A 288358-nucleotide genomic window follows, 5' to 3' on the forward strand; every position below is an offset into this window, starting at 1 on the left:
AATATACGCCTGTAGTCAGTCCAGCATTCTTCACTTCTCATGGTCTTTGTCACTTGGACATCCTCTTTTCTTGATGATGATGTAGCCAGTGAGATACCAGTGCTTGGAGCATGGATGCATTTAAGACGTCTTGTTGCGGTTTAAGGGGGTGTGATCAAGACTGTTGGTGATTCGAAGGTCGTGTTTATGGCATATCCTCAGCAAGAAGAGTCCAGTGCTGGTGCGTTTGCCAGAGACATTTGTTCCAATGACACCTGACCATGTCTGGTGATCTGTGCCAACTCTAGCAATGAAGTCACTAAGGATGGTGAGCTTTTCTTCCTTCGGTACCTTTACTATAAGAGAATTAAGGTCGTTTTAAAATGTGTCCTTTATCTCATCTGTATGGTCATGGTGGTGCATACGCACCGGCGATATTCACACGTCTTTTATTAGTCAGTGGCAGACTCGCTTGCATCAGTCTGTCAATTCGCGCTCTTTTGGATATTTGTGAACTTATTGACTAGTTGTGAAATGATCGCAACCCCACCACGAGAGTCACGTCGTTCTTTTACGTCGGCCACTAAAAAAGAAGGCATAGCTGGTGTTTACTCTGGTCAATTATATTTCCATGGCTACGTGAGTTTTACTCTTGGTTGAGATGTGGACGTTGATTCTGGCCGGTTCTCTACAAAGTAGAGCTGTTCTTCTTTCTGATCTATCTGCTGTTGTTTTGTCCATTAGTGTGTGCACATTCCTGGTATCTGATAGTGAGTTGTGTCACCTTTCTATTCTTGTTAGATCTACGACCGCGAAGGTATTATCCCCGTCACACGCTTAATTCTGACCAGGCTTAAGTGAAGCAGGCAATGTTTGGGGACTTCTAGTCCCTTCCTCGTGCTTTGGGGGTGAGCAGTGTGATCATAATAGGAGCTGCTCAATCACCCAGTGGACTGCTGCTTCTGTCAAGTGAAAAATGACCGAATGTCATGAACAGTCTGTGTGCATGTCTGCAGCTACAGCTCTATCTCGACCATGCTTGTCTCAATTCGGCTATAAAGGGTGGAGACAATTGACTTCAAAATGATACTTTCTAAGTTTAACATCGAACTTACTATAGAGAATCCTTTACATGCATATCTGAGTGAAATGTATTTGTAAAAATATGGACCGGTAGTGGAAAATTGCTTATTTATGAGTCAATTCAAGTTATATAATATCCTTGTCTCGACCATGAAGAAACAGTGTTCAAATTTGAACAACTTAATTTGAATGCTTGCAGTCGCTTGCCACAGAATCCTTGGTGTAACGTCGCCCTCTTAGTAAGATTGGTGGTTAATTGGATTTGACTGGCGTTATCGCGAGGATAACTTCCCTCGATTTTATAGCCCGGTGTGGGTGGATAGATAGAACATCAACAGAGAACTGAGCAAGACAATTGGGAAAAAAATAATGCAATACGACCCCCTTAGGCATAAAAAATAACAAAATTTAATCAAAAACAATTAAAAGCGGCAACTCCAATTCAACCTGAGTTATGTCAATAGAATTTAATAGCAGCGTCTAATTTGGATTTATTTCATCAAATAACGAGTGGTAAAAAGAGCGCAATGTCCACGATTGATTGCCTCACCTTCTTCCTTTGACCCGTGCATCACGTTTTCCTATTCTCTCTAGTCTTCATCTTCTGAACGCTTCATCTCTTTCTTTACATCCTAATCTTTTATTCTAAAAACGTCATCTCGTCCAGGACTTCCGTCTTCGGACTGTCCCATCTCTCTCAGAAAGCTGTTTCCTTAAAGGACAAAATTACCCCATAATCTTTATACGTATCACTTTCTATACGTATATAAAGTTACCTCACTTACGTTACTTAGAAGCATAACTGGCTACCAAACACTGCATAAATTCTGCCCTAATTCGATAGATCATCACTCTCGCTTCACAGCGACCAATCATAATTAACACGTGAGCGGTGTATCTAATATCACCGTATCTCTTTACCTACGCTACCCCATGCTCTATTACTATTGCATAAAATTCACAAAATTCTAGCTCACAGCAATCCCTAATTTTCAAGAGTATTTAAACATTACAAAATCGTATATAAATATGCAATTATCGTTATCTCACGATAGTCAGTATCGTCCTAACAGACACAGAAAATTAATTCATATAACCCTATGAAATCCTACACATATGAAAATTTGGATCGCATGCAATCCTCAGTTTTATCAATGAAGTAACAACTGTAAAACTAAAGAGATAAATTGCATAACAACCCTAGCATAACAATTTTTCCATGAAATTGAATAAACAATACATAATATGAATCAAAGTCATATCAAACACATTTGCATAAAACAAACAATCAAAAATAGAAAAATACGTGAAAAATTAAAATTGCGTTCCTAAATGCTGTTCTCTTCAGAAATTGTGCGTCCTAGCACTAAAATCTGTCTTTTCTTACAGGACAGCCATCTGGTCCCCTTTTCTTGTTTAACGAGGAAGCACTATTCTTTTTAGGCTTCCTCGGAGCTAAACGTTTCCTTTCTCATAAATTTTCGGACTAAAGAATTTCGACCAAGGTTGTCTTCTTAAATTCACATTACTTCCAAAGTGTACGCCTTGATTTACTCTGACCGATCGTATGCAGCATTTCCTACATTTTCCCAAGATAATCATTTCTTTTGTTCGATTTTGGATAGCCAAGAATCTCTGAGCTACGTTGCAATCAACTTCCCCATGAAAATGACTATTTGATATGGGTTCCTATCAAGCGGTTATGGTTGGTAACTCAACTGTTTACTTTCTCAAGACAGTGTTGCGATGCCCCGGTCAAATCTCAATGAGTAGTACATGCTAGCACTTCAAGTTTAACACTGACACGGAGTGAAGGGGAAGAAAGGTCGAAAAGACCCTTCACAAAGACTTTCCTGGCTTAAATGTGATAAAATTTTAATCCTCAATGCCTTCAACTCTAAGTTTCGATAATTATTTAAAATTCGACACTTTACACACACACACACACACACACACGCACACACACACACACACTATGTATATTTTTAAAAAATGCAAGGTGCGCCAAATCCAACATTTTTTAAATGATCCATATTCTCTCATCCCTGTTCGCATACTTTAACATAAATTATAATTCATGCACAATAGATATAAACCAAAATTTGCTCTAACAGCTACATTAAGCGACAATTCCAAAATGTATGTATGTATGTATGTATGTATGTATGTATGTATGTATGTATGTATGTATGTGTATGTATGAATGTATGTATAATCGGAAGACTCGGGTTCGTACCCCGTCCGTGTTGTACCAAAGACTTATAAAAATCTTACTAGCAGCTACCTGACTTGGTGTTCAGCATTACGAGGTTACGTTTGGGACTGGTAGCTACATTTCCGGACAAGTTCTAAGTGTATGTATGTATGTATGTATGTATGTATGTATGTATGCCGGTGGCGTAAGTGTTAGAGCGTCCGCTACGGTATCGAAACATCTCGGGTTCGAACGCAGTCCGAGTCATACCAAAGCCTTATAAAATGTTACTATCAGCTGCCTGACTTGGCGTTCAGCATTAAGCGGTTACTTTTAAGACTGGTTTCAGGTGGTACATGATGATACATGTCTGCGGCATGATGTCCCAGTGCTGGACATTAGTATGAACTGCCACAATTCAGACATCCTGGAGATATGAGTGAAAAATTGTTAAAGCTACATTACAAATCTAAGTCACACACACACACACACACACACACACACACACACACACAGACACACATTCTTGTATCTGGTGGATATCAAGGACTGGCATATGGAATCGCGTACCACGTACCGAGTACATTTGTTCTGGCGATGTTAGAGCGAAAAAAAATATAGTTTGAGGCAGTAAATTAATAGCAAATTGTGATGTATCAAGGGGGGATCTGTATTATCAATATTAAGGAATTTGAAAATTAGCAATGCAAGCGAGGACGTAAACGTTTACGCAAATATTTTGTATAATCTTTGAAAACTAAGGACGCACACTATCTGACAAAATCACGGAGACCATCGACATTGTTACATTATGACCAACGAGGACATGTTTGCATATCTAGTCCAGCCTTAACAATCAATACGACCACTCAGGTGGCCTAGTGGTAAGAGCGTCCGCCTCTGATGCGGGAGGTTGCGGGTTGGAACAAAGGCAGAGTCATAACAAAGACATAAAAATGGTACCAACAGCTGCCTCGCTATGCGCTCAGCATTAAGAGGTTAGTGTTAGGACTAGTCGGCCTGGTGTCAGAATAATGTGACTGCGTGGGACATGATGCTACATATCTACGGCGTGATACCCCAGTGCACCACATCACTATAGACTGCCATACTGCAGACATCGTAGCGACATGACTGAAACGTTGTTAAAGCTACGTTAAAATCAAATCCAAATCATAAATTAGTATGAAGTAACTGTAACCTCCAAAAGGGTTTCGTCTACAACTGTTCTTTAGGGCAATTACATTATTATTTGAATATATGTTTTGTTGGTTGTCACGTTATAAGTAAGGAACAATAGCCAGATTGCAGCATGTATATCCTGGACCCTGATGCTAATTATTCGCTTCATAAATGTTGCGAGTGTCAGCCTTGCGAACAAAGAGTGTCAAAGCGATGTGTACATAACTGGCCGGCCGGCTTATGTTACGATAGTGTAAGCCGACATCAAAAGGACGGGTGGGAAGCCAGTTGTATATACATGGCCATAAGAACTTTGCACTGGCGCCTTATTTGGCTGCCTGCAATTCACAAGTAAGTGGCATGAATTGCCGGTGTTGGGCTCAAAGGAACATCAAGTGGGGGTAGTAAATCCACCCTTGACAGACTGCCGGGGAGGGGGTAATGTCTGTCAATTATGTAGACCATGTGTGAATCGACATCCACGGAATTGAGCAAGGCGTGGACACCCTTGGAATCGCAAGTTTAAATCAAGTGTCTTGAAACTAAACGTCAGTAGTCGCTAAACCATCTTGTGGAAGTTATAATCTACTCCGACGTCATTCGAAATTGGCGGGAAACATTGCTATTCTGGGAATTACAAAGGAGCTTCGGACATGAAACTATTAAGGACCGGAGGAGCTGTAGGAGACAGAGAAGGGAAATACCCTGGTAAGTTGGTCCCGAGTCTCTGGGAGACAAGAAAAGGACAGAACGGAAGTGGAAAGGTGAAGGACGTGGTTGTTGGACTGAAGTGGTACTGGGTACCAGTCAAGAAATACTACAGATGATTAGAAACACAGGACAGAAGGAAAATCTATCACACTAAGTCAGATGATGAAATAGGCCGTCACTTGGTCGAGTGAAAGACGAGTGATAGGGTTTTGAATATTGAATTTCATTTGAGGAAGGATTATCTGTTATTGAATGACATTATATTTGTTGTTTATTTGAATTCCACCTTTTGTGTATTCAATAATTTAACTGTCGGCATCGCCGACTGGGGGCTCGGAGCTTTGCATCTCTATCACTACTTCAATTTCTAACAAAAACGAGCCATTGTGTGTCTTCTGTAATAATTAAAGATAATACTGGTAGCATCCCACCCCAACCTAATGTAGTCTACGAGACCTTTACATTGTTATTGACTGACTGGTCAATTTATTGACGGACCGATCGTCCAGCAATTAGACTTTAGTACGACATAACACGCTTCGGACTAATCCACCGCCTTGGAGATCATACTGTACTAAATTTGGAGTTTGTGCATGTGGTTAAAGCGCCCCGTTTTAAGGAATTCTTAGATTTGTGTGATTACTTGTTTGATTACTGGAACTCCGTGCAATGGAAATATTCCAAAGCCCTAAATAATTAGCCAATTAGTAGGAATAAACGTCACGGAGTGAAGTGTTAGTGAGTTTCCATGATGCCATGCTTGACTTTTAGTGAATTTAGGTCAAAACCTCATGGGTGTCCCTGTTAGAGTAGTCTTGGCATCCGTCCGTCTACGGGAGACGATGGTGTAGCTCCAAAGTCAACTTTTGTTTATCTCTTTCTAGCTCTCTTTTCAGCTTGTTTTATTTTTCTCTCTTCCTCTGCGTTTTGAACTCCCTGCCTGACAGCAAGGGCAGCTGGAACGGTTGTTTGCACAGCTCTCCCAGTCGTTGACATTGATGTTTGCCGTCTTCATATCCTTCTTACAAACATCTTTGTAGCGCAGATGTGGTCGTCCAGTTGGTCGTGTACCTTCTGCTAACTCCCCATATAACAGGTCCTTGGGAATGCGACCTGGGTCCATTCTCTTGACATGGCCAAGCCAGCGAAGCCGCCTCTCGCTGAGAATGGAGAACATGCTGTTCATGTTGGCGCTTTCTAGAACCTCTGTGTTGGGTACTTTGTCCTGCCACTGGATGTGCAGAATGCGCCGTAGACATCTCACGTGGAAGCTGTTGAGTTTCCTCTCATGTCTTGCATAGGTGGTCCATGTTTCGCTGCTGTAGAGAAGTGAGCTGAGCACGCAGGCTTGGTAGACACACAGTTTGGTCTTCTCGGTGAGGCTGGGGTTGTTCCAGACTCTCTGGTTAAGTCTGGCCATCACTGCTGCTGCCTTGGAAATCCTGCCGTTCACCTCAGAATCAATGGAGAGTGAGCTGGAGATGTTAGACCCGAGGTATGTGAAGTTCTCGATAACTTCCAAGTTGTACCCATCGATGGTGACAGAGGGAGGGGAGTCTGCGTCCTGCGCCATGACGTTAGTTTTCTTCAAACTGATGGTCAGTCCAAATTCCTTACAAGCATGGGAGAGGCGGCACACCAGCTGCTGAAGTCCATCTTCCGTGTGTGATGTCAAGGCTACATCGTCGGCGAAGAGCAATTCACGGATGAGTACCTCTGTGACTTTAGTCCTAGCACGGAGACGGACGATGTTGAACATCTTGTCGTCAGCGCTGATATGGATGTACACTCCCTCGCTGCAGTCCTTGAATGCGTACTGGAGAAGCATGGAGAAGAAGATGGCAAACAGCGTCGGTGCAAGGACACAGCCTTGTTTGACTCGTTGATGACTGGGAATGCTTCAGATGTTGCGCCATTGAAGCACACTGTGCTGTGCATGTTCTCGTGGAACGACATGATGACAGCAAGCAGACGTGAGGGGCAGCCAATCTTCTGCAGGAGTCTGAAGAGTCCACTCCGACTAACCAGGTCAAACGCCTTCTTCAGGTCTATGAAGGCAATGTAGAGGGGCATCTGCTGCTCGCGACACTTTTCTTGCAGCTGACGTAGTGAGAAGATCATGTCTACAGTTGACCTGCCGGCTCGATATCCACACTGGGACTCTGGGTAGACACGGAAGGCTAAGATCTGCAAGCGCGCCAAGGTGACACGGGCGAAAGCCTTTCCTACGATGCTGAGGAGGGAGATGCTCCGGTAGTTGTTGCAGTCGCTACGGTCTCCTTTGTTTTTGTACAAAGTGACGATGTTGGCGTCACGCATGTCCTGTGGGATGTATCCCTGTTCCCAGCAAAGGCAGAGGAGTATGTGTAGGGGCTTGAGCAGTGCTGGTTTTCCGCTCTTGAGGACTTCAGGCGGAATGCCGTCGCTTCCAGGAGCCTTACCACAGGCACGGCAATCGATGGCTTTTCCGAGCTCTTCCAAGGTGGGCTGTATGTCTAGCTCCTCCATGACAGGCAGGTCTGGAATGGCGTCCAAGGCAGTTCCAGTGACATTGTTTTGGGTTGCATATAGCTCGAGATAGTGCTCAACCCATCGCTGCAGCTGTTTCCCCTGGTCTGTGATGACTTCGCCCGTCTTGGACTTGAGGGGGGCGGTCTTGTAGCTGGGGGGGGGGGGGACATGTCGCCTTTTTGATACCCTCGTACATTCCTCTTGCATCCCCGGTGTCGGCAGCTGTCTGTATTCTGTTGCAAAGGTTCAGTCAGTAGGTGTTGGCACAGCGGCGGGCGGTCTTCTGGGCGTTGTTCCTTGCAATCCTGAGGGCTTGTAGTGTTCTGGGGCTAGGTGCAGCCTTGTATGCCAGGAGGGCTTTCCTCTTTGCCTCAGTCACGGGCTCCATCTCCTTCCAGTTTGCCTCATACCAGTTGACATTCTTTCGCTCCCTCTTCCCGTAAGCCGTGATGGCTGAATTGTACACAGAGTCACGGATATGGAACCACTTGGAGTCAATGGTGTCATCACGTGTCACTTTGGTGAGGGCTTCCTTCAGTTTGCTGATGAACTGCTGTATTTTCTCTGGGTCGCTTGCACAGCAGGTGTTGATGCGTGGGTGACCCTTCTTCTTGGCGTGGTTCAGCTTCTTGGGTAATATTCGCACCTTGCTGGCCACGAGGGAATGGTCCGTGTTGCAATCGGTACTGTGGTAGCTCCGGGTGAGGAGTACACTGGCCAGTTCTGCACGCCTGGTGATGACGAGGTCTAGCTGGTGCCAGTGGCGTGAACGTGGGTGTCTCCACGATACCTGGTGGATCTCCTTGCATTTGAAGAAAGTGTTGGTCACACATAGGCTGTGGAAGCAGCACATCTCCAGCAGTCGCTGACCATTCTCAATTTTGGAAAATAATTTACAGAAATACATTGAAATGTTAACAGTAGGCATGAATTCAGTTCATCTTCAGTAGATTCCAAACATCTGTGAAAAAGTCAGTTTAATGAGGTTACAGTAGCATCGCAGAAGTGAACCTGCTAAAGGGAGATAGGGTTCATGAATGCAGGTTAATACTGGAATAGTAGTCCACGAACAACCCAACAAATTGTTTGTTAAAATGTGTTGGAGTATTGGTAAGCGATTTGTCTCAATAAAATAAAAAGTGCTTTATTCCATTTCCCACCACAATTCCTTGGTTTGAATACTATACATGTATGTGGAGTAAGGAGAAGGAAAATTCCGATTCCAAACCTCTGCTGCCTTGTGACTATACCCACTCATGGGAAAGGCTAAGGGAGTAAACCCAGACAGAAAATCCGGAGACGGAGTCCCTAAGGCGGTCTGACATTGACTTCAACGTCATTCCGGCAACTCATGCGACGCCGTTGGTGCCAAGCTGTATCGGCATTCGTTGTTCCCTTAGGCCCACCAGCTGCGTGGTTTAGAGTAGTATAGTCCCTATTAAAAGTGAATGGTGTACATTGGTTGTTTGACTGCAGTGGCAGTATTTATGGTAGGAGACCGGTAAATTACACAAAGGAATAAACACGAAGGGACTCGGCAGATACCGTTTATGTTGCCATGGTGGCAAATGTGATGCAGTTGTACTGGCGAAATATGCCTTGAAACCATGAATTGACTGGCCTAAGGTGGCGCAGTAAAAAATAGTTCCCTGTGTTAAGGGATAGGTTCTACGGCGTGAACTGCTGGCGGTACGGAAAGTTGATGAAGAGAAATCATGCAGACAGATGTGCGGCTGATAGATATTTTGCAAGTTTTGAGATCTGTGGTCTTGCATTGATTAGCGAAATATTTATGTATAGAATGAACACGTACGTCTTTCTAATTTACAACTGAAGTTGTTTGGAAGTCTTTGGAAATTTTGGGTAAACTTTTGACTTCTAGAGGAATCGAGCCAGAGTTTGACACCGTTCGGTCAAGCAAATGCCCCTGGCGTGTAACGATACTATTTGGCTGGATTTAAGCAATTATGGCAGGAAACTCGTCTTATCAATAAAATAGAGTAATATCTTTGTTGCATGATACGCGTATGAATCTTCCTTCCTCTCTCTCTCTCTCTCTCTCTCTCTCTCTCTCTCTCTCTCTCTCTGGCATGTGCAGATGTAATGTTGGAAATAAGAACGAATGTTTGTGTTACCCATATTGTGTATTTCATGGAGACTTTTTGGCTGAATAAATCTATGATGCATACAACATTATTTCTGTTGTAATCTGTATAGTGTTTTATCTCAACCTCAACACAAATAATAATGATAGACTAAAAACAAGGACAACAGCTTATATATGTTAACTGAATTGAAACCTCCTAAATAGCTATAAACTTCAGTAATTGCAGAAGCGAAGAACAGAGTTCTATGAGAGTAGATGTATGTATAGAGTTAATGGACGGGGATAGTTTTCTAATACCTTTTTACAACCAGTTTATCCCGTTTTATTGTTTTGGGGCCATGAATGAACAAGAATATAATTTAATGGTACAACACTCTCTTGGTTCACGTTCCAAATCACTTAGTTTATACATTTGCTAATTCAAGGTACCTCGTAAAGGTGTTTTGTATCGCTGATTGGAAGTTTTAAACAATTTTTTTTTTCTGCGTCGCCTTCTGTATAAAACATGCTAAAAAAAAGACTAAATGAGTAAGAATATTACAGTCTAATGCAGCTCTAAATAAATGTTCGTTTAAGTTATAAATACAAGTTGGTCCAGTAGAACATCCTGAGCGTTTTTGGCTATTGTTAAAAACCTCTTTAAATTTGGGAAAATAATATAGATTACCGCCTTGTTTTTACATTTTGTGTGCTGTTTAATAAGACTTCGTCTACAACAGAATATCGATACAACTAATAATTCATGATATGTTAAGCAAAGTCATCAAATCACCAAATGAAGCAAGTATATGCATTTAAAAGAACATTGAATGCATTCAACAGTTTATGATTGCTTGCACATGTAGTCGCAGGTCTTAAGAGCGCGATAACGAAAAACATATTGCTGTGATTAACTGTTGCATTTTGGGACTGATCATCATGATGATAAATGCTTGACTTCTGTATAATATATTTATCTTTCTATATATTTACTGAAGTTCTGTGCATGTAACTTCCAAATTCGGTTAGTGATAATTTGATCTCACCTTAACGGAATGTTTCACTTGATTCACATCTGTTCTCTCCTGTTTGAATATTAAGTAGGCAAATGATGAAATAGGGGCGGATATAGCTCATTTAATAATCATAAAATAAATTTTGCATATTAAGGATGTCTGTTCAATATCTTTATGTGTGTAAAATCTCGCCGCAAACAGTGCGTTTTAACTTTACAGATGGGTCTGATAATTCTGCATTTTCGGAACAAATCTACACCGAAGTCATGCGTATTTTCAATAGCATTTTGATCGAGGACGCCGGGGGGGGGGGGGGGGGGGGAGCGGGACAGTGGGGATGAGCCCCTAACTCGCATTTGCGTGTGCCGTAAAGTTGATGTAGCTTAATACGAAAATTAACAAGCCCGTCAAGTCCCCCCCCCCGAAAAAATTTAAAATACGTCTTTGCTATTACTGTCGCTCTAATCTGTTGTTCAGCCTGAGCCAGCGCGTTTGATATTTGCATGAATCATGTTTTGCCTCCCCCCCCCCCACCTCAAGTTTTGCATCACAACCCCGAAAAAAGTCGAAATGACGTCCCTGGTTTTAATGTAGCTCTTTCGTACATGTCGTAGATTTATTTGCCTGTATTGGACGCGTATAGTATGAATGTATCGCGAGTTTCCCAACGCTATTGTCGCACATGCATTAAATATTAATAAAACTTACCAGGAACCGTTATATGCACCACCTTATCTTCTTATAGTTTAGTAAAGTAGTTTTTTTTTTAGCGGAGATCTCTCTACAAGTTTTCCACCTGGCAATCGAGGACATGGTTTCGGGCGTGTGTATCGCCAGCTTTGGAAGAAAGATACACTCCAAAATCGCTAACAAGTACCAAGCCTATAAACGGAGACCTTCCTTATTCTATGCAAAAATAGTTGGGAGAAGCAAGATTTTACCCATTTTCCAAGCGAGTACGTCCTCGCTTGGAGGCGTGTCCTCGTTACGTTGGTGTGTAATCTCACGAATGTCCTCGGTTTACAACAAATAAACATTTATAACAAAAGGTATAAAGCAAAATATTTATTTCAATTCACCTACAAGAAATGTATTTTTTAAATTTTATTTTTTCGCTTACGTTCTAGTTTTGCGCTAAAAAAAAAAGTTTCAACATCACGGGTACTGGCTAGAAGTATCACTTACCGTGGCTCTCCATCTTTATAGATTAAAAATCCACGAATGTATGTTCTCTTAGGTAGAGGAGGTCTGTATGATGACAGAAACCTCTAGTACAGCAAGATTAGCCGAATAATCTTGTCACAAAACATAACATAAATATATTTTGCCTTAAGGCTTGTTCATTTTAGAGCATTTAGATACTTTTTGTATAGTGTCCCGGGATTTTCAAAACAATAAAAACACACCAATTATATATTCTGTAACTTAATTAATATCATCCATACATATACATAATGTTAAGATTAATCAAACAAAATTGATATTCATATTTTGGATAGCGTAATCTTGAATTGTGAACATTCCACACTTATGCCCAAAGTCAATATGGCGGGAGGTTCGCTGCAGAAGACTCTTGTATTATGAGCCTAATTTTACAAACTCATTTGAATCACGTTAAACAGAAGTATATTTGTGAGACAGGGCACTGTATATCTCCTCAAGAAAAATTAAAGAAGACACCGTTCTTGGTAAAATTACAGGTAGATAAATATGGGTGGCTCCAGGAATATTGATAGGGGTGCGTAAACAAGCCGGCTGCGGCCACCATCCCGATTGAGTATGTATATACTGGCACACGGTGATGCTGGCAGCATTGGTTTTAATGTATATACGGACTTACCGTAATATCATCAGAACCTTACAGCACACATGTCCTACAAGATAACAAACTTTAACCACACCACACTTGTCCATAAACTTATATTGTTTTCGTAATGAACCCTCACTTAGAAATTTTTAAAACAAAATCTCCAGCAAATACCATGCATTATTTCTGATAAACTGGAAGTCTTGCTTAAGCAGTCCTAAAAGCCAGTTTTAACACATACGGGCTTAAAGAGAAATTGCCAGAACCTTAAACTACAACTTACATATAGAGGAATGTTACATCTGAAATAGTTATTTTCAAACTTGATAAACATATGCTTGTATTTATCTTTATTCTTCAGTAAAATGGGGACAAAGCAATGTCACCTCTTTTGACTAATCTTTTATCTGTACAGTATATCAAGTGATCCCACTGGGGGCATTTATCACACCTAACCAATTGGTAAAAATTAATGAAATTGTATACTTCAGCAGGTGTAAATTGGCTGATGTAATATTTCTCACTGTCTTCTATTATCCAAGTTTTGTCTGATCCTAGCCATCCCATTTTTGATATTTATGTTGGGGTTTAGGATTATTAGTACTCATGGGATGTAAAAATGTCCATTGCCTATCAAAAAGTTGGAGTTCTCTGACACCATGCAGTGGTGGCATAGGATAGCTGGCCTAGAAAACTTGAACAACCTTTCATTGAGATATACCTGCATGAAATCGATAGGAATATGATTTATTTTCTCAGAGATTTTGAATACTAAGCGAGTTCCAGGTCAAATTTGATCAGTGCGGTAGTTTTGTCTTGCAATAGCTCTGACCAGAGACTAAAGATAGCAAAAATGTAGAAAACGTCATCTGGGTACACATAGATCCTAATGATCGGTTACCCGGGTACCCAGTCAAAGGGAAATTACATTAAATGTGAATCTGAACTGGTTTGTTGTAAGTTCATACATATCCCCCCCCAGGTATACTCATAATTATTACAAATACGAGATGCAAAAAAGTGAAATCGGAACATAAAAAGAGTAATCTATATATTACATAATTACAGATCTGCAGTTAAAATTATTGGCACAAATTGGCTAAATCCATGTGGATTAGTATGAGAATACAGATACAAAACAAAATGATAAATTATTTATACACAACATTCACTTTAACTCATTCGGCCCCAGAGGTTTTTGTCGTTTTTGCCTGAAATGTGCGTAGGAACGAGATTTGGGGTGCTATTTCTGAATACATCGTAATACAGCGGTTTTCAACGGATTATCCATGAGAATAATGCCTAGTTGTATTAGAAACATCAATTTCCATTGGCTATTTTGCTTGCGCATGAGCAGAAGGGTAAAAGTTGGAGTTCTTTTTTTTTTTTTTTTTTTTTTTGCTTAATAGACCCATCATTTTCGTATGGAGACCGCAATTTATTCCAAATGCCCACCTTATCCTAGTTTTTGCAAAGGTTCACCTGTCTGTGTGCAGTTAAGACCGGTATGCCTTAGATCTGAGGCCAAAAGGTCTAAAATCTGGACACAAATCGCATTCCGATCTCGAGCGAATTTTGGGTGGAAAAAAAACGGGTCCAAAAAATGAGCTTTTTCTAACTGTATTTTGTAGTGCAACTAGAACTTCCAGATTATTTGATATCATTTTAGAGCTATATCTGTCTGCTATTTTTTAATACCATCCACGTTGGTCTATCTTAAATGGCCTTGATGCTGCAGGGCTTTGAAGTAGGGTACAGCCTCATCACGCCTACAGACGGGATCGGGGCCGAATCGGTTAAGTCCACAAATTCTGAATTCTGTATTACATCGCTGTATAATAGCTCTTTCAAAATTTTCAAAGTGCTGTTGATTTGTCCTTTTTCTGATGCAACATGTTCTTCAGTTTAAAAAATCTCTCTCTTCTAACATTTTGTAGTCATATCCAGGAGTCACAGTTTTAGTTAATATTTGGTGCCATGTTTTTTCAATGCAGACCTAAGTATAATTCATACTACTTAGAAACATGTCATGTTCAGTAACTATAAATAGAAAACAAGGAAACTGTTCGATGTACATAGCCAAATGGTTGCAAACATAGAAAATGTAAGATCAGTAGACAGAGTTCTACAGTGGATCAGTGTCACATGTCAGGAGCCTCGAATATTACATGTTATTCTGTGTCTTCCTTGCTCCTGATGTTGCCAGATATAATCTTTGATCTGAACTTGGAAACACGTTTTTTTGTTTGTTTTGTTTTTTACATGAATTAAACGTGTATCCTACAGCTAATTATAAATGGGTGGGTACCCGAGTACCTGGGTATCCATTGACACAGGGACAAAAAAGGGGTAAGCAGACCTGCTAACCCTTATGATTTAGCCACAAGTCTTATGAAAATGACCCTTTAAATACAGACTTATGGAACAAAAGCAAAAACTACAAAATATTGACTGTTGCCTAAAATCCAGATAATTGGGTCATCCGTATTTGATTTGGAACAGGGTTTCATATTAGAATTAGCAGAATTAGTCAGGGAGCCAGACTACTTTACAGCAGTACCTCAAACACTTTAAACTGCACATATTTTTCATGTAAAGCAGCTGGATGATCAAACTCTTGATTATAGAATTTTTAAAAAGGCATCCAGCAAGCGACGCATGTTGAAGACGAAAAGGAAATTAAGCCTCTTAAAAAGTGTTAATATTTCTGTGCAGAAGAATAAAAAGGATATTCAGATTCTTCTGAATAAAACAGGAAGGGACAGAATTATGTTTATTGGACATCATATGTCAGTTTTAGTAAGTCTCGTGGCAGGAGATATGATTGCCGTCATCATGTGTATTGGAAAATAATTCCCAAAATTACATCAGGTTGAGAGATAGCAACAGCCCATTGAGCTGCATAGGATTAGGAACTGAAGTTTGTACAACTGTACTAGTGGTAAAAAAGATCTCTGTGTACTTTAAACAATTTTCAGTTGGACATAATGTTTACCATCGCTGAATGTTTCAAATACTGAACTTTTTTAAAGTACATTTTCCAGCATTACAATAGCAGTTTATGATATTTTGTTACACCTTACTGAAAACTGATCAAACTTAAGGAAAAAAATCAACTGCCTTTCTGAGACAGTCTTGTCAGGGTTGGCAGGTCTGGGAAGAGAGGACCTTTTCCTAACTCCCAAAGGCTCTACTGATATTTGAAAATTAAGGACCATTGATGTTCAAGTTATTGCTTCTTCATGTGCCTACCTAGCTTACCGGTATCCGTCACTGGAGGTTATTATGAGACACATTTTACTACTTTCTCTGTTTTCTAATATTGGTCTTTGGCAAACCAGAGCGAAAGCATATTTTGTTTGGGGCCAATATTTGTGCCACAAAAAGTGGCCCAAGCTGATGCAATTTTGCTGTTATGTAAGAATGAGAAACATTTTTACTAGGTCTTGAGGTCATCAGCCTCCCATTGCACTGGCAAATTATTCAACACAATAGCTGCAGGTGTTGTATTAGTGATATTAAAATGTAGTCGTTGATGGTTGGGGAGTAAACTAATTTTAATAGTGTAACAGACCTGCCAGATCTTACAATTTTGCCATATGTCTTACAAAAATTACTCTTAAAATACGGACTTACGGCATGCTAGCAAAAGCTACGGAAAAATTATCAGGGAACCAGACTGACAGCAACATCCCAGATGCTTAAAACTTCACCTATTTGTTCATGTGAAGCATCTGCATGATCAAGCTGTTGATTATAAAAAAATTAAAAATGGTGTCCAAAAAGCAGTGCATGTTTAGGACACATGGTATTAATGATATTGAAAAATGGGAACCAGCCTAGAAATGGGTGAACATAAAAGAGAGAGTATATATGGGTTTGGCTGACATGGATTGGTTAATAATGTAAGTTATGTTTTAGGAAAAAGAGTCTTTCGAGAGCTTATCCTAGTTGTAAGTGAAAAAAAATAGAGACATTGTTTTATTGATGGAATTTCAGTCCTTTAACATTACTAAAATTAACACCTGACTCTTTGGTGCGGAATTGAAGGTACATGTTTCAAACACATGCAGGTCCAGAAAATGCCGTGGCTCATGTCCCTACCTCAACACAGAAGCTGACATCCAGGTTTCATCTATACTGATCAATATAGGTTTGACCCAAATTGGTGATCATCTACTTCAATTTCAGGTCGGTCATTAAAATCCAATGAATCTGAACTAAAAAGATTGTGGAATTTAATGACTGACCTGAGACTGAAATAGTTGTTTACTTGCTCAACAGTTCTGTCAGACAGATCTTGATTAAACTTTACAACTTAAAAGAACCTTGTGCTTCTTTTATAATTCTTTTTTTTCCTTCTCTTTGTTATCTTGTAATATTAATTCCTAGTGTAGTTGATTTCTGCTGTCAGTGTTTAAGGTGATTAAAGTATTAGGATATCACATCATAAATTTATAATGGCCGCTAAAATTGAATTGCTACTAGGTTACCTTATGGTAGGTAAAGTTTGTAAGTGCTGACAATAGATAGTTGTTATTGTTGTTTTTATAGGGTTTAATGCCATTTTTCAGCACAAGATAGGCTATGCATGGTGGCAGTATAAATGGTCGAGAAAGAACCTGGGAAAAGCCTGGAAAGAACCACCGACCCACGGGAAGCTGCTGGCAGGCTTTTTCACATACCCACATTGGCTGAGCACAAGATTTGAACCCACGCAGACAGAGGTGAGATGGCAGTGATCCATATTTTATGGTGTGAGCTGTAGACCACTCGGCCACTTAGGGCCCCAACAATAGATAGCATGATGCACACTTGTCATTGTTTACTTATAGGAGCTGTTGAAGATTGATTCTCCTTCTATCAAAAAGTTTTTTGCTGTGTTTGGAGAACTTCAAGGCCTTTGTAAATTTAGATCATGATAACATAAAATATCTGCAGATGAGGGTCGATGATTAAAATTTGGTTCACCATTTTTGACTTGGCAAACCAATATAATATTGGAAGTTACTATGTTATGTATGAATTTATAATGAAATTCAGATTTAATGAATTATTGAAAATGCTCAAAATGTGTTTTATTTTATTGTTTTACACATCTGTATCCATCCAAAATTATTCAAATTTTTGTCATGGGTACTAACAGAATAAATTTTTTTCTGTGGGGATGGAACCAGCCTAATAAAAAAGTGTTTAGCATACAGGCATATGGGATAAATGGAAAGTTTAGAATCCTGATGATACTTCTTGTAAGTAAGGTACAAAGCAATTAGTTTTTTTTCTTTCTCTTTTTATTCTAGTCTATCACAATTCATTTTAAAGTATATGAATATTCCAGCAGTAGTATGGCAGTTGATGCATTATCATATCAAAGCTAGGTAAGGTATCACCAGCCATGCTGTATCACAAGACCAATCAAGATAATTATCTTTTTTATGATATTTGTCATGATAGTATCACCTACACTAATAAAATGAAAAATATACCATTGAGTCAATGTTTGCAAATAAACATTAATTGTTTCATTGGATTAATTCATTGTAGGATATGCTAAATTCCCAAAACAAAATAGAAAATAAAGTGTTTTCCTTTTCATTCTTTCTTTTTATGTTGATTAGACATTGATCAGATACATTTAAAGCACATTTATTATCCTATTCTGCTATAAATAGACACACCTACCTTTTGACAATAAATGAAGACCATGTCTAGGTTTAATGATCTTGTTCTGAGTGTTCTCAGTTGTTAATGTAAACCGCTCAAGACAAAAATAGAAACATCACTTATGGTCTGGGAACTAAACACTGCAATGTGCTAAGGGATCATCCATAAAGAATGTCCACAAAGATGGGGGGTTGGTGGGTTGTTCAAATGTGGACAAGGTTTAGAGGGTGTAAAGGACCTTGTGGAGGTCAGCAAGCTAGTATTTTTTGTTATGATATTCTGCATTGAAGAGCTGCTTTAGGCCTACTACGTGTATTCCAGTATGTTTTGCGGACATCCTTTATGGGTGATCCCTAATTATAAATTATTTGTTAATTTCAATTTGTACAATTTGTGCCACAGAACAAATATGAATGGGTTGGTCTTGAAGCAGGCGACTCAGCTGCAGTAGCCACAACTACATTGCTCCTACACACAGTACATCTGAAAGAATCAACTGCAGCTGCCTTCCACACATGTGTTATTCAGTGACATAGGCAGTGTACTGTTTGCTAGAGTTTTTAATATCGATATTTTTCCAGCTAATATTACATATTTTTTAAGAATATTCTGTATACTAACGATGCTAAAAATGGATATGCGTTATAAACTATATAGCAACTTTAAGGATGCTTTCATTGCTGAACACCCTGATCTGAAGGCAGATCTGGCACATAAACGTGCACAGGAGCAGTGGAACAATTGTAAACAAAATGAAGAAGTCAAAAACTTGATTTGAGTTTGGTATGCGAGAGCAGCAGAAAGAAAAAGTTGTCTGATGAGCATGTGGTCCCACACTGCCACACCTAGTCTAAGCCAAGCATCAGATTCAACTATTTTGACGCTAACCACGTCATCTCAGGAACTTCCATCAACCGTGATGATAATAAATAGTGATGTTCAGTCAGAGGTGGAAGATGCATCTTCTGCTGATGTAACAGCATGAGAGATGGATGCCGAGACACTTGACAGCAGTAGCATGTCTAGTGAAGAAAAAACCCAAACACTCTACACCAGCACAAGACGCAGCAAGCAATGAGTTAGAATCTGTCAGTGCTCAAATGGCTAGTCTTCAACAGGTAAAAATCATTGGACTGTGGACTGCTGATATGAAAACAAAGTCTGATGAATTCAGCGGCATAAATGTGCAGCTGGAGAAAGAGTTAAAATGTCTGGCAGCTGAATGAGCACGCAAACAGAACTCTAGGCTTGACTTCAAGAGAAATCTGACTGAAGTTACGGAAGAACATCCAGTCATTGGCCAGCAACTCAGAAAGTTCTGTCGGCAGAAAGTAGGAAGGCCTCGCTTAGAAGATGACTAACCACAGTTGCTAAAGACAATCATAGACATTGTAAATGGTGGATCATCTGCTGATCCGCAGTGATGATCTGAGAAACTTAGTACATGTATCTGCATAATGTTGGATTACTTGCATGAAGCCCTCATCCAAGATGGCTTCTGCATCAGTCGAGCAGGAACATATCTATGTCTACTTCCCCATAATTTGGCAACAACTTTAGGTAAGCATCACGTGGCGCCTGTCAAGCTGCATAAATCAGCAAAGAGTGAAAGGCGCATTCACGTGGATGCTTATTTTGCAGCAGCTACAATCAGCTACTTGAAAGATCTGGCTGTCGCTTTGGGAGAACACTGTGTTTTCTTTCTTGAGCCAAGACAACAAGGCACTTGTCCCACTAGGTTTACTGGCAGCAAATAAGCCAGCGCCCATTCTGATGCACATGAAGTATTGTGTGCAGCTGCCAGATCACGACTGGGTTATAGCTGAATGCCACGGACTGATCCCATCAGTCTCTGCTGCATGTGTTATAAAACCAGGGACTGTATCATATTCAGGGCAGACTGCCATCTTCATTCGCACGAGGAAGCATGACAGTAACACAGCAATGACACACGCTGCTGATTTTGAAGAACTCAATCAATTTCCTGCTTTTCAGCCTGTTATGTGTATTAATGGATCAGAGAAGCCGATTGTAGTCATAACAGCAGATGATGGTCCGGATGATAGCCCTCGATTTCTGAAAATACTAGCGTTCCATTACAACAACCTGAATGCAATTTTCATTGCGTGCCATGCGCCAGGGCACTGCCTACAACACCACTGAATAATGCATGGCTCATCTGTTATGTGACCTATCAGGATTGATCCTGCCTCACAATCATTATGGATCTCATTTGGGCAGCAATAGCAAGACATGGAAAGGGCCAATTTCCAGAAGGCTGGTGAAGTGCTGGCAGGAATTTGGAGCTCAACAGTTATTAATGGATTTGATGTGGTAGAATCTTTTATATAAAGTAATGCAAGAAAACTGGACATCAGTCCACCATCAGATGAGTGGTCATATCGCCACTTCCAACAGTCACAGTATTGCTTGCAGATTGTGAAGTGCAACAGTGAATCATGCTGTGGTCAGCATTGCCCTAACTATAATGATATATTTCCTGGATGATTTTTACCTCCTCCAGTTCCACACTACAGCATAGATAAAGGGATTACATGTGCACAGTTGGTGGAGCGTTTGGATCGCTTATCAACGACTGGCTCTTTTATATCCACAGCCTTCATATGACTTTCTGAGGATGCCATTTGATTTCTACTGTCTGTTGGTGACTGCTGATTTTGAGAAGCATGTTTGTAATCAGTGTGGCCTGTTCTTTTCATCTCAGGCCACAAAGTGCAATCATGCCTATTCACAGGCATGCAGCAGTGAGCACACAAGCTGAAGTGGCAGATGTCAGCACTATGGAGCCTGTATCCGTTATCGCTATTCTGTCAACTGATTCGTCAACTTGACCCGCAACTGAAAGCAGTGATGATGGTCTGCCATTTGTTCACATCTTATTTGATGCTATGGTCTGCGTTTGTTGAAGTGGAGTAAGACATTGACAGTCTATTGAATTTAGCTTTCTGTGAGATGACAACTTTAGTTCTATATCCTGAATAAAGACTTTTTTTTAAAGAAACATGATACACAAAGGCAATAGTAAGTATTTTCATTCATTGATGCATTAATGACATTGAACCACCTCTAAATGTAGCAGAAAATATTGTGATGTTGATACATATTGATAAATTGTTATACCTCCATTGCGTATCATTGTTGAAACCCATAGTCTAGCTTGAACAGCATTTCTCTGATAACAATGATGTTTGTTAAACGTCCAGATTGGTTTGATTTTTTCAGTATTTTCCCCAGGCAATGGTCTTGCACCTCTTTTCACAGTAATTGGTACATATAAACATCTGCAGAGTATGTAAAAGGTATATGAAAACAGTGGCCTATATTGTTTGCTTGCTTGATTTTTGAACAGTGTTCCATCTACAGGTATGTCATTTGCTTGCTTGATGCTTTAACAGTGTTTTGTCAGATGCAAGTATCTCCCTGATTAATATTAATGCTTTGATAGAGCTCTAAGCAGAGAAATCGTCAAGAATCAAAGATTTCTCAGTTTTTCATGCTGGCTACTTATGTTGATGACAGTGATAAGGTCTGATGGTACTATTCGTATTGGTAGGAACCTAATGACAACAGCAGTGGCTACTTTCCCTCAGCAACTGATACCAGTACCATGCACATGAATATGAAATAATCATACCACTTATCTCCAGAATCAGAAGGTTGGCTTAAACGACCAAATGAACAATAAGATTCATTTTGTTTAACAACTTTTTCAGTTTAAAAAAAATAAATAAACAATACTTGATAGAGCTACTACAATGTGTAAGCATAGTTATTTCAGTTCTAACATTTGTCTACTTAAGACATTAATATATTAACAAAGAAAACTTAATAATAAATAAATAACAATTTGGTATAAAGGAGAGCTACTTATATGAATTTATTATAGTAATATTTAAAGGAAATTGTAATTTTGATGGTCATAATTGCAGTGATATAATAAGCAAGAAAAAAATAAACATTAAAGTGAAAGACAGGGCTTCTTGAAAGTGTAAAAGCCCCCATTATAGATATTATATTTATAAACATCTTTTCTTGTTTCTGCAGATCGAAAAGGAAACTTGATGATGGCAGCACAGAACAAGCAACCCAAGTACAGTATGTAGAGTGGAACCCTATTAATTTGCATCTTTTTCATTTATATTTGGTTATTTGGATGAAGCAGGGTAGAAAAATTGAATATGAGGATTGAAAAAGTCTTTTGATTGCAAGATTCTGGCTGCATGATGTTTGTATAATTCATTTTTTATTACAAGGCTTGTAAAGAATGAAGTAAGGGCAACAATTATAGCTCTTTTGCCATTTGGGGCAGATCGATCGAGTCCTTATTTGCAATATACTAACTTCACTAACGTATGAATACTTGACTGTTCAGAATTCAGATAATCTTAGAAAACATTTTCCAGACAGACCACAAAACCTTGGAAGGCCAATGTAAGTTATGTAAGACAAAAATTAAACCTAGGTAAGTTTGTGTCTAAGAAGTTTAAACTCAGAACTTATTACTGGAACATCATTTTATTGTATGAAGAAAGGATTGAAAACATTGATCTGAGTTGTTTGGTATTTATAGTAATGTAAGATACTGACCATGTTTTTCACTGGACTACAAAGCAGTTCCAGCTTCTGGATTGATGATTTCTGTTTGTTCGTTGATCTGTCAGGCTGGCCGGCATCAACACTGAGGCATGGCTTTGTGTTTAGGCCATTTTCTCAGATACTGTTTCTCATAGAGTGATTTAAGTTGGTGCTTAGATGTGTCTTATGGAATATTACACCTTTCAGTGAAACGTTAGACATTTTAACAATTTCACAGTTCAGTGATTTTGGTTAATATATACATTAAGCTATCTCTATTGTTTATGAAGTCACATAACTTGCAATTGTATCAGCAGGGGTACTTCAGCTTTCAGTGAAAACTATGTATTGTGACTTATATTTAATGGTTCAGTGATTTGTGCTTACCTTTAGGTTGAGTACAGTTTCTCTGTATTATGGTTTGTACTGTTTGTGGATTTCACCTAAGTTACCATTTAGATATATCATGTAGAGGACTATACCTTCAATTTCATGATTTGTATTTCATGGACCAGTGATTTTGATTACTGCATATACTTGCATATAAGCCCATTCACATATAAGCCGACCCCTAAACTGAACAAGTAGCAGCAGAGAGGGTGAATCCCACAAGCTATTTCGCTTAACAGAACCTTCTATTGAGGACATTTTAGATAGAGATATTATTTTTCACAAAATAAACACTTCAAGTCAGAAAAACATGACAAAATAGGCTTTCTCCGCTGACTTGAAGGGTTATCTCATGAAAATATCTACCTATACAACTATTTCTTGATACAAGGGTCTATCTTGCGAAAACGCTCGGGGATGTTTACCCTCTCTGCTGCTGTGTGAAAGTCCCTGGCAGAGTTTGCTTGTCGTAGCCATTTCTGCTGCTCTCTAGTTAAAAATTGTATCTAACCCAACTCGATATCGTGTTCGAGGATCATGTAAATTTATTGCTACAAATCCGTGTGGTTTTGCCTGAGCACGACTAAAGAAATTTCTGAATTTATTTATGTCCATGTTGCCGCTGCACCAAGTCTGATGTATATTTCGTAACGTATGTGTGTCAACGCCGTTGAACAGCGCAAGAATGTTACAGTTATCTCTGATCACTTTCGGAATTTGTGTATATCGTTGAGTTACATAAATCACATCCACATTTTTATGTCTGCCGCGTGAAAATATCCTGGCAAGGTTAGGTTGTTTGTCCAACATCACATCGTCATACACGACTAAATTATTGATGCTCCCGTCAATATCATCGATACCCGGCGACTCATCGATGTCAGTAATAAATTCAATAACATCATCACCGTCATTTATTGATTTTGCATTCTCATTAAAATCTTTTAACACGTTGTAGCATCGCTGATCGTCCACAGATGGAGCTACCAAATACAACTTATCCCACTTCATCCACTTCATTATTAAATTAAGTAACAACTGCGTCTTACCCGACCCAGATGGACCTATAATAATCATTCGGACAGAATTTGGTAGCACTGAGTTAAGTTTGATTGGCTCTCGTCGTTTTGTAGCAGAAAAGTCAGTGATCTCCATTAGATATATTATAAAATAATATGGATTTATATTGTGTGAAATGTAGAACACGTACCCCAACTGCAGATATAACAACCACTACAACAAAAAATAATCGATCTGCGCTTACAGGCAAGTGTGAATGTTGCAGTACAAAAAAGTTTAAATTTATTCTGTCAAGTAAAAAAAAAAGCGAGGCGGTGATATCGCAGCCAAGTTAACAGCGCTGCCAGGAGCTCAGTGGGCTAAATACCCAGGAGAAAAACATCTTCCAGGATATAATTACTGTGGTCCTGGAACCTGACTTGATATAAGACTTAATGACCAGAATCAGCCCAATCCAGGTGAGTATCCGATAAATGCTATTGATAAGGCGTGTCATGCGCATGATGTAGCTTACCGAAGTAAGGATTTGCAACAGCGCCATCTCGCGGATGTGAAATTAATTCATGCGTTAAATGCCATCATTGATAAATCTTTCAAAGAAAAGTTAGCATCCTGGTTAATAAAATCTGCAATGAAAGGTAAATTAGCGCTAGGTGCTGGTATATAATGGAGTCGATTTATTATTCCCCAAAAGGATATTGGAGAGATAGCACAGCAATTAGTAAACTCGCTGAAGCAGCAAAAGTTACGAGAGTTACTGCTAAAAATTGGTTATGCCGACAGGCAACATGGCAAATTTATCTACTGCATCCTAAACAAATTCACTTTGCGCATTTCAATGTTAGTGTGCCAAATGAAGTTCATCAGGCTGATATATTATTTCTGCCACACGATACTATTAAAATCCGAAGACGTCAAAACACATACAAGTACGCGTTAACTGTAGTTGATGTTGCAAGTAGATACAAAGATGCTGAGCCTTTAACAACTAAAACAGCATCCGAGGTTGCTTCTGCGTTTGAACAAATTTATCAACGAGGTGGTCTGCGATGGCCACAGCTGCTACAAGTTGATCCTGGCAAAGAATTTCAAGGTGCAGTATCATCGTTGATGAAGCAACATAACGTTACCATTAGACGAGGGCATACTGATATTCACCGTGATCAGGCAATTGTTGAGTGATTCAATCGAACACTTGCTGAGCGGTTATTTGGATATCAGTACGCAAAGGAATTCATTCAGGATACGAGATCGCGCGAATGGGTTGCAAGATTACCAAGCGTGATAGCTGCGCTAAATAATGAAATTACTCGAACAACCAACATGAAACCTGCCATCGCAATCACAAAAAAACATATACCACAACGACGTGATTCTTCAGTACAACCAATACTTGGTAATGTCACTGTAAGATATTTATATGAACCAGGTGAACTTGAAGGCGGTAAAAAAAGAGCTACTGATCCCATTTGGAGTGTTACCACACACAAGATATCTAACATAACAAGATCGTCAGGCAGACCAGCAATCTACAGGTTGGATTCAACTGCTTCTCAATGTGGATTCACACATGAGCAATTACAAGTAATTCCTGAGGACACACAATTACCACCCCGATCACTTAACTAGCACCAAGGGTGCCAGCACCCCGACGTCGATTACACTCAAGACAGTTCAACATGATATTATCGCGTGTATGACCGCGACTGTTATCTTTTCTATCTACAGTGAATTGTCTTGGATTATTACTCGAATACTGCCATAGCATTATACAATTACAGCTCGCACAGTGATTATTCTGCTGTTGTTTCAGCGCAACAACGAAGTCATCGTCGAGGTCAAAATCGCGATTATTTTTTTTGTCACTCTGTTTGTAACCGGCAAGTTTTTTTCTTATTATGTCGCTGTTGTTTTCATTATTAATTTTACCAGCTATTGAATCTTCCAAGACAGTACTTCGCAGTTGAGATATTCTTCTGACTCTGGACACAGCCAAGTAGACCAAGTTTGACCATTCGATTCGATCATCAATAATCCAGACAGTTGTATCACTGATAGTTAGTCCTTGAGATGAATGTATCGTCATTGCGTATCCCAACGTCCACAGGGATTTATTCATTTTTAGTGCATCTTTGACAGCATTAATATCAACTAACACAATATCATTCAATACTAAATTCTGTTTCCCTGTCAAGTTCCCAAGAATATCAACATCTATATTCTGTAACCGCGTATCAGCTGGTCTATAACATAACGGCACTGGCAGTATTGGAAACTTTTCTTGTTGTAACTAAAATAGCTGTTGTTGAAGTGTGTCTCTGACTATCTTTCTACTTGCCACTATCAAATCGTTTGGTTTCCACGCTCTTCAAAAGTCGCTCATTGAAGTTTCAGGAATCATCTCGCGCATAATTTCACATTGAATTTTATTCGGTTGTAATCTGATTAATGTTTTAAATTCCTTCAACGTTGCATCAAGTGCTCTATGATCATCAGACACTTCTTCATAATAATCAACAAAATCTTTTAACCACGAATGTGGAGATACGCCGACAAACGGAGGTGGCTGACCGTGATCGCCGCACATTATCACTGCAGTATTCGCTGTTAGCAGCCAATCAAGAAATGTTTTTAACGTTTCCAATGGCACCGTACATATCTCATCCCAAATTATTTTCTCGGGAATATATTTTGTTCCCATTTGATCTGACGTCCACACACCGCCGCTGTATTTGAAAAAGCTGTGATTAAGTACAAGAATTGACTCCTTGTTGTTTCATCTCCTTGGCAAGCCTGTGTGTAGGTGTTCGCACAATCATATCTGAATTTCGAAATAATTCAATCGCTCGAGTTGTCTTACCAGACCCACCCGGCCCGTTCAAATAAACAGTTTTGTGTCTAGTGATTGGATCATACACAGATGGTGCGTTTGACATTTCTGATAATTCTGATTTCCAATAATTATCCTTAATTGTAACATCAGCGGATTCACAATATTCATGTAACATCTCCGCTTTTATTCTCCACGAACTCCATGATTCATCGTTGCTTGTAAAACGAGCCAGTGATTCTAAATATCTTTTATTGATATAAAATGAATCCGTTGCAACTCTAACTGCGGTGTCGGGAAATCGATTTATCATTGATAGTAAATTTATAGAAACATAAGCTAGCATCGAAGATCTTAAATGTGTGTATTGAGGCGATTCTCCATTGATATAACTTACAATTGTGCCCAACTTTTCCCCGTTGGACAAGTAAGCATCCTCCCGATTACAAAATATATTTCTCACAACGGCGTCAGCAATTATAAAATCCAATTCAGCATCATCGATAATCAGTCGCAAGTGATGTAGTTTATGATCATATGCACCACCTTGAGTAAATTTACCGATTATTCTTCGTCCGAGATCTTTGCTATTTTTTCACTATTGCTAAGTTTGATCTTGAGAACTTTAGGAGCTTCACCGATAATGACGTCCATGGGAGTATTTGGACTCTCTCGTGCATACTCGCTAATAATTTCATCGAGACTGATACACTCCGGTGTTGGTAACCAAACTGAAGTCTGTGGTCGATATGATATGATTGCTTCACTGACAGTCAACGATACCAGTATTCGGCTGTCAAGCATATATCGCAATAACACTATTGGTACCCAGCACTTTTCACTGAAGTGTCTGCCAAACCAAACATAACAGCACGGATGAAGTCCTGCGGCAAATTCAAACGAAGTTACACAAGCAAATGCTGTCAAATCAAAGTCGGGTAAAGGACCGTTTATAGCAACTCGTGTCATCGAGTTCGTGGGATGTCCAAATTGCTTAAAATATTCGTGGCACTCGCCCATCCCGAGAAAGCTTCCCGGATAACACACGATCATATCCACGGAAATCATATCCCGGTAGTCATACCGGGTATTCCACAGCCCGCCATGTCCATACTTGACACAACTTAATTGTATATCCGAGAGAAACTGACTTCAGGTTGGTCTCCATGAATTTCTTTCTCTGGCAGCGTGGGCGACAACACTCGGAATTGTAAAAGAATTAGTTAATAACTGCTTGGTGTTTTCTTCGATTTTCGCATATTTCTCTGCGAATTTTTTCATTTGTTGTTGCAACGACTCCGTCCAGTATAATTCACCATTGGGTTTTACAAATTGATCATACTCGGAATCTTCAGAACTTTTAAACAACCTAATCGACACAGGGTCGGTTTTGCTTATCTGCTTGATAGCATTGAATATATTTCCCTGATAATATTTCACAACACGATCCCGCGGAAATATCGTAACTGCGTTAGTCCAAGCATGAGCGTTATGATCAATGATATTTATTGGAGCTCCGTATCGATTATATTTCGATTTCTATAATACTTCCTTTGTTATCGTTGTTACAGTTATGGGAAATCTTAATGCGCTTTCTAGCTTGGCAACATCGTTTATTGACGCTCCTGTGTGTTTGACCCGCTCAGCCCACGCTGTTATTTTGGACTGTCTTAACGCAGTCAAACTGTTTCCCCGCATCGCATTTTTAAAATGTTCCATTACTCGCTCAGCTACACAATTCATCGTTAATGACTTAGTCGTTCTCATCGGGGTGAGTTTATCAATTTTGGTTTTTTTTATCGGATAGATTCCATAAATGACTGCGGTCACAGGATACGCTTGAGCGTAATATGGTTTATCAATCCCGGTCAGCATTCCTGGTTTACAACCACTACTTAACAGAATGGTCTTTCCGCTAGCAAGGATAGGGTCGAGTTTGTCAAGGATAATCCATGTATCAGAATCTGCTTGCACAATAAATTTTATTCTGAAAAAATATTTCCGACCACCTTAATCAAGGGCAAGATAATCAATAATTGTTTTTGCTCGTGCATCATTCATTGTAGCATCGATGACTTTGTCAACGACAGAATCGTCGCGGATAATTTTAAATGACGACCACACGTGAGATGCGCCATCGTTGCGGAATTCTTTTTTGGCATTCCTGATAATATTAAATAGATCAGTCAGGGATTGTCGTCGTAAGTCCCGGGTTAGTCTGTCAAGATCGAATCTCCCGGCGCCAACTGCAGATAACCTCGAAAACTCCTCCATATTATATTTAAGACAAATATTTAAATAAGAAATATTATATATAGCATGAACCGGTGCAAGTGGCTTGGTACAAAATCATCAAACTCTTGTAATAAATCCTGCAGAGGTGAATTCTGCGGACAATATTCCCAAAGCTTTCGAAGGGGGAGTTTAGGACCAATACTATGCCTTCAATGTGGTATTGGGGTCAGAGGTAAAACACAGTTATGTGCAAAATGCGGAGGAAAACGATACCGTGAACTCAAACGATATTACAATAAAAAAAATAACAACATATCCGAAAGCGATTATTTAAATAAGTTTTCAGACAAATTATGATTTAGACAAATATATTATTATATAAATGAGCCAAGAATTTGTTCCACATCCAACCATTACAAATTATGAAGCATCTCGCGAAGGAATAGTCAGAAATAGCAGGTTGAAAAAACCAGTTGGTGTTGTTAATAATTCTGGTTATCTTAGATTTACTGTTGGAAAGAAACATTATCTTAATCATAGGTTCGTGTTCGAGTGTTTCCATGGAGAGATCAAGGACGGTCTTGTGATCGATCACATCAATGGTGTCAAAACCGACAACAGTTTATCCAATCTGAGGGTTGTGACGCAAAGCCAAACTTGCAGGGCTGGTAATACTGGCTGTAACAATAAAAGAGCCAAAGCAATTTTATCCATAAATTTAGATACAAATGAAGAAATAATATTCCCATCTATGAACTCAGCTGGCAAGTATTTTGATATTCACAGATTCTCAATACAGTCCATGGCGAAAAATATAGCCAAATCTGCTCTGTCAAAAAATAAGCAAAAGATTGTTTTTCATTATCACTAAAATCCGAGGATTTTCCAAACGGAGATAACTCCGTTAGGCATATCTCATGCAATTAGTTCCCTCCCTTTGTGCAGCGTCATTACAGGTAAATTTATTCAGCGCGACTTAGCAGTATATTATTTACATGTAACACAACGAGCAGATGGTTTTCTATGTACAAGGAAGTAAATGACTTCCCTTTATTCCTTAACAAAGTCAAGAATGATTTTATCCTTGATAAAGGCGTAATTGTCTATTTATCTTTTATTTCATAGATGAAATCTTTATTTTATTACACTTGTTCGGGGTTATGGTTCATCTGTATTTTCCACATGATCATATTTAAGAAAAAACATTTTAAACAAGTCATGCTGAGCTATTTTTGAACTTCCAAGTATTAGTCGGTTTATATACTATAGCGTTCGAATTATGTACGGGGTTTTCGAAACCCAACAAAGTTGCACAACTTTCCCTGTTATCGCCCCTGACGGGGTGGTCTTCTACCACTCCGCAGGATTGATTTTGGGGAGGGAGTGCAACTTTGTTGGGCGTAGAATATAACCCCGTATCTGTCTGTGCTGTCCTTAGTTACTACTATATGTTGTACCATCCTAGGATAAGTTATATAGTGTAAATACAATACTACTGTAAGCTTGCTAAAATGCAGTGGCAATTTAGGAGCTTTACATGTAAATACTATATGTTGTACTGTCCTACTGTAAGCTTGCTAAAATGCGGTGGCAATTTAGGAGCTTTACATGTAAATACTATATGTTGTGTTGTCCCTATATGAACCTTGCTAGCATATCATTCAGGTAAGCTAGGGGTTCACATGGGGAATGTCTCGTCGCTCGCAAACACACCCTCTAGGCTCTCTAGACTGTCATTTGACAGGTTAGGGGCTCACATGGGGGGTCATGTTTCCGCTCCTGAGTTTGGTACGATGTCATATGACACCCTAGAGACTCAAGGAGATGTGATGTTTTTTTCTTTTAAATATATAAAAATATATATAAATATGAATTACGAAAATATCAATAATGTGATTGCTGCTATTAAAAAATTAGAAGAACAAGGATTTAATATATCACTAAATTCTGAAACAATTCTGTCCGATTTTGAATCATTACATGAAGCTAAATGCGTTGGGCATTTTATTCTTCCTGCTCAATATCGATTCATAAAAAAAATTCAAAATAATTTGTATAAATCGCTGGCCACAGTAGAAGAAGCACAAATAAATGAATTTGTTTCACTGTCTTGTGCAGTTGAAAAGATTAGGTTGGCACTGGCGGGCGAGTATGAAATGAAAAAGATAATAAATACTCTCGTTAGAAAATTAAAAAATTGTATGTCCGCAGAAGTAGTAAACGATTTCCACGATGAAATCAAGGGCAAAGTCAACGACGAAATCCTTGACGCTGTCAAGGGGAAGTAAATACTTCACCTTGATGAAATCACCTTGATTTTACTTCCTTGATGAAATCAAGGAAATGAAATCGAAAGTAAAAAAAAATATATCACTTTATTATTACTCCTTGATTTTATCAAGATGACAACAAAGTCACAGCGACAGCGTCAAGGTGATAGTAGTTTCCTTAGTTGGTCGGGTTCAATGCAGGAGTGTGCATAATTGAGAATTTGATCTCTGTCACATACTGTTGCGGTAATATGCTCGCGTCTGAGATTATCTAACTGTTGCTGTGTTAGTAAGAAATCTTCGTCTCCATCAATAAGCAATTTAACGTCTTCTTGGGCAAAAACACCCAATAAATTTCAGTGTTGCAGAAAATACTTTTACTGCAATATCTTATCAAGATGATCTCGTGAAATGCACGAGTGAGCATAATTTATGATTTGGTCTGGAAGACACATGATTATCGTGATATGATTCTCTCGTAGTTGTTCCAACTGCGATTCTGTCAGTAAAAAATTATCGTTGCCGTATTTATCAATAACTATTTTAACACCGCCTATCAACGATTCGCTGAATACTTTTTTGATATATTCTTCAAGTACTTGTTTGTCGTGTATAAAACATTTCACGTGCGTGTACATGCTATATTTTTTTATTGTTTAAAATAATTTATTGAAATATTTTTTATGTTGACGGTGACATCAGTGCTATCATTATCACTGTCATCAGTGACATCAGTGCTATCATCATCGTTGTCGTCATCAGTGACATCAATGAAATCATCATTGTTGTCGTCGTCAGTGACATCATCAATGAAATCATCATCACATTTTTTCTTCAAGGACATTATTATAATATAATATTATTAATTGAAAAATCATGGAAGTCTTCGACTTGAAAATCGAAGTTTTTAGGATTGAAAGTCCTTAGGACTGAAAATCGTTTACGATGAAAGTCCTTAGGACTTTACCAGGAGACTAATATGTAGTGTTTCATTTCGCAAATCAAGAGGATTCCCAGACTGGTCTGTCAGTGTGAAATTTATTCTGGTCAGCAATGGATTATGACATCGTAGATAGACCAGATTGATCGGCTCTTGCACGATTAGAAATCCAGGTGGTTCTTTCGGAGTAAATGAATAAAGAATAAATCCTTGCTGGGCATGATTTGATATTGTCATGTCTGTGCTGTAACTGCCATCAATGACATTACACACAAGATTGACCGCGACCACTGAAGTTATATTTACGATGCCCGGGAATACATGTCGGCCTTGCCCTTCAGCGTTACTGTTATGTCTGAGGACAGTTGGCTCCGGTAGCATTTTTCTGTGTTGTGCGAGTATGTCATCAAAGGGCTCATTGATGAGGTCAGTGACGGATTTTCTTAACTCGGGAACATTATACCCAGGAAATTTAAAATTTGGCAACGTGGCTTCCGTCAGCGAGTGGTCGGTTAGAAATTGTTGTTTAGAACGACTTCTGTCATCAGTGTGATCAATTATTGTCTGAATTACTCGCTGGTTAATATATTCCATGTCTGCGGCAAGCTGATTTAATATTTCAATCCGCGTAATAATTTCGCTGCGTGAACTTGTTATATAAAAAAGATGTTCTTGGAAGAGCCACCGTAGCTGCATTAGTTGTGTTTTATGTTCTTGATTAATTTCTCTAAAATATTCAATAATATTTCTTAGGTAAAGAGCAAAAGCACTAGTTCCTCCTCGGATAAAAGCCCAACTGTCCATGTCGGGGAAGCCAAAAAACCTACTACCCGTTGCACTTTTTATATTATCCAGATGTTGTTTGTATGTCGGGGTAATTTCATGATATGACTGCGTGTCAGTGATATAATCAGACTTTTTAGGTGTCGGTGGTATTGGTTGTGCCAGTAGAGCGACTTCAGGCCATCCTAACACTGTTCTGATTGAACTATTATAGATATCCACGGCGTAGTCTGGAGTGTTTATTTCGATCGCGGACGACAGCGTTGGCTCATGAACAGTTATTGCTATTTTGGATTCCTTCCCGGTGATGTTTTTTATTTGACGTTGTAATTCCTCATTGATTTCTTCGATTTGATAAGACCCGGTTGGTAACACAATGACGTTCCAGTCTGGTGTGCCATTGGGTTTATTTTATATGCAAACACAAACGAATGATTTGCTGGCAATCCACCAAACGATGCTGATCTGATATTGGGCCAACTGTGATATACTCGTAATTGTGCTAACGGGATTTCGCTTACTGGAATCACAGTTGGAAAATTAATACTGAATTCTGGCTTAGTTGAAGTTACTGTTAACAAAGATGTTTGCGCCGGGCTTGTATTTGCGACTGTCTGCTGAAGTAATTCTGTCATTATTTATCTGCCGTCGTTTCAAAGTTCTTTGTGTAATCGTTGTACACCCCTGCCATTTGCACAAATTCAAAATCTGATATTGTTGTATCGTCAATGACGACAATTTCGAGTAGGTGCTTGTGGCCGCGCTGTTTAACTTTTCATATTCGTGCAGTTTTGTTAGCGCACATGAGGATATTTTTTTCGCAATTAGCAACTCCTGCAATTGTCGTTGATATTGAAATTGTGATTGTAATCGTGATTGCAGTTGTCACTGGTGTCAGCACTGATAATAATACCCCAGTAGATGCAACTACCGTGGATACCGAATACACTATTGTGGATAACATAGTTACACGCCGTTTGTATTTTTTTATCTTTGTTGTGCACTTGTCAATAGTATCTTTTAACTCTGAATGCCATTTGCTTACTTGATCATATCTGTATTGTTGCGCTATTGACTTCATTGTTGACTTTGTCAATGAGGCCATTTTATTATTTTACGCAGTAACCAATTTAGGGGTTTCAGCTATAAATTCCAAACACCACCAGTAAGATGTTGCGGTTAATTTCTTGTCAGCGGCTTCCAGTATAAATGTTTCTTCGGTTTCCTTGTTTAATATGATAGTCACAACCCCGGAATACTTATCAGTGGAATGTCTCCAGGGATATGTTGTGAAGATTTCAAATTTAGCAGCACTGAACACAGACAGTCTATACACTCCAGTGGCTGTTGCTGTATATTTGATAGTATTGTTTTGTTTGGACCATGTTGCGAATCCTGATGATACCGTGTATACTATGTTGGTGATATGCCCAGAAGTAACTCCAGTGGGGACTTTAATCAAACTGGTTTTGTTAATGATCTCGGGAATCCCCGTTACGATATCCTGCTGTGTTTGTTTGATCGTGTCAGTGTTCGTCTTGATATCAGAAAGTTTCATGTCGATGACGGGAGGAGTTCCAAAGAACTTATCCGTGGCATCATCGGTTTTTTGAAAGTTTCTTCGAAGTCTTGTGAACGCGTTTATATGAACATCATACTCGGCCCGCAATGTGGTTAGTTTACCGCCAATGGTGTCAACATATTGTTTGTTAGTGGCGTCGGTTGGCAAGGTTGGATCTGCCAGCGTTGTTATTTTGAACCCACCAAGATCGAGATGACCAGTCATTGTATCACCGGATTTTATTAATCGCTGTCCGATTAACAACGCAGCGATGCTATGTTGCGCATCCACGTATTGTTTGTTAGTGGTGTCGGTTGGCAAGGTTGGATCTGCCAGCGTTGTTATTTTGAACCCACCGAGATTAAGTTCACCTGTCATTGTATCGCCGGATTTACTTACACGGGTTAGTACAGCTTTTTGCGTATCATCTTGAAGCGCTGCGATTGATATGAGGGAATCTCTGATTTTTCCGCTGTCGGTGAAAACAGGAAGGTTACCCGGGACAGCTCCAAGAACCCTACGAATTATTTCATGCCATTTGATATCGCTGGTTTTTAGTTTTCCGTGCCAGTCCTGAAAAGTAACAACCTCATCTGAGTCTATTCCGGTTAACGTTAAAAGATTATCAATTTCATCTTTGGTCACATATTTTGATAAATCCACATTGGCGTGTTTTTTTTCTTCTTTGTTTCGAGAAGAGATCTTCTGTAAATATCAACCATTATTTGATAGGAAACTGTTTAAATCGACCCATGGTATACTCGTGCACGATTTTGTGAGGTGAACTCACTGATTTCGAGATCGCATCAAGAACATTTAATACTTCACGGCCACATATCGGAGGATCGGTCAGTGTTTGTGTTGGTAACGTTGAATACCAAACCTTTGTCGTTGACTTTGTCCCTGACTTTGTCCCTGACTTTGTCAGGGGGATGTTTTTTGTATATCGGAGAAATTCAACTAATGGTGCTAACCCATACGAATCAAAATAGATAATTCCACCTGGATCGATCGCGTAAGCAACCCAGTGAGTTCCTGGACCATTGCTGTTATCAAGATTAATAATTCCGGTTTCTGGATTATTTGGTTGTTGTGGTAATTGATCTCGCATAAAGATGCCTCTGAAATTTTTTATATTTAATTGTTTAACAGCATCAAGCAAATCAAAATTTGACATCGGTGTAAAAATGCTAGCATTGAAAACACTTTGTGTTTTTAAAACCTTTTTGGGTACCATGATGGTGGAGTTCCTGGAAGTCTTAGCCCTGATCCGCGAGTGGATCTCTCTTTTTTTTGGTATCCTTTTCCTGTGGATTTCTTTAGTGCCTTTCCAGCAGCGGTTCCAACTGCTCCTAACACAGTGGCTTTAGCAACAGCTGGGGCAGCAGCAGCTATCAATGCTGGTATTGCTGTGAGAAGAGGAAATATACCACCGGTTTTAACCATGTCCTTGACCGCGGCTGGAGAGAAATCAAGTCGAACTCCAGTTGCTGATTGGTTTGCTTTATTAAAATGTTTTAGTCAGCGATAACTTATTTGGACCGCCAGTAATGTGATCATTTTTTAGCGTTATCGTTGTCCCACATGTGCTTGCGTTTTTCGATTGTAATTTCTTGGCCTGACCAGGAGTCAGAGTGACATTAACATGACTGTATGACATTTCTTATAACTTTGCGATTGATCTAATTGTCTACATGTTTTCGGAAAATATTACATGTTTTCCACTGGTGCATCAACAAATATCATTCGGCCGCCAGCACCTTCAAGCAGCATTGCTTCATCGGAAAGTATGACCGCGATTGCTCTGTAATTAGCTATAGCTCCTACATCTCTATTCACGGTAGCCTGAAAGTGTATATCAACGACAGACTGTCTGGTTAAATCAAGATGCTCTAACGAGAAGTAATAGATTGGATAATGAGATATAAAATCCAATTGTGATATTTGCAAACCAGTATCAATATTTAGATCACGCGCTAGATATTTCGTCAAGCGTTGATATGCACGTGCAACATGATTATTACCAAAATCCAACAGTATGTTCTCAGATGGTTCTTGATGTCCGTTTATTCTCAGAGAAACGTCAGTGATACCAAGTTGATCAAATATCATATGCGAACGTGTTTCATTACCCACCCGTGCAACATCCTGAAGAGCAATGAAAATATGTCGCGGCGCGGAAACTCCCTGCTGTGATGCTATATGCCATGTGAATAAACCGTTATTGGCATTTTTAATACTATCTGTGGTTGTTGTAAGCCACGATAACAACACTTTTGAAAAAAGAAAGCAGTCACTGTTCTTCAGTAATTGCAGGAGTCATTACCGGCATCCACAGTGATAGTTTTGTTATGTTTACCTTACCAGCGTCACCTAGAGGTCGCCATAGCGCATCATTGTCGTTGGCTTTTCTAACAAGCACGACCGAATGTTTTGCTCCAAAAATTACCTTTCTGACTTCTCTGCAAAATCCAAAGATGTGCGACAGCGGAATGGCACATGAAAAATTTCTACAATTACCTTTCAACATTTGTCTACGTGTAGCGAAACCTAAATTAAATTCTTCATTAGCACCATGAACCTCCAGTGCCACATAGCGTCAGCGTTATTGGCATTGTTTCTTGGTCGTCTAATATTGTACTGATCACTGTTAGGAAAATTAGAAATATCCTTGGCAAACATCATTGATGGACCAGATGATCTTGTATAATCATCAGAATATCTTGCTAGACCAATTATTGTTGTAGCAACATCGACATCCTTCTGAATCGATTCAATATTTTTTCCATCAATCATGTAGATAGCACTATCAAACAAAGCCATAATTCCGTTATTGACAAAACCGATTTTAACATCATTCCCGTATACTGTATCATCAGTTTTTATAATTTCACCTTCTACTTCAATAAATGCTTCAGCGGGCAGGAAATATCTACTTGTATCCTGAACCTGAAGTTCAATTCATCCTCGTTTATTTGGCTCTCGTGCGTCATAAGAATAATACTGATAATCATGCACTGATTCATTTTTAGGAACCGGTTCGTCTATGTCGAATGCTGGGTCGGATTCCCGTTTGATCATTTTATTATAGAGGTTATCGTCTAAAACGAAGACCACTTCCCGCCATCAAACTTGTGTTTATTTGTTCAGGATTTATCCGCGCTGCTAGTTTTTGATTCGCAGCTTCATTTATTACTTTACTAACATTTGCAGGCATGTCTGCGGTGGCTGGTAATTTTACCGGTGGTGAACCCCTTTGGGGTCTGCGTATCAGTCGCGCTAGTCTATCTTTGATTGCCAAGAATGCTTTACTGGCAGCACTACCATCAGCGGCAGTAACTTTATATTTGATAACATCAATAGCTTTCATTGATAATTGTTTTGTGATCGGTATTGCTTTAGGTGCCATCCTCGCGAATAAACCCCTGACAACATCGCCTAATCCGTTTCCATAAGTCATCCTATATACGGGTACTCGTGAATTTACCACCCTGACCATGACTGGTCTACGATGAAAATTGTGCACGATCATTTTTATTTAATCAGTTGTTTCTCTAATCGCGGCGACTTTCAGTCGCTGTCCACGAGTTCATCAATAAGTTCTCGGTAGATGTGAGCATCCATGATGCCGCCGCGAAATAATCGCTGACAGATATCAGCCGCTTCATTAATTATTTCTGGTGAGTTATTTCCGGCACGTCTTCCTCCAATGACAACTTCTAACTGTGATACATCATTGATGATATTATCAGGACAGGGAATAAAATCACCCCCCAAACCTTTGCCGGATGTTTTTTTTATGCTAGTTGGTTGTGTTGCTATTGGAGATGTTTTTAATGGCGTTAGACTTTTAGGAGGATCAATAAGCCCAAGTTCTACGAGAACATCTTTCTCTTGTTGTTGTTGTTGTTGAGTAGACCCAGTAAGATACTTGTTAATACCGTCAATAAAATTAGACCATCTAAGATCTCCTTGTCTAACCTGATTAGTATTATAATACCCACGAAATATACCCTTATACCAATCATCACAACCCATTTCCTTCACATACTCGGATTTTAAAAATTTATCTCGCTTATCAAAAAGTACATAAGCCAATGGACCTAACTGATCTTCTGGCATTTTTCTTAAACCTTTAATGGCACCCGTTATAAATTTATCAACCAAATCAACCTTAACCTTAGCTGGTTTTATTTCTTGTATTACTTCTGGAGCTGTTTCTGGTATTGTTTCTGGAGCATCTTCAAAAACTTCATCTTTGGGTGGTATTGCCGCAGCTATATTAGTTGGAAGTTGGAAGACTTCGTAGAATCTTTTTTGTTTGTTTGGCTCGCTTAGCAGTTTTTTGTAACACTGGAAGAATACCCTTTCTTCGTTCCTCTTCCTCCTTGATATCATCCTTAGGTTCTCCAAGTAAAGCTCTTTTGGTGACCATCGCAGCTTTTTCAGTAGCTGTTGTGACGGGTTTAAATAATTCTTCTGCACCTGTCGCAAATTCAACTTGTGCTTGCTGCCGTTCTTGAAGTCTTTGTCTTACACTATCTCGTACAGGAAGAAATTTTTTTATTGCTTCTAGCCACTCTCGAGCTAGTCTGGCGGAATGTGCTTCTCCAATGTTGGCCATTATTGTTAACTTGAATTTTTAATTCACAGCAGCAGAGAAACGGCGACTAGAGGCAAACTCTGCCAGGGACTTTCACAGAGTAGCAGAGAGGGTAAACATCCCCGAGCATTTTCGCAAGATAGACCCTTGTATCAAGAAATAGTTGTATAGGTAGATATTTTCATGAGATAACCGTTCAAGTCAGCGGAGAAAGCCTATTTTGTCATGTTTTTCTGACTTGAAGTGTTTATTTTGTGAAAAATAATATCTCTATCTAAAATGTCCTCGATAGAAGGTTCTGTTAAGCGAAATAGCTTGTGGGATTCACCCTCTCTGCTGCTCAAGTCTAAACACTAAAAAGTGCATTACCCACATATAAGCTGACTTACAACTCCGATGGATCTCAAGATGCATAATGTAAGTTCTAAATGCATTTATTTAGGCAAACATGTATTTTAAAAAAATTACATGTATACTTATCTCGAGGTTGGCGTGAATGATTATTAAAAGAAATGGTATAAACTTGTTTGAAAAGTAATTTATTTAATTTTCTGTTTTCTTATTGTATCTACCTAATTTTGATTTGTATATAATTTGATCGAACAATGACAAGAATTTATCAATCATGCATTCCTGTAACACTACCTCTCCTTTTTGACTCGATTATTGCTTGTTTATGCATTATTGCATTGGACATTTTATATCAGTGCACCGGTAATTACATTTTTACTTTGCTTTGAAATTGTAAATATCTAAACTCATTAAAATGTAATCCCAGTAAGTCAATACAACAAACAAACAATACGGTTTGATTCAACGCTCGCAATTAGGCTACTGAATGTATTTACATAATGGTGCCACTACATGTACATTGAAGGTTTGATTAGGCGCTGAATTTAGTACATCTCTTGGAGTCGAACCATGGGCTCAACTTTTATAATAGCTTCATAAGACAATAATAAAGTTTCGGAAATAATAATTCGAAAATTATGCTAATACCGTAAAAGCTGAGTTGTAGTTTGCTTTGATGTAAGCAACTTTACACCATACCTGTCAACTTTCACGTGGGGAGGGGAAAAAACCTACTGATTTTGGGGTTGCTCCATGCCTACATCCCGATTTCATATTATCTTCCGATTCTTGCAGAGAACTCCTGATTATTACATTATGTCTTTGATTTTCATTTTTACTAAATATAAAACATTCACTTCTTCACTAAAGAGAATGTTAAGTTTAAACATTATTCACGTAAATTAATGATTTTTTTACCTCTACAATAATAACAAAATAAAAAATAAACCACAACAAGAAAATAAACCACAGGAATAAAATCGTCCACAATTAATTTCAATCCCAAGAATGCTGCAACTCCATATACTATAGCTCCATTCCCACGAAAGAAACTTCCACCGGTGAACACCTGGCATTTTTATACCGTATATACCAAGGTTAAACTGGTATAGTTACCAGTCAAAATTCCTGCTTATCACAAGCCAGTTTCAGGGTTTTAATGATTAACTGGCTTGTACTGCTGTCACAAAACGAAGACAAATTTGCTGACTATCAACATAGGAAAAACCAAAACATCAAGCTTTCCATTGTGTGGAAAGTTGTTTGTTCAGCTAAAACACAAAACTAGAATTGATTGATGTTGATCTTACTTGATCTCTATGAGAATTTTAGCCTTTATTATTACCTCTCTTCATGAACTTGTAAATTATGATGGTTTTGTGCCTTGTACAAATAAATGTGCCTACCTTTTTTAAAATATTACTTCAATCTGTAGGATCTGATATATCATTGAAAATGAGTAAATTGTGATTCAGCGTAAATGAAACAGCTATTAGGGACTAGCTGAAATGTCATCTGGAAGAATGCAATTTGGTCGAAACAATAAAGCAAAATCTGCATCTATGTTTGGGAATAAATAAGGATTTGAGTGATGCTATGCATGCTTTGCACTGTGTAAGTACTATACATTATAGTTCAGCATGGTCTCCCTGGTAAACTCAACTGGCCTGCGAATTATGAAGCCTGTATTTACCTTTATTTAACTTTGTGTTGGAGAAATCAGAAAATATGCACATGCAAAATAATAACAAAATTGATCATAGTACTTTATAACAGTTTAATAATTGTTATGTCACATTTTTTACACGCCTATATATTAGGACATATAACAAATTATTGTTTCATGTCCCAAGATTTATAGCCATTACGGTAGTCAATTAAAAGATCTAAAAACTGTCAAGTTTAGACATTGGCCAGCAGATAAGCCAACTCCCTCCTTCTTCCATGCCTTTATTTTTTCCTAAATTATTTGGCTTATACGCAAGTATATAAGGCAACTTTTACTTAACACTGTGGTCTGTGAAGTCACATAACTTGTTTTGTAATTGTGTCAGGTAGAATACTTTGCAACAGCCATTAGTATTGGTCATTCTGACCCATATTTCAAGGTTCAGTGATTTGTGCTGCCCTATGGGTTGAGCCCAGTTCCCTAGGTTACAGTTTGGCACTTTATTCAGATACTGTTACTTGTCAAGTCATATAAGTTGGTTATTTAGATGAGTCAGTCTGTGTTTCTGAGAGAACAAAAAAATTATACAAAATTATTTACGTACCTCATGAATAAAAGAAATTTAAGAGTATTCATCATTTGCAATCTGACCATATAGCCATAGGAAGCTTTCTTGGTATTAATGGTATACAGAATAAAGGGGTTAAGTTACATTTATGAATGATAATATTATACTAAATATTTAATGTTATTTTCAGTGATTTAGAAGTATAACATGCTGATCCTTGTGAATGTTGTTGTTTTGGATTGTTGTGGGAGTTTAACAGTGAAAATGTTCTGTTCCAGAGATAAATAATTCTAGTAGTTTTTGTTTACGGTTAACTAGAAATGAAGTGAGATACTTTTGATTGTCTTACAAACATATATACTGGCTGAGGACGAGTTCTGGTTTTGAACCATTTGTCTCCAAAGTGCTGATATATTGTGCATGGCTGCAAGTACTTACTGGTATTATGCAAATTACATTTTGAAGAGGGGGCCGTGAGTGGCCGAGTGGTCTAAAGCGCTCACTGTTACGGATCACTGCCATTTCACCTCTGTCAGTGTGGGTTCGAGTCCAAGGCTTGGTTAGCGTGGGTACGTGGGAAAGCCTGCCAGTAGCTTCTCGTGGGTCAATGTTCTTCCCTGGGTTTTCCAGGGTTCTTCCTCCACCAGTTATACTGGCCATCATGTATAGCCTATCTTGTGTTGAAAAATGGTGTTAAACCCTAGGACAACAACAACAACAACAACAACAACATTTTGAAGATCATTTTAATAGGTTAAATTGAGTAAAAGTATATGTTATTGAACTGGTCCTCTGCCTGTATAAGCTGTCAGAGTACTGTGTTTTTCAGAAATATGGTAACAACGGTTAATGTAGACAAGTTGTTTCATATTACAAGTTTTCAAAATATTTTGGTCTCAGATACATAAATCTAGTGGATCACTGGCACTTGATTCCTCAGCTGAAGGGAAATTTGAGCAGGTTTTGTATTTTTTTCTTGTCTTCATTAGATCTTTCCACACCGTATGAAGAAAAGGTGGGGATTATGTTATCCTGTGAGAGCATGTGTTTATAATGTCGCGCAACTTATCATTCACTTTTTGAGATAGAGACTTCATAGTTTGGGATATAATCCTTGATGGTCTCCAGATAAGCATAAGAACTTTGGAATTTAGATCCATATCCATGTTGCATTTTCACTTGCTTCTGGTGAAAATAGATATCCCTATACAGGCAATAAGTCATTTTCCTAATAGCAGCCAAAAAATATAATACCCATCAAAATGAAATTCCCTAGAGAGTCAGTGTTTGGTGGAACCCATGAATTACTGATTTACCTTTGTTTCCAACAGATTTTGGTCTTCTTGAAACTCCCAGTACTTGCACTAGACTTGAAGATACTTCGAGCTCAAGTAACAATCAAGCTACAAGACCAAGACACAGAAGCAACTTGACTATACAGAGAGAGACACCCCATTTCACCAAGTCCTCAAAGTATGTAAAAAGTCATTCAGGTTGTAAATTTAGGTTTTTAAGTCTGAATAAGTGATCAGTCATTTTCAGGGATGGTCCTGGCTTTTAAAAAGCTGTCGCAAAAAAAATCGCCAACCTCAATATTTTGTCGCCAATTTTCAAAAAGTGTCGCCAGAACAAGTAGTGTACATTTTTCCAAGTGTTAATTTAGTCTATTAATGTAACAGGCAATGAAAATTACAAAAGATGGGTTAGTTAATACTTTAATTACAACAAGCATTAACAAAGTGTTACAAAGTGTTACATGAAGATCCATCACGATTTTAGGGCTGCCCACTTGTTGAATGCAGTTTCAAAGTTTCACCGTTTGTGCACATGTATGACTGTTGTTACCTGAAAAAAAATGCATTATCAACTTTAGTTGACATTTTAATAATAATAAAACCCTATGATCGTACATTGCAATGTAAGATAAGTGATGTATAATGCGACCGTTGATTGCATGCATTCCGTAATTAAATGACCCCCCCCCTTATGGCTAGCTTCACAAAGCTTGTAGTGAATTGCTTCCTAAATCCCAAGAATGATCACTGAATGCTGTATAAATTTTCTCGACAAGCAAAATAGGATCTCCATTCCCACGAATGAAACTTACACGAGTCAACACCTGGCAATATTGGACCATATATATAAGCATAAATTCACACCCAATTTAGGGATGCTTTCACTCCTGTATTTTGAGAAATAAATAATTATTTTTAATTATGCAAAACTTGTTTTATTTGCTATTTCTTTTTGCAGAGTTTAAGTCTCTGCAGCCGTAACACGGGATTGATGGCAAAAGGAAAAGATCAATGAGTAAAATGCACAAATGTTACTTACCCCGCTTGGATTCATGTTTGGTGACACACTCCTTATTCAAAATATCACAGCCAGTTGTAAATGAATTGACGAACTTTGCCTTGATACATACATCACAGAATATCTGTTTTAACTTTTATCATATCTCAGTCACGGACGCCCAAGTTTCCAACTGTCTAGAAATTTTCGGGAATTTTTGCCCTGTTCATCATAATGTGGTGTTGCACTTGAAGCACTACATGTAGATGATGTTGGACTGCAAGGTTTATCATTGGGTTCAGTGACTGTATTGTCTGATGAATTTGCACGAAATCCAAACGCTGTTAATTTTTTTAACTTAGGATGAGATGATGAACATGTAATGTCTAACTTCTGTTTGCTCATGATAATGTTGCACTGGCGACAGATATAATTGTGATTGAGATTTTTTTCCATTTGCTTTGTATTTATACACAGTAGCCAGTACTTCAAAGGTTATTAGTTTTCTGTGAAGGTTCTGCAAAACTATTGCAGTGGTATATGTAAAAAAAAAACAACAGAAGGATTAGCCATTCAATTAATTGTATCTGTTCTATTCGCGTCTTCTGAAGTCGGTCAGTTGTAGGTATAGTTCGGTAGCATGATTGACAATATCACAGCATACAGTACTCAGCCCAGATGTCAGCATAAGCAAATTATGATGTAACAATGCACTGTAAAGATGGGGTTGTCAATACGAACAAAGGATCATTTGTGTAACAGCTTAGTCAAGTTTGTGGCTTCCTTTCGTTCTCCCTTTTAATTTATCCAGTCCAAATCCATGATTGTATGTACAAATTAAATAACCAAAACGTCTGTCGCCAAAAAAATTGCCAGATGGGATATTTTTGTCGCCAATAAGGAAAAAAAATCGCAATTTGCGACATTGGCGAAGCCCAGGGCGCAGTGTTTCCCTTTACGCACATTTGTGCGTCAGGGACGCACGCTGGAGAAAATTGATGCACACATTTTGTTACCATGCGTTTTTTTGACGCAAAGGATTTTCATAATATGATCATGATTTATTTAATACCCAATGCACTGGACGATGGATGGCATCGTATATACTTCGCGTATAGGCATTGACTGTTCCTCGCTTTGTTTGCTTCCTGCCTTGCACTCCTCTATTCGTATAGCAAAGTGCAACGCAGGGAACATATAAAACAATGAACCAGACTAGCATAGGCAATGTTATGACAGAGTAGCTTCCCCTAATCTCGCGAGCTTCTCGCGATTTCCATCAAGCTCAGCAAGCTGTTCTAGATATTTAACATCAAGGCTCGTTGCAGTAGAAAGTGATCTCCAGATTAAAACATCATGCACTAATAAGCATTAGTGAAGAAAGTGAAAGAAGCAGAACACAAAAGAGTAACTGTGGATCTAACTTTAATGAAAAATGGAGAAAATTATTCCCTTGACTGGAATATTCATTATGATTATCGGTGTGACTTCTGATCGTGTGATTGCAAAGACTGCAAACGTGAATAATCCATTCGTGACAGGATTTTAAAAATAGGCCCTCGTTCGCCTTAAGATATCTGGAGAACACATTTTAACCTAAGACATTATTTCACAACAAAGAAATCAGTAAACTTGCAGAGACAAATGCGTTATTTGGATTACATAGTCAGCGGGTCATTGCAGATTTTGTTGGTTTTTAACTTTTACTGCAATAAAAGAAAGATCTTAAAGTTCAAATGTAACTTATTAGAAAGAAGATGAATCAGTATCCTCCTTGGTATTTGGATAAATGTGTTCTAGGACGAAGTACAATGAAACCTATGATAGTACACATTTGATCAAAGGCAGTAAATTAACTCCCATTTGGTTAAAAAGATTTATTTGGCTTTTTGTATTGGCTTATATGTAATGTGTTGTGCTATAATATTGTTGAGGAGACTGTTAAAAGTACGACTTTAAAAGAAAAATGAACTAATAAAATTATTCTTTGAATGGACAATGCATTTGTTTGTTAACTGTGCATGTTGGTGTATTTGTATGTTTAGAGAAAGAGAGAGAGAGTATGTTGTGCAAGTTGCAATATCCTATTTCAAGCTGAAAAAGTCATATGAAAATTTGTTAGTACATTTTTGACCCCCACATTTTTTATTTGACCCACAGTTTTGACACCTAGGGGTTTTTTGTACCCTCAATTTTACACCCCTGGGGGATACACTGCCAGGACGATCCCTGCATTTTATAAGTTCTCTCTTGAAATTTTTGAAAGTCTATTGGAAACAAAGTGGAGTCTTAGTGAAACCTATTTTAAGAGACAACCCCTTCTTCCAACATAACTGGTCTCAAGCAATGGCAGCCAGTAGCCAGCAATTTTTCTCTGTTTATTTGTACAAGAATTGATGCGTTCAGTTTTCAGGATTTTGAACACATTAATTGTATTAGTTTAATAATGTACCACCATATTCCATCAGAGGGCATATATCCAGTAATAATAATAATAATAATAATAATAGTAATAGTAATAATAATGGCTTTATTTAAAGAGGGTGACACAATTAGTTGAATTGCCATGTATTATATACACATTTATATACAGAGTACATAGTTACACAAGTTTTAAAAAACAAACAATTACATTGATAATAAGCTACATTTGTATAAGGACATAAAAAACAAACTTTTGTAAGAATATGCTCCATCTAATTACATTGTATGTATACAGTTCAATAAGTTTGGAACAAAAAAGTGGAAGCTTTAAGAATTTGTACTTTTAAGATGATACCATATATCTAAGTCAAAATTCTTTTCTGAAAATTTGATTCATGTTGAGTAGGGGTTGTCATGTAAGTGCGACATAAAAAAATGTCATAAATCTTGGAGCAGTGTACTGTCAATTCATATAGTTTCCTTTAAAAAATGCTCATATAGAATGCACTATATTCGTCCCATTCATAACGTTATTCACTACTCAATACTTGTAATAATTTGAAAATATTACAAGTAAATTAAATACTACCCACTGCAAAGTGAAGTGTGTTTACTTGCAAGCATATGCCATCCATTTACATGCCAGTCCTAACAACTTTTATTTGTTTTCATATCTGTGTTTTTGCTGTATAAATACTGTGTTTGTTGCAATGAAAGATTTGATTTAATTTGTTGTTTCCTTTTACTTAAGTTAGATTTGAATCCCACATGATATTTCCCAAGTTTTTTGCTGGTGCACATGGCATGATAAGCCCCTTGGGTTGTAAAGTCAGCACTTACTTTCTTTTCTAGTTGACAATCCTTTTGATCAAGCCATGACTTTAATGTATTTTTTCAGTGCCAAGCAGAGTTCTACAACTTCTTGTGCATGTTTGACCTTAATCCCTTAGCATGTATAAACAGCCCCTATTTTTTCCCCAAATAACAACCCTTTGTTCAAGCCACAAGTTTGATACTTGTTCATTGCCAAGTTGCAGAGGGTGGTTATTTGAACTCTCCGTGATGTTGCTGCACTGTTGACATGTTTTCAGTGGCATCCTTTAATAGATTTCATAGATTTTATGATCAAAGTGTTACTTACAGAGCCAGGCTTTAGTCACTACTTAAGCACCTGCAGTTGACGGTAAAGCTGAGGAAACAGAGGGGGATGATAGTTATGACTAGATGACAACAATTTACAATGACTGGATGACAGTGGAGGATTTCAGAACTTTATCAGAAAATGAGGATGAATTTTTAGACTTTGTACTAGATGACATTAGATAGTAACATTTATAAGATACTATGAATCTCAGTGGATTCCTATAAATGTGGACAATTTTTATTGATTACTTGTAAGATGTGTGGAATTACCATATTTCAGGATATTGTGAATCAGATTATTCTGAACTAATATTTTCTTACTGCTATATATGACCTATAACTGATTTCATGGATTTATTATATAAATGGATTTGAAAAGTCAAACATTATGTAGTTCATTGAATGGCTAGGGTGAAACAGTTCATTGTTTTGCCTTGTGTCCATGTTCCAAACAGACAGCATTGAATTTTTGCAGTATGTCTGCATGAATCTTAAGCCATACCCAGGTTCAAAACTATTATAGCACCTCCTTATCTCAGGTTTGCTGCATGTGCTATCTTGGTTCCTGTCATATCTTTGATTAATGTATTTGCCTTTGAGTTTTGGGAAATGTTCATTTATTGCATGCAAAAAATATAAAAGTCACTTTTTGTTCAAAGGGGTTCTCTCATTAGCTGTGAGGTACACCAGCACAAAGTTGGACTTTGTAACAATGTCAGTTATTATGTGGTTCCATTCATCGTATAGTTGGACCACTCCGGTGGCCTAAGTGGTTAGAGTGTCCGCCTTGGATATGGGAGGTTGTGGGTATAACCCCAGACGAGTCATATCAAAGACTTAATCAGACTTATAAAAATGGTACTAGCAGCTGCCTCACTTGGCTGCTACAGCATGAAGAAGTTAGTGTTAGGACTGGTTGGCTTGATGTAAGGATAATATCACTGAGTTGGACATTATGCTACATGTCTTTGGCATGATCCCCAGTGCTAAATATCACTTTAAACTGCCATACTGCAAACATCGTAGTGATATGGCTGAAAAATAATGAAATCTATGTTTTAAAAAAAATATATACAAAAGTCCAAATCATTGTATAATTGTTTTATTAAGTCATTCAAGTTTCAAATAACAGTGTCAATTTTTGGAGAAACTGTGCATTATGAGTACCTTACAAGCTAGGTTTTTCAAGTAGGTGATATTTCCAGTGTGGTAAAAAATTGCCTTAAATTTATTCAGTATAAATGTTTTTGTTTACATCATTTGTTCCAACACTGATGACAGTGATGTCAGATTGAGAAAGGTCTGTTTTTTTCTACCATATCAACCATATATTCAGTTACCATCTCAGGTAATGACTTGAATTTGACCCATTTGTTTAAAACCTCTTTTAATGAGTCATCAATCAGCAGTGTCTATTTTATGAAAATTTCCTGATGTGTTTTGGTGGCTAGATTTTCTTTAATGGAAGGAATCCCAGGTATAGTGAAGAGCCAGGAGTTTTTGCTGCTTATATTAGAATTATGGTGATGCAACACTTCGTGAGTCAGGTTATCTTGGTAGAATAAGTTAATCTCTTTTGACAGAGAATTTTAGGATTGTCCATATTACTGCTGATCTTTCAAATCTCTGCTGTGATTGAGATAAGTATGTCATCAATAGCTATGAATTTTTAATTGATTTTTATTACCTAGATGATATGATTTCTACACTTTTCAGATCTTTTACCACAGTTACAATTTCAGTGTTCAGGTTTCTAATATCTTCCATTATTGACAAGTGAATTTCATGATCTATGGCAGGAGAACCATATATTATTTCAGTTACTTCCAACAGCAGATGATCTTTGTCTTTATTTATAGTAAAAGTCACACAGGTCATGTAGGCATTCAACACCGACTATTTCAGTAATGGGTGTCATTTTTTAGAATTTGATTGAACATGCCTTTAAGTGGCAAGTATTCACTTCATTTGGATTTTTATTCATCCACATTCTTGTGGAAGGTCAATATGTAGATGCCCAAGAAGTGCATATGGCACAATTAGAACTAAAGTACATATACATTTTTGATTAAAATGAACCTTTCGGTGTGATCCAGCACAATCCAGATTGAACATCGTGTACTGTGATATCATAATGAAAGCTACGCATATTGGTAAACAAATTTGTACTACCCTACTTATGTGGCAAGCATAAGATCCCCAAAGTAGTCATAAGAAGGGCAGACTATTTTCTGTTCTCGAGATTTCCATCTACTCTGTCGTCTACACTCTTTCCCTTTTCATACTTCTCTTTTGCATATTGGTGCAGGTCATGGATCTCCATAAGTTGTTTAGCTGCTTAGACTAGGTCTGTGATGGGGTGTTGAGTATGCGTCCAACAGTAGGTTTGCATTATGCGTACACCAAATTGCCACTGTGGTGGTTTTGGTTGTTGTATTCTCAGTAAACACCAGGCAATGTATTTTCCCAGCTGTTCATAACCTGGGAATCCTCGGACAAATGCTCCTAGGAAAAACCTCTGAGTATTGGTTGCTGACTTTCCGAGGTAATAGTTCAAGGATAACATTTTTTAAAACGAATGTCCAAGGTTTTTATTGTCAAATATCTGAGGTTGACCTTGGACTTCTAAGGTTTTTTCTAACGAATACTCTGAGGTTTCCTAGGAATCCTTGGATATGTCCATGTTTTTCAAACATTCTTAGAATTCCTTGGACACCTCTCCGGCATAAAATATCAGACCAATAATAATGAAGCAAATATTACAGAATATAAGAATACCTTGTATTTTTAATTTGTTCAGTGCATACAAATAAAATTTTTAAAAGGTTTAAATACCAAGAATGCCCATAAGATTCCTTTAGTGCCAAATTGTTCATTTAATTTTGAAAATCCATCCATCTATATAGTGGTTTCATGATGGTTTTAGCACTTCAATGATTTCTTGTTTTATCATTGCCTCTTTGATATTCTGCCATTTCTTTTGGATCAGTTCTGTAAAAAAAAATTTGGTTGAAAATATAAAATGTGATGAATTAATAAAACAAGCAGTATGCATATAACATAACTGTTATTGGTAGCCTTAAATTTACAATCATGTTTGGAATCCTTAAGTTATGAAAACAAGGTATTAAACGTGAAAATGCTATATTTCTATAACTAACCATTCTTTGAATTTGGGACCATCATTCTACAAAATTTCTAACAAATACAGTCAAGATTAAATTCTGTTCCTGGCTCAATGCCTAACAAGTTCAAACTAATGTATCATTATTTCACTGTCCATTCCAATGCTGTATGAGCATTTTAATATGCACCGATAACAACATTAAGAACTGCAATAATACAGTATTCCAGGCTACTGTAATCAACCCTTAAAGATAGCACACAACGCTTGTTAATTATAAAGTTTTTAGAAAGTTTGAAATTGCTGCATCTTTATCTTACCTTGGACTTTTTCGGCGTTACTGTCTTAGTCTGTTTTGGTGTTGCCATCTTGGTGTTCTATTTTGTTGCTATTGTCTTAGCTGTTTTTGGTGGTTTTGGTGATTGTAGATTCACATCTTTACTTGTTTCAACCTTATATTTAAAAAAAGTGCAAACTTTTCTAATGCATTCCATACTATTCACTAGTGATGGGGATTGATTACGTGAGGAAGAAAAAAACATATATCCATGTTAATTGCTGAAAATAAATGTGGTTTGGCATGTTGGTCTTTAAAAATAAACATAATAATCATTTTAATTATGTAACCTGACATCCTTTATAAAGTTAAGGGATCAGTGATGCTTGCATTTTTGCAAATTTGTATGCAACAGGTAAAATTGAGCATGAGATTGGTATCATGGATGCCATAATTCCTTTTCAGTTAGACAAACAAAAGAAATCCAATTTAGTACTATTTAATATCATCAACATATGACATGCATGAGCATTAATCATTTTAATAAGGTGCACAAATTTACACCCAAAATGAAGGGCATATACTATCTAGATTTGCAAGGTCTATAAAGTTGTTAAAGTGGCCATCATGTGATGTCATGAATCACTTAACCTCTTATCTTAAAGTAGAATGCACCAGCAATTTTGGAAACACATAATAATATAGCAGGCCAGTACAGTTATTTAAATTATAAAATACTGTACTTAAAGAAAATGGATAAAGTGATATAGCTTTTCTTCACTATCCTGAAGTAATGAATCTGATTGATTGCTTTATAGATTTTCTTGCTGCCTAACAACCTATACGCATTGATGTTCTGTTCTATTCTTACATGCCTTTAACATTATTCATAAACCTATTCTTCTGATTGAATGCACTATAATAATTGTGCACACAGTTATTCTAAGATCCATTTTTGAGTCATTAAATATTTTTCAGATTTTTTTCTTTCAATGATTTTAAACATGATTTCATTTTTATGTTCAATAAGAATAATTCAAACCATTGATTCTTTTCTTCTAAATTCAACTAATGTTAATGGGTTAGTTTGCTCTGCTCTATTCAAAATGGACATAGTTAAATAATTTTTATCATTAAAATGTACTATAGTCTTTTAATTCAGTTCCAAAGAATTACAGCTGAATTGTACAAAGATAAAATTAGAAAAACAACAACAATAATAAGAGATTATTATTATTATCATGACTATTATTATGATTATTATTATTATCATAAATCTGTAAGGATTAAACAGTGCAAAGAAGCAGAAACACTCAGTCCAATTTCCATACCATTGATTCGCGACAATTATTTTTTTATAAATCCCTCTTCTACACACACACAAGCTATCAAATGAGATAAAGATGAAAACAACAATAAGATTTACTGAATGCTGTAGGCCTACATGTTTGTCTGAAAACAATATGGCTGCTGGCGCAATACCTAGTGGGTAAATGACATCATACAGTATTTATAGTTTGCCAGACAACCCCATTCCCACCGAAAACAGACACAATCGACTGAAAACTGATGCAGTGTACAGCTGGCCTATGAAACAAGAGCCAATAAATGTTCTTATTTTTTTCAAATTTAATATAATTTTTTTTATACCTCCAATCCTTCCAGTAACTCCTTCTGTAATCCCAAAACTCAGCAACCTTGTAGTCCTACAGTGTAAGACATAGCACATGTTTTTGTTTTAGTCACCCCCCAGACAAATATATCGGGTGATGTGTCTTACATTGTAGGACTAGGCAAATTTGCAGACACCAAATTTCAGACTTTGTAATCTTTGAGTGCCTTTCTCAGCTGAAGAGTATTTAGGAGGTTACGAACATTCCGGTAATAGGATTATCATACACATAATGCAAACAAGTTATGGCGACTGATGAATCCACTTCTTTATAATGCAGGTTTTCACAGACCTGAGTTTGTTTTCAACGGACAACTTTCAAATTTATTATTATGATGCGTACAAGAGTGATTGATGAATCTGCTGCTGTGATTGGATAATTATATGCTCTGCAACCAATGGAAGAATGCGAAAGAAATATTTCCTAGAACTTCCACAACTTAAGTATTTTTTTAATTTAAAAGCAGTAAAAGATAAGCACCTATGAGCATTATGTAGGGTCCTTCAGTTATCTAAATGTTATTCTATAAGATAAAATTATCTCCCAGATTCCGATTGTCTGTAGACCGGAAGTGCCATTTCAGGCAAAACAAATAAAATATCCCAGTCAGCCAACCATTGCTGTTTAAGCTGCCGATCCTAGCACTTTTTCCTCAGGTTAAAAATAAAAGAATAAAAATATTAATAATAATAAAAATTCTCGACAAAACTTTAAGTGCTTAGTACCATTGCAATAGGAAATACGCATGGGGTGGTGGTGGTGGTCTCATAAACATATACACAAAAGAGCCTTCAACAAAGCACTGACATTATGAGTGTTTTTAAGACATGCAATGTCAAGAAGAAGATTTCATTTACAAATGCATTTGAAGAAAACAAATAAGTTTGAGAAGAATTAGCTATTGAAGTTCAGAGAATTACCTCTTCCACAGATAAACTTGCCACGTATTTTCAGTTGGGAAACTATTTGTGTCCAAAGGAAATATAGAGGGAAGAGTTCGTCTCCAGGTGTTAGAATTTGGGTGTTTAAATTAAAATCTTTATCAACTATAAGACTAACACAAGCTTGTGGATTTTACTTGATCATTTACCACTCACAGTTTAGCTACAATTTAACTACTGACATACGTTTTTACTAATTGATCACTGAAAGGATAGATGTGGCTTTGCAAAGCTTAAATGAGGACTACAAATGTTGCCTGTTTACTTGGAAAATATATTTTACAGTACCTTTGTCCACATTTCATGAATACTTGAATGGTATATGAACTACTGTATTTCATGTTATTTTTCATACATGAAAAAATATATATTAATTTCATGTATGAAAAATTTATGTAAAATAAATAATTACGGTATCATTTGGTGGTACTGGCCATTTACAAAAAATAAAGGGATTGTACCTGAATAAGTTCTACGGAACATACCCTACTCGACAACCTAACAGTACAAACATACAAAGTAAACATATATTTTCTGTCTCATTCTGCTTTCAACTCAAGAATCTAATTACAATAAAAATAAAAGTACTCAAAGATTTTTGTTCTGATTAGTGAATGAGAGAGAGAGAGAAGATTATGTCTCAATGTGCAAGCTTGTCTGCATTTAGAGCATATAAGATAAGAGATAAGAATTCTTTATTTCAGGCTACAAAGTCCATACCTCTAAATTAAAATATTGATATAAAGTAAAAACATTGTAAACATAAAAGAACATGTATACTATACGTACAAGTATACATATACATCTACACAATTAACTGTGCCCTGTATTGTTAAGAATGAAATTAAGTGGCACATTTAAAAAGTAATTTGTTCCATCTGCTAATAATATGAGAATTTAAATGAATGTCATAGTTCCAAAGAGGTTTCAATATACAGTTCTTACTATTAGATATTCTTGTCATCATTGAGAATACATACTTTCTCATTACTTCATCAAAACTGAAGCTGTTATGTTGTGTAATGTTGGCAAAATGATTAAGATGGTTTGAACATGTATTAGTTATGGGTATTATTTATTGGTAAATTGTACACAATGATACAAGACCACACTGTCAAGAAATTAAGTGCCACTTGTATTTTTACAATAACAGTAATCTCATCAAATTGCAATAAAAAAATAAACAACTTGAAATCACGTTTTAGTTAATGCGTGTATGTGTGTGTGTGAGAGGGTGAGATGAAACAAAATTTTGTCAGTGTACAGTACCATACATCACTCCCTCGATAACTCGCGCACATCAGGGTCCAGAAACATCGACCGTACTATAAGTGAGGCGTGAGTTATCGAGGGACCTATAAAATAAGCCCAAAACCAATAAAGTCATTGACGACATAAAGGAAAAATAAGCGGAGGGGTAGGCAGATTATACTGTTGAATGCTCACTTTATAATCATGCTGAAATTAACTGTGAATAAATATCTCTTCATAACGGTGTACTTTATTATTTCTTCATAGGGCAACATTAATTTCAGGATAAATTATAGTATATTGAGGCGATCATCGAAAACATTATTCCACGTGGTTTCCGTTCGCTTAACATGGGTACCAATTCACACATTGTGTACTACATCACTAATTTTTATGTTGAATTGGATACATTCTAGTTTTATTGTTTGATACAAATTTGACATTTTTTATATATACAAAAGATCGACTATTTTCGAGAAACAGTGTCGTTCGAACGATAGATAGATATATTGGAATGCGATAGAAGTAAAATGGAAAACAAAAAAACAAGGGTTAATCAGTACTAACATATTTAATTGGTCTACAGATTTAAAACAAAGTAAATTAGAAGAAGTTAATACTTGCCGTTTGTGCCACGCTTGACAAATATCAATTCACTTTTTGAAAAAATCAGTTAATTTTTTTTTGTGTGTTACTCCTTGGTTTCTCTGCCGCCGAGCAAAATCCCTCAGATTTCTCAACTGCATGAGCTTTATGTAGTCAACATTTTGGGTCTCCAGTCACCTTATGGCAATATCAAAATATTTGATTGCTTCCTGTGCAGGGGAGAGGGGGGTGCAACATCTGAGTCTGCATCACTTTCAACACTTGTGTTATTCCAGTTAGAATCGTCTTCTGCTGCAAATTTGTTCGTTATAGAATTAATTATTGTTTCATCTGACATGTATTCGGCTGTGGGGCAGTCATTGTCAGCACAAATCCATTCCTCCATATCATCAATTTATCAATTCTTATCGTAATTTTTTCATGTTCAGCATATTTTAAAGATATTTTAAATATATTTTCTCTGGAAAAAATCGGGAGCCAAGATGGACACCGCGTTATAAGCGGGATCGCAAGTTATCCGGGCGCAAGTTATCGAGGGAGAGGTGTATTTATTCAGGGTGGTTCTTATTTGTAGTATTTGCAATGAGAAAAAAAGACTGTTACCTGATGATTGTGATAATCCTCATGTATTACGACCCTACTATATTCCATTATCAATAAACACTGCTAAATCAACAATTCATTCTTGTTTTAATTATGATGTACATTATCACAACAACACATGACTATGCAGTGTTATTTACACGGTAATTAAACATGCTTAGCGTTTTGGGTTATGCCAGTTGAAACCAGATTGAGTGCAAGAATCAACAGAAGAGGTCAAATCAGCGTGGCTGCCAGTAGGGAAATCAAGCTGTCTTTAGGGAAATGAAATACTATCAATGAGCTATTGAAGCCATTGTCCATACATTATTAATAATAATAATAATAATAATAATAATAATGCTTTATTTATAGAGGGTGACTCATTAGTTAAGGACTATTCTCACTTGAGGCCCTTGTCATAGCCTCAGCAAAGTAGGTGTACTAATATTGGTACTAGTGATATATAGATTATACTTTTTATGCTCAGATTACTCTTTTTGCCACTTATGTATGCAAATATTATGCATATACCTCTCCTAGGTTTGGCATGTATGCCTTGGTTGTCTTCCTCTCATTTCTTCAATATATTTTAAATAAGGAAGTAGATAAAGTCGCATTTCATGTATTAGTGTTTTTCCAATCCCCTCAGAATTTCAAAATTTCAATCTTAAATGATGAATGAAATGTATACACATATTTACACCCACAGGATACATTTATTTTATTAGTGTCATCTTTTCTTTCATCGTTAGTACAGTGAAGAAATGCAAGACTTGTATTGTATGCTGTTTTAAATATTTTGTCATGCAGTGTTTCAAGCTCATTGACCACAAGTCATAGTGGAAAGCAGGGAAGAGATAGTTCTTTCGAGACCCCTTCTGTGAGTAAGAATTATCAGCTGTCTAGGACTCCAGGTTCAAAACACACTCCATATGCAACCTCCAGCACGACACCAGGAGATTACAGTGCCTCAGTAATAGTTGGTATGTAAACGAGAATTTACAGTGAACATCCTTAAACTACATACTGCTTAGACCAATTTCTTTGTACAGTAATACATAATCTGCCACTACTGCATAGTTTACACTAAAATGTCATGAAAAACTTCATAGATTTGATGTAAATAAATCCTTCCATTGCATGGTGAATTGTCAGTAGGATAGTCCATTCAGGCACCATGCATAGAACAGTCACCTTTTTTATGATACCATGTTAATGTGTGCCAAAGTTATGACTAGAGAAAAATTACTTGTTGTTATTTTTTTTACTATGTTAAGGTCTTTCCTTCAACAAATGTTTAAATCTCAGTGTCACTTTATTCTTGTCTGTTTTTAATTTGACATGGCAGTAACCGACCTTCAAACCCTCCCTCCCTTTTAGAATATTGTTCTTTAAGGGACCACTTAGATGACTACACTGTATTCCACCCCAAATGGGTTAGGGTACACTCATACCAATATGAAGTTTACAACTACGGTGTACCCCGCTATAACGCGAATTCGGATATAACGCGGTTGTGGCGTGGCTCCCAAAATTTGATACACATGTATTTTTCTTGTGCACAAAAAAATCTTTAAAAGTACCAAAAAAACGTAAAATGTTTATCATTTTGGGGAAGAGATCGCATATGAATAATACAAGACGATCGTTTCCTGGCTCCAGAAAATTTATATGTATATATTTTTCTCATACACAAAAAAGTATTTTTCTCATACACGAAAAAGTATTTTTTTTTTTCTTTCTTCTTAAAAGTAAGAAGAAGAAAAAAGCATTAAAAGTTTATTTTGGGATCGCATAGGTCTACAACAATGTCGCAAACTTGGATTGTTTTTCCTTATTGACTGCAAAACATACAATGTGGCTTTTTTTATTTGTTGGCAACATTGTTGGCTGTTTAAACTTTTATATACAACCATTGGTTTGGAGTGCAGAAATTTAGAGGCCCCATGAAAGGAAGCCGCAAACTGGATATAAAATGCACTGAAATTTATCAATTGTTACATAAACAAATTCTTTGTCCATACTTACAAACCATCTAAACAGTGCATTGTTATATCATAATCCGCTTATCCTGACATCTAGCATGAGTTCTGTATGTTGTGAAATATCCGCTTTTTTGTTGTTGACATTTCTGGTAATGGAGATCAACCGGACGAGGCATTGTCTTGTAATCTATCTTTCATCGGATTTTCGGCTGCTTGCTAGTAATTAATATATTTACAAAGACTGACATTTGTATGTGGATGGTGAGTAAAATGCCTCTTCGTTTCACTCAGAATTAAGTCTTTCAGAAAGTTCATGTTTTCTGCAATAATCCCTGTCATCAGAACACCTGGGTCTCTATCGTCCGTTGACCCTTTGTTAATTTTCAGACGCATGTGTGTAAGGCACCATCATGCTACTACAGTGCCACAAATGTAAAAAAAAAAAAAAAAAAAAAATACATCTTACTTATTCATTTATTCAGTAGGCATGGAGGGACTTTAACTAGAATAGTCTAAACGATGGCCAATTCCTTTTTATAAATGTACCCAAATAAAATAGTTTGTCTGAAATTTCAAAGGAAACAGATTACCTTTGAAGCACCGACTGTTATGAAAACGTAATCAGCAAATGGAAAAAATACCAGTCTCAATCATGCAATACAGTTATTTGATATTGCCGCCACAAAAAAAAAAGGGCATTCGTTTGGTTCTCCAAAGCTGTCCTTTAGCGTTGACTTAAATAGCGCATGCACCCTTCATCAAAGAAAGCCGACTACAATCTTTCAATAACAGCAAATAACTTTTCTTCAAAGGAAGTCAGTACCAACCTTAAATAGAAGTGATGGAATCTGATGGATTTTTGCATTTTCCAATGTGACTGGAACACATTATCTGTGCTGTGAAAGTTTCCTTTTTGTAGGGAATAAGTTTATGGCTTAAAATGCAAACTAACTTTTACCGACTTGGAACGTACTTTAAAGTAAATGTGCTTCGTCATCCGTTACATGATTGTGGTATGTTTTTCCACTGAATTCAGACCAACATGACCTGTTACAAAATTAATGAATATTTTAAAGCTGCGTGTACATATTTTCGATGGAATCACTTGTATTGTGGATTCAGTGTATATCATGATGAGGTTCACAGGTGAGTACACAGTGTTGATACTCTATTCATGCTATACATTAGACATTTATATATAAACAGGATTAATGTATATGTACCAAATCGTGGTCCTCTAAATAAAGTAAACTATTATATTATGTCTTCCTTGTTTTCACTACAGGTGTATTTCACATCAATTCAAGATGGTAACTGTGCCGACGAAGCATGTATTTTACCGCCCGTATTTATTACCCACCCACCCCACCAGGGAGGGGGGGGCATTTTCTTCAGCTAACTGACTTGGTTGCATATAACGCGGTCGGGTTTTATGGCTCCCAACTACCGTGTTATAGTGGGGTCACACTCTAGTTATGGGTAAGTATTTTGTGCTAAGCAGAGCGGAGACCCCACCCTAACATACTTGGAGTTACGTATTTCTTCCCTTAAACACTAAATTCACTTTTTTATTATTGTATACAGCAATAATGGTAAGTCTTAGGACAGGAAAAACAATTATTTTCTGTGACCCAAGACTTATATGCATGTAAGAATATAACATTTTTAGTTTCATATGCTTATAGACATTTATGTAAAGACAAAATTGGCAAGATCGCCATATGTCACACTGCAGTGACCAGCTCTTTTCAGTTACTATGTCAATAAATAACAAATTGCTATTAGAGGGTACACTCAAGTGTAACCTTTATTAGCTTTGGTATTTGGCAGATGCACATATATGGGCTGTTTATGTATTCTATGTAGAAGAGTCTACTTCCTTTTTTAAACTGTCTGCCTCATACTTGGACAAAAAGATACAATACATTAAATGAATACTGTACCTGTCACACACCCCGTAAATTGAACAGAAAGTGTGACACAACTGGATTTCCTTCAGCTTTCTTCACTGAATAATATTTGCTTATCATGTGCCGCACTGCATATTGAAAGTTGAGGTGTTGTATAGTGAAGGTAAAACTATATCTGCCAATGGATGCGGTGAATGTATATAACAGGTTGTTCTTATTTATTGCTGGAACATATATAAAGAAATAAACAGTTTTATTTCTCTTTAAATATGACTTTTGATTAAATATGAGTTTATCAATCAAGGTTATAAATAATCTCTAATTAGAACTTTTGAAATATGTCATCAGAGAGTATCCAAATGCTGAATCTGTAGATATTCCATTTCAGAATTATATTTTCTCTTTAGATACTTTCCCTAATCACATTACATTAGGAATATTAGCAGCTTGACTTCACAACTCCAGCCCTACTAAAAGATGTACATCATTTGTTTCTAGCTCATATAGACAGAGGGCAATAACTCTTGCCCATTACTCCCCCTTGTCACATACATGTGTTGCCAGTTTTTTAGCTTTGCTGCTGTACTGATAACATCATACAGTGTACCTCCGACAATCCAAGTCATCTTAGTTTTCAAATTGGACCATCCAACCTTAATTTTGTATTTATTTTGTTGGACAATCATTCTTCTACAGGTTGTATCCATTAGTTTTACAGTTTCTGCCAAATTTGATTGACTTCGTCAGCTTTATGGACTTCATCTTTTTAAAACCACGTTAAACCATGCTTTCACTGACCTCATGTTGTCATTTACAAATTGGCATGACACTGGCCATTTTTCCATTCACCATTAGTAACGAAGATGGGTTAGCGAGTTGATAACATGCTGATTTGTTAATTTATGCTTTTTTTTCTTGTGTCATTTCAGTAGAAATGTCAAAAAATTGCATCCAATGCATAAGTTCAAAGCAGTCTAGAAGGCATCAAAATTGCTAATTTATGTTTTGTTTTCTAAATGCATGATATGCAAAAGTTCAGAACAAAGAAGTCAACTTTTGTTTATATATGCAAATTGTGTATCAACTTTGATACACAACATGTGCAATACATGGATGGAGGAAGTCTGGGCTACAGTTTTAGCCTTAATATGATGGAGATTTCAATGAGAAATCCGTACATCCTGCCAGGTCCTTGGATTGGCCAGTACTATTGATAGCCATCTAACCATCCCAGCGTGGGGACCTTTTTTATCAAATTGCCCAGGCCAACTAGGATTTATGGTGATCTTAATGATAGATCTGTCCATTTAGCTGTACCGTCAGTGACATACCCTTACTATGACAGAGATTTCAGAAAGAAATCTGTCCATCCAACTAGGCCTAAAGCGGCCAGTACCAGTGATAGCAGGACCATCTTCTATGCTACCAGGATCCTGGTCGACCATACACCAGGCAAACCAGCCAGCTGTTCCAGCAGCGGTGTACTTCATATGTTCACTTTGTAACTTATCCAAATGGGAGAGTTAGTGAAGTTTTCAAAAGGATGAGATTGATTTGATCAATGCCACCTACAATGGCTTATCCAGAGCTGCAAGCAGAACCAGGTCAGGACTCAACACAAAGTGAGTGATCTAGCTTTTTCCCCAATTGGCTAAAATTAAAGAGATCAATAACTGCCTTTAAGGTATATTGGATGACCCAGGGAATTCTAAGGTCTTCTTTTCATCAAGCCAAGTACCAGTGATATTCTCAGCTCAATTATATAACACTCATATACCTTCAGTACTACTCTCCTGGACTTGATTTTTAAAAACAATTGTGCAGCAGGTCACATGCCTGCTCAAAGCTAGACTAAAGTTCAGAACTTAGTCACTATGTCTTCAGTGTTACGTTTAAAGACTGTGTTGACTGCTTTGGCCAACTTTAACCTGATATGACATGACACATGTCTGCAGCCCACCTCACTCAAGTCAAATCCTATCCTGGTTTTATGAATGATCCCATTTGGGTCACTGTTATTCTTTTGAGGAAAATCAAAGAAATTTGGAAGCTCAGCATGTAAGGAACTTTTCCTTCAACTCGTCGCTCAACCCACACAGACATTTTAAAACAATCAGCCTCCCTCCCCCAACTGCCTAGAGGCAATAAGCAGACTTGGGACAAGGTATCTTTTCAGTCAGATGTGCAATATAGATTGTGGCCCATTGCTAGGAGACAAGAGTCTAACATAGCTAGAAGGCAATCATACAGAGGCAAAAAGAAACCAAGTTTCTTCACCTTCTAGCCACCTAGCTCTAGACATTGACCTACTGTACCCACTGCTTACCGGTTGATAGCTGCCTCCTGCAGTTTCAGACTCACTGGACCTCTCTATTCCCTGAGACCAGTTGGTTGATCCAGTTTATTTCAGAGAGGCTTTGGATTTCATTTATCCACCACATCCCCTTTCCTCCTCTCTCATATTCACAAACTTACCTTTAAATCGTGAGAAGGATGCCTTTCTACAACAGGAGATACGTTCACTCATTGAAAAACAGGTGAAGATTGTGGTCATATAGTAGAAGCTGTTGGTTGGCATGCAGAATCAACCTTCTGGAGTTTTTATCCCAGAGATTTAGTTTTGCAGAGGCAAACCTTGAATTTGGTAGGTCCATTGGCAGCAGCCCAGATGATCACCATACAAATTTAAAACAATCAACACAGAATACCACTTCGCTGGGCTTGGTAATGAAATTTTATAGGTAAGAAGATTTCAACAATTATCTTAACCATATGTAGGGGTCATGGATCAAATGACACTTGGCTGTGTTGCTTATATAATTTGGAGAACAAGTTATCATTAGAATGGGTAATCAGCCATCATTCCCTAGAACGATACCCACGGTAGAGGTCAGATACTCAGCATTTTGTCCTCCTGTCACCTATTCTCTTAACATAGTATAATTGGGGAATGTGTTTGAAGGAGGAAGCAACTTTCTGAGTAAATTAAGTTTCTCAAAGATTACTTATACAATCACATTTATTAAAAACCCTCCCAACCACTCCACCTTGTGAGTATCCTTGTCAGTATATCACTCAGCTAATACACTAGCAATACCTGGCAATGGCAAGGGATTCTTAGGTAATGGGCAGGAGTTATTGCCGTTTGTCTGTATGAAATATACAGAAAGGGACAATTTTCGTCATTTAGTAGGGCTGGATTCGCATGGTAGCAGGCTAATATTTCTAATGTAATGTGATTGGGTAACTGTTCTCGGGGAAACATAATATACATAAGATATTAAAAAAGTGAACAAAACTTATTCATCTCATTTGTTGATATATAATTGCTAACTTGATTGTCACTGAGCAGTCCTTTACATTGTTATCTTTTTTGCATTTCAAACCAGATGGGAGATTTCATTTTAGACAAGGAGCCTGCTTAGTGTCATTTTCATTTGCAGTGAAACTTTGGATGTATGGCCTACACGTTAAGGTCAAGCGTGTCATCTGCATCTAAAGTATGCAGTGCCTTAATTCTGATATTTTAAACACATTGAAAAAAATGGGGAACAATATCTCCTTACATCTCAACATTACGGAAATTAGAGCTTATGGAACACTATAAACTACATTACTGACCATACCTGTTGTCTGGAAAAACACAAACTTGCCCACAGAAATATGGATACTGTATTAGTGTTAAAGTTTCATTTGGTTTGAAGTGTGAAGATGACTGTGTTAGGGACCACTTGGTCTTTGAGTTAGAAATTATAAATCAGTGAATGAAATGAGTATATTTTGTGCATTGTTTTGATATCCATGGTGCATTTTGCTTTTAAAATATATAGTGTGGTACAAACTTGTGGAGGGTTAGGCAGAAACTTTAAAATTGAAATATGTACCTTTTGATAATTATTGTACAAAGTTTTAAGATAGTGAAATTGAAACTATTTTGATAAATAGTATAAGAAACACCACAGATTGATGGTACATTTTTAAATTGCACAATATTTTTATAATTTGTTTTCTTATTTTTCTTACATTTCTACAAGTAATAAATACAGTTATAAAATTTCAGATCGATTGTTACTTATCAGGCAATTTTCTATACAGCAGTAGGAGAAAAGAAAGGACCAGGCTGCTGTATATATAATGAAAGTTGCTGCCAAGCAGGCTGAGTACAGCTAAACCAGATTTTGAGCATGTGTTTTTCACATATAAAAAAAGGTAGTTTTGTTTCTTCTTTGAATACTACTACCTCGCAAATTCAGCCCTCCCAGATACTACTTTTATTTAAAGGGAGCTAATATTCGTCTGTCAACCTATGTGACAGTCAGGCAGAGTTATCTCCCCTTAAACTATAAGACTTGTTGAGAGTCTAAGCACCCATCAGATACTACTTCCACTCATGCCAAGAAGCACACTCTTGTCATGAGAGACCTTGCAAAAACCTTGAGCTTTTAACTTCTAAGAAAAGTATATTCCATCTATATTTCCAATTTTTTCTCCTTCTATCCTGACAAAGTTCTGCCTTTACAATTTGCTATCATCATCACACATTTAGGTACTTACATGGGGAGCCTAAGCAACTTCACATTCAGTTCGGGTTATAATTATTTTGTACATGCAAGTCTCTTGTGCTAATAAAAGCTCGTATTACATTTGTAATTCTATTATGAAAGGATACATATATGGTGAATTTCTATTCCAAGGAATTAATAGCGTCCAGGCACCAACTTCATTGTTGTTTGCTGTGGGCCTTTTTCCCACAGGTAATTGCCTCATAATGCACATTGTTGCACCTACTTTGTATGTATCTTTAACAGTGCTTCAATTAACAGGAGTTGAGATAAGTGGGGAAAAATTTGCTTAGCAAAGAAGGATTTTTAGGGACTGGACTAAAATGCTCAACATACATCAGTTTTCGAGATAACCGAGGTTGAGATAAGCGGGTTTGACTGTATGTATAATTCCGCTATTTATGGTACATACAGGTGATTTTGCTTGACTGTGGCATCCTTAGCCTTGGCATTCCATGCTTAATGATTCTACCTGTGCATGCTATCCTTGACCTTCCCTACAGGTAACATTGTAATTGAGATCATCTGCAATCAGGTTTTTTCACGTAACCATCATTTGGTATAGCTCTGCTTCCATGCTGTATTCACACATCACATATGCAGACCCACAAGTTTATACTTTTCCTTCAATGTGGTATTGTGATTATATTGTACCTGTACTCTGACATTGCCTTATTAGACTGCCTGTTATCAATTTCTGGGTCAACCTTTTAAGATTTAGCTCTGCACTGACATACATTCTTAAAAGACAGGTGCAGGGCAACCGTTTTATATATTTTTATACATTTTGCTCTATTTGTCTTACAGATTTGTACTATGGCAAAGTGCAGAAACACAGCTTAGGACGAAGACCTCACCAGTCTGCATGCTAACCTTTCCTCATTGTGAGAATTTTTGGTGGACAAAGGAGATATATCAACCTGCCCTTAAGCCACATAATAGAGGACATTGAAATGCTCTCAGCATTTCTGGCAACTTCCTCTACCTTGCCCCCTATTGTGGAACAGTAAGGGACTGAGATAACACTCAGCCATGTTCCCTTTCACTCAACAGACAGGTTACATGGATCAGACATCTCATAACCAGAGCCGGCTGATGATCCTAACAATATCCTCCCCACCTGGATGGCCTATTTCCATTACATTAGGCCTAGGCCATATACTAGGGATGATGAAAGGCCAAAACATCAATATTACTGGCTCAATCACTAACAGCCTGGCAAACCCAACTTTTTCAGACATGCAGGGACAGTCTAACCCTCATATCACCTTGAGACACTCATTCACCATGATGCCATGAATAGTTCCTCATGCCTCAACAGATGCCACTTTGCAATTTCTGTACACTCTGCCACAAGAAGATGCTCTTTACTCTTTGCTGTCTCAAAATCAAAGTTTCTAATTCAGGGCATTCTGTGAGGTTTAGTGAGTGACAGACTTCATCAGCTGAGTCTCAAGCACTACAGGGGACCTTAACTTCACCTCATGCAACCAAGATGATGTTACTTGCTATCCAGTGCTGTCATTTATTCTGCACTATCCTATGGCATGGGAAGATTCAGCCTTCTGAGCCTCCATTGAGGACGTTTTTCAAATATGACCCTCAGAGTTATGCTCTCCTCCTATCCCATCAACAACAAGGACCAAAGCTCCAGCATTTGTTGATCTTATGATGGAACAGTAGAGTCCTATTTCAATTGCTTCCAAAGTCTGGGAGTGTTACAGACATTCTGACCCATCTTTATCTCAGTTCATCAGTGGTTCTTCCTTTGCCACACACCAGTCTTTCATTTGGAAACTCCAGCAGTCAGATCGCAGCATTGGTGATGACAAAGCTACACTCCATATGTATGGACTGGATGGTCACAGATGACACTCGGCATTTGCTGCGCAATATTGTTGTTGGACTTTTATCTCCATGGCTATCTACCAACTTAGCTTATCTTCTCCCACTCTGAATACCTCAGAGCTTGAATGGGATTTGGTCTCGAGAATCGTCCGAGTACTGAATAGAGCCGCTCAACACTCATTGTGGACTTAAACAGTGCATACCTTCATGTCCCTATTCACAAGGCTTCCAGGATGTTCCTGTGATTTGCCTACAACATTAAGTACCAATTCAGGGAAATCCCATTGGGGCTCAGCATGGGCCCCGGGTCTTCACTCGTCTGTTGAATCAAGTAATGGTGCATATCTAGACCATTTCTGTGGTGGCAACATCAAGTTACCTGGACAACATACTGCAGAAACATCATTCAGTTAGATCTAACAAGACATGGTAACCCTTGTTACCAATCTGGACTTCTCATCTACAAGGAAAAATCCTTCCTAGTACCATCTCAGCAATTTGTTCACCTAGGTATGGAGTTCAATACACAGGCAACATGTTATCTCCCGCAGGATTGGGAATTGAAATCCAAACCATGGTAGCACCTTTACTTTCAAGGCATTCTATCTGCATGGGAATTTCTTTGCCTACTTGGCAGCAGACCTCAATTTCCTAGGTCGCTTTCCTATGCACCCATTGCAGATGATTCTTCTGCCTGATTGGAGGACTAAAGTTTGCCCACTGGAGCATCCTCTCACCATCTGAACACAATTGAGGCACCATCTGCAGAATTGTGTCAACATAACTTGGTTCACAGTGGGTATACATCTACAAGTACAATAGCCTAAGATTACAGTCTGTACCAATGCAAGTATGGAAGGCTGGGGAAACCACTCACTACCATCTTGAATGTACTAATGAACACACAAGTGTTTTAGTGCCATCAACTGAAAGATATTTGCAAATTGAGTTGATGCGTCTCAGCTCAACATATGCAGCCTTGCATATGTTCATGACATGTTGGTGCAATGTGAGAGTACTGTCCAGAGTAACACCTAGGTTTCATACTGACTGCATGAATTTAATGTTGGTGTTGCTGATATTTTTTGTTTGAGGTAAAGGATGAGAAAGTCTTTGTGTTGTGATCAGAATGGCCTCAGTTTTATCATCATTCATCTGCAGCTTGTTACATGTCATCCATGATTTCACATCAGAAATGCACCTCTCTACACCTTGGATGGTAGCATTAACTTCAGTTGGGTGGCTAGATTTGTATATTTGGGTGTCGTCTGCATACAATTGGTGAGACACTGGATGATGATCTATGACACTTGAGAGCGGCTGAGTGTATAGAATAAAGAGAACAGGTCCAAGAACAGACCCCTACCATAAGATATCTGGAGAACGTATTATCACCCAAGGAATTCTTTCACAACAAAGAAATTAGTTAGCTTGCAGAGACAAATGCATTATTTTTGGCTTACAAAGTCAGGTTGCTATTGCAGATTTTGTTGGTGTGTAACTTTGCTGCACTAAGAGAAAGATTTAATAAAAGAGAAGCATAACTCACTAAACAGAAGATGAATCATTAGTCTCTTTGATTTTTGGATAAATATTTCCTTGGATGAAGTACAATAAAACCAATAATAGTACACATTTTATGACAGGCAGTAAATTAACTGCCATTTGTTTAAAAAGATTTTTTAGGGTTTTTGTATTGGCTTATGTATGTTGTATGTGATGTTTTGTTGTATAATATTCCTACAAAAAGATTTATAAGGAGACTGTTGAAAGTACACCTTTAAAGTAAAAGAAAAATGAACTAATAAACTTATTCTGTGAATGGACAATGCATTTATTTATTAGTTTTACATGTTGGTTTTTTATTTTCTAATGAGAGATCGAATGAAAGAGAGAGAGAATGTTGTGCAAGTTGCAATCCCCTATTTCAAGCAGAAAAAGTACGAGTCAGATGAAAATTTGTCAGGACATTTTTAACTCCCACATTTTTCATTTGACCCCTGGTTCTGACACAAAGTTTTTATTTTGACACTCCATATTACACCCCTGGGGGAAAAACTGTCATTTATTCCCCAGGAACAACTTCATGATAGTAAATTCTGATGATGATGGCCATTATGAAAGCCTTTCACTGGGTGGCAGTAATATTTGCATGGCAAGAGGGATTTCTCATTCTGTCCCACAACTCTACAGTGGTCACTTATCTCAAACAACAAGGAGGAACCAAGTCCCAAGACCTTTGAGTCCTGGTGTGGGACTTTCTAAAGTGATGTCATCAGCAAATCCACGTACAAGTTCGCTGTATCCCAGAACTCGTAACATAGTAGCCAAGTCTTTGACCCAGAATAATCAACTAATACAGGCAATACGTTCTCTTCATTCCTTGATTTTCATTCATATGTACCAGATGGGACCAACCTTTGGTGTAACTGTTTGCAACAGAGTGGAATACCAAATTCCACACCTGTGTATCTCCAGTCTCGGACTCAAAGTCAGGGCAGTCGGCGCTCGATTGATAGATTGGAAATGGCCTGGATGCATATGCCTGCCCTCCATCACCTCTGATGTCGAAAGTGATACAGAAAACAAGAGAATCAGAGTCTCACCTATCATCATTGAACCATCTGGATGGGAGACTCATCGTTGACAAAGGGAGTCTCCTCCAGTCAGGTTACCTAGAAGCAGTCTCACATACCTTAAGGGATTGGAGATGGTATCTGCGGGGTAAGGGGAATCACCTCCCTTCACCTTTTACCTATTCACCTAAGCTTTTATGATTAGGTATTGTATTTAAAGAAAAACAAATTTTACCTAGTAAAACATGTTTCTTAGAGAATACATACCAAAGCAAAATACACATAACCCTCGTGGCCTCCCTGCAGTTTATTCCAGAGAGCCTGCCTTCCGCTCCAATAGTAACTGAAGGGATGGTGAACTTCTTAGTCTTTGCTGTCAATTCTTATACCTAAGGGATGATCACTATGCCCACCTGACACCTAAGTTGGAAGACAACTTTTAGCTCCCTTGAGCTAAAGGTAGTATCTGAAAGGGCTGGATTTGCAAGGTAGTAGAAGTTCTCCTAAGGTATTATGAGTAGGTAATTATTCTTGAAGAAACATTTTTACTAGGCAAAATTGGTTTTCATTGCAAAACATATTGATGCATAGGACTAAAAGGTGATAATTAAGCATGTAAGTTAAACAAAGATTCAATCTCTTTCTAACATTTGGACTACATATTTAAGAATCATTTGGATATATTTTGAAAAGAAAATTCTAAACAATGTTGTTGTTTTCTTCTCTTTATTTGCAACTTTAATGTTAGCAAGAATTTAAAATGTAAACAAACCTATAATTCCCAGCATGTGTCTCATAATGAAAAAGTCTCAACAACAATATTTTAACTAAATGTAATTCTTCTGCCTTTGTGTCATATTTAAAACAGCTGATTAACTCTCTGTGATATGTCAACCTTTATGTTGCAATTGTTTGTCAGTTTTATCTTATAATTTACTAAACAAATTTGGACCTCTCTGGTGGCCTAGGGGTTAGAGCATCTGCCTCGGATACAGGAGGTTGTGGGTGTAAACCCCGGCTGAGTCATACCAAAGATTTATAAAAAATCATTCTAACAGCTGCCTTGCTAGGTGCTCAGCATTAAGAGGTTAGTGTTAGGACTGGTCAGCCTGCTGTCAGGATAATGTGACTGGGTGGGACATCTTGCTCATGTCTGTGGCATGATGCCCCAGTGCTAGACATCACTAGTAAAACTGCCACACTGCAGACATCATAACGATATGACTGAAAAATTGTTAAAGATTCCACAGTAATATTAATAGACAAATTGAATGTTCCTACACTTAAACTTGCTCCTTTATATATATATATATATATATATATATATATATATATATATATATATATATAGAGAGAGAGAGAGAGAGAGAGAGAGAGAGAGAGATACACATACATGTATACATGGAAAAAGTACCATGGTATACACCACTGGCAAAAAAATATCACATTACATTGGTATAATGGTAATACTGTGCACCAGTGTACTCAACATTATACTGCTTTTGAAATCCTGACAAATTCTACATGAAGTTATATATGTGCAGGTTTTCCGACACACCTCAGTCAAAGATTACATAGGTTAGACTGAAGTTCTGAAGATATTGACAACCAACAATCATATCCCAAAGATTGAAACTGTCGTAAACATTGTAGGGGCAATGTCTAGCATTACACAAACATGCACTCATGGGAATATCACACAATCCCAATCTTTTCTTCAGAAAGCAAGATAATAATTATATTAAATAGACTCAATTTTGATGTTTTAATTATTTTCTATTTATTAGCAGATATATTACGGCTCTTGTTTCTCACTGCAGCTGTTGTCGAAGGAAGAGGGCTAGCAAGAGGAGAGATTGGAATGGCCAGCATCGACCTGAAGAGCCCTGTCCTCATCTTGTCTCAATTTGCAGATACATCCACATACGTTAAGACTGTCACCAAGATACAGATATTACATCCTCTTGAGGTGTGAATGCATGTGACCTCGAGTCAGTCTACAGCTTCTATTTCAAATACATTTTTTTTACCTAATGATGATACATTTGGAAAACATTCATAACTTTATAAATCCTGCTCTCCCAGGTTAGAAAAGATGTAAACCATGTCTTTTGACTTGTGTTAGCAATAGAAGAGCTAAAACATCATCTGCTTACTGTGATGAAGTTAGACAAAAGTGGTCTTCTCTCCAGTAAATGGATTTAGCACAATATTCCATCAATTGTCTCTTTCACTACACTGTATAGTCTGACTGCCATACTGTCAATATCTTATTGCCATTTCCTCTGTCATCTCCATCAGATTTGCCATTGCAGGTTTCTCGAGCTACAAGGAAATCAGGAGAAAGAAAAGCTGGCCATGAAAAGACTATAATAAAATGTTGATCCAAATCAGGGAAGAACCAAGAATTTTGAGCTGCCACTTGGTCACAGAAAAATTATGTAATTGAGTAATAATTGAACTGATCACAAGTTCATTACTGTTTTGAGTTTTTATTTTGAACTTAAGAGATTGTGGAACTCTTTAGTCAGTTGAGGTATAGTTGCTCTATAGATCAACTGGATGCTTGCCCTTGATTTGAGTTGAAGGCAAAAGTTCAGCGGAACATATAGCACTGTCATCAGAAATGTTCACAATGTTCACATATTGAGTCCACTCACACTCTGATACATAATACATAAACTGGTATTGCCTCTTTTCCCCTTTATTGGCATGCTGAGACCAGTACTGCAGATCTAGACTGGTGTGTTTCCAGGTTTCTCACCACTCATTCATCATTGTAACATAACCCTTCATAATACTTGGGTTCAGTACTGTAATTCGGTGTGGTTGAAGGTCTCACACAACTCTTTTATCACTTTTCTACAGAGTCAGGAAAAATATTGTCATCAGTACATTGCTTGACCTTAGATTAAAGTACTCATTGCTTTCATATTCTTTATATTGATTGTTATTGTTTTCAGATACCCACACCTCCTACCTTTTTTGTACACATTGCAGACAGATGAGTGTCCTGGCTCTGCTGTCTCCGGTTTGACAAGGTATGAGATCTCAGTGTCCTTGGTTGCCTGTTCAGCAGACCATTATAGAAATGAAACTCATTCCATTGGTGACCAGAACTTCGTCTATTGACACAAACAGTCCTAGTACCATTGCAGGTTCAGCCTTGTGTAATAATGATTCATATGGATGAAAGCACAGCCTGCTGATGTAACTACATCCTGCCATCGTTCAGGAGGCTGAGGGTTTGTGGCCCACTCAGGATCAGCTATTACACATCATTATCATTAGTGGCAGAGGACACTTGATGGAAAGGGCATATTCATTCTGTCTGGTAAATCCACTCTGATGAATTATTTCAGAAGTAAAGGTGGTACAAAATCTCCATATTTCTGCTACCTGGACTAGGATTTTCTAGGTGGTGTTATCAACAACAAATCCACGTTCAAGTTTGTCATATTCCAATCAGACTATTACTAGACTCATTTCCCAAAGGAATCTACTGATACAAATCAAATGGCCTCTTGATTCATTAGTATACTGTTGAATCTGTACCTGATGGGATAGACCACTCGTGGATCCATTTGCAACAAGGTGGAATGCAAACATCCCAACCTAAATTTCTAGATCTGAATGTTTGGGTGACTACAATCTATCTCTTCAACACATCTGATCTCAAAGATCTTGCAAAATCCTCAGGATTGCTCCCCTCAAGTGTAAAAAATCATGGGTAAATGACTTCAGTGGAAATTCCAGGAAAAATCATGACCTTTCTCACCTGCTCAACAAACCTTAATGGCAGGAGTTTCATCCAAACCCATATCTGTTGAACTGACATGCCCCAGGATCATATCAAACAAGCCATCAAGGGGCAAACAGTTGTCAGAACAAGTAGAGAGAATCACTTGAGCAAAGTCAGCCACTGAAAGTGTATAAGAGGAAGTAGTTTGCTGACAGCATTATGAGCAAGGACACATTCCTCTGCTTAAAATGTCATCAACCCAAGTAGCAAGTTTTTTCCATCGGCTTTTCAAAGAGAAGAATTTAGCATCATGATAAAAGGGTATTGTTCCACAGTCTCAAACATGTTGTGTCATCACAGAAGGGATTTGGAGGATACATTTTTTGTCACAGGATGGGGTATGTGAAAGTCCCAGCAGCGATGAAACAAGTGCTGTTTATATATAAAAAAAATCGACCCTGATTTGTGATTTCAGCCCTTTTTGACATTTGTATGCCATTTTTATACCTAACGTTGCTTGGCACTATGTAGCCAAAATTGCACAGATGTGCGGTTAAACCTCATGCATGCATACATCTATACATCCATCCACCCATCCAACCATCCATCCATCCACATCCACATCCACATCCATCCATCCATCCATCATACACCTTGTTTCTGCATTAAAGGGACCATCTTTATTAGAGATGAGTTACACTTATGTTTTACAGCATAAGAAGAATAAAAATTGTAGTTCTTGATATGTACAAGATCACTAACCAGTCTTAAAATGATGATTGCACTTATAATCCCCACTGATGGCATTGATCTAGAAAAATGCAGACATAGATACAAAATATGGATATAAAACAGTTGGCTGTAAAATTAGTATCAGTTAGAATTATAGGTTACTGCATTTGTATGGGAAAATATGGCATTTTTGTCTACTTAAAATTTTGGAGTCAAATTGTGTTTGAATGCGCATTGCAGCAAGTTTTCCGTTTGATCTGGAATGAATACGTTTTGGTATTTTTGTCGATTCTACGAAATTTTGTGATTATGGACTGGATTCATCTGTGCCAATTGTACATGAAATAAATCAGATTGAAGCAGCACGGGAGAAGCATGTTTATGTTGCAAGTGTGTTTGTTGTGTCATTGACTATTTGAAATCATAATATGGGAAAGATATGAAGTGTTTCAATTGCAATTATCAAAATTCCGCTATTGAATTTAATGTTTATTTCATTTTGAGTGCAGTAAGGAGGATGTAATTGCACTTGCAATATAGTCGAAATTAAAGTACAATTTCGAAAGGTGTAATCAAGCATTGAGGGAGGTATCTATCATTGGGTGCTTCATCATTAGGCAATGCCCACAGATTTACTTGGTAACAAAAGCCTTAACTATAGGATAAAGTTAAGGTAAATGACGGGTATCGGGGATTAGTTGTTTAATTAACTTAAATCATTTTTCCACATATACATTGATATAACGTTGTACATAACTGAAATTTCAGTGGATGAAGTTTCAGAAACTAAGTTTATCTGGATGGAATAAAATCATTTTCATTATAATTAATTGCTTGGAATGCTGATTTTGAAGAAAATAAAAGTAACTGTGCTCAAGATTAAATGTAAGGTGATATCAGAGACAAACTAGAGGTTTTTTTAGTCTGACAAAATGATTTTGATGGGGATGCCTTGGAAATTTTTAATAATTCTTTTCATATTTCAGATCCTGTTCCCAAACACAGCATGTGAGGCAGGAAGCACATCAAAACTATTTAAAGTAATAAGTGATGATTTCCAGAATGTTAGCATTTCCACTGTTCAGAGAAAATACTTCAATGAAACAAGAGGTAGGGAATAAAAAATATGCTTGGGGTACAAAAAACGCTTTTTCCTGATGCCTTTGGTAGCGGGGAAAAAAACACGTACATAATCTATGTTGGTGTTACAATTTTCCCACATAGTTGCCAAATGTCCCATGAATGGTACTGATATGTTCCATTTTCTATCTACCCAAGAAGGACTGCATTTTGGACATTTCCAATCAGGATCGGGCTTCTATGCAACTTTAATCTTAATGGTACCCATATTTAACTGTTCACTTTCATAATGCCCCACTCTGAAATATATTTAGCAAACTAATTATTATTTTGTTGGAGTCCATGTGAATGTCTGCACAGTCATCTCTATGCCTGTAAAAACGCTAGATTGACTTCATCATTAAAGTTTTTATATTTTTCTTGCGTGCATTCGACTGCTAGCTAAATACAGGTGTGCTTAAGAAAGGGAGTCTCTTGTTTTTATTGAATAGATTGCTATTGGAAGTTTGGGTTTCCAGTGTCAATTTTTGAGATTGCTAGCACATACTTGGAGAATGGTGTTAGAAGTTTTAGAATTTTAATGAAACATTTTACTTTTGTTTGTTCTAATCTGGGTTGTTGCGAAAGTAGAATAGATAACAAGCAGTTAGCATAATACATCATATGCAATTAAACACCTGAAAGTGTTTTTCAAAAGTGTAGCTTGGTGCAAATTTTAAAATACAGTGTTGCCATAATTAAATTGATGTTTCATATGATAAGATTCAGGTTTTCTAACTATACAATTTGTCATGTAATGTTCACATGGCAGCATTTAAAGTGTCAGGTAATAACAGTTATATCTGACTTTTTGTGTAATATCTCATGACACCATTCACATATCTAACTTTATTGTAATGCTGAGTTTTTAAAGTTTTGTGATTAATAGAATAAAAAATGGAAATGCATACTTGTAAATGTGTGAAAATTGTTGCTTTAGACACTATTAGAGTTTGATGAAGGCGCCTTGTGTGGATAGTGCAGAATAATGGATGCTGATATGCACAATTCACCCTAATTTTTATCTGTGTACCAAAATAATAAAAAGTTGGTCAGTGGTGCATACTGATTAGTGGTTGTGTAGCCAGAGTTTAGGAAGCAGGTACAAATGTGGACTTGTGCAAAAGAATTTTTTTTTAAAAATCATTTAATATTGAAATATGTAATGCCATAAAAGTCAAGAAAAAACAATGAAAACAAAATAGATTTTATAATTTGTTACATGTACAAAATAAAAGATGCAGACAAAAGATATTTATTTTTATTTTATTTGAAAACAAAATCAAAGTATAGTTTTTCAGATTTGTAATTAATGTTATGCACACCATGGAAATAATCTTGTAACTGGTACCTCGAAAAACCTATAAAATCTTCAAATTTTAAAATTTCACTTCTAACCCTGTATACTGTAAATAATGCCGACTTGCCAACTCTTAAAATTTTGCTGTAAGTCTTACGAAAATTACACTTAAAATAACGACTTATGGCATACTAGCTAAAACTATGGAAAAATGATAGTTGCCAAAAAATCCAGATAACTGGTTCATCAGTGTTTTATTTGGATCCGGGTTTCATCTTAGAATTAGTGAAATTAGTCACAGAACCAGACTAACTTTACATCAGCACCCCAGACGCTTTAACTCTTTACCTTCTGCTAACGCATATATGCGACCATAAAAATAGCGTTGTAACCCCAGAGACGCATATAGAAGCTGCTAATAATAACCTCTCTGTCCCAGCTGGCTCATACATGCGTTTCCGGCCAAGGGTTGGGAAACCCCAGATACGCATATACACGTTTCATATTAAAGCTTTGTATTGGATGAAATTACAAACATCCGTTCTCTTTTATAATATTTAGCCAATGAAAATAGTCCTTACATAAAATGTTGAACGTATTCTATTAATAGTTTTACAGCGTATAAGCGGGAAATTCTATTGAAAACGAGGTCAATGGTGACAGTAAAACAAAATGTCAACATTCATGTATTCCGACGCTGATTCTGATGGAAGTTTTGAAGGATTTGAAAGTGATGATATTGATTTTAACCAGATTCAAGATGAAGGATTGGACATTAGTATAAGTCCTGTTTCGACACCTAACATTTCAGATTTATCTGAAACGCGAGACAATCAAATCTGGTCGGAACACGTGAGACCGGTAAATGTGGATGACTGTACAACAGTTTCAGGGCCAGCATCTATTTTAGAAGAAAATGCAAGGGAAATATATTTCTTTTTACGTGCTTCAGACAGCATCATAATAAATTACCAAATCTGCAATAAAATAGTGGACACATTGGTGTGCAAAATAGTGGTGAGAAAAGTAATCTGATATACATTTTAAACACATAACATTGAGATATATTTTTTTTGTTATAAATATGTGAATATAAACATTGATTCATGTGGATTATATGTACTTGTTTGTGGAAATGAGTGGCACAAAACATTGGTAAGTGTTTAAAATTTTATTTTACATTAAATTACATAGTTTGCATGGGACAAAATTGATACAGAAAATGTAGACAGCATGTAAATAACTCAAGAAGTTCTCACTCAGGCAGCTATTATGATGCTCTGGGGTTCAGCCTACAAACTGCTGCTAGAAGGCAGGCTGCTAATCAGGCTTAGTAGCCAGGGCAGCAAGTACTTGCAGAAGGTAAAGATTTAAACTGCACCTATTTGTTCATGCGATGCGTCTGCATGATCAAACTGTTGATTATAGAATTTTTTAAAATGGCATCCAGAAAGTATTGCATTTTGAAGACGAAAGGGAAAATAAGCTTCTAGAAAAGTGTTAATAATCAACATTGAAGAATAAAAAGGAGCATTCAGATACTTGTGAATAAAAGCTGGAAAGGACACAATTACATTTATTGGAAAGGACACAATTATGTTTATATAGCAACAAGCCATTGAGCTGCATAGGGCTTGGAACTAGAGTTTGTGCAGCTGTTCTAGTGGTAAATAAAATCTACACGTACTTTACAAACTTTTCAGTTGAACATAATGTTTATCGTCGATGCTTCGATCTTTTAATTATGTTTTCCAGCTTTACAATAGCAGTTATTGATATTTTGTTACACCTTACTGAAAACTGGTCAATCGTACAGAACAAATCAACTGCCTTACTGAGATGGACTCATCAGGGTTGACAGGTCTGATAATGGCACAGAATGTAATGCAGTGTTGGCATCATTAGTGTGATTCATGTTGTAAAAAGTGCAGAATTGTTATGAGGCATCTTTTTGAGTTTTTTAACATGTTGGATGAGAAAGGGCAGATAGAGATTGCTTCTTAAATTTAAAAGAACTATTATAAAAGTTATGTAATTCAATGCACAAATTTATGACTTCCCATGCTTGTTGCAAGGTATTTCGAGTAGACTTTGCAAATCGTTTACAATGGAATGTAAGACATAGAGACTAGATAAAGTTTGTGTTGTATATAATGAGTATCTCTAATGGGTAACAATTTAATTTTAAATTTATTAGTTGAATAATGTCTAGCTTTTGCGAGCCTGGACATTATTTAACGAGTTTCATAAATTTAATATTAAATCATTACCCATTTGAGATTCTTTTTATCACATAGTTTTATTTCAGTCGAAATTTAGATAGAAGAATTAATAATTTCATTCATTCTGACAGACGCTATACCTTTTATTTGCTGTGCTTAAAAAATAGTCCAAATCAGATTGAAATAGTAAAAGTATATTATACAATTTTGCTAACTATAAATCAAAGAATAAGCATCCTTCCAAATGAACAGAACATTTTAGAAAATACAAAACATCTCTCAACACAAAATGTCCAGTGCGTGTGATGCCACATTGTTTGATACGGTGCACAGTACCAGTTTGAGTTGGCCTACACAACACAGTGCCAGTGTTTATGTTGAAATTCGACATCACAACTAAACATTACATTTTTGCAATATTTTTGTGAAAATAAGATAGATGCAGAAATAAACATATTTACTGTAATATTTGCAGTATTTGATTTGGAACATTAGTTTGTACAGAAGACATAAACAAATTTTTGAGTCAGACTTGCATCACATATTTACCACGTAAATATGCTGTGGTTAGATAAAGTTCTGTCAGTTTTGGAGACTGTTTTTTTTCTACATTTTTCAGTGAACAAAGGTAAATTTATTTACTTCAGTAAGTTCACATTTAAACCAAGCTTGTATATAAGGTGGATTCCATGCTACAGATATACAGCCCCTCCATCCCCAACCCCACCCTTGCTATCATCTGAGAAATACCTGTAGTTTTACTTGTTATTGTTCTTGTCTCAGGGGTTTTGCCATTTTTCATGTTATGATATGTTATACATGACATAACAAACCCCTGTGGGGGTAAATTGGCAATATTGAAACAGGTGAGACCATTTTCCCCCAGTTTCCTTTTGCTAGTCGAATAAAAAAAATGTCAGCCAAAAATATTCAGCGAAAACAAAAAATATCCAGAAGGTGGGATTAAAAAGATTTTCCCATTATTGCAGCCAATCAGTAGAGAGAATACTACACAATAATTTCATGGGCTTATTTAGACCAGTCAGAATCACATAAAGTGATAAGCTAACATGTTATAGTATCACAAGTATTTAACTGCACACAGTATAGGCAAAGTGTACTGACTATGTGATAAATAGCACTTATCAGTATGTTCTCTGTGTGAGTTCTGGTACTAATCCACTTCACATTTAGATATTTTTTTATTTCTTGCTCTATCTTCACCATAGACATATTTTGCACTTTGTTTTTGTTTAACTTTGTTGTATGATAAACCTGTTGATGCCATCTTATTTGTCTGCCGTATGGTCAGTTGTATTTTCAGTTCAACTAAGTACTCAACTTTGTTTATGAATTATGTCAATATGATATTTGATATTACATGTTGTAATATACACATTACTTCCCTGGGTATGATGAGTTTTTATTTTTAGCATCCCCACCATAGTGACTAAGTTCACATGATACTTGACAGATTTTACTTGCATGTGTCATTGTTCTGCTTCTCTATTTAAAGATGTCAACACAGTGGGCATATATTTAGGTGTATGGGTTGCAAATTGGCTCATGGCTCTATCCGAATCTGGTACTGATTGTAGCAACACCCCATTCATGGGCACTTTGATGCAAGACCTAGACTATTGAAGATAGTAAACACCTGGAGATAACTCTGTCCCAACATGTCATTGTAGTCATTGTATATCCACATCCTTGATTGTCTGTCACACACAAACTGCTCTGCCAGTTCATTTGTTACATGCATCACAGGAGGCTTTGTAATTACCTCACCATCTCTTATGAATCCAGTGAAGTCCAGAGAAGACTTAGACTTCTGCACATTAATTGTAAAAGCTTTCTGGCATCTGGCATCTGCCATCTCAGTTTTATCCACTTCCACCTATTCTGTCAATAGCTACTTTTATTTCCCGCATCCATTGATCTATCAGTCAATAACAACTAGCCACAATTCAAAAACTACCTCACTCAGTCTGGTCAAGTTGCTAATATGCTACATAGCTTTGATAGGCAGCTTCAGGACCTAAGCATCAACAGGCAATTCTGCACCAATGACACATTAAATTTTGACCTAGCTTTCTACAAGACAAAAGACTCCAGTAATAATTGGCAAATGACAGAATTTGGTACATGTCCTTCTCTCATATAGGAGACAGCTATCCTCCGACTTTCAGCTTTGCAAATAGGCTTGTGAAGCCAATTTCTTGCATACATTTGGAACATTAGCTTTTATAGTGTCCACCAAAAATAATTAAAATTTGTATATATTACTGTTATGCAGTTTTCGTTCATGTCAGGAACACACTAAAACATGCAGAGGTGAACTCGGGTATGCTCATCATCACTAGATTTTAATGTGACTATATGAACAGTTCAGTGCCTCTTTATTGCTATTAAATGGCAAGTTTTTCTTGAAGATAACTTTGTGGTTTTAAAAAAAAAATCTTGTCAAAAATTAATTCAAGTCCTTTGTTTTGCTCTTACTTAATCTATTGCTCATTTGAGCAAACTCTTGCTCATGTGAGAAAACACTTGCTCATTTATGAAAATCTTGCTTATGTTAACAATTTTTGCTCATGTGATTTGAATAGAAGCTGATGTTCATATGATTTCTAATTAATTTACATGTTAAAATGCAAATGAGACTTGCATGAGTTAGATCTCATGCGAGAATCTTGTGTGCCAAAGAGTACTATGCAATTTGGAGTGTGAAGCCAAAAGATGTGGCAAACATATTGTTTTAGCTTGTGTGATAATGTATGTGCTCCTAATGTATTATGATTAGGTAAGCATCATCAGAAAAACATAATTTACTCTATAAACTATTTTTCAGTACCTAAATTTCTATCGCTATTAGTAAAGGCCTCAGCTCTGAAACAGTGGCAGTCTCATTGATAAAGTCTGGAGAACAGTTAAGTTGGAAACATCTGGAAGATTCTGTGGGGAATTAAGCAAAGAGGTTTTTACCATCCTTAAAATATGGATGGTTGATAAGAAACATCCTTTAAAAAAATGGAGACTTGTCATATATTTTCATGCCAGTAATAATGTTGATAACTTTGTTTATCAACATCATGAATGAAAATTCTTCAAGCTCTGAATCAAATAAATAAGAATAATTTTAAGTGAGTTATAATTTTAAGTGCGTTATATCTCATTACATACATTCACATATTTTGTTTGACTTTAAAATATTTACCAATGAAAAATATTAATGAAAAACAATGGAGACAAACTAAACAAATAATAGGTAGCCTTTTTGAAACCAGTGCAGAAGGAATTGAGCATTTGCTGGATTGTGAACTGGGTAAGACCATTTTCATCCACAATCCGTAGTACGGAATGTAGTTGGTGTTACAGATGAAACCATTGAGGCCATTGTACATGCATTCCATTATCTTTGGACAAATGTGTATGCTACTCTCGGCAGACAGATATCATAGGTGTGCGTATAAACACGACAAATTTTTAAAAAAATCATGCCTAACATGACATTTATACAAACATCCAAGTGCCTGCTATCTTTTGCTAATAATTACTGAACATTTTCTTACAGTTGTCTTCTTCTGACAAATTCACATATTCTCTATGGTCCAGTAAGCGATAGATGCTAAACACATCCAAAGACCACAAGATCTCAACCAGAACTTCTTACTACTTGTACTGAAATTGGCTTTATAGATGTTGTGACTGCAGAGTCTTGACATAATGTATTGTACTCCAACAGGTATAGATTATTTCCCATGGTCATGATGTATTGTACTCTAACAGGTATAGATTATTTCCCCTTGTCATGTAGTCTGAGGTATATCATGAAAACTCTATTTCTCATTTATTATTTAGAGAAATCTCTGGTCTGACACCTGACTGACTCAGCTGTTTACCACTTTTAAATAGCTTGTCTGAAAAAAAAACATTAGTTAAATTTGGTCTTTAAGCTTATATTGTCATAAATGAATTTTGATTATGACTAACACCAAGGAGATGATCTGGCATCTGGTTTTACATCATGGCATGCAATAAGCTCTTTTTCATAATATGTGGTGTAGTATATAATATTAGAGTAAAATTTTAAGTGAAACTCATTGTGTATTTTGAAAATAAAATTGGAAATGTGTTGTTTCCATATCCACTTTTTGACATGTAAACCCATGTATGTTTTATTCTTTAGGTCTTCAGAATGTCAGACAGTTGAGCATTCCTGAGTATAATATGGTTGAAATGGAAGTTGCTTCAAAGTAAGTAATAAATATAGGAATGTATGGATGGAAAACAATCAGGGACTGTGCAAAAAAGTTGCATTTTGGTGTAAAATGTAACCTTGCATGACTCGAAAAGTGATATTCATGTCACCCTGTATCACTGACTATGGGGTCAGAGAATTCAAGAATGCACTTAAATGTGACAAAGTTGAGAATGCCAGAATGTTGTTTTTATAGTCTGTAATATTCTGTCATTAATTAATACAACAACGATTTTGTTGTATCACATGACAATAAAACATTTACATATGCTCTCTGCTTGATGAATCTGGCTCTACCCAGACTGCTGTGACAGTAACAGTAACATTTCTGGTTGTTGTTCTCCGAATAAATATGTTGAGAATTATAACTCCTTTCAGGTTTTTGCAAAAGAAATGTGACTTTCATCTAATATTTTTGATTTTTGTATTACAACATTAGAATGTTTGTTGTTTTGGTCATTACACGAGTATTTTACTTCTGAGAGATTTATGTAGTCCTGTGATTACCAATGCCAGTGGTGAGTACCAGGTTAGGTTTTATGCATGTTTAGTTTTGTGTCTTCTATCAGCAGAATATAAAACACATAATGATTGTAAATACTTGCATTTTCTGAGAAAATAACAAAAATGTCTATCAGTTATCATTTTCATGCAGGTATGTCATGATAAAATATTGTTTTAATTTACAAGGCCAGCTGTTAAGCAGCTACCATAACTGCCACTGCACAGTGGCCACAAATTTCCAAATTTTTTATCGGCAGTTGGCTTTGGCCTCTCACCCCAACATAAATGTCCGAAAGTGGGGTTGGGAATATTATGAAGAAACCTGGATTTGAGAATGGATTTTAACCAAATCATCTTAAGGAGTTTAGGTTGCTTGAAAAATCTAGTTGTACCACACTAAGGGTTGTATCTTGAAGGTCAAGGTCACATTACAGTATTTTACATTTTCCATCACATTTTTCCTTATGTATAACTTTAACACCTTAACATCAGTAGAAGGTGTGTTGTGAACCACATTGGTGGTGCTTTCTTCAAGGCTAAGGCCTGACTCAATTGTTTTCGTTTTTCATCAGTTTCTTTACACTGTAACTTTAAAGTCATTGAGATTAATGGATGAAACTTTGCATGCTTGGTCGTCATTACTAGACAGTGTGTTGCACACATTTTGGGTCCTATCTTCAAGGTCAACATTTTCACTGTACTTTTGCATTTGCTTTATAATTTTGAAACTTTTTGAGATTAAGGATGAAACTTGGAATACTTGTACATCATCATTAGTAGGTGTTTCATGCATCATATTGGGGTGCTATCTTCAAGGATAAGATTCAGTATTTTGTTTCTTTCATACCTTCTTTTTTACTGTATAACTTAAAAGCTGTTAGGGATCATGGGATGAAGCTTGATGTACTAACCATGTGTCTTGGTTTATAAGTCACATTATAAGTCCAATTTGAATTTATTTTTTAGCATAGTCTTGCGTTTAAACACAAGTCATGTAGTGGCTTCAGTTTTGTACAATGAAAGCAACTACACAACTTAATACTACTGTGAAGTGCATCTCATTTCCCAAAGTCCTTACAATCACTAATTTTCCTTCAGCTGGTTATAATGCAGGTGAATTTCCCAGCATATTAAAAACATGGGAGTTTAGTTCTTATTTTCAGTGTGTGCAAGATCAAAATCATTCTGTTTCCTCTCATTAATAACAAATTTTAAAAAAACTATCCACTTTCTCCTCAACATCAACATTTGATTTCTGGGCTAGCTATGATGCGAGTGCATTCATCTGAGTAAAAGTCTGTGACAATATTGCATAAACTGTGAACATCATCCAGCTGAAGTTTTAACGGGCAGCTCCACATAAGGAATATTGACGTGGCTTGTTTAGGATACTTTAAATTAGTCTTCATTCTTGATTCACTTACCATATTCAGTATCTGTATAAAGGTGAGACAAATTTATAGTCCCCTGATTGTAATAGATAGGTGAGGGCTCCCAGTTGGGAGTAAAATAGCTTCATGTTGTGACTGATTTTTGCAAATAACTGACCACTGTCAGGTAACCTTGGGATATGCACCCAACCTGTTTGTTATGCTCAAAATGTGTACTACGACATATGTCCAGTTTGTTGTCTTTGACCAGATTATATTTGGGAAATGAACGAAAGATAAAGAACTTCTAAACTGAGGAAGGTAGGTCATTCTTCCTCCTGCTTTTATTTACCCTTTCCCTATATATTTGTAGGATCTTAGAGTGGATAACCTATATTTTTAGATAATAGGCATTCTCTTGCTGGGAAAGTGTGCACCCTCCTTCCATATAAAAGAACGAGGAGCAGCACCTTCCTAGAGAGAGTGGCTGTGCCTTCTGTTCAAGGAGAATTTATTGCCTCTCAAACTGAGATTCAGATTTAGTGTACCTCCTTCCCACTTGTTGTTGTTGTTGTTGTAGGGTTTAACGCCATTTTTCAGCACACGATAGTCTATACATGGCGGCCAGTATTAATGGTGGAGGAAGAACCCGGGAAAACCCCAGAAAGAACCACCGACCCACGAGAAGCTACTGGCAAGCTTTCTCACATACCCACATTAGCCGAATCCGAGATGGCAGTGATCCGTAACGGAGAGCGCTTTAGACCACTCTGCCACTCGGGCCCCCTAACCACTTGTAAGAGCTGCAATACTCATTATGGGACATCATTTCAAAGCTGGGATTGAATGCACCCCCTCAAATACAGGAAAAAGGGGCAGCACCAACCCCAGCTTGAATAAGTTACAAGTAGTGCCCATTCACTGAGAGTTGATTGCAGCATGCACCATCTGCAAGGTAGGGCCAGCATCCTCTTTTGGCAATGGGCAACCTGTGCAGTCTTGATATATTATTCAGCATTCTAGTTTCCTTTGTTTCTTAGAGGATTCCTCCTAGAGATTACAGATGCCATTAAAGGGTTGGAGTCCAGTTGACTAGTCACTGGTCATGTACTGGTTACCAGCCACCATTTACCAGGCACTGGTTAAGTAACACTGGGTACTGGTCATGATTTATCGGTATTCTATTACCACTCTCAAGGCATTTTCAATGGCTGCTTGTTTGTTGAACACCAGTCAAACCAGGCAGATTCAAATAATGTAGTCATGGGCCTGCATCAACCCACCCACACACACACACTACTGATCCTACTAGCATTTATACTCTACTGTGAATAGGGATCAGATTTACATTCCCCCTTCTTGTGTTCCTTTTACTCATAAGGATGTGGATCAGTATTCCCTTTTCAGGAAAAAGGGAATATTGATCCACATCCTCACATTGATTCACTGGGGATTAGTCCAGAGATGGCTGATCAGTCTGATCCAGGCCCAGAAGAGTCTGGTGCAGTGGGGACATGAATGTACAGGCTGCTGACCATGAGTTGTGGAACTGCTGTTCCTGGATTTACACAAATCAGCTTTTTTAACATGGTGGCTATACATAGTTCAAGTCTCACAAGCATAGAGGAGGGTGGGGAAAACAACTGCTGCGTAGAGTTTGGTGGCAAGCTTGATGCTTCTCCTATCCCAGACATTTGAGCAGAGTCTGCCAAATGCTACACTGGCTTTGGCTATCCTAGTGTTGACCTCATTGTCTAAGTGGACTGCTTGTTAGAGGGTGTTGCCGAGGTATGTGAACCTGTCTCCATTTTTTAACTTTTGGTCATTGACACTGATGGATGGTTCCAGGTAATCTTCTCCAGTAGCTGGCTGAGGCAGAACCTTGGTCTTGCTGGTAAAGATGGTTAGTCCGAAATTGGTGCACGCTGTGGAGAAAAGGTCCATGCTCTGTTGCATGCCTGCCTCTGTGCTGGAGTTGAGGGCACAGTCATCTGCAAACAGGGAGGTCATAAATGTTCTCAACTTGGACTTTGGTTTTGGCTTGAAGCCTCAGGTTGAACAACTTCCTATCCAAATGGTATTGGAGACCTACTCCCACATCGTGTCCTTGGAAGCATCCATCAACATTGTGGAGAACTTGAGGCTGAAAAGAGTGGGGGCTAAGATGTATCCTACCATTTGTAACTGCAAAGGGTTCGGAATAGTTACCCTGGTCCTAGACTCTGGCAAGTATGCCATCATGAAAATGCGTCACCATTTCAATGAAGACTTCTGGACATCCAAATTTGGCCATGATCTTCCAAAGGCCTTCCCGGCTGACAATGCTGAATGCCTTAGTCATGTCCACGAAGATGGTTTATAGCTGGACATTTTGTTCAAGACGCTTTTCTTGCATCTGCCTGGCAGGAAAAGTTAATGTCAGTGGTGCCTCTCTCCTTTCTGAAGCCACACTGACTTTCTGGCAGTAGGCCATGATCAAGGTGCTCTGTGAGTCTGTTCAGCAGTAGCCTGACGAGGACCTTACCTGCAATGCAGAGTTATCGCAGGATTGGCAATTGCCTTTGCATTTGTAAATGTGGATGATGGATGAATCTTTGAATTCCTGGGGTATGCATTTCTGTTTCCACATCCCACAGAACATCTCTATTAGTTTTTTCACTAGCTTAGGCCTACCAGACTTGTAGATCTCAGCTGGGATGGAGTCTGCTCCTGGAGCTTTCCCACTAGACAGGAGCTCAATGGCCTTATGAGTTTCCAGCACTGTTGAAGGGTCAGCCAATCTCTCATTGCTCTCCACCTGGGGTATACAGTTGATCACTTCATCTTCATCATTGATGGAAGAGGGTCTGTTGAGGACACCATCAAAGTGTCCCATCCAGCGATCCAGTATCTTCTTCTAATTGGTTATGAGAGTGCTGCCATCAGAGCTCAAGAGTGGAGTTGTGCCTGATGTTACTGGGCCATAAACAGCATGAAGAGCACTATAGAAATTCTTCATGTCGTGTCTGTTGGCAAAGGACAATATCTTTTGGCTCAGCCATGTGTCCTGCGTTTCGCGCAGTTTTGTCTGCACAGCTTGGAGACTTTGTTGAAGGCATTTTTCTTTGCAGCAGACTTGGGGTCAATGTTGTATGCACGATGGAGATGATGCTTCTCCTCTAATTGGTAATGTATTTCTTCACAGTTCTCATCAAATCAGTCTCAGTGCTTTTTCACAGTGATGTCAAGGGTTTCAGATGCAGTAGAGTACACCAGATTTTTGAAGGCCGCCCAGCATTTCTGTGTCATTGTTATCAGAGTGCCATGTCTGCCAATAATGCCCTCCAACGAGATGTGGTCCTTGCCAACTCTGCCATTAAAATCACCAAGCATGATCAGCTTGTCTGACTTTGGTACTGAAGCAATCAGAACTTCCAGATCCTGATAGAACTTGTCTTTGGCTTCCTCCGAGTTGGTCATGGTTGGTGCATAAACACTAATGAGTGTGGCTTGCTTTTTTTCATGTATGGGTAGCTTCATCATTATAAGCCGGTAATTAAACCCCTTTGGTAAGATGAAGAGCTTATTCACCAAACTAAACTTGACAGCGAAACTAACTCCAGACTCACAACATTCATCAGTGCCATGTCCACTCCAGAAAAAGGTGTAACCAGCCCCAACTTTAGTCAACTGGCCCTTGTCAGCCAAGCGAGTTTCACTCAGGAGTGCCTATCTCTGTCTTATAGTGAACAAGTTCTCTTGTAATCAGAGCAGTTCTTTTCTCCGGTCTGTCAGCCTCTGCACAATCCAATAGAGTGCGTATGCTCCACGCACCAAAAGTGAGTGGAACCTTTCGGGTTTCCTTTGTGTGTTTGACCGCAAAAATGGCGTTCCCTCCAGCCGTGGTAAGCTGGTCAGGGTAGCTGAAGCAGGCTTTTTTTAGGGTACCTTTTCTAGCCCCTTCCTCAGGCTATGGAGGTAAGCAGCGCTATCCTGAAGAGGTCTGCTTAGTTGCTCGGATGGCTGCTGACATCGATTTCTGCTTCAGTACAGTGGAAGAGGACCCTATGACTTAAGTAGGTCCGCCACTTTGGCTGCAAGCACATCCACACCTGCCTTGTCACAGCTTGCTAATTGTTGCATGACTTGTGTGTGAATTGGATTAAAGTGTTCAGTTGCAAGACGTAGTCAAGATGGCTGGAATGGAGACTGGATGCAGTGGATGACCAAGGCACCCTATGTGTCTTGCTGTGCTCTTAGTGCTCCACCTCATATTGCAAGGTCTGCTTTCCTGCCTGTTGACCAGCTGGTGGTTCCTCTGCGCAGTCCACTGGGTCCAGTCTTCACATGCAATGGGTGACAATCCATAACTCACTGAGGGTTTGAGATCCATTGGTTACCCTCAGCCTGGTTTAGCTGGCTAGTCAAAGTCGTTGCCCATGGTGTGGCCGCTGCTTCTTGGAGCCATAGGTGAGAGCTTAGCGCCATGTGGGGACCAAACGTGGACTAGCTGCCCCCAAGGAGGTACAAATGCTACCCCACCAGAGGTACTACCCCTCTATGAGCACCCCTTACACCACAGAAAAACCTACTGTTGTGACAAGGGGGTCTTTTTTCAGAAGAGCCTTCAGATTCTTTATCTTCACACTTGGTTCTTCTCAGATGATTTCTCTTCCAAGAAAAGATTTTAAGCAGCTTACCGAATGCATCATCCAGATTGGGAGATGATCTGCCTCTGAGGTCTGTGATGCAAAGTGGATGATCTTTTGTGATTGATGCACTATGAATCGTATTGATCCTGGTTGTTCCTTGCCTACTCCTGTAGCACATTTTCTACTCATCCTCTTTTATGAGTGAGTATGCTCAGTCTCCACTATCAACAGTTATAGGGCATCCATTTCTAACATGCTCAGATTTTCCAGGGGTCCAGCCATTGGCATTGATCCCATATAGTAGATCTCATTAAAAATTTTGAGCTGCAGAGGGCAGTGCCTTGCTCACTGATACCAAGTTTGTTTTGGGGTCAGGGCTTTGTCTAAACCCCCTTATGAACTGAATTTTGTGCTTAAAACTGTCTTTCTTGCTTTAGCCTCGGTAAAGAGAAGAAGATAGTTCCATGACTTTTCAGTATAGAAGGGTTGTTTGTTGAGGTTCAGTAGTAATCACAAGTTTGTTACTCTTTGTCAAACAGGTTTTTTTAGCCAAAATCCAGCTGCCTTCTGTACTTTCATGTCTTGTATAGATAGGCTACTCAGCCCAATTAGGGTGGTTAGGTTCAATTTGGCACCTTCAAAATGGAGAAGGAAGGGTAGGAAACTTATTTCCCTCTGGTTATTTTGTTGAAGGGCTCTGCTGATATTTCTGCATTCAGTATCTCTAGGTAGCTTACACTTACTGTTGAGAGGGTTTTTCTGTCATTCATGAGAATCAAAGTCAATGAAATCAGAGCTATTAATACCTCATGGGCACATTTCAGTCACTCATCATTTGCAGACATTATAAAGGCTGCATTATAGCGATTGCATATGACCTTCTCCTTTGTTCTGTGGCCATGTGGTCTAAAGCACTCGGCTTTACTGATCACTGTCATTTCATCTCTTCATGGGTTCAAGTATCCCACTCGGCCAATGTGGGTACATGTAAGTTAGAAAGCGTGCCAATAGCTCCCAAGGGTTTGTGGTTCTTACTAGGGTTTCCTGGGTTCTTCCTTCACTAGTTATACTGGCCGACAAGTACAGCCTATCTTGCTGAAAACGCCAATAAACCCACAACAACAACAACCTTTGGTCCTAATACATCTAAGTGACAGTGTTTTTTTCTATTGTCCAGTGATTGTGATACAAACAATGATTATAAACAGCAGTGAATTTGTTCTTCTGTAAGATGAGTAACTATGTGAGCGTATGGTTTGGCCTAGTGTGTGACATGATTGTCAGATATGCATTGTCTGTCAATCAGCATGTTGCTAATTCATGCTTCTAAAAAGAACTGCTGGGCCAGTTTTAATTCCACATGGTTGGAATGTTTCTCAGGACATGTTCTACCAGAATTGCATTTGGGGTGGCTCCAGTAGCAACATTGTGGCTTCTACATCAAGCATATGGAAAACCTATTTTCAACTTCTTCAGAATGACTGAGCTGGTTTTGATCAGACTTGGTATGAATGTTTTTCAGGATATACTTTCTTCGTATTTCTGGAGTTTCTCCTCCAGCAACAATGGCTTCCTTAACAATAGTATAGAAAACATGATTTCATCTTCTTGTGAATGGCTGAGCCATTTTTTAGGAATATTTATTAGGACAAATTCTATCAAATTATGTCTGGTCTTATTCCCCATGGAAGAGTGTAGCTTGCATAGCAACCATATGGAAAACCTATTATGCAACTTCTCCAGAAGGCCATTATTGGTTGGATTTGATTAAAATGTTTTGTAGGATATTGTGTTTGGCTTGGTGTATAGTAGTTGTGTGGCATTCTTAGCATCCAGATGGAAAACCTTTTTTTATTTCTTCTCTAGACTAAGCCAGTATACGTTAAACTCTATAGGAAGTTTTCAAAGTACATGTTTGGTATGGCTTTTCAAGCAATGGAATGGCTTCCATAGTAGCCTTATGGAAAACATATAGCTTCAGAATAGCTGAGTCAGTTGCGTTCAAACTTGTTAGAAATGGTCCTTTAGATGTGTTATGCAAGAATTTTCTTTACGATGGTTCCTCTGGTAATGCTGTGGCTTAGCAGCCAGATGGAAACCCTAAAAATGAAATATATCTCCTATAAAAAATTTGACTATTGTTACTAATATAAAGACTTTCTCTTCAAATATGACTGACCATATCAGACCAAATTTGAGGAGTAGTCAGATCAGTCTGATAAGTCATAAATAACTACCTTTCACACTCTTACAAAAGATGCCAATCCACATTCTAGACTATCTGTAGTTAATAAAAGTTAATGCACACTTAAATAAAGGGTCAGATACCATTAATTTCAACCAGATAGCTGTAAATTATCCTGGCATAGGTATATTCTAATCCAAGAAACCTGCATTATTACATGTACCTTATTTTGCCTTGTAGACAAATAAATGTGTCATTTGAGTGAGATCATACCCACCTGGGACTCTTTATTTCAGATATTACTGTTTAGCGGCTGCAGCTGCACTCATCAAATACGTTGAGTTTGTTCAGAACATGTACTTTGCACCTGCATCAATGAGAATTGTTTTCAAAGGCAGTGAACACACAACTATGATTGGTATGTTATTTCCTCTTGTAGATACTCTAGCTTTTCTCTAACTTTTCCATGGAATAAAATCCCAGGAGTATTCTTTGATCTGAAATACTTATAATAATTTCAAGAATCTGGAAAAGAAAAAAAAAGAGAAGGGCATGAAAGTGTGCAGAATCTGTTGCATGCATTCTTTTATGAAAAGTTTAAATGGGGGAGGGGGGTGTCAAAATACAATTTTTCTAGTATTTTATGTGACTCCCCCACTGTATTTTCTTAAGAGGGAATTTTCAGTTTTTAAGTTGAGGGGATGCGGTGTTAGATATAAGAACATTTTCTTTGATTATATTCTTACAGAAGTTTTCAACAAACTTGTACACACTAAATAAAATAACTTTTAATGAACACAAATAAAACTTGTATTTTTTATCTTCAGCATTAGCGCAGCAGCAGTGTGTTATGATAATGACACTATGTTGTATGCTTTAGCAACGTCGAATCGCTAATACTGAAAACTGCATATCTGCTATTGTGTAAATGTGCCAAGTGCATTTTGCTCAAAAACTTGTAATTAATAACTAAGTATTGAAAGTGCTGAATTGCTAAAGGTTATTTATTAAACACTTGATTGATCTAGAAGTCAAGCGCTTAATTCTATAATTAGATTATTACTATCAATGTTGCAGGTTTCATTACCCTCATGGTAGATCAACTGCATAATAATTCCACATGTGGTTAGTGACATTAAATTTAGTGTGAATTCATGCGATTGTGCATTCTGGATAAACCACTGTAATTATGCTCTGAGTTTATTATATATTCAGTTTTTTTTTCCATGTACATTTTAAAATAATATTATTATTAATAATATTAATAATAATAATAATAACAATAAAAATAATAATAAAATGACTTTATTTAAAGAGGTTCATTTGGTCAACTGATAATGGCTGATTTTGGCCCCCAATCAGATTCCTATGAAAAGAGGCCCATCTTCCTAAAATAGCTATTTTGTTCTTAACCAGGCATATGGCATGCAATGCACTTTTTTCTTTATAGTACAGTTTTGTTACTGAATAGTTCAGTGATATCAGTTTGATAGATTCATCATGAAAATAAAACAGTAGACAGATTCTTAGAAATGTATTTGTTTCAGTGTGCACCCTCCCCATCCCACCATCATTTCATCATCATTACTGTCACTTTAACAATTAGAAGTCATAAATAATTCTGTCTTTCAGGTACTTTGTAAAAAAATATTCTTACTCTGATGTAAAGAAGTTAAAAGAACCTATTATATCAACTGTATTAGTTTTTACAAAAAACAATTATTGAGATATTAAAGAAAAAAAACACAGGTTTAAAAGAATATGCTGATATATTGGGAATACATTCAGAACAAGAATGTATAAACACACACATGCGTAGGGAAACGCCCGCACACATGACATCAAGCTTTTTGAGCAGTGTTTTTCTTTTTCTAAAGGAGCTTCATTGCTCGAGGATAAATATAACTTATACCAGGTTTTAGACTGGCAATCATTATATTCATCATTTAATCTGAAATAATGTAGCAACTATGGTTGACAGTGTTATCAGTATTGACAATATTTCAGTTTGCATGTGTGCACACACACACATGTACATATGCAATACACATGTACAAATCAAGTTGAAAAATAATTTTAAAAAATGTATCAGACATTCAAACTGCAGCCATTGAACTGGACCATTACTGCCACATTTTTCTAGGTAAGGTCATTAACGAACCTCTCTCTCTCTCTCTCTCTCTCTCTCTGTCTCTCTCTCTCTCTCTCTGTCTCTCTCTCTCTCTCTCTCTCTCTCTGTCTCTCTGTCTCTCTCTCTCTCTCTCTCTCTCTCTCTCTCTTGTTCTAAGTAAAATATTTATGCACATATGTGCATGATACCCCAATTCATGTATGGCCTGGTCTACAGTGATGTTTAGAGAAGCATATAGGGTAGTATAATACCTTTGTAGCAGCTGCAGCTTTTGTCATCATCATTAGCATGCCATTACCAGCAGATTTGATCTTGTGTAATTTTGTTATATGGTATACAGTCAGAGGTTGAAGTCCTGTCACACTATTTTGAGCCATTGTTTATCAGCCCTTCCACTGGGCACTTTGATCCTTATGCTGGTTTTCTGATTGCGACTTGAAGTGCATGAGTGTAACCCATATCAAGGGGTGCATTAGCAATTTGGCCAAAGAAATGCAGTTGTTCAAACCTGATGGTTTCTGTGACTGGCAGTTTCTTCATTCTGTTTGATCTTTGCACTCATGTTGAGTGTGTGTGATATGAAAGAGGCTGTGGAGGTACCATTGATCAAAGTCATTAGCTTTTTAGTCATCACCATTGTAAGTATCCATGCTAAGCATCACCTGTGGAAGACCATGCAGCAAATGAGGTGGGATCAGTTTATCTTTAGCTAACCTTGCATATATTCCTTTGGCTGTTCCAGTTGCCAACTGGCTTACATGGTCAGAAGATAGCCGGTTTTGTGTAAATTACACCTCTCACCTTATTAGCCTACTTCCTCATCAAGCCATCTTCCTCCTTGAGTGGCATTGATTTTTATTGGTTATAAGTTCTTCTGTCACCCAAGCCATTTGTGGACTTCTTCAGCACCTCATTAGCTCATTTCTTGGTTTATTGCAAGCTATTGTGGCACCTAAGGGGCAAGGCCCTCAGCATACTTTGCCCTGCAAAGCAGTCCCTTACATGGTTGTTATTAGTATGTCACAGACATGAGGTTGGGCTTTATTAAATAATAATAATAATAGTAATATTAATAATAATAATATTAATCCAAAGTAAAAGCAAAATAAATAATTTCACTTATAGAATATATGTCAGAACCTAAATTCGAACATAAAAACATTTTTATTGTGAACATTACCAAAAAAAAAGTATAAAGTCAAGTAAGTTACAGCAAACCCTAAAATGGGTAATTTTACAGTGAAATAACAGACTGTAGAACAAATATAAATGAAATACAGGATGTAAAGCAAATGAACTGATGAATTTTAACAGAACACAATTCATAAAATGGAGAATGATGAATAATGCGAGTAACAATAAATGAAATGAAGATGTATTTCATAAGAAACTTAACCTTTTGCAAACAAAAGTCAGATATTCCTGGTTGGTTTTTTCCTTCAAGTTGTGAAAAGTTTTACAGCAAAAATGTTTTGAATTTGTATTGTGAGGTCAAAATATTCCTGTTTGATTGCATTATACTGTTCAGCAGTTCACATTAAAAAACATTCATGCTTTATTGCCAAACCAGAGAAATTTCTGCATTTATTTCCTGCTTCTGTTTTGATTTTGATACTTTTATCATGGAAATATGCAGAACTGCATGGAAAATACAGAATTCTATGGGAAATGTTCCAGGATTGAATTCAGAATATCTAGAGACAGGAAACTCATATTAATCAACACTCAGATCCCATATTAAAGTTTGGTGTGAAAAGCATACATAGATCGGTATGGTTGGTTGGTGGAATTTTAAAGATACTGTCAGCAATTTTATTTGGCTATATCATGCCAAAGAAATGGAAGTTAAGTCCTTTACCGAGAGCAAACCCATGCTTGGTGAGTATTGAACCTGCAACACTTGGATCATGAATCTGATGCTCTACCAAGAGAACTACTGCAGCTCCTGCATGAGACATAGTGTTCCGTTTTTCCTGTATTTGTCCTGTATTTTGGACCCGAATATGCGTGTACATTTTTTTGTTAAAAATCTTTTTTTTTTAAATTTAAAAAATCTAAATAAAAATTTCCTTGCAGTTTTCTATTTTGGACGGGCACTCAGTTCCATTTTTATAGAAATATATTGCATGTATATAGGAGTTCTAAAATATGATTGGTTCATCTGAAATCAAGGCTACCGTGCCTGTCTTTACCCCCATATTGGATTGTGCAAATAGTTGTTGCAATCACAGTATCTCATCTTTGTAATACTCGATGTCTAATCATGTAAGAAGGAAAGCAGATGATTCAGAATTTTCTCCAGGAAAGAAAAGGAAACAGAATTGAAAGGACAATTATGCTGTCTTGTTTAGATTTGTGAAACCATCTAGTAAAGGAGAAAACTTTACATTTTGAAATTGTGTAATGTGATTTCGCTACTGGTGATGAAAGTGCCCAAGACATAAAATAGCATGAAAGAACTAATAAACATCAGCTCACTGTTTCATCATGAACAATTCAGCATGAACTTACGACATATAAATACCAAAGAGAACCTTGATGTAATTTGATCGAAGTTCGGTTTACTTAATTTCTTTTAGAAACAAACCTTCCTTTTTCAGTTACTAGTGTTGCTGGTGATTTATTTTGCACATGTTTTCCAGACAGTAAAATCACAAAGTGCTAGAATGAAAACAGTTCAGAAAGAAAATCACACAAAATTCAGATCATGAGTGAAAGATGGTACAATTGAATTGATAATGATTATAAAAAAAAAACATGTTGTGAAAAAGGCTCCTCTAATTTATAGTATAAACAGCCTGTGTCTGAGTGTGTGTTGCACTCTTGTACCATTTAAATGGGCACCTGAATGGAACAGAAAGATCTAGCAGCTGGTCTAAACAAGAAACAACAGATGTGATCCTGCTTGACTTCAGCAAAGCAATTGATAAATTCCCTCATAAGTGCTTTGCAGCCAGTCTTCAACAGTATAGTGTCCAGGCAAGACCCTTGAGTGGATAAACAGCTTTTTAGATGAAATAAACCAGCAGGATGTCATTTTCATCAGCCCCTGGAACAGTCATGGGTCATTGGCTGTTCTTGATCTACATCAATGATTAGCCTTTGGGTGATGAATCCCAAGTCAGCCTTTTTGCTGATGACTGCTTGCTGTACAGAGTAATCAACTTGGACCAGGATGCAGTATGGTTACAAGCTGATATAGACCACTATAAAGATGGGAAAATGACTGGCAAATGGAGTTAAATCCTGACAAATGTGAGGTCATCCAAATCACCAACAAGAGACGGATCATTCCAGCCAATATATAGCATCCATGGTCTGAAACTAATGATGACATCCAAGACCAAATATTTTAGAGTCACCATTTGTAACACCTTGTCATGGAACAGCCATATTGACTCTGTTACCAAGAAAGCAAACAACACCATAGCATTCCTTCACAGAAATCTGTCTACATGCCCCAAACAAGTAAAGACTACATGCTATAAATCCTTAATACACTCACAGTTGGAGTATGCATTGACCATTTGGGACCTATCTGCCTAAGCAAACATTGACAAACTTGAAGCAGTACAACAAAGTGCAGCACAGTTTACTAATGGTGATTATTGACTAACCAGCAGTGTCTCCACCATGCTCCAACATTTGGGATGGGAAGAACTTCAAGCTTAATAACAACAAGCTAAAGCTGTTATGATGTACCAGATTGTACACCAGCTAATTGACATCCCAGTAGCACCATACCTCCATCAGACAGGATCTCACACTAAAGGGGATTTATGCAGATTTCTCATCCTCTTCACTAGAGTCAATGCATACAATGAATCCTTCTTCCCATCAGGCACCTTAGCCAACGTTAATTCCATTGATACTTTCATAGCAGGGGTTGGTACAGGGATTGCTTAGCTCCAGACCAGGGATGTTTTTAACCTGATTTTAGATGCACTTGGGCTTGCCATCGCATGTACATAGTTCACACCATGTACAAGTATGTTCCAGAGGAACCCAGTCCATTGTTGGAAGAAGAAGTACCGGGTTCCCCATTCAGAAGATGTAAGAGTGCAACACATGCAACTTTGACATTAAATAATTATGTATGATACTGTCCTACTTTACTGAGGTTGTAAATAGTTACCTATGCATTAAAGTTTTAAAAATCAGTTGTGTTTCTGAAAATCAGTATTTTGTCATAAGCTTTCAGTATTTTTTACTCTGGGGTTGGCATCTTTGATGAGAAATTCATAAAAAGGGATCTTCGGAAAGTGAGTCACCATATTCCATGGAACCCCTGCTATTTCTATTTTGTTTCAATCCTGCATTTAATAGAGACAAAGGTATAATTTTTGGCAGTATCAACGTTACGATTTGTATTCGTGTTTCATTTTTAAAGATGAGACCCCATGTTATGCAGAACCCTTGATTGTACAAGATTTTCAAAATGTCAGTCATTTTGTTTAATATAAATGATTTGCAACAAGCAGTACAATTCTAATAAAATGAAAGGTCAAATAAAAAAATGCCTTGCTCATACATTTAAGATTACAGATTGATTATTAGAGAAAAATTATAAAGATAACTTGTAATGAAAGAAGAACAGTCCCGTTTCCATTTTGTCAAACCTACTTTGGCCTAAACTGGACATATCAATTTAAATAGCATCTGTGTCTGTTTATTTGTCACCCAAGATTAAGGTGATTGTTAATGTTTTTTTAGATTAAGTTGAATGTTGAAGTTTGCTATTTCCTAGATAAATTAACAGAGGGATTGATGAAAATACATGTATTTGATTCCTTTGTTCAGAATGTGAAACACACAGAAGGTCGTAAACAAAATTATTGATGTATTTAGTAAAATTACTTAATAATCCTTTTTGCATAAATATCAGATTAATTTGATGAATAATTCTCTTGTTGCTTGTCTCTATAGATGCAACCACTGCTCGAAACTTGGAGCTGCTTACTAACCTGAGGGATGCAAAGAGTGACCACACACTTTATGGTGTTCTGAACTACACCAAGACCCCTGGAGGGGCCAGACTACTTCGATCAAACATTCTACAGCCTCCATCGGGTAGAAAACCTTCGCAAAGTCTCAGATTGACTTCAGCAATTTAATATATTTTGTCATCTTGTTCTTGAAGTTTTTGAAGTTGTATTATAGTATTATACCTTTTTATGTTTCATATTCTGTGAAACTCCATTTCATGCCTCCACCATGTGGATGGAGCGGATATATATTTCTGCTAATGTCCTTCATGTCATGTCTGTCAAAAATTTTATTTTCTCTGATATGTTAAGAAGGATAGCAGTGATTGAAACTAAAATTTGGTATATGGCTTTATACTAAAAGACCTCAGTTATGTTAAATTTTCTGAAGAAATTGTATGGAGTTATTGCCAGCCATCTGTGATTTAAATCTTTGTCCTTCATTTGAATTATATTAAATTTGGTGGGGGAATCCATGTTACATTGACTCAATCTGTTTCTTTTGTTTAACTCTTCTGGTCTATGATCAAAGGAGTTTATGGGGAAGTTTCTTGTGTGTCATGCAACCATCAGTTTGTACAAGTTTATTATTACCACTGCATATAATCTACTTGGAGGATTGCCATGAAACTTACACACATAGCTTTAAATGGGGTTTTCACTAAGAGACTAGTTGGTCTTAAAAAAAATGGTGCCTATCTTACATCCAATATGGCCACCATGACAGCCAGCTTACAAATCTTGTTACTGCTACTCCTTCTGACATCCATTACAGCTGCCAGAGGAGTCGTCTTAAAAATCCTGTTGTCATGCTTAAGTCTATATCAGAGATTGTTAAAATGTTCAAAAATTAATAGCAGGTAATGGTCTTATCTTCGATTCCTGAAAATTCTTGTCAGGTATTGCTTCATTTCCTTCAAGGAACTCTTGTTCATACACTCAGGTATTATTTCAGACATGGCCATTTGCTCTATCCTTGTCTTATTGTTTTCTTTCCTATTTTTAATTTTTGTATTACTTGAATCAGAAAGGTAATTTTATGTTGAACAAGTCATGATATTGTTGAAAAGTTCACAAACTCTGATTGCTGCTATCTTAATCTTGAAATCTAAATTTGTTAATTTGTTGTGTCATGTAAAACATAATCAGGATAAAGCAATCATGTTTCTGACAGCACAATCATTTTCATTATTGGCATAGGCATCAGCATCAGTATTAAGCTGCATTAAGCTATTTTTTCTGAAAAGGATGTGTATGTTTATTGGTTGTTGCCTCCAAGTCCTTCTCATCATATATGGCTGGTTAAAGCTTTACAGATGTCCCCTCATTAACTTTATGTATACCAAAAGGCTTTATTGTTTTAATTTTGATAAAGAATTTCGAATGATGATCCTCTTTCTGTTTTTTCCTAATATTACAATTTTTCTGCACTTAAGGTTTCCAGATTAGAACTTGACTTCCTTTAGATATTTCCTATTAGGAGGGTTTTCTTTCTTTCTTCTCTTTACAAGTTGCAAGTCATTAGTGACCTTTGCCCCTATTTGTTTTAAAATTGTATTATTTTTCTTTCAAGATGTGTTCTATAATTTTATTTTCTTTGATTGGGGTGTTATGGGTAAAAGTTTCCAAAGTTGTATGTATGTCATATTTTATTTATATATACTGAATGTATGTATGATTTCTCTCACTCTTATGTCTTACATGGTTTCCATTTTTTGTTATTTATGTATGCTTTCTTATATGTATGTGTGTGTGTGTGTATTTATTTATTTATATATATATATATATGTGTGTGTGTGTGTTCTCCTTAATTGTGTTTCTTCTTTGCTTTTATATTTTTTTTTTACATGATATATTTTTTGTTCTTTTCTGTTGTAAGTATGTATGTATACGTTTGTATTTGGTGTAAACTGAGGACATTCATGAGATTACACACCAACTATTTTAGCCTAGAATAAAGTAAAATCATGATTTATAGGATGGTCCCCGTTTGCACGCTTGGTTCTTGTTCACAATTTTGCAGTATATCTTTCTTTCAAAGCTGGCGATACACATGTCCGAAACCATGTCCTTGATTGCCTGGTGGAAAACTTGTAGAGAGATCTCCGCTATCAAATTACATGTTGCAGAAATATATTATCTCCCTTTATATCCAAGCATCAGATACCAACTACTTAGCTAAACTATAAGAAGATAAGCTGGTGCATATAATGGTCCCTGGTATTTTTTATTAATATTTCATGCATGTGAGAGAATAGTATTGGGAAACTCATGATACATTCATACCATACATGTCCAATACATGCAAATAAATCTACGACATGTACGAAAGAGGTACATCAAAATGCTATTGAAAATAGGCATGAATACATTGTAGAGTTGTTCCGAAATTGCCTAATTATCTGACCCATCTGTAAAGTTAAAATGTCCTGTTTGCGGCGAGATTTTACACACATAAAGATATTGAAAAGACATCCCTGATATGCAAAATTTATTTTATGATTATTAAATGAGCTATATCCGCCCCATTTCATCATTTGCCTACTTAGTATTCAAACAGGAGAGAACATGTGAATAAAGTGAAAAATTCCATTAAGGTGAGATCGAATTACTACTAACTGAATTAGGAAGTTACATGCACAGAATTTCAGTAAATATATAAAAAGATAAATTTATGACACAGAAGTTGAACATTTATCATTAAGAAGATCAATCCCAAAATGATACAGTTAATTACAGCAATATGTTTTTCATTATCATTTTCTTAAGACCTGCGACTACACAGGCAAGCAATCATAAACTGTTGAATGCATTCAGTGTTCTTTTAAATGTAAATACTTGCTTCATTTGGTGATTGGATGACTTTGCTTTACATGTCATGAATTATATTTGTATTGATAATTCTGTGGTAAATGAAGTCTTATTAAAGCAACACACAAAATGTAAAAACAAGGCATCAATCTATATTGTTTTCCCAAATTTAAAGAGGTTTTTAACAATAGCCAAAATGCTTAGGATGTTCTACTGGACCAACTTGTATTTATAACTTAAAAGAACATTTATTTAGAGCTGCATTAGACTGTAATATTCTTAATTTTAGTCTTGTTTCAGTATGTTTTATACAGAAGGCAAGGCAGGAAAAACTGTTTACAACTTCCAATCAGCAATGCATAGCACCTTTATGTGGTACCTTAGCACCTTTATGTGGTACCTTGAATTAGCAAATGTATAAACTAAGTAATTTGTAACGTGAACCAAGAGAGTGTTTTACCATTAAAGTATATTCTTGTTCATTCATGGCTTCAAAACAATAAAACAGGATAAACTGTTTGCAAAAAGGTATTAGAAAATTATCCCCATCAACTAACTCTATACATAAATACTCTCATAGAACTCTGTTCTTCGTTTCTGCAAGTACTGATCTTTATAGCTCTTTAGGAGGTTTCAATTCAGTTAACATAGATAAGTTATTGTCCTTGTTTTTAGTCTATCCTTATTCTTTGTGTTGAGGTTGAGATAAAACACTATACAGATTATAACGGAAATAATGTATGCATCATAGATTTATTCACCCAGTGGCTTGAAAAATACAAAGTCTCTGAAATACACAATATGGGTAATTCAAACATTTGTTCTTATTTTCATCATTACATCTGCACATGCCTGAAAGAGAGGGGGAGAGAAGATTTGAACGTATATTATGCAACAAAGATATTGCTCTATTTTGTCAAAAAGCAAATAGTCATTGCCAATAAGGTGAGTTTCCTGCCATAAATGCTCAGATCTAGCCAAATAGTATTGTTACAAGCCATGGAAATTTGCTTGACTGAGCGGTGTCTAACCCTGGCGTGATTCCGCTAGAAATCATAAGTCTACCCCAAATTTCCAAAGACTTCATACAACTTCAGTTGTAAATTAGAATGATCGACGTGTCCATTCTATACATAAATTTTTCACTAATCAGTGCAAGACCACAAATCTCAAAACTTGCCAAATATCTATCAACCACACACCTGCATGATTTCTCTTCATCAGCTCTCCGTATGATCAGCAGTTCACGCAATAGAAACTATACAACTATCCCCTAACACAGAGAACTATTTTTACTGCACCACCTTAGGCCAGTCAGTTTATGGTTTCAAGGCACATTTTGCCAGTACAGCTGCATCACATTTGCCACCATGGCGACATAAATGGTATCTGCCAAGTCTCTTCTTGTTTATTCCTTTGTGTAATTTACCGGTCTCCTACCTTAAATACTGCCACTGCAGTCACACCACCAGTGTACACCATTAGGTTTTAATGGGAGCTATATTACTCCAGGGATACTCATCCAGCTTTGACCTGGTTTCACTAAACGTCAACCATGGCATCATGGAAACTCACTAACATTTCACTCAGTGATGTTTGCTCCTACTAATTGGCTAATTATTTCGGGCTAAGGATTATTTCCATTGCATCAAGTTCCGATAATTAAATAAGTAACCACACAAATCTAAGAATTCCTTAAAATGGTGTGCTATAACCAAATGTACATACACCAAATTTATTACAGTATGATCTCCAAAATGGTGGATTAGTCTGCAGCATGTTATGTCATACTAAAGTCTAATTGCAGGACAATCAATCAATCAATAAATTGATCAGTCAGTCAATAACAACAAGATATATATTCAAATAATATTGTAATTGCCCTAAAGAACAGTTGTAGACAAAACCCTTATAAAGGAGGTTACAGTTACTTAATACTAGTATGTGATTTGGATTTGATTTAAACATAGCTTTAACAATCTTTCAGTCATATTGCTGTGATGTCTGCAGTGTGGCAGTTTAAAGTGATGTCAAGCCCTGGGGCATGATGTCCCACGAAGTCACTTTATTCTGATACCAGGCCAGTTAGTCCTAATACTAACCTCTTAGTGCTGAGCGCCTAGCGAGGCAGCTGTTGGTACCATTTTTATGTCTTTGTTATGACTCGGCCTTGGTTCGAAAACCCACAACCTCCCACATCGGAGGCGGACGCTCTAACCACTAGGCCACCTGAGCGTTCATATTGATTGTTAAGACTGGAATAGATATGCAAACATGTCCTTGTTGGTCATAATGTACCAATGTCCATGGTCTCCGTGATTTTGTCAAAAAGTGTCCGTCCTAAGTTTGCATGGATTATACAGAATATTTGTGTAAACTTTTGAGTCCTCACTTGCATTGCTAAATTTCATATTCCTTAGAACTGATAATACAGATCCCTCCTTGATACGTCACCATTTGTTATTAATTTACTGCCTGAAACTATATTTCTTTTCACTTTAGGATCGCTAGAACAAATGTCCTCGATTTGATAATAGTAGGCAGAATTAATGTTTAACACAAATAATACTATAATACAGGTTAGAGAATTTTTAATTCGTACTCTATGGAGATTCGAACCCAGATCTGCGGGTAAATGGCACCCATCGCCTTGCCTGCACTCATGAGCCCATATTCCCTCACAACTAAGCACACATAACAAAAAAATGATGCTACTCAGTCAGTGTTATATGCACTCATGTGTAGCAGACACACTCACATGACAACCTAGTAATTAATTCTCATCTATCTACAGTCATTCCGGATTCCTATGAAAGAAATCAAGGTATAAAGAATAAATTATAGAGAATTATAAATATACACCAGACAGAAGGGAAAGTGCTATCCCTTGATTGTATAGAAGAATGCTTGATAATAGTAGGCAGAATTTATATTTAATACAAATAATACTATCATACATGTTAGACAAATTTTAATTCGTACTCTATGGTGAGTCAAACCCATGTCTGCGGGTAAATGGCACCCATCTCCTTGCCTGCATACACGAGCCCATATTCTCTCACGACTAAGCACACATCACCAAAAAATGGTACTACTCGATCGGTGTTATATGCACTTGTATGTCAGACACACTGTGTTAATGTGTTAAATGGAACAGCCCTTACTTTATGTTCATGCTTAATGCTTGACTTCCTAAAACATACAGATATTAGACTTACATGCAGCAGTTTGCTTGGTACATGTCATCTTCTGACAAGAATGCAAGTTTTGCTACTTTTCTGCTTAAGTATGGGTCTTGGAGAGTACTACTCACCATGGTTAAATATAGGTCATAGTCACAGTGTTTCAGTGATAATATTAAAATTTTACATTTAACTCAGTTTCTGTGATACTTGTATTCATTTATGAAAATTTGTAGGTGTATTGATGTTGGAGGGTAACTTTCCACCTGTAAAAGTAGGATACCATGATTACCCTTGTACTACCAAGTCTTTTGGATCATACCTTGATCCCATGGGAGAAAAATAACATTTCTGGGATTTTGTTTTAGAAAAGCCCTAGAAAAGGTTGTATCAGAAATCTAATATTTTGAAAGTTCTAGAAGTATAAGTAATGTCATGATTATTTCAACAATTTAGAACTCAAATTCTCAAAATTTAGGTGACCTTTGAAGACTGTATCAATGTCATAATCATAGAACCATTGAATAATATTAGCAAATGATGCAGTAGCAGTTAATTGAGAAAGAAAATTGTTTCCTTATGATGGCTAAATACTAATACTTCATGTATATTTCTTGTTCGATTAGTCTCTAAATACTAACCTAGTGACATGTTTTCCCACATTTCCTAGCCAGTTCTGGAATGGTCACTTGCAAGAAAATAAAATAACATCATAAACTTAATGAATGACTATACTGGAGGCTAAAACTTGTTTAAAAATTTGAAACGTGTTTATGTTGTAAAAAATTTTTTATATCCCTGAATCACAAATTATCAGTGTAAAAATTAAGTTTTGCAGATTAAGTTGATTGTGAAATGATTCTTTTTACATGCAGATTTGGAAACTATTACAACCCGCCTGGAGGTGGTATCAGAGCTGACGGAAAAGGAAGAGATATTTTACAATATACAAGCCATCATTCAGAGGTTTCTGGACATCGATCATCTACTGTCTTTGTGTATACAAATACCCAAGCAGGAAAGTGTCAAAACAGCTGAGAGTAACATTACAAATGTTATCCATCTCAAACACACATTACAGTTAGTTCCACCATTCAGAGAAGCTCTTCGAGATTGTGAAAATCCACTTCTCAAAGCTTATTACAAAGTAATCAGACAACTTTGATAAAAAATTATTTCCAGGTTTCATTTTTTTTTTTTTTTTTGTGCCTGTGAAGCATTGGCGAGACAAAGATATCATTTTCAAGATGTTGTCTTTTTTATCACTGGTAAATGTATACATGTAAAGTTTAGATTTTTTGTTTAGCTTTTTGAAGGTTGTATTTTGTAGGTTATTTTTTTAAACCCATATACATTTTTAATATTCTTATTTTGTGTAATTCACACTTTTATAGTGTTCGTGAGACATTTTCATGTGTTTTATGTTGCCTGTGTACAAACTTTTTATGCCCTTATGTATTAACTTCATGTTGTCAAGCACTATGGGCTTTTTAAAAGATTAAGTGCCCTATTAAGTCATCATTATTATTATTATTAATTAGCCAGTGGCCAATTGATAATGAGAAGGCTGCATACATATATCAAACGTAACCCAATATGAGGAGTTAGACAGGTACTTCTTCCAGCTTTGGCAAGTATATAGTCCATATTGCTGTGTCAAAATGGCATCTGTCTCTGTCATCAGATGTATAGTCACTTATGGTCAGTTTGATCAAATGGGTGTAAATGCAGTATTATAACATCATGGTGGTATGTTACAGGTCAGTAATATCACTGATGTAGCACAACAGACAATGTTAATTTGGCATGTACAACCTCAGTCTTGTGTGACACTTTAACATTCTCTATGTTTCTTTGATTTTCTAACATGTAGCTGATTGTTGGGTTTGAAGAATTATTTGTCAATCACAAACAGTTTAAATGTACAGCATTTAATATGCTATCTTAACACATCCTTTGATAACTACTTAGCAATGGTATATCTTTAGACACAAATTGAGGACCATCAGTAATATTATTTCAGGGAAATCTCCTGACCTGTCTTTAGTTTGATATGAGACTGAACAGTCTGGGTGATGGGTGTGCACTTGAAAAATTCAGCAAGATTTTTATTTTATCAGTTACATGCTCATTAGTGCTCAGTCTCTTTTTGGGATTGTAACTACTGTATGATGTTTAAATGAGTGGATGTTGACATGTTGACCAGGCCATTTTAAGGCTAATAAAAAAGTCTATCAAATGCTTTCATGAGAAATATGTCTGACTGCCATCACTGCCTTAAGCTGTGTAATAATGGGCATGGGGGCCAAATAATAAACAATGAGCTGTGCTTGTCAAAAGATGTTGGATCATTGGGTAACTCAACCAAAACTTGGTCACTGTGACCTAATCATTTTTGAGGGACTTCCAGCTATTCATTCATTAAATCCTGAATATCTTCAACCCTATTTCACCTATACTTATTAAAATTGGTATGTGGATGCATATCAAGAGGTCTATTCCCACTGATAACAACTAGTTCATTCTGACCTAATTTTAGCCCCTGAGCGACTTTTGTGTTCATTACACAATATCTTAAACCTAATTTCACTCATAGTTGTAAAAATTGATGTGTAGATACATTTCAAAGAGAATAATTCAACCATTGACAAAGTAGGTCAATGAGACCCAATTTTCAAAATGGACTGACTTATTTATTTTCAGCAGTTTATTACACCCTCAATATCTTGGATCTTATTTTGCCTGCACTTATGAAAGTTGTGGATACATATCAAGGAGTCTTATCCTGCGATATCAAAACTAGATCAGATATGGCCTATTTTACATACCTGAGTAACTTGTCTTTTCAGCTATTCACTTGTTACATCCTCATCATCTTGGATCCTACTTTACCTCCACTTATGGCATGTGTATGCATCTCAAGAAGGGTGATGGCATGTGTATGCATCTCAAGAAGGGTGATTTGACCTTACAAAAGCCAGGTCATCAGTACCTAATTCTTACACTTGAGTAACTTTTGTATTTTCTGTTGTTTGTTCAATCCACAATATATTGAAAAATTATATGTGGATGCATCTTGAGGACAAAATTTGACTAGATATGTGAAAACTTTTGTAAACATCTACTGGGTACCCATTGATCTTAATGATTAGCTACCTGGGCACATGATCAAAGGGAAATTGTATTAAATGTGTACAAACATGAACTGCTTTGTTGTAGGTTGACACTGGCATGAACAGTGGGCAAAAGTGTGTTTTTTCAGTGGTCAAAGTGTACAACTTGGGATGTATTTTGTAAGTCACATCTTTCAAAAGGGGCGAATTTTCATCAGAGTTGCATCTTTGAAAAATAAATTGGCCCAACTGGATAGATAGATACTTTATATAGATATATATGAAGGAAGGAAGAAAATAAACTTAAGAACAAAACTGTAAAATATAATTTTATTATTGAGAGGAATAGGTCACAAATAAATTGACAACTTACAATTTGTTCTAATTAAATCCACTAAAATCCACATTGCTTGACATTTTAAATCCATTTATATGATAAATCCCATTAATTCAATTATTGGTCACATACCAGTACAAAAATAGTTCATTATGATCTGATTCATAATATCCCGTAATATATTAATCCCACATGTCTTACAAATAAAGAATGGAAGACAAGTCCTAATTTTTTTAATCCACAGTATACTATAAATGTCACAACCTAATGACATCATGGTATAAAGTCTGATAATTCATCTTCATAGATATATTTCTGAAATCCTCCATTGTTGTCAAGTAAATCATTGTGGTCTAGTCATAAATATTGACTGACACTCTTTCCTTGGCCTCACTGTCATATATGGGTGCTTATGTGGAGATTGAGCTTGGGCTTTGTAAGTAATACTTGGATCATACAGTTTTTAAAATTTGTTAAAGGTTGCAGCTTAACACATGTCAGTTGTGTGGCAAGGTCAAATAACCACCCTCTGTTACTCGCCACAAAGTAAGTTTCACTTGTGCCTCAATTAAATGGTTGTCCAATGGGAAAACAAGCTAAGTTATTAAGGTCAGAGATTTACTGGAAGAGGCAGAACTCTTCTTGGCACTGAACAAGTACATGTATTAAATTGATGGCTTGATTGAAAAGTTTGTCAACTTGAAAATAAATTGAGTGCTGCCTTTACAAGCCAAGGGCTTATGGGATCACTTGCACTTGCAGAAGACTTGTATACTGTAAACATTTACCTGATTTCTCATTTTATTAACTGGGTTAGTATGAGTAGGTGAGTATCCAAATACCTGTTGACATCATTAAATTCCACCATACCAAATGTAGCTCACTGTGACCAAATTTTCAGATCTGAATGACTCATAATTACCTCCATGATAGTTTGTATATTGTCGTCTGCTCCATATGTGGTGCTGCTGGTAAGGGAACAACCTTACTTAACATTTTGTTGAATTTAATCACCCTAGTTCAGTAGCTAAAGCATTAGACTTGTGACCTGAAGGGTGCAGGTTTGATTCCCAGTGTTTTATCAATTTGGCTCGTCTACCACAGTGTGCAGGGCAGCAGAACTATAGTTTTCACATTTTGTTTATTAGCAATAGAGTTAGCTGTGCCAACAAGGCTCTGTCATCAGATGGTATGTTCGCTGGTAATCTGATTGGTCAGTTTGATGACATGGATATAAATGCAATCCATATGACATTATGATGGCATGTCTTAGACCATTGTGATGTAACACAACAATATTTTCATTGTTTTTATACTTTTTTGGCATGAAGTATACTGTGGATATAAAATCTTAAACATGCAGACTGGATATGATTTCTAGAGTCATAAATAGCCTGAAACACAAAATATGTTCAGTCAAGGGAACCTTGACCTTACTCACTGTCATGGGTGTGTCCTCTGGCAAGGTACTTCATATCATGTGTACAATATAACCATGACGTATTTATTGCACTTTTGTAAAACCAAACAATACAATGGCAAAGCAAACATTGTTGAGTATTTAAGCTTAAATGTTTTTCTTGCATTAAAGCTTGCATATGTAAAAGTTACAAGCCTAATCTGTTATAATTTACTGAATTATTTCAGTCTCTAGATGATCCAAGATTTGAAACCATTATGTCTAAGATCAACATAGTTATTCATGAGGACACTCACTACCAAACAGGAGCACTCAACATGAGGACACAGAAATGTTTTGCAGTGAAGGTAAGCAAGGATCTTATGAGAAAACTGTATTATGGTTTGGCTATTTATTGTGACCAATTGAGAGTCATTCATCTTTCAGATATGTATACCATAGACTATTACAAATAAATAGAATGGTTGATTGAATTAGTTGAGACCTTTATTAAGTGCTTCATTGTAACCATTATTATATTTTTTGGTCATGGAAATTTTTTAAACAAGACTTCTTAGAAATAGCTCTCAGACAATTGTAAGTTGTTGATATGCAATCAGGCTTCTGTGAGGACATTCATGCCTGACTACACTAATTAGAATGGTGGATGATTGGTTAACAACAACAGATCAAGATAACCTTCTAGGCACAGTGGGTTTTTTTACCTTAAAAAGGCTTTTGACCTTGTGAATCACAAAATCCTGCTGGAAAAGCTCATCATATGTCAAGTTAACCTTGAAAGCTTAACTTGGTTTCAACCCTATCTTGAAGGCAGACAACAACAAGTTTCTATTTTTAATAAATATTTGGGTAAGAAAATGATAAAGTCAGGTGTTCCAGAAGGATCAGTTCTTGGACCATTGCTCTTTCTGCTTCACATCATTGATTCACTATATGCCATTGAGTTATTCACCACCATGTTTGCACATGACATAACATTATATGACATTGGATCAACATGCCATGAGATCAGCACTAAATTAAATAAAGATAAATGTAACAAAATCAAAAGTCATCATCATAGGTAGTCAAGCAAGAGTAAATGCTGAGAAAATTGATTTCATTCAGGGTTCCCACCTTACCAGGAAATTGGGAAAACATCAGGAGAAATGATAATTTTTTTCCTGACCGTGAAAAGCCCTTGAAATTTGTAAATATTGATGAAAGTCGGGAAAACCCCAGGAATTTTCTGCCACCACTTGACGCCCGAAACAATCATGTAATTGAGTCATAACTAAACTGTTTGTGACTTAAATTTATCAAGTTCTAACCAGAATATTCGGAGGGTGCAGTATGGATCATTTGGGTGCTTCCCGGCTGTAGAATGTCCATCATATTCCATGGAAAACACTGGAAAATTCTAGCATGGAAAATGCTGGAGTATTTGGACTAATATTCCAGCCTCTGTCCAGGGTAGGCTGGAAAACCCTGAACAATTCTTGCATGGAAAACGCTGGACAATTCTAGCATGGAAAACGCTGGAGTATTTGGACTAATATTCCAGCCTATGTCCAGGGTAGGCTGGAAAACGCTGGAAAATTCTAGCATGGAAAACGCTGGAGTATTTGGACTAATATTCCAGCCTATGTCCAGGGTAGGCTGGAAAACCCTGGACAATTCTAGCATGGAAAATGCTGGAAAATTCTAGCATGGAAAACGCTGGAGTATTTGAACTAATATTCCAGCCTCTGTCCAGGGTAGGCTGGAAAACCCTGGACAATTCTTGCATGGAAAACGCTGGAAAATTCTAGCATGGAAAACGCTGGAGTATTTGGACTATATTCCAGGCTATGTCCAGGGTAGGCTGGAAAACCCTGGACAATTCTAGCATGGAAAACGATGGAAAACCCTGGGCAATTCTAGCATGGAAAATGCTGGAGCATTTGGACTAATATTCCAGTCTTTATCCAGGGTAGGCTGGAAAACCCTGGACAACACTAAAATTTAGCTGAAAATTGTTGAAATATTTTATGAAAAGAGATTTTTAACAGTGATGCAACTTTTATTTGATGCTAATTTCAAGAAGAACATGATCCAAATTACCCCAACCAACTCCTTGTATTGACTGTGATGTTTAGTAACTTTTAAACAAGGAAACAAAAATTAAAAACTATACTTGTCACTGGTAGCTTAATAGGTTGTGCACTAGTATGCAGTAGACAACATGGCTTAAGTTGTCATAAATATCGCTACACTTCTACTGGTGTGTCATAAAATCCAGATTACTGGCTCCTTAACATCATCCGAGTTTCTAAAAATATTTTCTCTTACTCTAGTTATAGTTTGAATTTATTCTGAAGCAATCTTAACAACAAAATAACAGAAATTCATGTTAATTTCTATCTCAATTTTAATTAAAAAAATTTAAAATATTTTTTTTTACACGTGTTGTTTCATAGTTCATTCACCACATTTCTTATTTTTCTGTTGTCACCACTGGAATCTGTGGAAGTGATGGTACTCTTGATGGTTTAACCAAATCGCAAAGCTTCTGTCTCACCATCACCTCCCCAATGTTATACTTCTCCTTCATGATTTCTGAAATACAAATCATTGTATATTAATGAATAGAATCAAGCAAGATTTCAAATTTATTTCAATCCCATATATATATATATATATATATATATATATATAGAGAGAGAGAGAGAGAGAGAGAGAGGAGTGAGAGAATGAGAGTTATGCCTGAAACATTTCATGCAATTACAGTACTTTTACAATCCCTGAGGTTGGTAATTGTAATGAGGCACTTGGCGTGATGACTAACTTGATAGGCTTAAAAACCTGTGGTTTCCATCACAAATTAAACTGGCTACCTAACTGCTCCTGTGGCCTAAGTCTAAGTGGTTAGAGCGCCTGCTACGGGTGTGAGAGGTCACAGGTTTGAACCCTTAACCGAGTCATACCAAAGACATTAAAAAAATGGCACTATTAGCTGCCTTGCCTGGTGCTCAGCATTAACCCTTTACCTCATGCAAGCGTCTTTTGACGCCTCTACTCCATTCACATGGAAGCACCTTTTGACGCCTTCTGTAAACATCACCTTCGGGGAAAACCCCCATTTAGATACTACATTCATTTCTGTGAATGACAATTACATCAGATCACGTGGTCACTGTTTATGCCCTGGTCGATAGCTGCTATTTAAAGTAACTGGGTCATAATCTCCCCTTTCCAAAATGGAGGTCGCGGATTTCATTCAGTACTTACGAAGTTTTCACGATTAGAATCAGAACTACGAAAGATTCAATAACTTAGGTAAAGGCTCTGATATTGATGCAGGCAGCAATTAGTTTTCATAAATTATCAAATTCAGATGACTTAGTGATGTAGATGCAGACGACAAATTGTAAATTTCAAGTATGAGAAATGGCAGCTACGATTGGTCACGCGGCCTCACTGACATGACGGTGAATGAGTCCTCTCAAGATTTTAAAGCACGTAAAAAATTCTTCAGTGAAAAATAATTACGCAGCTATAACAATCAGACTTTTAATCTTAAATTTTTCCACACATAATAGATGTGTACCAAAAATGTAAAATGGTTACAATTGCTGTTTAACATAAAATACACTACATTGCTTAACAGTTAACAGGCAGGCCTATGCGTATGAGTCGAATAGGTAACAGGTGCTCTATTTATAACATGCTGCACTTTGTAATTATGCTCTATAAGGTAAACGGTTAAGAGGTTAGTGTTAGGACTGGTCAACCTGGTGTCAAGATAATGTGAATGGGTGGGAGACATTATGCTACATGTCTGTGGCATGATATCCCAGTGCTAGACATCACTATAAATTGCCACACTGCAGACATTGTAGCGATGTGACTAAACATTTGTTAAAGCTACGTTACTAAACATCTGAATCATGCACACACAAACTGGCTACCATATACATGCAGTTGTGATTATACCATTTAAACTGAAAGTAGATTTACATTGTCCATTTGAATATTGCCTGTCTACACTATAATGTTTCAAGTAGTAGTTGTGTATACGTTTAAATTTCATAATAATGTTCCAGCCTTAGTTCATAAAAAAATTTTGTTACAATTTGGTATATATTTTGTCATAGGTTAACAAAGTTTAAAACGCATGGTTAATAATTTAAAATATACCATAAATTATTTGAATTCTGGACTGGTCTTGGAGAGGTGGCCTTGTGTGTGCTTATTATTGGCTCTTGCCCCAGTTAGTGTCTTGCCAATATATTCACCAGAGCTGTACAGCATTCTGAATATTTATATAGCAGCTTTGTTAAAATCCAAAATTTGACATATTTCTGCCTCATGCTGGGTGTGAAAAAAAAAATTTAATCCAAATTTTCACCATGATGATTCATATGCACTAAGTTTATGATATATTTACTTATCTACATACACAACTCCAGGTTACAGCTAATGTTCTAGACATTTGAATTTGAAACAAATGTGGTATTACCTCTCGCTTGCTTAATTCAAAATTAAAAGATCGAAGAATTTCAATGAAGCTGTCGCCATCAAGTTGTTTACATAACTGTGCCTTGCCACTTTTGTTCTGAAATTAAAGGACACATACTAAACAAGTATTTTTGGTGAGGAAAATTGATAATCATTTCCAACAGTTTACAACTGTACATTCTTATTAATTATACAATAAGTTACTATTAAATGTTACTGAAATGGCTGAATATAAATTGGATAGACAGAAACAAGCCATAATCTGAATTGAAGATTAATTGGAAAAGAGATCTACCGGTATATTTCCGAGTCACAGTCTAAAATTAATTAAAACAAATATAACTTATTGCTACAAATAGCACACTGTCTGGAAAATAATAACGAAAATGTAAAAAATACAAATACCAGTCAGATCATTAATAATATCAAGGGTGAATAAAATTTAAAGTGAAATTTACAATTTGGAAATGTATATTTGCAAGGCCGGCACGTACCAACTTTTTTGAAAGACAGACACGAGATGACTGGTCACTGTGCATTAGGATAAGTAAAAAATGTTGCCAATTATGTAAACAAAGCTTAAAACATAACACATACCTTTCAATATCCTTACAAGTTTGACGTTTAATTTATCAGTCTTCAAACAGCATAAAAAAAAGAAATTGTTCTATAGGATATATTTCGTAATAGCTTTCCGTAAATTTACGTCACGCGAAGTCTTTCGCAGCTAAGGTACTTGGCGGCCGTGCAAATAATTTTGCTACAACTGGACTGAGTAATGACTTACCTGCTATTTTCGCAATAATACACTCATGGTATCCCTTGAATCCACGACAAACCGCCATCACTTTCTCTCCCATGCGATATTCCTTCATTTCTTTTCGTGGCGAGTGTACATCAGCCATACAGATTATGCCTCCCTGAATGGGATGATCATTCACCCATATAACCAGTGATATTTCTGGTTCAGTGGTCATCTTAAAATCCTGGGATATTTTATATTTTACAATTTGAATGACGCTCCAATCGAAAATTGCGCCCAAATTCTAGACTGGTTATCCATAGCGTTTTACGGTGCCAAATTTGGAACCAAACTTTACAGAAACGGTTTTTTTTTTTTGTTTTTTTTTTCTTTTTACAGAAAATTTGGTTCTAACGCATGAAATCGAAATATGCTGGCTTTTTCAATGTAGTAATTGGTTAAAAAAAATAAGTTCATAATTTTATATCCCATCATAGTCAGCTTCATCAGCCATCATCATACGGAACAACCTCGGCTATTTCTGCGTGACAAAAACGTGACTCTGATACGTGAAGGTGAATACTTGACAGAAAAATCAGACATTTTGTTCTCTTTTGATTTATGATTTATCTAAAGAGTTAATATCTATACATCGGATACCAACGCCGTGATTTGGATATGTTGGGGAATGATTGGTTTACAGTAAAGTGGTTTTAGAAGACAAAGTTTACGACCAAGAGGCAATATCGTGTCGAGGTGTGGAACACAAATGGAAAGACAACACAAATTGGACACCCAAATATTATAGGTGAGTATGAAATAAACGAAGTCTCAACTTTATCTCGTTTGCCCAAGTATAAACTGACTATATGATTAACCGCCCAACACTATATATGTATGACTGATAATTAAATTGTAAGCAAGTATTTCAATAAATGTGAAAAGATATACAAGGTCAAAAACAAGTTTCCTTTTGCACCAGTTTTAAAATTAGAGTAGGTATTTTTGTTTTTCAATATATATGTATATATAACTTTCAAAGCAGCCTAATTTGTGGAATTTTATTTTAACAACCATAACCTTGTAATTGTCAGTCTTGGAAATGTTAACTCCAGTGATACACGTAAGCCCAAACAGGGACTGCTCTGGTATTATGATAAAGTTGTGAATTTCTTGAGTATTTGTAGATCTAGTCCAAAAAGGGCTTTAGGTTACTGCTAAATTTTCAGACTGCTACATATATAAGTAAAATCATAACTTAAGTAACTTAAGTCCTGGGAAAAGAAATTTTGAAAAATTTCACATTAATCTTAGCAAGATTAAAATGTACACAAGTTTTACCATGAAGATGATTTTTGAACAATATGTTAATGTTTTAATCAGTCTGGCTGTACAGTCTGTAAACGTTTTAATGCTGTTTGTGTATTACAGGTACTGGTGTTCAGGACAAAATATATAAGCAGTTTGAAGTTAATTCCACAAAGTCCATTCCTAAAAGCACCATGTACTGGAGGAAGAGAAAACAGTGGTAATTCCAGGAGTAATAGAGATTTTTTTTACATTTTAAATAATGTCTGCAGCTGTCTCCCACAACAATGTTTATTTGTGTGAAGATAAGCATTATTCTTTATACATTTGTTCTTACCTAGTACATTCACAGCTCAACATGGCTCATATCTTAAACACAGTTTCATTACCATATCAGTAATTTAAGGAATAAACAAATTTCACTATACAACACTAAGTGGAATTTTCAGAGTTCAACAAATTCTGAGTATATGGTGAAATCATTCAGTATTTACAGACAGAATATTCAATGTACGTGTTTGAACAGAACATTCACTCTGTATGGATTATCCAACACACCATACACAATATATGCACAATGTACACCATATTTAACCAAATCAGTCAATTACAGAAATTCCAGGAAATATCTGATCAGTATTGATTCTTGCAGAACAAGATATAATAATTTATTGTTATGCATTGTCATACTTCAGTTTTTAATTATTTAAAATGTTAAATATAATTTTTACTTTCATTTTTCTTATAATGCCCTAAAACGTTATGAAACTTGAGTTGTTTTTCTGAAAACATCACATACATTTATGAAGTGTATGTTGTATCACATGTACTTTGTATGATTTGAGTATATTATTGTGTATCAATTACTTGTCATTTACATGCATTCATTGTGTATCACGTTTGCATTACCCATGTTTAAATGATGCATGCATTAACATTGGATTTGTCAAACTAAACTACTGTAACAGTGTAATATTAACTGTACATATTCAATTCCCACAACAAAACAATAATGTTTGAATGTTAAAATTTTAATATGAATTATACATGTTCACTAAAATTTGTATTTCTCATTACAGTGTTGTTGATCTAGGTGAATCCAGTTCTGTTGGTCTTGGATATTATGAAATGGGTGACTGTACATAATACTAATCTTCAAATATAATGAGAATATCAACAGATGAACCAACTAGATATGGTGACAGTGACATGAGTTTTTCATCTGACTCAGAAGAAAGTATAGAGTTTTAATCAAGTTGAGACGATGAACAGTATCATCATGTGAATGAAGCAACTCAGTCTTACCCATCCCATGTCACAGATCCCCCACTTTATGTCATAGCCCCATAACAAGATATATATTGTAGTGAAATCACAAAGTCTGAACATGTTATTGTCCTTGGGGCTTTGCCAACAAGACATAATTTGTCAGATGCCAAATATGTGACTTTTTGGACTTAATTCAGTTGCATCTTCCTTCAGCAAACACAGGATTGACAATTGTCAAAGATTTGAAGGAAAAATGTGAATTCAGTAAAGAGTCTCTCAAATACAATCTTTATTGTGAGAGCTGCAAAAAACTGTACTCCAGTAAAGAAGAAATGTGTGAAACTGGGGGCTGTACAGGTGACATAACTAATAATTATGAGCAAACATCTCTTTGGAATGAAGTTGGCTCTGACAAGAAAGAAGACTTCCTTTCATCATCAAAAATAGGATCAAGTGTCTTCGAGAACCTATTATTGTTGTTGAAATTGGAAATGCCATTTATGGTACTGTTCTCCCCAATCATCATGAAAAGGACTAAAATGGCTCTCACCATTGCACAGCAGAATTTCATACTTATACAATGTAGTGTCAAGCTCAAGTGGTGAACAGATTTGGACATATTTATGATTTTATATGCACCAGATATTTTCTGGTCAGGATTTAACAAATTTTTCAGGATATCTTTTCATACATGTATAGTTTGTGTTACACCAACATTTTTGTATAGTGATGTTCTTCTGATAATGAACATTTAATTATATATGTGGTACATACAATAAATGATGTACTACTTCAACACTTGTAGTTTGTTTTTTTAAAGCAGGGGTCAAGTGTGTGTGTGTATGGTTTAGTTTGTTTATTTGACTTGTGTCCTCTATTTCTCAGTATATATTTATCATAGGTTTGAAATAATAGTTTAGTTTCAAGTTCAAAAATCTGTGTTACAGCGCAGTTTAGTCATGATTGCTCTTTCTTTAGGTAATTCAAAATAATTCTTTGTACCAATCTTGAAAATTGACTAAGTTCTTTTCCAGGGTTTTCCATGCTGAAATTTATCCAAAAAATTCTAAGTCTAAACTGTCCATGCTTTTCCAGGGTTTTCCATGCTGAAAAAAATTCAGAGTCCAAAATGTCCATCATTTTCCAGGGTTTTCCATGCTGAAAAAAATCAAAGTCCAAAATGTCCATCATTTTCCAGGGTTTTCCATGCTGAAAAATTTCAAAGTCCAAAATGTCCAGCATTTTCCAGGCATGTCCAGCATTTTCCATGCACAATGTCCAGGGTTTCCATGCTAAATTCTGCAGAATATTTCATTTTTCCAGGGTTTTCCATGTTTTTCCATCGTATTCCATCCTTTTCCAGAGTATACGATGGAAAAAGTACAGCCGGGTTGCCATAAACATATATTCTGAGTGAATCCAAATGCTCAGTGGATTAAATTCGTCTAGTAGACTTTTATTTTCAAACTCAGCTCGAAATCCATATCTTTCGTTACATACAAGATGCCAACATGGTCGTGGCAAAGTGTAGCCGCTTAATGGATGGCCGAGCAAACTTAAACATTGTTAGATCGAGTGATACATGCATGAAATCAATATGAAAATTACTTATTTTTTGAGTATTAAAATCGCTGTCTTTAATCTGCTGAAAGACAAGATAAAACTATGGCGTTGATGAAATGTTACCTGGTACTCGCGATTTGCATTGCTAATTGCATTAGTACACAAATCTAACAACGCACATTTTCAAATGTTGTAGAGAAAAAAATAAAAAAATATTAAATGAAAGTTGTTTGCTGGTTGTAATAAAAATACAAAAATGAAAGAACACAATATTCTCCATATTTATATATTCCAGGATCAACTTCTGGAGTTTTGTTGTATCACATGACTACCACGCCTACTTGTGCACTCTGCTTGATAAATCAGACTGGCCAGATTGCTGGTTTTTACAAAAAGTATCTGACTTTAATTTAATATAATTGAATTTCTGTACAACACCATTTAAAAGGAGTTTTTTGTTGATATCACATGACTATTGGACTCCCGATGTCGTCGTTTGAGATATGTGAAGTCATGTGACTAGTAATGCAAATGTTAACAAGGGATTATTTTTTTTTACAAATCGTCAAGGAATTGCTAAATTTGTAATTTATGTGCAGTGTCGATGCACAAGTGATTAAATACGCAAGGAATATTCAAATTTTGTGATGTCATCAAAATGGACTGTTTAACACATTAACCCCTGGAGCTTTTTTGTCATTTTTGCGTGAAAATTGAGTAGGAACACATTTTGAAAGCTATTTCTGAATAGACTCGAAAACACCAAATACCCATCATCTTTCACTAACATACTGTGCCTGGTTGTGTTAGAAACATCATTTTTCATTGGCTATTTGACTCGCGCATGAGCAGAAGGGTAAAAGTACTTTTTTTTTTTTTTTTTTTTTTTGTTGCTAAACGGAGCCATTATTTTTTTATGGAGACCACTCTTTATTCCAAATGCCCATCATGTCCTACTTTTTGCAAAGGCTCATCTGTCTGTTTGCAGTTCATACCATTTTGCCTTAGATCTGAGACCAAAAAGTCTAAAATCCGAACACAAAATCGGATTCCGACCACAGGCAAATTTTGGGTTAATAAAAGTCGGGTCCAAAAAATGAGGTTTTTCTATCTGTATTTTGTAGTGTAACTAGATATTCCAGATTATTTGGTATCATTGTAGAGCTACATCTGTCTACCTTTCTATAATACCACCCACTTTATTGTATCATGCATGATCGTGATGCTACAGAGCTCGGCAGTAGGCTACTACCTCCTGCCCTGTAAAGTTGTCGCTAGGGGTAAATGTGTTAAAGACATAACATTTATAATACTTGCCATTTCTGGGAAAATAAATCATTTTCCTATCGATCTCATGCAGGTATGAGTCGATGTACCAGTAACATAAGTTTAAATTTGCTAGGCCAACTGGTAAGCGACTACCATATGTTGCTAAGCATGGTGGCAGCAAATTTAAAATTTTCAATATGCAACTGCAATGACCCCCACACCCCAACCTAAATGTCCAAATATGAAAAATGGGGTGAGAATATTCAGAAAAAATCCAAATTAGAAAACGCACTGCTATTCATTATAAGCCAAAGTTGTTGTCCAAATTATTGAATCTCAGAGCTAAAATGAGAAATTATCGTTCCTTGTATTAAATATTTAAAAAATGATACAAGCCCCTGTATCAATACAGGCTTGGGGACTGGTTTGACAAATTACAAGAAGACAAGTTGATATTACAGAAAATTCAGTCCTTGTTTATACAACAGTATATAATTTTGAAAGTTTTGTCAAAATTTAAATCAACCTGTTTGAAAATATTTTTGAAATGGTGTATTTTTAACCAGATCACCTTAAGAAGATTAGGTTGTTTGAAAAATCTAGTTTGGGATTTTATTTGCACAGATGACTTTAGGTTTAAACTCTTTTCAGGTCAGCAAAATATTGTTAGAACTTTTATTCTGTACACTGAAATGACTTTACATGCCAATTTATAGGAATATAATCAAACTTGTTTCGTGTGATACATTTTGTGATTTTGTACATGATCATCTTTTCTGACTTAGATGTTTTGGAGAGTCTTGAAAGAGAAACATCTTAAGATTTAGAAAATGCATGTTTTACAATCTAAAATGTTCTTTTATTCCATTCAGTAATGGTCATATGTGAACTTTGAAAAAATTAATTTCAACCTGGAAAAACCCTGGAAATGACCTGGAAATTTATCTTTAGAAAAGCATGGGAACCATGTTTCATAGTAATGATAAATGGGATGGATATATAACTGTCTGAAAATGAAAAACTACTTGGTATCATGATAGAAAATACCTTGTGTTGGAAATTACATGTTGATACGGTCATTTAAAAAGTTAACCAACTGCTTTATCTCTTGAACAGAATAAAATCTTATCCCCCTGAAGAATAGGGAAAGTCATAATACAATGCATGTATTATGCCACATCTAGAATATTTTTGTTCTATTTGGGGTAACATCATCAAAAAATCTTTTTAAAACCATAAAGTGACTTCCATTTCAGCAAAGAACTCAATTTCAGAAGGGTTTACTAGTTGATAAATCCTTACTTGGTTTGCCTCCTGATTATCTTAAATGGAACTTTAAATTTCTTAAAAATGTACATCCAATATGGTCACCATGACTGCTATCATAAAAATTATATGGCCACTCCACAAGAGAAACTATACTGAAATGGGGTTTATACCAGAAAATGTATTATAATGTCTAGTTGGGTCTAAATTAAAGTGGTGCTTATCTGACCTCCAATATGGCCACCATGGTGGCCATATTGAAAATCTTGTTATTGCTACTCAAAACTGGATGACATCAACATAGGATTTTCACCAGAAGACTTCTTATAATTATTGAAAAAGTGGTACTGATCTGATAGCCATTAGGGTCATCTTTGCAGCCATCTTGAAAATATTCTTATTGCTAATTCTCCTCAATAGATGATCATATTCATATGGAGTTTTCACCAAAAGACTTACAAAATATATAGTTTAATTTTAACTCTGACTGGGTATGAAGCTCATGGCATATCCTATTCTGGACCATAGATGCAGACTGCATCTGGAACTTAATCTCACCACTTCCATCCTTAGGTCTATCACATGTACACAGCCCTCCTAGCAAGATTTGGTAAGAACGTCTTCCATGATATCCAGTAGTGGGTTTATGAAGGCGACTTCGTCATCGAAAAGTCAGAATGCATTTTTTTTGTTATAAAGATGACTTCCATCATATTTCAGTTTAGTCTGGCTATCTACAAAACACATGTGCCTGTTTTTCACACCAAAGCCTTGGCTGTCGGCTGAGATAATGAAGGCCTATGAAAGCCAAAGCCACCTTATGTATGTATGGACCAGAAACCTTTCCTTCACATGCAGTAACTAATACATAATGTTTTACCTCTTGGGCCCTAGTTTGACATGGTATCCTTGGCTATATTTTAAAATTCTAGAGTTAGCCTAGATCGTACCATTGAGATTCAAATGACAGACATGTCTAAGAGTCAGTTTCTTGCAAGCTTGTTTATTCAGCAGGACAGCTCCACACACACTCTCCAATTCCACTGCAGCATCCATTGACTTCTGATAATGTAAACATTTTGATATTTGTAATATTCTACACTAAAAACATTCTGTAATTTACTAGCATCGAAGTTGGTCCTGGATTATGAGACTTTCAAGTCTTTGAATAAAAATCGCCTGTCTTTTGGTAAAGGTGAGATGAAAAAGGAGAGACTGTCCATAAAATGATTTGGTCAGAAAAACAAGTTAGTATTTTAGTGTTGTTTTGTTAATTATTATTGCATTGTTCAAGATGTTTTTAGAGAAAAATATTTGATTTGAGCAAAAATTATTTGAACTGCCCTTAATTATTTAATTAAGGGCAGTTCAGATATATTTTGCTCAAGTCATGCCAAAGTTCTGAAACATATGCTTGATCCCTATGATTAAAAACAACCACTAAGAAATACTGATATGAAGTCCAACTGCAAACATCATCCTTGAAAAGAATTTAACTGGGAGGATTATTGAAAAGAAGTCACCAGCTTTAAAAACCCAGCCACGGGAAAACAAACTCTGCAGGGTTAGCCTGTTGTTTTGTCATTGCCACTTCTGATGCAGATACAGAGAGTACATTGTCCATTCTTAACAATGTACAATGTGATTTAAGGGAAATTGAGACCAGACAACTATTGAGAGCTGTTGATTGTGAACTGTAATAGTCATAGTGATTTCATTGTTAGAACAAACTCTGTTCACTGGAAATCAGACTTTCTTCTTGAAACCAATTTCTTTTTTTGGAACCTTCTTTAAAGCCATCTTCAGGACCCCATTAGGATATGGAATTGGTGCCTGAAATTTACAGAGCTGATGAGAAGGTCTCAGTACTTGCCACTCAAAGAAAGAAGGGGTAATATTTTAGCTCGGGTCCTTTCATCCTGGTTCCATTGGGCTTCTCTGTTACAACAACTTACAAGAAATTTACATGTGATCAGACAAAATTTCTTATATGGATAATATCTTTTTATTTTGCTTGGGCATATATGTGACAGCACCAAAACATCAGATCAGTAGATTTCAAAATTTTGATGTAGAATGGCTTTTGAATCAGTAGGATATCTTAGCGACACTATTTCCTATTAAAATATCATGAAGAGCACAATGACAATAAAACAAACATAATCAAAATGCTTACCCAAGTGTTTCTGCCGAGATCATTTTTTGGTCAGTCTCTGTGTACCTTTTTATTTCACTTTTTCCAAAAGGTTTGCCTTTTTTTCTTCTTCAAAGACTCAAAAGTCATCATGGACCACCAGTGATCTCATTTTATTTATAACTCCTCAATAAATATCATGCCTTTGACCTTAAACTTTCCAAAATTAAAACAAATAAGGTAAAAATTTACAACTTTTGTTGTGTACAAATGGAAGTTGTTGAATAATAATTTTTAATTGAATTACTCAACACACATCATTCTGGTCTTCAGTAGTCTGGATCCAACTGATTTCTGAAATGTGCAAGTAGAACGTTTAAATATATTGTTTTATTTAATTTTTTAATTTATTTTTAATCTTTTAATTTTCAAAAGTGTTATATTTTAACTGTAAATGTTTTATAGATGGCCTTTAAATGCCAGTAAAATTATATAATATACATGGGGATGGCTAGATTTTTGAGGTAGTGGATGTTATCACCTATCAGCATATTATGATCTGATAAGTACGTGTATTATTGAAAATCTATATTTTGCTCCAAATATTGGTTTCATTGAAATGTAATGTTTACATTTATAGCCTGGTCTCAATGGTAAGTTTTTAAAAAATACTTTTAAATTTATTATGCACCCTTATTTATTTATTTTTGCTTATTGGTACATTCATTTTTGAGTATGGTGTTTGCTTTAATTAGCATTGGTTTTTTTTGTTGTTAAGTTTTACATGGGTATCAATGAAAATGGTGTTACCATCAATATTGTCAAGTATTATGTATATTTAATTTGTATTATTGTGTTGGTTTTATCCATGATTATTTTATGTATATCTTTATTATGTGATGGACATTGGTCAGTAATTGAGTTTATGGCCTACCTAGGTATTCACATTGTTTTGGTTGTTTTTGGTAAACAACACATTTCAAAGCTAATATTTCTCTATCATTTTTTGAATATATATTAAGATCATTATTAATTGGAGGTAAACATATTTACTGGTGTTGAGTTTTTAAAAGCAAGTTGTTTATGAAGAAAATATGCATAAGTTTACGTTGTATGCACTGGATTGCAGAATACTGCCACGGTCACGCTACCAAAGTGGCTAATATGGGATTTAATCAAGTCCACTGATTATAAGTATATGAAAAGTTGTCATGTAGCTCATTGTAAAATTTGTCTGCCATTAAAACACACATTGAAGACATAGGAATTTAGATGACAAGAACATTGAAGTTGCTTTAGACATGTAAGATGCTAGAGAGATGTGTGTATGTCTTTCTGATTTTAAAGATCAATCTATTCTTTATTATCCATGAGCGACAGGTTTATAACCACAACATAGGTGAGGGCATTAGATTGTTAGGTATATTTGTGTCTCATATTCTGGATATGGTACAGTTAAGGATAGGAAAGGGTGGGGTCTAGGGCAGGGGTCTCAAATATGCAGCCCGCCAAGCCATATCCAGTGGCCCGCAAAATGATTGGCATCACAAGGTGTCAAGAGAGATAACAAAGGTGGTGTTGCCCTTAGGCTGTTGAAAATGCCCTCATGCGGCCCTCAGGGCAGTTTGAGTTTAGGACCCCTGGTGCAAGCATTGTTAATTTATACTGTACTTGAGAAATATAATCTCCACTGTCCAACACAAATATTTCTCTAATGGATTTTAACATCAATAAATTTATGTCAAACATGCAGTACTCACAGATTCATGTATTACTTGAGTTTATTCCTTTTTAAGGTCAGAATGTATGCATCTGTATTGATGTGAGAATTATATTTCATGGAAATTCACAATTGAACTTTTTAATTTCCACTTCTTGGACTTCTGTTTGCATTCTGTATTTTCATAATTGCCTCATCATATTTGTGTCTCATATTCTGGATATGGTACAGTTAAGCACACCATTCATATGCATTTTAGTTTGAACAAAATATTACCTGTATACCTGTCTGAAACCTGGTTCTTTGGTGAAATGTGAGATCTCTTTGTTCAATGACATCAGAAATTCACTGTCATTGGTTTTCTTTGGAAGACATTCAGTTTAATGGTACAAAAATGTTCTGTTGATTTGAAGATGGTGATAGTCACAGGAATCTTGAAATGTAAGGGAACACCCTGAACTAATGGAAAATCTACAAAAACATTGTTAGTAGCTAATCCATGAACTGACCATCACTTTGGACTTGCATACTCACTAGTCACACGACCTATGTATCATCTTCTGGGGTCCTGGAGGGTGCAAAGTGTTCAAGGAAATGGATGTTTTTATACGTACATAAATAGTATACTGTGACTATGTGAGAAGTATGTTACAGGCCTGTGTTCTAATTATAGTGATGAAGTTTGCTATAGATAAGATGTCCAACAGTGTAGGGAAAGAAGATGCTGAAATCAAATCGAATGTCGATGGAAATTGCAGGAGAAGCCAATTGATAGCTGTGAAATAATAGCCTCAGCTGATATTTTGTATATGTTGAGTATCAGTCAGTTAAGGAAAAAGGAGGCAGTTCTAATACTATTACTTTTGATGGCGTGAAATTACAAATTGTACAACAAACTGACAGCATAAATCTGGCAAAGACTACTGTAAAATATGCTGTAACAGAATAAGCATTTTGCTGTGGTGAGTATAGGATTGTACTGAAGAATAACATTAAATATATTTTTTACCCAGCACTCATACTTCTATAGACAGAATACTTTTTCTAATTAAGATATTTAAGTGAGCATTAAATAATCTCTAGTGCCTACAGACTTTAATGCCCCTTTGTCATAATTTGCATGGAGAAGACTATATTGAGAAAGTACTGGAAAAAGGCATCTTTTATTTAGTTAAAAAGCCCAAAAATCAGTCTCATTTTGCAATTTTAAATTCACATTACTGATCCAACATAAGTCAACACAGACTAATGCTTCATAGCTCGAATTATACTCAAACTAATGGAGCTGAATCCAGAAATATCCTTGAAGTAGTTAATTCCTCCAGATGGTGGTTTTAAATATCAGCATACACTTCTTCTTTGAATAGTACATAGCAATAACTGACTACAACTCAATTTTGTGCATACTAATACACATAGCACATCGCAGTCACACTGTCCTGGAATACTCTGTGTGAATTGGAGGAACTATCGACAAGAAAATGGAGAAAGGACAACATGTTTACAGTTTATTATTTTCAAATATATCACTGCAAATTTTGAAGAATAATTCACAGACTGGCCAAAGCTAACGAATTTAAGAGTTGTCTTCATTGTTTTATTCAATAATCAGAATGATTGACTTTATGTAAAACACTGAGTCTTATTTTATTAACAGCTGTTTCTTGTTTATCATATTTGTTTTAATTTAAAATAAGGACCCATATCTCTTATTGCATAATAAATGGGTTCATGAGTTACCAAGATGCATATTAATGAGGGAATGATGAATTGATAGAATTTGACAGCCATTTTAATAGTTAATAAATCCAATATTTGAAGGAATTCAAATTCATTAGTATCAGATATTTCAGTTCTTCTATTTCAGTATTTATTCAAGGCAATATATGTCCTGCTTTTTGCTTCAGGACTGCTGGACATTGCAAGAAGGACATACACAGAGATTGTGGATGATATTGCAGGTGACCACATAACAGTCAGTCTTTTTTAATATGAATATGTATATTTTTAATGATAATCATACTAGAATGGTATATTGTATTTATATTTTTGACCCTTAGGGACAGGAAAGTCCTAACATGTGTCCTAAGTATTGCTTATAGACAGCCACACCCCAGATTTTGCATATTATGACTGAAAATATCTGCAATAGTTCAAAGGCATCAGGACGGGGGAAAAACGCAGATGGTACACTAAGTAAGAAGCATTTCATTCAGATGTACGATTTACGAAGGGAAGGCAGTTTAAAAATATAAATTTGCCATTGTATTCTGAATGCTTATGGTTTATAATGTAAATTATATTCATACTTTAGGGATAAGGAAGTCCTAACAGGTATCCTAAAGATTGGTTATTGGGAACCACACCCTAGATTTAAAAGGATATGATTGAAAATATGTAAACCTGTTCAAAGAAATCAGGACAGAAAAAAATCTATCATATGATACCCTTTTTCAAGGAAGAAGCATTCCATTCAGGCATACAATTTATCAAGGAAAAGCAGTTTATTTGCTAGTTTATTCAGAATGGTCTTGGGTTATAATGAAAATCATAGAAAATTCTATACCAACATTGCATCTATTTATGAATGCACAATTTAACAATATGTGTACCTTTTTCCAGGATTCCAAGTATATTTGAACTGTAACAGCTGCAGCATATACAAAAGTAGTGGTGCTTCTTAAAGTATGGAATACATATGTTTGGTTTTTATAACTAAGGACTTGCAAAGATATATACTGGGAAGTAATGCTCACTGTCCACCCGATCCAGATCCATGAACAACTCAACTAGATTCCATACATAACTCCTATACACAGCTCCTCTAGAATCCATTATACACAAGTCCTCTAGAATCTGTAAATCATAATCTTACCAGTAATAACCTGTCTGAATTGTAGTTAAATTAGAAGCTGGATCATCATCCATTGACTTGTCATCAATGACTGTACCAAAACTGTACCCAGTCTCCAAAGATGAAGCTGTGGTATCTAAGGTACAGCTGCTCATGAAATTAGGTCTGTGGAAAGATGGGTTCCAGCAGTAGATTGCTGGAACTGTATAAAATGCATCCACATCAGCAGAATGCAGCTGAACAGTAATTGTTGTAGCTTCTTCAGCTGATCATTCTAATCATGTCTGTGCTTTTAGCTCACTGAATTTATACATAAGCATCTTGAAACGTAGATAAGTTTAACTAATTCAAATGTCAGCATCATCTACTTTTCTTTAAACCAATTTAAATTTTACTTAACCCATTTTATCCTGAATACAACTTTGGTCATAATACTTCATTCCATCCTGAATATGCCTGTGGGTATAGTTTCCCATTTTATCCTGAATACGACTTTGGTCATAATACCTCATTCCATCCTGAATATGCCTGTGGGCATAGTATCCCATTTTATCCTGAATATGACTACGGTCGTACTCTACTACATATGTGTGTAGTGTCTCTAGAAATATGTGTTATACATCACAAATATTTGTGTACTTCTTCAACAACACAGGAAATGGTTAAAGCATGCATGTGCAGTGAAATGTTTAAAATCAACTTGGTTGGAAAAGAAATCGTTGGCTTGAATATCAGTTGATAAAATTATGTACAACAACTCAGATGTAAACATGGATGTAGATAGCGAGGGTAGTCACATTGAAGTTGACAATTTGGATGATTCTGATGATAATATTGACTTAAATGATGGACCAGGATTAGAATTGAATCAAGTTGATGAAAGAGATGATGCATGGCTTCATGCACTTTTCAACACTGATTCAGAGAATGAAGCTGACTTTGAAGGCTTTCAGATTTGGTCTGGGATGATTTTTCCAGATTAAATCATCCCAAAGTAATGTTGTGCATTGGCTTCTTCTGGATGTTGAACAGCTGCCCCTTCTATCAATTTAAATCATGACTGCAACTAAGGTGACAAGTTTTCATGAGAAACTGCACGGTGAAGTACATGTTCTAGAATGTGAAGTAAACAAATTGTAACTAGAAATAGAATTCCCTTACGAAATGATCGTCAGTAATTCATGAACTGGCATGAACTGTTATTGAACGGTTCATGAACCATTCATAAAAGTTCATCAAAAGGTTCATGAACTATTCATGAATTTGCATGAACTGAAAAGGGTTAGTTCATGGAATTATGAATTCATGAACAGTTCATAAAAGTTCACAAATTGGATCATCATCATTCATGAACAAGATAATGAAATTATTCTTGAACTATGATGAGCAAAGTTTCTCATGAATGTTTCATAATTTTATGAACAGTTCCTGTTAAAAGAATTTGATTATCTGACAAACTGACAAATACCTATTTCATCCTGAATCATAAAATAACTTTAGATGTGGTGTTTTAAAACAGTATGTAATATATAATATTAATATTATCTTAAAAATGGTATTTCATTTCAGATAAATTTCAAATATGCATTAAAGAACATCTAAACAGTCAAGCGATATTCTTCTTTTTACTCTTAGCAACACTTTTTGTACATATTGTAATTTTTCTTTGAAGCATACTTCATAATCAAGGGGCTGTCTTTCCACTGGGGTTTCTCCAGACTTGGCCAATCTTTTCCCCAGAGACTGAACTGTCAGATATCTCTTTTGTGAAGATGTTAAGGGCCTATAATTTAATCAAATCCTGCCCATTGTCACTACTGAATGTCTCCATCTGCAACTTAAGATGTTTCATCCGATCACTGTTTGGATTTTTAACAATGCTGCAGAAGTCACTATTTAATGTCTCTTCCATCTTGGCCATAGGATCCTCCAGTTTTCAAATTTTCCTCCTTAACCTACAAACTTCATCTTCTAATAATTTTACTTCTCTTCTGTCTGGTCATGAAAAAAAGGTAAAGTTAGTTAATTACAGATAATCTCTGATCAACATTGTTTTTAGCTTTTAGCACATTATCATTGTACCCCACTTTATTTACTGGAATAATGATCCAACTCAAAAATTATTTAATCCCTTACACATAATACACAACTTACTGAGCATTTATATTATTACAGAATTGTCACTAGTTTTATATTAACTGAAGCTGTCTAGCCATAGGTATAGTCACAGGAGTTGGATGTTTTAATCAATAAAATATGACATTTTTTTTTACAACATCATTACACTAAATAATCTTATCTGTGTGCATGTGTGTGTGTGTATGTGTGTATGTATATATATATATATATATATATATATATATATATATATATATATATATATATTACAGATAATGGTTATTTTGTGCTTTCAAATATTTTTGCCATTTTTTATTGATAAAACGTCAGACTTGTGTGGTATAGGTCCTTAGTATGTCACTAATGCATCCACTCCGAATCCACATGTTGCCTATAAGCTGCTTCCGGTTTCATCACGTTGTTATTTGCACCTGTATAATGTGTCCAGTTTCACACATGAACTATTTTGTTGTGTTTTTTTTTCTTTTAAAATTACCAAATTACAGCAGATTATAGAAATAGTGATGTCATGTAAAAGAAAATGATCTCGAACATCTCAATTCCTATTGCAGATGTCGTACCGTGTCTGGTATCGAGAACGGGGGGAGGGGAGGGTATAATGTTTAGTGATTTTCAAAACTTCATTGAGCAATTTTAAATTTGGTCTGAACAAATTTGTGTATCATTAGCTTGGTTATAACTAATATGCTGACATTAAAAACCAATAAAATATTGATATAGCTACCACTGAAATAATCGCAAATGACAAAGAAAAAGATACTCACCGTAATTTTGATCATCCAGGCTGGGTACACTTTTCCGCCTAATTTTGCTCTCACCAAATCATTCGATTCTCGGCACTTCTACTTACTTAATAAAATGATGCTGAAAATATTCTCATCTGTCCATTCCACGGAGTCCACGGTTTTTGTTTGAGGTTTTTGCCTAACCATCTGCATGCTCTTTCGTTTCTGGGGAAAAGGATGCTCAACTGTTGAAATCTCACTCGTATATTAACCAACCATATCACGTCTTTTTCACAATCATCCAATCAGGATAATTGTTGTTAACATATTTCGGTTTTTACGGCATATTGGCAACCAGTGACTAAGTCAATAGAATATGCAGTTTATAACAGTAATGGAAAAAAGAAATGTTAGAACAAAGTCATTGAAAGTTTTTTAAAGCAAATACATTTTGTTCATGCTGGCCAGAAAATATTTTCCCATATTAATCCAGAACTACTCAGGTTAAGTACACACGTATTGAATTAAAGATCTGTATGAACATTTATACAGTATCATATCATTTAAAAAAAGAAAACAATATTCACCTTTATTTAAATTTCACTAATATTGTGAGAAGTTTGTATGATGAATTTTCATGAACATTTTATGAATATAATGATATAGATATTTAATATACACTTTTTTAGAAATATCTTGGTAGTGCATCAAAGTACATGAGCAAAGTTCATAACATTTCAGGAACTTCAAAGATATTATAATAGTTCATAAAAGTTCATCAGTGTGTTCATGAACTTCAAGTACATGATTCATCAAAATTCTTGAAGTGTTCATAAACTTAGTTGAGGAACTTTCATGAACATTTGTTATGAACTCAAATGATGAACTGATCATGAACATTTGAAGAACATTCATGAACAGTTCATGATTGTTCATGAAGTCATGAATTTGTTTTCATAGGGGCAGTGATGTCATGAAAAAGAAAACAATATCAAACATCTCAGTTCCTATCAAAGATGCAGTACTGCGTCTGGTCTCGAGATTGAAAGGAGGGGTATGATAATGTTTAGTAATTTTCAAAAATTTGAAGAGCAAGTTTAAATTAGGTCTCAACAAAATCATGTATCATTAGTTTCGTTAAAACTAATATGTTGACATATAAAAACCAGTAAAATATCCATATAACTTCCACTGAAATAATCATAAATGACAAAGAAAAAGATACCGTAATTTTGATGATCATGGTTGGGTACACTTTTCCACCTAATTTTGCTCTCACCAAATCTGCACTTCTACTTTTAAAAAAATGATATTGAAAATATTCTCATCTGTCCATTCCACAGGAGTCCATGGTTTTTGTTCGAGGTTTCAACTTGTAACAGAAATATTTGCATGCTAACCAACCATATCACATCTCTTTCACAGTCATCCAGTCAGGATAATTGTTGTTTACATATTTCAGTTTTCATGGCAAATATGGACAAAAATCTTTAGAAACAAAGTAATTGAAAGCTTTTTTAGCAAATACATTTTGTTCATGCTGACCAGAAAATAGTTTTCCATATTAATCCAGAACTACGCAGGTTAAGTACACAAGTATTGAATAAAAGATCTCTATGAATTTATACAGTATCATATCAGTTAAAAAAAAGGAAGATATTCACCTTTTATCTATATTTCACTAATGTTGTGAGAAGTTTGTATCATGAATTTTCATGAACATTTTATCAATATAATGATATACAAATTTCATATAAAGTTTTAAGAAATATCTCAGTGGTGCATCAAAGTAGTTTAATTATTCATGAACTCAAATGATGAATTGATCATGAATATTTAAAGAACATTCATGAACAGTTCATGATTGTTCATGAAGTCATGAATTTGTTTTTATAGGGGTTATCTGTATTTTATTCACATAATACTGGGAGCATTTCAGTCATCTTCATGAACAAAAGATTCACTGAACATCATGGTAAGTTTTTTAATTTGTTGTTCTTTCTTTCAAGTCATATTTCAAAATACAGTTGTGAGCATGTACATTGGTAAATGATAACAAAACCTAAATCACTTTGTTGCAAATTTTATTATGTTTTTAGAGATAGATAGTTTTGTATACTTTAGAAAAGAAATAACAATGTTACAATGTTTTTAGTAAACATGGTGAAGGTCATCACAATTTCTGCTGCAGCTGCTGTATGATGCTCCGTTTTACCATAATGTATTTGAAATTGCTTCTCAACAATCAGGCACTGCGTTTGGAATTGGTAAACAGAATAAAATGGGTTAATGTATACAACTTATCTAATGATTAGATCATGTGTGTTTACCTGTGGCACACAAAAGCTCCCATAATACTTGGTCCTTTGTAAAAAAAAAATAACTTTTCCATAACTCCAGGTCAAACAAGACTGATTATAAGTACATGGACCACTCATTTTCAGAACATATCGAATGAGTACTGTTGCTCTTTGTTGATACTGGTAGTGCTGAAATCATTCATGCATGAAACTAATTCATTTACTCTAGCTAAATTTTGAAAGGCTTAAATGCAAAATCACAGTCTTGGGTATCATTCTCGATGATGAGCTGAATAAACTATGGCAGTATTTTCATGATCTTGGCATGCATCTGGTTTCTGTATTCCAAGTGAATTCTGTAACCCAACTATAGTTTTGTTTGATAATGTCATATTCTTTTTTCTATAGTTCTTATTTCCTTGACAGAGTGTTGTTTTTTAGCCTCTGGTAGTTTCCAGATGCTTGTACATGTTGATGCTGGGAATTGGAAGTAGCATGCATCATTAGACATCACATATATACACCAAAATGTCTTTATTTGGAATTACAAGCATCTGGTGAATGCAGATTAAATGCTAGCTTTATCTTCTAATATCACCCACATTCACAAATGCTCAATAAGAATTCACCATTATTTTTCCCTTGGATTTTTAATATTTCTCTTAATTTCATACAAATATGTACTTTGTATATAAAATGTATATGCCTAAAAATCGAACTGGCCAGATAGACTTGTGATTCATTTTTTGCCCCAGTCTGTTCTGAAATTGGCAGGCATTGAACCAACAGGCCAGCAGCAGTTTTGCACACTCTCCCAGACCACATCAATCTGAGCTCCATTTCAACCTCAGTCTATCCCATTTAATAACAGAATTAGGTGGTAGTGATCAACTTTTCCAGCATACCTGGTTCTGGATGCATGCCAGACAGGGTCCAGCATAGAATCAACCAGTTCCAGCTCTGGTTCTGCCGCAGCTCATTTAAACCTGAAAGTCCTGGCATCAGAGAGGACTTTCACTGGTCCTCATTGGTTCTATCATGACATAGTATTGCCTATAACAACTCCCCTTTCCTGGTCATATGTTACTGATTCTAGACCTATGATGACATTCATACTGCACACCTAACAATCACTGTGTCTCAGCATGTTTAGACTCCTAGTCTTGTTCACTGTCCCACATAAATCTAGTTTTGCTAACTGTCCCAGATAAGTTGCTTTGCAAGCTTTGTTGCTGTTTCCTGCACAGGCTCTGGCATCACCCCATTCTTCCAGACTTGAAGATGTATGCTTACAAGAGCCATCTTTCTTCCTGGATCTGATGATGTCCAGAGAAGTCTCAGCCTTTCCGTGCACCAATTGAATTAATCTTTTGAATTCTGCTAAATGAATTTTTTCCTTCATTTTGATGTGTCACTGGCTTTGTACGGAAGTTCTATGTTTATTGATCTCTTATTAAGAAACATCAGCCTATTTACAAACAACTCCCACAGTTAGATTGAGTCACTGACATTCTATATTGTTTCATAAGGCAGTTCCAACAGTTAGGCATTGACATGCCTTTTCTTTTCACAATGTTTACTGCCATATAATATCATCCTGAATCTCTGCAAAACACATCTGGCGTTTTTCACACAAAAGTCCCAGCTGTTAACAGTGATATCATGGCCCTGGGAATGTTGAAATCTTCCTCTGTGCATGTTGACTAGAAGTCCTTCCTCAGTATGTCTCAGGACTGCTCCGGTGGCCTAGTTGTTAGAGTGTACGCCTCAGATACAGGAGGTTGTGGATTCGTTCCAAAACCGAGTCGTACCAAAGACTAACAGCTGCCTCGCTTGGTGCTCAGCATTAAGAGGTAGTGTTAGGACTGGTCGGCCTGGTGTCAGGATAATGTGACTGGGTGGGACATCATGCTGCATGTCTATGGCATGATGTCCTAGTGCTAGACATCACTATAAACTGCCACACTGCAGACATCGTAGCGATATGATTGAAAAATTGATTAACCAACGTTAAAAATCCAAATCACACACACACACTCCTCAGTATGAAATGGTTCAAAATGTAGAGATTAGGATCCATGCATAACCTGGTCTTGATGGCTATTTCGAACAATCGGAGCACAGTCTAATCCCTTCCACTGATGACCCTGCTGACAGTAATTTCTCGGAGTCATTTTCATGTATGCCTCAATACAGTACTTACTCTCCAGTACCACAGTTGCATACATTAACCTACTGCATGCAGAAAGAGATGCATTATTGTCCATGTCACTATTACAAGGTCATTTTCAGATCACAGCCACTATCTTCCTTCATTCTGTTTTGTATTACCACAAGAAACAGGTTACCAAAGTGACAGCATTGTTGCAGACCCAGTGATCAAGAGTCCAGCCTTTGAATCCTTCGAGAAACCAGAAAAGTATGAAGGACCCCTCTGAGGCATGTCCAGCTAAGAAGGCCTACTCCAAATACTTTCCATCAATGTGTGCCCAGTTTAAAATAACCACAATGTCCAAGCAAGGGGAGATGACAACTGGTTTTTACCTAGCTTTTCTCTTCATTAACCATCATGCAGAAATCAAGCAATGCTCACACTGCCTTTTTCCATCCTCTTGGATGGGGAAGACTTAAGACTTCAGTTCTGCTATGGAACGGGAGAGAGACTGTCTCAATTACCCATGGATTTTGCAAAGTGACTCTGAGGCCCTCCAGATCATATTCAATGGTGTTTCCATATTGACAAGGGCTCCTAAAGATGTCCCAAATTTCCTGTACAAAGTCAACAATCTGCAGCAAGAAATAAATACTCTTTTCAAAAGAAGCAGTTGAGATTGTTCCAAGCACAACTCACTGGATTTCACATCAGATTTCAACATGTTGCCAAAAACCAATTTCAAGATCTGGTCATAGATCTAAGTGCTGTCATTTAATATATTTGGACACTTGTTTAGGATGTCGATGCCAAAATCTGCCTTGAATTCATCTTATTCTGTTCCAGCATTTCTTCATCAGGAATGTGTGCCTTGAGAATCATCATGGTAGTGCCTACCATTTGTTCATAGAATCATTTCAACTTGGGAATTTATTTGCCTCATAGTTCTTCTCATTGTCAAAGTGAATCTTCTTTTTCTGAGACTCTGTTCATGAAAGTGCAATAGATTATTCTTCTGGCCCATTTGTGGTCAGAACTTTGCCTACTTTGACCAGCAGGTCAGATGTTTTGGATTACACAAGGTCTCATCTCAAAAAATGAGAGGACCTCAGTTGACTTATGGTGGGTTTTAGAAAATGGCACACCAGCATTGTCTTTTATTAGTATGTTCAGGTAGTCACACACCAATATTTGTTATTATTCTATAATTATTTTGTGTTTTGTTTTATTCAAAACTATTTGTCATCAATATTCAGTTATATATTTCTGCTATTTAATGATGAATGAACATGTCTTGCACATCTTTCTTTATCATCTATAGTGAATCAGGATTGCTACACACTTTCTTCTATTATTTATAATAATGTTGTATTTTTGTTGGTTTTCACAGCTACAAGTTAAGTATTGCTGATTTTACATTTTGCTAACCACCGATTGTACACCACACTTCATTGTCATCAATACCATATGGTAAGGGAATGTATTGCTGATATTAGATAGCATATGACAAAGTTTCATGCCATCTGTTAATTTCTTAATTTGTATGGACAAGACAGAAATGAAGAGGGGCAGCACCTTCTTCCTAAATATATTCAAGGAAGGGTGAGGAGTGTTCTTCTCTGGCCAGATCTGCTACTAAGGACAGTCCCTTCACTGAGGAGTTATGGGACAAGGCTTCCAGGGACTTTTGTGTCAAGCCTTCAGTCTCAGAGGACATGGAAACTTTCTCCAGTTTGAAGATATTCTTTGAGGTTGCCTCATGCCTAGATCTTCTACTCCCATTTGGCTGGTAGAGTAGCTCTCTCATATGTTTGAAAAAATGGCTAGGCAGCATAAGGGTGATCAGTTCCAGACCCCTTATGCTGAAACCTTTGGTCCCTGTAGCTAGTTACTGGGTACACTCCCTTGTCTGACCTTATATCCCTTCCCCATTGCATATTGGTATGTTGCAAGATCCGTCTTGCTCCTGGTCCATAGTGTGGACTTTTATTTTACCAGTAGTACAGTTGCACAAACTCGAGTTCCAAACCCTATGCAGCTCAATGGCTTGTTGCTATGTCAACTTGACATCATTCTTTGGAAATTCTTTTCCATTTCACATGACAACGGCAATCATATCTCCCGCCATGAGACATACTCAGATTGGCCTGTGATGTCCAATAAACATAATTGTGTCCTTTGCAGCTATTATTCACAAGAATCTGAATACTTCTTTAAAAAAAATTCTATAATCAACAGATTAATCATATAGATGCCTTGCATGAACAAATAGGTGCAGTTTAAAGTGTCTGTGGTAATGCTGTAAAGTTAGTCTGGTTCCCTGACTAATTTCACTTATTCTAAGATGAAACCTGTATCCAAATAAAACACAGATGAACCAATTATCCGAAGTTTTTGGCAATGATCATTTTTTCGTAGTTGTTGCTAGTATGCGGTAGGTCCATATTTTAAGGGTAATTTTTGTAAGACTTAACAGCAAAATCGTAAGTGTTTGCAGATCTGCAAACAAGTGATTAATCCAGCTGGACAGAGTAGACAGAATTTTGGGAGATGCTGAGAGCCAGGTAGACTTTGCTGTCAGGTTGCCCTCATCTGTTTTTTCAGGGAACCTTAAACTCTGCAGCAGACCAGTCAGTGTACAGTTAAGAATCAGAAATAAAATTGGTGAAATCTCACATGAAGGATTTTTATTGGCTAAATTATAAAATTGGTCAGAGGTCATTAATTTTCTTTGGTGAATACATTATGCAGGACATTGTTAATTGTAGGTTATGATTGTTTCGTTTTTTCTATTGGTTGATAAATTTTGAAAACACTTGAAAAGCTGAATAATTTACAAAGTGAGCAATACTTGAGCAGCCAATGGCAGATACATTATATTATTGTCAATAATATTGAGATTTGTGGTACAGTTTAAGAAATATTGTGTATGCATCATAATGCTTTGGCCAATCAAGATTCTTTGTTCCTTGGATCTGATATTTTGTATTTTGCAGAGCTTGTGAAGCAACTGGAAATGCAGTACAATCTTCCACTACGTACCAGCTACAGTATGTTCCGCGGCTTTTATATCCAGCTTTTATGCACAAGCAAAGACAACTATTCGCCAGAAAACCTGCCAGGAATCTTCCTGAAGGTTACCAAATTGAAGAATACTCTAAATTTTACCACAGTTGACCTGGTATGTTGTTCTTTTTGGTGACGCTCTTATCTACTTATCACTGTATTTGATCTGATTTTCCCTATGCTGTTAATGTACAGGTTTTCAGTTTTGCACTACTGAAGATAAAGCCATAAAAAATTAACATATGATTGGTAGTGGTTTATGTATGTGTACTAAAGTCACAGAGTATAAATTCACCCCAAAGAGTGTGTTGTTGAGGATGGAGGGTGTGAATGGAGGATGAATAAGTGAGGAAATTAGTGTAAGGACAATGCTACTTTGAGCCTGTGGTATTGGAGAGCAAAATATAGAAGTCAGTTTTACACTGGCAGTGACCAAGTGATGTTGGCAATCTTAACAGTTTTGTTTGAAGTTTTTTTTAAAATTTGTTTATAGATTGATCAGTTACTCCTTGATGCATTATCTTCACACTTTGACTATTTCATGATGAAGTAAAGAAAATTAATTCTTGCAAGATAAACCCATTTTTGTTTTAGGTCAAGGACAAAAACATGGAAGATATGTGTTATGGTTTATAAACAAATTTTCAGTTTCTGTTATTACCTTATCTCATTTATGAATTATATTCCTACATGGGATGATCTAATTATTGTTATCATAAAGCAAAGACAAGTCATTATATCATACATTTGCACACTCCTTTGACCTTGAGGTCAAGGTAAAAGGTTAATGCCAATGTTTTAGGTATAGGTTCAAGATGGAGGCACATTCCTTTTTTTGAATTTTATAACAACTGTAAAAGCGGAATAATTGGCAAAGCCTTACAAATATTTTTATATCCAAAGTAAACATGTATTAGGCTGGAATCCCCCAAAATCTTGCGTTAAAAAAACAGACATATGAGATAAAATAGTTTTCCAGTGAGAAAAGTCAAATACACTCCTACAACATGCATTTCTAATGGAACAAGTTGACTGCACCTTGATGTGGATCTTATTTATTAAAATTTAGTCTAAGAAAAGGATTTTAAAAATCAACTCATACAATGCACCTGGAAATGTCAGTTAAACAAAAAGCCTTTCTTTTGACAGTTTTAATAATTCTGAAGATGAATATAAGTTCAGCATGTCAATGAGTTGTACCAAGAAATACAGTGGTTTGCAAATTTCACTACTGATCATTCTGTATTAAAAATAGGCACATACAAACTCTTAGAAAAATTGGAGTAATACAATTAATATACAGATTTGACAGCATTTTTCCTAAGTATTATTGAATTCTCGATAAATTGGGATTATCCTTTTTCTTCCCTATTTAGACTTTTATCTTGTAGTCATAATACTTTCAGTGCAGGCACCAAAATGCAGTTTAATAATGCCAAAAACATTTTCATATCTTTTTGTACCTCTGTAACCAGAAAAAATGGCCATTTTTTCTGGTTGCTAAGGCTTTTCCTTGCTATGTTTCACACCAATGTATGTATGACTGTCTAAATACAGATTGGGTTGGGACGGCATGCTACCTATATATAACATTACTCAAACCCAGGGCCTCAATGGTATATTAAGCAATACAAATTGATATAACAAGTACTCTTCTGTTTTGAAATTTAAAAAAACTACAATAAAAGGTCATAGAAATTCTATTTATCTCTTGTTATGCCTCTAAGTCTTAAATAACATAAAGAAAGTGAAACCAACAAGTAAAATAAGCAATTTATTTGTTTCTCAGAGCTACAGTTTAAGTGAAAATTTAAGGGACACAGTATTGTGAATTGAATAAAAAATAATCCTAAATGTCTTGGCACAAATCCAGAAGTATAGAATGTTCAGAATTGAATTCCAGTCGTCTTGAATGTACAGGTATCATACCTATTATTCATGCTTTTTTTTTGTCATCAAATTTATGTTTAAAGTTTACTTTCTTGGGTGATGTTTATGTTCTAATCATGAAACTTGATAATTTGTTGCATCCCTACCACTACTACACCCTTGAAACGAAAGGTCAGTGTGACCTATGTTTTTGCTTTATTAAGTCTAGTTAAATATTTGTGTTTATGATTACATAATTCATTGATGCTTCACCTACTGTATATACTCACTTATAAGTGATCCCCTCCCCCATCCTCTTTTCTTTAAGTCAGGGAAAAATAAACAAGACAAACTGAATAGATAGATTGGTAACAAAAATAATGACCAATCCAATGTAAAATACAATATTTTTTAATGTCACAAATAAATTGACAACTTACAATTTGTTTTAATTAAGTCTATCAGAATCTTTAGTGCTTGACATTTTAAATACATTTATAAGATAAATCCTTGAATTCAGTTATAGGTCACATACCAGTATAAAAATAGTTCAGACTGATATGATCCAGGATATCCCATAATATGTTAATTCCACCTTTACCCATAAGTGACATCTCATCTCTGTGTGGGTTCAAGTCTCTAGCTCAATGTAATTTTTTTATTTTAATCACTGCATATCATTCATTGTGAAATGTTACTGTGGCAGGTTTACTATGTATTGTATATGTGAATGAGTATAGGAATTAGGTGAGTCCACTGCATGCTGCATGCTTTTCATGTAAGGCCTCACCTTTAATGGTTAATCATTGTAATTATAGAAGAGTAAACTGAACTGCTGGCCATCACTCCCAGGCTAATCAAAGCCTGTGCCTTTCACACAGTAAAATCTGGCTTTTAAGGGTAGAAATTGACAAAGCTTTTCAAGCAGATTTTGTGATCAGTGATTTTTTTAAATATAAAATTAATAGGGGCCCTATGTGACTGAGAGGTCTAAAGCACTTCCTTTATCAATCACTGCCATCTCACCTGTCTGCTTGAATATAAGTCTAGGGCTTAGCCAATGTGGGTATGTAAGAAAGCTTGCCATTATTTTCTCATGGGTCAGTGGTTTTTGCTGGAGTTTTCCTGGGTTCTTCCTCCATTAGTTATACAGGTTGCAATATTTAGCCTCTCATACATTGAATAATGGTGTTAAACTCGAAACAAGAGCAGCAACAAATAATTATTTTTAAAAAATTCTGTTTATGTCTTGTATACCTTGTCACAGTTGGTAGGTATGTGGGTGGGTGAGTCAGTAGGTGGGTTCACAATATATTAGCATATTACTGGCTATTTAGTGGCAATTAAAATTAAAATTTTAAATTTTTAAATGATTGAAAATTCAAATGTAAAGAAGAAAGATTCAAATATATCTTGAGTTAGAAAATGGACCAAGATTTAGTCAGAATTTAATTTCTTCATGGTAATGTGTACAGAGGCTACTGGGGCCCTGAGTGGCCGAGTGGTCTAAAGCGCTCTCCATTACGGATCACTGCCATCTCACCTCTGTCTGCGTGGGTTCGAGTCTCAGATTCGGCCAATGTGAGTATGTGAGAAAGCTTACCAGTAGCTTCTCGTGGGTCGGTGGTTCTTTCTGGGGTTTTCCTGGGTTCTTCCTCCACCATTAATACTGGCTGCCATGTATAGCCTATTGTGTGCTGAAAAATGGCATTAAACCCTACAACAACAACAACAACAACAACAGAGGCTACTGGAGACTAATGAAGTAGAATTTTGCAAGATTGGTTGCCCATTGAAATTTTGAAAATTTCTTTGTTATATAGTTATAAAATGTCACTGATTTTTCTGTTTTCGTCTTTCAGATCAAATTGAACGGTAAGTTGCATTCATATGGTATGGCAAAGTTTAGGTGAGTGATTATCTCAGTCGCATCAAATATGTTCAAGTAGGGAGATATTTAGGTGTACACTTTATATAAAAAAATAATCGAGATAGCTGTTTAGTGAGAAATGTTTTTGAAATGGCAATCTGTTGCAGAAAAATAAAATGTGTGTTCAAATTTTTTAAGTCTTGAAGTTATATAGTGCTGTCTTCATACTGTACCAATTTCTCACAGCTTGCTAAAACAGATCTGTGCTGAAATTTTTGTAAAATATTTATATACATTTAAATTCTTAATAATTTGTATCACGGTAAGAATCATAGGTTACTTCATTTATATGAGTAAGTATGAACAAGTGTTTCTGAGCTGTGATGCATGACATTGTGGATATCACATTCATTCATTTGCTTGGTTAAAAGTTTCTTTTGAGGCTCATTGAATTTGTCCACATTGTCAACTTTATCATGTCTGCTTTCAAATGGATTAAACCGCGTGTTTAAGTCATTCACAAACAAATCTAATAAAACAAAAGCTTCGATGTCTGCTACAAGAGTGTACATTGTTGGTTTACAATAAAATGTAGTTCCTAACACATGATACTAATTTTATGAAGCAGTGCAGTATGGAGAAAACTGCACGATTCTGATAATGTAAGTTGAAAAGAGAAAAAAAGGAGTGTATACTAATTGTCATTAGTGTTATATTAATATTCTTATTTTATTCATTATAGACAGAGTCAAGGAGTCTCTTCAGGAAATTTATATGATGACAAACATGTAAGTAACCATTTGTGTGCATTGGTACCTTTTAAAATTGTACCCGTTGGTACCTTTTAAAACTAGATCCTTCAGGATACGTAAAGCACGTTTTGATGTTCATGCTTTTTATTTTACTAATTAACTAGATATTTCTTATATAACAGTTATGAAAGAAAAAGCTTTACTCCAACCAAAATTTCATTTATTGTCTGCAGTAGCTTGTATCATTGTAAGAAGTACATGTAATATTGCCCAGAATGAAATCATGCATTTGACAAACTGGTTCTAGAGGACCCTTGCAAACTCAGAATGTGGGGCTATTTAAAATAAAAGAGGGGTTACCAGAATTTTTACCTGATTTATTGACTCCATTCATTTACAGTAAGTGTATGCACCATTTCTTATCTAGGCTCTTGATATGATAAACTTCATTTCATGAAGTTCAACAGAAACAATGAATCTTGTTCTCAGGACTTTATTGCTTATTACAGAAATGTATGAATCATAATATATAACTCATTTACTGTGATATACAGTCAGTATGCCACAACAGCAATGCTAAATTGAGTTGAGAATTTCATTCTGTACTCCTTTCCCATCCAGTGCTTCTGTGCACTCATAAAATCAAGTTTAAAGAGGGGTGGTCACTCAGAAGAGACAGCTAATAAATCATCTACTATTTCAGAGCAGAGTCTGCTCCTCAGCCTGGTTTTGGCGATGCAGTCAAACCTGTCCTAAGGGTCACCTGGTCAAAGTGGCCATTCTAATTTCCCCCCAGCAACTTTCCATTATAAATGCCATGTATTTAATGGTCATCTGCCTTAAGCTGTCACTGGAGCAGTGACCACTCCAAGTTTGCAAATATAAGACTTCATTTGTTTGATGAGCTAAGCATTTTTTTAGATAAAGGCACATCATGTGGATCAATGTTAAAGTTGATTAATCGCTGTGTATCTTGATTGTACTTACTGTACTCCAGTCACACTGTCAGTGAAACTCAATGGTGTCTACATGTGGGCTTTAGAAGCAAGGCAGGAAAGTATAGATGCAATTTATTTGCTGAATGTTTGGGAAATTAGTTGTACTATCACAGCAGAAATGGAGGTCATTTGTGCCTGTGTGACAGGTATAGTTAGATATCTTCATCCATTTGACTGAATTAAAGCTATCTGTGAAGAGAAAATGTTCATCTTAGAGCAGAGATAAGTGTTCCATCCCTTTCATTAGGAGCAGGGGTCATTCAGTATTCAAAACATGTTTGTGAAGACAGGTGCTGTTTTGCTTGATGGGTTATGATGAATAGACAGGCATGGCTTCTTTTGATTTTCTGTTCATCACAGGCTTCCCACATAGCCAACTGTCTTTTGATCTTGATGAGATGAGCAACTGATTAATCCAGATATTTTGTATAGTTTGAAAAACTAAGATTTGTCTATATTTTTAAGTTGGTGATGGTTTCACTTATAGGATGGATTAAAGTGAGCAGGATACAGCAGTCTTGTCTGGAACATAAATTCAGGAGAGAAGAAAATATAACCATAACAGACAGTTACTGTGATTTTATTGTACAGTGCACTTAAAGCAATCTTGATAATGTTACAATAATAATAATAATAGTAATGACAATATTAATAATAATAATAATGACAATATCAATAATAATAATGACAATATTAATGATAATAATGTAATAGTGACAATGTTAAACGCATGGTATTTGTTTCTTGATTACCTAAGAAAGGTTGGTGTAATGTACTCAATAGACACATGCATTTTGTACCTTTTTAAAGTGGATAGGCAATTTTCTAAGCACACTTGAACCAGAGATAATGATTTTGGGTCTTATTCTTGGAGAGAAAAAAAACAAGTGAAGCTCAGTGAATGTTTGAAGAGTATACATGAGCATGTACATAGTCACATAAAGTCACAATTTGACAATTTCTTTCAATATCCCTTATCTTTGGCATGATCCTAATTAACAAACAATGTTATCAAGGAGATGAGGCAGCTGTCAACAGCTTCAGCAGCTTAGTATACTGAGAACCATCTTTACGGACCTCCTTGATAGTCAAATTATGTTTATAATAACAATAATAATAATAATAATAATAATAATAATAATAAAGACTTTATTTAGAGAAGGCAACTCAATTACTTACAGAATTAATCTACCTTGAGGCCTTCTATCTGTTATGTACAATATATACAGTATATACATCATAATGTGAAGAATCTGGCTTGACACTAAATAAATAAGTGATTTTAAAAATCAAAGTGTCAAGCTTGGAACAAATCTACAGGCATCTGTGAAAACATAAACATATATAAAATATAAAATATCTTCACCTTAAGTGAAGATTGTATTTCCAGTGCTTCTTATGCCTGTCCTGTTGGCAGGGACTTTATTGATACCTCTACAGAATTCAATTGGTTGTTTGTGAATTGACTAAAGCAGGTCTATGGCAAATGCAACGAATGTTCAGGAGACTGAAATTGACTCTTACCAAGCATCCAGTAATACTCCTCTGTTCCTGTCATAACCTGATTGCCATCGTTCTCACATCCCACGGCTTAATTTTTCCTTCTTTTAGACATTTACCTAAAGTCTTGGTTATGGCCTAACCAGTACCTCTAGTCAAAAGTACCTATGCAATATGGCTTTTTTTTGTATGCCAGTGTCAATACTTTCATCTGCAGAAATACAAAAGATGAATTTAGTAACTTGCTGTTAGTGTCTGTTGAAAATGGCTTCTAGGACTATAACATAAATGTTCACCTGGATTCTGATACATATGCAGCATACCATATTTCATGTATTTTTTCTTACACAACAAAAATTATTCATTTCAGAGAATGAAAACTTATTTGTAAAATAAATAATTTGTAAAACAAATAATTTGTATTTTGTGGTACTGACTGTATAAAAAGTAAAGGGATTGTACCTGAATAAGGTTGACATGACACATGATATTCGACAACCTAACAGTACTATTGTATAAAAAAGTACAGTTTGTCTCATTTTGCTCTCAAACTCAACAATCCAGTAGAATTACAATATAAATAAAAGTACTCAAAAAGACTTCTGATATTATTAGTCATCTTCGCTAGCAAAGGTTCTGATATGTTAACTTACCTATACCTTGATGGAATCATCCGATACTTGAGTGCTTTGCACTAGTGACATCTATTGGACTTGTCGACTTTCCTCCCATTGTATGAAATACCAACATATCAATGGTATGGTAAAGCGGCACATTGTACATCGGTCAAAAATGAAGGAGACAATTGACTTAAAAAGGATACTTTGTAAGTTTGATGTTGAAAGTCTGACTACTTACCAGAAGGAAACCATCACAGGTGTATTTGAGGGAAAGTATTTGTACAAATACGGACTGGCCATGAAAAATAGCTTATTTATTGAGTCCATTCCAGCTGTGTGCACTCCATGTCTCAATTATGGAGGAATAGTGTTCAGATTTGAACAACTTGATATTGATTGGACCCAAAGCACTGAAATATTTTATTGATCCAACAAGGTGTAGATAGGTTAACACATTGGAACCTTGGCTAGTGAAGATGATTATTAGTGATTGAGAGAGAGAGAAATGATGAATGTTGTTTCATTGCGCAAGATCATCTCATTTCAGAGCATGCTTTGTAGCTGTTATGGTCTGTTATGTTGGCAAAATGATTAGGATGGTCTGTAAATGTATCATTAATGGAAATTTTTTATTGGTAAATTATCCTGAAGGGTATGAGCCCATGTTGTCAAGTGGTGCAAATTGTATTCTTACAGCAACAGTAAGTTACCTCATTGACAAATTGCAAAACAAAAATAAAAGAATTCAAAGCCTCTAAATAAACAGTTCATTTTGTTTTCTTTTCTTTTTACGATATCATTTTTCACAAGAACCATATGGCTGTGCATTGTTATCTAAATGCTTATTAAATATGCTTAGAGCTTTGGCCAGGTTGACACCAGACTTGGGGCAAAATTTGACAGAAAAGCTCCACAAAGAAAAAATTATAAACAGGACTTGCAAAACTGTTAAGACATATGTCAGGGTAAACACTTGATAAGGCATCATAAATTCTGAATAGCATCTTTAGATCATTTGATCAAAACCAGTCCCTAGATTTATGCATAGTCGTCATTGTCTTCACAGCCTGCATTTTAGTTGTCTAATATTTATAATGTTATTTGTACAAAAAAAATGTGTAGATAAAGCTAACTATGTAAACCGTTATTTGTGGATGTAATAAGTTTATCTATGTCATCATTACTGTTTGAAAAGGGTCGTTGATAGCCTTCTTTCGTAATTTAGCTTGTAATATCTGTTCTTTGTTTTTTATTCACAGAGTGGTAAAGGAACTGCTGATTGACATCCGAGACCAAATTGGCTGTCTTTACAAACTCACAGAGTGTGTTTCCATGTTGGATATGTTGCTTGGATTTGCCCATGCTTGCACAGTTTCAAACTTTGGTGAATTTTGCGACAAATTTTATTTAAATTTTCTTTATTTTATTTGCCGTGGCATACACATTAGCTGTAGCAACTTATATTACATACTTATGACGGTTCGAATTTTGGTGTTACATTGTCTTTGGTTTGACTAAAATGGTTGCAAAGGAATATCGTGGTGGTCTGAATAAAGTACTTTCTGAATCTGAATCATTTCAATTTGTAGCATGTCTCAATATTAGCACAGACATCTAATCACTAAAGTCAAAGGCCCATTGGTCTAAATCCCTCGACTTCACCAATCTCTTCTATCTCACCTGTCAGCATGGGTTTGAGTCACAAGCTCAGCCAATATGGGTATGTGAGAAAGCTTGTCAGTAGCTTCCCGTGGGTCTAATTCTTACCAGGTTCTTCCTTCATTATACTGACCATCATGTACTGAAAAATGGCATTAAAACAATAGTGTACTATGTCAAACAATTTTATAGTTCATTAGTCACTTTATATATATTCTGGTACTAACTAGTACTGTATGTATGAAGGTCATATGTGAGTAGCCACTTTACATGATGTAGATGTAATGATGATTCTGTAGTAATCTAAAATTATTGCATCTAAGAAATTAAGAAGAAGATGAAGTTTCTAGCTTTTTGTAATTTATTCTTTCATTTTTATGACAGTCTGTAGTCACTTTGGTAAAGACTCATGTATTGTTCTTATATGAGCCAGATCCTTTGACTGCCAGATATTGCTGACAACATCAATCAGATTGCTTCTGGGTTAAATTTGGGTCCACCTTTTAGTAAGTTTTGTTTTAATTGTTTTCCATACATTTTTGGTGATGGTTATGTCTGGTGACTGTGATGGCCAAGCAATAGTCAGTCTGAATATTGTTTGCAACTTTCCACTGAGTTGCTCTCTTTGAGATGTGCCCAGAACAATTACTTTATTGAAGAATCTTAACCAATCCCCCATTAGAAATCCTTTGGCAACAACAGTCCATACATTTTGATAACAGTATGCTTCAAATTAATAATACTTTCAACAGGTGTCAGTATGCAAATTCCATGAATAGTTACACAATCCCAAAACATAGTGCAGATTGTTCTACAGTGATAAGATAAATACCAGCCATTACACTTTTGGCCTGATTATTATGTGTTTTTCACCTAATTACATCTATGCTTGCGTGTATGTGCCTTATGCTTTCTTGGTACATGAAAAAAATAAAAAAATAAGGCAATAAAAGTTGTTTGTTATTTTCATTATCATCTCTTTAGTCCCACGCATGATATAATTTGAGAGTAGAGTCAAACATGTCTACAGCAGCCACCCATGGTAATAGGCCAAAGTGCCCTTTGTAGACGGGAGACCTCTGAAGGCAAGTTTAGGTTACAAACATGGTTAATGACAAATAGGTCTAATATGCACCAGATAGCAAAATTATAGCATTATTACTAGTAGTCGTATCATTATTATTTTGCATATTTTATTATTAGCAGAAGTAATATGCTATCAAGATACATGTATTTAGTGTAACTATTTAGCAAAAACAATAACAAAATAAAATGTTTGACACAACTCTCATGTATCTTCACTCTAATGCTTCATGTACAGTACATTCATCACTGATTCGTCTGTTGCTGTCAAATGTCGAAGTTGTGATCAATATTTAGCAGTGCCTATAATTTGCATGCAAACTTTACCTATGATTGGAAGGCACAGGACTGACTTTTTGTTGGGCCAACTGGTGTAATTGGCAAGAAAGATGTTTACACTTTAAACAATTGATGGATTAAGCAGTTGCTCAAACTCACCAAAATCAAAAGACAGTCTGCGTTTTTGAGAGACAGTTGATGATTATGATATGAAAAGAAGCATCCTATGGCTATTGATTTGCATAATATACCTTTATATGTAAACAGTGCTTTGCTCATCAAACAAAACAAGTTTAATTTACATACTTGGAGCAGTCACTGCTGATACTTTCCAGTAACCATGGAAAGCAGGGTGAAACAGAAATGCATGACTGCTGACCAGGCAAGACAGATGACCGATGATTACACAACATTTATATGGACATAGAACACAGTTAATTTTACTATATATTCTCCACATTTGTTTCTCAGTACTGAACTCTCCACTGTGGCAATCAATACAAATTATATGTTAATCTGAAATACCTTCAAAGATGACTTCACAGAGAAGGTCTTGTCAAAGGTTCACGCATTATTTTTGAAAGGCAGGACTGTAAACAAACAAGCATGCAATGGAACACAGATTACATTCAGGATCATCACCAAGACCTTGTTACTCACTGTACACTGTCGCCAAAACACACACAGACAACCACACCGTAAGCTCATATTCTAAAGAATAAACAATTGTCTTTAAATCCATACCAAGAATGCCTAAATCTAACACATGTATCACCAACAAAATGAGACAGGAATAAATTTTCTAAAAATAGACTGGGACTACATTCGTGGGTACTGAACTGGAACTATTTTTATAACAGGGCTGACCATTTCATTGAGGGAATGGGAAGAACAAATTTTCAAGTTTAATGGGGGCCTTGCAAGTTTTACATCAGTAATAAATCCCTCTCTATAGTACGGATGTTGATGCTTTATCAACACAAATCAACTGTGCAAGCACAAGTTTGTTCTTATTTTTGTCTTTCAGTTAATTTGTGTCGTGGCTAAAATCATCCTGAAAGCATTGGTCAGTTAATAGCTAGTATTATAACCATAAAACATATGTACTGGCTACTCACATATGACCTATTAATGTACGTGTGTTATGTCTATATGTATATACACTCTTTGCTTCAGTATGGTAATGTCTCTAACACACAATATTTGATATCATGCATGCAACTGTCTTTATTAACAGACGATCCTAAAACTAAAATTGTACATTCCAGTGAAACCCGAGTTTACCGACACTTTGGCCGTCAAGCAAGGACAACATCCCATTTTAGAAAGGATTGGGTCAGAACAACCTATTCCAAACAATGTGGTTGGTAAACATTTATATTAAATGGGAATAACCTAGAGAGCAATGGTAGCTTTCTTGTGTATGTTTGGGTGTGATGATTATGTGCATTTGTGTATTTTGACTGACATTCTTTAATGTCAGGGAAATGTGACTTGCTGCAATCCAAGTTGTTAGCTTGTGCAAAGTAAGTGTTAATTTTGCTCAGCCAATATATATATACATTACCTTGGTGGAAGTTCAGGACAGCATTATGTCTGTCCATGCTTCTATCCACAACCTAGGTAAAGCAGAATGTTAAAGGTCTAAAGGGTTCTAAATGATACTCCATACTAAAACTTTATTCTTTCTAGTGAAAGATAAAGCAGTTCTTTCAAAAAAGGGATATGTTATTTTATTTGGAAAGTTGTTGATATTATACATAAATAATAGAAAGGTCTTATTAATTATGATGTTGTAGTAAAAACAGTAGGAAGTGACATATCTTTGAAGTAAATGCTGCTATCTTTAATGGATATCTTAAAATGAGCATTTATCAGCTGGTCTGTTATGGAAATGCAACACGCTACCATAAAGATTTGTTTCACATTGCTCCAACCAAGGTGCTTTTCATTCTGTAATACAGTTTTGATAATTTCATTGCCCTCAAAAGTACCTGTGATCCCATGAGATGAAATTGGTTACATTACTGATCAGAACTATGATTATATTTGAAACGATCAGTTTAGGAAAAAAATTTAAAGAAGAAAATATTTGTAACTGTTGCTGTCAGCATTTCTTTTCAACTTGTGAACATTTTTGTTCACAGTGCAGTGACATTGTGAACATTGCATGCTTCATCTGAATGAGAGTCTCAATGATGAATGCTGTACATCCAAGCTAGATCCCAGAAAGGATATGCTTAATGATAAAAAACTTAAACCTGTTAAAAACTCTCTTAAATGGTAGAGCAAAATCTCAGATGACATCATGTCTCCAGCTATGGCTTTAGTAGAGAAAGGAGCTTTTTTGACACTGACAATTGCATCTAGGGGTGATTTCTAGCAAGACATAAGTTATCAGTCAAGAATTTCCATAACTCCCAATTCAAATGACAGTCAGACTTTTATGATAAAATAGGTATTCAATATTTTCAACTTCTTTTAATAAAAAAATACTTCAATGAAATTAATTTATTTTAAAAATTGATATGTTAATAATAATTTGTACATAAATTTAAACTGAAACGAAATGAAGTTTGTCTTTGGTGCACTTTGCTAAAAGAAATTTCCTGGCACCTTAATTGTCTTATCTATATTTCATGTTTTCTATAAATATTTTTTGTTCTACTCTATACCAAATCAACAATATTCCCACTCTTTTTACATCAGATATTGTCTTGTCACAATTCAACAGAACTAAGCTAACATGGTCAGTTTGCCACATGATACACACTCAACGTTTTATCTAGTGGTTACTAACTTCCTACTGTAAAATGACATTAGACCTCTTAGATAACCCTTACACCCCATTGTGACAATAAATTATTAGTTGGACTCTGCTCCTATTGTGATGAATGCATGCAACCACTTAGTTTTATAACTCTAGGGAAAATTGATGTATGAACTTAAAATGAGTAAATTCAACAAATAATTACAAACTTACATCAGTGTACATGTTGTATATAATTGAGACTAACCTTGTGCTTTATTAAGACAAGCTCTTATTATGCAGTTGAATCTCTTTTTGTGACCTCCTTTTCAACATACATCCCTTGGACAATCAAATGAGAAACACTGATCCCATCCCTTGCAGTCAGTAGTTGTTGTGAGTCTAGCCCATACATCAGTTGAATAGGTTGTGATGAGATGTACTGTGAAATTTCCCTCTACAAAATTTTGCACCATTACAAAATTATTATTTCCAAGAAAATTTAGAAGTATTCTTCCAATGGTGAGGGCTCCATGTTTCATCTTGTTAAGGCAAGGATAACATCATGGCAGAATTTAAATTAATACATGTACTAACCTCTTAATGTTTTTTCACCTAATTTTAATGCCAGGATGCCTCCAAATTTTCCTAGAACTTGTTTTGTAATCATATTTGGCTGAAGTCCTTCATTTGCCATCCGGTGCTTAATCCAAGTGATCTTAATATATTCAATAAAAGAGTGAACATAAACCATGCTTTGACCACTATTTGTAGATTTGGCTATAAATATATCTTTTAACTCATTGGTTTTACCATTTAAAAAAGAATAATTAAGGAATGGAATGTCACAGGGAGTTCACTTTGACAACCCGAACCAAAATTGCAAGCTTATTTTTAAAATTGTTGCAAGCTTGCAATATAACCTTGTGCAAGCTCAGATTTGAAACCGTGCAAGCTTACTAATTATGAGCTTGCTAATTACAAGCTTACCAATTATTCTATACATGGTTACATACCTCCATCTTTCTAGCTCTTGATGTGCGAAAAGTATGAGTAATATCAGATATTAATATGAAGTTGTTAATATATGCTGTACATTAATTAGCATGAGATCTTAAGTCACAATGAAAGAAAAGAATATAGTCATCAGATCATTTAATAATATATAATCAGATACAAATAAGAGCATATTAATGGGATCTGTGTGAGGAAACTCTTTATACTTTTGTTCTATATGGCTATGGAAATGTTTTAATAATTTACTTTATATAGAAAACCAAATGGGCGATGGATGGTGTCAAAAGGTTAGGTTTCTTCTCTCTGTCAAAATTATAAACTATAGAGAAAAACAAGAATGTTTGCCATTTGAATTACTCTTTACCACCTCTTCTAAAAAAAATACTGCCTTTGTTTCTGGTGTGATTCAGGTATCATCCACTGAACAGCAACATGTACTATGTAACCAAGAAAAAAACTGAGCATTTACCTCTTTGGCAAAAGCATTTCATTTTTATTTCAAGATTAAAAAAATCACTCAACATGTCTAAGAAACATCAGTGTTATTCAAGGTCATCCTTTAATTAGCTCCTAAAATTTAGTTTTACCATTCATTTTGAAAGAGCTACGACACATGTCAAATGAATGGTACTTCAGAGCTTTAAACACAAAAGATGCAATGAAACTGATTAGATACCTAAAGGCATTTTGAAATAAAAGAACTCATCTTCTTTGAAAATGAAAGAATTAAATGTAATAACCTCTGAACAATTGTTTAATTTGATATGCTAGAGGAAAAAATACCCTAAGAATAACGGAAATGAGATTAACAAGCGTGCATGTAATTTTATAAACTCGTGACCCTATTGTCGATAACTGACAGCATTGCATTGATTACAGCAGTTTGGCAAGAATATCAATAAATACTAGTGATCTGCAGAGTTGTCATCTCAGTCACTGGGTGAAATAACATTACAAAGTCATTTTTTGACTTATTTAAATCACAAAATTGAAAGTGTACGCTAAATGCAAATCTGCATTCCCAAAAACTTGCAAAATACAACACACTCTTGAGTTTACTCACCAACATGATAACTCTGTGATTTCAGATTATCTCTTGGGTAATAAGATTGGTTACACATATATTGGTTCTGCAGACAATGAAATTTCTCGAATGAATGAGCTAAATTGTGATGGTTCAACTTTGAAAATACACATAATTTTGAACACAAGGCTACAATGGTTGTTTTGTGTTCTTGTAGCTCAAGGTTGTGTATATATTTAGAATTTGTAGACCAGTCTCTTGACCGTAAAAGGGGGAAGTAACCACCTTTAATGCCTAAATACCAAATTAAGTATCTGTTGTGGAAAACATTTCATTTTGCATGCTTTTATTATTTGATTTCTTTTTAAAAAAAGCAAAATTCACAAAGCTCGATCATGTATATAATGTTGGCAGAATGAGATGGATCTCACTGTATATATTTTAAGAAAGCTTATTTAGTGTGTAAATAACTGCCACATTTTTTTTCCCCTCCTGGCAGCAGATTGTCATTGAAACAAATATACGACAATTCTATCAAAAATTTAATGCCAGAAGTTAAAATTTACAAGATTTGCCGAGACAATATTTGACAGTGCATTCACTGTTGGTAAATAGCATGTACAAGTAATTGACATCAGATATCTTGCTTTATTAAGTTACTCTGTAACTAACTTTGCTGTCAGCAATTACTATCTATTTTACAAGATTTTACTAAATGGAATTTTTTATCCAGTCTTCCATTCACTGACAAAATGACTGCATAGCTAATTGAGTGTACAATCACTTAAAGAATTTCCTTTATGCATAAAACTCTTTTGTTTCTCTACCATGTATAAAATTTTTTAAAAATTTAAAAATTGCAGAAAAGACATTTGTAGAAAAAGTAACATTTTATATTTTGCTAAGGTCAAGAAATAATTCAATTTATTTTGAAATATATTAATAGTTGTAGGTTCACATATGCCAATGCCCAAGAGAGGCTTAAGTGTAATTATTACTAATATAAATGGCAAAAAGAGCATGATCTGAGCATTAAAATGCAGTCTATATATTACATGGCATCACTACAGAAAACTATGAAAAAGGTACATATTTATTTAAAGTACATTTATAATTGCTTTCTGGATCTAAAGTTAAGATGTTTGTCATAATTCGGCTAAATCCATGTGGATTAGTAGTTAGTAGAAGAGTATAGACATAAAAGAAATCGATAACTTATTCATGCATAACACTTACTTTAACTAGTCTACAGTAACTTTCACGAATAGTAAAGACCACAAATGATGACTCTTGTAGTATCCTCGACCTGCCATGGTTCATCACTTAATGATAATCCGGTGCAACATTTTTTAAGTTTAACAAAACCCCACTCCTCTAACATTTTTCAGTCATATAACATCCGTCAGTCACATATATCCCATTTGTTAGTGATATCTGGCACCATTTATTTTCAATTTAGACTGGTCTGCTACTTATGAAGTATCAAAATAGAATGAAACTATGACAAGCAGTTTCATGTTCAAGAATCCCATCATATTTCTTGGAATTGTTTCATTTAAAATTAATGCAAAAGTTACCAAATTTACAAATGTGGTGAATTTTTTAGATGTTTTTCAGTGTTATTAAATAAAAAAGATTTCCATTATCTTTAAATATTTCTGTGAATAAGTTCTTTCTGTATAGTTGTCCATTATGTTCATTTTTTTCCTTACATGTTATAAGAAGTGCATGTTATGGTAACCAAGTGTTTGTGTTGCCTTTGCCATGACAAAAATATCTGTCTTGGGTTTCCCACTGCAAAAGAGTCCAGTAAAATAACGTGAACAGCAGCCCTGACTTGAAGATCTGACACTTGTTCCAAGGCTACACACTTGAGGCAAAAATGCCATTAGTTAAACTAGACATTTCTATTGTACTTTCTCTTTTTGAATTGTAGTACATATTTAAATTGTTTCTCTTTTTGAATTGTAGTACATATTTAAATTGTATTCCATTACATATTTCTTCATCAGTACTTGAGCGCATTTGTCGCAAGAAAAATGGCACACAAACCATGGACGGGCATGTAGTTAGGTTGGTCTAGTTTTAAATATCAGCGACTATTCTAAAAATAGGTCACGCGAGAAAGGAGAGAATTGCCTCTCTTGTATTATATAGTACAAATATGACAAGTAAATTGTAAACAACCATACGAGCCCCTGTGATGATTAATAAATGTAAACACGAGACGAGCCTCAAAGTGTAATCTTTATTCTGTCTCGATCTGAAGTTGAAAAACTTTTTTGAACGGGTACCAGGTTGTTTATTTTATTACCTGGATTATTATTAACAGGCATCTTTACTAGATAGACATCATGCGCCAATGTCACCACATTCCAAGCAAGAAGAATGTATCATCGAAAGTCTGTCAGCACAGGCAAATAGTTCTCAGAGAATTGTCTCTACCCTGCTCTGTAACAGAGTGCCTTTGCATACTGCGGGGAAAGTCTTTGACAACTTTTGACCAGACTCAACAACTAACTTCCTTTTACATTCTCCAGAGAGCATGGTCTGCATATGCATTAAAGCTTCCATTGGGTTGGCTTCTTGTGTGTGCCTTCCAGCCAGTCTGACTTCTACCACAAGTTCTACATGAAGTCAGAACTTTAACTGCTCTTATCTTTCTCACAACCCTTGTGTTCTCAGCCTTCATGCTTGGCTCATCTCAAAAGATCTATTTGCCTAGCGAATTTGTTGGGAAATGTTCAAGTTGTATCATTCAGACCATCCAAGGCCAATGATGCCAGTAGGAGAATCTTCTGTGACTGAACAGTAGTATCCTAGCTGTCCATCTGAGTTCAGTCGCTGATTTCCTTTTGTTTCTTTTGGAAAAAAAGGAAATTATTATCCACTATAATCGGCTATTAGGCTACCATTTCTAAGTCACTTAAATTCTTTCAGGGCATGGTGAGTGCCTCTGATTTAAATCTTTGTGATCCTTTTTAGTATTTTGAGCTGCAAAGACCTGTCTTATACATAAATGAAAGCTGTCTAGTGTTTAGTGGTCTTTATTGAAAAATCATAATAAACCTCTGAGTGAGGCTTCCTTCCAGAACTTTGCTTGCACGACTTTCATTTCTTAGCTTCACTACCTATGGAAATCCCCAGTCTCAGTTGAATCTGTGCTAGAGATGATCAGGATAGGTTTTATGCTGCATTTTAATAGCAGTATTATGCAAACTTGCCATAACATGTTATGTATTTACCTTTTTTTGTGTTGGAGAAATCAGAGAATACGCACATGCAAAATAATAACAAAATCAATCATAGTAATTCATAACAGTTTAATAATTCCATATGGATACACTGAAATCCATGAGAGTGCTTCAACTATAGAATAAAAATGTCCATATGGATATTTCTTTAAAAGTACATATGGATTCCATATCCAATCCATGTGGAAAATTTTGTATGGGCTTTGAATAATGCAAATACTTACTCATTGCTATTGCTAAATGCCTACCCACTACACTGATGTCCTGGCATTATTAGTGTCTATGAAAATAGATGACTTTTCTGCAAATGGGCATGTGAAGTACACAAGTAATGCATCCTAGTGACAATTCTCCATGGTATGGGTGGATGTATTCAGATCAAAGTTACAGATGAGTGGGTTTTTTTTGTCATGAGATTAATGTACACAGTAACAGTGTGTAAGTATTACATAATTAAAAATAGTTTTACCTTTCACACCCCATCCCACCCCAAAACTTATGTGAAGGTCATCTCGTGTGATCACTAAGGTACTTATGTGGTATATGAAATTACAGTCAAACATTAACTAAGACTAATCCGATTTATCAGTTTTAAGCTTTAATTCATGAGAGTTCAAGTTATCACTGTTATTCTGATATCATATCTAAAATTAACTTTTTCTAGATTATCACTGTTCTGAACATACCTAAAATTACTTTTTCAAGTAATTAAAGTTGTTCTGAGCGTGTCTAAAATTACCCTTTTCTAGATTGTCACCATTCTTAACATATCTAAAATTACTTTTGCTAAGTTATCATTGTTGTTCTGAGCGTGTTTAAAATCAACTTTTGCCAGGTTTTGAACATGTTTTTGAAAAAGGGTGGAAACAAGGACACTAGAAATGTGTTACCAGTTGTGGAAACAAGGAGGTTTGAAATGTATTGCTAATTTATATTGCCTTTTCAAATTTATATGGTGAATTCAGTTTAACAAGATTTTACAGTACCAAAAAGAGGTGTTTTGAAGTTCTTTTTATTAATAAACCTTTTTTTAAATTAATTTTGACCGAAAGATTTAAAGTTAAATTTTTCAGTTTATCAAAATGTTAATACTTTTTTGTGTTTAATGTCAATAGACTGAGACAAAATCACTTTTTTTTACAGTATGCTTCTGAGGAGTGTAATTTCATCATCATCACTGGTCCCAATATGGTGAGCAATCAAATTTATTTCGAGTTGCATTGTCGGTAACAGTTTGTTACCCAATACTTGTTGGCCAACTATAGGTAACTGTGCAGGTTGACTCTTATCCACCTGTAGTTTAAGTGTTTGATGAGGTATATGAATACACTTTCTTGGAATTCTCGTTCTTTTATGTTCTCATGAGTGTATTCAGAGCAAAATTTAAAACATTTACTTTATGAAGATGATGCCCTATGTATGTGTGTGTATGCTGTAACACTGTGAAATTACAGGTGAATTTCTCTGTTATTAGATGGGACAGTGTTCAGGTTCATATGATATAATGAACAGAATGAATGCCTGTAATTCTACTGAATGCATACCATATATTTGTTCTCTTCTGCGTTCATTTCCAAAGAGATTTGAGGAATTTTTTTGCAAATATTTATTCTTTGTAAAGATGATACTGTGTGTGTGTGTTAGAAAATAAACCTACTGTCATGCATAAAGTAAAAAATATTACCCTAGACTTTAGCAGGTCATATTTTGATACCTTCCTTCTGTCTATCCATATATTACTAAACCTCTGGCTGGAAATATATTTTTTAACCAAATTCTGATGCAGTTCATGCAGGAGGACAGATAATACATGTTATGGGTTTGGGTTTAGGATGGCTGAGCATCATGGTCTGGCAAGTGGGTATAGTTTGCAATACAACATTGTATGGGGATTTGCCATTCACTGGACATGGCAGTAACTGTACTTTATATGATGGAATGAGGGGCATCTTGCTATGAAGAAAGTTTCTGGACTGAGTGCACTAAAATATTGACTCAGGTGCTAAACCAGGGTCTCCAACTCAAACCACCTTGAGGACCACATGAGGGCATATTTGATAGCCCATGGGCTGCACCACCTTTGTTATCTCTCATGACACCTTGTGATGCCAATCATTTTGCGGTCCACAGGATACAGCATGCAGCCCACAGACAGCATGTTTGAGACCTCTTTGCTAAACCCATGTTTGCCTGCCTTCTTAGTGTTCAGGAGAGCTAATGTTTTACCCTGTTGTTGTAGTTAGCAGTGGCAGAATGGCATAAGAAATGTACACCTTTTATATTGAAGTCATTAATTCAGATACTATTGCATCTACAATCCTGAATGTTGAGTGGTGTAGCGGGCTTGATAATTAGTACACCACAATTATTAAAGTCGGTCACAGTCATGAAAATAGTTCTATGCTTGGGTCCTGAAGAGTAGTAGACCACTAAATTAGGTCCCTATGACTTACTGTTTTTCATGTGTATGTATGCTTTTAACTTTTAGGTACGTCTCTTTTACCATGATACAAAATTAGGTCACTATGCCCTTTATACATTTTATTGACTACACCTTTAATGTATTGGTGTGTTTTTAATCCTGCTGCTTGTCTGTTGGATTTTGTGCTTTGACCCCAGAGTCATTGTTGGAGGGAGGGTGGAGTACTCTGTTCGTGTATATAAAGGGGTGATAGGATAAACAGTTATTAGGATTGAGGATGAGCCATTGCAGTTGCTTTAGTTTTTTTTCTCCTAAATCATTAGAGTCTCAACATCATTGAATGTTACTATGAATTTAGAACTATTAGAGATAATAAAGATTCATACTTTCATTTAAAAAATTCTTTTTTTTTTTGGTTGCAATATATAAAATCAGAACATACATTATGATACTTTGTTCAACCAGATTACAGGTATAACTGCTGCATTACAAAGCTTAGTTGAAAGATTTCAAAATGCAAAAGAGGTATATGCTTTATTTCTGCATGTAATTATTATTCAGAATTTAATTGCAGAGTGGAAAGTCAACTTACCTTCGCCAGATCGCCCTACTACAGATAATGGCACAACTGGGATCTTATGTTCCAGCACAGTATGCTTCATTTCGGACAGCCGATCAGATCTTTTCAAGGATTGGAAGTGATGACAGTATTGAAACCAATTGTTCCTCATTCATGCTAGAGGTGAATTTTAAGTTCATATATGCCAAGAAAGGTTTGAAGTCAGTGTTGGATTTATTTATCAATTTCTCAGCATCCTGGCATGCAGATCTGTCAGATTTCTACTAACAAGACTAATCTGTCATCAGATATGACTGCCATCACGAAATAGAAAAACCTTCCAATGACTTCACAACAATCACCAAGCAGAATCTGAACACCATGGCAATATGGTCTTTCACACTGAGACAAATATCTCTTATCTGCCATCAAATATGGCAACCAGAACTAAACAAAGCAATCGTTAAGTAAATAAAAAAGCACAGAACAGAATTTGACCAAACTTTCAGGAAGCATCCTCAAATAAAGGCCCTAGGCCTTTCAGATTTTTACAAATGATGCCAAAACTAAAAACCTTTGAATCAAATGACTTCTTCTAAACAAACTTCAGAAGAAAATGACTTATTAATGAAAAGCATTTTTTAATATGTATTTAAAACATTTAACGGTATATCAGTACAATCCTGGCTATGCAATGTCAATTTACTTTTGGTATTAATAGAAGACATAATAATATAAAATAAAGTTAAAATAAAAAAAATGATCAAATCTTAAAAATAAAGATCCATTTGTTTTGTATGAACCACACTTAAAAAAAAATACAGATATTTTTTTAGCTGGAACATCATTACAGGATACATCCGAGGACAAGAAAGTTTTGTCTTCCAAAATACACAAGGACATATAGGACATTTTCTCATTTCCACGTCCACAAGGGATGGGGATGGACATTTTGATATGAAGTCTTTCACATTTTGTGTAAGTGATGTGAATCCATCATCAAGTATTACCACCTATAAAAAAATGGAATATGTTGCAAACAACTTTACAAGTAAAAGTAAGCTGAACAAAATTTGACTATATTTGACTGAAAACATTCTGTCATGAAAACCTTTCAGGTTTGCACAATAAACAAAATAGAAAAACCTAAATGTCAGAAAGCAATAAAATGCACTGGGCCAGATTTCTTGGACAACTGCACTTTAATTTGGACTGCTCCAGTGGCCTAAATGGTTAGAGTATCTGTCTCAGATGCTGGAGATTGCAGGTTCTAACCCCATCTGAGTCATATCAGAGACCTAAAAATGGTACTAGTACCTGCCTTGCTTGGAGCTTAGCATTGCATGTGTAGTGTAGGACTGGTCTGCTTGGTGTCAGAATATTGTGAATTGTTGGAATATGATGCCAGTGTTTGTGGCATAATGCCCCAGTACTAGACATCACTGTAAAGTGCCACACTGTAGACATCATGATGATATGACTTAGATTGTTAAAGCTACGTTAAAATGAAAACAATCCACTTGATTTTGGCTTTCAGGCCTATCAGGTGAGTGATCTGATGCCCACTTTGGTCTCTTGTTTGCCTCATAAAGAGAAATAATGTTCATGGCTTATACAGTGATAATTTTAAATCCCAATTTCATAACTTAAACTATCACTTTAAACAGCAGTATATTTTGAATCAAATGGTATACACTAAAAAATACCAATTAAACATTATAAAATATTTAGCATTTCTTTAGTTTGAGGCAGCAGATTTGTTGCTGTATCTTTGATTTACCAAATAATGTTAACCTCTCAAAGAGCTTAGGTTGCTATAGGTTACTATGATAAACAAGTGATACATCATGGTACAAATCATCTCTTCCTACTTGTGCAGGATGAAATACAAAATAAATTTGTGTACTTTTAATAGCAATCAGCCTATAACCTCCAAAGAGTGATAACTTACTATTGATTATGCTACAGATGCATTGAATTTGTCTCAGTTCCTCTATCTTCATGTGTGAATTTTAATTGAAAATCTCGTACACTAAATGTAATGCAGATATAAGTAACCACTAAATTTACACAAAAGTTGCTCAGCGACATGAAAATATTATGTTGAAACTTTTTCATTGCACATTGAACTGTAAAAAAAAAATTGATACTGTATTCAGAATACAAAAGTAATGAATGGCAAACATGATGACTAACTTACCCAAAATTTCTCCTAGTGTGGACTGAGAAATATGACTGCTTTATGAAAAGTATACATACACCTTGAGATGACTTTTCAATAAATCCCACAACCAAATTTGACAGAATTCTGACATCAAGACCTTTCCATTCTGTTCGAATAATGCAGATTGGCCATCAAATATATCCACAAGAACTAAAAATGAAAAACTTAAATAACTTCTCAAGAAATGACCATAACAGAGCTTGACCAGATTTAACAGAGAGCACCCTTGGATTTAGATCATTCAAGTTTGTCTAAATCATACAGATCTGTTATCAAATATAGCGACTAAAATTTGAAACAAAATATAACCTTTAAACTATAATTGTAACATAAGTACCAAAAAAAATCACAGCCCACAGGGTTCCCATGCTACAGGGAAATCAGGAAAAAGTCGGGGGAAAAATGATAATTCTTTCCCGACTGAAAGTCCTTAAATTTTGAAAATATTTATGAAAGTCAAGAAAACCCTGGGAATTTTCTGCCACCACTTGAAGCTTGAAACAATTATGTAATTGAGTCATAATTGAACTGATCGTGAGTTAAATTTATCAAGATCTGACCAGAATGTTTGGAGGTTGCAGTATGGATCATTTGAGTGCTTGATATAAACCTATTTGTTGAGTTCCTAGCTTACACAGTGTGAAAGTGACTCGTGACCCCCACCCCCTTTGACGCACCCTGCCTGAGGATACAATTTCTGTAAAAAAAATTTGCTCAGTAGGTTCTGCAGTCTGCTCAGTTGCCTTTGCTCGGCACTCACTAGTGCACATGCCTTAGAGGGAACGTTGGTTGTAGTGGTGGGGGCTATCACTTGATTTATCAATCAACAAAAAATTAACTTCTTTTATTATTTTTTCACAAACGTTCATATTTGCAGGATTGTAATTAAAGATTTTCCCATGTTACCACTTTATTACAAAGTAATTTTCAGTTAAAATCTTCAAAACCATTGAATGAAAGATTGTGAAGTCAGTCACAGGTTGAATTGTTTAACCTAATCAAGTTAGCTGAACTTGGAGATATTTACCCAGAATGACCAAGAGATAACCATGAATTTGGTTATTGAAACGGATGTCCTTAGTATTAAAGGTTATTTTAATATATTTCACAATACTGATGATTTTTGTTGTTGTTGTTCAAATGGCATAAATTTGGATCTTTTAAGGGGCCATTAAAGTCTCACATTGTTCCAAAACCTTTTCGTGTGACCTCTTGGAGAAAGATAGGGATATTCCACTAAAAAAAAATCTAAAGTACATATCAGAATTGGAAGGCAGCTTTCGGTTAGACCTGCAGCCATCAGACTGCGCCTTGGATGTGGGAGGTTGCAGTTTTGAACCCCGACCAAGTCACACCAAAGATTTATGTAAAAAATGGTACTAGCAGCTGCTTTGCTTGGCTCTCAGCATCTGGAGTTAGTGTTAGGGCTGGTAGTCCTGTTGTCAGGATAATGTGGCTGGGTGGGACATGATGCCTGTGTCTGTGGCATGATGCCTCAATGATAGACATCACTGTAAACTGTCACGCTGCAGACATTGTAGCGATATGACTGCAGAACGTTTAAATCTATGTTTTAAATCCAAATCAATCACAATCTAAACCATGAGACTGAGGAGATAATTTTCCCTTGATACCCATTGCGCAAATTAATACTTTCTGTGGGAGAGCATCAGCTAATAATTTAATGTTTTATCAAGCCTTGTAATAAGTTTTTAGTTTGGTTAAAAATTTATCATTAGATGCAGAAAACTAAATAATTAGTTCATAATATCTAAAATTGAACTGCTTATGTATGCATGTGCCTTTCCAGTGTAATTTTCAATATTTATACACAACCTTTAAAACATTCTATAGTTATTTATTTCTTGAAATTCAATTTTGTCTTAAATATTTGTCATTATGAGAAATGAGCTTCATATTTTCAGGGTTCATAAGGTCATAAGGTATGAAAATCAATTACACCCCTTCGATTTGCTATGACAGTTCATGCACATAAATTTTCAAGCTTCATGAAAACAGTAAAATATGACATTCAGTTCCTATATAAACTGGTTGTTTTGTCTTGCCTTCTAAACCTGACTTATCCGTTGAAACAGAATGGCCCTAAAGTCTCAAAGTGGCTTTATATTAGATAAACTTATCGATTGATTATCTTTATTCCTAATAATAGAATAAACCATACAGAATACAAGCAGAAGAAATAGTCATAAATTGTGAAGTAATTCAGGAAGAAATATAAATACCATAATGATCTCTTCCAAATAAATTTGCATGCATATTACACATACAGCATGGAAACTAATAAGAAAGATAATATTTATACTGTTTCATGTAATAAGTACCGTTATTTATTTTCAGTAACTATTATATAAAGTACCGTTATTTATTTTCAGTAACTATTATATAAAGATATTTTTGTTTCAGATGAAAGAGATCAACTACATTGTGCAGAGTGCTTCTAACAATTCTCTCATTATTATTGACGAATTGGGACGAGGTAAAATACTTTATTTTCTTCCCCATCTTTTTCCGCAAGATTAATATGTTGAATTTATCAGACAGTATCTCTAAAAGCCCATGAGTGTCAAGAAATTTCTGTAAGATTTAAATATTTTTAATCTTTTGCAGTTATTTTGTTTTGCAGTGGGCCATTTGTCAAAATCTGTCATGAAACCATTTTAGCATAAAAGCTACATTTTATTATGTAATAAATTTTAATGGTTAGATTTTCAGGCCATTACAGTCATTTGTCTGTGTTTTCTTTTCTTTGAAATTTTTGTAGGCTTATTTATATATGCATGTAGGTGGTTGGTGAGAGTTTGAGGCTGTCATTATTTTCACACTTTGTGATGGAGTTAAATTTTTTGGACAAATACCTAGCTAGCACAGTTAGGCAAAAATCACAAAACAAATTTTGTCACCACAAAACACAAGAATAATTATTATTAACTGTCCTTTGTATTCAGTTTCTCTCTAATTTAGTGTCCATTTTCTGTCTTTATATTAGGTACAAGTGCAGAGGAAGGAATTGGCCTTTGTCATGCTATCTGTGAATACCTATTAGGAATAAAGGTATTGCAGACTTGTGTCTTTTGCTAATTTTGGAGTCAGATTTACACTAAAATGATTTCCTGTAAATGGTACCATGGGCCTTTTGTTTTAAAAAATTTGGAGGTGTTAATTGTGCGAAATTTTGAAAACGAATTAGATATATGAAATGGTGATGTAAATATTTCTAACTTAGAGATATCTGTTTTAATGTGCCTGAGCTAGTCTTGATGCTAAATGTTATTATATATGTAATACTAAACAAAGAATTACATTAAGCTATATATTGAACAATTTTTATAATCCTGCATAACTTAAGTATTATTAGATTTTCTTTAGAATTGAGGATATACTTTTTATTCTTGTACAGAAACATTTTTATTTTAAATAGATAAAGATTATATTGTACACATAGCCCGGAATTCAATGTGTGGAAAAAATGGAGAAATACAACATGTGAAATGCAGAGTAAAAGTGGAAATCTTGAGTAAAATAGAACTTTTTGTATCCCAAGTGGTGTAATGATATTCTAAATTTGTCTCCTTTTTAAGTTAGCAAAACCTGATATTACTGAGATTTATCTGGATTGTCATATTACATTCTGGCATGTTTTACCTTTGAAATGGAGAAATCTTTTTGCCAGACCCAAGAAAATGTGTGTATGTAATGTGTGTTGATTTTAATTTTTCATGTAGCTTTAACAATTTTGCAGTCATATCGCTACAATGTCTGCAGTGTGACAGTTTATAGTGATGTCTAGCACTGGGGCATCATGCTGCAGACATATAACATGATGTCCCACCCAGTCACATTATCCTGACACCAGGCCGACCAGTCAGTCCTAACACTAAACTCTTGATGCTGAGAGCCAAGTGAGGTAGCTAGCTGTTAGTACCAGTTTTATAAGCCTTTGGTATGATTCAGCCAGTGTTCAAACCTGCTACCTCCCACATCTGAGGTGGACTCTCTATTCACTAGGCCACCACAGTGGTCCACCCAGGAAAGATAATATAAATAATGAAGTTCATGCCTATTACTTAGGATTATGATAAATATTCACACTTATAATTAAAGTAGTTTTTCATTTAATAACGTTTTCACTTATTCTTGTTGTTGGTCACATTTTGGTGTTATTGTGCAACTCACAGAGAGAAACATACTAGCAACCTTATAAAATATATAATTTTACTTGTGTTGATGTACTTAATTATCTGCTGCACTCTATACATCTAAATTTCTGGATTATATAGAGAAAAATATTGAAATGCTAAAGCACAGACCTACAAAGCCCTAAACTTAATTTTGTCATGTTGGCATAAAAAAAATCTTTTTCTTCTTAGTTGTTTTGTATATGTTGAAAGATGCAAAAGTTAGAATGATGCTAATTATTTTCCTTATTATACTTATAAATAATGGCTTCAAGACATATTACTATTTGATGATGAAAATTATTACTTAATGGATTATTGTGCATCTTGATTCAATTTGTGAACAATTGTTGAATGAGTAAATAAAGACTATTTACTGTTTATGAATCTTGTTGACATATTTAGTAAGTTTGATAGCACTAAACTGATAAGATACATCCTCAATATCATTGTTTCAAGTTTGGATATTCAACACTTAGTCATTTGAGACTTCAGTTTGCATGAGAACTTAATTATAATAAATTCAGTCAGTTGGATAAAAATTTCCACTACAGTGCCATCAAAATTTTACATGTGTAACTGACCAATCAGAATCCTCTGTGCACGAGTCATAGTTCCACTGGTACTATCTACAGGTGTCTCCTTGTTGCATTTTAGGCTCAAATATACAGTAACACAGAAAGAGTGAAAACAACAAGCTTTTTAAAATTTAACAAATAATTTATTTTTCTGGAAAATTCTGTAAAAATAAAAAAAAGGAGAATAGCTAATGGTTTCAAGAATCAGATCCAAAAATGATCTAAGAATAATCCATGAATTAAGTTACAAAAGTCCTAGTAATAATTTCAAATTCGAATCCTGATGTAAATTCCAAGATGGATGTCGATGACGTATGCTGTAGTCAGTACTGTGCTTATCTACAGTTCCTTGTAGAAATACAAATAATGGCACTCTGGTGTTGGAAATCCATATTAAATTTGTAATCAATGTCTTTCCAAAATTTCTGTGTGAGCATGCCTCAAAATATTTCCAGAGAATAAAGAATTAATCCTTTTAAAATCCAATTGCTCTGAAGAAAATTATAGCTCAAATCTGGCTACAGCAAAATAACTTAACATCAGTGTGAAAAGTGCCAAAATTGAGAGATCTGTCTCTAAAACAAAGGTTATATTGAATCATAAGACACAGTTTTGAAATTACCCCAAGTTGCGAAATTAGAAGGGGGTGGGTCATGTGATTGTGTTTATATCACGTACACAGAATATGGCTTTGATTAGACCAATGATTTTATTCCCAGAATAAAAATTAAAAAAGTGTTTACTTCTTAACCCACATAGTCCCATCATGACCTTGACAACAACCAATCATTTTAAAATAAGAAAGAACTTTCTTTACTAATTTTGAATCAAGATCAGCTTCCAGGCTAACCTGGTGTTGATGAAAAGAATCATTCAGGTCAACCAATTTTCTGAAAAAATATCATCTCCAGTGAATACATTTACATTACAATAGCATGTAAGAAAAAATAAAAAAATTAAAAAAAAAAACAAAATAAATTAAAATAAATATGTATTAAATCAGATATACGTAACATCCTTCTTTGATACCATTCTGCGTTAACACCTCACATTAGTCATTTATTTTTATTAAAGTTATTGATAGTTAGAACACGGCATCTCATCTTATGTTTTAATGCAATAACATAACAGTGTCTGAAACTTTAAAAACAAAATACAACAAGAACAAAAATTCTCCATAACTGCTGCAAAGAATTTGACCATTCATCCTGGCATCAAACTTTTCATATTTTTACGAATGATGATTCTTTGCTCTCAGATGTGAGCTAATCGGATATAATTTGACCTAAAACAAGCTGCCATAAATGCCTTTCAGATTCATACAAATGATGCTGATCTGACATTAAATAAGCAGCCATTACTAAAAATTTAAAACCATAAGGAAAATCTAAAAGAAACTGCTGAAAGAATTGGAACATTTTTGATGGAAAGCATTCTTACTAATTATGAAAATCTACCATCAAATATGGTTGCTGTTACTAAAACTGCAATAATCTCCAAAATTGCTAAACAGAATTAAACCAAATTTGTCAGCACATTTGAGCATGAAGGACCACTCCAGTGGCCTAATTGGTTAGAGCATCCTCCTCAGATGCAGGAAGTTGCAAATGCAAAGCTTGGCCAAATCATACCAAAGACTTAGAAAAATTATACTAGAAGCTGCCTTGCTTTGCACTCAGCATTAAGAGGTTAGTGTCGGGACTGGTCAGTCTGGTGTCAGAAAAATGTGACTGGGTGAGACATGATGCTACGTGTCTGCAGCATGATATCCTAGTGTTAGACATCACTATAAACTGCCACACTGCAGATGTCATAGCGATATGACTAAAAATTGTTAAAGCTACATTAAGAAATCAATTCACACACTGAGCATGAAGGTCTTTAAGATTTGCACAATTAATACCAATCAACTTCTTGCAAACCATTAGGTACTGGATGACCTTTTGCTTTGGCTTTTCTTCCTGAAAACAGGTATATATTTTTAGCAATCATATTTAAAGACACTGTTTACTGCGAAATATTTCTTAAGACTGAACATGGGTTAAAGATTTTATTAGGCTTTTTCTTATTTTACTGGTGACTAACGCTTTCCTTTGTCTCCTCAGAGAATAAAGGTTCTGATGTTAAACTTGTGTAGCTCCTTATTGGTGACTTAACTTTAAAGCTTGAAGTGATATACCATTGGCTAAGGCGATGTCTTGTCATCAACAGCTGTGTTGAGCAAATTGCAGACCTAATCCGGCTTATTGATTGATGTCTGTTTGAAAGTCCTTCCATCAATCTCTTGTTAACACTAACGATTAGGGTTTCAGTCCAGGTCATTTTCTTGGACACTATTGCTTGTAGTCACATGAGTTGATTTTAGATGTGTCTTTTAGACTAATACTCTGTGTTAAGCACTTCTAAGATGACTCAACTATAAATCCCTCAGCTTTTTCTTTAGGGCTGCAAAAAGCTAATTTCTCTTTCACCCATCACTTAGTGGACTGATTTTGCATAACATATCTTTTATTAATGGGTTTCTTATCGTTAGTGAGTCATAGTTGCAATTTTGAAAAATAAATAAGCCAAACTGAATGGGTAGATAGGGAGAAAAAAAGACAAAACATATATAAAACATAGTTTTATTGAGTGGAATATGTAAAAAATTAATTATGAAAATTTACACTTTAGAGTATTATTGATGTTACAAAGTGGTAGTGTTAGTAAACATTTCAAAATCCTAAACTCTTCATTATGCACAATTATGTGAAGTCTCATGGTCAAAAGGAACATGACATTTTATTTTTCAAAGAATGAAGAATATCAAGATATTTGCTAATATGTTAATATATATGCTAATATTCTTAAAGTGTGTTTTAAGCTTTAATACACATGCAAGTCTTACACTCAGATTGATCAGACCTCAAAATTTGTGTCAATAAAAATATACAGTGCTCCAATACAGAAATGCTGATACCATTGTGATACAGTGGCCATTCTCATGCTGTATAAAAATATTTTTAACATTTAAGAATGTCTGTGGTGGTTTTACTGTCACAAATACCTGTTACACTAATTTGCAACAATGACATCATCAACATAGGCAGATCTACAATTTCAAGATTTTTATCTGCTAATGTTATTGTTAATTCCAAACCTGCTTTGTCATTTTAAGAATGTATGGAATTAAAATCAAGCTTGGATGGTGGCTAAATGAAAGTTGATTTACAAATACAAGCTTGGGGCTCATTACATTATTTACATTTTTTCCAGGCCTTCACATTTTTTGTCACTCATTTTCTGGAACTAACTCGATTGGACAGTTTGTACCCAAATTTAGAAAAGTAAGTATGAATCCTTTCATCTGATGAATCTTAAAAATACTTTCTTATCTAATGAGGCAGGTTTGAGTGGATTTGATGTGTGACTTTGTACCATAGCTGTACTCATTCATCAGAATACTTAATGACGGGGTTTAAATTTACCATGCCATAAAACCAAGTGAGCTTATGGTTTGGTACTTCTTCCATCATGCTTTCTCTTTTCACATTTGCTATTTATGACTTCTCAAAAACAGCTTAACAGAATTTGACAAATTCGACAGACAACATTTTGACATGAAGCACTTTCAAATTTATTCTAATGATGCTGATCCATCAACAAATTATGGCTTATGTTACTAATTATAAAAAAATAATTTTAAACAATTTCTAAAAAACCGTTTCACATAATTTGACCTGTTTTGAAAAAAAAGTATACTGGCATAAACTCTTAGTTTCCTTCAAATTGTACTAAATACCATCCAATTTGGACTGCTTGTACAAAAATTTAGAAAAACCATTTCTTTGATTGGCTAGTTGTGATTGAAAGCATTCTGGCTTAAAGATCTTTAAAATTTATTTAATTAATGCCCATCCAGCATCAAATTTGGCCACCATTACTAAAAACAAAGAAACTGTTAATTTTTTTTTTTAAATTTAAAAGAAATTTACCACATGTGATGGAAAGCATATTGTTGTGAATATCTTTTTAAAAAATGTATTCAAGATCATGCTTAGTCTTCCTCAAATATGGCCATCATTACTAAGCATATAAACATATTTCGTCTGTAGTATAGCCCATAAATTCCCTCACAGGGCCATTGCCAGCAAATTTCATGTGATAAGGTCATTCCTATAGAACAGATTTTTTAGGTGTATGTAGAGAGGGGGTATAATTTATCTGGTTTAATTATGAAAGAGTCCAAGTATTTAATATGTATTTGACAGGCAGTGATTGTAAAATGAGGCAAACGTACTTCTTTTTGCTATAGATTAACCCACATAAGTATTGAGTTGGTGTGCAGAGGGATGAATTCAATTATGTCCTAAAATTAGGTACTACTATGGCCATTTTGGCCATACTTGCTTAGATTGCCTTCCTGCAGCAGGGGTCATTCCTATGTAAAGTTAAGAGAAAAAGGCCATTTCAGCCTTCTTCATTTGGTAATCCTCAGCGCGCCATTCATGACACATTATATAATAGAACTCATTTGGTTAAAATATTCTGGATTGCTTGACCCATCTTTTAAATCTCAGCAGAATCTTGCACTGATTTATCAAGAAAAAGAAATGGGGGATGGCTGAAACAGCTTTTCTTTAAACTCTCAAACTGAATCTGCTGTCTCTTGCTTTCAAAGTTAAAATAATTTTTTATTCCAGCCATGGATTGCATTCACATCTGATCAGGAAAGTCTTTTGTAATTGGACAACATGTAGAGTTCTAAATTATTGCCTAGTCTAATGTACAGGTCCGTTCTAAAAAAGATTGACATATCTGTGCCTTATGATCAGCACAATATGTTGCAAGCTTGTGAAAAGCAAATGTGGAGGACCTGAAAGTTTTTAAAAGTAACTGATACTGGTCCTTCAGGTCTGAGTGAAATTTAGGGAGGTGGGGAACACTGAAAACATATCACCAACATTAATGTTAGCTTAGGTCAGAAAAACTAAAGATTTTAGAGGAAGTCACCAATCTTGAAGGAGCAAAGACTTCTTTTTACACATCTCTGAACCAGAAATCAAACTCTAGGCTAAAAAGTTGCAAAGTGAACACATTACTGCTGCATTATTTATTTTCTTCTTTTATTGGCAGTGCAAGATACGACAGAATATTTTAGAATAAGTAACTTTAATATGTCACTTTTTGAAGCACGAGGTTTCTCAAATTGATAGAAATTTTCCCCAGCTTGCAGGTTGTCATGCTTATTGTAGTGTTTCAGACTTAAAAAGATTTTACTACATCTTACAGATTAATGATAGTCAAGCTAAGCTCAAGTAAAAAAAGTTTTGTGGAAAGTTTTGTTGATGCTTTGAAAAAAGAAACATCACAGAAAGAAAGAAAACATATGCAGTTGTTTCATTTATTCCACATCATATTTATAGAGAAATATTGATGGTGAAGAATGAAAATTTCAGCTTTTGGAAGATAGCTCTGAAAATCTTCATCTTAGATACTTTTATCTAAATTTTAGTATTACCCTACAAGGCAGAGGTGGGTCATGATAACACTTATTCTGAAATGGTATGAACTTCAAGGTTTTATGATAGGGTTAAGATTTTGAGTCACATATTGTTTTTATGTGCAGGCCAGATGGTGTTCTTCAAAACTTAATGTTTGAAGCTTACTATACCAGATGTATCATTATTATTTTGTTTTCTTACAGCTATTTCTTCGAAGTTCAGAGGAGTTATTGTGTTGAGGGAAACTGTGAGAAAGTGATCTATACCCATGTTTTGTCCAAGGGAAGGACAACAGAGAAAAACTATGGTAAATCTTTTCCTTTCTTCTGTTATAATTCTCATATATAATTTTTAATTACATCCTTTGAAGCATTCATTCAAATAGAAGCTGCAATTGGGTTTTTTAACCAGTGAAGAGACGATGTGCTTAATGTTTATTTGTTCACCTCTACAGAGTACTGTATATACTCACTTACAAGTTGAGTCAAACTGCAAACAAAGATCCTGATCTGCCAGTACATTATGCAGTGGCAGATCTGGGTTGCAGCTTGCAGTTGGACTTGTTTTATAAGTGAGTATATACATTAGAGAAGTGCTATTGTACTGACCCTAGTGTCAGCATCGGCATCAGCACATATAAAAGTATATACATACATGCAGCCTTATTGCATGTCAACCATTCTTTCTTCCTCGGTCATAGGCAGTAGTTGGAGTAGGTTTCATTGAGGGAGGGGTTCTAACTTTGTACATACAAGATGTCACCTACATTAGTTGAATGCTATTGGTTTTGCTTAGGCTTTTGACATCTGGTATACATTGTTGTACCTGGAATAATAACACTTATCGAGGGGCTGAATCTTGACATAACTAAATGATTGTGTATATCTGTGTTAGTACCACACTTATATAACAAAAGCTCATTGTGATGGACATTTCACATTTTACTGTCTTAGGTTAAGCTTTTGCATTTAGTCATGACTATTTAAATGTTGTGTATGCTGTATACTTACAGCACATTTATACCTAGAATCATGAAACTTGTTGAAGGGATACTTCCTAATGAATGCTTCACCATCATCACAAAAATGGGTCACTGTAACCAATATTTCATGACTGACTGGCGTAATTATTGTGTTTTAACTGTTCTTGCTAGAATTATTCAGCTGGATGACTGTATCATCTCTATTAGTTAGTACCACACTTGCACAAAAAGTTAACTGATCTATATTTACCATTTTACTGAGTCAGACCTATTTTTTGCATTTAGCTCAAGTTGATCATCTAGGTTTATCCATCCTATATATATATACTGTTGTACCTGGAATCATGAAACTTGGTGAGGGGATGCATATTGGTAAGCATTATTCTCTCATTGCAGAAGTAGGCCATTATAACTCTTATTTTACACTTAACTGACATGGGTTAAATGTTGCATTTTTCAGGCACTGTTTATGCTAGAATCATGAAAATGATGGTGGCATGCATCTCTTAGTATCACATCCTTAGAACAATAGCTCAATGTGACCTATATCCTTCCTTGCATAATTTAACTTGGTGAGGGGATGCATCTAAATAAATAGTTGTAAAAAGAAATATCTGCATCATATATTTCATGCTTCAGTGATTTTGTTGCAATTATGTTTTTAAGTGTCATTTATTAGGTGCTGCTTGTGATAATTAGATGCATTTCTGTTAGTACTACATCTATACAGTGAATTCAAGCAAGGTCATTGTGATCTACATTTTATACTTGTCAGATGTAGTTTAGATATTTGTGTTTAGCTCTTGACAACTTATATTTTTCTAATAGAAAAAAATTGCTATAATTCTTGTCTGCAAAGAAGACTTTGTCTTGCCAGGGCGTTTGTAGGTTGGAATATGTTTAGAATTTGGTAAACATTCCATATATTAACTGTTTACATCGTATAATGTCATAGGTTACCCTCAGCAGGATAACTGTGTAGTGTACATGTGAATCAGAACAAGAATTAGCAGAGTGGATTATTTATTTTATATGAAGCCTCAACTGTAGTGGCTAATCATGGTAATCACTGATGCATGAACTGTGCTTCTAAAAATGGTTACCGAAAGCCCATGGCTTCCCTTTGTAAAATCTGACCCCAAGGGTTGGTTGGATTTGTGGGGTTTAATGCATTTTTTCAGCACATGATAGGCTATACTTAGCAGCCAGTAGATTTGGTGGAGGAAGAACCACTGATCTACAAGAAGCTACTGGCAAGCAAGCTTTCTCGCATACCCACATTAGTCAAGCTAATATTCAAACCCATGCAAAGAGAGGTGAAATGTGAGGGATCTGTGAAGACCAGCAACTTTGACTGCCTTGCCACCCATTGCCCCTTCTCGGGGTAGATGATGATAATATCTTTTAAAGTAGATTTTATGAACAATAATTTAAAAAAGAAGAACAAAAATAGTCTCAGATGCTTTTTACGAACTCATTATGCTACCCCTACTTTGATATCATTGAAATCAATGTTCCCTTTTAATTATGTCCTTCATGCCATGTTACTGGTGCCAACTTGTCTCTGTAAGGAATCACTGTTCCCTTTTAATTATGTCCTTCATGCCATGTTACTGGTGCCAACTTGTCTCTGTAAGGAATCACTGTTCCCTTTTAATTATGTCCTTCATGCCATGTTACTGGTGCCAGCTTTTCTCTGTAAGGAATCACTGTTCCCTTTTATCAATGTCCTTCATGCCATGTTACTGGTGCCAACTTGTCTTTGTAAGGAATCACTGTTCCCTTTTATCTATGTCCTTCATGCCATGTTACTGGTGCCAACTTGTCTCAGTAAGGAATCACTGTTCCCTTTTAATTATGTCCTTCATGCCATGTTACTGGTGCCAACTTTTCTCTGTAAGGAATCACTGTTCCCTTTTAATTATGTCCTTCATGCCATGTTACTGGTGCCAACTTGTCTCTATTAGTAATAACTGTTCCCTTTTAATTATGTCCTTCATGCCATGTTACTGGTGCCAACTTTTCTCTGTAAGGAATCACTGTTCCCTTTTAATTATGTCCTTCATGCCATGTTACTGGTGCCAACTTGTCTCTGTAAGGAATCACTGTTCCCTTTTATCTATGTCCTTCATGCCATGTTACTGGTGCCAACTTGTCTTTGTAAGGAATCACTGTTCCCTTTTATCTATGTCCTTCATGCCATGTTACTGGTGCCAACTTGTACGGAGTACTTTTGTCTTAATTTTTGTTTTGCATGATAATTAATGTTTACAGTGGCTGCTGGAGACTACCAAAAGCTTTGTATAGGTGAGCTATGTAATCATTAATAACAGTCTTCACTCTTTTGGAAGGACTTGTTTTATCTTTATCACAAAGAATAGAACCTTATCTTTAATGCCTCTTTGTCAAACCCATGTTAGTGGAAAAGCAAAGCAGAACACTTTGTAGATGGTGGTGGCAGTGCCACCAACAGTTTTGTTAAGTTGTGGTTCAGGTTTTTTGTTTGCTTATGATAATTTTGTGGCTGTTTTTCAAAATTTGAATGTTCCATTATGAAACAAAGACAATGCATTCTGCCAATGACATGGAGTAAGTAGGTTCACAGAAATGTTTTAAGCATGACTTTACATGCAGCCCTTAGCCTTCTTATTTGTTTTAGTGACAACATTATATTGTTAAAATCATGTTAACAATTATTCACCTTCAAGATTTTGCAAGTTTTATTTTGAGAAATTCTTTAATAATAGCATGTGAGAACTTCTATGCAGAATGGACAATAAGGCCAAAAAAATATGTGTTTCCTATTGCACTGATTTTAAAATTAGCTTAGATAGCTAGGTTTGTTTGTTTTTTAAAACACTATATATATTATCATGAATAGTATATATAATAGTACTTAAAGTACTGGGCTATACCAGCTCAATTAGATGCACACATTAATTTCAGGAATTTTTTAAAGAATTTTTTAAAATTTAAACATATATTATGATGATTAGTATATATAATGTATTAAGCCAACTGGAAACACGTTTTTTTTGGGGGGGGAGCCTAAGACTCCAGCAAAGTTAGAAGCCATGTGTAAAAGTCGTGAATATCTGTTGTGTATTTATTTATATTTATTGTATGCTCAGAAGTACTGTATATACTTGCATTAAGTGGAGTCGAAATGCAAACTTCACAGACCCAGATCTCCCGTCACATAATGCCCCATCAGATCTGTATCTCAGCAGTTTATTAAGAGTAATAGTAAAACAAATAATATAAATATTGATCTGCTGGCACATTATACTACAGCATGCCATGGTCTTTGCTGTTTGCAGTTGGACTCTACTTATAAGGTTATATTTAAATTAGGTAAATTGCTGGAGTTAAGTTTCAACAGTGCAGGAAATAACATCTGTGAATGGGGAGACATTGATATCACTTTTACAGTAATGAAGGTTAGCATTTATTCTGGTGCTCTGTCAATGTTTTTGAGAGTCACAAATTTTCTGTGTCTGTGGCTTTTATAATTTAATTGCAACTTTTATAGAATATTGTTAATATTACATCTGAGAAGTTGTTGACACCCATCTTAACAAGGTATGACATTTCATAGCATTGTCTGTCTTTCCATCTGTATATCAGTTAACATTTTTTTGTCCAGCCTATAAGTTTGCAAATTTTCCAGAAGTTTTTATAAAACTTTGCCCAAGTATATAATGATTATATGACAACTAGACTAAGTCACATGCTATAATCAAGTTCCCAGGTCAAAGGTCAAGATTCATTACAAGGAAAAAGCTAGTTAGCGACCTGAATCTTTGTCCATGCTATAAATTTTGAATAGTTGAATGTATTTTTATGAAACTTTAGCTGAAAATATATTACGACTAAATGGCATGTCAGGCATCCGAGCTTCACACCATGCCTCATGGTGTAAGTCATAGCCTGGGAAAGTGTCAGTCAATGACTTTTCTCCTTGTTTGGGTAGAAGTTTTAAACTAATGAGAATATTTGTGTCCAGAGTGGCTCTTCTTGCAGTGGTGTGGCATTCATCATTACCTAAATGTAAACAGAAACGAAAAAAGAAACGTTGTTTCAAAGCTGGCCGTCGTAGAACAGGAAGATGAATTCCAGTTATCTCCCTTATTTTGGCACAACCATTAAAAAAAAATTCGACCGTTAATTTAAATAACCTAATTCAAATCCCAATTAATTTGTCAACCTTTGTGTCAACTATCCTAGAAATATTTCTGCGCATTGCATTATTCAATGCCCAGTTAGTAGGACCACCAGAAAAGCGCACAGAAATAGTTAATTTTATCAACGACCAAAATGTTGACATATTTTTCTTGACAGAAACATGGCTAAAAACATCAGGCGATGAGCCCAAGTGTGCAGATCTAACACCCACTGGTTACTCCTTCAAGTCGTTCCCCCGTAATTCTCGCGGAGGTGGAATTGCTGTCATCACAAAGAACTCTATGATAAAACGTCTTAACTACACTACAACACTCAATTTCGTCACACATCGTTTGAACTAGTCCAAACCACACTCACACTGGAGCAAAGGTCCGTCCATTTTTTCTGCCTATACCACCCTCCTCCTAGTAGAAAAAACAAGCTGGCTGACTCTCTCTTTTCGGAGCAGTTTCCGAATCTCCTGGACTATGGAATTTCGATAGGTGGCAACCTGATTATTCTTGGAGATTTCAGCTTTCACTTTGACTGTCCTGGAAACTCAAATACATCAAAACTCATAGACTCCATTAATGTTTTCAACCTCAAACAGTCAGTTAACCAACCCACCCATAAGCATGGTCACATTTTAGACTGGATTCTTCATAGACCTGATGATAACATTCTACTGTCCTCCCTGGTATCCCATGACCTTGCATCAGATCACCTCTGCATTATATGCCAGCTTGACGTATCAGTCCCTAACCCTCCACCTTTATCTGCTACTAAGAGAAACCTCTGTATGATAAATAGAACCAAACTAATGCACGACATCCAAGCTAACCTAACAACTTGCTTACCTCCTACCACAGAACAACTTGATAACTGTCTGCGTTCATTACTTGACAAACATGCCACAGCTACCAAGTGCAGAGTATCAATTCAAAAGTGTTCTCCATGGTACAGCAGTGTTAGGGACCAGCTTCGCACTCCTAAAAGAGACCACCGTAAAGCTGAGAGGATTTGGCTTTCCACCAGGCTCACTATTCATAAGCAAATCTATGAAGTCGCTAAGAAGAATGTCACAAATATAGTCCATGCAGCGAAATCAGCCCACTACACTACTAAGATCATGGAAAGTTCCAGCTGCAAAGAGCTCTTCGAGATTACTAACAAGCTAATGTCAAGGAACAACTCAACACCACTTCCAATTACCTTCTCTCCAGTCGATCTTCCAGACATGTTTGCATATTTCCTCCATGACAAAGTACAAACCATTAGAGATAAGCTTGACACCACAATTTCAATTTACTCGTCATCACCATACAGTTGGGATACAGAATTTGAGCGACAACCATTAGCAGCATTTGAACCTGTCTCTATGGATTTCGTACGTACAATCGTGATGAAGAGTGCACCAAAGTCATGTGAACTTGATCCAATTCCAACATCACTGCTGCTTGAGTGCTTAGATCCAGTATTGCCTTCACTAACTGATGTTATTAATGCCTCTCTCTCATCTGGGGAATTTCCATCATTTTTCAAAACTGCCATTGTAAAGCCTCTGCTGAAGAAACCAACACTAGACCATAACGATTTAAAGAACTACCGCCCAGTTTCTAATCTCCCATTCATTTCAAAAATCTTAGAAAAGGTTGTTCTATCCCAGCTTTTATCTCATCTAAATTCAAAGTCTTTTTAGCAATGTACAATCTGCATATCGCCCTTGCCACAGTACTGAAACTACTCTTCTAAAAGTAGTTAATGACATTCTCTCTGTATTGGATAGCGGAAAGATTACAGTCCTCACCCTCCTTGATTTGTCTGCAGCATTTGACACAATAGACCAGGATATATTACTTCACTGTCTCCAGCACGTATTTGGCATTCATGATACAGCCTTACTGTGGCTCAAGTCCTACTTGGTCAACAGGACACAAATTGTATCTGCAAATGGAATACACTCCAGCCCAGTTGATCTATGTTGTGGTGTTCCACAGGGGTCTGTTTTTGGATCTGTTCTCTTCATTCTGTACACTCAGTCACTCTCAAGTGTCATAGATCATCATCCAGTGTCTCACCAGTTGTACGCTGATGACACCCAAATATACAAATCTAGCCACCCAACTGAAGTTGATGCTACCATCCAAGGTGTAGAGAGGTGCATTTCTGATGTGAAATCATGGATGACTTGTAACAAGCTGCAGATGAATGATGATAAAACTGCGGCCATTCCGATCACAACACAAAGACTTTCTCATTCACATCCTTTACCTCAAACAATAAATATCAGCAACGCCAACATTAAATTCACACAATCAGTACGAAACCTAGGTGTTATTTTGGACAGTACTCTCACATTGCAGCAACATGTCATGAACATATGCAAGGCTGCATATCTTGAGCTGAAATGCATCAGCTCAGTTCACAAATATCTTTCAGTTGATGCCACCAAAACACTTCTGTGTTCATTAGTACTTTCAAGACTGGACTATTGTAACTCAATTCTGTCTGGTTCATCTCAATATCTACTCCAGAAACTTCAAAAACTTCAAAAACACAGCTGCTCAGATCATCCTTAGAGTACCACGATCAGAGCACACCTCCCCACTGCTCTGTACCCTACGCTGGCTATCCATTCGATCCAGAATCAAACACAAAATTTGTTCTCTGTGCTACATTTCACTGTCGGACTCTAGTCCAACATACCTATCTGACCTCACCCATGTGTACACACCAGCAAGATACTTATGCTCCTCTTCTGACAATCGTATACTCATTATTCCCACTATGAAAATAAAGTCATATGGACAGCGTTCTTTTGCATACCAGGGCCCAGCAACGTGGAATGAATTGCCCACTGAACTTAGACACAAAGACACAGTGATCACATTCCAGAGGGCTCTCAAAACTCACTTATTTCAACTGCAAGAACAAACTTAAAGACCTAATAATGTTTCCTACCTGAAATATTCTCAGCATGCTTTTTATTGTTTAATGTTTTTCTAATTTCATGTTGTTTGTTTTTGTAATAATATTATTATGTTTCTTATATTATAGGTGTTGTCTAATGTTGTAAAGCGCTTAGAGCTTCTAAAGATTAGGTGCTATACAAAGTCCTCATTATTATTATTATTATTATTATTCATGGAAACTATATGGAAAACCTATATTAATTTTTTCCAGAAAAGTTGATTCATTTTAAATCCAACTTAGTCTAAGTGTGTTTGTTAAGACATGATATATCCAAATTTTCTAGAGTGGGTCCCCTATCAACAATGGTTTCCAAGAGTTGGAAAACTATTTTCAACTTCCTGCTTTGAGTGGCAGTCACTTTTTATCACTTACCAGGACTTACCTTATTAAAACTGTACATGACTCCTAAATATCAATAATATTGCTTCGTTAACAATCCAAAAATCTACTTTTGATTTTTTTCTCAGAATTATGTCTAGCATGGCTACTTTATGATCGGTATGTCTTCCATAGTAAAGATAGAAAACGTTTTTTTTCTTCCCACTTCTTCCTTATAACAAAAGCCAATTTTAATCCATCATTGTATGTTCTATCAAAGATTTTTCTAGAGTGGATTTCCTAGCAATAGTGTAGCTTCCATAAGTAACTGGGTGGAAATTTCAACAGATGATACTTATCTGTTATGAAGTATTAGAGCACTGATAGCAGTGTTACTAGTTTTTAATAATGGAATGACCGTCTCCAAAACATGTCAGACCGGATGTGATAGGTAAAGTACTAGGATGAACATTGACAACTTCCACATTCATACAGAAGTTGCAGTACAGAGTGTATATTTGTGTCACTAATCAGTTTTGTATCAGTTTAAGACCTCTTGAATTTTCTGTTAGATTCCATTTGAATCTGAATACTTAATTCATTGATTATAAACTTACCCAAACTTATGAAACACTATACCAAATCATCAGAAATATTTATATGTGCTAGATATATCCAATAGGACTGTTTTTTTTTTCAACAATAAAATGCCCCAACCAGATATAGGGAGTTTCTACTATTAGAACCTCATCAAGGCATGAAAAGTAATTGTTGGATTTGAAACTCAAATATGGTTTTGATCTTGTACTGAAGATCTGTATTGGTATGAAACTGTCTTAATGAGTTTCTATAAACAGTTCAATGGGACCTATATCCCAGGGAGCTAGCCTCAACCATGTATATGACTAAATGATTAGATTTCATAAGTAAAGCTGGATTTCCAACAAAAATAGAGTCACACATTTCATTATAACAGCAAACCTGTCCACCTGTACTGTTTATAAAATGTTTCAATTCCATGTCAGGTATTTTTAAATATTACAGAAAAGTTGGGTCTAGTCAGGACAAATCAGGAGATCTGCAAGATTAGGTTGAGAGTTTGGACTTCCAAAAAAAAGAGGATTTTCATTGAAAATGTACAACTATTAAACAAATTTATATTGTTTTAATATTTAAATTTGCAAGCATCTCATTAAATTAGTCCTTTCATAGTAACTTCTTTTAACTTGGAACTTTGACCATTTATGTCATGGGGAAGGTTGTATGGATGCATTTCTATTTAGCTTTATGTTGTTGCAGGTATTCAATTAGCAGAGGTGTCCACAATGCCCCAGATAGTTGTTCAAGAAGCCAAGAAGCTAGCTCAGAAAATACAAGACGAGAAAAAGGTATCCATCCAGCATTGTTTCAAACTAACCAAACTGCTGCCCACTCAGTAGGTTTTTGTCACAGTTCCATTGTATGTCTGCTGATGGTCAGTCATCCAGTCATGTACCTGTTATCAATTCAGTTTTCTTGCAGTAGCTTGAGATATTCAAATACCTTCATGAAACTTTGCAGCTTGAGTGCTGTATTTGAGACAATGGAGCATAATTATTTGGGGATCAAAATGTCTAAGGTCAAAGACTACTATGGCAGATCTCTGTATAGATATTCTCACAAAACCTTGCAGAAGGATTGCTTTATTAGAACCAAGAGCCCTCTTGATTTGGGGGATGGGTTCAAATGATGAAACACTGACAAATCAAAGCAGATTGGACATGCAATAACATGATGTCTGGTCCAGATACACTACACAACTTTGAGGATTGAGTTGTTTTGTAAACAACAAAACTGTATTTATCTGGAATCCCTAGGTCAGATGTCATCGGCACTGTTACCTGTTAACTTTTGTTCTTCTTGACATACCGTCACCAAACTTGACAACTATATTGCCCAGTATGATATAAAGATGCCTCTTGATTTGAGTGTCTGAAAGTGAAAGGTCAAAGTTACATGCCATAAAAAAGTAAGATGGTTTCAGTGCATAAACTTAAGTTCTACAATAAATACCATTGGCAAAATGCATTAACATGTTGCCATTGATCATACTAAAAGGCCTGTTGCATAATTTGACATCTACAAGTAACTGCTATTTAATTGAGGAAAATATTTTTGCATTAAACCTTGGGTTCGATTGAATATACTTAACAAGTAGGTTCCAAAGATGAAATGAAAAAGCCTAGCAATTTCAGGATCGAAAGGATGTCATGGTCACCAAATTTCATACATAGGTTGTGATTGATGAGACAAAGAAATGTAATAATTTCAGGATTTAAACATCAAAGTCAAAGTCACCATGACCCTTAACTAAACAGGCATCACATATTATGGCAGGGGGTTGGTTGGTTGGTGGGGATGGTTTTAATAGCACTTTTAAACACAGTATTGGTTACATTAGGCTGAGGAAATAAGAATTAGTTTCTTTTCCAAAGATGCAATAAGACAAACTACCTGGGCTTACTTGGGTAGCATGTGTATTTTAAATATTTCCAGTACTCATGCTGCTGTTTTACCTACAGCAGATAGCAAAAGTAAGGTATCACATTTTTATATATGACACCAGCAATCATTATGGTACCATCAGTATTAACTCTTTTGATTTCAGGGACAAAAAAAAACATGAAGCTTTCAGTATCATTCAGATTTTGGAAAATAACTTTTCAGAATTTTCATACTGACAGAATTAATCTGATCTGTTCATAAACTTGTTTTTGATGTGTTGTTCTAGGTTATTTTAAATTTGTTTTTATAGAAGACATACTTATGTAAGTAGGATGATTTCAAACTGATTTATAGAGAAGATACATCAAAATGTAATCAGAAGCAAGATATTGTGTACCACATTTTTCTCAATATATGCCATCCATTAAGTTATGATATAGTCTGTCTGTCTGTCTATCCATCCTTCCATCTGATATGGTTCAGTACAGTAACTTTGCTTGTCCACAGTTAGCAGAATTTGTGGATTGCTTGCATATGTGGAAAGGAAGAACCTGTCGATTTCAGGGTCAAAAGATCAAAGGTCATGGTTACTGAAAGAAGCAAAGCTATTTTTGCACAATAACTTGAGTTTCTACCATCTACAGTTACCAAACTTTCTGGATGGCATGGAGTAAGGAGGAACTCTATCAGTTTTTTTTAGTCCAACAGTCAATGTCACTATGACTGAGAGAATGATGACATAGTTTGTGCACAGTAACATCAGTTCTACATTACATATCTCAACCAAACTTTGGATGGCTTTCTCTTGGGGTAAAGTTCTGACTATTGATGTTAATCCCAAATGGTATGATTTGTTTGTGTTGAAGGAAGTGACATCCATTGTAATGAAAAGAAATCAGTCAGTAAATTGCTGATGGCTTGAATTTCATTAATAAAATCCATGCACCTTTAAAAGGTTTGATACGTGCATATATTAAATTGCTGATTTTTTTCATCAAGAGAATTGATGATAGGATCACATTAAACTTTCTCCAAGAATAAGGCTTTTCTGTGTTTCTCAAAGAGGAAAAATCCAGGTGCATGGACTTTGTCATTGATAAGGTCATGAAAAACCTTATCCAGTTCCTCTTTATCAAGACTCTTGGGCAGGGGTCAGCAACTTATGGGATGCATGCCACAAGGTGGCATGTCAAGAGGTTTTGTGTGACATGCAAAGGGCAGCTAAAAATCTTGATTTAACAGTGTTATTCTCTTACTGGTGGCACACACTCGTTCATTTTGTAATTATTCTGGAAAAAAGTGGCAACCATGTAAAATATGCTCACAACCCCTGTTCCAGGGTCTTAAACTACATAACAAGAAAGAGCGAAACTGACAAATTTTTTATAATGAAAAATTATTAATTTTTTTTTTTTAAAAAGTGAAAGAATTAAAAATAAATTACACTATAGTGCATTATAGTGCAGGGGTTGGCACATGTGCCTAGTAATCTGAAAAAGTTCCAGGGTTATTCCAAATGATGTCACTGCTCTACTGATGTGTCAACAGCACACAAGATATCACTGATATAATCCCAAAATATTTTTTAATGAATTCACAATAATTCCAATATATCTATTAGTCCAAATGTCTTTGACTGAATTCACTGTAATTCCATACATCTATTAATCTAAATAGTCATTAAATGAATGTTAGAGCACTGAAGTTCCAATGAATGATTATATAATTAAATAAATGAATCAATTCTCTCACGTCTTTTCCTCGACAAACAAAGAGTACTGCTAAGAATGTCTAAGTCTGTGCAATAATTCTATTATTTAAATTGTGAAAGTTTACTGTATGCTACTAGGTATTGCAGCTTAGATACATGTTAAATAATGATATGAGCACTACATCCTCATGTGGACGCCAGAGTGAAAGAAATCAATGATCTGATAATTGACCTATGTGAAGACTTTAACCTACACTACATTCCACAATACACATCTTTCTTTCGTCAGAACCAGAATGTCAATCTAAGCCTCTACAACAGAGACAAAATTCATTTAAGTAGAAAGGGAATCTCTCAACTACTGAGAAATATTAACATGTAGGCCCCCATTTTCAGGCACTCATATAAATAGTACTGTCTCTGCTGTGGAGAAACTGGGCATATGACACAGGTATGCCATTATGGCAGATTGAGTGCTTCACATGCCATAAATTTGGACACAAAGACTGTTAATCAATGTATTATACACCTCTCCTTTGATAACTTGCACACAATAGGGTCCACAAACATAGACTGCACTATAAGCGAGGCACGAGTTTCTGAGGGTCCTCAAAAAATTGGAAAAAATCGCTTTGACATCGAGAAAACTATGGGGGAGAGTGGCATTAGGGAACTGGGCTGTTTATTGACTGAATCCTCGTTTTACAATCATGTCTATAAAATATTTAATAACGTGCTTTTTCTAATGAAGTTTTCTGTTATTCTGTTTAAATAACATTATTTTCAAAATGTACAACATATGAAAGATCGTTCCAGCTGGTTTCAACAACCATCACGTGTATGCAAAAAAAATCTGTGTATTACATCACTGCTTTTTGTTTGCCTGATGAGTCTTGTTCCCGTAGTGGTGTTTAATATTATCCTGCCAAATTGCGAGTCCACAGTGCAGGGAACTAGACTACTGTTGATACACCGCCAAACAAGATTCCTTTTTTTCAAAAACATGCAACATTTATTTTGTGAGACAATCATCTACGTTTAAACTTAATTTTTGTATTGATCAATTAGTACAGTATTGATGCCATGATTTCATTGTTATAAGGAAACTTCTTATCATCCTTGATGATATCTCTAAGTGCCAGTTCAAAAATTCTCAGAAAGTCGCTTGCGCACAATGGTCCGTATCTGAAATCAAGCTCTTTATTTTACAAAGTATTCATTTTGCATGGCTGCCTTGTTATTTTTTATCACAGTTATGAAAAAGTCAGTTAATTTAAGATAATTTTTGTTACATACACAGTAACATTTATAAGTGTTCAATTGATGAAATGAAGTGAGTTCACCTGACATACAACTGGGGCCGCTAGATTTTAAGTTTGTTGGATTTTCGTGCCTTTTAACATTTCTTTTATTCCACCTCCTTTATTTGATTCAAAAGACATAATTAATGTGATAATAATAAGGAGGCCAGCTTTTAATTCAGTGCGACAATACAAATGCTTCTGCAAGTCAGTTATCAAAACATGGTCGGCACTTAATTAGGTTCTCAGAGTAACGCTCATGGGTATAGCTGTTACGGTAGATTAAAGCATTTTATGTTTAATTTCAAGAGGACACGTTGCATTTATAATGATAACACTTAAAATGAACTAAAAGATAGAAGTAGAACACAAATTTCGATTGATAAAAAATTATTTAATTTGCATATGTGACATTTTCATTGAACAAAATTTCTTTACGTATCGTTAATTGCAGTGTACTAGGAACGTCTTTTGGAAATAAAATGTAAACAATTTTATGACCTGTTTTTGAATATAATATTTCATAGTTTTGATTAAAATTTCCATGTTTTTTCTTCTGTTTTCGACGATAAAACAAGCAATAAATCAAAGTTTCCATTACCAATTTTGATTGAGATTTTCTTCAAGTTCAATAAATTGGGGACAAATTTGGGGGTATCTTCTGGTATGATAAATGGGATCCACACCTGACCCCACGTTATAAGCAGGTTCACGAGTTATCAGGGCACGAGTTATCGAGGGAGTGGTGTACATGCTAGGAAGCTGGCAAAGAGGAGAATGCCAGTGCTTTATTTATAGCAAATCTAAATGTACCTAGTCAGACTCTTGATTCTAACTAGCCAATGGTCACTTTTCTATTTGCAAAAGTTTACAGATTTTCAGGGTCTGTGTGTGATTTTGAAGATGCTAATATATATTTACATTTAAATATGGAAATAGGATGTCAGAATGATAAAAAGAGTATGAAGACAATCTCAGTCAGTTCCATGTTGCATGATGACATACATATAATTGAAATGAAACTAAATACAAAAAGGTTTTAACATAGGTCACTTAAATGTACAAGGTATAGTGGGATAAATAATATATATGTTTTAGGACTCACTGAAACCAAGTTAAATGCAAACCACAATAATAGTCTATTTCACTGTCAAGGCTACAGTAAACCATTATACAGGGACAGAGAGACAGCTGGGGGAGGTCTTATTGTATACATTAGGGAAGATGTAAATGCAGAAAGGCGACTTGACTTGGAGTCACATGAAATTGAGAGTTTCTGGGTGGAAATCTTTCAAAATAATGCAAAATCATTCCAGTTGGTTTCATTTATAGGCCACCTTCCTCCAAAGCAATTTGGAGTAATAACTTTTTGAAACAAATAGATGTTCTTGCACAGGAGAAACATGTATACTTGGCGATATAAATAAGGACCTTATCAGTACTCAAATAAGGAACAACTGGATGGAATTTTTTTAATCATTAGGCCTAGTCCAGCTGGTAAATGAGCTTACAAGGGTAACAGAAAATCAAGCACTCTTATTGATCACTTTTATACCAACCTACCAGATAATGTGGCTTATGTTAATGTACCAAATGTTGCTCTTAGTGACCATTATCCTACTTTTTTGACAAGAAAGGTTAAATGCAAGAAAAATAAGAAAAATACACACAAAACTATCACTTACAGATCATTAAAATTTCTTTTTAATAAAAACAATTTCTCAATGACTGGTATAAAGTTCCATGGAATATGATCCAAAATGTGGATGACATAGATGAAGCTCTGAGGGTGTAGACTGACTTACTTATGGATGTAGTCTCTAAGCATGCACCTCTGAAAGTACATCGAGTAAAGAATGAAATCCAACCTAATTGGCTTACTAGTTAAATCCTAGACACTATGAAAACACGAGACCAATTCAAGGCTATAGGAAACTATGCACTAATATAAAGTATGGAGAAATATAATAACAAGCATGATTAAAAAAGTTTTTAAAAAAACTTATTATCAATCATTGTTTGAAAACAAAAAGAGCAACACAAACTCCATTTGGAAAGTCTTCAGTGAACTCACTGGAGGAACACATAAAGATCAGACAAATAAAACTTACTCACTTCTGGTAAATGACGCCATAGTCACTGATGACACTAATATTGCATTGTTTCGCCAACATTACCACAAAGTTGAAAGAACCAGCAATAGAAAACAACTTTACTGAACAGAAAAAGTTATGCAGCATCAAAATCTCTAAGGAGGTATGTTTCTCTATCCCACCAGTATCAAAACACTTCATTAAAAATGTCTCACTGAACTTGATACCAGGAAAGCTACAAGATTTGATCAGATTGGTCCACAACTCATTAAATCTTCTGCCTCTGCTATTTCAGATAGCATAACATTCATAATCAATTTAAGTATTGCAACCTTATCTGTCCCCAAAATATAGAAAACTGAAAAAGTAACTCCTATTCACAAATCTGGTTCTAAGGATGATAGTGATAACTACAGGCCAATCTCAATACTAGCAAACTTGTCAAAATTGGAAAAAATGTTCATGGCTCATTCATGTCATATTTAACCAAACACTTGCTGCTACACCATAATCAATCAGGCTTTAAACAGAAACATTCATTTGAGACTGCCTTGATCTCCCTAACTGATAAATGGTTTCATGCAAGCTAGAATAATAGGATCTGTTTTTGCAAATTTCAGAAAAGCATTTCACATGGTGGATCATGAAATCCTTTTGAAGAAACTGAAAATCTGCCAGTGTGATGAAAGCACAGTTAGATGGTTTACTTCATACTTAAGTGAGAGAACACAACATGATTATATATTAAATAATGTTCTGTCTGAACCTGGAACAGTTAGATATGGAGTACCACAGGGCTCAATTCTAGGTCCATTACAGTTTAATTTATTTATTAATGACCTGCCACTTTTACTAAGGGACTCGATGTCATCTACAGATCTCTATGCAGATGACACAACATTGTCAGACACCCAAAACACAAAACATGAACTCAGCATTTCTTTACAGAATGCCCTAAACAAACTGGACAACTGGTGCACATGCATTGGTATGGTGGTGAATACTGGTAAAACAAATATATTACTTATCTCAACACGGCGATAAAGGACGAATCTTGATAGTGATGAACTACATCTGACATGGAAGGATAAAAAAATTTAAATAGTCTATCATGATAGACTCGTTTTATCATTGAAAACAGTATCTCTTAGGACCTGGAAATTTTAATCAACACTATGAAATATAATTTAAAAATAGGTCATACATTTTTTTACATTTTCTTTCCAAACGACATTCTTAGTACACTGTAGTTAAAAATATGTAAGGAAATTTCGATAAATGAAAATGTCACTTACACTGAGTGGAGGCAGTACTTTAATAAATAAATACAAATTAAATAATTTTTTGATCAGTTGAAATTTGTGTTCTAGTTCTATCTTTTAGTTCATTTTAAGTGTAATCATCATAATTGCAACGTGTCCTCTTGTAATTAAACAGCTATGTCCACGAGCGTTACTCTGAGAACCTAATTAAGTGCCAAATGTGTTTTGATAGCTGACTTGCAGAAGTATTTGTTGTATTGTTGCACTGAATTAAAAGCTGGCCTCCTATGTATTATCACGTTAATTATGTCTTTTTAATTAAATAAAGGAGGTGGAATAAAAGAAAAGTTAAAAGGCGCAAAAATCCTACAAACCCAAAATCTAGCAGCCCCAGTTGTATGTCAGGTGAACTCACTCCATTTGATCAATCGAACAATTATAAATGTTATTGTGTATGTAACATAAACCTGCTTAAATTAACCGACTCTTTCATAACTGTGATCAAAGATAACAAGGCAGCCAAGCAAAATGGATACCTCTTAAAAAAAAAGAACTTAATTTCACAGATATGGACCATTGTGGGCAAGCGAGTTTCTGAGAATTGGCACTTAGAGATATCCTCCTGGATGAAAAGAAGTTACATTTTTACTTCCAATGAAATAATGACATCAGTATTGTACTAATTGAACAATACAACAATTGAGTTTCGACGTAGACGATTGTCTCACAAAATAAATGTCATGCGCTTTTGTAAAAAGAGGAATCTTGTTTGGTGGTGTATCAACAGTTAGTCTAGTTTCCTGCTGTGTGGACTCCCAATTTTGCAGGATACTATTAAACACCACTACGGGAACCAAACTCATTAAAAAAAAAAAAAAAAGCAGTGACATTATACACGGATTTTTTGCGTACATGTGATGGTAGTTGAAACCAGTTGGAACAATCTTTAATATGTTGGACATTTTGAAAATTAATGTTATTTAAACAGAATAGTGAACAACTTCATTAGAAAAAACATGTTATAAAATTTTTTTGTTGACATGATTGTAAAATGAGGTTTCAGTCATTAAACAGCCTTTCCTAACACTGCTCCCCCCCACCACGGTTTTCTCAATGTCAAAGTGATTTTTTAAAATTGTTGGAGGTCCCTCATTAACTCGTGCCTCTCTTATAGTGCGCTTTATGTTTGTGGACCCTGTTGTGTGCAAGTTTTCGAGGGAAAGTTGTATTATTATTATACTAATTACCAATGCACATCAGAAATAATGCAATAGGAAAGTTTTTAATGAATAGTCAATGTATTTCAAAATACTCTATCAGTAAACAGATCAGCTGTTTCAGTTCTGGCTAATCACTAATTAGGTCAGGCTGGCGCATTCTAGAACTCACATCCTTGTTGGATCACATGATGTATACTTACATTTATAGTTTGATTCAAACTTGGAACTTATGAATGAATTAATCATTTTACGCATTTGATACATGACTTCTTACAGTGCAAACTATATAACTATATGATCATAGCATTGTAGCATTAAAAATGTCATTAACTAAATGATCCCTATATAAATTATTGTTATGAAAATAATACACATAAAATAGATACACATATCACCATATTTATGGTGTGTCTCATAAGGTCACACTATACTTTGACATAATAATTCTCTTCATTTAGTTGTCTTATAGTTTCTTTTATGTAATCATTAGTGTTCATGATTACAATATCAGAGCCTTTATTTGGCTTTTTTTTAAAGGACAATACTGTTGCCATGGATCTGTTATTTACTTAATCACATGCCAGTTCTGCAGTAAATAAATCATGTGTGAGACTTAAAGTGAATTACAAGTGAAAATAAAAGAACACCTTTGGGATTGCTGATATAAGAAGGAGACCCTAGTGTCTAAACACTTTAATCATTCTGACCAGAGCATAAACTGTGTTCAGTATCAGATACTAAAAATCATCCAATCTGATCCAGAGCTAACTAGTAGCATCATTAAAATGGAAAGATTGAGAACTTTATTAAGGTGGCACTTTACAGTTTTTATTTTATTAGGGTTAGATATTTTTTAAAGAAAAAGAATTTCTCAGGTTTTCCTCAGTGGCTATTTAATAAAGACCTTATATATCATAGTTATTGTTAAAATAATTTTAATCCCTTTATTTTGGTGTATTAGAGATATAATAAAAGTATACAGTTTGGCCTTGTTTCAGATTCCAGCTGTTCAAAAACTGATAGAACTTTTTACATATTTTGTAATTCCTTCATTGCACATTCAGAAGCTGCTATTGCCTGATCTGGCAAATTATCTTGTCCCTCTCTTAATAACTGATAAAGATAGTGTATTTTACACAAATTTAGGCCGATTTTTTTAGCATTGAGGAACAACCAGTTTGGTTTAAGCTCTTTGTTTAGATCATGTCCACAAGTAAAATACCCAAATAAATTTCAGTCAGAGGTTTTTCTTTCTTAAGCATTTGTGGCTTTTCTTTATCTTTAAAGTTTCAGAACTTAAATTTTAATTGTCTGATGCTATTGTTGCCAGTATTGTGCTGATGTACTGTTAAATTATATTATGTATATTTGATTTATATTGTCTGCTTGACTTTTTTGAATGAGGGTAGTGGATAGAATTTGTGCATACCTAACTTTTGTCTAGTTATTAAGTGGTAATCTAGATGTTCACTAGAATTTGAGTTCAAGGCCTAATATTGCTTACATGTTAGTGGAATTTACCATTAGTTTTCTGTTGTGTCGTATGTCAGGTAAAATACTATAAATAGGGGAAAGGTAAACAAATTTAATTGATAGTTCACTTTTTAAGATCAGTCTTTGGAATCATTTACAGTTGTATTCAGATATAATTTGAGAGAAATTATTTGTCAAGCTTGAATTTTGGGGAGAAGTGAGAGCTCAACAGGGAGAAGTGGACATGATAGATAGATAGATATAAAGTGCGTTCTCTTATTTGAATTGTGCCCTCTATATCCCAGTTTTCATATTTGTATTTAAGCAATACTTTATTTTCAAGTAGAAAATTTTCTGAGCTTTTTTTAGTCATTTGACTCTAAAAGAGAATAACAGAAACTACATTGTAACAAATTTTAACTAGGTAACCAGATTATGTGTACATTATTGTAATTGCAAGTTAGTAAAAATGCTTCATCAACTCTGGTAATCAACTTTTTATATAAAGATTTCTAAATGTGTTTGAAACAACCTCTGTATGATGTACATGAGGGCAAATGCACACGGGTCGTCAGATCACACTGTTTTTCCTCATTTCTTTGTTGTGGATAAAACATCACCGTAACTGTTCATACATAGCACACTAAGATGCATAAAATTACAGACATGGCTCTTTTATAGTTGGTATATCAACTAAGTAAACCCTTCTTTCCAACCGAATCAACACAGATGATAGTGCATCTATTTTTAGAAGGAGGGTTTTTCATAATTTAGTCACTTTATCTAGCTTCATTGCAGTCCATTGATAGGATTGCAAATTTATGGCTTATTTTTTTCTCTACATGTATTAATTTTAGGCATTGATTAAATATTATCTGCTTAGCAGCTTTTTTCCATATTTTTGCAAATATGAGTAAAGTCTGAAAATGACTTTGACCGTAACATTGTCCCATATGTTTCTGACCTATATACTTGCAGTTTAAAGTTAAATATTAAATAGCATAATACCTGAGCTTTGCATTCCTTGTATATTTTTTGAATATATTTGCAAAATTTACAAATTGATGATGATTTACAAATTTACAATGATTTACAAAAACAGAAAATCTAATAAACTGGCACTTCCCAGACATAGCAGTGCCTGCCAACATTTCCCGGCCACTGGTACACTTACAGTTTAAAACTAATTTTATGAAGAAATAGTGTATAAGAGGCAGTTAAAATATCCAGATCACTGATTCTATTCTTAAAACACAAATTGCTTTTTACATACTATTGTTAAAGTTTTGAAACACAAGTGTGTCTGTTTTTATCATCAAAGGATAACATGCATAAATCAGGTACAGAATGGGGCCTAGTTGCTGACTTATTTTGGAAATGGTTAATGGACACTGCTATCAAAACACATGCCTGTGAATGTGGAAGAGTTTGTTTATCAGCATAATTGATATCAAAACTAGGCCTAGCTAGTGATGGCTTGATGAATATGTTTTGCTACAACTATTGAACTACCCGGCTAAGCCGAGGGGTCATCTCAGAAGGTATGGTTAGTCAATGTTCCTCTATAAAATAACAGGGCAAAGTTGTTTTCTCTTTCCTTACAGAAGAAGGCAAAGTTTACATTTTCTGGGCAACTTAGTAGCCCACATCATCTGGTAGCATGATCCCTGATACCTAGTCAGTGTGTACAACCACTATACTGAAAATTATTCTTGTACAAAAAGTAAACTTTCATGGGATATCAGAATACTGACTTTATGGACAATTTTTGTGTAAGTTAGGTAGTTCAACTGCCAGAGTAATGTACTGTACAGCAGTAAAACAAGCTCTAGGGGCCACTGTTAAGTTGCATAAGCTGAAACTGAATCAGAATTCAGAAAAAGACTTTCCTTCAGTTAGATTATTTTTCACAACATAAATTTGGCTCTGTAGTCAACATTATAGCCTGCTTCTAGTTTTAATTACTTTGGTTGACACAAATGATTTATTTTACCAACACTGAAATGATACACAATCCAAAGTATTGTGGATTTATTATGTTATTTTCATGGGTTAACAATTTTCATAGATGTTGGTTTTGCTAGAAAACATTAATTAAAATAATTAATAAACAATGATCCTTCTGTTCTAAACAAGTAAAACTATATAAAAAAAACTTCACCTATACAAGAATTTTAGTTTTGATCAAAACGTTATTTTTTCATAAAACCACAGCTATCAGAATCCAGTATGACTGAGAATCAATGAGACTGTTTTTAAAGGCTCTTCACTTTTGTTTCAATCAGAAAACCCAACAGGTTGACACAGAAATAAAGAAGCAGAGAGCTGTATTCAAACTGGCCACAAGATTAGTACAGGCAGCTAAGAACTCTCGTCTGGACGAGGTAGGCCTTCGGCAGTACCTCACCAGTCTAAAGAAGCAGTATCAGAGAGAGATTAGTACAGCAGAAGAATGACTTTATGATGTGAATTAATGTTTTGCTAGACTGGAAAATTAGACCATTTAAAGAGTTAATTTTATTGCTATTTCAAGCATAGATTTTTATTCTTGGTTATTCTCTTTTGGTTGAAATAAAAAACAAACTAATGTGCTGAGACTTTTTTTGTCACTTGGCTGAAAACTAAACTTATGGTATTGCCAACCATTCATTGGTACCCATAATGATGCATCATGGTACATACATTCATCATCATGCATAGTACAGCATCCTAATAAGGAAATGAGGACTCACAAAATTACTTCATTATATTAATAGTTTTCATTATAATACAAATATTACACTTTATTGAGTATGTAAATTCACTTCATACTAATGGTGTTTGAATTCATGCTAAATGTATTAGCTATATGAACTTAAAAAATATTTTTATTATTTTCAAAAACTGCAGTGCTGCTGCTAGGGTAGGGGAATGCAGGATTTCCACATTTTTCATAACCTTGTCACAAATTAAACCTCAGGTCTGGTACCAAAAATGCTTTTAGTTTAAATATGTTGCATTTCCCGTGATCTTATATGTAATGCAACTCATATGTATTGGAGGTTTGCATGCATGTGGCTCCAAAACTTCATCTTGTGCACATTATCAAGGACATAACTACTCTTGCCACCATCATGATTTATAATATGTAATTTTATAGGTAGGAATCCAAGGTGTTCCAATATTCCAGCAGTCTGATTGGATGAAGAAGACAAAACGCAGTTATCCCATTCACTTGTGTTTATGCCTGCTGTTTATTTATTGAAAAATGGCAGACAGTCAAAAGCCATTTTTTGCATTCTTTTTATGGAAGACATTACAAAGAATAATTTCTAGAAAGATTAATATTCAAACTCTTTCTGAAGAAGAATGCTTATTCTTTGCCAAATCAGGCATCTAGATCTGCGACCGTGGAAGAAAGTTGCAATACTTAAGACAGTAGAGACTGTGCTGTCATTAAAAAAGTGAAATATGATCATGTGCTTGAAGCAAAAGAATATTAGAAATGGCCATTACTGAGAAATGATTAAGAAATGATGAGTGATGCATGCATCAAGCAAATCAAGAATAATACATTTAAAACAGGATATACAATTTATTGAACTATTATTGTGTAAAAGTAAGTAGAAATTTAGATAATATCATATATCTAAGTAAGCACGATGTCACAGAGATGAGCATTGAGCAGGGAAGGCACTTTTAAGATGGGGTACTGTGATATTGGTATATCATCCTGGCTGGGTCAACACAGAAATTTTTGAGTCTATGAAAAGACAAAATCACTGGAAATCTGTTGGTAATGAAGATGAATACAAAATCTGTAAAGAAAATGATTAAACAAGCAAAGAGAAATCACTACCAAAAAAATTATTGATGACAAAAAAAGGAATTCTAAGCAGGAAAGTACAAAAATAAGAGATATATCATCCCTAATTAAAATGACGGAAACCATGTTTATGATCCATATGACATTGCAGATATTTTCAGTGAATTTTGTGTAAACATTGCCTCCAAAATTACAGATCATAAGTTAGTTTCTGAACTTAAAGAGTTTCTGTTCCACAAAACATCCAAATGATACTAAATTTAAATCCTGGAAGTAAGTTCTGATTTTGTTTTGAATGACCTAATTTGATGTTTTGAGTTTGTTTTTAATTACCTCCATAGATGTTTCTAAATCTACAGGACCTGACATGATAGGTCCATGACTTCTTAAGGCAGCTGCATCAACTACTGTTTTCAATTACCTCCATGGCTATTTCTAAATCTACAAGACTTGACATGATAGGTCCAAGACTTCTTAAGGCAACTGCATCAGCTATTGCTGATAGTATTACCTTTTTATGTAATCGCAGTTTGAGAACAAGTAAATATCCCCAATCTTGGAAAACAGCCAAAGTTACACCACTACTGAAACCTGGATCACAGGAGGTAAATAACTATAGACCAATATCAATTCTTCCGTTCCTTTTCAAATCACCAGAATATGAACTATCTCATTGATCCAATCTATAACATGAAAATCAATAAGGCTTTTAAAAAGATCATTATTGTGAAACTGCACTTATCTCTATGTCTGAAAGCCTTAATGAAGGAAAGTTAATTGATACTGTAATGATGTATTTTGAAAGGCTTTCGACCTAGTAGTTCATGAAATTCTCCTTGAAAGATTACAAATATATCAATGTAGTGAAGGTATGCCTAAGTGGTTCACATCCTGCTTGAGCAACTGATCTCAACAGGTAAAAGTATATGGACACCTATCTGAAACTAAAATGATAAGTTGTTGAGTGCAACAAGGTTCTATCTTCAGGCCCATGTTATTTATTCAGTTCATAAATGACCAATCCTTACAAATAGGAGATGCAGTCTCATCAACTGACATGTATGCTGATGACAACTTTTTCTGATGCTCAAAGCAACCAAACCAAAGTTGTAAAAAAAACATTTAAAATTGGTCTCAACAAGCCTCAAATATGGTATAAGGTAAATGGTATGCCGGTAATCTTCAGTATGGACAAAACAAAATTCTTGTTGATAACTAAAAAGCAGAAAAGAGCAAGATTGCAAACTGATATGCTGCATGTTCTGTATGATACATTGATCTAAAAATGACATGTTTAGATAAAATTTTTAGAATATTTGTAGATAGAATTCTTGGAATATTTGTAGATAATAACTCAAAATTATCTCATCATATATTGTCTCATCATAAATATTATATTTTAAAGAAAATAAACTTGGTATCTTTGGCTCGTAAGGAAAATCAAGGCCTTCATACCATTACATTACAAACCTACTTTTTTACAAAGGTTACATTCAGCCACATCTTGACTACTGTAATGTAATTTGCGGAACATAACTGCTACAAATATGAGAAAGATTTCCAGACTCCAGGAAAGGGCTTGTAAAATAATCCTTGATCAGCAAACAGAAAATGTTCAAACTGCAATGCTTACATTCAAAGTATTACCAACACGTGAAAGAATATTTGTGAGAAAGGCCAAAATAAGGTACGAGATGTTTACAAAATCTTCCCCCACTTACCAAAATACCACTTTTCTGGGTTGAGAATATACTGGTACCCCAAAATTAAGATCATTAAAAGGTCAAAATTTCAGAGTGCCCAGGCCAAAAAGGGAGCTATTCAAAAACAGCTTTCAATTTTCAGGTGTGCTTATTTTTGGAATAACATTCCACATCATAATAAATCGGCTCCAATCAGCTCTTTTCCACAATAAGTGTATTAGATGGATGAAATCATTTTTTTTTTAATGGTGTAATAAAGTACTTGTTACACTGCCCATCTACTATGCTTGATTTTCATTTCTGCAGCATTGTGGCATTTATTTGAATAGTTGTTTATATACTGTGAATTTGTTTGTGTGTGCTTTTACTTGTTTAGGCTCTTACAATACGTAACAAGGAAAAAGTGAAGACATCAAGCATTATAAAATTTAACAAGTAATTTATTTCCCTAGAAAAACAAGTTAAAAATGATAAAAGGAACTTATAGTTTTATGAATCAAATTCATTAATAATCCAAGAATTAAAAAAAGAAGTCCTAGAAGCAAACGTTCATGAAACTGAGTTTGTATCCCAATGAAATCCAAAATGGAATTTGATTGTGTATGTTGTGGTCAGCATCGTACTGATGTGTCAACAGTTCTTTGTGGAAAAAATATCTTGCTATGATTTAAAAGAAACATGAAACATGTTAAGTCTGTGATGTTATTTAGAAATTATATTAATTAGGTTGTGATAAAATAACAAATAAAAAAATATTCAGCTCAAAAGAAAAATACAACCACCCACCCCCACCCAATTTTTATTAAATGGCCAGTATCTTATAGTATGTAAATTTGCTATATTTATGTTGTTTGTTGTATAAGCCGAGATATAAAAACTGTAAATAAATTACGATGATTAAGCGTAGACTATGGCTGATACTGTGAACGAATTCCTGCTGAACTACTTTGTAAGGCGTTTTTAAAAACGTCAAATGCAGGCGCTATGCAATCTCTCGTTGATAATACAATGATATGACGGCTAGGCTATCAAAGTTAACATCTGGAGAAAAGAAAATGAATTTTGACCTGAACTTTTTAGACACTGAAGGAAAAAAAAAAAGAAACAATCAATCTGATCACGCGAATGGAACCAGCTCTATCAACAATGTTACAAATCGGACATCAAACAAGGATTTTACTGAGATAGATACTGCTGTCAGTGAGTTTATTACAAGACAGGAAAAGAAAAATATAAAGGTTACAACGGCAAGAAATATGTCAAAAATGTCCAAATGTGACTTTAGGGGAATCAAAAGAGAAGTCAAATCAATAGAAAACATTATCTCCTATCATTTAAATGAATTGCCAAAATTCTTGTCGGTTAGAAAACCTGACAGTTCAGAGTAGAGATGTGCGGTATTACCGATATATCAGTTTATCGCGGCTTTTTGCCCGGTGGTACGTGCCACGGTAGTTTTTCACTGTGTCGGAATGTTAGTAGTTACTGTCATTAAGGAATGTACGGAGATTCCCAAGGAATCTTGTTACTAATTTAATGATATTAAAAGCGTGTTTTCATTATTTATGAAAAAGCCAGAATAATTCAAACGATATGTTTTCGAAAAACAGTTGTATCTGTCACAAAAATAAATGTGAATATTACAAATATAGTTATATGTGCGACTCTTGAATCACATATTTGTCACGTATCACGTATGCCGATGAGGTTGCCAAACGGAGTGTTGTGAAACAATTTCTAACCAAATGCAGCTTTCGAAAAAAAACAAAAGAATTCGGATAAACAAAAAAGCAAAACACCCCTGAGACTGCGAATCATCTTACGATTTTCAAGAGTGCACTTGTTTTCTGTCTGAACTTTACGTCATTTCTCAAGTCCACTGAATATTTTCTCCTTTGTTATGCATTTTATTTTTTACTAACATTCTCTGATAAATATTATTCGCGAGCGTTGGCATCCAACTCCAAGTTTTCCTGCCAATTATATCAATAGTGTAGCTAGAAAACTGTAGACTTCGGTATCAACACTTCCAATTTTATATATAAGCCTTGAGACTCGGTTGCACGTGGACAGAGGTAATATATAATGATGGTCGGTAGAGATTAGTGACTTGGACCACTCGGATACCTGATAAAAATTATCATTATTTTTACGACCCATTTTATATTTTCAAAGAAATATGAATCCAGTGTCCTCGGCTGTTTCAAGTTCTCCACTTTTTTTTTTTTTAATAATGATGCAAATTATAACTTGATTTGGCCTGATCGAAGGGGGCAGGCACACATAATATTGGGGGATGGTGGGATTTTTATCGTTTATTTGCTGCTTTTTTGTCAACTAATATAACGGGTATGCTTAGATGTTTTACATAAAATTTCAGAACAAAAACATTTGTTTTTAATTATTGGGACCGGGAATTTTTTGTATACATCTCTCCCCAACACCTTTGAACCTTTATTCTCCAAAAACTTAAATGGTCGGTTCGTTACGTGACCTTGTTATGTGGCGTGCTCGGCAAGTCGATTGCTTGAACTTCAGGTTCCATTCTATTTCCGTTAACTTAAATTAGGCAAGTCAATCTATTGTTGGATTGATTTTGGTTTTGGAATATTTAGTTAAGTGGCTGCATCAGCGGCAAATAATCTGATTTGATACTAGCTTCCTCCTAGTTCCCATGTTTACCTGTTCAAACTGTTGTGTAGTGTTAATAATTTATGGCTGCTCAACTTCAATCCTTGTAGTATGACATTAAGTTCGATGACAGGGATTTTCCGGTGTTATAATTGTATTTTTAGCACATTTTGATCTGATCAGAATTAATACTGAAATTTGTATTTATAGAGAGTCATGATATTGACTAAACCTATTCCCAATAATTTCAAGGAATTTCTTTCGAGTCATAATAATATAGGCTTTATTTTCTGTGTATCAATCGATGAAAATACTGACGGAATATATGATGCTTCATGGACATAACCTTAGGCTGTTTTTCTTTTACTGAAAGACACTTCAGTGTGATTGGGGTGGGTGGGGAATGACTTGAAACTTTAAAAATAATTCATGAAATAATTATAAGCGATTTGATCGTATCCGACTCTTCTACATCATCTGGATTCTAAATTGCACAACCTAATCGACCCACAGCAATACTCTAAGTTAAAAGCAAAACACAAACTCCGGACGTCCGAACTAAAGGGGATACTACTGTACATTCCTACATTAATCACAGAGAAGCCTTCCATAACCTCGTGTCCTTATCAAATGCCTGAATGCTAAAATTTCATATTATTTATGCTCGCGCAAAGCGCGCTCGGAAATGTGAAAAGGTCAGACTAAGAGAGGGCATCAAATGTTCTTTCTGATAAGGATCATTCCGTTCGTTTTTAAGCAGATACCATAGATTCTAATCTTCATAAGCAGTATCCTGCAACCTATCTGAGCGTACACTAATCCCAGTGGTTCGTATTCGGATAAATACGGTAAGACCCGTGTAAGCCTTCAGATTTACCAATATTTTCAAAAGTCATATATTGTACTAAAGTAAAATTTAGAATTACACACGTAGCTTGATTATCTGTCTTCATGTGGTCTTACATACAATTTTATACGTTCAGCACCCAATCTGTTTGGTGTATATTGGTATTTCTCTATAATATCTTATTTACACATGTTGGCCTACGTTGATTTCGATCGTAGCAATCCAGAGTGATGGTTACTTAGATGAGATTAATTATTGAGTTAATTTGCATGTGTGTCTGCTACTCTCGAATGCATATCCCAGCGACATAGTAGCATCATCTTTTGGTAGTGCGTACATGGTTGAAATGATGTAAGGGTTGGTGCGTGCAGGCAAGAAGATGGGTGCCGTAACCCTCAGACCCGAGTTCAAATCATTCGTAGAGTACCATAAGCAAGAACAGAATGGGTTTGATAAGAGTCTTGTTTACACATTATTTGTAATCCATGAACCGTGCTAGTTGGTGATGACTTTGCCCATCTTATGACTGAAAAGTGATCTTCATGCAATGAACAATACAGCATCATCCAAGCATCGTATTCATTGAATATGAACTCGTGTTTTCGGACTAACACATCACTCCCAAGGCCATGCAGTATTAATAAGGAAAAAAATCGTTCATATCTTCCCCTGCAAATGAAGTAACCTATAAATATTCAACTTAGATAAAATATAATCTTAATTACTTCTTCACCCGATAAGAATAAACAATCAACATTTTGTATACACAACCAATCCGAAAAGGTAATCTATCTGTATGGTATAAAACAATTTGCAGAACATTTACATGGCAGATAACAAGGTTTTATTCTTTTATAAAATGTAAACGTGATCCAAATGTGCCGTTTGAATAAATTATGGATTCGGGCTTTGTTCAAAGCAACGTAAAAACTAGCAGCAATATGATTTGTTAAATTCAACAAACAGTGTATGTTCTGCCTCTGGTAGCCTTTACTGTGCTGTTCTTTCGGTAACAACAATGCCGACGGTTATCGGCGGAGTAAATCGATACTGTAGCATTTACAACTGGAGGAGTAATAGCTATCAGTTTGGCGTTTGCACTGAACAAATATCCGTTCAAATTATTTATCCCTTAAGGAACGTATCAGACACGATTTAAACACTACAGAATTACCAGGGGAAGAAAGAAAAAACAACTGAAGATTTCAGTGAAAACAAGGCCAAGACGCTTCACTACTTGAACCTGGATGATGCTTTCAAACAATATGCATCACCTTATAATAATGGTGATGGTAGACATAACTTAAATGATAAGATAAAACTTGAAAAAGAAAGACAGCCTAAAACGAATACTATTTGCCAACGTGTGTGTATGTGTGTGATTTGGATTTTTAACGTAAATATAACAATTTTTCAGTATCGCTACGATGTCTGCAATGTGGCAGTTTATAGCGATGTCTAGCATTGGGGCATTATGCCGCAGACGTGTAACATCATGTCCCAACCAGTCACATTATCCTGACACCAGGCCGACCAGTTCTAACATTTTGTTCCCTTGTATTTGGCGAGCAGTTTGTGACTATTTTAAAGATGCTTATGTATTTGTAGTAATACTTCCCAAATCACAACTACGAAAAACATCCCCATTATGAAAGACTGACTTTGAAAATAACATTTAGCGACGTGTCATTCGAATAACTGCACCTTTACCTTTTGAAGTTATTCCTGTAAAAAAAACAATTAAGGCAACACGCGGAAATCGTTGAATTTCCATAGCCTCAAACTACTAATTAAGTTGCTTTTTGAACTGACACATTACTAAATTGTTGTGACGTCAGTGAAGTTATTATGACGTAAGAAAACAACGGGTGTAAAGGAAGTTCAAAATGGACACTATTTGTCTACGAGTTATTTTCTAATATGCAACGGAAAAGGCAGAAGATGTTCCGATTGTAATGCTGTGGTGTTTGAAGATGTGTTTGTGTTATGCATGGAATAATACCGTCTGTTATGAATGAGTAAGAGTACTTTTGTGAAAATGGGCCCTGAGCCATTGTTGACGAGAGCGATGATAGTTTACTTTGGGCCAATTGCTTTTTTTATCTTATGATCGATCATTTTGATTTCAAACAGATTCGAGTGCAATTAAGTGGACATGACGTTGACACAAATACCTCTGTGCTTCCTTTCTTCAGTAGAGATTAATGCAACTGAGCTGTCGCTGCTGTTTCTTCAACGTAATGGGAAAGGCAAAGAGGAATTTAATTTGAGCTTGACATACTATTTGTGTAATATATCCAAGTTTTAGCTGGTGCTAACTTATCGAGGAATAACGACACTGACAACTTAGGTTCTTTTTAGTGCGCCTAGACTTTTACAATCTCTTTTCATATTATATCTGTCGAAATGTAATAATGTATAAGCGACCTAACAAATTTCAGTATTGCCAATAACGGTTTTCGTCGATGGAAAGGTGAAAGCTGTTTTCTTTTATGACCGATAGGACTGACAATGGAGGAATCAATGTCTGGATATCAAGAAAAGTACAGTCAATGGTAAGTAAAGTAAAGTCGACGTAATCATGAAAAGGGTGAAACATGTAAATGACTTTTGAGAAGTAAATCAAATTCTAATCTAGATTCAACGAAATCTTAACGCAAACTCTTTCAAGTCAAAGCAAAACGTTTTTTTTTTTTTTTTTTAAACCAGGCACCATTATTACTCCCTATCACAATATTTCCTTCTCAGGTTGAGTTTTGAGCATCTGTCCCTCTGCTTGGTTAGCAACAATTTTTTTTTCCAAAGAATTTTCAGCATACATTTGAAATTTGAATATAGCCATAAAATCTTTAATTTTCCTTTAAGGACTGTCGCCTTATCTTTAAGGAAATTTGGAGAATCTCTTCAAATTGTTTTTTTTTTTTAAATCTAAGGCGGTTGACGTTTACGATCGAAGGCATTTTATTTGCAGTTAAAAGCAGCAATATGCCTGTTCCATTTCTTACAAATATTACATCAGGAGAAAAATTACCTTATGAAATACAACGACCACTACTTGTTTGTATGTGCTCCTTTTACTGTGTGTCGCTGGACAACTAAACAAATACACCTACTTTGATAGTAGGAACAAGGTTTGGTGCCCAAGTAATCGAGAAAAAGATTTTATTTTTTTAAAAACTACATTTCCCCTCCCCAACAAAAAACCAACACCCTTTGATGAATGTCCCGCAGGCGACTCTTCAGACTGTACATACTTAAAAAATCCTGAACTTTATTCAAGACCATGTATAACTAACACCAATATGCGTTCTTAGTTAAGTTACAACGGACAGTGACAACTAAATAGCTTGCTTAAGTTTAAATACGAACAATCATACAAATGAAAATTAGATAAGTTGAACTAAAAAAGAATGAAAATAAAAGAAAGACAACACACTAATCTATTTCTTCAGAATCGTATTGCTTCCGTTTATAACTTAGTTCAATCCTGACTTTAACTGGTTTTCTTAATGCTGAAGCTCTCACGACGATATTTCATCTTTTGGGAGCACATACCCAGTATGAAAAGGTAAGACGATTTATGATATTTTGCCACACAAAAAATTTAAAAACATAAGTGGGAGAAAAACTGTATCGCCATCTGTATCTTTTTTCATTTTGCATGAAAACAATATTCAGTTGGATAAATACAACATTTAAACTATTATGCTCTATTTTTAAAAAGTCGCCGTCTCAAAACTGTTGTAAATTTCGGTTATTTTACCGATGTAGTGGTAACATATCCGTTAATTACACTGGCATAGAACGGCGATATATATATATATATATATATATATATATATATATATATATATATATATATATATATATATATATATCACTCATGATATTTTGGATAGTCACTCGTGGTTTCGATACTCGTAAAGGTACAGTTTCCACATCACTCATTAAAATTTGTTTTTTTATATCTACTCCAAAAACTTAGACATGCTCTATTTTATAATATTATATATCAACAACCACATTTGTGTTTCTGTGTATAACACCTGCCAAACAAGAGGTCGTGTTCCAATTTTTTTTATATAAAAAACACCTTTTTGTATTTTCTTCTTCACACTTTCTTTTTAACTCACTCATCCCAATTTTTTTATTTATATTTTTTAATACTTCTTTGAATCTTGGAGCGTTCTTTTGTCACGCGCGTCCTGGGACGCGCAACGCTAAGCCATTCACCTACTGGATCATGTATATTATTGCGGAATAGAAACTAAGCGAATTGACCTACCAGCAAGAGGTAATTAAAATATCTTAATATATTTCAAGTTGATCTAAGTCATTATTTTGCTTTAGTAACAGCACCACCGACCATAAACTCTCTCTCTCTCTCTCTCTCTCTCTCTCTCTCTGAAAACAATCGACATCAGAAGACAGTTGTGCAATTTGTTTTATGGTCAGAACTGTATAAAGTAAATGGTTACAAACTACTTAATGACTGTTAATGAAAAATATCGACGAATGAGCAGAACAAATTTTTAAATACATACAAGGTCAAAGATAGGTCACAAATCAATACATTGCTATTTTTGAAGCTCTGATCGCTATCGCGAGGAATGTATCTCACACCGGACACGATCGTTCGCTCGTGAGCGGTCGGTATGAAATTCAAAAATGTATTATGTGTTGGAACAACTACGAAATATGTATAGCCTAGTAAGAAACCGTTGTCATTAAACCAAGTCAGGGTAACGACGTTCTGAAATCAGATGGGACAGACACATTTCAACAGTATTTTCCTTCCGATTAGTATAAGTCCTCTGATTGTTAATTTCAAAAATAGAAATCCGTAATGAAAATAGATATATTTTTTTTCCCTAGTTCTCACTATTGATTACGTATGGTTTATATGGTTTCATTTTTACAATTGTGAGTATTGCCACCTGTAAAAATCATAAGACATTAGCAATTCGTATAAATCAAAATGCCCGCATGTTTAAAAATGTATATATAAAAAACCCAAATCAAATTATTTATAATATACAATTTGTACAATCCTCTCGAGAGAAAATAATACGGTTTATTTGCGCCTTACAGTGCTTAGGGAAACTTATGAACACTGGATATACGAAAATGAATGTCAGTCTTATCTGTAACTTTCTTCAAACTTGATGTGCGCGATATTACCGGCATACCGGTTAACCTCGGTAGTTGTTTCCGGTGGTAAGTACTACGATACTTTTTCACTGTACCGGTACGTCGATAGCGTCCGTCGTATGAAATGTAAGCAGGTTCCCGAATAATCGTTTTACAAATTGAATGATATTAACAGCATGTTTTCATTTTTGGTGACAAAAAAATTATAATTTTTTTTAAAGAAAAGTTGCATTTGTGCCAATTTTATTTTGAGTAGTACAGATCTGATAATATCTATGATCCTTAAGCACACGTTTGACACTTGTCGTGGCAGCCAAACGGGTTGTTGTGAAAGATATTTTGGCCAATTCCGACGTTTAGTAAAATTTCGGATTAAGAAAATGTAATTTTTAAAATTTGTTGTAGAGTATGTTAATGTGTTAAATATATATTCCTTTGTAGTCCTAATATTCTCAGACGAGCAGTTATTTGCTTTTTTTTTTTTAATTTTACGCAATTTCCCAAGTCCACATGAGATTTTCCAGTTGTTGAGTGCGTTTGTTTTATGTTTACTGGATGTTTACTGGAAATCTCTGATAAATACCTTGCCCGTGTGTTGGCATACTAATGAAGGTTTCCCTGGCTGTTATATAAATAGTATAGCTAATGAATTGTAGGCTACAGTGTCAGTACTTTCTATTTTTATCTAAAAGACCTAAAATGTCAGCTTAATGTCTTTCACATGGTACCAGCTATAGTGTAATCTTAATCATGGCACTATATTCATAGTTTTTAGATTACAATTTATAAAATAATCAACATATACATCTGGTACTATCATTTAATTGGGGGGGGGGGCCTGTGATTTCTGTCAAGCTGAGATAATAAAAATTATTTGATCACAAGATAATTTTTTTCTTTTGAATTACAAAATGGATATCATATGGTGTTATTTAATTAGAATTCAGATCAAGATATTTTATTCAGCTTTCGACTGACGAAAATTTAAAAATAAAGTGCCAGCCCCCCCCAACATTAATTTGTTGATCCATTCTATAATTGCGGCATACTGTAGTATTATCTCGGTATGATCAGAAATAACGAGGTACACTCTTTTTCGTGGTATCCAGCTCTGTCTAGAATCCAACATGATTTAAACGGCAACAAAGCTGATATTTTAAGCATGTTATCCTGGAAAATTCAGTTGCCAACCCACACTCCGTTCCTCCTTTTCACTCGTACACACACAAATACAGATACAGACATGAACACTACATGCATGGTCAGCTAGGAATTATATTGCATTCGTTAATGTTTACGATTATACTATGCCAGTAAGCTTTAAATGTTTACATATATAATATGCCTGTCAACTTTAAATGTTTACACATATAATATGCCTGTCAACTTTAAATGTTTACACATATACTATGCCTGTCAACTTTAAATGTTTACACATATATTCTGCCAGTCAACTTTAAATGTTTACACATATACTATGCCTGTCAACTTTAAATGTTTACCTATATAATGTGCCTGTCAACTTTAAATGTTTACACATATACTATGCCTGTCAACTTTAAATGTTTACACATATATTCTGCCAGTCAACTTTGAATGTTTACACATATACTCTGCCAGGACAACTTTATATTAAATAACATTAAACGCTTCTATTCATGATCATCCTTCTATCGTCGAATAAAAAACAAAAATTTATTCTACATCATATGTACTAGCGTTGAAAGGCACCTCATCACATCGATGGCAATATGGTTCAAATTAAAAGTAAAGTTTTAATAATGTAAAAATTAACAATTGTAACAAACACCAGGAAGATAAACCCTTACAAAAATGCAAAAATGAAGTAATGTAGTATAAGATATAAGAATGAATTATGTTACATCTCTGTAAAATGTATTTAAAATAATCGCTGAAATTAAAACATGTCAAATCCTGTCAACATGTCGTTAAAATTCATTATATAAATCATATTCCCTTAAAATGTCCAAGACTTTCTTGGGTGGTACATGATAAATTTTGTTTCACTGAGTTCACGTCAAAATACATCTTTCTCGTATGGTATAAATGAACACACTAGACCGAAAAATGTACCACTGACAGTGGACAATGGCAAGTATAAGCTCTGGTCAAGATTCACCCTTCGGGAGGTATGCATGAGTCAGGTATTTGTATCGGATATCCAATATGAGTCAGGTACTTGTGTCGGATACGCAATATCTTGAGTCAGGTATTTGTATCGGATACGCAATATGAGTCAGGTACTTGTATAAGATACGCAGTATCACGAGTCAGGTAATTCTTTCGGATGTGCAATATCACGAATCAAGTATTTGTATTGGATACGCAATATGAGCCAGGTATTTGTATCATACCTCCGATTAGATCCTTGGATGCCACTCTCCAATGGTGGGTTTTGATGTTTTGAAAAAATTAATTGGGGGGGGGGTATTTCCACATAGTTTACTTCGGACTAGTATACTATTTTAAGTCATTATGTGGAAATGCGGAATCATCCATTCGGAAACGGGTAACTGCAGGGCAGCTTGAATGCTTTACATGCCATTTCATTATACTTAATGCCAGTGGGTCAAGGCAACCGTCTGTATATATGATTTCCATATGGTAGAAGCAAATCGTGTTTCCGTAACACTTGGGATATTACTAGTTTGTCATAGTAGGTATGTGCAGTGATTTCATTATTTCTGGGTATTCCAAAATGATGACGAAAATTGTTTTTAAAGAGATTCAGTGAAGTTCAAATATTTTATTATAGCTGCAATTTCTGCGGTAACAATGGACTATCTGCATAGTCGGAGCTGTTGCAACACCCCATAAGCAGACTATATTTTCGCGAATACTGAATAGCAAATCTATATCCGACTATTTCTTGCTTATCTGCTGAGTTGCGACAACCCAATACAAACTCAGAAATAGACCCTCTGACGACAGGTACTCCATTCTATCAGTAATGAAAAGGAAACAAATAACACCCATCCCACTTCTCGCTACACAAATTTCAAACAGAAGGTAACTATTTCGCGCGCTTCAAAATCTGACCCTATCCGAATTCTCGCTAGTTTTCTTTCACTGTCGGCGTCTTATCGCTTATAACAAACAACGTAGATCAACGTAAATGAGATATTCCAAACTTTTTCACCCATGGACTATTTAAAGACTTGATTAAGGACCACTTCATGCGAGAGTTAAGCCGCTACGTCGCGTCTTACCCGCTTGAATCCAGTTTTGAGATTATGCACTGAAGTCTGGACTGGATACCAGTAGTATCAACCCGTAAAGCCAACTAGAGTTCCAGGAGTTTGAATGATGTTTGCTCAGAAGCAGCATTGTTCCCCTTCAGCGACATTTTTACTGTAATGACCAATTATACAACGTATAGAGCTGTTAGATTAATCACTGAAGAGGTACAACTGTCCTGGATCCACTATGTTGCAGATTCTGAGAATGGAAGACTTAGCTTCGGATACCCTCCCTATTCAATCCACAAGCCTTGATTAACTTGTCGCATCTCGCAAGAGGAAATAAACACTCTCGGTTCAGCTATAGTGGCAAAATGGCAGAGACCTTATTTCTTTATTTCTTTATTTCTTTATTTATTTATCCAAAAAAGATTGATAGAAAATCAGAGATTGTTCAATGCATTCTCAGCAAATGGGATAATCCTTAGATCTAGATGTTCATGTTGTAAACCAGACTCCTTCAAACTAATTGTTTATTTTGTTTATATTGATTTTATTTCTTAAAGCATTTCATTTAAACCGCAACTATAACAGAAATAAAGGATATTTCATTGACTGATATTTTTTTACAAGTATTACCCATCTGCAACATTGCATCCCCCTTCTACCCCCTCGCCCCCTCGAGCACTTAGTTTAGAATATATATTATATAATATATTTTCACATGAACTTCGTTTAACACATCAATAATGATTCTTGAAATAATTGTCTTTCTAACTACGAAAAGGTTAATAAAGATTGTATTATAATCTTATCTCTGAGGAAGATGAGAGATTTTATTTTTATTTTATTTTGATAACTGTGAACCAAGAATGAAAAATATAGGAACAATGATAAGTATTTATTTATTATCATAATCTTACTAAGCATCATCGTGTCATAAATATTTTCCAAATGCTTTTTTCTCCCCACATTATGTTCTCTTATACAGTTATCCACGTAATCAGCCGCACTGGAATTCGACGAATTGGTTGGTTTGAAACGGATGATTTGGAGTATGCATGGGTATATGAATTAAAATGGTCGTTTCGCAAGGCTAGTAGAATCTTACAGAAATAATATCGTACATTTCTCACTAAACGTTGCGTGGAATGCCTTTGATCAGTACTTTTGTCATGCTGACCATACATTTTAGCAAGGGCATATATTGCTAATATATAGTCATGATTTTATATATTTATTATATCGAAAGGCCCCCAGGATATTTGAGTATCAAAAAAATTTCGTTAGGTCACGGTATTTCAAGATATTACGTTCTTTTGTCGCTACGTATAAGGTATTATTCAGATAACGTCTCTTTTCATGGTTAAGTGTCATGTAAAATGGAATATTTGTATGTTTATTTCCAAGTAAAATATAAAATCGGAATATCTCTATTTTTCCCAAAAGTAAAATACGATCGAGGGTCTAAAGTCGAAAGTTTGTTAAAACAAAGAATCGAAAGTTTATGGGGATAAACGGGAATGGTAATGATAACATTTTAGATACAATCCCAAACTCTGTATGTAGTATCCAGCAACCTTTTTTTGAATATAATCCAACAATAAGCTTTCCAGCACAGCTTTTTTATTATTATCCATCACACGACATATATATATATATATATATATATATATATATATATATATATATATATATATATATATATATATATATATACTATCCATTACCAGCTTTGTTTGTTTCTACATATCCAAAAACACACCACTACTATACAACTAAAAGAGTAGAATTCTTATACACACACGCTATACTTACATCACTGCAAACAGACTATCACACAATAGAGCTGGTAGGGTGTAAAAGAAGAGGATGAAATCACACATACTATCCAACACACACGTTTTGAATACTTTCCAAAATACTTTAAATATACTATCCATCACCCTTTATGATATATTATCCAGCATCAATTCTTGAGTACTGTCCAGCACATGTTTTTTTATTACTATTCCACTCCTACTTTTTGGTTACTATCCAATAACTTATGCATATTATCCAAAAAGCCTTGTGAATTGTCTTTTAAATAATCCACACCTACTATCCAATGAAAAGAATATGATATAAAATAAGGGGGATAAAATCACACAAACATAACATACAAACACACATCCATACGATCTAATGGATAGGGAAGGGGCGTTTAAACACACAATCTATATTTATATATTATCAGACAAGAAACGTAAGGGAGGTTAAGACATTTTTTGGCTTTTGTATTTTTTTTTTTATCATTGATAGTATTGACCACTATGTCATAGCTTGCGCTAAATCTAAATTCAGGAGCCAAAGGTTTGGGGCTTTCTTTTCTTCACTTTCAATTTTTATTTCTTAATTATTGAATTTAAATTGTTTATTTCAAATATTTGGTTTGTTTTAGTTTACAATTTTGATTTTTAATGTCATTTTTAATTTTCATTTTTAATTTTCACTTTTAAATTTAGTTTGCCAAATTTCATTTTTTATTTATTTTCATTTTCAATTTCAGTTCTATTTTAAAATTATTTTTTAATTATTCAGTTTTCAGTTTTTGCTTTCATTTTATCATTTTATCGTTTTCAGTTCTAATTTTCCAATATGGTTTTTAATTTTCTTATTTTTAATAATTTTCATTGCTTAACTTTTAATTTCCGGATTCAGTTTTAGTTTTCAAAATTCACTTTCCTTTTTAATTTTTAAGTTTCAAATTTAGTTTTTCCAGGTTCTAGTTTCTTACATCTTCGTTTTCAACTTTAAATTTTAATTTAAAAGTTTTAATTTCATTTCCAAATATTTTCCATTATCATGACTTAATTTTCATTTTCGACTTTGATTTTCAATTTAGAGTGGTAATGTTGCCTGGATAGATATTTTTTTCTTCTTGGGTCAAACTATAGATTGACAGAAAGGAAATTTTTTATTTGAGTTTGAAAACTTTTAGACTTAAAATATCATAGTCTTCTATTGACATTAAACAGGGTTGAGAGAAAGGAAGTTAAGTATCGTAATTGGAATCTTTAAGCTTATTTAAAAATAAGTTTCCGTCTATGTATAAAAGCGCGAAGAGTAATAGTGCTTACAGACACGTACACACAACGCACAAACAAGGGATACGGGGTTTGACGAAGAGAAAACAACCCAACCCTGCTAAGTTTTCTGTTTCTACATCGACGTTCACTGCTGGGACGCAACAACTACCAAAGCAGCAACGACAGTTAATACTACAGCTACCACAAAGACAACGGCAGGTAGGCTAATATTACAGCTACCACAACGACAATGGCAGGTAGGCTAATACAACAACTACCGCAAGAGCAGCAGTAGGAGGTCGTGGCAGTGGAAAATGCATAAGAGAGTTACACCTAATGAAGTGAAGTTTATCAGTTTTAAACGTATATTTTTGTATCATAAACTTTATTTCTAGAAATTTAAATTTGTTAAAATGAAAGACAAATATGCTTATGTCGTATGAAATGTCAATATGTTGTACAATAGTTAAGAAGTTTGTATGCCATGGGAATCAAATGTAGCATAAACTTTTTCTTTTACTGAATATTTCTTTGAGGATGAACTGTGTTTATGAAATGTCAATATGTTATACATGAATTTTTTTAAATTTTTTTTTTACATCCACATTGGTTGTAGCATGATATTGTAAATCGCAATACAGAAGGAAAGAAAACATGTTGCAATTTAAAAGAAAAGAAAAAAGAAATAATTAATGTTACAACCAATGAGGGGTGTTTTGAGAGCAATAAAAAGCAGGTAATGTGGTAGTCCCGTTAGACCCTCGATTGTACTATAATAAATGATAGAAATATAAATATTATAATGTTTACATCATACTTAAAAACTGAAACAGAGATGTTCCTATGTGAACATATGCTAAACTATGAAAATTTGTGTTATCCGAATTTTGCATATACTTAAAGATTAAAACCGAGATAATCGAAAATTTGCTGTATACTTAACGTTGAAAGAAGATGATCTCCGAATTTTATATTAATGTAACGATGAAACCTTAAATATTGCGAAATAGTATGATGTAAGGATATAGTCTTAGGATATTCCAAGATCACAGCGGCCCTATCGTAAAATTGGCGACGGCCATAAGAGACAGACCGTTAAAACCGGAAGTGGAAGAAACATAATCGAAATACTCTTTGTAATTTTCGTTTATTTCCAATTTGGCTCCAAATGGTCATTCTCTACTGCTGACCAAGTAGATCTATTGCTTTCAGGATAGGGGAAAGCTTTGAACTTTAAAAAAAAAGTCTTCTTTATTTGCAGTATGTCTGAAAACCAGTTTTGTTTAAAAAAATCGTCAATTTCAAATAATCTCTTAAAAATACAATACAAAAATGAATAAGAAAAACTGAGATTGTGCTGGAAATGCAACTGAACGGTGTGTGGTTTCTTCATAATTCTTAGCCTGTTTAAAATAATATAAAAAAACAGCAAAACAATATACTGAAAGAAGAAATTATATTGCCTTATTATTCATCGAATACAATATTGCACATAAAATTATTCACGTCGAATCTGAAGTCACAAAATTGCAGTATTAACACATTGAATACATATTGGTAGATGTAAAGATGCAATCTAGAATCCTACACTTATGGAAAATGCAAAATATAATATACCGCAAATACTAATAGAATATAATTATCTAGAATTAGAATTTATGTATAGAATTATGGTTGTAAAATGAATGCATTTAATTCGTAATTATATACGCATATTTTTATGACACATTTTAAGTTCTAATTAAAAGACTAATTTCAAAGAAACACTAACACTAACAGTAACATTTCTGTTCCAGAACTGAGTACTTTCCGGTCGCATTTTTGTATGCAAGCGCGGATGTTAAACCACGTCATGATTAGGTGTTCGGTCATGGTACAACTGGACTCATTCTGATAATGTATTCGCAAAGCTCATTGCTTGGGACCCCCCCCCCCTCCAACGTCGAATGTATTATGGTGATAATCAGCTCATCAACACGCACACACACCAATCTTAAATCAAAATGTTGCAATGTCGTTTTAGACTGGAACTATAAATAATTGAGACACAATGAGTCTATTACCTAAACATCTGACAGATATAGACCTGATAAAACAACGATACCAGAGCTCAGTCATGATCGGGTTGTTCACACAAAATGTCTGACATATAAATGCCTGATTCTGTAATTTGTTGCATTTTTACAGGTTATAAAAAGGATGCAAATGCTGAGTTTTCCACAAGAATAGCGACCAACTTACTTTAAATATGACCGTGGACCTCTACAACTACACATGTTCAAACAAAGGCCTTTTTCTTCCCATCATCAGCGAGTACACATGGTCCATTGGTGTCCGAGCATTTCTGTACCTTGTTGCCATGCTTTGGTTTTTCCTTGGAATCGCCGTTGTTGCGGATGTGTTCATGACAGGAATAGAAAATATCACCAGCAAGACGCGAATCATTAGGGTTCCGAATCCAGAGGCCGAGGGTTGTGTAAAGGAGATTAAGGTCAAAGTATGGAACGATACCGTTGCCAATCTTAGCCTTATGGCTTTCGGGACGAGTGCTCCAGAGATACTTTTGGCTGTCATAGAAACATGCGGGAAAGGATTTAAAGCTGGGGAACTGGGTCCGGGAACCATCGTGGGATCGGCCGCCTACAATCTCCTCATCATCACATCCATCTGTATTGTTTGCATTCCTAAAGGGGAAGTGAGATCAATTAAGAACATGCGGGTGTACATAACGACGTTCATTTTCAGCATGTTCGCGTATATATGGATTGTGATTGTCTTGTTATTCTCCTCGCCGGAAGTTATAGAGCTTTGGGAGGCCATCATTACGTTCTTGATGTTCCCGACGTTGTTAATCGTGTCCTATTTAGCGGATAAACGCTGCTGTTGCAGACATAACAAGACGTCATCGGAAGTGGAACTCGGAATAGGTAGGTAGCGTTTCTTGAGATACCGTTACTTTGAGATGTCTTTTTGCAACGTTTCTGACCCAATTTGACACGTTATCACTAAATTTCGTAAATTTTTATATTTATATATATTTAACAGAGTTTATATAATTAATCTTTATTAATCTTTTTGAAAGAGTTGAGAAATGTTTTAAATGTTAAGAAATCCTCAGAGTTTAAAATGAAAATGACGACTTTTTCAGGATATTGGCGAGATATTTCCCGTATTTTAGGTATAATGCCTGCTAAAGTTTCAGTGTCGCAAACCAAGCTTATAACAGAGGAAGAAAAATTAGATAATTAGTGAATTGGGCCAAACATTTATAGTTTTGAGGGCAAGGATTAAATAAAATACTCCAAGGAAGGGTAGTCATATAAACAGTGTAGGCACTTTAGGAATACTCGAGGAACAAAATTCGGAATCTCCAGTGATTGCATTCTTGTCCATCCTTCTCATATTGGCAAAGTGTTGTGTTAATGGTTGTTCCTTATACACCTTTGTCTCGTCATATAACATTGTGTGTGGATGTCCCCACCTCTCTCTCTCTCTTTACGAGTTCAACGTCCCTCTGCCAATTTTTTTTAATTGTGTCATATGTTTCACGCTTTCGCTTTGTGCTGACTTTGCGTAAAATCCCCATCTGACGACCCCGTACCGCTTACCCACAATCCCTCTATGTTCTTAAACTATGTAACATAAAGAAAGCGAAAGCAACAAGTTTAGTTCAATTCAACAAATAATTATTTCTCTTAGAACTTACAGTAATATTAAAGTAAAGTGTGTTTCGAATGAATTCCAATGAGCCCCCAATAATCCGATATAGCGTTTTATTCCACAAAAGCAATGAGCAGTTTGTAATTCCAATGAATAATTTAAATAAATAATTTCCCTCAAACTATATCTGAATCCAACAGTAAAAGATTACCCCAACTGAACTTAAAATAGGAATTAATAATTTGTTCACTACAAACTTTATATACGTTTTGCAACTTGTATGAAACAACAGAATGCCCTGGATGTAGGTCATTTCAAATTGAAAATCCATCAAATACATTCGTCAACAAGGCCATGTCTTGAACTTAAATTCAAGTAATCATTTTAAAACAAATGACAAAAGTAAAGTAGGCCAAAACTCTACCTTAAACCACGGACAAATGTCAATCACAACATACAAATTAAATATACTTAACAGAGCGAAACAACCAAAACATTTTCCAGAGTAAGTTTCTTTACAGTTACGTGGTTACAATTATGTCTTGGAAACGCATAAAATGTAGGAAGAATCGGGGACTTGCCCCTCCCCCATGGGTACTCACAACGGATTCCGTCAAGCTAATCGATTCTTATTTACGATCCCCCTAAAAGATAATGAGCGATATTTCTGGATCCGCCCCATGGCTTCTTTCTGTTTTGTTTTACCAGAACCTATTGTTTCAGACTACTTGAGTTCTAAATAAGTATGTGCCATGTCGAAAAGCAGGTGAACTATATATAGAGTGATTGAGAAGCATGTAGCCTGTGCGTTGACGTTGATACCCTGGTATCTAAATAGTGTCTTTAGCATAGACGCAACACTAATTATAAGGCTTTTGTGTGAGACGTTAGCCAGTATGGCAGGGGTTGCACCAACATTTAATCAAGCTTGCCCCGTGTCAATGCTTGGCGAGGTCGGCCTTTATTGTGTACTAGGATCGGTCAACACAGAATGGGAACGAGAACTCTGATAGATTTGCATCGCGGCACTAGAGAAGTCATGGCCATGGATACTCAGAGTGTGCTGGCGAAACCCCTGCTAGTTCCTAACAGTAATCTTTAAGCCTAAAAGGGGTATCATTATTATTTCTGTGTGACTGTGTGTGTGTTTATGTGTATGAGTGCGTGCGTGCGTGTGTGTTTGTGTGTGTGTGTGTGTGTGTGTGTGAGAGAGAGAGAGAGAGAGAGAGAGAGAGAGAGAGAGAGAGAGTTTATATTTATTATATGGACATATGGATTGTGTGAACTATATATAAACACCCAAAACACCGTGTCAGATGGTGTTAAAGGCAATCTGTAAAATCCTGACATTTGTAATGACAATAATAAATTATAAAAATGGATCATAGCTCGTCAACAAACAATTATCGACCTCGATCAACTTTGCAACCTTATCTAAACTGTTGAAAAACGCATCGCACTTCGTCTTAATCATAATCCTAGCTAACAATTAGATTTCAAAGGAAAGTATTGATACATAGCTAGAAGCTATGGCTGATGAAAAAAATAATCGTATAAATTTATTTAGATTTTTAAAAAGCGCTTCAGTTAGTAAGCCAATTAAAACTTGTTAAAAAATACCACAACGCTTACAAAGTCAGTGATAATTTGCTTAATTGGTTTGATTCTTAACTAACAGGAAGGCAACAATACCTTTCACTAGCAATTGCTGCATCTTTATAATGTGTCAAATATGGAGTCCCTCAAGGTTCTATTTTTGACCATTCGCTCTTTCTCCTTTTCGTTAACGATTCACCAAGTCATATGGAAGTCACTCTTTTCCGAATGCTTAGGAAGTGATCTTTTACATGGATACCGACCATTTCAGATTTTCCGGAATTATAACGAATAGGTAATGAAAATTAAGTATTTTGAACATAAAATAATCCTAAAAATTAAAAGGGGGGAGGGAAATAACAATTCAATAGATGTTTTCTGGATGCACGCAGGTCAGGAGAAAAATACTTCAGCACCAGTATTGTTGACTGGTATACAGAATGTAGTTCATAAATATAAAAAGAAAAAACAAGATAGGGACAGCGGGAAACTAGATAACTAGACTGTAAATAAGTGAAAAATGGTGGCAGATAGAAAGAGTAATGGAAGATGCAGAGAACTCATGGAGGAAATTATTGTTGGTGGTCCTGCATTTGGAGGAATAAATACACAATTTATTCTCACTGGCCCCTGATTAATGCTGAGTCATGGCATGTATCAGCTCATATTACACTGCATTTTGACTGCAGGAAAGCTTGTTACCCTCAGACAAAATAAAAACAACACAGAAATCTGGCCAATGAACAGTAATAATATTAAAGAAATTAGTGATTGCGGTCCTCGCGCGATCTTAGAAAATGTAATCTGGCCCTTGGCCGAAAAAGGATGTGCACCTTTGGTCTAGAGAGTATAATACCTATAGCATGCTTCTTTCCTGTATTCTCCAATGCCATTACTTCTAAAACATATTTCACATTTTTCATTAAGTTCATTAAAAGTGCCGAACCAAAAGTGTTTTCTCTCTTATTAATGTCCATATTATATCTTTATGGATGAATATATAGTTTATAAATAGATTATATTTTGACTATATGTTACATCAAGGGGTATAGAAGGACTCATGGTACTAATTCAGTTCCCATAGTAAACCTATGCAAACATCATGATATTAAAAATTCAATAACCTAAAAATTTTGAGTGCTCATGATCAAACCTATATTTATCAGTATAGTTGAGACTTGGATGTCAGTTTCTGTGTAGAGGAAAGGTTATGAGCCGCGGCATTTTCTGGACCTGCATGTGTTTGAAACATGTGCTTTCAATTCCGCACCAAAGAGTCAGATGCTAATTTTAGTAATGAGTGTTCCAAACTCAAGACTGTTAAAGAACTGAAATTCCATCAATAAAATAATGTCTCCATTTTTTTCACTACAACTAGGACGATCTGGCTTGCGGGTCGGCGGTTGTGCACCCCTGCTCTAGACCTTTTGCGTCTATTTTTAAACCAGCACGGGAATTCTGCATACAGTTGTCTGTGAAATGAGAGGATGCATACATTTATAAAGAACATATATCTATAATGAACAAATGGAAACACATTTTATTATTCGTTTTGTAAATGCTATTTACCAGCACTTAGAGTCGGCAAAGATGGTGATTTACATCGTGTAAGATTCGGTGATTCATAGAATGAATGCAAATTTCAAAGAATTTTTGGGAACAAGCTTGCACATAAACATGGATGAAAATTGAGTCAAAGTAAGTATTTATCTACATTTTCATTGTTTAAAATAACCATATATGACTATACTCTCTCTCTCTCTCTCTCTCTCTCTCTCTCCTCCTATAGTGGGCAGGGGCCATTTTTTATGTACAAATTTAAAGCCGCATTCTGCGACCTAGTATAAACAAATCATGAAAAATCAAATACACAAGTGAGATCAAAAAGGTCCATATTTTGGATGCCTATATTAAAACAAAGCCTAAGAATATTATCCACTTGACCAAAGAAGGCAATGGCAGTTCATAGCAGAAGAAGTATTTGCATCCCGATCCTAAACTTATACCTGCAGTTTTCGTGTCCAAAGGTCAATATGGACACCATGTGATGCTCACAGTGCAAACACAGGCCCTTTTCCTAGATGATAATTCTGCATAACAGTGTGTACTAAACTGGCTGATGCAACTGAAAATAGTTTTCATCAAAGCCGTTTTCGAGATATTTTACTTGCCCCAAACCAATGTATTTATTGCTATGGGAGGCTAGCTCTTCTTCCTAGCCAACTATTGGTATTTCACTATCAACACACTACAGATTAAATATGGAAGGTATATAAACCTGACATCAATTTAAAGAACAACACAAACCCGAAACATCTAGTCCACAAATACATCCATATCTTTAAAAAGTAAACAATAATAGCTGAAGAAGTCACACCATAGCCTTAAGTTAAGATTTTTGCCAGGGACCAATTTACGAAACTGTACCCTGCCACATATAATCCATTCTTTGTTGCGACTCTAAACTGGGGCCCTCGATGGACGCAATGAAAAAATTTAAAAACGTATAGAAAAAATTTACCGAATAGAATAACGTTATATTAATGTCTTCATATATACCATTAACATAAAGCTAGTCACATTATTACATTGACTATTATAATTTGACGGCATTTTCGAAGACAAATTGTGTGCATACATATTTTAAGTACGGTATACTATACATGTAAGCCGACATGATTGTCCGTATTCCTACGCAAAAATCATGCGAATATCTCGCCGTCAGGTCTCGCTGGACAGTTTATCTGGTGAATTTTCATCCGTCAGTGAGCTATTGCAGAAAAATGTGTGTGTGTGTGTGTGTGTGTGTGTGTGTGTGTGATTTGGATTTTTAACGTAGCTTTAACAATATTTCAGTCATATCACTACGATGTCTGCAGTCTGGCGGTTTTATAGTGATGTTTAGTACTGTGGCATCATACCGCAGATATGTAGCATGATGTCCCACCCAGTCACATTATCCTGACACCAGGCCGACCAGTCCTAACACTAACCTCTTAATGCAGAGTGCCAAGCGAGGCAGCTATTAGTACCATTTTTATAATTTTTTGGTATGGCTCAGCCGGGGATCGAACCTGCAACCCCCAACCCCCCGCATCCGAAGCGGATGCTCTAACCACTAGGACACCGGAGCGGTCTGCAGAAAAATGAGAATAATTTTTAACTTAAGATACAAATAAAAACAAACTAATGATTTTTGTTGAAAGCATGCATTTGAGATTTCGACGGCGGCAATCAGGATAATTCCTTATACAACTGGAGGCTTTCATACTGAACAAACACTGCCACCAACTCCTCTTTTTTACATTCATTTTTGACAGCAAAGAGCTATTTTGAATACTTTCCTGTGACAAGGCAGCTAAATGAATTGGTATGTGCCTTACTTTTCATCACCCCTCAATCATCTCGATTTTTCATATTTACCTCTGTAGCAGACATATGTAAATACGTAAGCCAAGTCGGCTGTTCATTTGCATCCCAAGTTACGCATTTAATCTCCAGTGTTAGTCTAATTGTGACAGGCAGTCATCAAACAACCCAACACATTTTCAAGCCTAACTCAAAGTAAATCTTAACCACATTCAAGATTTAGCTTCTGTGTGAATTTATGAATGCTAGGCGTATGATAATTAGGTTCATGCTTTCTACCTTAAAAATTAGTTGTCAAATTACGAAACTAGTCAGTGAGACCAAGGGCTTTCTATGCAACTAGAGGTTCAGGGAAGTGTTAAAATGAAAATCTATGCAAGCAAGAGACGATGAAGCATCTGATAAAAGAAATGCAGTCAATAAACACGTATTACCTAACGGTAGCAGTTACCTAAAACTAATAGCAAATCCTGATGATTGTAATATCCCCACTCATCCACCCGCAATATGACCCAGGGGTGATGTACTCATGTTGTCTGTACAGCTGAGATGAACAAATGTTACTGTAACAACCACTTTGTGTATTTAACTTTGACCTCTCTTAGATTCACTGGGAGGTGACCAGACAGAACTTGCAATGAATGCACAGTCATCAGAGAGAATAAAAATCATTAAAAACTATTCAGGCCAACATGGACATAAAAAGTCAAATTATGAATGAGCATGTCTTAACAATATACCTTTCTGTATTAATTTGTATATGGTATGTACATTGCCAGATTACCCATTAAGCATACCAAACACGTGCTTTAGGGCACCAGCCTAACAGGGGCACCAGAAGAAATTATAATTATTTGCTGATGATAGAATTGAATGAATTATATATGACTATTTCGATCTGCATGTACGAGTATTTTGATTTGGAACGGTGGCAGCACTGGTATTTTCCAGCCCTTTTATCTTCTGATATTTGTTTTTTTTTTTAAATTTCATATTTAGTAGTGTGGTGGGGTACTATAATATGTTCAGTGTTAAGGGCCCAGGAAGGCCTTAATCTGGCAATTGTTATGTATTTTCATTCTCTTTTCATCAATATCACACCAGTAAGATGCATAATAATGGAAACATCATGATATTGATGACAATTCAAATTATACAAAAGTATCATTTGTCATATAAACATGAAAGGAACCAGATGACTACTGATGAAAGTAGTGGTCAGTGTAGAAAAAGAACTCCTCATTTGATTCCCCATTGTCATATTCACATTCTGGAATAGATGATGCAACCTTAAGATGGCTAGTTAGTGATGCATTCCTTGTCAACTCATCATTTACCCATCTTTTGCAGCCAATAAACCATAGAAAACTAGATACATGGGCACAACACCGAACAACCCAAGCACCATCCTTGCAGATACAGTATCATCCTTTGATGGAGCCCATGGAATAGTTCGGTTTATATTGGATCCACAGCAAATGAATTTTATTTTTGGAGTGGCGAGACTGGATTTTTACATGTAACCGACCTGGAAAATCCAAGCATGCCATAACCTCTTAGTGCCCCTCCCCTGTGAGATGTTCATTTGCATACTTCTAGCCTGTTTGACTTGATAAATAATGTCCATGGTGATGTCACGCAGGTGATCAACCAATATCCTGGGAAATTCATTCAATTTCCAAGTGGATGCATCCATCGTGAAGTACAATTTGTGCTTTTCAGCAGGTTGTTCTCTTGAACCAGGATTTAGACCTTATGCCATTACAGGAATTGATTCATTTTCAAGCCAAGAATGGCGAAATTAGTCATCATTGGATAAGGAAGAAGGAGCATCAAAGTTAAGATATGACTTTGTTTTACTTAGCTCACGCACATTTTGTAAAAGTGATTTAATATCTGTTCTTGAGAAGTTTTCAACTATTTAGTTGCATTGATAGATCGCAGGGATTCATTAGTGGAGTGGGAGATTTCTAAATAGAATTTGCGACATCTACTATTTGACTATATAAAAATACTACACTCTGCAAAAAACGGGTTATGGCACACATTGGGACATTAACAAGATGATTTTGATGCCCATATGGTCTTTTACGTACAACACAATGTCCGTGAGATCTTGATGTCGATGGAAGTTTAAGTTGAATGGATTGTATACCTGTTATGGCATCATTTGAAGTGTTTTAGACCATTCACCAACTTACTTGTCATGTCTGACATAATGTCTCATTTGTTAGGTGCTTTTCATACATTTGCAAGTATTAATTTTGGCAGTCATATTTAGTCTATAATGATACACAAAGCCTTCGAATTACATATAATCAGTTATTGTAGGGATGGAGCCAGAAACTAATTTTATGAACAGTGTCTAAAAAGAAACAACTCTGCTCATTATGTATCAAATTATCATAATTCTTGTTTTACATCATAAATTCTTGTGTCATCTATTATGCCATGGTACATCCCAAACTTGTTTGTTTCAAAATAGTTTTGGTATGAATATATTGTACGCTTGATATGTTTCATGGTTCATGCCCCCCCCCCCGTGTCTGTTTCCACTAGAAAAATAGGTAGATGAATATTCTTTTATTATTATTATTATTATTATTATTATTAATAGTAGTAGTAGTAGTAGCATTTTTAATTGTAATAGTAGTATTCATAGTAGTGGTACTTATATTCATTTCTGTAAATGTTATTATATTTATGGTTTTCTGTTGTTATAATCAGTAAGTGTATCAAGTTATGAGGTTATCATTTAATGAAATCAAGAAAATATGATATTGACATAAATATGCATTATTTAGATAAATAGATTGAACAAACTTTTTTGTTTATTTTTATTTTTGCTGATTATGGGGTAGGAATAATAACATTATCCTTTTCAATTAACAAACATGAGTCAATTCAGTTACTTTAGCTTCTATCCTGACCTTGGGACATGTTTTTCACTGTTTGGAAACAAAATGTGTAATTTGTAATTTCCGTAATTGCTCGAAAAACCATTGATTTAGTAGGCAAGTAAAAAATTGTGTCATTCCAAAACCAGTTTTTCTTGATTTGGAGGAGTGATAAGGAAACTGTGATAAGTCTGAAAAAGTTAGCATGAACAAACATGTATAAAAAATATTATACTGTATAATTATGGAATTCTCTTCACAGCACTAGTTCCACCACAATCAATTTCTGATGCAAAGATATTTGGCCACTCTCCTATAGTTTCCTTTTAGATGAATACCATACCCATGAAAAATAGCACTCTTTAGGAACATAACATTTTAATGATTGCAAATGATTGCAGCTCAGATAATTACTGGGGTGTGGCGTAGAAGTAATGCAAATAATATTTTCAATTGAAAAGTCATTGAATAAATTCAGTTTCTTGGCTTCCATCGTGACTGAGGACATGGTTCCCACTGTTTAGAAATGGTTTCTAATTTCAGTAATTGTTAGAAACATCGTTGATGTAGTAAGCAAGTTTAAAATTGTTACGTCAGTCTAAAAGAAATTGTTCTTCATGTGGATGCATGCTCCGGAAAATGTGATAAAAATTCAGTATGAAAAATTGAATATAATTAAACTTGCATGAAAGTTACGCTATCCAATTATGGAAGTATAACCGTTTAACAGCACTGGTTCCAATACCATTTTATTTTCTGAAGCAGACGTAACTGGCTGTCCTTGTATATTTCCATTTTAGATGAATAACATAATGATGAAAATGTTACCATGCATGACATAAAAATAAAATGATTTTCAAATTGTGCATTATTTTGGTTGAAAACTGAGTAGTTAAGAATTTTCTTTCAAACCTATAATTTGACAGCTGTTGATATTATGGATATTAATTCTTAGAAAGAAGAAGAATAAAATTGGGAACTTTGTGGATTCGAACTTGGCACAATAAAGCTATACTGTCTATATAACTGCAGACGATTCTTTGTTGTTTTCCTCGTTAATGCTTTAGCTTTAAAGAATTAATATTGTAACTATATGAAGAAAGACCCAGTTAACAAAATTTAATGAAAAATATGCTGGTTGTAACTGTTATTTCATTCTGGAAATTGACAGATTCATTTAAAGATTACATGTACGGAATTTACGCTGTAATAGTGAGTAAATTAAACGTAGCAAATGGTATCATAACTGAAATGAGGAATGACCCGTGTTATTTATGTATAAAACAAATAATATATAGGTACTTACCTTATTATTTACGACATGCTTTCGCAAAAATTGGCAACGTAAAATTATAATTCCATTTAAGGTTTACTCCACGTAGTCTTTGTTTACATATAGTTCCAAATGTCCTGTTCAGCGCCTCTTAGAAAAATCTTGTTCCCAAGGCAATTTAGAAAGAATGAAGAAAGAGAAATGAATGGATAACGTTTTTAAAAAAATATATGAATCGTTATTTTTCCTGGGATTTTTTAAATATAATAATGAAAGGAAATAATATAGCGCACTCTAGAAATGCGGTCCTAATTGCCCATGCGTAGTGATACGTAGGCAGCTACCGTGCAACAGGGAAAAAACGAAAATAATACATACATGGACAGCAAAACATAAGAATTTTTTAAGTTTTAGTGATTAGCGCAAACGTGAACACATAAGTGAATAGAAGAACCCAAAGTTTTTAATAAAAATGAATCATTCAGTGTAAATATATAATCTGATCAAGCCTGCTCCTAGATATTATATCTAGTTTTAAGTTGCTCAGATGTAACATTTTCTCTTCAATTTCCCATACCAGACCTTGTTCAAAGGTCGTGTTTAAGTATGGAAAAGAAATTTATATGTATATTTAGTGCATAATATCCTAATTTATTAATTGAATAATACAATGAAACACACAGTTGTAACATTTACTATAATTTTTCCCATAAAAACGGGGTAAAAATTGGCCCTTATTCAATATAGTCCTTTGCGAACAAGTACCCTAGTGGGGTAATACTGAACCAAAACAGATCGTGTATTTAGATGGCACACATTTGAGCAAAGAAGCCCATATTTTCCAATATTCGGTTTAGTCTGAGAATTTATTATTGATGAATTGGATTTAGTTTGTTCATTATGCTTAGTCTTGCACATTTCAGACCTCTACAGTAAAGACACGGATGGCTGTGCTGATATTCACATCATCCATCTCGCCCGGCAGCTTGGCGAGCATAATGAATTATCCGAGGAAGAGGCGGCTAACATTGCTTTGGCGAAGCTGTCCGAACAACAGAGCCACAACCGAGGCTGGTATAGAATTAATGCCATGCGGAAAATAACCAGTGGACATAGGCTGGTTCCTCACATGAACGATAAGTTTAAAGAGGTACAGACGCACTAAAATTGCATAGGTAACTTCCTTAAAATCTGGAGAAACCCCCCAAAATATATGGGATTTTGAGAGTCGGATTTAAAGTAGGTGATGCGAAAGCCGAGCATCATATCAGTTCCACTGAGTCTATTAAATCTCATATCATGCCAGCAGCAAACTATGTAGCAAGATTGAACCGAAGACACGACATCGGAACCTCAGTTAACATAACAATTCTTATCAAAATAAACAAATTATCTTTAAAGTATTAGGTTTTAATGCATTCTTCTGCATCCAGTGATCGACAAGCAACGTGGTTTTAATTTTGTTTATTTAATTAAAATAATTTCATAGATATGCACATTTTAGGATTAGATCTTTACTTTTGTGATGTGCTAAAAAATACACGCTGACATGTTTTTGCTAACTGTTCATTTCCAATAGACTGTTCTACAGAGATGCATTCTTTTAGTCTTTATACATCATTCAACAGAGGTGCTTTCTGTCAGTGGCTATATTTTTTGAAGTTTTTTTATGCCATATGAAAATATTAGTTGCAGCTGAGGTAACAAAATTTTATAAATCAATAAAGGGAAAGGAAAAAGTAGATTGCGGAAATTGTACACATTCCTTTCCTGAAGTTTTCAGCCTGTTCATTTATGTCGTTTCTTTTACACCTGATATATGTCTTTATTTATTTTCATTCCACACGTGTTGATTTTGACTACATTTTTTATACTGCATCATTATTTTTCATTCACTGAGTCTGCACACGATCAATAGATAATAATTCACTGAGTACTTCACATATCAGCCTTAGAAATTCGAAAGATAAATATGGGGAAAACTATCAATGGCTGAGAGTAATACGGAAGAAAACACCAACTTAGAGTCTCTGAGCATTACCGTTGCTTGACGAAGACTGTCATCAAACGCAAGCTTCCTTTGTAATCATGATTTGCTTTCACTTTACTTATAGTTAAGCCAGAAAATATGTATCGATTGTCAATTGAAAGAAATTCCATCAGTACCCGAGGTCTCCGTTACAGATCTGAAAGAAAACGAGGACAAAGTGCTGGTGGAATTTACTGCAGTGGAATGCGCAGTAATGGAGAATGAAGGAAAAGTGCGGATTGGTATTCGGCGATATGGAAACCTTAACTCGGAGGTCACAGTATGGTATGTTCTGATGTACTGATGATATACATATAATTTTTGAAACATTGCAATGAAAATGAGATGAGCGTGCAGCTGACAAACGAACAAACAAACGTGACATTGTAAAACATAAGGTGTTCATGTTAACATTTGTATTAGTGTGTATGTCTTAGCTCAATTTTCTTAGCCTGTTAGACACGGTACAACGGTCAAGCTCGACTTGAGTTTTAGGGAGAAGTGACTTCTCCTTTTGAACAGAACATGGAGAAGTGAGAGCTCAACAGTAAAAATACTTAATCAACTACCCATAATCAATTTTATACAATTTCTTTATTTGTTTCATATTTTTTCTCAGTAACGGCACTTTCAAAGAGTTCTAAAAATGTTTGAAACAACCCCTATACCATGTACCTCGAGGGCTAATGTACACATGTCTTCAAATCATGCTGTTCTTCCTCATTTCTTTGTTGCGGATAAAACATTGCTGTAACTATTCATACTTACCACACTAAAATGCATAAAATTACAGTTATGGTTCCTTTATAGTCGGTATATGAACTAAACCCTTCTTTCCAAACGAAATCAACACAGACGTGTGTGCATCTATTTTTAGGAGGGGTTTTCGTAATGTGTAATCACTAACTTTGCTTCATTACAATGATCTATTAATAGGATTGCAAATTTATTGTTTATTTATTTGTCTATGTAACTGCAGTAATTTTAGGCATTAGTTAAATAGTATCTGATTAGCTGCTTTTTTCCGTATTTTCACAAATATGAGTTAAGTCAGCAAACAACTTGGACCTTACAACACTTCTCCGTTTTCGCCAATTCAACAAAAAAGCATTGTCTCATACATTTCTGACCTACATAATTACATTTGAAAGTTAAATCTTAAATAACATAATACATAGACTTTGCTTTCGATAAATTGTATATTTTTCAGAATACATTCGCACCATGATTTACGAAAACAGATAATCTAATACACTAGTACTTCCCAGACATAACGACGTCCGTCATTATTTACCTGTTACTGGCTCACTTACAGTTTCAAACTAATTTTATGACGAAGTGGTTAGTGTACAAGAGGCAGTTAAAATATCCAGATCACCGATTCTGATCTGAAAACATAAATTGCTATTTGCATAATATAGTTAAAGCTTCAAAAACAAGTTTGTATGTTTTATCATCGACAGATAACATACTGAAATCGGTCCGTGATACTGCTGTTAACTGACTTGGGAAAGGGTGAATGGTCAATATGTTATCAAAATACATGCCTGTGAATGTGCAAAAGTTTGTCGGCTTATTTTATATAAAAATTAGGCCTTGTTACTGATGGCTTGATGAATACATTTCGCTATAATACAACACTAGAACTAACATGGCTAAGGCGAGGGGGCATCTCAGAATATATTGTCAGTCAATGTACCTCTTTACAGAAATAAACGGGGCGAAGTCGTGTTTGCTTTCCTAAGAGAAGAAGGCGAAGTTTACATTTTTAGGCGACTTGGTCGCCCACATCGCCTGGTAGCATGACCCCTGACTGTATAGTGAACATCTGTTCAGTTAGAGGAAACAAGTCAATGAGTAATCTGTACATGTCTGTGATGTATGCATGCATGTATGTATGTATGGATGGATGCATGCATGCATGCAGGTAGTTAGGTAGGTAGGCAAGTAGGCAGGTATATAGGTAGGTCAGTAGTAAGAAAGGAAAGAAGTTAGAAGGTTAGACGAGTACTTCAAACACATCTGTTGACTTGTTTAAATATACGTTTAATCAGGGCAGAAACAATTGATGGCAGTGCCCAGGCTGTGGAGGACTACATCCCTTTCAACAAAGCATTGAAATTCCCTCGAAACGAAATATTGCAAGATATATATGTGGATATCGTAGACGATAACATCTGGGAACCGGACGAGTACTTCTACGTTAAGCTATACGTCCAACAAGCCAATCAAAATGGGACAGAAGTCCTTTTGGGCAAAACCAGCATCACCAGAGTGACAATTATAAATGATGATGGTAAGCACATACTAATAGTATTTTTTCGGTAAGAGAATTCTCTGAAGGACTCGTATCACAATTATTTTGTATACACAGTCTCTACGTTTGTTTCACAGTATTGAAATGTTCACGGTGTCCAAATCCTAACGAATGATATGTTAATCTAAAGTACCTTCAAATAGGAACTCACGGTGAAGTTCTTGTCAAAGGTTATCATGCATTGTTGTGATGCGGAACTGTAAACAATGGAACGTGCTATGGGTCACAGATTTCACTTTCGGATCAGCATTAATGTCTCATTTCTTAATGTGCACACAAAGACAACCACATAACAATGCTCATATTCTAAAGATTAAGCAAATACCTTTTAATCAATATCAAGAATGACAAAATCTAACTCTTGTATTTCCAAAATATGCCCTAAATTTAGGCTGAGACTACGTTCGTAGGTACTGAACCGGAAGTAATAATTGTAACCCGAGTACTTTAAGGAATGGCAGCTATCAGTTATGTAACACTTTTGATATCTACAGCCTGCATTTAATACTGTATTAATTTACTTTGCACATCAATTCAGAAGTGAAACAAGAATAGTTAAATAGAACTTTTAAATGCAAATACGGGATGTTTTACAAGATTGTTCCTATTTATTTGCGTTTTTTTTACCATAAGAACTTCTACGAGGAAAAAAAGCCACCACCACCACCCAAAAAACTGCAAATTAGCCATTTTTCGACAAACATTGACTTTCCTTGTTATGTGAAATTCTTTTAAAGGATTATTTTTGCTCAAATAATATATGCGTATAATCGTACAACCTTGTAATTAAGTTTTAATCATTTGGTAGAAAGAAAGGCAACACAAATATTTGTTACATTTGGTCACTCTGCCCGTATTCTTCAATTCATTTTGAGAAAAATTTTCACAACAGCAACCAAACTAATCCGCTATTCGAACCAACTTCCGTTATTTTGGTTTAAATGGCTATTCTTTGTTCAGAGTGTATTTATCAGCGTAACTAATCGTTTGTCTGTGTTTTGTTGTGGGTATTTCTGAGTGTTGTTGCTGTTGTCAGTGTAACTAATCGTGTGTCTATGTTTTGTTGGTTTTTTGTTTAGAATGTTGTTATCAGCGTAACTACTGTTGTTATCAGTGATGTGTCACTGGGCCTGTGTTTTTGAATAGAGAAGAAAAACACAAACACTTTGTTTAATACAGGCTCATTTTTGAATTTGTCACATCGTATATTGTAGCTGTATGTACAGTATATTTATTAACAAGTTTTAAGTACAATTTTTTTATTTCTATATTTTTGAAAGGGGGTTTATAGCCATCGTCTTTGTTACTCGATGCTGGCTTTATGTTTCAAAGCGACTGAACATTTTGTGCAGTGTATAACAAATAAATAAAACAAAACTAGCAGCCATTCCGGAATAAACATTCGCCATATTTATATCCATATCTGAATTACACTGCATTTTTTTGATAGAACCAGGGACGTTAACATTTTCAAAACCCAGCTACGTTGTAAGGGAGGGGCATGGAACGGCCCAAGTATTTGTGAACAGACTGAATGGTGCCGATGGGAGAATAAGTGTTCGGTACAGAACTTGTGATTTAACGGCCGTTGGCGGTAGGGATTATAGAGCTGCAATGGGGACTCAAGAATTCGAACACGGTGAGACCTGCAAGGCGATAGAAGTGGATATTCTCAAGAGCAATGTACGTTTTGTTTGCTTCATTTTATTTAAAACAATATGATACCAGAAGACCTTGTGTCTGAAGATTTGTATCACAATACATAGCATACCGTAATTCCAATAAAGCAAATGTTACTAGAAAATGTCACAGAAGAAGATGATGAAAAGAAGAAGGGCAAAATAATAATAATAATAATAATAATAATAAACAGAAGAAGAAGGAGTAGGAGAAGAAGAAGAAGAGTGTTTATTTGTAATTCAGGCAACTAGTCTGTAACGTCTCCCTCTTAGTAAGAGGGGTGGTTAATTGTATTTGGCTGTGGTTATCTAGAGGATGACCTCACTTGATTTTATACCTCGGTGGGAGTGGCAAGATAGAATATCAACAGAGAACTGTGTAAGAATATTGGGAAGAAATAATACAATACGAGCCCCCTTAGACATGAAAAATAAATTTAATCAACAGCAATTAATAGCGGCATGTCCAATTCAAGCTAAGTTATGTCAACATAATGTGATAGTAGCTTCTAATTTGGATTTTTTGCATCATAATTACGAGTGGTGAAAAGAGCGCAATATCCACCACTGATTGCATCACCTTCCTCTTGTGACCCATGTATCACGTCTTCCTATTCTCTAGTCTCCCTATTCTGAACGCTTCATTTCTTCTGGACTTCCTAGTCTTTTATTCTGAACAACAATCTTTTTCCAGACTTCCGACTTCCGTCTTCGGACTGTCCTGTCTCTCCCAGAAAGCTGTTTTCTCAAAGGACAAAATTACCCCTAAATCTCTATACGTATCACTTTCTATACGTACATAAAATTTCCTCACTTACGTTACTCAGAGCATTACTAGCTATATGAACACTGCATAAATTCTGACCTAATTCGATAGATTATCACTCTCACTTCACAGAGACCGACCATAAATTAACACGTGAGCAATGTATTTAATATTACCGTATCTCTTTACCTATGCTACCCTATGCTCGATTACTATTGCATAAAATTCACAAAATACTAGCTCACAGCAATCCCTAATTTACAAGATTATTTAAATCTTACAAAAATCAGATATAAATATGCGAGTATCATTATCTTGCGATAATCAGTATCGTCCTAACAGACAGGAAAATTATTTTATATCACCCTATGAAATCCTACACATGAAAATTTCTATCGCATGCAATCGTCAATTTTATCAATAAACTAGCAACTGTAAAATTAAAGAGATATATTGCATAACTACTCTAGCATCAACAGAGTTCTATGAAATTGAATAAACGATACATAATATGGATCCTAGTCATACCAAACACATTTGCATAAAAGAAACAATCAAAAATAGACAATTACGTGAAGAATTAAAATTGCTACCATAATGCTATTCTCTTTCAGAAACTGTGCGTCCTTGCACTAAACCCAGTCTTTTCTTACAAGACAGCCACCTGGTCCCGTTTTCTTGATGAATGAGGAAAGCACTATTCTTTTTAGGCTCCCTCAAAGCCAAACTTATCCTCTCTTAGGGTTTTCGGACTAAAACATTTCGACCCAGGTTGTCACTTTAAATTCACATTACTTCCAAAGTGTCCGCCTTAATTTACTCTGACCAGTCGTATGCAGCGGTTCCTAAATTTCTCTCAAGATAATCCTTTCCTTCGTCAGATTTTGGAAAGCCTAGAATCTCTGAACTACGTTGCATATCAATTTCCCTTTGAAAATGATAATTTGACATGGATTCCTATCAAGCGGTTATAGTTGATAGCTCAGATGTTTACTTTCTCAGGACAGCGTTGTACTGCTCTGGTCAAATCTCAATGAGTCATAGATGCTAGCCTTTCAAGTTTAACACTGACATGGGGGGGGGGGGAGAAAAGAAGAACGGTCGAAATTACCTTTCAGAAAGACTTTTCTGGCTTAAATTGATAAAATTTAATGCTCAATGCATTCAACATTAAGGTTAAATACAATTCAAAATTCGACACTTTACATAGCCCATGATACGTATCCATACATTATGCAATACAAAAAGGTGTTTGAGTATGTAACCGAAAGAAAAACATTGTATCCATTGCAATTGTTATGCATGAAAGTAATCAGTTATTATATATTGTTTCTATTTGAATGAAATGCAAATTATATTACACAGTAATCACACATTACAGATTAAATAAACCCTAATGCTTGCATGGTGCAAACAGATGTTTTGTTGTATCAATCGAGTGTCCACGCTGCAGGAGTTGTTAATAAAACAGCTTCACTAACCTTTAAGGCTTTTATTGTAATAAATGGTAATAGCTTTATATATTCTTGTGTTATTTCTGAATGGCAAGTTCCCTATTCTAAACATAGTGATTACATAACAAAAATCGTTATCTCCCAACAATTCTAGATATCTCAAACAAGTGAATTATATTCTTAATGACTTATAGCAAATGCGGTTTTGCGTAAAAACATCTTCACATCTCTGACTAAACTATCTAAGAAATGTATTTTCATTATTGACACCATGAGTACACCAAACATTGCCAATCCATACTTAAAAAAAAGCTTTCTAACATTGTTAACCCAGCAATCCCCCATCTGATCCTAGCTGTAAATGATAGCATAGTGTAGGATATCTGTCCTCTGGTATTTTTAGAATTGTAAGCGACATTTCTGCATACATTTATATCTAATACTCTGCATTCTAAATCTTTCTAGATTATTGTCTATGAATGCATTTGGAGGAGACTTGGATGTTCGAAGAATATATTTACAAAATAACAAATTAACTTTTTCAATATCATAGGCTTCATAAAACCCCAAAACTCAGACCCATAGTTCAGAGTGGGAGTTACCGTCGAGTCAAACAGTCAAATCAATCCAGTTACAGTTAATTTGCCAAGACTTTGCTTCAAAGTAGGCGTAGCCTTCAGCGCTTACAAAGCAGAGTTTTCTGGCGTATACTCCAGATTTGTTTTGAAGAAAATATGCATCTTTGATACTTGTAATATAACTCACTCTATACTTCTGTATGGCCAAAGTACGACTTTTCGTAACTTCTGAGATAGTAACCTCTCATTTAGCATGTACTTAATTTGTTTGTCATGGTTATTTGCTTTTCCAGGTAGCTCCAGAAGATCTAGTAAGCATATTTAGTGTACACATGGCCTTTGCAAGTTTTGAGCATCTTTTTTTCATGCTTCTTTTGTAACAGTTTCATATTTTTTTTAAATCTAGTTTTCAACAAGTGTACTTGTATTATTGTAAGCTTTGTGTGTCATCCTTTCCTTTATTTTAGAAATAGATACATGTATTATATATCTATATCAATAGTTATTAATTTGAGATTAAATGTGAAAATGTTTACCTCACCTATCTTATATTATTTATGCAAAGTAAGCTCATGATATGTCCCTGATCGTGCCATATGTACCGTCCGTCGATCGTCATTAGTCATTCACTCTTAAGGCTTTATTCCTTATGATAAGTTGATTTTTTAGTTATCGAAATTGGTTTATAAGCTTGAATCATAAAGATCTTTGATGCGTTTGCTTACAAGCGACCTCTTTGCTTATTAACTTGGAGATCCAGCCTCAGATTGGCTTATCATATTTCCACAACTGAAGGTATATTTTGGAACTAATTTAGATCACCTTTGGCATGGGTAGTCTTTGGTCTTCAGGCTAACAAAGATATCTGTTCTTATTATGACATGTTATGTGATCTGAATGGTTTAGTTAGTTATCATTCGACAGTGTCAACATATTATTATGGGAAAAAATGTTCTTATTTTTAAAACGGCACCAAATTAATGTAAATCTTTATTTAATATTTGGGAAAGAGAAGCACAATGTAGGTACCCCAAAATGCCAGTCATGAATATTTATCTAAATAGTATACATAAACTGCAATTCAATCTTGACTTTACGCACACTCACCCCTCCCGAATAAATAAGTTTCACGAGTCAATAAAGCCAACATTTACATGTATTTCATGTATAGTTTTGGAACAAACAGTAGCATCTAACGTTAATAAACATGATGTATTGCGTAACAAGGATTCCATGAGATTAGGCCATGTGAAACTCAGACAAGACCACTACTTGATGAATTAGCTACAATTCTTCACAGGCCATCACTTTATACCATATTGCTACACTTCAGCTTTCATAAAGTAAGTCACATAAAACTTCATTTTAATTCCCTTTATCGCCTTACATAGACTTGGCCAGAATAACCAGACGCATGCCAATCTTTCATTAGTCCCAATTCAGGTAATGGCCAGTTATTACAAATATGTTTATTCACTTGACCATTGTACAGGGGGACAAACTCCCACAAAATATCGCCATGTTGCCTTTATTCTCTTTCTTCTTATTAATTACCTCTCCTGTCACCTAAATGGTTAGAGCGTCTGCCTCGGATGCGGGAGGTCGTGAATTCGAACCATGGCCGACTCATACCAAAGACTTATACAAATGGAACTAGCAGCTGTCTCGCTTAGCAGTCAGTATTAAGAGGTTAGTGTTAGGAATGGTTGGCCTGGTGTCAGGATAATGTGACTTGGTTGGACATGATGTCACATGTCTGTGGCACGATGCCCCAATAGAACGAAGTACAACACTATAGACATTGTAGAGGTGTGACTCAAATTGTTAAAGCTGCGTTAAAAATCCCCCACCACACACATGCGCGCACACACACACACACACACACACACACACACACTTATTAATATACACAAACGTGCAACTGCACATTATCTTCAAGAGAGGTGCTGCATTATAGATACATATGAAGACAGAAATATATTATATTATTTTTTTGTTACTCACTTTTTGTTATGTTTCAAGTGCTTCAAACAGTTAAGAGTAGTGCTTCAACCATTAAGAGTATTTTAATCAAACAGAGAAAAACAACTTAAAGATTACAACGTTGTTTGCATAGAGATACATGCTTGCAAAATTTAACACGTATGCTTACTTCACAATAACAAAAGCTAGTTTAGCGATATCAGCCATAATTGGGCCTATCGTATATTCCTTGTCAGGTACCTACAAATGTTATATGTACCTTTATACGAATACATGTGTACATGCATATTTTTATTTGTGTAGATCGATGTCATTAATATTTATTCTGTTGATTGCGTTGACCGTGCATTATTTGTTTAACTTATTTTACTTTCTATTAGTTGAAACTTCAAACGAATCATTCAAAATGCTTATGGCGTGTAAATATAAAATACAGCCTTCAAATTATTGCATAGTATAGTTACACTACTAGTATATAAAATTGGTTTTGTAAAGATTGTTGATATAAATATTCGCAAAATCTTGCAATCTACATATATATCCTGCATCACTTGAAGACGAAAACCTCACAATAATATACATTGTGAAAGAAAATGATGTCTGCAATATAATGAGTGGGGGAGTATTAACACTACAAATAGGTATCAGACTCCAGCAGCTGAAATGGACCACCATCGCAACCCCCTGCACTTTACGTTGGATGTTCTTACCCCCCTCCCCTCCCGCCACTGCTCTAATGGCCTAGTGGTCAGAGCGTCCGCCTCGGATGCTGGAAGTCAGAACCCAGGCCGAGTCATACCAAAGACTTATTAAAATGGTACTAACAGCTCCTTCGCTCGGCGCTCAGCATTATGGGGTTAATGTTAGGACTGGTCAGCCTGGTGTCAGGATAATAATGTAACTGGGTAGGACATCGTGCTACATGTCTGTAGCGTGATGTCCCAATGCTAGACATCACTCTTAAGTGCCACACTGCAGACATTGTAGAGATATGACTGAAAAATTGTTAAAGTTACATTAAAATCCAAATCTTTCTCTCTCTCTTTCTCTCTCTCTCTCTCTCTCTCTCACACACACACACACACACACACACACACACACACACACAAAGACACACACACATACATGCCTCTAAGAGACAATTACACAGAGGTAATCATTTAAAATCCACTGCATCTCCCATGCCACTTATTACTATTATTGCCTACATAAAAAAAGTTTGGTTACAAAAAGTTTTTTTAAAATGAGTTTTTGTTTTGTTTTTGCTACATTTGACCATTGACCGCATCCCATAAACCACAGCACTGAAGCCAAAGATGATATCATTCTAAGAGATGGTTACCATCAGGGCAAATTAACAGCAAAGTTTTGTGGAATTCCACTCATCCTTAGTGAAGAAAATGCTGTAACGGACATACTACCAAACTGACTGCCACATGGTATAACAATATCCCATAAGCTTTTTAAAATAGTATGGGGATAATACGGTGTGATACAGTATTTTAATTTTGTAGCTTATCCTTAATTTTAGTACCAGCACCATTGGTAACTAGATGGCTGCAGTGGAGTGGCAAATTATCGATTTTCGCTACTTATTTAATCTTACCTCTCTGACCCTTTAACATACTGCCCCATCCCCCTCTGCCTGTCGTCTTAATGTCCGCCTAAAACACGTCATTTCAACCTGAAATTCTCTTTGCTTTTCGCAAAATATGGCGCGGAGCAGTCTGTATTCGTGTCCTGGAATTCAACGCCTACAATCGTCTATGTCCCGTGACAAGTCACTTCCAAATACAAGTATATTTGAACATACATCAATATTATTAAAAAATCTCTATTTGTAACTAAATATCTCTGGTGAATTAACGGCAATTACGATGCAATGTTATATTTGTATAAGAAAAATCTACATTGGTAATTATATGAAAATTATCACCAATTGCACATATATTATTGAGAAATTCAGTTGTCTTTTCTGATGAATACAAATCTGTATGACTGAATGAATCGATGTTAAAACCAATACACTGTTTTAATTCATAATATGTAGGTATAATTTCAAATTAAGAGCGTTGGCGTGGGAATGCATTACTTGAGAAAAATAGCTGTGCTGGATTGGTTTATTCTGCTAATTGTAATTGGATTTTAAAAAAAGTTGCAATGATAGATGATAACATTTACATTGTAGTATATATATTCCATTCATTTCCCTTTTCTTTCTACTTTGATAGGTTCCAGAGATGAGTAATAGCTTCTGTGTTGAGTTATTTGAACCTACTGCAGGAGCACAAATAGGAAAGGTCAAAAAATGTATAGTCACAATAGTCAGCGACGATGGTAAGACATTTTGATTCTATCCATGAATAGATTTGAATATTTATTATTATTATTATTATATGGAAGTTCAGAAGCTGCTAAAGGGCTATAATTCTCTTTAAAATGGTCTCACCAAATGGTCACGTTTTGACCATGATAAGTATCAACTTAGTTTCAAAGATTTGCTGCAAGAAACTCTTTTGCTTATAACTGGAGCCATGGAGTAAAAAAATAATGGAAAAGTACTTTTATCCTAATTTTTGCCACATTTCTAAGAAATTAATGAAATATAATAATAAATGCCAACGTTTTAATGATACACATCAATTATGTTAGCTGTTAAAGAAAAGTACATACTCTTCCAGCAATGTTAGATTATTTCAGAGAATTCTAAGATACAACGATAACTACCAAAAATTAATTAAATAAAATCTTCATTTCTGTTGCATGAATCGAAATAAAATTATTCGTATTGAAAATAATGAGTGAAAGGTAAAGGTAAATCCTTTAAACCCTAAATCTAAAAGAGATGAATAGTTGTTAAGTTAGTTTTCCATAACTATGATAAATTAAATATATGCAATCCTGGGCACCATACTTGTGTCTTAGCCTGTGCTTGGTTACATGCATGCTTGATTAGCCAAGGTAGTTTGTTTTCTCCGCCTCGAGGGTAATTTAAAATCTTAACTATCAAGGGTGCTGAATATAAATTACTCGAACTTGCCATAGAATCGATGAAATAATTCATTAAATTTCAACTTTAATTTTAATTAAATGTAGCGACGACTGCCTTTTACAGTTTCTAGAACAATTGTTATATTAATTAATAATTTTTATTTATTTATTAACTCATTCATTTTCTTCAGAATTCAGTGGGATGGTGTCCAGAATAGCTGCTAAAACAAAAGAGAATATGGACGCACTAAGGTTGGAGAAGAGCACGTGGTTGGAGCAATTCCAGCATGCAATAAACATCAACGACGGTGACGTGCAAACGGCTACAGTACTCGATTACGTTCTGCACTTTTGTTCTTTTTTTTGGAAAGTAAGTTCAATAATTATGCGTAAAAGAAATAATATTACAGTGTCACAACTGTAATACTGTTCTTTAATGAACCCGATGTCTCACCTGCGACCGTGTATCAATCTCGTGGTACTGTAACTAACAAACAACTTTAACACAAAACGTTAGTATTGTTGCACCGAAAAAGTGACCCCTGTATTTCATTATTGTACCGCTGGTGAGATGATGATGATGATAATGATGATGATGATGATAATAATAATAATAATAATAATAACAGCAATAAGAACAACAGCAACAGCAATGATGATGGTGATGATGATAATGGATGTGGTACAGCTGTCACTGCCACTACTACAACATTTGATTTTAGTTCTTTGCTTCTGCCGACTGCATTATTAGTATCGTCATCATCAACAACAGTAATGACATAAATAACGACATTAATGTCAGGAACATTAGAATAATTTATCTTTGGAAAATCACATCCATACTTTTTGGAAAAACTAAGAACAAAGCTTTGTGAAAAGGTCAGATGACTTACGTGACATGCAACTTTATTGAAATATATTGTTAGTTATGGTGATGGGCATTTGATTTGTTGTGATGCCTTCATTCACTTTGTTGCCATTGTGAACAATAATAATGAAAAAATGTACAGTTTATATTACAGTTTAAAATGTTAACTTTTTCTCTGCATTTAAAAGGTTGAAACTTATTTTAAATTGATGGCCTACCATCAAAAAAATTTGTCTCAGTGTTCCAAGCGAAAAGATCGCGACATTCATTTTTCGATTTAAAAAATAATGAGGTTTTTGTAATATCTTGCTTCAAAATATAAGACATTAATGCGCACCTTCGTTCTTTCCTGTTATCTGAGAAAATCTCTCTTATCGATTAAGAAATTTTAAACTCTGACATTTATGAAACTTAATCCAGGATCTTGAGTCGAAGCAAAGCATTGTCAAACAAATCTTTGTAGTTTCTCCCCAAAATACTAAATATTAAGCAAAGTTCGAATTATTTCCAGAAATCTTTTCATATTTCAGGTTCTGTTTGCTTGTATTCCTCCGCCTTCAATTGGTGGCGGCTGGCTGACGTTCTTTTTATCCCTTGTTTTAATCGGCATAATGACAGCCATTGTGGGAGACCTGGCGTCCATATTTGGTTGCCTTGTCGGGCTCTCGGATACAACTACTGCCATTACATTTGTGGCGTTGGGAACGAGTATGCCTGATACATTTGCGAGCAAGCAGGCAGCTTTAGCGGAGAAATACGCTGACAGCTCGATCGGCAACGTCAATGGCAGCAATGCTGTGAATGTATTTCTTGGGCTAGGACTGCCATGGTTAATTGCCAGTATATACTGGAATATTCAGGTAAATATGAAGTGGGAGAATTACGTTTTGTTTGATTTGTGCGTATATGTGTTTGTGTTGTGTGGAGAGAAGGAGAGGGAATTATGATATAAATGTTGTAGTTTTTACTCAATCAGCGCGCTCTCCTTCCCACTAATGACAGCCAACCATTCTACTGTAGGGACCTTTATGGACCCACAGATTGAGGCCAAACTATCAGGGTTCCTTGAATCCATAAAAGCCTGGGGGAGGTGGCACCATCCCCTTCCTCAGGAACAACTAGCAGACTGCGGTGCAGTCAGAAAAGTGCCACATGCACAATTGTGCGCACGCCACTATAATTAAACTCAACAACAACAACAACAATCAGCGCATTTCCAAATGTTTGGTGGGTAAATTTCCATTTAGCATTGATTATTTGATTTCCTGCACAATATTTTTGATTGAATTTTACTTACAATGGTACGAAATTTGTCAGTTCCAAAAGTATTTTGCCTATACATATATAAGCGTATGATCTTTGCGAGAACTTGTATATTTACTGTATTCAATATTCAAGTTATTACCTTTTTTATTTTAATATGTGTTATATCACACACACACACACATACACATACACACACACACACAGATGAAATTAGCTAAGTCAAAATACATCAAAATACTATCTGATGGAGTAACAAATCCTCATTAAATGACACATTTAATAAAAAAAACTCCTCGTTAAATGACGCATTTGGTAAAATATCCTCATTAAATGACGCATTTAGTAAAATTAATCGTCATTAAATGACACATTTAGTAAAACAAATCCTCATTAAATGACGCATTTAATAAAATATTCCTCATTAAATGACGCATTTCTTTTTTTAAAAATCCCCTTTAAATGACGCATTTAGTAAAATTAATCGTTATTAAATGACACATTTAGTAAAACAAATTCTCATTAAATGACGCATTTTGTAAAACAAATCCACATTAAATGACGTATTTAATAAACATATTCATGATTAAATGACGTATCTAGCAAAAAAAAGATCCTCATTAAATTACGCATTGAGTAAAATTTGTCATCATAAAATGACTCATTTAGTTTAAAAAATCCTCATTAAATGACGCATTTAGTAAAATTATTCATCATTAAATGACGCATTTAGTAAAAATAATCCTCGTTAAATGACGCATTTAGTTCGAATAATCATCATTAAATGACGTATTTAGTATCTTTAGAGTTATCACTGTACTACTGTATCATGTCTTCAGTATTTAAATTTTTTAAAGAAGTAGATAAGACATAACAGCACCTGCCTTAAAAGCCAGTTTTGAATCTTGAAATTCTAGATTTCATCCCTGTTACCATCATATGTTCGACGTTCTAGTCACCCATTAATGGTCAGTAGTGTACTTTGGTTTCCTCCACTTCATAGAGAGCTTCCGCAAGTAACAAATCTTTAGACACTTGGATGTGAATAATTTTGAGATGTTCCTGCTTTAGAACTGGGTGTAAAAGAATCGCGTAGAGAAGGAGCATTAGAATAGCATGGCGTGAACTGAGACACCCCAGTTTTTTTCCTTCTGCTTTTAGCTAATATCCAGTGTTTCTCTGTAATGGTAGAAGAAGTCTTTACTTACCAAATTGACCATTGCACTTTTTACAATTCCAATAAAAAGCTTACAAATATTATGCAGACTTTAAAATGTTGACCTACAACAATTACAAAGAGCATTAGACAGTTGCGACCTATGCGTTTTATTACTTGCACACATGAGGAAACTGTCTCAATTAAATAATTGTCTTGACATCGTTAAAGATAATTACGATTTGATTCACTTTGTTTTTCCAGGGTTCCACGTTTGACGTCCCGACCGGTGACATTGCCACCAGCGTCATTATCTATATGTTGGCCGCCACCCTGGCGATTATTATACTCGCAGTTAGAAGACATTTCGCCTTTTTCGGATGTGCTGAATTAGGTGGGCCTCGCGGACCCAAGATTTTTACAGCAATCCTAATATCTCTTTTGTGGATTTTGTATATTATTCTTTCCTCTTTAAACTCGTCTGGTACAATAAACATAAATGTACACTAGTGGCAATTTAAAAAAAAAGTCTATTGTTTATGTTTGACAATTTAAACATCAAACATTATCAACATATCGATGTTTTTTAAATAAAATTATTATTTAAATAATGTATAAATGTTTAAAAAAAATTATAGCTTGTAGGTGTCAGCACCAATAATAGTCGAGATGACGGATGTTAATTTTCATTCACATAAAACGTCGTTACTTCATTGAAAAAACGTAGCCTATGCATATATATATATATATATATATATATATATATATATATATATATATATATATATATATATATATATATATATATATATATATATATATATATGTGTGTGTGTGTGTGTGTGTGTGTGTGTGTATGTATGGATGTATGTATGTATTATTGGAACGTTAATTAAATTTTGGGAAATGAATGTTTTAGATATCTTTATCATGATTAAAAAATAAGACATGAACAGCAAGTGTAAATAATTTTTAACTTTGGTTTCCAATCAAGAGTGTTAGATTTTATTTTTCCAAAAGAAGGCTAGAGTATGTGACCGTACCACTCCGTGCCCCCTAGCTTGCCTGTACACATGTTGAGCCTTTTATATACACAGACATTAACATATGTCTGAAAGGAAGAAAAGATAGTAACACGGACAGCACTTACCAGCTTCTATTATGTGCAATTTCCTTCTTTAAATTTTGATTGCATATTTTATATTTTCTAACGTTACATTTGTAGATTACGTTCTGCAAAGTACTTGGAAAGTTTGGGTTTTTATCCCCACCGGAAGTTGAAGATCGACCATGTCTGTTGATATTATGCATGTAGCATTGGGGTATATATTAAGGCTTTATAAAAGTAGCATACTCTCATACGTCACTAGTTTTAATTTGAATACAGTCGATTAGGGCAGGCAACTTGGACTTGGCAATAATCCCAAAATTACATATTTATTCACAGTCGGGTAAACATGTATTGTAAACAAATAAGCATGGCTTTCTCACGATCACACACACACATACACACACACACACAAACACTTGAGTTTATATCATGTCTAATTCCAACCTTTGGGACATTCTTAAAATGCAACTTTTGCATATTGTGCCTGCAAAATTAAACCTTTTAAATAAACAGTAATGCTGTGGTCAGCCGCTGCATTGTTGGGCCGTGTAAATTTACTTTTTACGATCTGCATGAAACAGCTGACTTCACGTAGAACATATTTACATCACACGGATCATAAAGAAATGCAAGTTTATGTCCAACGGATGAGATGTTGTTTTGAACTTGTCATCAACATGGCAACATTCATGGTTCCGCATAATGCATAACTAAGCACAGTGGTTCAAAAGGCAGGGGTGGGCTAAGATACCGTATATGGTCAAAAGTGATTGGTCACTTGCAAATGTACATGCACAGCATTCTTGCTTTTCCCCAGTGGTTTAAACTCCTTAGCAAAAACAAGTTTTTAAATTGTTTGCTTGTTTTGTTTGGCTTGGGTCACGGAAAAATTTAAACAAAATTTGTTTGAATTTGTTTCGTACATTATTTTATGTCATTTGAACAATTGTTATAAACTGATTTCAGCGCAGTTTTGTTGTTAACTCAAATGATGCATTATCGATTAGGAAAATATGTATGTTTTTGAGTGTAGTTTAGCCATTGAAATATTTGCTGACATAAAAATTATGAGATCCAAACTTGTGGTAAGGTGTGGAGCATTAAAAGACAACTCCCTAGTCATATGTTGGAAACGTACTTTTTTAAGGATGTTGCAGTCTACATGAAATAAACTTTGACAACGCTTTCAAACACTGGATTGACACAAGTTGCTGTACCCATGCATGTTTCTGTTTTAACGTTGTCCATTTATTATTTTATTTAATGATGTTTTGTAACACTGGTTACAAAAAAAATATAAAAAAATGAAATATTTTCACCTTGAAATAAAATAATTGAGTCAAAATAAACACGTTTTATCACATACTTGTGTTTGCTCTCTCTCTCTCTCTCTCTCTCTCTCTCTCTCTCTCTCTCACCGGCACACACACGCACACACAAACAGAATAAATTCATAAGAGAACTAATAATTTGAAGATTTAAAGAGAAACGCAAACACAGGAAATGTAAACAAAAGTACAATAGAGCCACTGGGGTCAGAACACTGTTGCACCAATATTAAGGTTTGAGAGAAGAAAAAAAAACTATTATGCGCACTAGATTTACTTCTTGATAAGAGCTGGAGCAAATATTCTGAACCGCTCCGGTGGCCCAAATGATTAGAGCGTCTGCCTCGGATGAGGAAGGTCGCGGGTTAGAAACCCGTTGAGTCATGCCAAAGAAATAGTACTAGCAGAGGTTAGTGTTAGGACTGGTCGGTCTAATGTCAGGATAATGTGAATGGGTGGGACATGATATTACATGTCTGGTGCTTGATTCCCTACTGCTAGACATAATTATAAACTACCACACTGCAGACATCGTAACGATATGAACGATATGACTAATGTTGTTAAAACTACGTTTAAAAAACGAACAAAACAAACAAACAAACAAACTATAAAACTACAAATAACAAAACACACACACACACACACACATTTTCTAAAAAAAAACAAAAATGATGTGTTTCACGGCATTTTTTAAAGAATAATACCCTTAAAATTGCATACCCGTAAAAACTACCTAAATCAACAGTCTCGCACTTGATATGCACATCGTATGTGTTAGCGATAGTTTTGCACTTGATATACACATCATATGTGTTGGCAATAGTTTTGCACTTGATATACACATCGTATGTGTTGGCAATAGTTTTGCACTTGATATACACATCGTATGTGTTGGCAATAGTTTTGCACTTGATATGCAGAACATAATTGTGACCTATGGGGAAAACATTACAAATTGTGTTAGTTTAAAGGCAATATCTGTGTACAAAATGGCAAAATTTTGATCACCGACTTGAGTGCACTATATAATTGCTCCATTCAACCTGGCTGTATTTTTGTATTGTTAACTGACTGAATTTATTTAAATGCTCTAATAAATGCTCCAAGTTCTTATATTGGTTGGGATAAAATGAAACTTTACTGATTCGAACCGAATAATTACAATATGTTTATGTCCTGACAGTACGGTGAACCAAAAAGATTTAAAACTTCCCTGATCGTTGCAAGATTATTCATTTTATTGTAGCAGTAATAAGTTGTTTTTCAACGCTAAATTTTATCGGTGAAACAGTAATTTTTGCCTTGTAACGATATAAGAACGATATTAATGACACGGGTGTCATTGCAGAGGTGTCTGTATTTGTTGAACTTGTATTCATACACTCACATACCCTTGCAACAATATTCAAATGCATGTGTGTAATTATTTGTTTATTGCGACAGTATGGTATGTTTAATCGTTACAACAGTAACTACAGTCTTGTAACGGTCATGTTTTTCGTCGTGATGAAAACAATTGTTTTACGGTTTTTAAAGATAGTTTTATCGTTATAACATTAATCGCTATTGTTATATTTATTATATTTAGTTTATATATGATTTAATTTAATTGTTTGTTTGTTAGTTTTAAATTCTTTATTCCATTACATGCTATTTCAGTGTAACTTTATTTACTGGATTTGATATTGTCCAGATTGGAGTTCAGTTCTGACTGTTTTTAAAATAAATTTTTTGACGTAAACAGCTAATACTAGAGACAGTGTTACTAATGTTGACATATTTAAAGACCTTGATTCAGAACCAGTGATAGTTTGTGGTAAACAACATTTTTTTTAATAGCCTTTCCCAGAGTAAAAACCATTGATTTAAGTTAAGGGTATACTATGAGAACGTGATGTTAGGCATGTTTAAAGCTTCTATTTTGTTCTAGAAAGATGACATTGTGACCCTCATCCGGGAATCTGTTTTGCGTCTTAGACTTATTACTAATGTTCTGAGAAAGAATTATCATTCGTGCTTAACACTTGAGACCTCCAGGTGTTTTGTAATGTGTCCTGTTTGGGCTAATTATTTTTTGTCTTCAAATTATTTGGATTTCAAGTAATTGTTTCCCTGGAAATATTAGTGCTCTAAACTAATTCTTGGACAGGGACATTAATCGAAATTTATACAGAATTCAAAACCTGGAATAATATTTTATTTGATTCAACAAGAGACTGTTTACACTGCAGCACTTCACAGATTACAACAGATATCATCGTCTTCCATTTTGGATTTCATCGGGATTCGAACTCAGTTTCATTTAGGACTTTGTAAAAGTAGGACTTCTTTTTTAATTCTTTGATTAATTTTGGATTTGATTCGTAGAACCGTAAGTTCTTTTTCTCTTTTTACTTTCTTTTTCTAGGGGCTTAAATCATTTGTAAAATTTTACAAAGCTTGTTGTCTTCACTTTTTATTGTTACGTTTTGTAACAGCCTATATACAATTAGCAAATAATTACTTACCTTTGTAAAGAAAAAACTTACGACTGGTGTGGTATGTATGTATGTATGTATGTATGTATGTATGTATGTATGTATGTATGTATGTGTGTGTGTGTGTGTATGTGTGTGTATGTATGTATGTGTGTGTATGTATGCGTGCGCGCGCGTGTGTGTGTGTGTGTGATTTTTTAGTCATATCGCTACGATGTCTGCAGTGTGGCAGTTTATAGTGATGTCTAGCACTGGGGCATCATGTCGCAGACATGTAGCACGATGTCCCGCCCAGTCACATTATCCTGACACCAGGCTGACCAGTCTTAACGTTAACCTCTTAATCCTGAGCGCCAAGCGAGGCAGCTGTTAGTACCATTTTTGTAAGTCTTTGATACGACTTGGCCAGGGATGGAACCCACGACCTCCCGCATCCGAGGCGGACACTCTTGCCACTATTCCACTGGTGTGGTATGGTATGTATGTATGTATGTATGTATGTATGTATGTATGTATGTATGTATGTATGTATGTATGCATGCATGCATGCATGCATGCGTGTGTGTGTGTGTGCGTGTGTGTGTGTGTGTCTATCAAGGAGGTGAACAAAGAAACCGTTCAAGACTTAGTGGATTAACAAGTACTTTTAAAGAATTGATTCATGTTGTTTCAATCTGCAAAGCTGGAAGAACCATAACAGACCAGGCATCTGGTGAGAGATTTACAAAGAGACATTCGCAAATACAATTCCAACTAGATTTAAGACTACTCCTCTCGAGATTCAAGATAATTGTTATTTATGTCAAGAGTCCCATGATGTCCACAACGTCAGCCCTCCAAGGCTGGAGAAAAGAAAACTAAAACTAAAGATACTTGTTTCCAACGTCAAGAAAAATGGCTCTGGTTTACACTGTCCCAAGAAAAATCAAACAAGGAGGAGAAGAGCTCAGTAACAGATTCAGGAGCTATTCAAAGACGCGGGACATGCAGTAGAAACAGTGGAAGACAATTCGATGTCAGTGAAGAAATTAAAAAAGAAAAACAGTAAGCACAAACAAATAGGCTCTTGGGATGTGTTCTGAAATTTATTTTGATTCTCATTCAGGAAAATATGCCAGACAAATACAACCGATAACTGGGTAACTTCTCAATGAAAGAATTCAAATCTAGGGCTACAAAAGCGAATGTAGTATAGCGAATGTGTGTTGACCATGATAAGGTAATACAAATTGTGTTTTTGCTCGTTTCTTCATCTTGTTTAATGTCTATAGGAGATTATGCCAGTGTGAGCACTTCACCTTGTCTACAGTCTTAGTGAACACGCACTTTTGTGTCCACTAGTATATGCATGTTTGTTTCACATAGTGTACATGTATGTTTGTGCCCAATAGTGAATATGTACTTTTGTTTCTGATAGTGTATATATGTTTGCGACAGATAGTATATATGTATGTTTGTGTCTGATAGAGTCATTTATTTGTGTCTGACAGTGAATATGTATTTTTGTTTCTGATAGTGTATACGTGTGTTTTAGTCTGATATTGTATACATGTCTGTGTCTGGTAGTGTATATGTATGTGTGTGTTTGTTAAGTTTATATGTATGTTTGTGGATGATAGTGAATATGTATTTTTATGACTGATAATATTAGTATGCGTGTGCCTGTTAGCATAAATATGTGTTTGTGTTGATTGTTCAATGCAATCAACTGCCTGTCCTTTAATGTGTGTATCTTCTTCTCTCCATCTCTTTAATCTCTACAGAAAGTAATGCTGTTATAGTTTTGCAGTTTTCGAACTTGGAAAGAAAATGTTACAACCTCAGAATAAACCTTAACTAAATACTAAAGCCGGATTTCATTTGATAATGTGGTAAACTGAATCCTCGTCTGAACATTTAATTCATCGTACGATAACCAACGTTGGGAAAAAAGTGAACCGACATTAAATAAGGTCAATCGGCGTACTAAAACCTAGGGTAGAAAAAACAACTGTAATTTGTTTTTTTTTTTTTAAATTAATCCCACTTCTTATGCTTAAAAGAGCCAACAATATGTCAAAAGGTCCGATAAAGCAAACATCAAACAACCAAAAAAAGCCAACCACCGGTGATAATCTCATTCAAACGTGTCTGGTCACTTTTAAACTTGGCAAAAAGACGTTTAGAATTCAAGACAAGTTCGCGTTTGATCGGCCGTCAACAAATGAGGACCCATCTTGCACAAACCTTTATGAGTTTCAAATGATTTTTCAGTATAATGAAAACAGCTTAAGCCTTAAAACTCTTGATAACAGAAACATCTTCCGCTGTGTATCTAACATCTTCGTTGATTGTTTCCATCATAGCAGCCACGTCCCCAGATCGCAGATAAAGATATTCCAGAGCGTGTGGCATCTTACATAGATAACGACAATTTGACGGAGAATTGCATCATCAAAGTTTATCTAATAGACAGTGACGTCTGACGGGGACTATCGCACAAGCGTCGAATTATGTAGTATGCTCTTTGCATAGTAGCAGAATTGTTCTCATTCTCCGACAATTTACGTCACTGTCACTTACCTCTGTTACCTCAAGTCACATACTTATTTTTGCAGATGTTCGGCGTGATGCAAGTGTAGCAGCAGAACATATTACTGAAGCGTTACTTATTTATTGATTGGCGTTAAATTTATTGACAATTTCAGATAGTAAAATATGTTGTAACAAAACATTCAGAACTTTTCAGTACACATCGTATTTACATTATGAGACCATATGTATTTACATTAGCCTGTTCCAATTAAATTAAATGTTTTGATTGGTTTTAATGGCACTTTTAACGCTTTTTTGGCCATATCATGCAGAGAAAATTGGATATAGTTGCCTTTCCGGAGGAAGCATTCGGGGAAATAAAGGGTATTATGACGTCACGACCATTACGTCATTACATCCAGCGTTTGACGCCATGTCAGTCAAATACATTTTCATCGTTGTCACTTATGTTCTTCATTGTAATGCAATCAGTAATAGCATAATAACAAATCTAAGCAAGGGCGAGATCGGATATGACATTATTAATCATAAAACGTTACCAATCTGGAGGAAAACCAAACGCGGTTTAGATTTGTCGTCATTTGGAAACAGTAAATGGCGAATGACAAAGGAGGAAGCAAAGAAAATGTTTGAAGAATATTATAAGTGTATCACGGAAAGAAATAAAAAGCTCTTGGACGAGAAGGAGGCAATTAAAGCAATTCTGGCTCTTGAAGGACAGAGAGTAATACTCGAGTGCCACACTTGCAGTTGCCCAGACCAAGATCGTGGAAGGCAGACGATATCTTGGCAGAAATTGGGTCTAGCTGATGGTGTTGTACAGTATGTTACATCTGGAGAAAATCGACGCATTAAAGAGGTATTTGATCTTAATTCTCTGTTTTTATTGTAAGTGACTCGGGTACATTTTAGTGTGACAGAAGGTTTCCATTTGTGAGCCAACGTAGAATTGACATGTACAGTAATGCTAGCCGAAAGCTATGTAACTGTTGTAACATTATATGTAAAGCTCCACACGCCACAAATATGTAGCAACGTTGACAACGACACGTAAAGCTACAATAATAATTGTTTTATATTCCCATGCATGTGTCTTATTAATTTCAACTAATAGTATACTCAATATGGATGAATATCAATAAGGGGCAAACATGAATTATTTTATTTCAGGTGAAAAGAGACTAGCTTTAAAATGATTGTACCTGAGATGAAACATTCCACTTACTTGTTTTAGGATGCTCTAAAAGTCGGTTAAAAATAAAACAGCAACTATAGTAAATGTAACATGGGTCATGTATGCGCATTTACTCATTTTAAATTAAATATAAATTGTTCTTTTAAAATTTGACACTAATTTTCTTTAATCAAAGTCTCTTCAATCCAGATTATTGAATGCACAACACCAAAACGGTCATCAATAAACTTCCAGACGAAAATTATCGATCTATATGGTCTTTTACTGAAGTTGATGCTACCATCCAAAGTGTAGAGAGGTGCATTTCTGACGTGAAATCATGGATGACATGTAACAAGCTGCAGATGAATGATGATAAAACTGAGGCCATTCTGATAACAACACAAAGACTTTCTCATTCACATCCTTTACCTCAAACAATAAATATCAGCAACGCCAACATTAAATTCACACAATCAGTACGAAACCTAGGTGTTATTTTGGACAGTACTCTCACATTGCAGCAACATGTCATGAACATATGCAAGGCTGCATATCTTGAGCTGAAATGCATCAGCTCAGTTCACAAATATCTTTCAGTTGATGCCACTAAAACACTTCTGTGTTCATTAGTACTTTCAAGACTGGACTATTGTAACTCAATTCTGTCTGGTTCATCTCAATATCTACTCCAGAAACTTCAAAAACTTCAAAAACACAGCTGCTCAGATCATCCTTAGAGCACCACGATCAGAGCACACCTCCCCACTGCTCTGTACCCTACGCTGGCTATCCATTCGATCCAGAATCAAACACAAAATTTGTTCTCTGTGCTACATTTCACTGTCGGACTCAAGTCCAACATACCTATCTGACCTCACCCATGTGTACACACCAGCAAGATACTTATGCTCCTCTTCTGACAATCGTATGCTCATTATTCCCACTATGAAAATAAAATCATATGGACAGCGTTCTTTTGCATACCAGGGCCCAGCAACGTGGAATGAATTGCCCACTGAACTTAGACACAAAGACACAGTGATCACATTCCAGAGGGCTCTCAAAACTCACTTATTTCGACTGCAAGAACAAACTTAAAGACCTAATAATGTTTCCTACCTTAAATATTCTCAGCATGTTTTTTAATGTTTTCTAATTTCATGGTGTTTGTTTTTGTAATCATATCATTATATGTTTTTTATGTTATAGGTGTTGTCTAATGTTGTAAAGCGCTTAGAGCTTCTAAAGATTAGGCGCTATACAAAGTCCTCATTATTATTATTATTATTATTATTATTATTATTTTACAGTGGTGGCCATATACTAAACTTGGGTCAAGTAAAGAGCATGTCGAGTGGAATCATCACAATATAGGGTAGTAAGAATTAGTTTATCAATAGGCGTAGCTTTCATTGTGACATCACAGCGCGCGACTTTCAAGCCGGATTGTACTGGATCACAAATTGAGGCGTATTTCCTCCAAAAATGTCTACTTACTTTGACATTGATGTTGCTGTATGCACTTCTTGGGGCGTCTAAACAATGACCTTCCCAAGAAATCTGGATGTATAAGATTCCAAATGAAGTGAATACTTGCCACTTAAAGGTATGTAGAATCAAATTCCAAAAATTGACACCATCACTGAAATAGTCGGTGTTGAATGCCTACATGACCTGTGTGACTTTTACTATATCAGAAATGAAATAAATCATTAATTAATGAATTATTGTTTCCTAATTATAACTTACGACAAAACCTTATATACAGAAACCACTGTGCCAAAAGTCCAGTCATAGAGTTACTGTTTGGAAAGATGCTATGAAAGGAAATTAAAATATCAGCATTGATAACATAATGCAGGTACTGATTTAATTGAGTTAAACCTATGTTTTACGCCTTTTTAGTGTTATTGTTTCTAGAAAATCAAGAGAATTTAAGCTGATGCAACTATTAAGCTAACGAATCATAAATGCATCAATGAAAATCATCAGACAAAAATTTAAATCTCGATACATATTCTCTAACCAATGGTCATCGATCCACATCTACCTTTGGTATATGCAACTAGCCGATACCATTGTCTTCCGATCTGCTGTGTGATCGGATGCAACTAAAATAAACTGATTTCAATCAGATTGCACGTTTCATTTACATGTTAAGATGGTTTTGAGTTATCGCAAATAGCTTATGTAGACAACGACACATATTAATGTTACTCTGTCTCATTTAAACCTTTCATACAAAAGGTTTTCTTTCCAGCCAAGGCGTGAAGACATCAGTGAAGTAGCCATCTTAAACAGGTCACGTAACGAACGCTTCTATTGGTCAATACATAAAATTCCTTCATACCCAAGACGGCTCGTGTTCAATGCACTGGCTATATAAGGCCACAGAACGATGTGGAACTAAGTGGGTCTAAAACCTTTGACTAGCGAAGATGACATAAATTTTGTGCAATATAATCTATTGCGAGGTACAATCGTTAAAATGTGACCAATCACGTATCTGATAAATAACAATTGACTAAAAGCATAAAGACTTTCATTTGTATCATGTGCTCTCTCTCCCTCTCTCTCTCTCTCTCTCTCTCTCTCTCTCTCTCTCTCTCTCTCTCTCGGCCCCTAGTGGCCAAGTGGTCTAAAGCGTTCACCGTTACGGATCACTGCCATCTCTTGTCTGTCTGCGTGGGTTCGAGTCTCGGGTTCAGCCAATGTGGGTATGTGAGAAAGCTTGCCAGACAATGTATAGCTTATCTTGTGCTGAAAAATGGCGTTAAACCCTATAACAGCAACAACAACAACAATCTCTCTCTCTCTCTCTCTCTCTCTCTCACACACACACACACACACACACACACACACACACACACACACACGCGCGCGCGCGCGCGCACACACACACACATTAAGACTGTTCAGGCCAGTAAGACTGGGGGGATATAGAAACAATTTCATAATTGGTTGTACGTCAAAAATATTGAGTCATTTATAGAAAAAATAGCATACCTCATGCGTTTTAAAAAGTAAGATTACAGGTGAATGTACATAATTATTTTGTTGTTATAGTTACAAAATCATCTGCAGAAAGGTGGCGAGCTTTTTGTGTTGTATCGAAGTCCCTAACCTGTGTGTTGCTTTAATTTATTGTTGTTCTTATTCTTATAATTTTTATTTTTATCAATTCCTTTTAGGACAACACTTTAGAGTTACAAAATGTTGATGTGAGTGATTCAGGTCAGTATTTTTGCGTCTTGAGCGGGGAAACATTAGAAATTTATCAGGTCGATGTACTGTTTAGAGAGCCGCTCACGACTGTTCCAGAAGCAAACAGCAGTCTACTAAAGCCGCCACAACTCCTTGTAGAACATAATTATTTTGTTGTTATAGTTACAAAATCATCTGCAGAAAGGTGGCGAGCTTTTTGTGTTGTATCGAAGTCCCTAATCTGTGTGTTGCTTTAATTTATTGTTGTTCTTATTCTTATAATTTTTATTTTTATCAATTCCTTTTAGGACAACACTTTAGAGTTACAAAATGTTGATGTGAGTGATTCAGGTCAGTATTTTTGCGTCTTGAGCGGGGAAACATTAGAAATTTATCAGGTCGATGTACTGTTTAGAGAGCCGCTCACGACTGTTCCAGAAGCAAACAGCAGTCTACTAAAGCCGCCACAACTCCTTGTAGAACATAACTTACAGGTATTCAATAATGTTGTTCTCAATAGTATCGTTCCAATCATCATTATCACCATCATTACATCATCAAAAGCAACGTCGTCCTTATTTTTTTAGAAGAAGAAGAAGACGAAGAAGAAAGAAAAAAAAAAGGAAAAGGATATCAGTCTATGTATTAGAAATCACAAATGCTGTAAATTTTAGTGTTTGTTTCTGGCATTTTGCAGGGCTTTTTGATTTGACATTTTAGGGCCCCAACACAACATATAAGCATGGGAATAAATGTGTGTGTGTGTGTGTGTGATTTAGATTTTTTAACATGGCTAGAACAATCAATACAGCGATGTCTGGTACTGGGGCATCATACCGCAGACACATCGTTCTGACACCATACCGACCAGTTTCTAACTTTAACCTCTTAATGCTAAGCAGCAAGCGAGACAGCTGTTAGATTTGTATAAGTCTGTGACTCAGCCGGGGTTCGAACCCACATCATCTCGATTCGCAGGCGGACACTCTAATCACTTAGGCTGCCGGAGGGGTTGGGAATACATGAATAGACATTTGTTAACATGAGGAAGACTGGCTAAAGGTTGAAATTAATCAATGAATTTCATACAATTCATTGAAATAAGGGAAAGTTTAAGATTCTATTTATTGCATACAAAAAATGTATATTGCATATGACCAAACTGTGTGAAATAACATTGAAATACATTCGGAGACTTCTGTAGTTGGGCTTTTCCTTAGTCTGGTTCCCGGCCCGATACAGCTATCGCACATATCATGGCCCGGTAATGCGAATCTCCTATTTCAAAAATAGTGGCAGACTGGTTTACGTTTTATTTTCTTCTCATCACTAATGACGTTTGATTATGTTACGGTGGTTTTGTTGCTGGTTAAAGACGTTTCGAGGACATTATGTTTTCATACACTCTCAACTAATGTTAAATTTAGATTGCCCATTTTTCTAATTGTGAATTATAAAAGCTCAAAATTCAGGCGTTTACACTCCGTCATAGATGTAAAATAATTCGTTTGTGACAGAGAAGATATTTTATATGCCGTCAGGAGAAATGTTGACGCATTTTATACTCCGATTCATTATTTGCAATCACTCTGATAAGCAACACGGTCATGTAATATTGAAGAAATATTTTAAATTTTATCTTTTTCCTGAACTTTCAATTGTTCGTTTGTATTTGCACGCAAATCTGCAGATTTTGAAACTGGAACCATGCATTTTACTGTTGTACGCTAGTTTCATACAAGTAATCAAGCAAGAGTTAGTCCCCTTAGGTACCATTCTTTAAGAAAAATACTATTTAAAACAGATTGCTATCAACATTTTTGTTCGCTGTTATTATAAGATTTTCTTTCATTTAATGAAAATGTAAATATAGTGAGTTCATTTATTTCCTTTAACATTATTTTAACGTTGACCACATTTGTTAAGTTGTTATCTGTTACTAAACATTTCCATATCTATTTTAAATTAGATTTACTACATATGGGTTAACTTTATTATGCCAGATGGAAAATCTTTTTACATCCAGTCAGATCAACGGTGATATACATATGTAACGTACGTACTGGGTCTGCCTACTTGTCTATAACACAGACTAGATATGTGTATAGCTATAGACGTTTTTCAGGTATTCACTCACTGGTCGGAGTGGGGGTCGTGTGATCAGTGTGACAAGGCTGGCAAACGACTTCGCTCTGGCACGTGCATGGTACAGAAGACTGACAAGGATCAACCAATCAAACCTGTGGATCTTCCCATCATGACGATGTATCCAGACGGAGTTCCTTGTAGATCCACAGTATTGCCTAATGTGATTGCAAACATCCGAGGCATTAGGTCTAGAAAAAGTGAACGCATAGTTGGTAAGAAGATAGACATTTAAGCAATATAACTAAGCTTTGGTGACCTTCTCTACTGTTTGCGATTTCGCAATTCTGTTCTAATGTAGGATTAACCTTTATTTATAAAAAAAAAATATTTAAATTTAGAAGAAGACAAAATGCTATCCATTGAGTTTATGCCTCACAATAAACGAGTATGTTAAAAATTATTCTGACTCATTGAATGTTTGTCATAGCATACACACAACAATAGTATATCATATTTTTAGAATTGTTTTAAAAGATAGAAAAAGAAATTTCATTCAGATTTGATAAGTTCGTGTAAAGAGTTGATTATGACCTTCTTTTGGTTCTATAAATACTCTCGTTAAATATGTTAATTTCTTTAACCGCATTTTCCTCTTTTTTGTCCATGATTATATTACATTTTAAATTAGCTGCAAGTAATGTCCGGTACAATACTTTTTGTGATTGTTATGATAGAAGAAGCAGAAAACTAAAGCCACACAATATGTTTATGCGCATGTCTTGGTCATCCGAAAGACTCTTGCTGAGTGTAGTGTTATACCTTCAGCACAATACTAGTTTAGAAGCCAGCAAGGATATACGTTAGTGTGTTAGTGTGCTTATTAAATGGAAATGATAAAAGGAACATTAACTTGCTCATCTCTTGACAAAATATTAAAAGTATGGACTTTTATAACCTAAAGTTAAATGGCCTGAATTCTCTGAATGGTTCATTAAATGCTCTTGGAAAAAAAGTCAGTCATGCTTTCATCGTTCCATGCTATAACCATCCTGTTCAGAAACTAGTAGTGGCAGAGTGTCGTAGTATGTCCTTTTATATTATGGTATATGTATGTGTGATTTAGATTTTTACAGTAGCTTTAACAATTTTCCAGTCTTATCGTTCCGATGTCTGCCGTGTGGCAGTTTATAGTTATGTCTAGCACTGGGGCATCATGCCGCAGACATATAACATCGTGTCCCACCCAGTCACATTATCCTGACACCAGGCCTACCAGTTCTAGTACTAACCTCTTTATGTTGAGTGCCTAGCAAGGCAGCTGCTAGTACCATTTTTGTAAGTCTTTGGTATGACTAGGTCGGGGATCGAACCCACGACCTCCCACATCCTTGGCGGACGCTTTAAATACTTAGACTACCGGAGCGGTCTTGTATATTGGTTGTTTTAACATAATCTAAAAGGAAAATACAAAGTCTGTAACCTTCACAAAAACATAATTTTACATTAAGGACATTACTAAAGCCTAAATTATTCCCTGTTTCACACCCATTCCCCATTACCCTGTTTATTGTCTTCACAATTAAGATTTTGAATCCTAAAGCAATGGGACTAGCAAATAAAATGTCTTTAAAAGTAGTATTGCAACGTCATTTTGAATTAGTCTTTTGTTTTAGATCTTCAAGTATAATTCTTACGAAATTAGTTTCACTGCTGTTAACTGTGCTAACCGAAATCAACGTTTTTCGTTGTTGTCAGAAATAGACTCTAACCACCATTTGCCCATTAGTGAAATGCTTTTGATAGATCTGAATTTCCGTTTGTGACTTGAAATGTAGTCTACATTACAAATATGCATCATTTGTGCCACGCCTTGACTGATATATGATTCATTTTCCCACATTTACTCTTTTTGAAGGTAACTGTTATGAACCGTGCCCTACCACACCTCGTATGATCAATGCAACCGACAAAGACGGCAATGTGATCAAGGTAGTCGGAGGGCCATATGTACCAATTAACAGCAAACCAACCTTTGCGCCCTTGGTGAATAGACAAGTTTTGTACGAAGAGGCTGGAAAACATCTCGTTTTGAAATGTCCTGCATCCGATTCCAGCAAAGTAAGATGGCAAAAAGCGGAACTAATAATCAACTCGGCAACAATCCGGTACCAATCTCACGGCCGGCTCTGGATTGATGGGTTAAGCAGACTTCATTTCAGGCGACTTATTTTACGTGATAGCGCCTCATACATTTGCTGGGAATGGAAACGACACGTGTCCACAATAAAAGTTGTCGTCTATAAACCATTTGACCCGAGAATCAGGACCTACATTACATATGGAGGATTTTTAGCTTCAGTTTTAGTTGTCTTCATTATCTGTGTTTGTGGATGTTTAAAACGTACAGGAAAAACGGGGCGATAACAATCATTGTTGTCCAAGAGTATTAAATCTTGCATTGATTTTATGTGAGGGAACAACTGATAGCTATCACACGATGTAGAGAAACGAAGAATTATGTGAATAGAAACTTTATCATTGATATGTTGATATGTAAATTTAGATAATTCGTGACTGACATGAATACATTTTAACAAACGAAAGCGTTGGCAATAAGCGATATGCATTAAATGTCCTTACAAACTTCGTATGCCTGATTATTACAATATAAATATCGTTGTAATACAATGCATAAGCAAACTAAATAAAAGCAGAATAAATAAAGAAGGTAGACAAATGTAAGCGTGTTTATTTGTGTTTAAAAATAGTTTTTGGGGGTGGGTAAGTTGAAAATAATACAGCGAAATTGCTTGCTATTCATGCTTTTAAATCTACATCTTTTATTTGTATGAGGACTGTTTTATCCCACGAATGCCTTGGTAGGATCGTCTACACAGCCTCATGAGGATGAGGGTAGTTTCAATTAACAATTATGCCATATCTGCCTCAACAGTAAAAAATAATCACAAGAAGTTAAATATTTTCAGATAACTCTGAGCTAGAAAAAAAACCACATGAAAATATAGTTTATTTTGACTTGATAGTTTGAAATAAATTCTTGTAAAAGAAGTTTATCGACTGCATCCTTCAATTTGCACAGTCTTATTTCTCTGTCGAAGCATATTTCTAAGACATTGTGATGAACACCGTGCAAACACAAGCCATTTCGCAATCTTGTAATTTAGAATTTAACAATGTAATTTAAAGTAATAGTGTATACAATATAGTAATTTAGAATAATAGTGTATACAATGTTATTTAGAATAATGGTGTATAGAATGTAATTAGAATAATAGCGTATACAATGCAATTTAGAATAATAGTGTATACAATGTAGTAATTTAGAATAATAGTTTATATAATATATCAATTTAGAATAACAGTTTATACAATGTAGTAATTTAGAATAATAATATATACAATGTAATTAGAATAATAGTGTATACAATGTAATTAGAATAATAGTTGATACAATGTAGTGATTTAGAATAATAGTGTATACAATGTAGCAATTTAGAATAATAGTGTATACGGTGTAATAATTTAGAATAATAGTGTATACAATGTAGGTTAAAATAATAGTATATACAATGTAGTAAGTTAGAATAATAGTGCATACAACGTAATTTAACATAATAGTGTGCACAATATAATTTAGAATAATATCGTATACAATGTAGCAGTTTAGAATAATAGTATATACAATGTAATATAAAATAGTTAACATCCAGATACCATCATTCTGTTTCAGGCAGCTAACTCTGCTTTCTGGCAAAATCTTGGTATCCCAGTGCACATATGAATACAATACAGTAACAAAGGCAGGTGTACATGATCCGTATCAATTTCTGGAGTATCGCAAGCCCATTTTGTTTTAAAACACAAATATAACGCTATCTTTAATTACGAAATACTTTGAAGCAGATATACTGATACGATAGACCTAATTTAAGAAGTTGTAGCGGAGCCAGCTTATCAAACTATCCCCGGCCATCTCACCATCCCATGCCTGAACATTCGGAATAATTCGAACCTTTTGCCATGTATTTTCTTAAGAATTGAAACAACGGGCTAATGTATTTAAAGAAATCAGAAATGTTCAGAAAAATGAAGAGATCAATACTATTGGTTCAGCGCCTTTTGTTCGTTACGTAAATGTCACCAAAGAGTGATGATAGCAAAATCACGGGCAATTAACTTGTTTTAAATCGGGAGCTGCCGTTTTGCGAAAGCACGAATGGCTGCCGTTTGTGGTTATGGTTTGCCTCTATTTTGCTTTAAGTAATGTTTTCTGAAAACGATGTGACAACTCTGTATACTTCATTTTTTGTGTTTGTGCAGCGGAGAATGTTTTAAACAAGCTGAAGACAGGTTAAACGCGTTTCATTTCAGGAAACCGCATATGTTAAAAGAATGACTTTGCATGGACACCTATAATTCATCAACAAAACTTAAGTGAAGGTATGCTTTTACATGATAAATTTATATAGCATTAGATCGTTTAAAATTGTTGCTTAAAAGTACCATTATAAATAGAAATATTAGTTCATGCGCCGATATGGATCTTTGATGCTGAGAAATTTCGAATATTTATTTATATGTATGACTGACTGACTGACGATATTTCCTCTTCAAAAGTAATTGCATGAGCTTAATCAAATTCAGGATATACAAGATCATGAAAAACAACAGAAAAGTGCCAAAATAAAAGAGTAGTACCAAAGTCAGCTACCGTACTGACAAAACGAAACATCTCAATATCCGCAGTCATGAAAATATGTAGTCAGAGTTAACTAGCATTTGGCTTAGCATGGCACTTATCTTTGAACATTTGCTGCATGATGATAATGAAGCAACGAATGTCAGCACGTCTATATTGTTATGTGATTAACATTAACTTTGAAATAGTAAAGAAAAGGAATGTGAAAGCTTGCAATATGTGTATTTCTTTCTACATGACAAATATATGCATGTATATATGTTTGCATGCATGTGTTCGTGAGTGCGTGTAAGTAGTTAAGTGGGCCACCATAGGGACAATGGGACTTAGCATTAAAAACACCCCTGGGCAACTCTAGGGACAATGGAAATTTAACATGGAGAAAAACGCTGGGCCACTTCAGGGACAATGGGAATTTAACATAGAGTTTGGGTCTGTCTAGGGACAAGGGAAATTAACATGGGAATAGAGTTTGGGTTTGTCTAGGGACAAGGGGAATTGAATATGGGATTTTTTTTTTTTTTTTTAAAAGTTTTTTTAAATTTAAATTTAAATTTAAATTTAGAAAAGGGGTAGGCAATGGAAAGGCTATCTCTTTTCGAGAAATATGGCTGGCCCTGAAAAGGGCCTTTGGGTTTATGTTAATATTAATATTAACATAGATGGCATCTGTCACATCTTCTTCTTCTTCTTCTTAAACTCCTTCTAACTACCGGTCCATACACAAGTACCCTCTTGAGACATCCTTGTCTTTCTATGTAAACTCTCCTCATCCATTGACTAGTATCTGTCCTATCAACAACAGTCCACTTGGACCTGACATACATGAGCATGTCCGTCCTAAACATCATGGAAGACACAAGGGTGGATGACTCAACTGTGGTCCACATCTTGAAGCGACGAGAATAGGTGAATCAATGCAGTGAACTGTGCTTATTTATAGGTACAGGAAGGATTGAAACGGATTGAATTCATTCACCAATCCGAACACGCGTTACAAAATTCAGTCAGCTCGCATCCAATCCGAAGAGAGCAGTCTGTGACGTCACGTGGTCTATATAGATTCGTTAGCGCTTGTGTGCAGTCAATCTATGCGACAGTGATTCAACATGACGGAAACTCAGAAAACGATCCATTGGGGTGCACCAGCAGGGGAAACTGCCCAAGGGAACCCGGACTTACTTTCAGAAGAGGTACACTGGGATTTTGTGGATTTTCTTACCTCGCAAGAATTTGTTCCAGAACCTTCGTTACCTTCTTCATTACCGCAAGTGGAGAATTTTAGACAGAGACAGAAAGAAGAATTGGAGAAATTTATGCAACGACAAAAGGAAGCGGAACAAGCTTTTCTCCTACAGCAACAGCAACAAGAAGAGGTAAGAAAAAAACAACAGCAACAACAGCAAGAAGAAGTAGCAGCAAAGAAACAAGAGGGTGAAAATCAAACGGCTACGGTACTGTTGGACATTTTAGCGGAGTTAAGAAGTCTGAAACAAATGTATCAGACTTCTTTATCACGACCGAAGAGAATACGACCTTCCCGAGCTAAACACGCCAACCCTGTGACTAAGCCTGTCGTACCACCCTTAGTGATTTCAACCCAATCATCAGAAGTAGGCCTTGGCCGTGGCAAAGGCTTAAGGCAGTTAAAGTTGATTGGTTAAACTCACCCCTACACCAAAATAAAAAGGCCCTTTTCAGGGCCACCCACATTTCTCGAAAAGAAATACAATTTCAATTTGCCAATAACTCAAAAATAAACCCCACCCATTTTACCCTTATAGTACGTGTCTGTGTATGAGTGCGTGAGTGTAGCTTCTTATTTTAAAATCAAAACTCAAAGACACTTACCTTATATCATTCATGTATTCTTTTATCCATTTTTTTTACAATCCAATTCACAATTCACCACAGAACACTTTAATTAAAAGTTCATTGACTTCTTCTTTCTCCTTGTTTAGTCTCTCTGTTTTTTGAATTTCTTCACCGTTTTTACCTCATTTTCTTCCCTTCTTCTTTTCTTCTCCTGTTTCTTCGCTTCTTTTAAATAGAATTGTCTTCTTTCTTCCTCTTCTTCCTCTGAAGAATCCCTCTCTTCTTCCGAAGAATACCTCTCTTCTTCTGAAGAATCCTTCTTTTCTTCTGACTCCTCTTGTTTCTTTTTTGGGCAATCTGGAGACCAATGTCCTTTTTCTTTACAATAATAACAGGTATCTTGACTTTTGTCCTTTTTAGCCCCTGTTTTTTTTCTTTTTTGACGGTCTGGACACTCTGAAGACCAATGCCCTTTCTTCTGACAGATATAGCAAGTATCTTGACTTTTATCTCGAAAGGAAGGAGAGTAGTCCGTCGGCTGGTCTGAAGAGAATTTTCTAATGACCCCTCGCAAAGCTCTGACGAAACGTTCCATCTGGGTAGTCTCTTCCATCGTTCTCCTCGGTTTGAGAGTGAAATGAATAGTGAAAGGACAAGACACACACCCTTTTTATATACGCTGGTTTGCCATGACTATAAATTAGTCTGTGGTGTTTAAACTTGAGTCATTTGACGTTTTTCACTCAAGATGAAACGATCCCATTCATTCGAGAAGAAAGAAGAAGAAGAAAGTAAAAGGCGGAAACGTGATCTATCGCCTCGTACCAGAGCTGAAATCTTGGCACAAATTCATGCCAGTGATTTTGAAGAGGACATGAGTGAACCAGAATTTGAAACCTCTAAACCAAGTTCACCACCCTTAGTCAACCCTGAAAAGTACTATTCCATTCGAGAGACGGAAAAGCGCTCCTCTAGAAAATTTAGAACCACGGCTTACACCTACACGGTGAAGTTTAAAGATTTCAAGGCCGACGTACCCTTGGAGAAAGCAGAAGGGTTTATCACCGAGATGTGGGATTCTTTGCTCACCGCACTCAAGCGACAATGTCAACCCAAAGAAGACGATCGCTTGACACTATCCATAGATCATGACGGTTTGAAATCCCCTGTTTGGATCGAGTTTAGCAGACCTGCAGAACTAACCCCTTCCAAAATCATGGACAAGATTCAACACGTACAACATCTAATGACCAGTTTGACATCACCGATGGTAAAGCCACACTGAAAATGGCCCACGTCTCTCTTCCTCAAGGGACAGGACGCAAAAAGATGTTATTGGTGAACGAGCTTCGCAGCATTAAGCGTAGTCTTGTCCAAATTCACAATCCTCATGACCAGATGTGTTTAGCCCGTGCCATCGTGGTGGGACGAACCTATGCCAACAAGAACGACACAGTAGAATGGAAAAGAACCTGGGAGAACATTCGAAAATCGAACCGAACCAACCAACGAAACGAAGCAGAACTCCTGTTGCAACAAGCTGGCCTGTCCAAAGACACACCCTGTGGCATTCCTGAGATGCAAAAATTGCAAGATGCCCTAGCTCCACGCTACACCTTGAAAGTGCACCCTCAAGAAATGCGCGGGTCTCTGTTGTTTCGAGGCCAAGACTTTAAGGACGGAAAATACATTCATGTTTATCATCACGATGACCATTTCGATACCATTACCAGTATCACCGGATTCCTGGGATACAGATATTACTGTGAGAAATGTGACTATGGTTATAATAATCGAGAGCAACACAAGCATTGTGGATGGAAATGCCCAGGATGTTTGGCCTCTCCACCCTGTCTGAGCGAAGAACCAGTGCCTTGTTCGACTTGTCTGCGCACGTTTGTCAGCCCTACCTGTTACCAACAACATTTGAAAACACAAGGTTCACAGAAGAAATGCGCTTGTCAACTCCTGAGATTGTGCCCTACGTGTAGACAAGGCATACGTACCAACAATGCCAAGGCACACGTATGTCGAGGAAAGAAAAAATGTCACATTTGTCACCACATCGTGGACTTGGAACACGAATGTTACGTGCAAAAATACCAACCCCCACCAGAGAAAGAGGACGGTCACAAGAAGAAAGGCAATTTCATCTTTTTCGATTTCGAATGCATGCAAGAGACTGGCATTCACATCCCTAATTTCTGCGTGGCTCATCGAGCGTGCGAGAAGTGCATTCAAGAACCTATCTTCAGTCATTGCCCTCACTGCAGCAAGATTCCTGGAGGACGTGAAAAAATCTTTCGGGGACCAAACACGTTAGCCGATTTTGCCTAATGGGTCTTAGACCCCATCGACAAGACGTGGAGCCAAGGGGACATCGAACGTTACGGAGATTGTCATCGTCATGCCACGGTGATGGCTCACAATTTCTCCGGATACGATGGACAGTTTCTTTTGAGGTACTATACGGAACATGGCACCGAACGTCCTAAAGTGATTTTGAACGGAGCCAAAATCATTTTCATGCAAGTGGGACAAGTACAGTTTAAAGATTCGATGAGTTACTTGGCCATGCCTTTGAGCCGAATGCCTAAAACGTTTGGAATGACAGAAATGGCTAAAGGGTACTTTCCACACTTTTTCAATACGGAAGCCAATCAACATGCTGTTCTACCCCATTTGCCTGAGGCTCACTATTACGACCCCGACAACATGCGTACCGAACAACGAGAAGCTTTCTACGCTTGGTACCAAGCTCACGCCTCGGACCCTTTCGACTTTCAGGAAGAAATGTTAAAGTATTGTCGTTCCGACGTGGACATTTTACGGCGTTGCTGTGGAAAATTTCGAGAACTGTTCATGGAACACGGAGGGGTCGATCCTTTGAAAGAAGCTTGCACCATTGCCAAAGCGTGTTCCTTAGTGTACCGGCAACGATTCATGCCTGAAAACACCGTGGCTGTCATCAGTCCTCAAACGACCCACTATGTCAAGCGTCAATACTCGGTCAAAGCCCTACGTTGGTTACATTACTTGTGCGACAAGGAAGACAAATGGATTCAGCATGCCCGCAACGGAGGAGGCGAAAAGACCATCGGAACGTATTCGGTAGATGGCTGGGACTTAGAAAACCCCAAGATCGTGTACGAGTTTAACGGTTGCTTATTTCACGGATGTCCCGTCTGTTACCCTGACCGTGGCACTAAAAATCAGTTTTTGCAACGAACCATGGAAGACTTGTACCAGGACACTTGTCAGCGACGCCTAAAGTTAGAACAGCAAGGATACCAAGTGGTGGAAATGTGGGAACACGAGTACGATCACCGTTTGAAAACCGATCCCGAGTTTAAACGCCTCGTGGAAAGTTACCAGTTCATGGACCCGCTGAACCCGAGGGATAGTTTGTACGGAGGAAGGACCAATGCCACCTGTTTGCTGTACCAAGCCGACGAAGAGAAAGGAGAAGAAATCAAATACTTGGACGTGTGTTCGCTGTATCTCTACGTGTGCAAATATTGTCGCTTTCCTGTAGGGCACCCGCAATTGTTCACGGAACACATCGACCTGAAAAACATTCGACAATACGAAGGCTTGATCAAGTGTAAAGTTTTGCCTCCCACGAACCTATACCATCCCGTCTTACCTCACCATTGTCAAGGCAAACTGATGTTTCCCTTGTGCCGTACTTGTGCTGAAACGTGCAACCAGGACCAACCTTGCCATCACAGCCAGGAAGAACGTGCCTTGACGGGAACCTGGGTCAGCGTGGAATTGTTCAAAGCTCTGGACATGGGATACCAACTGTTAGAAGTGTACGAAATTTGCCACTTTCCCAAGACACAACAGTACCACAAGGGTGACCCTACTCAGAAAGGCATTTTCGCTGACTACGTGGATGCCTTTTTGAAACTGAAACAAGAAGCCAGCGGCTATCCTTCCTGGTGTCACACTCCCGAAGACCAAATACAATTCAAAGAGAAATACTACGCACAAGAAGGCATCTCTTTAGACCACATCGAAAAAAACGAAGGCAGGCGATCGTTTGCCAAAGTGATGTTAAATTGCTTGTGGGGTAAAATGGCACAACGACCGTGTTTACCCAAGACGGAATATTTGACAGAACCTTCCCGCTACTTCCAGATGATTCACGACAAAACCAAATACATGAAACACGTGGACGTCGTTCGAGAGAATTTGATCTTGGTCAATTACGACGAAGATCTGGACTTTGTACAAGACGACCCTTTTGGAAATGTCATCATTGCGGCTTACGTGACAGCTCATGCTCGCTTAAAATTGTACGAAGCTTTAGAACTGTTAGAAGAAGGCGTCCTGTACTTTGACACGGACAGTTGCATTTACATCCATCACCCGATTCAACAGCACCCTGACATCGAAGGAGACCGTTTAGGAGCCTGGACAGACGAGCATCCCAACGACAAGATTCTAAGTTTCGTCAGTGGTGGTCCCAAAAATTACGGCTACGAATACCGGGACAAACAAGGAGAAGTGCACACGACGTGCAAAGTGAAAGGACTGACTCTGAATCATCGTACCAGTCGAGTGGTCAACTTTGGGGTATTGAAAGAAGCCTTGCAATGGGAGAGGATGGAAACTTTAAAGTGACCACCTATCAACCGAACAAGATTGTACGTTTACCCACTCACCACATCGTCAGTCGACCCTTGGAAAAAGTCTATCAAATTGTATACCAGAAGCGAGTGCGACTTCCCAATCACTTCACCTTACCGTACGGTCACGTTGGTATTGGTCTGTATATGAAAAGGAACCCTAGGCAAGATCGATAGTTCATTGTTCATTGAAGTAACTTACCATGTCGTTGACGAAGAAGAAACCAGATTGGTTAGGAGTCAAATGTTGGACATCACCGAGACCAGTGTTTTGAGGCTTGGACACAAGAGGTGGCCCAGTATGCACGAGAGTTATTCAAGGAAAAAAGTTACTTTTCAACCTGAGTTAGTGACGGTGCCAGAAGAACCCGTCACCCAGGAAAGGACTGTCGTGGACAGGCCTGAAAGACCCTTTCGGGAGGACACTTGTGTGACCTTACCCCTACTATAGAACTGGTTAGAACTTTACCCAAAACATGTTGTACAGACACTTGTGTTTATTCCACGTTCATGGTTATCATGTGCCTTTTATTCTTGTACTTAAGCCTTTGGCTTTTATGCATTTTTGTCTTTCGTATTCATGTTTGAAACATTCAATAAACGTGTTCTGAAAAAGTATATAAACTCTTGTCTTGTTTGTTTTTCGTGTCACAAGTGACATTTCTCACACCATGGCTACCTCTGCTGTCTCTGCTCCCTCTTCCTCTACTGTCAAAGTCATTGACGAACACTTAGATCGTGCCAGTTGGGAGGCTTTGTATCTTCGCCATCCCTTTAACATGCTCATTGCTGGACCTAGCGGTTCAGGCAAAACCGAATTCGTCAAACGTTTGATCGAACATAAACATCATTTGATCGATCGACCCCCTCAACGAATCGTGTGGTGTTACAAAGAGTGGCAATCGGCGTACAGCCTCTTGCGAGAAAGTCAAGGCGATTCCATCGTGTTTGTGGAAGGCATTCCTAAAGAAAACGACGGCATCGTCTCTGACTCCCGTCTAACCCATTTGGTCATTTTCGACGACATGTTAGGAGAAGACGAAGAAGAAATTAAACTGTGGTTCACGCGCAACGGGCATCACCGTAATGCCAGTGTCGTTTACATCACCCAAAATTTGTTTCAACAAAGTAAAGCCCATCGCACCATCAGTCTCAATGTGCATTACGTGGTCTTGTTTAAAAGCCCTCGAGATAAATCGCAAGTGCAAGTCTTAGCCAAACAGTTAGGAACGCCTTGGCTGACTCAGGCGTACGACGATGCCACTAAAACTCCACACGCCTATTTACTCGTCGATTTGAAACCTACGACTCCCGAGGATTTGCGATTTCGTACCCACTTGTTTCACCACTGGTGCCAAGACGGAGGGCCCGTCCTGTACACGTCTCCGTCCTCGACTTCATTTCACTCCACATAAAAAAATCTATAAAAACCTCAGACCCTTTTTCGTCTGTCTCACTCTCAGTGCGAACATGACGTCCCTTCAGTCGCATCTTCCCGTCAAATTGATTCGTGCCTTGTATGGCATCAGTCGAGAAAAAGATCCACAAACACGAGCTCGTGTCTTAGAAGCTAGTCTCAAAGAAGTCTTACGATGGTTCACGGTGACGGCACGTCAATTACTCCAAGGAATCATTCAGATTCCTCATCAAACCAAACGCTTTTTCGATCCAAACAAAGTCGCTTTGGTCCAACTGGCCGATCCCCGCATCGACACTCAAACCAAAAAACAAATCATTTTGAAACCTGGAGGGAGCGGTACTCTAGGAGGGGTCATCATTCGCTCACTCTTAAGATGGGATCCAAATGCCCCCAAAGTTATCCCCAAGACAAAAGTCCAACGAAGCCCCAAGAAGAAAAAGACCAGGTCCCCAAGGACAACTTCTCCAGTGGCAGGACCCTCCTCTGACCAGACACCACCACCACCCCGGAAAAAGAAAAGAAGCCCCCAGAAAAAGAAAAGTCCACAGAAAACTAGTCGCAAGAGAGGCACTTCGGCCAGGACGCAACCTTACACTCGCAAACCACGACCTGCCACGGCGGTGACTGCGTCTCCGGCAGCTTCACGTTTGTCCACTTCTCCGTTAATGACACCCAGAACTGAAGAGTACTTGGAGACGTTGATCACACCAAGAACTTCTCCGTTGATGACCCCCAAAAGAACTTCCCCAGTGGCAGGAGTTTCCAATTTAGTGGCAGTGGCTGCTGCTCACAAAGTACCTTCTCCCAAAATCAAAGTTCAAGAAAGATCGGGCATGTTACAAAGTTTACTGGATTTGTCCAAGCAAGAACTGGTTCGATTTAGTCCGTTACGTACCCCTGCACGACGTGTCATGCCTGTCCTCAAACTGATACGACGTAAAGACAATCAGTGGCGACGCGTTCCAGTATAAAAAAGGCCTGTGACCAAGTCGGGTATCAGTGTTTTTTTGGTGCTCCTGAAGACTCAAAGATGTCACCCTCCAGAAAACCCCAAGGAAAGAAAAGGAAAGGACTGCCACCACGTTTAGCCAAACATGGGGACATGTTATCTGTCCTGTCCAAAGCTTCTCCACCCCTACGAAAAAAACTCATTCAAACAGCCTCCAAAGAGGTCATCGATACCGTGTGCGAATGTTGTTTGAACGTTTTGAAAGGCACGATCCCTTTGTCCAAACACCAGAAACAATGCTTAGGCAAACATCGTCACGTTCTTCGCCAAATGGTTCAAAAGAAAATTCCCATTCGTCAAAACAAGAAGATGTTAGTGCAACGTGGAGGTATTTTACCTCTCTTGTTAGGCCCCATACTGAAAGGAGTCTTGGGAACCATGTTGGGAGGACTGGTGGGAGCAAGATAAAAAGGCCTAGGAAGTTCCAAGATCTCAGAATCGACCCCTGACAACCCCATGGAAGGACGAAAACTAGCTTTAGTGCCTTACAAACGATGGATGGAATACCATCGGTGGCAAGAACAACACACCCCGCATTTACCTCCCTATCCCCATTTGAGCGAGATGTCCCAGTTACAACACGAATTGCAGTCCTTAATGGATCGCCAAGATTTGTCCGAAACAGAAAAATCGCAAAAGTACGCTCAACTCTTGCAACGACTGCAACTCTTTCACCAGAAAGCTTTAGACGAAACAGCTCTACCCACTCTGAAAGATTTTAAGACCTTGATGAAAAGTCCAGCACCATCACCAGTACCAGTACCAGTACCACCAGTACCCGTGACCAAGACAGAAAAAGGAGAAGAAGAGGAAGGGTTTCAAACTCCACCAGAAAAAGTACGCAAGTTAACAACACCACCTACCTCCAGAATTGGATGGATTAAAAAGATGATGGCCACCCCTTCTTCATCACAAGAGAAAAAGAAAGTGAAGACAGAAGTGAAACAAGAACCGATATCCCCCGCTCAGACATCCTTCTCCTCTTCGACACCTATTGCTGGCCGCACACGCAAAGCATTGCAATCCAAGAAAATACCCCAAGAGAAAAAGAGTAGCATCCTCCAAGAGTGGGTGTCTTATTAACACACCAACCAACACAAAAAATGGAAAAAGTCTTAGCCAGCATTTACTACGATCCCTCCCATCCTGCAGGTTACGCAGGAGTTCAAAAATTGTATCGTGCTCCCAAAACGCGACTGAAAAGTCTCCGTTTACCTCAAGTGCAACGATGGTTACAAGAACAAGCTACCTACACTTTACACAAACCCATTCGACGCAAGTTTGCCAGAAGTCGCACCCGAGTGGAAGGCATCGATCATCAATGGCAAGCCGATTTAGCCGATGTCTCTCATTTGGCCAGCTACAATCGTGGCTACAAATATTTGTTCTGTGTCATCGACGTCTTTTCCAAATTTGCCTGGGTCGTGCCCTTGACTTCCAAATCGAGCAGCGAGTTAGTGCGAGCCCTGCAACGGGTGTTGAAACAAAGCGGTCGTCACCCTCTTCGATGGCAAACGGACAAAGGCACCGAATTTATGAACCAAGCTTTCCAAAAAGAATTAAAGAAACGTGACATTCATTTTTTTACCACCGAGAATCCCGAAACCAAAGCCAGCATCGTGGGACGTTTTCAACGCACTTTGAAAGAACGCATGTGGAAATATTTTACGCATCACCACACTCTGAAGTACATCGACATCTTACCGCACCTGGTGCAAGCGTACAACCAATCTTACCATCGAAGCATCGGACGTGCCCCGCAAGACGTGACTCCCGAGAACGAAGTGTTGGTGTTTGAGCGCCTGTTTGGTACGTCCCCGACGAGGGCTGTCCCCGAGAAAAGTGGAATGTTGGCCGTAGGAGATTGGGTGCGCATTGGCAAAACCAAACGCACTTTCGACAAAGGTTACTTACCTAACTGGACGACCGAATTGTTTCGCGTCACTGGACGAGTGCATGGCCGTCATCCTGCCATCTATAAATTGGAAGACATGAACGGAGAAGTGCTCAAAGGAACGTTTTATTTGCCCGAGTTACAACGTGTCACCAAAAAAGAAGACGACGTGTACGACATCGAAAGCATTCTCGAACGCAGAACCCGTAAAGTGGGCAAACGACGTGTCAAAGAAGTCAAAGTACGTTGGAAAGGATATCCACCCAGTTTCGATTCTTGGATCGACGCTTCGCAAGTCATCGACTATAAAAAGAAGTGACCATCATGCCTTTTCACACAGACGCAGCTACGTCGACCACTCCTCCTTCACCCAGTTCTTCTGTGCAAGATTTACAAAAAGAACCCTTGTGGGTGTGGTGTGGAGAACGTGTGCCTAAAACGCAAATCGTCTTTTTCTGCCAAATCTTCGTGGTGTATTGTGTCATCGGGGCAGCCATCGCCAATTTGAGTTTGCAACAAGGAGACAAACAATTGTGGACCATTTTATTGAGCAGTTGCATCGGTTACCTGCTTCCTAATCCCTTCCTGAAATTCACCTCGAACGGGAACCACGGGAACCTTGTGTCCAGTGCCAGTGCCAGTCACCACTCCAACCACAACCAGAACCCCATTTTGGGCGGAGACACGCCTCTGACGTCCACTAACCCCTCGGACAGCCACAGAACTCTGGAATTATGAGTCACCAAAACCAATTTTACTTAACCTTACCCAGTGACAGTTCCATGGAGGTGTTTCCCAAGAACACGTTGTGCTGTTACACGGCCAAATTACCTCAAGCCATCCCCTTAGATCACGAAGCCCATTGGGAAGTGGCTTTAGTAGAAATGATTCACCCGACCCAAGTCCTCAATGTCCTTCCCAATCAAAAGTTTTTTGATGTGGAAGTTCATGACGAACAATTGCAACAGTGGATGGATAGCAATGTCAAATATGACAAGAAAACCCGTACACAAAAGTACACCACCTATCACTTGTTCATTTCCCCAGGCTATTATTTTAGTGGTCAACATTTTGTCAGCACCATAGCCTCCAGGTTTAATGCCGTGTTTCTGAAAGCTTTGGAGCATGTTAACAAAAGTGTCACCATGGAGTACCACAAAACAGCTCGTCGCTTCTTGATGAAATTTGAACGGAGTAAAATCCTGTCCATTTTATTTTGTCCTGAATTGTATGACATGTTGGGCGGAGACATGAACCTGAGAATGAGCATGATGAAGAAAAGCGAATTACCCATCGTTTACGACAACGAGTCTTTTAGCAAGTTATTTCGTGCCCCGGTAGAACTGAACCAAGGACTGAATTTGATGTTTGTGTACTCCGATGTGGTGGAGTATAACGTGGTGGGACACACCTCCGTACCGTTACTGCGTGTCATTCCTTTCAAAGTGGATTCTGCCACGAACACTGACGAGGAAGGTGGAAACACTTACCACGTCCACCGCGAATTTGTACATCCTCACTATTTGCCTGTCAGTAAGTCGTATTTGGACACGGTCAACATTACTATAAAAGGAGATTTGGGACAAAATATTCCATTCACCAAAGGAAAAGTCACGGTGAAACTCCATTTTCGAAAACGGTTTTCTCACGATTCGTAAGTCATGTATCCAGTGTACCGAGGGGTTGCTCGACAGCGAGGACACGGATTAGGAGATATGTTAAAATCGGCCTTTCGTTCGGTGGCCCCGGTGTTGAAACCGATGGTGACACGCGGATTGCACGCCTTGAAAGATGCGGCACTGACGCAAGGCAAAGAATTTCTCCAAAATGTCATCATCGACAAACAAAACCCTAAAGAAGCCTTCATGAGGGCAGGCAAAAATGTCTTGCTGCAAACGGGCAAAGACATTTTGGGTCACCGAGAAACACCTATAAATGCCCTGCATGCTACCGAGTCAGGCATTCAGCAAGGACAAGGCAGAAAGAGACGACGAAGAAAACACCCTTTCACCAGACTTCAAGCGAGAAAGGTCAAGAAAAGAAGAACCGTTCGAGACTTAGACGTTTTCGATTATTGAGAAAAGAGACAAAAAAATGATGCACCGAGAATCTTGCGCTTGTTCCAAGACGGAACTGGATCTGTTTGCCATGCCCCCCACGATGATGACGATGCAAGAATCCCAGTGGGTGGAATTTCACCCCGTCTCCTCATTGACCGATTCCGCTCCCATCGAGTTTGAAATCAAAGGACAGCCCGAAGATTACATCGATCTGAATAGCAGTTACTTGTTCCTGAAAGTCAAAATTCTAGATAAGACTGGAGGTGCTATAGACGATGAAGCAGTAGCTCCCGTCAACAATTTCATGCATTCCTTGTTCAGTGGAGTGGACTTGTACTTGAATAACAAACTGGTCAGCAGCAGCATGGATACTTACCCTTATCGTGTCTACCTGGAAAATCTCTTGACGTACGGAATAGATGCCAAGAACACTCATCTCAATGCCTGTGTGGTATGGGAAGCTGACGAACCTACCAAGTTTGAAATATTGGAAACTGATGAAAAGAAAGACAACAATGATGGATTTGTAGAACGAAGAAAGAGAATCACGGGAGCCGACACAAGTTTAGAACTGATGGATCGTTTGCATTTGGACATGTGGTTGCAAGAAAAGTATTTGCTGAACGGGGTGGATGTCCGCCTGAGACTGAATCGTAGCAGTGCCGCTTTCCATTTGATGGCTGATAGTGACGGTTACAAAACCAAAATCCTAGAAGCCAGACTCTACGTACGCCGTGTGGAAGTGTTACCTAAAGTGGGAAACGACATCAGTCAGACGTTGAGCAGAACGACTGCCAAGTATCCCATACGACGCGTGGAAGTGAAAACCTTCACCATTCCCAAGGGACAGCGATCCATGATCGAAGATCATCTGTTCCAAGGACAGTTACCCAAACGTTTGATCGTTGGTATCGTCGAGAATACAGCCTTCAACGGAGCTGCCGAAAAAAATCCTTTCTACTTTCAACACTTTGGCGTGTCCAAAATCGAAGTCAGTCGCGATGGCAAGACCTTGTGTACCCGACCTTTCGAACCTGACTTTACCAAGAAGAATTACTTGAGATCGTACTTGTCCCTGTACGAAGCCACCGGACAGTTAGGAACCAATACCAGTCGCGGTATTACGTACGAGGATTATGCAGGAGGCTACGCTTTGTGGGCTTTCGATTTCACTCCAGACCAAGGCAGCGACGAGGGACATTTCCACCCTATAAAATCCGGCCAGATTCGTGTGGAAATTCAGTTTAAAGACCGAGACCCTGATGAAACGGTGAACGTCATCCTGTATGCAGAATTCGATAATACCATAGAAATCAACAGTTTGAGAGAAGTCATCCTAGATTACTAGAAACCATGGAAGACTGTTATCCCTCTTTACCTAGTGGAGAAAATTTAAAGATGGAATGTGATGAGACTGGAAAAAATGTTGTGTTTTGAAAAAAATTGTTTGATGTTATGATGTTGGATTATTGTTAAAAATGTTAGAGTTGTTGTTTAGTGTTAAGTGATTTTTGAATAAAAAATGTTGTGTTTTGAAAAAAATGCCTTTGTCTTTTGTTTAGCTATAAGAATGTTGGATTGATGCTCTTTCATTTCTTACTATCCCTCTCATGACACTCACTAAACGTTGCGACTCAAAAACCGTGTGGGGGATGTTTTCCTTCACGTCCGCGCTTTGACTTTAAGAACCGGGTTGTTTCCAGTCTAACCATCCATTGTCGACTCATCCTCCTAAGAAGATGTGCTCCAAACTAGCTAAACTCAACGAAGCCTACGTGAATTTGCATAGGGTCAGACACAGTCTGATACCGAAGCCAGAAGAAATAGAGAATGTGAGAATGTTAAAAATCACTGAAGACCTGATAGAAGAGCTCTTCAGAGAAGAAATGAACAGGGAGAAAGAAGAATGGACAGAGAAGTACAGACTTCAGAGACAGCAGCAACAGCAGCAACAACAGCAGCAGCAGCAGCAACCTGAACCTGACAGAGGCTTTGTCGATTGCCGTATCGACACCAAAGAGTTCTTCTTTTCTTTCCGAAGAAGCAGACCTATCGCCAGAAAGTCTATCCTCAGAGGACATCGCATTCTTAGAAACTAAAAAAAGAATGCCATAGCAAACAAAAAAAAAACAGCCCTTTTCAGGGCTACCCCAATACTCTAGAAAAGAAATAACGATCGATTTGTCAATGTGTGTAGGTAGAGTAGTGTGAAAATAAACACTCTTTTATAAAAAATGTGAGGGTATGTGTTTGTGTGTTAGTAAGTGCTTAAGTAAGTTGGTATGAATAGTAGATTAAAATCATGTTTTTTTGGTGTTTGAGGTGTATATTTGGAGTTAGATTGGATTGCTTTGCGTATGTGGATAGTCTATTGAAGTGATTTATAAAAAATTTTAAAATAGTGATGGGTAGCATAAAAAAGTGAGTGAGTGTTTCTTTTAGGCCCGCGCGTTGTTGTTTTTGGTCATGATGTAGGTAACATCAATTTTATGTTTTTTTAGGGGGATGTTTTCCTTCACGTCCGCGCTTTCACTATAAATTGAAACTCGCTGGGCAGTCTAGCTACCCTTGTTGATTGATCAACACCAAAAATGAACACGAGACTGTCTAAACTGTTGGAACTTCATGTGCATCTGGAATATGCCAGGCGCCTGTTGAATGAACTGGCCGCGGAAGCCATTGTGGAGGAGGGAAGGATAAGAGAGGAGGAGGAAAGAAGAAAAAAAGAAGAGGAGGAGAGAAGATATAAAGAAGAAGAAGAAGAGGAAAGAAGATACAAAGAGGAGGAGAGAAGAAACAAAGAAGAGGAGGAGGAGAAGGAAAAGAAGAGAAGAAGAATAAATTTGAGAATCCCAGAGAGCGAAAATTGGGATTCTGAAGCGACATATCCTGCCTCTGCTCTCTCCCCCAAAAGAGTAAAAAGTAACTGGGGGATAAGATGTGTATGTGGCGCCAGGCCTGGAAGGTGCCACCATTAACCAGGTGTCCATGAAGTTCCAAAAAAACAGCCCTTTTCAGGGCTACCCAATACTCTAGAAAAGAAATAACCATCAATTTGCTAATGTGTAGGTAGAGTAGTGTGAATATAAACACTAACTCTTTTTTTAAGATAGTGTGAGGGTATGTGTTTGTGTGTTTGTGTTTGTGTGTTTGTGTTTGTACCCGCTCACGTACGATTGTGTGGATAGTAGATTATGGATTTGTTTATCGTTTCTTAGCGTACGTGTTTGTGTGTTTGTGTTTGTGTGTTTGTGTTTGTACCCGCTCACGTAAGATTGTGTGGATAGTAGATTATGGATTTGTTTATTGTTTCTTAGCGTATGTGTTTGTGTATTTGTGTTTGTGTGTTTGTGTTTGTGTGTTTGTGTTTGTACCCGCTCACGTACGATTGTGTGGATAGTAGATTATGGATTTGTTTATTGTTTCTTAGCGTATGTGTTTGTGTGTTTGTGTTTGTGTGTTTGTGTTTGTACCCGCTCACGTACGATTGTGTGGATAGTAGATTATGGATTTGTTTATTGTTTCTTAGCGTATGTGTTTGTGTGTTTGTGTTTGTGTTTGTACCCGCTCACGTACGATTGTGTGGATAGTAGATTATGGATTTGTTTATTGTTTCTTAGCGTATGTGTTTGTGTATTTGTGTTTGTGTGTTTGTGTTTGTACCCGCTCACGTACGATTGTGTGGATAGTAGATTATGGATTTGTTTATTGTTTCTTAGCGTATGCGTTTGTGTATTTGTGTTTGTGTGTTTGTGTTTGTGTGTTTGTGTTTGTGTGTTTGTGTTTGTACCCGCTCACGTACGATTGTGTGGATAGTAGATTATGGATTTGTTTATTGTTTCTTAGCGTATGTGTTTGTGTATTTGTGTTTGTGTGTTTGTGTTTGTGTGTTTGTGTTTGTACCCGCTCATTGAGTCATCCACCCTTGTGTCTTCCATGATGTTTAGGACGGACATGCTCATGTATGTCAGGTCCAAGTGGACTGTTGTTGATAGGACAGATACTAGTCAATGGATGAGGAGAGTTTACATAGAAAGACAAGGATGTCTCAAGAGGGTACTTGTGTATGGACCGGTAGTTAGAAGGAGTTTAAGAAGAAGAAGAAGAAGATGTGACAGATGCCATCTATGTTAATATTAATATTAACATAAACCCAAAGACCCTTTTCAGGGCCAGCCATATTTCTCGAAAAGAGATAGCCTTTCCATTGCCTACCCCTTTTCTAAATTTAAATTTAAATTTAAATTTAAAAAAACTTTAAAAAAAAAAATAAAAAATCCCATATTCAATTCCCCTTGTCCCTAGACAAACCCAAACTCTATTCCCATGTTAATTTCCCTTGTCCCTAGACAGACCCAAACTCTATGTTAAATTCCCATTGTCCCTAAAGTGGCCCAGCGTTTTTCTCCATGTTAAATTTCCATTGTCCCTAGAGTTGCCCAGGGGTGTTTTTAATGCTAAGTCCCATTGTCCCTATGGTGGCCCACTTAACTACTCGTGTATGTATGACTGACTGACTAAATGACACTTTTACCTTTTCAGCAAAAATTACATCAAGTTAATCAAAACACTGATTGTATATGATACAAGATCATGAGAAACAACAATGAACCGAGAACATGTACAAGAGACATACTGCTCGAACTAACGCTTTTACAAGATGAAACATATTAATACATACAATCATATAATTATATCTTGGTAATTTGGAAACTAAATATTCCTTGGCATAATATGGCTCCAACATTTTTCACACATGTGTGTACTACATGTATGCATTGTTACATGATTAACAATAACAAGGACACTGAATTTTATGGGTTTTTTTATTGTGTATACACACACACACACACACACACACACACACACACACGTGGAATGACATGAAACAAGCCCCGTACGGTAAAAGAGAACCACAGGTGAAAATCTGTAATAAAAATTATACTATATGAGCTAAAGAGTTTAAAATTTGTGGACTTTACGACAAGACGTTCTACAAATTTCGGTTTATTAAAAGATGATGTGATACGTATTATATATGTAAACGTTAGGATATGTTGGTTGATAGTAGGGTATGCATTTTATTGTAGAATGAAGTTATACTGATTGCAGTCACCAACATGAGTTTATTCCATACATGATAATCAGCTGACTACAGTCTACCCTGCATTCAAGAAGTGGCTCCAACAATGTATCGTCTTCCTGATTGAATACGTCAGCCATTTCTCTCACCTCTAAAGTGCCAATCACTCTCTCAAAGAAAACATTACGTTTTGCACGTAGCATTTCGCAACCTAAAATAAGATGTTTCGTCAGTTTCCTTTCCACAGTTTTCATATCATAGCTTTACCAACAAGCATGATAGATAGTTTCACTATTTCAGACAGAGGCCATAACATTGATGGAAATTTGCGTCCAAAAAAACATATATTGTACTACTAGATTTTCAATCCAAATAATTGTTTCTGAAGTGAATTAAGTCGTCCCTTAATTCCATATTTGCTTTCCAGGTAGTTTCTTCATGATTTTGAATAACACCGATAATGTGCCGATTCCAAACACTTTTGCCTTCTGGTTGTACTCTTACTGCGTAGTTTAAAAGAAGGCCCCTAGACCATTTTTCATAGGTTTTTTGTTGATGTTTCGTATAAAATCCGTCTGTTTTAAAGGGTTTGTCGGATACTGACAAACGTATAGTGAATATCTTTTTCGAAGATAAAAGACCAATCGCCCCTACACAGTCGGTTCAAAAAGAACAATTTGCCGTAGTTATGTATGCTTCCATTAAGTCCTAAAGTACTGCACGTTGCCTCATCTGGCGATATTGATGTAAAGCTTGCGTACGTCGAGCCGCATACCTCTTACATAACTCGAGTTCTTCCATATTGGAGTTTATGCACCTGACCTGTCGTTCGCATAAAAAGATGAGCTTTTTCTCTCATTCGATGACTCTCATTCATTCTCTCATTCATGTTGATATAAAGTACTATGCAATAACAGGTTGGAGGTTTGATACCGATCAAGGTCAAAGCCTGCTACCCGCACCCTTAGTTTTGTCCTCACACCACACACGAGTGCACGCTTGCCCACTCGCGAACCCGCCAAACAAAGTCATCTTGAAGCACCCATGCCAGAGGATGTTTATGTGGAGAAGAAGACTTAAACTAGGTCAGTAACCAAACAGAACTGCTTTTATAATACTCACGTCTCTGCGATTGTAACGTAAACTCTGTTGACGAGACAAAGACAAATATAAAGCAAATACAGACACAAGCACATACACGTTCTCGTCAACGTACACCTCCATGTACACGGTTGTGATTTATATCAACGTTCGCGTGGTGAACATATCGACCATTATTTTTAGAACTGTATTACACACACAAACGACACACACACACACCTGAAATTTTCAGTCAGGCCTGTATTACTGAGTGTAACTATACTGTTTATGTGGAGATTCCTAGCACGTGAGTTCAATGGAATAGGATTATATCTCTACTATATTGTATATACCATACTCTGCTGATATTTTCTTTGTGTGTCTTTATTATGCATTGACTGTGGCAGGGATGTTCTAAGAATATTATATTAAACAATTACCAATTACAGCGGATAAATGTATGTATGTATTTATAAATGATGTCTGAATATATATATATATATATATATATATATATATATATATATATATATATATATATATATATATATAGACTGTACAAGAAATCTTCAAGTCGATGACGTTTGCAACCCAACCTAGTGACGAAGACAGCGAATGTAGTGAGCAGAGCATTGATAATGAATGTACCTAGGATAATTATAACTGAAGAAATACTTCAGAATTAATATAATAATGGCATCCACACTCACTAAATGGGAGAGATTTTATAAAACCCTTTCTATACCCAGAGGCGCAGGAACCATAGTTGACATGTACAAACAGTCCAAAACATTTGGAAGTAGTGTATTTGACGATGCAAACAAAAGAATGCGGATTTGGGCAGAATTCAATGATGGATCAATTGGGCTTAAATGGGTCGACATTGACTTAAGACACATTTTACCGAAGTTTTGAGATTTGCTTATTAGTTATTATTCAGACTGCGGCTCCGTACGTTTGCACACGTTACTTGGACTCGACCATGTCTTGTATGTAATATCGAAGTGAAGTCGCGTGATCAGCTTTGCCGACCATGCGGATCTGTTGGTGGGTGATATCGTGTCCGCCATCGAAGACTGACTAAAACCATGATTGTAAAAATACCCGACGATGTCAGCACCGATACGCTGTGTGTCAGTGGTTCTTCCCTTGGTTTTATATAGTTGTTTCTAAACCAAATATAATGGCCACAATGTATATATCATGTGCTGAAAAATGTCGTTAAACCAGTAACGATAAATAGCAACGTTAAACATCTACTCTGATAGTTACCTTTATTTTCCTTTATGTACATTTCGGTTTGCAATTCTTTCGATTTCTTTTTTTTTTTCTTCATTTTTGCTCATTATTTCTATTTTTGATAATTAGGCATTTTTTTGTTTTCTCTTGATGAATCTTGCAGCATGATCAAAATTTGTTTCAAAATATTGAAGTGGCATTAACATAGTTAAACACTTTAATGTAGAGGACCTATATTTTTGATGGAGTTTTTAATCTACATTATTTTAACGTTCCTAAAATGTAAAAATTCGTTCTATTGCCAAACAGTAACTATTCCAACAGTTTTGATGCAAGTAATTGGCGTCTCCCCAAACATATTTATGTAGTAGATATGTGCCCTTGCCAAAACACTTCTTTATTTATTTGTCTTTGCAAATCTGTCTGCTCGTAATTCAATGTTATTTTTAGTGTTATGCTATTCAGTATGACGTTTCATACGAAAGTTTGGTGTGTATCCAGTCATTTTAAGTAAAGATATGTTACAGTGTCTCAGATTTTGCAGGGGTGGGGTGGTGGTGGGATGGACAAGCCACTTTTGATTTGCAAGTCGTCATTGAAGTCTTGATGTAAGATGACTATCTCTATCTTGCATTTTGGACGCTCTATGGTAAACAAATTCTATTTCCTAAAATCCTCACAAGTTTAACGAGTTGAAAATAAAAAAATGTATGAAATCTCAATACCGCCTACTTATAAAAATGGTACTAACAGCTGCCGCACTTGGCGCTCAGCATTAAGAGGTTAGTGTTAGGACTGGTCGGCCTGGTCTTAGGATAATGTGCATGGGTGGGAAATCATGCTACATGTCTGCGGCATGATGCCACAGTGATAGACATCACTATAAACGTCCACACTTCAGACATAGTAGCGATATGACTGAAAAACTGTTAAAAATTTAAATCACACACACACACACACACACACACACACACACGCACACACACACACATTACCTAAATATGATTAACCGCTAGAAGTTTTTGCCGTTTTCGCCTGAAATTCGAGTAGGAAATACATTTTGAAAGCTATTTCTGAATAGATCCGAAAACACCAAAATCCCAGGTGATCTTTCAATAACATACTGCCTAGTTGTGTTAGAAACATCGTTTTTCATTAGTTATTTGGCTCGCGTATTAGTAGAGTATTAAAAGTTGGATTTTTTGTTGTTTGTTTGTTTGCTAAACGGAGCCATTATTGTTGTATCAAGACCACTCTTTATTCCAAATGCTACTTTTTGAAAAGGTTCATCTGTCTGTTTGCAGTTCATACCGGATTGCCTTAGATGTGAGACCAAAAATTCTAAAATCCGGACACAAAATCAGATTCCGACCACGGACGAAGTTTTGGTAGTAAAAAATCGGGTCCAAAAAATGAGGTTTTTCCCTCTGTATTTTGTTGTGCAACTAGAAATTTCAGATTATTTGGTATCATTGTAGACCTACAGCTGTCTACCTTTCTATAATACCACCCACTTTACTGTATATCATGCATGACCATAACGCTACAGAGCTCGGGAGTAGGCTACTAGCGCCTGCCACGTTAACTCGTCGCTAGGGGTTAATGTGTTAAATATTCGAAATAAACACCAAGACACCAAACCTCGATGCACTCACCTATCAGTAGCATTCAAATTTAAGTAAAGCTAACTATACATAAGTCAATAGTACATGCAATACAAACTGTTCAACTTAATGTTAACCACAACATACTGATGACATGTTTCTTTGATGGAATAGGCTGAAACTTAGCGTAATAATTAATCGCAATGGCGATTAATTTCCGTTTAGCTGGTTTTAATTTAGTGCGGGATTGTAAGGTCAGACGACAAAAGAACTTGATCGATGTTCACTTGTAGAAGTGCGTCTATTATGGCAGACGACAGGCGAGAAAACAACCACATATTCGACACATTGATACTCACAGAAAATGTTATGTGATAATGTCATTCATAAAACAGACAAGAGATTTTTGGCTGGAATGTGTTTTTATTGGTTACATATAGGTGCACATCCATCAGTGTTAAATATTTTTTTCTCTGCTATTTCCATGTTTTTTTAAAAAATTCATAAGAATTATAGGATTTGCTTTATCAGCTTTTTATTTATGAACCTCAGAATAAGCTCAAGAATATTTATTAGGATTATTAAATACTTCTGGAGACTTATCACTGTGATGATGTACAGAAAGAGGGGGGAATATATATATATATATATATATATATATATATATATATATATATATATATATATATATATATATATATATATATATATATATGCGGATGTGCGTGTGTGTGTGTGATGAGGAACACATGGAAATTGAATATTTGTTTTTCAAATGGCAAAAGATTTAAACATTGCGTTTTGTTCTGACTGTGTTCTCAGGCGCCCGTAAAACATATGTTATTAATGACATTTGTATAATATCAACAGGTTTCCGTGCCATGCTATAAAATAAAACAAATGCAATCATAAAGGATTCTACAGTTCTTAACATCTATGGAGTTATTTCGTACCCTCAAAATGTTTGCATCATAGTTCATAATTGTAGAATATGTTTTTTTATTTATCGTTTAGTGCAAAATATATTATTATTATTATTATTATTATTATTATTCCTGGTCTTCAATTTGTCATATTAAACTTCAAAGTGAAATAACATTTTCCCACTGCCAAGGGGTTGTCTGTATCAGGCATATTTATACTAGTTAAAACTTCCAGTTACGAGCATCCTTTTAAAGGTTTTGCTCATTAATACTATAGACAAAGCTCTTGTTGAAAATAGTATTTGATCTCATGCATTTGCCAAAAGCTTCAATTTTGTAAAGAGCAAGCAATCTAGCAAATGTATCACTAATGAACATACTGCTCTTGTTCGTCCAATCCAAGGACGACAATATTATATTCGGTCATACAACAGTCTCATTTTTCCCAAGAATATGGATTTTTATGTCAGGACTTAGTGTATTGTGCTTTGAGATGCACTTGCGGAAAAACACAGCCGTCGTGCCATACAGTTGTTCCCAGCCCGATACAATGTGGCGCGACCTGTCGCCATTGATGGTTATGTGATCCACATCTGCATTGCCGTCTGCTTCCCACATGGATTTAAATGTTAGAACAGGGTGTCTCTGCCTGTCTTTCTTAAAAATGCATTCTTTAATTAGCAGCTTTGTTTGGGTGAAATAGGTCTCTAAGCGAAGAATACAGCTACCGGTATCATTAAATACAAGCTTTATATACTGCCGATAGGGGTCCAGGTCAATCCTGCTAATCAAAGCATGAGGTCTTCCATTGCTCATTGTCGTCTGCCCGATGATGACTGAGGAACCAAAAGGAACCCAGTCAAGACCGTGTGGTGTTACTGGTTGTAGCTTTGTTGTTCCATCTTGGTAAATAACAAAAACTTGAGAGTATCCTTCATCCCATGGAATTTTCGAATAAACAATTAACACATCAACATCTTGGAACAATCGATTGTTATCCATTCTATTGATTGTCATCGTCTGGGGTGCTAAGTACCAGAAGTCAAGATCCAATCCTTCAATGATAATATTATCATCATCATAAATATGTATCTGTCTGTCTTTCGTGGATCTTCTATCCAAGCGAATCGATTCGATGACGACGTCATGCTTGTTGGGCATAACCACGAGACGGATCATGTTTGGTCCGCTGTAAGCCCACGTTTTGTCAGGGATGTTCCAAGTTCTTTCACTGACCTCAGACGTGAAATGTTGTTGTCCAAGATCATTCCAGGTATCATTCGTCTCTTTGTATCGGACATTGTATAGGACATTCACACTAATATTGCTATCTTTCACTTGAGGCATACGTATGCGAAGAACTGACCCTATCATCCTGTCGTCCACTCCCCTGGTTGGGGTAAGCATGTCCAATGAAAATTTTATAACGATCTGCACGCGGTAGCCAGATCCAGAAAACGTCATCAGAGCTTTTGAAGTTTGTATTTCAGGTCTGACTGGAGATAAGGATACATTTTCAAATATCCAATATGGGCTTGCAAGATTGCAGCCAGCAAAGTTTGGAGCCTTTTGGTTAGAAAAAGACCTGTAACGTGGAAGATTTGCAGTAATCATGAAATCCGTGGCAGTATCGTGGTAGATATCTATTTTCACGTTATCCTCTTCTGTGCATGTGGTTGAAGTGGAGTTCTGAACAAACCTGGCACTTGGAACTGAATCCTTCACTGGGAAGTGTATGTCCTCATACCTGATATCATCAAAACAATAAAGAACACAGAGAAAATGTGAATAGTCCAGTAGTTCATCGGACACATCAACATTCACAAGGTCTACCTCAACTCCCCATGGATCCGAGTCTGTAACGGTAAGATTAATCTCGTGGCGGCCAGGTGGAAGAAGCTTTCCTTCACCAAGAGCCCCTGTAGAATGAAATGCGTTCCATCCTTGACCAAAGTTAGTATCAACCACTGTCGTATGTTTTCCTATGTATTGCCCATCTAATATGAATGACACTTCGTCACTTGGACCATCATTTGAGTAGCGCAGGTCCTCGACCCGCACAAAGCTGTTTCTTTGAAGACAGAATTGCAAACGAACAACGTCATTTTTGAAAAGAAGCAAAGTGCGGTTCATCGGTTTGGAGGCCTCTGACCTCTGCATTAGTTTGTGTCTGTTTGATTTGAAATCCTCGACTTGCAGGTTAAATCTCTTAGACATAGCACACGCTGAACAGAAAAACAGAATACACAAGCGAAAGTAATGCATAACTCAGTTTGTCGACGGTACCTGGAAAGAAACACGTAGAAAATCAGAAAATAAGTTTAAATTAATATCGATTTGCAAATGGATTAATTTTAGATATAAATTTACGTTTCTGGGAGTAATTAGAATTTTTTTTAAAAAAATAGTTATTATTTGAGCACAAAGTTTTCTACACACCAAAACAATAAGTTCAAAACTTAATTATGGTGAAAATCATGAATGTAAACATACATGTATATTTTTCTACCAATGCTTATTTTTAAAAAAATCTTGATTTAATAATGTAGTCTTCGTTAAAATGATTTGAGCAGAATCTTAAAATTAACAGAAGCAGATGAAAAATAATCAAATTGTACAAATTGTACAATTGTACGGCATTCTTAACTACAACATTGAGTGGTACTTATTTTCTTACCTGTTTGAAACTTAGTAACAGTGTTCATGTCAACAGATCACGGAATTATATACTATATGCTTGGACACTTGTTTTGAACATGCTTACAACCTTTAAAGTAATTTGTGATTGATTTTACCTATCACCATGCAGGCGTGACAGTTTAGATAAATGAAGGGGCGTTTCACTATATTTACTTTTGTGATTTTCTCTATCAATCACAATAATTCAGAGATGACAGCTCATGTATATAACTACCGGTGGAATGTGGTAATTATGGGAAAGAATTAAGGCTGTATATTGCATTTCTTATAGTTTTTTTTTTATTACTAACGCCTTTGATATGAAATCACACAGGCTTTCTGTTCCATTTTGTCACTTCATTTCTCTATCATCGATAAAGCGTACCCACTGGTAAAGTGTAAGTTCAACCGATGCAAAAAGTTGACCTTCAGTTTTCCCATAAAAATATTAGCATACGAAGGAGCCATTTTTGTACCCATTACGGTTCCATTAATATGTAGGTAGTTTTCTTCATTAAATTCAAAGTTATTAAGTTTTAGGACAAGCTACAGGAGTTGGACTAGGCAGGGCCGTCTTAACAACATTGTAGGCTCTGGGCAACTCTGGGCAAAGCAATGCACTGGGGCCCACTAGCGGCCCTACCCACCCACAGGAATTCCGCTAGATGCCACTATTTTTTTAAAATTGGGAAACGTGCTTCCCATTGCACTTTTAAAGCAAATTAAATTGCCAAAAGATCTTTCAATATCTATGAACAATATGGGCAGCATGATGCCCCTAGAAGCGTGAGGCCCTGGGCAACTGCCCAGTTGTCCATGCCTTAAGAGGGCACTGGGACTAGGAAGTGTGTGGGTGGATTTTTTTGTGGTTTGTCTACAATTCTAGTTTCCCATGCTTCTCTACTCGCCTGTATCCCTTCGTTGTGTGGTATGTTAGTACACAAAGATGTGACGTCTACGGAAACAAACAATGTATCTGGCAGTAATGGTTCGCTTGTTGTGCTTTTTATGAGGCAATCTGTCGCGTCCTGAAGATATGATGGTAATTTGTGGACATGTGGTCTCATAAAATGATCCAAATATTCTGATATCCTTTCTGTGCGATGCCCATTAGCGGATATTATAGGTCTGCCCGGGTTCCTTTCTTTGTGGTTGTTAGGATCAACCTTCATAGATCAGTACAGAAGCCCTGTCGCAAAACACTTCTCCTCCCCTGACCACACTTTCAGTGATATATCACTTATTGCAATTGCTCACAACCCCAACTGGAGTCTCCAAAACAACAAATAAAAGGGATCTTACTGGATACGCCGCCTTAGAACATTGAAACCAAGCAGTTTAAACCAGGAAGACTAGATGAAGAAAACCATGCACAAATAAACTGATCTTTTGCAGCCGACACGTTTTCTTTTAAATAATTCTCTTAATTGCTTAATAGCCTATGACGACTATAACAATAAAATATCCGAGATATAATCTGCGCTTACAAAAATTTACATAAAATAACATATGACGTTATGGCTCATCAATTTCTAGGTCAATATAAATATTTTCCAGTAGCAGCACCAAGCTGAAATAAATTAGTTGACATATAATAGAG

General features: G+C 36.0%; 4 protein-coding genes and 2 long non-coding RNA genes across 6 annotated transcripts; 4 read left to right on the top strand and 2 right to left on the bottom strand.

The window, feature by feature from the left end:
- The first annotated feature begins 12327 nt into the window (after positions 1-12327).
- LOC149803388 (mutS protein homolog 4-like) lies at positions 12328-194983 on the top strand. The gene is made up of 26 exons (XM_089953095.1): positions 12328-12462; positions 22299-22349; positions 43381-43522; positions 57176-57348; positions 71067-71215; positions 74707-74830; positions 82548-82614; positions 91606-91727; positions 98367-98510; positions 105294-105565; positions 109516-109635; positions 123959-123971; positions 126946-126999; positions 138205-138389; positions 142006-142018; positions 142756-142801; positions 147143-147267; positions 150173-150267; positions 158092-158139; positions 159945-160112; positions 164578-164650; positions 165161-165225; positions 170183-170253; positions 172614-172717; positions 182147-182235; positions 194677-194983. Exons 2-26 carry the CDS (start codon positions 22316-22318, stop codon positions 194845-194847), a joined length of 2667 nt encoding a protein of 888 aa, XP_089809221.1. The 5' UTR covers positions 12328-12462; positions 22299-22315; the 3' UTR covers positions 194848-194983.
- Positions 111652-114744, bottom strand: LOC149803389 (uncharacterized). Its single transcript, XR_016420210.1, has 3 exons — positions 114555-114744; positions 113769-113864; positions 111652-111865 (listed from the first exon to the last, which is right to left on the bottom strand). It is a non-coding gene; the product is annotated as an uncharacterized LOC149803389 (long non-coding RNA).
- On the top strand, positions 115180-116912 carry LOC149803390 (uncharacterized). Its single transcript, XR_016420211.1, has 3 exons — positions 115180-115317; positions 115941-116037; positions 116897-116912. It is a non-coding gene; the product is annotated as an uncharacterized LOC149803390 (long non-coding RNA).
- Positions 194984-215029: 20046 nt separating the features above from the next.
- Positions 215030-243402, top strand: LOC149803391 (sodium/calcium exchanger 3-like). The gene is made up of 9 exons (XM_089953096.1): positions 215030-215723; positions 226515-226741; positions 227706-227905; positions 229675-229916; positions 231388-231620; positions 238629-238734; positions 239580-239758; positions 240787-241116; positions 242940-243402. Exons 1-9 carry the CDS (start codon positions 215045-215047, stop codon positions 243183-243185), a joined length of 2442 nt encoding a protein of 813 aa, XP_089809222.1. The 5' UTR covers positions 215030-215044; the 3' UTR covers positions 243186-243402.
- Positions 243403-250595: 7193 nt separating this feature from the next.
- On the top strand, positions 250596-259712 carry LOC149803392 (uncharacterized). Its single transcript, XM_089951398.1, has 4 exons — positions 250596-250988; positions 254819-255004; positions 256636-256870; positions 258514-259712. Exons 1-4 carry the CDS (start codon positions 250731-250733, stop codon positions 259020-259022), a joined length of 1188 nt encoding a protein of 395 aa, XP_089807524.1. The 5' UTR covers positions 250596-250730; the 3' UTR covers positions 259023-259712.
- Positions 259713-283559: 23847 nt separating this feature from the next.
- LOC149803393 (uncharacterized) lies at positions 283560-286842 on the bottom strand. The gene is made up of 2 exons (XM_089951399.1): positions 286757-286842; positions 283560-286365 (listed from the first exon to the last, which is right to left on the bottom strand). The coding sequence occupies exon 2, from the start codon at positions 286342-286344 to the stop codon at positions 284503-284505; it is 1842 nt and encodes a 613-aa protein (XP_089807525.1). The 5' UTR covers positions 286345-286365; positions 286757-286842; the 3' UTR covers positions 283560-284502.
- Positions 286843-288358: the final 1516 nt, after the last annotated feature.

This window comes from Sinohyriopsis cumingii, chromosome 3 (assembly GCF_028554795.1).
Source record: "Sinohyriopsis cumingii isolate HCF-2022 chromosome 3, ASM2855479v2, whole genome shotgun sequence".
NCBI classification, from domain to species: Eukaryota; Metazoa; Mollusca; class Bivalvia; order Unionida; family Unionidae; genus Sinohyriopsis; species Sinohyriopsis cumingii.

Coding starts and splice junctions, on each gene's coding strand:
- LOC149803388 (XM_089953095.1), top strand. CDS start 22,316: ATGATGGCAGCACAGAACAAGCAACCCAAGTACA. Junction 105,566..109,515: donor TTCTCAAAGCTTATTACAAA/GTAATCAGACAA, acceptor GAATTATTTCAG/TCTCTAGATGATCCAAGATT. Junction 147,268..150,172: donor TTGCACAGTTTCAAACTTTG/GTGAATTTTGCG, acceptor TGTACATTCCAG/TGAAACCCGAGTTTACCGAC.
- LOC149803391 (XM_089953096.1), top strand. CDS start 215,045: ATGACCGTGGACCTCTACAACTACACATGTTCAAACAAAGGCCTTTTT. Junction 215,724..226,514: donor GGAAGTGGAACTCGGAATAG/GTAGGTAGCGTT, acceptor TGCACATTTCAG/ACCTCTACAGTAAAGACACG. Junction 229,917..231,387: donor GACAATTATAAATGATGATG/GTAAGCACATAC, acceptor TTTTTTTGATAG/AACCAGGGACGTTAACATTT.
- LOC149803392 (XM_089951398.1), top strand. CDS start 250,731: ATGACAAAGGAGGAAGCAAAGAAAATGTTTGAAGAATATTATAAGTGT. Junction 250,989..254,818: donor AAAATCGACGCATTAAAGAG/GTATTTGATCTT, acceptor AATTCCTTTTAG/GACAACACTTTAGAGTTACA. Junction 256,871..258,513: donor AAAAAGTGAACGCATAGTTG/GTAAGAAGATAG, acceptor CTCTTTTTGAAG/GTAACTGTTATGAACCGTGC.
- LOC149803393 (XM_089951399.1), bottom strand. CDS start 286,344: ATGCATTACTTTCGCTTGTGTATTCTGTTTTTCTGTTCAGCGTGTGCT.